This window comes from Pseudonaja textilis, chromosome 1, assembly GCF_049901715.1.
Source record: "Pseudonaja textilis isolate UNSWEBS1 chromosome 1, rPseTex1.2, whole genome shotgun sequence".
NCBI lineage: Eukaryota > Metazoa > Chordata > Lepidosauria > Squamata > Elapidae > Pseudonaja > Pseudonaja textilis.
In genome coordinates this window covers 324,625,669-324,851,143 of record NC_141990.1, presented here as the reverse complement: position 1 = coordinate 324,851,143, position 225,475 = coordinate 324,625,669, and the positions used below count along the sequence as shown (strand labels likewise).

Below are 225,475 nucleotides of genomic sequence, written 5' to 3'. Positions count from 1 at the left end.
GATCTTCTAGCCCAACCTCCTCCTCAAGCAGGAGACCCTATACTATTTCAGACAAATGGGTGTCAAATCTCTTCTTAAAAACTCCCAGTGTTGGAGCACACACAATATCTGGAGGCAAGTCATTCCACTGATTAATTGATCTGTCAGGAAATTTCTCCTTAGTTCTAGGTTGGATCTCTCCTTGATCAGTTTCCATCCATTGCTTATTTCTTCGAGTGCTTTGGAGAATAGCTTTATTCCCTCTTCTTGTGGCAGGCAGTCCCTTAGTGACTTAATGTAAGGTAGAGCTAACATATCTGGACTGCCAAGCTGCAAAGCAATGTTTCTCAACCTTGGCGACATTAAGATAGGTGGACTTCAACTCCCAGAATCCTCAGCCAATGTGATCTAGAACAGGGGTCTCCAACCTTGGCAACTTTAAGCCTGGAGGACTTCAATTCCCAGAATTCTGGGAGTTGAAGTCCGCCTGGCTTAAAGTTGCCAAGTTGGAGACCCCTGATCTAGAATCCTTCAGGACTGGGATAAGTTATTTTATATTTCACAATATATGGTCTTGCAGACCCTGCTTGACAGACACAATTTAATAAGGAAATTATGCTCCAGGTGCCCCTGGAGACTTTAGGGGGCTGGAGCCTTTCTCAGTCATAGCTCCTCCCCCTACAACACCTTGCCCCGTCCAGCATGCTGCCAGGGGAATTCTGGGAGTTGACGTCCACACATTTTAAAGTTGCTGTGATTATGGAATACTGCCCTGGACAATCACCTGATTTAAAGGAAACAAATTGTTTTCAAAAGACGTATAAGGGATGTGGAAAAACCCAGCATCAGCCTTCCACAATGACTTCATACGCATTCTTAGAATGTACAAATAGTTGATGACTGTGGCCCAATTGCCAGTAAAAATCAGAAAAAATCAGAGAAAAACTCGTGTAGCTAGAACGGAAATCCTTGTTTATCCCAGAGTTTTGACTTCTGAGGAATGTTTCATGAATGATGCAGCCACATGGCAGCCTTGTTGCAAATGTCCAACCCTGCACTGGTGGCCATTTTGTGAATGAGTTACCTGCAATGGCAGCCATTTTGTGAATGAGTTACCTGCAATGGCAGCCATTTTGATGCCTCCGCATTTTATCATGAGGTAAAAGTAGAAAAAGAAGCAAGGAGAAAAAAACAGAAAGCTGCAAAGAGAAAGAAAGAAAAAAGAATGAGTGACGTCCGACTTTTTTTCGATGCAGAAGACTTCAAAAGAAAGAATCACCATAATCTTTTTGCTTTACATTTCTCAGCCTTTATAACAACAAAATCATTGTAATCATCAAACCCTAAAATCAATGTGGTTTTTTTTTTCCAATTTCAAGCAAAAAGTCCAGAAACTGTTTCTAAGTAGGAACACAACTATAAACATTCTGCTCTTTAATTAAAACAATGAATTATGTCATCTCTTCCAATTTATCTGCAATGGGAGCCATTTTGTGATTGGGCAAATCCTGCAGTGGCAGCTATGTTGTAAATAACCATTCCTGCAATGGCAGCCCTTTTTTGAATGACCAACCCAACAAAATCTTCCACTGTGTGAATCGGCAAGTCCTGCATTGGCAGCCATGTTGTCACTGAACCCAATACCAAAGCTTAAAATAATAAATGTGTCCTCTGGTCCAAAAAGTTTGGCTTGTCTCCAGTTAATAGATGCCCATTAGCACATTTGGGGAGGAATACATGGTTAATTTGTAGAGGTGGCACCAAAGCTACCTCTTCTACCAAAAATAACTTTTCCTGAAATAATATGCCGCTCTGAAAAGGCATATTCAGCAGGACTGAAATAATTTATTCTTCTCTCTAACAGAAACTTTACGAAATACTTACTAGTTCTGCCAAAATTACAACTTTCCAAGTACAAGCTACTAGAGGCATCTTTAGCAGCCGGAAAAAATCAGCGATAAATTGCTGCATAAACACCTTTGAAAGTGGAAGAGTAATTTAGAGGTTTGTGCAGATGCAAGCAAGATCAACTATTTGCTTAAAGAATTAATTGGCGGTTAGAAATGTTTCTCTCTATAATATTTAATTAACTTCAGGAATTCCCAACCCATAAAGATTACCCAGCAATTGTGGGTAAAGTCAGGAGCTACTGACAAAACCAAATGGAACCTCCACTGTTCCGAAGCAGTCTATCGCAAAATACAGGTAGTTCTCAACTTACAATCACAATTGATCCCAAAATTACGGTTACTAAGCAAGACAGTTGTTGAGTGAGTTTGGTCCCATTTTACAACCTTTATTGCCACAATTCTTAAGTGAACCACTGCACTTGTTAAGTTAGCAACATGGTTGTTAAGCGAATCTGGCTTCACCATTGATTTTGTTTGTCAGAAGGTCGCAAAAGGTGATCATATGACCCCAGGCCTCTACAACGGTCACAAATGTGAGTCAGTTGTCCAGTGTCTGAATTTTGATCACAAGACCGTGGGGATGCTGCAACTGTCATATGATAAACGGTCATGAATCTCCTTTTTCAGTGCCGTTGTAACTTTGAATGGTCATTAAATGAATGGTTGTAAGTGGAGGACTACCTGTAACAAGACAAAGAGAAGGGCCTGTTTCCACACAGTGTTTTGGATATTTCTGACTTCCTGGCTGAGGCCGAAAGAGCCAATGAACCTTTGTTGCAATCCAGACTGGTTTTTCTTTGGGGTTGAAAAGACTGGCGTGCAAATCCCCTAATCCCTGCATCAGAAGTTTTCATTGTGTAGACTATAAAAGGAGAGGATCGCTTTGCATTCTTGAGGTCTTGCGTAGGTTTGGGTTTTGTGACGCTTTCAGCATGCAACTTGGGACATCACCAGAACCAGAGCCATCAAGAGGTTTTGGAAGCTCAGCTGGAATCATGAATCAAAACAAACACAATGTTTTCCAAATCCATGTCTTTACAGGAGCATCCAGTGAGAATAAACCTGATAACCCCCATTTCAGTATGTCTCTCCTCCATCCTGATGTAACACAAACAAGCCAGGATGGGAAAAAATATTATTATTTTTTCACCTACTAGAAGCATAATAAAAAGGGAAAGCTTTCCAGAAAATTTTAAAACGTGGCTTTCTTCAGGAAGAACTTTTGGGACTGATTTTGGAGAAGAATTTAGGGTTTTTAAATAATGGTATACTATTTATATTGTTCAGATTATCTGCAGACCCTTCCTTCCTTCCTTCCTTCCTTCCTTCCGAATAGGCAACTTTTTCAGGATTAATTTTTAAACTTTTCAACAGTTCCTAGTTTTCACCCAAATTCTAGAAGATTGCTTGCCCCTTACAATCTATCATCAAGTACCTGCCTCGTTGCTTTTTCACCCCCAGATATATCTTGTTCTCAGTAGAGGTAGTCCTTGGCTTATGACCACAACTGAACTGAAAATTTCTGTTGCAGAAAAACAGTTATAAGTCAACTTTTTCCAGTACCATTATAACTTGGGTCATTAAATGAATAGTTGAAAGTTAAGGACTTAGGAATTCTGTCACCTTGCAATAATTAACATTTTTAAATTCTGCATCAGACAGCGTGTATGCCAAGCAACTGCCCAAACAAAACCCTTATTTTGATTTTTTGTTTTTACCCTTCCCTGCTGATGCTCTGAGCATGAATCAACAATGCCAGGATCAACGCATCAAATAAGTACTATAACACTCTTCAGGAAGAGTCTCTGTCCCATTTTTTTTATACTGGTATACTATTTATATTGTTCAGGCTATCTGCAGACTCACCTTTCCTTCCTTCCTTCCTTCCTTCCTTCCTTCCTTCCTTCCTTCCTCCCTCCCTCCCTCCCTCCTTCCCTTCCTTCTTCTCTGTCTTCTTTAGGCCGTGGCAACCTTAGCTAACTAAATTGCCTTTCGTGGTACACCAGTGACAGTATTTAAACTGCAGAAATGTAGAAAATGCTCATCTCATCCCTGTAAGATTATGAGAAGTGGGTCTCTCAGTTCTCTTTCCCTCTGTTACTAGAAAAATCAGAGATTCCCTGAAGTGGGATTCTCAGGAACTGGTGAAATGACACTTTGAATCAGAAAAAGCAGTCTACACAAACAAGAAAACTGCCTGAACGGAATGTCTATATAATCATAAAGGGCACATTGGCTAAAACATTTGTCTTGCACCATCTTAGAATTTCATTTGAAAAATGCCTCAGGGTGTTGGGGTCTTTTCAACGTCCAACTGCAGTAAAAATTTAAAGAGAGAGACTAGACATCAAGGAGACTATTTCTTTTTTTAAAAAAAAATCCTAAATGAATGCTGGATTGTTTTTTTTTATGCCTTCTAATCATGGCCAGCTTTATTTCTTCTGTAACCTGTCAGAAAATAAAACATTAGCAAAACGGCATGCAATGAGGATTTTGGTGGAAAATACCCTTCTCTTTCCTCCTCCTCCTCTCCTCCTCCTCCTTTTGTAAATATTTTAAAACATCTTGCTGGCTCCAAGATTTACAAATTAGTTCCCAAAACACTCCAGATACTTATCCGAAAGATAATCATTTCATTCATGTGGGAAGAATAGTTGTCTTCTTGACAAAAACTGTATATATTACTGAGGCCAAAACTAAACATGCTTATGGACGAACCCCATCTTTATCTGGGCTAATACAACTAGTTCTCAACTTACAACAACAATTGAGCCCAACATTTCCATTGCTAAGCAAGATAGTTGTTAACTGAGTTTTGCTCCATTTTACAACCTTTCTTGCCAACAGATGTGGCAAGTGAATCGCTGCAGGCATTAAGTTAGGAACACAGTTATTCAGTGAATCTGGCTTCCCCATTGATTTTCCTTGTCAGAAGCTCTCAAAAGGAGATCAGATAACCCAGGAGACTGCAATTGTCATAAATGTGAGCTTTTTAAACTTTTTTTATAAAACCTTTTTTTTTTAAAGATTTCAATGCTGTTGTAACTTTGAATGCAGTGGTGGTATGCTACCGGTTTGGACCAGTTCATCGTGTTTGTTTTATTGAAATAGGGTTTGGGTCAGAACAGGTCCTGCGGCTGTGTTTTACAACAGTTTTGCCAAAAACCAGTAGTCACTTGCAGTTTTCAACAAACTAAGTCCCTAACGAACCGTTAGTTCATTTAACAACCATGATATTTATTTAATGACCGTTGCAAAAAGATCATAAAATCAGGTTGGCCATGTGAACATGACTCATTTTATGACTGTCACTTCTTATGACTGTGATGGGCAGACTTCATTATGGTTTTATTTTTATTTTTTTTATAAAAGTTTTTATTGTTTTTTAACATACAAACAAACAGACAAAACATAAAAACATCAGCTCCCCCATATTTATATACAAACAGTGAGTCGGTTGGTTCATCAGTTTTGTGCGTTCACTTCATAGTCACAACTACAATTACCTTATATAATAACTCTTATTGTCAATACAAACTTATAAATCATCATATCATTATTAAAAAAAAAGAAGTTTGACTATACTTTTATTCGATCATGCCTTTATGAGATAACTATATTTTAAGTAATTTATTCTAAAACAAATCATCATTATGGTTTTAAATCGCAAACTACCTGTAGCAGTTTCTGGAACAAAACTAAAGGAGGGAGGGCTACATAGCTTTATTTCTTGAAGGAATGATAGGATAATATTCTAAATCATGGATGTCCAACCTTGGCAACTAAGATTTGTGGACTTCAACTCCCAGAACTTCCCAGCCATAACAATAATGACGATACCTTTAAAACCATCAACCATCAACATCTACTTATCCCATGTCCTTCAGAAGGACTTGATAGGTAGGTAAAAATGCCAATTCCAGTCTGAACACCTGGCTGACTGTGCAACGAACCACGATAAAATAATTAGTGAAAAGAGCAGAGCTGGAAGAAAAACAGCATTTTCAATGACCTTGGAGCTGAACGAAATGTTTTTGATTAAACTCCAAATACTGCACAATTCAGAGAAGGAATTGAGACATAAACCTGTTTTGTTTCTCTTTTATTTCCACTTCAATGAAATGTAAAAGTAAAGTAGATGAAGCTAATGCTTTGGATATCAAATAGCTAATCATTTTCGCTTTTAGTAAAGTTTCTTTTTTGGCATCTACTAACTTTTTTCCTATACCATTTTGTTCATGAAAAGGAAAAAAAAAAGGAGGGGGGGACATGAAAAAGTACGATAGCAGCGACATATAACAATAACCAAATGACAGATAATAGTGATTAAAATGAACTAAAAGATAAGATGGAAATAAAGAAAAAAGGTCCATATAATGTTAATCTAAAACAATGTCTAGTCTTTTAGAATGCTAAATCTAGAAACATATTGCTCCATTGCAATTTTAGAAATGAAAACATTGCAAAAACTGATTAACCCCCTCCCCCAATCTCTGGTATCTGCTTTTTAATGTTAGGAATTTAAATTTCTTTCCATCAATATAAAATTGGACTTTAGGGGACTGGAGATTAAAACATATGAAGAATGGTTGCAGGAACTGGGCATGGCTAGTCTGGTGAAGAGAAGGACCAGGGGAAACATGACCGCAGTCTTCCAGTCTTGCCACAGAGAAGAGGGGGTCAAGCTATCTTCTAAAGCACCTGAAGGCCAAACAAGGAATAATGGATGGAAACTGAACAAGGAGAGATTTAAACTGGAAACAAGGGGAAACTTTCTGACAGTGAGAACAATCAACCAATGGATCAGCTTGCCTTCAGAAGTTGTGGGAGCGCCATCACTTGAGACTTTCAAATGGACTGCCATTTGTCAGAAATGGTGTGGGGTCTCCTGCTTGGGCAGTGGGGTGGACTAGATGATCTACAAGGTCCCTTCCAAGTCTGATTATCTGTTATCTGCTCCCTTTGCTGATTCCAGATTCTTAAAAACTGTAGGTCTTTGTAAAATGTCCAAATGCCATATTTTGGAAAATACCTCAGTATCTCATTGATGTCTTGAACTACTTACAGGTAGTCCTCGAGTTACAACCATTAGTTTAATGTCTGTTTACTGTTTAAACACTGGCACTGAAAATAATGGCTTATGACTGGTCCTCACACTTATAACCATCACAGCATCGCCATGGACACATTATCAATATTTGGGCTTTTGGCAACTGGCATGTATCTACAACAGTTGCAGCATCTCAGAATCATGTGGTCAACATTTGTGACCTTCCCAGCCAACCTTTGACAAGCAAAGTCAATGGGGAAGCTGGATTTGCTTAATGACTGCATGATTTACTTAACAGCTGCAGTGATTTGCTTAACAACTGCTCCAGAAAGGTTGTAAAATCAAGAATGGCTCCCTTAACAATCACCTTGCTTAGCAATGAAAATTCTGGTCCCAGTTATGGCTCTAAGTCGAGGATTACCTGCATATTGTACCCCAGAATTACAGCAACCTGCGTCATAATGTCACATTAGAAACTTTATATTGTTTAGGAGCAGCTGTGTGGAACACACACACACACACAAATCAGTGAGGAACACTGACAGAACTTTCAGCATCTCCTCTGATTTCTCCACTTAGCTAAATCTTGCAAGCTATTGACAAATCAAATAAATACTAAATACTAAAATACTAAAAATACTAAAGATCAGAAGATGCAGGATTTGAAAATTGCTAAAGCCCAACTCAGGAAGATGGGCTACGTGTCAGACTGATGGTAAGATAGTGGAGCAAGAATAAACTATCTTTGGGAGGGCACAACTTAAGAGAAATGAGGAACTAACCAAAGCTCAGATGATTTACAAAATGTACAAACAACCAAGATCGTGCTTGGTAGAACGCTGTTAGAAAATGGAAGGAGCTACTGCAAAGGTTATGTCTGGGGCAGCTGAAGGAGCATTATCTTCCCAGACCCCTTGTTAAAGCTTAATTAAAGCTCTTACTGAGCTTGGAATACACGTGGACTGCTGCATGAGAGTGTTGTTTAAAGAAACCAGTCTGGACCTGAGCCAGGTCAGCGAGCAGACACTTTTTAAAAGAAATCACAGTTCAGAATTGCAATTAAAAAAACATGATGAGGATGGGCATTCAGTTTGCGTTGCCTAGAGAACAAATGTGAAGTAAGGGCAGGCAATTTCCCCACCCTCCCGCAGTTTCTCATTTTGCAAATAGGAACTCTTTGCTCCAGCAAACGGGAGGATTATTTTAGAATACATTTTAATATAAAAAGTTCACACTAAAAAAAAAAAAAGAGAGAGAGAGAGAGATGTCATGTCTTCGGGTGTGCATTTTGCTTCCAAATTTATCCACGTTTCTTTTACCTACTGTATAAGTGTTGCAAGCCAATTTTTCCTACAATGTTGCATATTGTGAAATCCACCAGCATTTCTGTAGCAATATTTATCTTTCTTTTTCTTTTGGTTTGTGATTAGCAAGTTGTGCTGCAAGACCTTGCAAATTAACTTGATGTTTATACATATTGGGCATCTACAGTAAGCGTTGTTTTAAAAATAAACCTAAACAAATTACATCTGCTTCTCTACCTGGAAAATGCTATTTTGTGAATTTCCTGTTTAAATGGCATCAAGTTGGCCTAGAAAGTGTTGAAAGAATTACCCTTCTGGGTTCAGTTCTGAGTGGGGAAAAAAACACTGGAAACATGGAGGGTGTTTGGAAAGATGGTTTAATGGTGGACAGGACCACATGGCTTGGAGCTCTTGGGTGAAAAAGGACGACCACATGCTTCAAGATGTTGGGTGAAGGAAAAGAAGGGCCAAGATGCTAAGAGACCCTTAATTTTATACCCTCTGTTGGGCCCCACCTTAGTGTTTCCTGTTCCTCTGTAAGAAATGCATCCCATTGGCTGTCAGAATCCTAGGGGCGGGGTCTTAGCTAACTTTATAGGCTTTGTCTGGACCACATGGCTTCACCTGAGTGCTGGCTGATATAATCTTCCCAGGTCAGGTGGTGAGGTGGGTAGAGGCCTTTGTTATGTAGAATATTCTGCCCCAGGCTTTAATGGCCCGCCCATTAACAAAGGTGGGGGGTGAGCTTCTGCTTCTGAGGTGAGTTTCTGCTTCTGAGTTTCTGCTTCTCTTTTTTAGGAGAAATATTCTACCTTTTTAATATTTCCTAGGATATTTCATTTTTCTAGGAGAGAGGGGTGGGTGCTAACTTCCTATAAAAGGAAGGAAATCCTGGACCATTGCTTGCTGCATCTCAGACTTTGCAAATCTTTTGTTTCCTCATCTAAAACATGGCATTTTCTATACATTAAGCTATGTGCACATACATAACCCCGAGCAACCCACCACATATTTATTTATTTGTTAGATTTTTTTTTTATCCTGCCTTTATTACTCAAGACAACTCAAGTATTACTCAAGAAACTCAATGCAACAACCGTACACAATACTCCCTCCTCCTATTTTCTCCACTACAGCAGCCCTGTGAGGTGGATTGGACTAAGAAAAGGGGACTGGGCTGAAGTCACTCAGTTAACTTTTCTGATTAAGGCAAGACTAAAACTCATGTTGGTTTCTAGGCCTTCACTAAAACAATTTGGTTCCTGTTATCAGAAGCATTCCTTATATATTTATCCATAGATCCATGAAACAATCAAAGAGACAGTTTATATCTTCAACAAGTGTTTCACAATTCTAAAATGCATAGACTCAGGGGTGGGATTCTACCTGGTCGGACCAGTTCTATAGAACCGGTTGTTACGATTCTGTGAGTTCAGAGAACCGGCAAATCATGCCACTAGCTGACCCCACCCCACCCCGCCCATTCCTTACCTAGCATGCATGCCCTCCAACTTGCCTGCATTGTGCCTTTGCCTAATTTTTAGTAAGTTGCTATTTTTCCTTTCCCCCCCCCCGACCATCAGCTGTGCCAGGAGATTTAGATTAGCTAGAAAGCAGGAAATCGTTGGATTTCTTGCTTTCCAGCTAATCTAAAGGCAGAGCTGAACCTTTCTTATGACTGAAGCTTTTCTTTTTTAGTACAGACTCAAGTAACAGATTGCAGAAAGGTAAATCTCTGAGTGAATCTGTGATTCTGTGAGCAACTCAATCTGCCTGCTTTGCCTGATTTGGGGTAAAAGTTACTCTTTTTTTATAAAAAAAATCAATATTTACATACATGGTGTGTTGTGAGTTAATTTTGTGAATTTGCTTGCAAGCAAATTTTATGTGACAGACTCAGGCAGCAGATTGTAGAAAGGTAGATCTCTGAATAAATCTGTGATTCTGTGAGCAATTCAATCTGGCTGCCGGCTTTGCCTGATTTTGGGTAAAAGTTGCTATTTTTTAATAAAAAATTCAATATTTACATAAATATTTACAATATTTACATACAAGCCATGACCAGCCAGTCATGTAACCAGCAAGCCACACCCACAAATTAGGCCATGCCCCCAGAACCAGTTGTTAAGAAATTTGAATCCCACCCCTGCATGGACTTCAACACCCAGAGTCTCCTAGGAAGAAGTTGATCATGGTCAACTAGGAAGAAGTTAGTCGTGTTCTTAATGCAACGTTTCTCAACCATGGCAACTTTGATACGTGCGAAACTAACATGGAAACTAACCAAGGAGAGAAGCAACCTAGCACTAAGGAGAAATTCCCAAACAGTTAGAACAATTAGAACATCAGTGGAATGGCTTACCTTCAGAAGTTACGGGTGCTCCAACACTGGAAGTTTTTAAGAAAAGATAGGACAACCATTTGTCTCAAATGATGTAGGGTCTCCTGCTTAAAAGGGGGTTGGACTAGAAGACCTCCAAGTTCCCTTCCAACTCTGTTATTTCTCCCAACTCCATTTTTGCAGCATTCTCTTACGCATAAAATTTTCAAATAAATAAATATTGACCGAAGCATAAGATGAAACTATTTCTAATGTGATCCTGCTGTCAAATATACTCAGAATAACATAGAAGATAGTAATTTATACTCTCTAGTGTATGTTTTAGCCCATTTATTCATAGTTAAAATTGCACCTTAATTCCCTGCATGTTTTCATTAATTCTACCCCACAAGATTACACCATCTTCAGTGAGACTTCTAACTTCCTTCTCCCTTTACTTAGTTCCCCAGACACAGTATTCATCTATTTTTGTTTATCAATTTTGTTTATGGCCACAATTTGGATGAGGAGTTCTGTTGTTAAGCAAGACAGCTGTTAAGTGAGTCGCATCCAATTTTACAACCTTTTTCGCTGCAATTGTTAAGGGAATCACGTGGTTGTTAAACGAAACCTGACTTGCCCCACTGACTTTGCTTGTTGGAGGCCAGTTGGGAAGGTTTCCAATGGGGATCACATGACCTTGGGATGCTGCAACCCCCTAAATGCATAGCAGCTGCCAAGTGCCCAAATTTTGATCATGTGACTGTGGGGATGCGGCAATTGGTGTAAGTGCGAGGACTGGTCCTAACTCACTTTTTCTTACTGCTCTTGTAACTTTGAAGTGTTGTTAAATGAATAGTTTTAAATCAAAGAGTGCCTGTAATTTAATTCATCATTTTTAGCATTTCTTGTTCCAGTCTTCCAAGTAGCAACCTTCCATCACCACATGGTTCTTAGATCCTGACAACCCACAAAGCTTTGGTCAATCCAAGATTTCACATACAGGTAGTCTTCCACTTGTAACAGTTCATTTAGTGAACGGCACTGATACAAGAGGCTTATGACCTGTTTTTCACACTTAATAACCGTTGCAGCATTGCCCCATGGTCACATCAGCAAAATTCAGGTGCTTGGCAACTAATTCAAATTTATGACGGCTGCAATGTCCCAGGATCATGTGATCAGCTTTTGCGACCTTCCGACAAGCAAAATCAATGGGAAATCCAGATTCACTTAACAACCATGTTACTAACTTGACAAGCACAATGATTCACTTAACAACAGTGGCAAGAAAAGTCGTAAAAGGGGGCCAACCAGGGGTGGGATGCTACCGATTCTGCCCGGCTCTATAGAACCGGTAGCTCTGAAGAGCAGCAGACACTGAACCAGTTCTTTGTCTGCTGCTGTTTGGCCCACCTGCCCGCCTGGGCTCTTACCTGTCCTTTATTTCCCTTTTTCAACCTCAGCTGCTTTGTGCGGCATGGCACAACTGAGGTTGAAAAAGCAGGAAAAAATAGGCTTTTCAAACGCTGTGCACCTGTGAGCAGCGCTTTTCACCTGTCCAGGCAGCACAGCTTAAGGTTTTCTTACACACACACGCATAAAAAACAAACCGTAGTAACACCAGTTGAATCCCACCCCTGGGGCCGACTCACTTAACAAATGTTTCACTTAGCAACATAACTTTTGGGCTGAATTGTGGTCATAACTTGAGGACTACCTGTAATGTATTGCAGGGAGAAAATACAGATTTGGTGAAGAGCCATGGTTACAGCTATGCCACATAAGAAGAAGAGTAGCAATCAATTTTGACTTACCGTTAAAATATTACACTGCTAAAAAAATGGAAATCATCTCCGAATCCATATAGATAATAAAAATTTTCTAGGAATAGTACAGGGCAGAGGTGATATTCAGCAGGTTCTGACCAGTTCTGGAGAACCGGTAGCAGAAATTTTGAGTAGTTTGGAGAACCGGCAAATCCTACCTCTGACTGGCCCCGCCCCCATCTCTTCTCTGCCTCCCGAATCCCAGCTGATTGGCTGGGTCTTCTTTGGTTGCCCTGCATAGGAGAACGGAGCTGGAAAGCAAGTTAGTGGGGTGGGGAGGGAATGGGATTTTACAGTATCCTTCCCCTGCCACGCCCACCAAGCCACGCCCACAGAACCGGTAGTAAAAAAAATTGAATCCCACCACTGGTACAGGGAGGCCTCGACTTACAATTGTTCATTTAGTGACCATTCAAATTTACATTGGCATTGAAAAAAGTGACTTATGACATTTTTCACACTTACGACCACTGCAGCATCCCCATGGTCACGTGATCAAAATTTGGACGCTTGGCAACTGACTTGTATTTATGACGGTTGCAGTGGCCCAGAATCATGTGATCCCCTTTGCAACCTTCTGGCAAGCAAAGTCAATTGGGAAAGCCAAATTCACTTAACAGCCGCAATGATTCACTTAATAACTGGGGCAAGAAAAATTGTACAATGCAACCTTTTAAGTGCGAAACTCATTTACCCAATGTCTCGCTTAGCAACATAAATGTTGGACTCAGTTGTGGCTGTAAGTGTGGGTGCTAGCAAGTTACAGGAGGAGAAAAACCCACCATCAATTGATAACACATAACAGATAATCAGAGTTGGAAGGGACCTTATAGGTCATCTAGTCCAACCCCCCGCCCAAGCAGGAGACCCTACACCAGTGGTGGCTAACCTTTTTTGGCTCCAGTGCCAATAATTGTGCACGCCCACCTGCCAGCACCTGGGAGGCAATGTGTGCTGCCCCTCCACACCCCTTGCATGTGGGTGCAGATCCCGTGCACCCCCCTCCGCCCCCTGCGCATGTACCTGACAATCAGCTGTTGGGCGGGGGTATGCACACACATGCGCAGTGGGGCTCTTCCGGGCGACCTCTTGGATGCCGGGGGAAATGGCTCTCTGTGCCACTTCCGGCATGCATGGTATAGGTTCGCCAACATGGCCCTACACCATTTCTGACAAATGGCAATCCAATCTCTTCTTGAAAGTCTCAAGTGATGGCGCTCCCACAACTTCCGAGGGCAACTTCTGTCTCATTGGTTGATTGTTCTCACAACTGGTACGGAAAGACATCAATATATACCCAATCTTCTATTTTTAAAAGGGGAAAGTTTAGGAATAACCAACCTTAACCACAGCAAAGAAGCTACTCAGAATATGAGAATCTCTCCATACAGCCCAGCCAATTTTTATAGGAATATGGAAGGAAAACAGAGGAACTCTTTGCAATGTCGTTATCGCCTGAATGCAGACTTACTCCGGATTTTTTTATTTTTAAGAGGCATTAGGTGCAGATGTTGAGTTTTAAGCAAAGACACGATAGCAATCTTCAAATATCTGAAAGGCTTTCATATGGAAAGCAGATTTGTCCTGTGTTGTTCAGTGGGGCAAGACTCAGGCTGGGCGAAGAAAATTGCGTGCTTAAACGCCATTTTTGGTTAAATTTTAGAACTTAACTTCCTAATATGGCATTTGCAAAACCTGAGGGCCCGAACGGCCTCTGTGCCCCCAAGACTGTTCCAATTACCTCTGAATACTCATTTTTTTTAACACCACAGAAGAGAAGTGTTATAAATACATGAGGAATCATCATACTAAGGGTGCTTAATATAACTTTTAATGTACATTTAAATTAAGTCAAAAGTAGCAAAATCATGTGTAGGCTGACTTCTTTATTATTTCTTTTCTTTTCTCTTTTAGCCTATTTTGTGTTTCTGGGGAATTTTGGTTTCAAGATGAAACGAAGAACAGTAACATTCCTTGTTAATATGCACCCCTAAAGACATGAAATTGTACCGTACCCAAGAACATGAGGGGAAAGGCCTGTGAAAAAGGGATGTGGTAATGCAGGGAGAGCTGTGAAAGACTGCTGGATGTTGGGATAATCAGCTCCAGATCTGCAAGGATTTTTAATTGTTCAGTGATTGCGATAGCTAGATGACTGCTCCCCATCCTCGACTCCAGGGTGGGGGAAATTGGTGGAAAATTCCAAGTTCTGCAGCTGGAATGGAGAAAGCATGAGGTCAGTAGGCCAGGAATTAGGCAGGGAAGGACTTGAACTTTACTCAACTGTTCCAAGATTCCTAACTGATTCATTATTGATTGTAAGTGGGTGAGTTGTTTGTAGTGCACTCCAGGGAGGAAGAGGAGGAAGTGGGGGAGGAGGGGGAGGAGGAAGACATGGAAGGAGGAGGAGGAGGAAGAGGAGGAGAAGAAGAAAGTGATAATAAAATGTATGAGAAGAGGAGGAGGAGGAAGACATGGAAGAAGGAGGAGGAGGAGGAGGAGGAGGAGGAGGAGGAAGAAGAAGAAGAAGAAGAAGAAGAAGAAGAAGAAGAAGAAGAAGAAGAAGAAGAAGAAGAAGACATGAAAGGAGAAGGAGGAAGAAGAGGAGGAGGAGAAGGAGGAGGAGGAGGAGGAGGAGGAGGAGGAGATGATTATAGCATTCTATAGATGTACATTATACTGCGCCCTTGATGAATTACATTTAACTATTCTATGGAAGCTGTCTTTAAAAATATCCAATTGTCAGTGTAACATCGACTTCTATTCTTCCAGATGTGTGATGAACACATCATCTAGACTAGAGCATCCCATCAATACGGCTGTGAATGGCTTGGAAATTTTGGGAATTGTAGACCTGGACAAAGCTGAATAAATCTGTTTCTCCTCTCCCACCAAACAAGTCAGCTTTTCTTTTTTGAAAAACTCACCTCAGACCCCACCCCCAGCCTTCCAAGACCACCAATCAAAAAGTCTGCAGCACGAAACGGATCCAGGGGATGTAATTGGCAATGCGGGTATAGACATCCGGAAAATGCCGATCACCGCATCTCTTTCCGTTGAAGGAGACGATGCCATGAACGTTTTTCCCGCACACTAAGGGGCCACCTGAGTCACCCTACAAAAGAAGGAAGATAGGGGTCAGGTATAGGGTCTCAGGAATGGCCCTTGGGCAGATGGGTTCAAGCAATATCCCCATGTCCCCCCCCCCACAATAACATGGTATTAAATATCAAATAATAATATTGATGACAGAAATGTCAAATCCAGTCTACACATCTGGTTGTGTCATGCCCCTGTTGGAGACTGGCTCTGAGGGACAGGAGGAACAGCTGACAGGGTGTGAAAGTGTGGCTCCGGAGGTTGTGGAGGAGGCTGGGGAAAGGCAGAGGCCGACTGGGCAGTCAGAGGAGGACCCAGGCCCATCCCCTCTCCATCCTAGGGCACGCAGGGAGGAGAGGATCAGGGAGAGACGTGGTCTACTGGGGAGGAGAGGGCCTTGATCCTCTTCATGGGCTGCAGCTGTGACAACTGCCTAAGAGGAAGGACATGCGTAAGGGCGAGTGCTGGAAACAAAGCGTGGAAATATCTCTAGTCTGTCCATTCTTAGCTGAGTTTGGCATCCTTCCCAATGTGTATTCTGATATCTGTGGACGTCTTCAAGCCCTTATTTTGCCTGGTTCCCTTAATTGCTTCAGTGTGGTTTGTGTTGTTTTTTCTAATTATAATTTATCGGCATTTTTAGTTTAAACGACATTTCCTCCTTTTTGCAACTGTTTGTGGGGGAGATTTTTTTGTTTCCGGTCAAGGATATTTGGAGCTTTGAAGCCACGCTAAAGGAATTAAAGGGACTTCACCTGTTTTTGTTCCTGTGTTGTTTTTGTATCCCACCCTGGGTCATCACAGGCTGTCTGTGTGACCAACCACAAAAATAGATTTGGTAACACCCAAGGACAGTAGAATCAAGGGAAAAGAATAAAAAAAAACCCAGATGGTAGAGAGGTAATGATTGGTATGGGTAGATTAGATCTTGCAAATTCCCTCCTATATTCATTCATTCATCATATTTATATAGGTAGTTCTCGACTTACAACAATTCTTTTGCTGTTTCCAGGGCAGCCCTGCAGGCCAGATCTAAACACCCTGCGAGCCAGATGAAGCTTGCAGGCCTTGAGTTTGACACCCCTGGTTTAAATCCCTCAACTTTTGTCCAATGGGCTGATGGACGACAGCACTAACCTTTTTTGTCAAGCACTGCCCCATGTTCACAATTTCACCCTCGCTGTGTTCAGTCTCTGACCAAACATGGCATATAATAAAACTCCTTAGCATTCTGAGTTTCTATTTTGGGAAGGCCGCCCCAGGCTCACCGAGCAGAAACCACGCAGGACGGCACTGGTGCTGGCTGCACAGACCATGCTCTTGGAGACGTGTCCTTGCCACGATTCGTTACAAGCCTTCCTGTCCACGATGGTTGTGTTGGCTTCCATGAGTTTGGTGGGGATGGTCGCATAATTTGAGATGTCCCCCCAGCCGAGAACATGGCATGTGAGTCCAGGGCAAAGATCAGTGTAGGCGTGAGGTAACTTGATCTTCCGGACGTTCTTATTGAAAATGGCGGATCTGTTCAACTGCAGACGGAGAGAAGAAGAAGAGATGGGCTGCTAAGGCCAGTGTTGCATTTTCAGCAATGATTCATCTGCAAAGCATGAATCACTTAACATGGAACAGAGGCAGTGGTGGTATTCAGCCAGTTTGCACCAGTTTGGGTGAACCGGTAGCAAGGGTTGGGTTTGAGTAGCCAAACCGGTAGTAACTTCTGGCTGGCCACACCCCCGACCCAGTATCCCTTCCCTACCCAATTGGTCCTTATTGTGCATGCACAACATCGCATGCCCAGTCACTCCTTAAGGTACTTTTTTTTCTTCCTGACAATCAGCTGTTCCTATGATCAGCTGTGCCGGGATTCCCCTCTCTGTCTTACTGCTTCGCCCAAGAGGCTTCCCTGAGGCTCAGGAAGGCAAATAATGGAGGGAGGGGCACAACACACACACACACACACACACACACACACACACACACACCATTTTTTGCCTTCCTGGGCCCCAGGGAAGCCTTCTGGGAGCAAAAACGCCCCTCCAGGAATTGGGTATGTCTAGTTTAATGAAAAGAAGGACTAGGGGGTGACATGATAGCCGTCTTCCAATATCTCAGGGATTACCACAAAGCAGAGGGGATCAAGCTATTATCCAAAGCAGGGATCCCCAACCACCAGGCCGCAGACCGGTACCAGTCCGTGGAACATTTCCTACCGGGCCACCAGTTTGCTGGGCTCCGCCATCTTGTTTTGATGAGAAAGTGCTTCCGGGTGAGCTTTTCCAGTTGGAAAGCGGCGTTTGGGTCCTGAAGGAATCCTCGCACCTTAGTTTCATCGAAGCGGGGGGCTTCGAACGAAACTAAGGCGCGAGGATTCTTTCAGCACCCAAGGCAAGGTGACCCGAGCGACCGTCCCGAAGCCGTCCCGAAGCGAAGCCCATCGACAAAGCTACAAAGGAGGAGTTGAAGGTGGCGGGGAGAAGCGGGGGACGGCTGGCTGGCCGGTCGCTCGGCTCGCCTTGCCTTGTCATACGTGCTGGTGCCGGTACCGGGCCGCGGATCATTTTGTGATGCCGGTACCGGGCCTTGGCACAAAAAAGGTTGGGGGCCACTGCTCCAAAGCACCAGAAGGCAGGACAAGAAGCAACGGATGGAAACTAATCAAAGAGAGAAGCAAGCTAGAACTAAAAAGTAATTTCCTGACAGTGAGAACAATCAATCAGCAGAAAAACTTAACTCCAGAGGCTGTGGATGCTCCATCACTGGATGTTTTTAAGAAGAGATTGGACAGGCATTTGTCTAATATGGTATAGAGTTGAAATAATAATAATAAAAAAAAACCCTTGTAGCTCAGGTTTTAGATTTTGGCAGTGGTTCGCTCTCCAAGCTTGTTTCAATTTAGTTTCTGAATGTTTCATTACCAGACTAGGTAACATAATCAGCAATAATTTATTCTCCGATTCCTCTGTTCCAAACGAACAACAAATCACATGACCAACTGACCACACTGGCACCCAAGACATTTATAAGCTAAAGAGGCCGAAAAGGGGCCATGCGGGGGCCCCGTGGGGTCTCCACGTGCCCCGTTTTGGCCAGCAGGGTGCTGCAGGATGCATCCAACTACAATGTTGATTTGGCCCTCAAAGAAATCCAGTTTGACACCCCTGATCCATGTAGTCCCACCGATTCCAACTCCTCCCTCACCATGTCGCTTTAGGCAACCCCAAACCATCGGAACAGAGTTTTCTCTGTTACTCTTGAAATATTCTTTTCCGGCAAAGTTACATAAATTTTGTTTGCGGTATTTTTATGGCCAGCAGTTTGTTCATGCAAAGTGATGCAAAAGGTTTGGAGAATTCTAGAGAGAAATGTTGAGGGGGAGCATTGCAGAAGCTGTTCAAAACAACCAAATGTCGGGCCACACCATCCAGATGTTGGCCATCTGACGTGTTCCTGATCTGTGAAGCCGTTAGCCATTTCCACCCTGCTGGAACTTAACTATATCATACTTTTGCCTCCAATTATTTTTTCCTTCTGGAAGCCAGGATCGCCCCCTGGTGTTTAATTTTTAATAAACAGAACAATGGACAAAACAGCCTCCCCCCACCTGGGTATTGATGAATTAATTATTTGGGGTTATGATAGTGTGTTAAGAATAGCGTTGTGAGGCTTTGGGTACCGAGAGACCGAAAATATATCTTGCACTGATGAACAACTAGAATTTCAGTCCTCGGTTTGTCTGAAATCTGAAGAACTTTTCCCAATCAAGCTTAGAAGACAAGAGCACATAGACAGATTAGTTGATCTAATTTGGTTTAAGGTAGCTTCTTAGATGCTTTTTTAAATTTGCCATTTATTCTGACTTCAGTAAGAAACTGGAATCTTACTTTATTCTGCGGCAGTGAATAACGGTTCAGCAAAAGTGCACATTTTTATTGGCCTTCAGTGTGACTCCTCGTGTCTCAACCACTTAGTTAAACCTTTTTAAAGCCATTGCTTTTGCAGATGAAAAGCAAGGTTTGTAACTGATCTGGCTGAGTAGGTTGTGCAAAAACCTTCCCTAAATTTAATACACGAGGCAAGGCAGATAAGGAAAGAGAAAGGAAGGGAAGGGAAAGGGAAGGCACGGAAGGGAAGGAAAGAAGGATGGAAGGAAAGAAAAAAGGAAGGCAGGAAGGCAGGAGGAAGCAAGCAAGCAATTGCAATGCAGCCTTCTCTAAGTGGTTTATAGTCAGCCTCTTGCCCCCAACAATTTTACTGACCTTGGAAGGATGGAAGGCTCAATCAACCTTGAGCTGCTCAGGTTTGAACTGCTGGCAGTTGGCAGAATTAGCTTGCAATACTGCATTCTAACCCTTAGGCCACCACGGCTCTTCCTTCTACCAAGGAAGGGAGGGGAGGGAGAAAGGAAGGAAGAGAAGAAGGAGGGAGGGAGGAAGTCCTGGCCTTAGGACCTTGCACAAAAGGTTAATATCCTTTAACTGAGACCTTTATCGGGAAACACTGTTCCTTTGCAACATGAGGTGGCAAAATCACATAACACCATTCTTCTTCCCCCATGATGTACCCAGACGGATGCCTGTTTCTCTGCCCACACTCACTTTGAGTAAACGGATGTCATTTTTCACTGTCTCAGCATTGAAAAGCGGGTGAGCGATGGAGTTCTGGATGCCAAAGATTTGCTGGGAGGCCTCCTGAGTCTTGAGCGAATGGGCCCCCAGGATGACGCGAAACTGTGAGGAGCGCCTGCCAGGATAAATGGGGAAAAGTTAGAAGCGGCAACGTTGATCCCTCCTGCACAAGACAATTTCCACGAGAAAAAACAAACAAACCCATAAGCTCTCTTTAGCTTTTGGGAAATACGGCAATGCAGGCAGTCCTCAATTTATGACCACAACTGAAGCCAAAATTTCTGTTGTTCAGTGAGACATTTGTTAAGTGGGTTTTGCCCCGTTTTACGACCTTTCTTGCCACAGTTGTCAAATGAATCACTGCAATTAATAAGTTAGTAACTTATTGAATAGAATAACAGACTTGGAAGGGACCTTGGAGGTCTTCTAGCCCAACCACCTGCCCAGGCAGGAAACCCTACACCACTTCAGACAAATAGTTTGCCAACATATTTTTAAAAACTTCCAGTGTTGGAGCATTCACAACTTCTGGAGGCTAGTTGTTCCGCTGATTGATTGTTCTAACTGTCAGGAAATTCCTCCTTAGTTCTAAGTTGCTTCTCTCCTTGATTAGTTTCTATCCATTGCTTCTTGTCCTGCCTTCAGGTGTTTTGGAGAATAGCTTGACTCCCTCTTCTTTGTGGCAGCCCCTGAGATATTGGAAGACTGCTGTCATGTCACCCCTAGTCAGGGGTGGGATGCTACTGGTTCTGCCTGGTTCTATAAAACCGGTAGCTCTGAAGAGCAGCAGACACAGAACCGGTTCTGTGTCTGCTGCTGTTTGGCCCGCCCACCTGCCCGGGCTCTTACCTGACCTTTATTTCCGGCTTTTTCAACCTCAGCTGCTTTGCTGAGGTTGGAAAAGCAGTAAAAAAGTGGTTTTTCAAATGCTGCGCGTCCACACGCAGCGCTTATCAGCTGTCCAGGAGGCACAGCTTTAGGTGTGTTACATGCGCGCGCATTCAACCGCTTAGTTAAACCTTTTTAAAGCATCACTTTTGCAGATGAAAAGCAAGGTTTGTAACTGAATAGGTTGTGCAAAAACCTTCCCTAAATTTAATACAGGAGGCAAGGCAGATAAGGAAAGAGAAGGGAAGGAACTGGTAGTAACACCGGTTGAATTCCACCCTTCCCCTAGTCCTTCTTTTCATCAAACTAGACATACCCAATTCCTGCAACCATTCTTTATATGTTTTAGACTCCAGTCCCTAATCGTCTCTGTTGCTCTTCTCTGCACTTTTTCTAGAGCCTCAACATCTTTTTTATATCGTGGTGACCAAAACTGGGTGCAGGATTCCAAGTGTGGCCTTACCAAAAGGCCTTATAAAGTGGTATTAACACTTCACGTGATCTTGATTCTATCCCTCTGTTTCATGTTAAGTGAATCTGGCTCCTCCATTGACTTTACTTGTGAGGAGGTTGCAAAAGAAGATGACACACGCTTGGGAGACAGCAACGATCCTAAATAGGAACCAGCTGCCAAGCACCTGAATTTTGATCACATGATCTTGAGGATGCTGCAAAGGTTGTAACTGTTAAAAATGGTCATAAGTCGCATTTTTCAGTGCCGTTGCAACTTTGAACGGTCATTAAATAAATGGTTGTAAGTCGAGGCTTACCTGTATATGCACACACTTATTTTCAAGTGGAGTTTGGCCCTTTAGTGAATTCACAGTCACGTTAGCCATAAACGTCAGCAGATCCAACAGCCCGACGTGCTTTACCCAAACAATCCAAGCTAAATTCTAAAAATCTATTCTATTTATATACACCCTTTAAAAAGTGGATTCATTTATACAGATAGTCCTCAACGTTATTTAGTGACCATTACAACAGCAATGAAAAAAGTGACTTATGACCAGTTTTCACACTTATGACGGTTGCAGCATCCCCCATGGTGACATGGTCAAAATTTAGACGCTTGGCAACTGACTCCTATTTATGACAGTTGCATTTTGCGACCTTCTGACAAGCAAAGTCAATGGGGAAAGCCGGATTTACTTAACCGAGTTACTAACTTAACTTCTGCAGTGATTCACTTATCCACGGGGGCAAGAAAGTTCGTAAAATGGGGCAAAACTTATTTAACAAATGTTTCACTTAGCAACAGAAATTTTGGGCTCAATTGTGGCAGCATCCCAGGGGTCACCTGATTAAAATCCAGGCCCTTGGTTACTGGCATCTATTTATGACCATTGCACTGTCGCCAGGGCGGGAGTGGGCTGCTACCGGTTCTCCCCGATTCGGGCAAACCCATAGCTAGTTTTATGGCTGGTTCGGTGAACCAGCAAATTCCACCCTTGGCTGGCCCTGCCCACCCATCCCACCCCTTCCAGAAATCCCTCCATAGATGTCAGGTAAATGCAGGATCCACGTAGAGGCTCAGGTTGGGTGGAAAACGCACCTTCCAGAGGCTCCGGAAGGCTCTGGAAGGCTCCGGAAGGCTCTGGAAGGCTCCGGAAGGTGGCCTAGTTGGCCTCCTGCACCACAGCAGGTGGAGGAGGCCATTTTTACCTTCCTAGAGGCTCGAGGAAAGCCTCCGGAGAGGGTGAAAATGCCCCCTGGTGCAGGAAGCTGACTAGGCCATGCCCACCATGGTCACGCCCATCCAGTAATCAGGCAAAGAACCGGTTGCTGATAGTTTTGAAGCGCACCCCTGCCTCTGAGTTGTGTAAACCCCATTTATAACCTTCTTACAAGAAAAGTCAACAGGGCAAGCAGATTTGCTTAGCAGTTGCATGATTCACTTAACAACTGCAGGGATTTGTTTAACCACTGACGCAAAAAAGGTCAGAAAATGAGGCACAACTCACTTAACTGTCTTGCTTTAGCCATGGAAATTTTGGGGTCCTTTGTAAGTCGAGAAGTGTCACTTGTGTCGGGGGCACCTGTGGTGGCCAAATGCTAAAGCAGGACTTCCCTCAGACCCTTCCTCTCCTTCCTTCCTTCCTTCCTTCCTTCCTTCCTTCCTTCCTTCCTTCCTTCTTTCTTTCCTCCCTCCCTCCTTCCTTCCGTCTTTCCTTCTTTTCCTTCTTTCCTTCCTCTCCCTCCTTCCTTCACTCCTTCCCTCCTTCCTTCCCTCTATCCTTCCTTTTTTCCTCCCTCTCTCTCTCCCTCCCTCCTTCCTTCGTTTCCTCCCTCTCTCCCTCCCTCCTTCCTTCCTTCATTTCTTCCCTCCTTCTTTCCTCCCCCCTCTCCTTCCCTCCTTCCTTCCTTTTCTTCTTTTTCCTTCCGCTTCAGTCTTCTTTCTTCTTCCTTCCCTTCTTCCCTTCTTCCCTTCTTTTTCCTTCCTTACTCCCTTCCCATCTTCCCTTCTTTTCCTTTGTCTTTCCTCTTTCCCTTTCTCCTTGGATTCTCAAATGCAAAAGGAGAAGCATCTCTCCTTTTGTTTTGTTTTGTTTTAAGTTTTCTTTTGCTAGCCCTCTGCCAGCCAAAACGGAGCTTGGGAGGGCCATGCACATATCCGGCCCACAGGCCTTGAGTTTGACACCCTAGTTCTAGATGTTCTCAGATGATCTGGTACGAATTGGAACTCCAATCCAGCTGACTTTGCATGCAGGCTTACTGGAGAATAATGCCCTTGAGAGGGAACAATCTGATCTGTTTGTCATCTAGTTGCAACACACCACACTGGCTGTTATTGGTAGAAGAGAATATTTGTAGCTCAGGGTTGAGTTGTGGGGTCCTTGGTGGTGCTCTCTGAGCTTGGCTGTTTGCCCAAGGAGCTGAGGAAGGATGGAGTCTATCATCTGCACCTCCATAACTGTCTGGTTTGGTTCTGCAACCCAACAAGACAGACATAGATTACAGAGGATAATTAGGACTGCAGAAAAAACAATTACTACCAACCTGCCTTCCATGGAGGACCTGTATACTGCACGAGTCAAAAAGAGGGCTGTGAAAATATTTACAGACCTCTCACATCCCGGACATAAATTGTTTCAACTCCTTCCCTCAAAACGACGCTATAGAGCACTGCACACCAGAACAACTAGACACAAGGACAGTTTTCCCCCGAACGCCATCACTCTTCTAAACAAATAATTCCCTCAACACTGTTCAACCATTTACTAAGTCTGCACTACTATTACTATTAATCCTCTCATCACTCCTTATCGCCCATCCCCTCCCACTTGTGACTGTATGACTGTAACTTTGTCGCTTGTATCCTTATGATTTATATTGACGGTTTCTTAGTATGATTTGACTGCTTATTGTACCCTGTGACTATGATTAAATGTTATACCTTATGATTCTCGACTCTTGATGAATGTATTTTTATTTTTTTCTTCTGTATGCTGAGAGCATTTGCACAAAGACAAATTCCTTGTGTGTCCAATCACACTTGGTCAATAAAGAATTCTATTCTATTCTATTCTATTCTATTCTGTTCTGTTCTGTTCTGTTCTATTCTATTCTCTATTCTCTGCAGATGTTTCATGACCCAACTAGGCGGGGTGTGATTCAAATTTTTTAACAACCGATTCTGTGGGGGTGGCTAAGTGGGTGTGGCTAGGTGGGCATGGCCATGTGACTGGGAAGGCATGGCTTCTTATTATTTTTGCAGCACCCTCCCAATTTTGGGGGCCTTCTGGGCTTCAGGGAAGCTTCCTGGGGGGCGTTTTTGCTCCCAGGAAGCTTCCCTGAGGCCCAGGAAGGCAGAAAATGGAGCGGCCCCTCCATTTTTTTGCCTTCCTGAGCCTCAGGGAAGCCTCTTGGGTGAACCAATAAGACAGTGAGGGGAATCCCGGCACAGCTGATCATAGGAACAGCTGATCGTCGGGAGGGGAAAAATACCTTAAGGAGTGACTGGGAGGGGAAGAACGCAGTCAGCGACGTCACGCATGGGCGCTAAGGGCTGACTGGGAGAGAAGGGGAGGGGCAGGTGAAGAGGGGCGGGGCCAGCCAGGGGCACGGTTTGCTGGTTCTCAGAACTGTGCAGAATCACAACAACCGGTTCTAGAGAACCAGCCCGAACTGGTAGAATCCCACCCCTGCAACTAGGTAACATCATCAGTGCTAGAGTGAGGAATGGGGTAAGTTCTTCCTTACTTGGGAATCACACAATGAGCTGCTGTCATCACCCATCTTCGTCTCAACAAGAACCCACCGCAAATGTGTTTGTTCTCATGTTGGATGGAGGCCATAAAGGGCCTAGAATGGGGTGTCACTTCCTTGCCTCCGATGACCCACGTTCTCCGGATCTCAGCAGCAAAACAAAGACCTACACAAAGAAGCACAATGGGAGGAAGTGATTGACTAAGGACTAAGCTACCTAGTCCCCAAATAAAGGGAATAAAGAGTCATTCCTGTCTAGAACCGTGGTGGCGCAGTGGTTAGAATGCAGTATTGTAGGCTATTTCTGCTGACTGCCGACTGCTGGCAGTTTGTGTCTCATTAGCTCAAGGTTGACTCAGCTTTCCATCCTTCCGAGGTGGGTCAAATGAGAACCCAGATTGTTGGGGGCAAGAGGCTGACCCTGTAAATCACTTAGTGAGGGCTGTAAAGCACTGTGAAGCGGTATGTAAGTCTAACTGCTATTGCTATTGCCGTACAATGTCAACTCAAAAATATTTCTCTGGTCTTTTAGAGTTGTCAGCAGAAAGGGAGTGGGGTAAGCAATGCATACCTGAAATATTTCCATAGATAATTGCTAGGCGGCCAAAGCTTTTGGCACATAAGATTATTACTGGAGTGCATGATGGATGACTCTTGGCTATGGATGTGTCCCATTGGAGAATATACATCCAGGGGGTGGGGGAAGACCGAGGTCAAGGGAGAAATGAATGATGTGTCTCAGAGTCAGCTGCACCCAGGTAATGCCGACTTGTTCACTCCTAATAAATGATTTTCTTTTAACTCTGAGAGATGCCGCTCAAGACTCATGATTTGAATGGGGGTGGATTGTTGGAGCCCTGACATACAGTATATGTAGTCCATGTTGCTATGACCTGAATGTACCAAGATTAGAAACACTGCTTCTTTATGCAAAGATTATTTCTGTGTCCTGTCTGAGTGGCACGGAGTTCAAACTGGTGATAAGTCACTTTTTTCAATGCCATCGAAATTTTAAACAGTCATTAAATGAATTGTTGTGAGCCGTGGTGCTGCAGTGGTTAGAGTGCAGTACTGCAGGCTACTTCTGCTGACTGCTGGCTGACTGCAATTTGGCAGTTCAAATCTCACCAGGCTCAAGGTTGACTCAGCCTTCCTTCCTTCCGAGGTGGGTAAAATAAGGAGCCAGGTTGTTGGGGGCAAGAGGTTGACTCTAAACCACTTAGAGAGAGCTGTAAAGCACTGTAAAGCAGTATATAAGTCTAAGTGCTATTGCTTTTGTTGTAAGTTGAGGACTACCTATACAAAATGCTCCAGATAAACCCTCAATATCTTGGCATAGAACAGAATGGATCTCTCCTCACAATCAAAATGTTTACAACCCATCTATTTGGGCAATCTAAGATTAGGTTTTTAAGCAATTACATCAGGTTGCTTCCTCATGGTCAAATTTGTGATTTGTGGTGAAACCTAAATTGTTTTTTTTAATGTATTACTAAAGCTGAATCTCCTACATCAGTGTTTCTCAACTAGAGCAGTTTCAGATATGTGGACTTCAATGTATAAAATTTCCCAGCCAGCCCTACTAAAGGACCATCCGTTTTTTAAAATGAAATGTTAGCAATAATACTCAGATAACATAAAACAGTTTGGTTAAGGACCCAGACCAGAAAGAGGGAGACCTTGAGTTCAAGTCCTGCCTTAGGCATGAAAGCCAGCTAGGTGACTTTGTCCTTCTCTCTGAGCCCAACCTATCCACCCACCCGCCACTCACAGGGTTGTTGTTGTGATGAGGAAAATAAGAGGAGGAAGGTATATCGGATATGTCCAATGCCTGGAGACATTTGTTATAAAAATAAAGGCAGGATACAAATAAAATAAAATAAAATAAACGATATTCTGAATCTAACGAACAGAAATGTTAGTTTTACCTGCCTGGAACAGGACCCAAAGTACCAGCCTGGTCTTCAGGAGCCGTAAGTCTGCTCTCCCCATCTTTTTGAGATCCAGAGAACAATCTGCCAGCCTCTTCAGCCTTAAAGATGTGGCGTGTTGCCCAATGAAAAAGTGAAATAAAGGAAGCCTCCTTCAATTTTTGGAACACGCTTATAGCAGCAAATCCTTTGAGTGGGGCTTGAGTGTGTCATGCAATGGGTGGTTGGTAACCTACCTGGGTCTGCTACAACTGCTCGGGAGTTACTCAAGCAGTTAGCTGGTGTGGTTTCTTTGGGTAACCCCTTCCCTAAAAGGCTTGTAGTAAAGAGGAAGAAGCAACTACCATATGCTGGATTTACAATTTCAATCAAGGAAGGATCGGGGTAGATAAGCCACTTTTACTTCTGCATCCGTGATGCAAGAACTTTGATCTGGACGGCCCGTGGCACGTAGGAATTTGGCCAACTGGTCTTACAATATCAGAAAGACTCACCGGTCTCTTAGACTTCTTCAAAATTGGATGAGTCATCGTGGCTGCATTGGAAGGACATCTGAGATGCTGTCCAACTTGGCCCAAGCATCCAAGCGACCAAGATTTGCCACATGAGAAACCAAGGTGGGTCTAGTTGTCTTGGTATTGAATGAATATTGCGTCCAGTTTTGGTTGCCACGATATAAAAAAAGGTGCAGAGACCCTGGAAAGAGTGCAGAGAAGAACAATAAAGGTGCCATTACAAGACTGGAGGCTAAAACATATGAGGAATAGTTGCAGGAATTGGATATGTCTCATTTAATGAAAAGAAAGAGTAGGGGGTGACATGATAGCAGTCTTCCAATATTTGAGGTTCTGTCACAAAGAAAGAGGGGTAACATCAACCTATTCTCCAAAGCACCTGAAGGCAGGACAAGAAAGAACGAATGAAAACGAATCAAAGAGAGAAGCAACCTAGAACTAAGGAGAAATTTCCACACAGTGAGAACAATTAGTGGAACGACTTGCCTCCAGAAATTGTAAATGTTCCAACACTGGAAGGATTTTAAGAAAAGATTGGACAACTATTTATTTGAAATGATATAGAGTTTCCTGACTGAACAGGAGGTTGGACTAGACAATCTTCAAGGTCCCTTCTAACTCTGCTGTTGCATTTTCTCTTTTTCTTTAATTAAAAAGAGGTTTAAAAAGATATAATGGAACCTCCAGAAGTAAATAAGTTACAAGTACATTAAATCACATCAGCAAGACTTTTAGTGTATTAATAGTTTGTAAAAAAACACAAAAATAAATTGTCTGATCTATCACATTTATACATAAGAGGTATATAATACTTTTGTATGTACAATATTTTAATATTAACAGTCTTTAAAAGGTGCAGCAAATACACAAAAGGCAATTTCTGCTCATTTGTTAAAATAAAAGCTCTATATTAAAAGCATTTATACAATAATTACAAGAAAACAAGACTGTTTCTGTACTGTACATTAAGAAAACCAGCATTAAATACAGACTAAAAAACTTATACTAAATTTGAACATCTGAAGGATAACATGAAACGTAAATATGCAACTAGATTTTCTTTCAACAAAGCATATTGCTTACTCTGCTTACTCTGCTGTTGCATTTTCTCTTCAGAATTTCATGGTGCTTTCCAACATTAGATTCATCTCAAGCCCCGTTGTCTGATGCCAGCATCTTGCTGCCTCGTGATGATCTGATTTATGACTGTCATGACTTATGACCCTAATTGGCAGGCTTTGTTATGGTCATAAATTGAGGACTACCCAAGTGCAGGTCGGCCCAAGCACACTTTTTGTGTGTGCACAGTTTTTCCACTGTAGTATTTGTTGACGATGTCAAGAAATTTAAACAGTGGGGGTGTTTTCCTTTCCCCCATATGTTCTCCTTTCCAGTTGTCCACGTTCTCCTTTACCAGTTGAGATATCTCATAACTTTAGATGAAAAGGGCACTAGTGAGCGACCTGTTCCAAGTAAAACTGCCATGATTTCCATTTACTGCTTAAATAGGAGCTGAGAGTCCAGGAAGAGTAAACCCGTTTTTTCCCCCAAAAGTGCTTTTTCAAGGAGGCAACTGGATTTTCTTGTTTTTTCTTTTGAAGACGTTTCACTTTTCATCCAAGAAACATGTTCAGCTCTGACTGGATGATGATGAAACGGAAGGGTTTATATTCCTTGCAGACAGCTGGTCATTTGCATCCTTCTAGAGCAGGGGTGTCCAACCTTGGCAACTTTAAGACTTGTTGACTTCAACTCCCAGAATTCCTCAGCCAGCTGGCTGAGGAATTCTGGGAGTTGAAGTCCACAAGTCTTAAAGTTGCCAAGGTTGGACACCCCTGTTCTAGAGAGTTGTTGAGGCCACTTGGAGGTTCATCTGAGGGTGACCTGAGTGGTGCTCCTGGTTCCTGTAGTCTGCAATTTTTCCTCTGGAAATTCATTCCTACTCCCACACCATTCAAAGGGTGTTCAGCCCAAATTGTATAGCTAAAGATCTGTAGGGATTTTCAGTCCTCCAGAGGATGGTTGTCCCCAAGGTGCTTTTTTCAGGAGGTGACCCTGAGGATCCAGACAAACCTCCAAGTGCTTCAACGACCCTCTAAAAGGATGCAAATGACCAGCTGCATGCAAGGAATATAAATCCTTCCATTCCTCACTATCCTGTCAGAGCTGAAGAAGCTTCTTGGAGGAGAAGAGAAACGTCTTCAAAAGAAAAAACAAGAAAGTCCAGTCGCCTCCTGAGAAAGCACCTTTGGGACAACCTGGATGACCTGGATGACTGAGAATCTCTACAGACTTTCCCTCTTCACTTTCTTGGGGGGAGGACCAGCAGACCCCCATCAAGAATCAAACATGATCCAAGATGGTTGGCACCATGGTATTTCATTTGGAGCTTTGATCACACTGTGGTGGCTCCAGTCAGGGTTTTAGAACCTTTCCTGTAGTGGGGTGAGTTGATGAAAGGAAACATTGGCTGAAAGGACAGTCCTCGATATACAATCGTTTGTTTAGCGACCGTTCAAAGTTACAATGGTACTGAAAAAGTGACTTAGGACTGTTTTTCACGCTTATGATCCTTGCAGCATCACCATGGTCCCGTGATCAAAATTTAGCGGTATTGTTGCATTTCATAATTGTCTCTGGGTTGAAAAATACCCAAAGTCACTTTTTGTAAATATATATATATGGGTTATGTATTTTGGGGGGTCAGTTTTTTAAAACTTTTCCCTTTTATCCCTTCCCCCTTTCCCCCCCTTTATATTAATTTGTGTTTATTGTTTTCCTCAATACACACACACATACATTTATACACACACATATACACATAAATTTATACACATACACACACACACACACACATAGCCCTAGCATGATTTTTCTGGATGCTTGTAATATAAGCCTTACCCCCCCACCCAAAATAAGCCCCAGTTAAGATCATCAGCCAGATGGACGCATTTAGTACCGTATGACCTAACCGTAAAATAAGCCCTAATGCATCTTTTGGAGCAAAAATAAGACCCGGTCTTATTCTCATTCTCTCTCTCTCTCTCTCTCTCTCTCTCTCTCTCTCTCTCTCTCTCTCTCTCTCACACACACACACACACACACACACACACATCTGGATACACCTTCTAGCCTCCTCTTTGGCCTGAGAAAAGAGGAGTGGAAGTGACATTAAATTTCAGTACGCCGAAGCCTGAACTTATTTTAATGCACCCTTTGGGTCCCCCAGCCACGTACATCTCAGCTTTCAAAAGCTCAAAGACACCCAGCCCCCCAACAAGGAAAAAACCTGGCAGAGTGAACTAAAAAAGAAAGATATAAACCAGCTCTTGAAACCGGAGACCTGGGGATTTCTATAAGGGCCATCTCTGAAAGTAGATGAGACTAATGGACTATAGGTCTGCTCTCCTATCTCATGGTTCAATCTCTTCCTCATTCTGCTGTAGCTTGAGGAAATATCTCCTGCCTGGAGATCGAGACATCTGGAGTGCAGCCCGTTGAGAAGATCAACCGCTATCTTCACTTTATTTTCCGGAGCATTTCCTGCACTGTTGAAAGCCATGAAGATGGGTTTTTCTTATCATCATACTCTTTGCACGAAAGGGATGTCATAACATCCAACATGTCCAGCAATATGTCCAACACATGCGATGGAACCAGTTTTGAAGTTGCTTGCATTTGAGCCTCCACAGTGAGGGATCATCCTGGGGCAGCTCCAGTTTATCTTCACAGTAACCTTGAGAAGACTCGGTTTTGATTTGATGGCTTAAACTCACTAATAAATCCAACAGATAACAGATAATCGGAGTTGGAAGGGACCTTGTACCCTCAGATAATCAGAGTTGGAAGGGACCCAAGCAGGAGACCCTACACCATTTCTACAGATGGGAGTCCAACCTCTTCTTGAAAGTCTGAAGTGATGACGCTCCCACAACTTCTGAGGGCAACTTCTGTTCTCCTCCTCTGCTGTCCTGTTCTTTTGTCTTCCATCTTTTTTTGAATGCTCTTTGGTTGATTGTTCTATCAGAAAGTTTCTCCTTATTTCCGGGTTGAATCTCTCCTTGTTCAGTTTCTATCCATTATTCCTTGTCTGGCCTTGGGGTGTCTTGGAAAATAGCTTGACCCCTTCCTCCTCTCTATGGCAGCCCCTCAAATATTGGAACACTACTATCGTGTCTCCCCTGGTCCTTCTCTTCACTAGACTAGCCAGGCCCAGTTCCTGCAACTGTTCTTCATACGTTTTAGTCTCCAGTCCCCTCATCATCTTGGTATATATCTTTATCTTAGTATAGATCTTTATCTATATTAACCAGATCTTCCCAGGCAAAATTAAACATGCTAATCAACCCTGACAGTCCTTTGGAAGGATAGATGCTGAAGCTGAAGCTCCAATATTTGGGTCACCAAATGAGAAGAAAAGACTCACTGAAAAAGACCCCAATGTTGGGAAAAATGGGAGGCAAAAGAAGAGGACAGCAGAGGAGGAGATGGTTAAATAGCATCATCAACAGAATGAACATGAATTTGGGGAAACTCTGAGGCAATGAAGGACTGGGGGCTTGATGTGCTATATAGTCCATGGGGTCGCGAAGAGTCAGACACAATTTAGCAACTGAACAAAAACAAACCATGGCTACTTCCTTGTTTTGGGGTAGTTAGCCGAATGTAAGGAACATCAGTTATAAGTTCCTTTTTGACCGAGGTGTGAAACTATTGGCTCTTGTTGCCTATAGCTGGGGGATTTGTGCAAGAGAAATCTTTGTAATCAATTACGGTAAAAAAAAAATGTGGACTTTCTAGGTCAATGTTTCTCAATCTCAGCCATGTTAAGATGGGTAAAGTTCAATTCCCAGAATTCCCCCAGCCAGCATTCTGGGAATTGAAGTCCACCCATCCTAGCGTGACTGAGATTGAGAAACACCGCTCTAGGAAGTAGGATTGGCAATCCTGTTAAAATTTATTTATTTGTGTATTTTTTTATTTATATCCCACCTTTATTATTCTTATAAATAACTCAAGGCAGTGAACACACACAATATGCGTTCCTCCTCTAATTTTCCCCACAACAACAGTCCTGTAAGTGGGATTGAGAGAGGTCACCCAAGCAGCTTTCATGCCTAAGGCAGGATTAGAACTCACCACCTCCTGGTGTTTGGCCTAGTCACCCATTTGGCTTTCATGTCTATGGCAGGACTAGAACTCACCACCTTCTAGTGATTGGCCCAAAGTCATCCAGCTGGCTTTCATGCCTAAAGCAGGACTAGAACTCACCATCGCCTGTTGATTTGCCCCAAACCACTCAACCAGCTTTCATGCCTAAGGCAGGACTAGAACTCACCACCTCCTGGTGATTGATCCAAAGTAACCCGGTTGGCTTTCATGCTAAGCCAGGACTAGAAATCACCATTGCCTGGTGATTGATCCAAAGTAACCCATTTGGTTTTCATGCCTAAGGTAGGACTAGAACTCACCATCTCCTAGTGATTGGCCCAGTCACCCAGCCAGCTTTCATGGGTAGGGCAAGACTAGATCTCACCATCTTACCTGGTTCTTTAATCATTACATCATATTGGCAAATAGATCACGATGTCTCAAGCACTTCAATTTACTCCTGTGGCATTGACAAAAAAATTCTTTTAAGACTATAATTTCAAGGCTCTTCTGTACGATGGTTGAACAAGTCGTGTCTATTTGATATGGATTGTGATCAAATCCAGGGCCTCAAACTCTTTTCAACAGACCTTTTCATTCTGGGACTTCATCCCCGCCCCAAGTCTCTTTCTTCCCAAAAAAACCAACTTCAGAAAAATTAACTTAAAATAGACCATTTTTATGTTCATGAATCCCTGGAAAACAAATGTTTCATGGCTTTTCAGGCTGAGAAATGGAACAAGGAAACTTTTGGGTGCAAAACTGTTTGTTTGTTTATTAATTATGTATTATACCTTTCCTTCAAGATCTCAGGGCAGCATACTTATTACTCTGTCATTTGGTATTTGACACACCAACCTTATAAGGTAGGATTGTTTACTAACTATTGTATCCTCCCCACAAAGAAGGTTTGTTTGTGTGGTTATTCAGGTCAGAAGCATCACAATTAAAATAAAGCATACTATATGACATAAAGAAAGAAGGTCATATTGAATTAAAACTTTTGTGGCCAGAGAAGTTCTGTTTATAATCTTTGGAAAACAGGAACTTTTCTAACCAGGAATTTAATTTTTAATTCACAGCTTTGGCGTCTTTTGATGCAAGCCTCTTTCTAAATAGACATGCCTAAGATTAGACCAGTACAATTTAACTAAAAGAAATATAATTTAACCAACACATTAAAAAAAAAGTTAAAGCAATACTGCAATAGGAGCCATTTTTAACTGGCAGATTTTATCTATTCTTCCTGAGTTAAAAAAAAAACATACGCAATGAAACATTTTTTGAATGAGCATGCAAAGAATTGCATCACTCCAGTTTCCTGCTTGTTCAGCTCAAAATGTCCTATTGGCTGATTGCCTAAAAAGAAGAGCTTCATTAAAAATACTAAAAAAACCTAAAAATAGATTTTATCATCCTTCTTTTATTATGTCCCCCAAATAAAAGGGAAAGGATGTGAAAAGTAGAATATGTCGTATAAGAATACAGGTAGTCCTCGACTTAAGGCAATAGGAATTGGAAAATTTGTTGTTAAGTGAATAACAGAATGAAAGAGTTGTAAGGACCTTGGAGGTCTTCTAGTCCAACCCCCAGTTAAACTGCTGTTGTTAAGCAAGGCATCACATGACCACGACTTGTGATCTTATCTACCAAGTTCCCCACTAACTTCGTTTACTGGAAGCTGGCTTGATCACAAATGGTGACCACTTGACCACTGGGTGCTGTAACCATTATAAAGGCAAAATGGTTGCCAAGCCTCCAAATCATGATCACGTGACCGCAGAAATGCAGCAACGGTTATAAGTGTGAGGACCAATCATAAATCACTTTTTTCAATGCAGTTCTAACTTCAAATGTTAAAATAGTTGTAAGTTGAGGATTAAAAGTAGGTCTTCAACTTACAACCACAATTGAATGCCAAATTTCTGTTGCTAAGCAAGACAATTGTTAAGTGAATTCCACCCCATTTTACGACTTTTCTTGCCACAATCAGTGCAGTCCAGTGGTGAGATTCAAATTTTTTTGACTACCGGTTCTGTGGGCGTGGCTTGATGGGCGTGGTGTGCCTTGGTGGGCGTGGCAGGGGAAGGTTACTGCAAAATCCCATTCCCTCTCCACTCCATTAACCTGTGCAGGGCAACAAAAGGAGACCCAGCCGATCAGCTGGGACTCAATGGGAGGCAGAGAATAGATGGGGTTGGCGGGGCCAGTCAGAGGTGGTAGTTGCAGGTTCTCCGAACTACTCAAAATTTCCACTACTGGTTCTCCAGAACTGGTCAGAATCTGCTGAATACCCAACTCTGGTGCAGTCGTTAAGTTAGTTACACAGTTGTTTAGTGAATCCGGCTTCCTCACTGACTTTGCTCATCAGAAGGTCACAAAAGACGATCACATGATCCCGGGACACTGCAACCGTCATAAATACATGCCAGTTGCCAAACACCTGTCAGAAAGTTTCTCCTTATTTCCAGGTTAAATCTCTCCTTGTTCAGTTTCCATCCATTATTCCTTGTCTGGCCTTCGGGTGCTTTAGAAAATAGCATGACCCCCCCTCTTCTCTGTGGCAGCCCCTCAAATATTGGAAGACTGCTATCATGTCTCCCCTGGTCCTTCTCTTCACTAGATTAGCCAGGCCCAGTTCCTGTAACCGTTCTTCATATGTTGTAGTCTCCAGTCCCCTCATCATCCTGGTTGCTCTTCTCTGCACTTTTTCTAGAGTCTCAACATCTTTTTTATAGTGTGGTGACCAAAACTGGATGCAGTACTCTAGGTATGGTCTTACTAAGGCTTTATAGAGTGGTATTAGTACCTCACTTGATCTCGATTGTATCCCTCTGTTAATGCAATTTAGGATTGCATTAGCTTTTTTGGCGGCGGCTGCACACAGCTGGCTCATATTTAACTGGTTGTCCACTAAGACTCCAAGATCCCCCTCACAGCTACTGCTATTGAGCCTGGTTTCACCCAGTCTATATGTGTACTTTTGGTTTTTCTTGCCTAAGTGTAGGACTTTACTTCTGTTTTTTTCACTGCATCCTGAGGCAAAATTTACTGATCTCTCCCCAGGGTGAGGTCCTATCTGAGGGGGATCTTAACTTGATTCCTGCTAAAGATTGTTTTCTGGGGCACCGAAGGATGCTTCAGCCAAAATCTAAGAGCTAATATCCATAAAAGAAGATATGGAGAAGCACATGGCATGGTGGAGAGATGTTTCCCAGGGATGATGAGTGTAGCTGTGCTTCTAATGGAGACGGCGTGACTCATAAACCCTGCAAAGTAAACTTATTTTAGTCTCACAGATTAGCTTGATTCAAGCTTTGATCCACTTTTAAGATTAGGGCCATGCAGGATCTGTGGCCCAGATGGAGTTAACCTCACCACCCAAAAAAGCACTAGGAAACAATGTGAGATCATAAATTCCTCTGTTCTGCTCTGGTACATCTTGAATTCTCATCTAATATCCTGTTAGGCCGGGTCTTTGTTAACGTTATTTCCTTGCCTTGGCAAAAGACCAAATTCACCTCAACTATGAAAGTTGAAACTAGATGTTGAGTGACAAATGACCGGCTGGATAGTACAGAACTCCTTCTGGTCAGGAAGCTTACCTATTTCTGTGGTGAACCCATATTTTTTACCTCACTGATCAGAAATAGGATGGTTAAGAAATCACCTAGGGACAATTCAGGTAAGAATTTCAATGGTGAGTTTGATCTAGTAATTAACGCACTAGGCTAGACACCAGGAGACGCAAGTTCTAGTCTTGCCTTCAGCACAAAAACCAGCTGGGTGACTTTGTGCCAATCATCAGGAGATGGTGAGTTCTAGTCCTGCCTTAGGCCTGAAAGCCAGTTGGGTGACCTCTTTGTGAGGAAAACAGTAGTAGTATCAGGTATTTTTGCCACCTTGAGATATTAAAATAATAAAGACAGTAGATTGATACTGGTGGGTAGCTGATGGTCTTAGTAGAGAAGATCCTATATGAATCAATTCATGTGAGTAGAGGCCAAGGCAGGTTCATCTCCCTCCAATGCTAGGAAATTTCCTGAGTGAAAACAATCAGTGGAATGACTTGCCTTCAGTTGTAGGTGCTCCATCACTGGAGATTTAGAAGAGGCCTGGCAGCCATTTGCCCGAAATGGTATTTACTGCTTGAGCAACAGATTGGAGTAGAAGACCTCCAAGGCCCCTTCGAACTCTCTTATGGATACCTCTGATTACTGCTTCCCTCTCTTAACGGAAGGCTTAATAGTCACAACTTCTGCATACCATTCCAAAAAATCCACCCTATCATGGGCTCTTGAATCTAAAATTCCTTGAACTAAAGCAATGTCCTCCATGCTGACCCTGGCTTCTATAGGGAGTTGGATATACTACAAGGGCCACATACCTTGCCTTTACCTTCTGTTGGTCATCGTTTAAGGGAGGACATTGCCTTTCCTAGGACCAGCAGGTATCTCCAGATCTTTGGGCTTTCTCTTCTGGAAGGACAGGAGCATCCACTGAGGGTAGCAAATACAATCAGGTGATTGTGTAGCCCTTAAAATTAGAGAGGATTGTAAGACCAAGACCATTGAGCTCTAGGACTGAGTAGCTGCTGGTCACTTTTCTCTTTCTTTGACAGGAAGACCAGGCCTCAGATATTGCAAAATGTTGCTGGTTGATATTCTTGGCCAGGATATTGAGAAACTCAGGTCTTTCACAGTCCTCCTCTTGTGAAGGAAGCTTGGATCGATAGAAGATAATATTTATAGTTCAGGATTGAACAGTGGAGTAATTGGTGGCCTCTGAGCTAAGTTTTCTGGCAGACATTTCGTTACCAAATTAGGTAATGCAAACTCTACTCCTTTCAGCACTGATGCTATTAGCTAATTTGGTAAACTGTCTGTAAGAAAACCACCAGGTTCAGAGAGCACCATGGGCCCTGGAGGCTGGATCAGAAGGCATTCGTTGGAAGCTAAGGGGGAAGTTACAAATATTAGCATCAGTTTTTTGACTAGCTTGGGATTTGGCTGCCTTATAATTAAAACTAGAGCAATTTCTGGTAGACCTCTTGAAATTCAGCAAAGTTAAGGTCTATGGAAATTTTCCATTATCCAGGTCATGGTTACCCCAAAGGTGCTTTTCCAAAAGGCAACTGGACTTGCTTCTCAGCCGCAAAGTTTTTAACTTCGGTTATAAGAACCGGAGAAAGAAAATGTTTTGAAGGGGAAAAAAAGTTGAATTGCCTCTTGGGGAAGCAACCTTGGGACAAGCCAAGGCACTTACAGTGGATCTCAAGAGATAATTTACCACCCATTGGGAAGTGTTGCCACTGTGGTTGGAGCCTCATGTTCCGGAGGATCTCCATTTCCTGATCCCTGGAGGCCTGGGGTGGTCCAAAACCAAGGCTGCCATAAAGGCACCCATTGGGATACAGGAAGGAGCCAAATTTCATCATCTCCTACTTCACTTCAAAAAAAAAAAAGATATAGAGGGGTTCCTAGCTTTTGCCATTGGTGAGTGGGTGAGTATACCTGTATCTTTGAGGTCTCAGGTCTTACACTTTCCTGATGACAGGTAGTCCTCGACTTATGACAATTGAGCCCAACATTGCTGTTGCTAAGTGAAACATTCGTTAAGAGAACTTTACCTCATTTTACCACCTTTCTGGCCACATTTGTTAAATAAAACACAGCAGTTGCTAAATTAGTAACACAGTTGTTAAATGAATCTGGCTTCCCCATTGACTTCGCTTGTCAGGCCCAAAAAGGTGTTCACACAACCCTGGGGCACTGCAACCATCATAAATAGAATTGCCAAGCGCCCTAATTTTGATCACGTGACTATGGAGACGCTGCAAGAGTTGTTAAGGTGTGTGACACGGTCATAAGTCACTTTTGTCAGTGCCATTGCAACTTTGGTCTACTAAACAAGCCGTTGTTGAGGACTAGCTGTAGTGGGAAAAACCTGCCTCCTGGGCAGCCTGGTGGACACAGGGTCAGCCTGCTTGCTGGCTTTCTCTCTCATCTTATGGGCCTGAAGGAAGGAGGCCTTAAAGGAGGGGTGTGTGTGTGTATGTGTGTCTTCTCCTGCTAGTAACTTGTGTCTACAAAGGTAGACTTGTCCAGGGGTGGGATTCAATTTAACAACCGGTTCTGTGGGTGTAGCTTAGTTGGTGGGCATGGCTTGGTGGTAATGTGACTGGCTGGGTGTGGCCAAATCAACATCACTCGCATTGAGGCACACATCTCCTCGCCTGGCCTCTCGTGACTGTGGGGATGCTGCAACAGTCATAAGTGTGAAAAAGGGTCATAAGTGACTTTTTTCAGTGCCATTGTAACTTTGAATGGTCCCTCCACACAAGCAAAGTACCAGCAAAGGAGGGGAAAAAAACTCCAGAGAAGTTCCTGAGACAGGAAGTCTAGTCCTGCCAAGAATGTAATAAGGGTTAACGGAGAGGCAGTTTCTGTAAGCAACACCAGAATGTTTCCTTCCTGCCTTCCTTACAGGATTAGGCGAATAGGTGCAGTTCTAGCAAATAGGTGCGAACTGGTAGAATCCCACCCCTGGCCTTGTCCTTTGCTCTCTGGCCAAGGGAGGAATCTCAGCAGAAAAAGGTATCTTTATTTATTTATTTATGAACAGAAAATGTCACCCTTGTATAGACCGGGCACTTTACAAAATAGAAACATCAACAGAAAACATCAAAAACAAACCCCTGATCCGTTATCTCCCTCCCATCCCCCCCAATTAAAATTACATTAAAACAACTCTAAATGGCCGCTCTGCCACCACCGGAAGAACCACCGGATGCCTGCATTTGAGGGTGGGAGAAGCCATCTTAGCACCTTAAAAAAAAAGAAAGAAAACCAACCAACCAGGAGCCCCTCTTCCTCCTTGCTCTCCCTCCCTTTGCACTTCATCCTGACAGAAGATTCTTGAGATGTGACACCTCGCCCTTCTGGCTCCTCCTGAAAAGGAGCGGGGGCAGGTGTAGGGCTGTAGTTGTGACCCAGTGAGGTGCCCATATAGATCTTTGAGGAACTGGAAGGTTCCCGGTCCTTAAAAGCGGCCATCATGACTTGATGGAGTGTGAATGGGGTCTGAATGGAGCCACCGGAGTGAGTGAGAAAGAGATCAGGTTCGGAATGGCCTAGAATCCACCAGAGGATAATGGCTGTTCTTCCTGCTTCTGCCCAATTCTATATTTGGACAGACACCCCACAACTCCCACTTCCTCTAAGAGAAAATGAAGGCCGACAAGAGAGAAATCTCGATTTTAAAGGATTCTCCCCTTCTTACAACCTGGCAAGAAAAATTTAAAACACTGACATTTCCTTAAATGAAGACTGTGGGTCACTGTATAAACCAGGGGGGTCCAACCTCGCCAACTTTGGCTGGGGAATTTTGGAATTGTAGTCCACAAGTCTCAAAGTTGCAGAGGGTGGACAGGTATAAATAATGGTGAGATTGCAGTGACAAAGGCTGTTCAGTAAAAAAAAGTGGGGGGAAAGGAGGCAGTTTTTGACCAGCTTGCTTGCACTTGGGCCACTGAAAGGATGAAAGTAGCCAGGAAAGTTCATCAGTGGAGAAAAATGTGGCATGGTTGATTTGGTAGAAACAGACCCCCCCAAATTTGGGCAAAATACGCATTCTAAGGAGCTTAGGATGAAGAGATTATAAAATGGAAAGAAAACATCAGCAAGGGAATCTAGTCGGCAGGTATTTTTAAAAATAGCAATTAAGACACCCACCTGCCCCTTTTAATGTCCTTAAGAAGGGTAACAGATTGATGGTACCCCTCTAGATCAGGGTTTCTCAACGATAGGCACTTTTAAGATGTGTGGACTTCAACTCCCAGAATCCCGCAGTCAGCATGGCAGGCTGGGAATTCTGGGAGTTGAAGTCCACACCTCATACAGTTGCCAGGTTTGAGAAACAAACCACTTTTGGCCCCTTCTGGACGTTCAGGCTAACCCAGAGGCCGTGTAAAGCTTAAATAGAAAATAAAATTATATCACACACTTGAAAAACTATTCATGGGAGGCGGGGAGAGAGGGAAAAGAGATTTCCGCTGGGAATCGTTTGTGTATGTGCATGAGAGAAATTGTGCCTGGTTTCACATTAAAAAAAAATACGCCATTTCAGCTGCACCACTTTGTAATATGCAACAATTTACATTTCTAAGGCCAAAATCCCTCCCCTAACAAAGAAGTAATTTGTACCCCAAGAAATACACTTTTCTTTGCAAAAAGAGAAAACATCACTCAACTGTTTTTTCTTTCCCACCCTCTGAACACAATCCTTAAATCCTATACATTCTGTGTATAAAGCATGTAACATGGAGATGTTCTTTTAAAAAAATACTTTTTCAAAAAAAAAAAAAGGGAAAAGGAAAAAAAAACATATGTAAGTATATATATATATGTATATATATATATAGCATATATGCACACTCAGGAAGTCTAATGTAGACGTCGACAAAAGTCCTTCAGAATAGTATCTGGTGGTCCGAGCGCTGATTTTTCTCTCTAGTGAAGGAACCAAGGAAGGAGGAGGGTAGAAGCCGCCAGCTGGGCTCTCTTGCTGGGGTCAGGGTGAGGAAGACATGGATCAGGTCTTGGTCATCTTGGCTGAAAACCACAGCTGACAATCTTATACAAAGGGAACCTCATCTGTGGCAGAGTTCGGCAGAGGGTAGTCATCTCTCCTGCTCCATCTACCTTTAGGCTCTCAGCCAACCACACAAGACGAAGCCAACTGTGCCCAAACTCTGTTTAATATCCCAGGTCAAAGGAATCAACGCACGTCAAAGAATCGACGCAAGCATGGTTTTCCATGACGGGCCGATCAATGGGTCAAAGGCCGTTTCCATCCTTCAACCATAAGAGCAACCAACTCCGAAAGGACCATCCTTGACCAGGTTGCTCCAGATCGGAGGACATCTTCGAAACCCACAAGAACGGGACTCTTTGATTGTGCCTTGTGCTGGGTAGGGAGAAGGAAAGGGTGCCGTTTGTTCCACGACCACCTGCTTTGCTGACGGATGGATCAGCCCGCCTCCTCCAAGGACGGAAGATGCTGGGTGGGGCTGGGTCTGCAAAGAAGGGACTTAACGCTTGCCCTGCAGCTTGCCCTGAGCCCACAGCCTGCAGGGGAGCAAGTTCAAAGAGGGGAGGAAGGAGGGCCCATGCCACCTCAGGCTGAAGAGGAAGGTGCCATCCTGACCACTGGCACCTTCAGAGGGGAGAAGACATCAGGGTGGCTGGAAATGGAATCCGGGACGCTGGGAGAGAAAATGAGAAGATCGAGAAGGAGACACGGGCCACTTCGGGCGCTCAAGAAGAACCAGGACCGGAAGTTCCACTGGGCAAGGTTCAGAGAAACCATTCTACCTGTAGCTGCCTAAAGAAACGTTCTCAAAATCTGCCCTAAAACTATAGTGTCCCTTTAAAGAACGTCATTTCCAGTTGCATTCTGGAATGTTGAATGAGAGGTTGAGAAGTTCCAGCACGGGGGAAGCCCCCAAAGCTTAAGAGAGAGAGCGAGAGAGCCAGCATCTCCCCAGTTTCCTCACAGTCACGGAATGAGAACCTCACACGCACCGGAGAGCACTTTTGCCATTATCTTGCTTGCCCAAGGCCTTCTTAAACCGGCTTCTTTTTTTTCCTCCCCTTTTATAGGGAACTTTTACCACAAAGTGAGCAAATTTCCACCGAAGAAAGCACTTCAAGTTTGGACCTCCGGGAGGCGACGGGATCGCTTGCACATCACAGGAATTTCAGGTTTCTCACCTCGCAGTAGGGTTACCAGGAAGACAAACGCTGCCTTCTGCTCTCGCTTCTTTTACAAGAGCAGGGCCTTTGCAGAGGCATCGACGTAAATTTGAATACTCTCCTCCCCCCGAAAAAAAGAAAGCAGCTTTGAGGCCTCTCACCAGCTGGACTGACTTGGCTGGTCTTGAATACTGCACTGATGAGATTATCTTGCATCTCCAAAGGCTGCTATTTAAGAGGCGTCCTACCCACCCACAAAGCAGAGTCCGTTTTGTGCCATCCCAGAAGAAAATACTGTCATAACTGTAGAAATCCTCCAGCAGCTGCGGCTCTGGAAGACGCCATTATTTTTTTCCCATCCGCTTCCCCGAAAGGAGGTTTCCACACGGGATAGATGTTTCTCTGCTGCCTTTCCTGCCTACAACCGCGTTCATTCTTGCCCTCTCCGTATTTAGAACGGTGCCCTGCACGACGGACAGTGTGATCCTGAGGGGCCGCAAGCGAGTCCTCTGGTGCTACTCTCCGAAGTGGGAGCTGCTTCACGGCCCTTAGAACAGAGCCCAGCTTCTTCAAAAGTTGCCAGGACCTCCTCCCGGTGCTTTTTATCCCCTGCAAGCCTTCCCGGGGTGCTTCTCTCCAATCTTGACGACCTCACAGCCTTTTTAGCTTGGCGCCTCTTATGGCTTAAGTTGACCGAGCTTCTTCGCTGGGCGCAGCAGGAAGAGAAGCCAGGAAGAAGCCTCCAATGTGAGGTTTCCAGAAATCCAGTGCTCGGCCCAAAGGAGGCTGCTGTAGAATCAACCTGAAGATGCCACTAAGCATAGCTTCGCCTGGAACTGAGATGGGTTCGGCCACCTTCTCCAACAAAGATGGCGGGCATGAGGGACGATGTACATTCAACTGGGAGGAAAAAATCCCACTCAAATAGATACCAAGGAAGCTTCGGGCACGTTCCATGGCCTGTTTCAGTGGAAATCTTCAAGAGCCGGCTGGGATTTCAGCCTTTTTTTCTTGCTGACAAACTGAAGTGGGGGCCACTGAGTGATCAACCCGAAATGGCATTTGATAGACACTTTTCTAACCAGCTCCACAGCTCTGCCAGCCTTTCCTGCTCTGCTGCCTCTCAGCTCAGAGGCCGCTGCTTCTTCTAAACTCTATCGCCAGAGGCGATCAACATCTGTAACAAGGCCTTCTCCCCTACACCCTAAAAGTGCAATAAAACTATTTTTGAAAACAAAACAAAACAAAAGCACAAGCGTGCTGTTTGTGCAAAGAGAAACAAAATAAATACATGATTTTTTTAAAAAAAATGTTCACAGTATCACATACAGATAAGAGAGCTACAGTAGTGCACTTTGGGAATAAATAGAGAAAGAGAGAGAGAAATAGAGAGGTGGCGACCCAGGATCGAATTCCTTCCGACCTCTGATGTCTCTGGGGCCAAGGTCAGTTTGTGGGGAACTGCTTGGAAAGGTATTAATATACACGTTTTTGGAGAAAGGATGGTGGGAGGAAGGAGGTGGGACTCGGGGTGGTTTTGCTTTGTCTTTCCGGGTAACGCTGGGATGCTGAAGCACAGCCGATGTTGATGCACAACATTCTTCCACGCCTTCCCTCTGAAAAGCTGCAAGGAACATCGGAAGGGAATGCCGCAAACAGCGCCAGGAGGAACGTTTCTCTCAAGGAGTTTGCATAGAAGTTACTGCAGGGGCGGGGGGGGGGAGATAGGAGACAAAAGGAAGAGAGGACAGCATTTAGAGGAACGGTCCCATCCAAAAGGACGGCTTCAATCTCTCAGGATTTATGCAGAGAACCGGAAGATATAAACCGGATATTGAACAATTATAGATATGGTTTAGGTGGCAACTGAAAATCTAGTCTCTCTGAATTATATCTGCCCTTTATTCTGGAATTGGCTTGGGCACGGGAAGACCCCGGGAGATGACTCAGCCAGCATACTGTAATAATTTACTGTAGACATGGAGAAAGCTAATTTTCCCCACAGCAACAACCTTGTGTGGTGGGGCTGGGCTGAGAGACAGACACTGGGTTAAAGTCACCCAGCCAGCTTTCCTGCCTAAGGCGGGACTAGAACTCACTGTCTCCTGGTGATTGGCTAAAAGTCACCCAGTTGGCTTTCCTGCCTAAGGCGGGACTAGAACTCACTGCCTCCAGGTGATTGGCCAAAAGTCACTCAGTTAGCTTTCCTGCCTAAGGCGGGACTAGAACTCACTGTCTCCTGGTGATTGGCCAAAAGTCACTCAGTTTTTCCTGCCTAAGGCGGGACTAGAACTCACTGTCTCCTGGTGATTGGCCCAAAGTCACCCAGTTAGCTTTGCTGCCTAAGGCAGGACTAGAACTCACTGTCTCCTGGTGACTGGCCAAAAGTCACCCAGTTAGCTTTCATGCCTAAGGTGGGGCCAGACCTCACTGTCTCCTGGTGATTGGCCAAAAGTCACCCAGTCTGCTTTCACGCCTAAGGCAGGACTAGAACTCACTGTCTCCTGGTGATTGGCCAAAAGTCACCCAGTTAGCTTTCCTACCTAAGGTGAGATTAGAACTCACAGTCTCCTGGTTTCTAGCTTGATGCCTTAACCGCTAGACCACAGTGGCTCTCAATTATTCTGTTTCTGCCCCAGAATTTATAGGCGGTTTCTCCCCCCACCCCCAAGTGAGTAGACACTGGGCCGTTCTTTTCAAGACGGAGAGGAGCAGCTGGGATCTACTGACATCATGGATCTTGTTAATCCAAGAACGGCTTCCTTGAGACACCAGCCTGGTTTCTCTCACCGGAATCATGATACATTAGCACAGATGGGGATCTACTGGATGGTCAACATGGGTTTGTCCTCAAGATGTCCACAGTAGGAACAACCCCTGACAGAACTGACTCCCGATAAGAACCAAAGGTGCTCCCGGGTGTGGACTTCAACAACTTCCAGAATCCCCCGTCACTAGGGCTGCCAGGGGAAGTTTGAGAGTTGACTCCCGCACATCTTAAAATTCTGTGGGTTGACGTACACACAACTTAAAAGTTATCAAGATTGAGAAATCCTGCCATAGAACAGGGGTGTCAAACTGGATTTCTTCGAGGGCTGGCTGAGCATTGTAGTTCTCCGTGGGCCGGCCGGGGGTGGGAGACAGGATGGACATCTCCTGCAGCACCCTGCCAGCCGAAAATGGGCCACGGGGAGGCGAGGGGGTGGCAGCGGCGTGCAGCCTCTTTTCAGCCTCCACGGCCTCCTGCAGCACTCTGGCAGCTGAAAACAGGCTGTGCGGGGGCCATGTGAACCCCCCCGATGGCTCTTTTTGGCCAGCAGAGGCACTGCAGGCCAGTCCTGTGGGCCAGATCGAAGCACCCTGCGGGCCGGATCCAACCTGCGAGCTTCGAGTTGGACACCCCTGGCATAGAGGATGCCCTCCGCTCCGCCCACCGTGTTTTATTCGGAACTACGAAAAATGGGCCGTCGGGGCAACTGCAACATTGAAGTCTCTACAGCTGCTTTATGTCAAGTCACGTTCCAATTCCTTTCTGAGGCGAGTCTAGGAGGAAACGCAGGCTTGTGAAAAACCAGCGCCGTCTTTTGAGGAGCATAAAACTTGCAGGCGCAGGGAGCTTCCCAAGATCGCTCGGGATTAGCTGGCAGTGCAGCTTTCTGGCGAGGATGGGCTGTGCAAACAATTGTGTTCCCTTCTTAAAAATGAAATGAAACAAACAAACAAAACAAAAAAAATATCCCGAACAGGCACGAACACGAACTTACTGTATCACTCTCTTCGTCAGAGACTGACTGGATTTGAGTGTTATAGTGGAGAGGAGAATAGACCCAGCTCCTCTCGTCTGTCGGCTGTCGGACAGCAAAGCAGAGAGCAAAAGAAAGCAGCAGAGGGTAGGGAGGAGAGTAAAATAAAAAGAGGAAGGGGAAGGGGAAGGGGAAGAGAGAAAAAAAGAGAGAGATGAAAGCTACGACACCAACAAGAAAAACTACATGACTTGGAGAGAGAAAAAGAGACACAAGGACAGAGCTCAGCTTTCAATGCAGAAGTCGATGCTTTCCCACCCGCCACTTACCTATCAAAGCACCTATCAAGGTCAGCTCAGGTGAGAATCGTGGTGTTGAAGGAGTTTGGTTCCCCGGAAACTTAGCTTCTCAAATAGCAACTTACGACTTACACGGGCAGTCCTCGACTTACAACAGTTCAAAGTTTACAATGTCGCTGGGAAAGAAAGTGACCAGGGACCCAGTCTTCGCAATATGACAAGTCGAAACAACCCTATAGTCACATGATCAAAACTGGGAACTTGTAGTTCCTTGATAAGGGTATTTGCTTTGCACCTGAGGAAATTTCGGCTTACCGGAATCAATCAATACTACAAAGGTCTTGCCTGGAAAATGTGGAATTCTATAAAGTGTTGAATTTATTTTTTAAAAAAAACACTTTTAAATAAACAAATCGTAAGGGTCTCAAACTCTAGATAATCCCATTTACACGATTGTAAAGTGGAGGGCTACCTACGGAGAAGAGCCAGAAGGTAAAAACAGGTACAAAAGACAGTGGAAGGATTATTGAAGTTTCCCACCAGCAAAGAATAATCCTAACTCTGAATACTTCCAGGCCAAAAACTTATTATTATTAAAGCTTTTTATGCCACAGAACTGGGCTCTATCGTTAATAACTACCTGTTACAGTCAGCCACGAAGATACAAGGCTAGTGAATGGCCACTGTGCCTGCCCATCCCTTGTCTGTGCAGGGTGTCCTACCTCAACGGAACAACAGAGGAGGCCTAGCAGGCAAGCCAGGGGGAACACAGAGCTTCTACCTATAACACCACAATGGAGGAGAGAGAGAGAACTTTGAATTGCCAAAAGGGGGAGGCGTAACATCAAATCTTTCCTCATCCTCTTTTTAAAAAAGGCACCCTTCTCTAATAGCAATAGCAGTAGCACAATCTGGGTCCTCATTTTAACAACCTCAGAAGGATAGAAGGCTGAGTCAACCTTGAGCCAGTGAGAATTGAACTGTTGGCAGTCAGCAAAATTAGCCTGCAGTACTGCATGCTAACCACTGTGCTAACACTAAAAGCTATTTTTTTTTTGCATACGATTCAAAATGTCCCTTCTTGCCAGCAAGGTACATTACATTTGTATCGGGCTTGTTGACCAGGAATTTGGGCTCTGAGAATTAACACACCTGGAAGGAGAAAACCCAGGTTAGGAAAAGCGGCTTGATACCTTTGTAAGGTAACACCGAAGACCCAACCTTGGTTAGTTTAGATCAAGGAAGATCAGTGGCACTGAAAGACCAAGCTTTGGCTTAGGAATGACTATTGCCACCCTTGCTGGCTGTGAATTTAATATCTATTTATTTAAACTGTTTCCAGATTGGAAAAAAAATATTGATGCACGGCAGAATAACCCCTAAATCATGCCGTTGTCAAAGAAAGCCCAAATGTGTCTCATGAAACCAGAAAGGCTGGTGGCCTCAAAGCAAACTCCTCTTTTTGAAGCACAGGAAGATCTTAAGATTCTTCTTCTGCTTAGCTGACTGTGCCAAGTGAGCCTAGCACAATGATGGCAAACCCATAACAACTGCGTCAAAAGTGACACCACCCAAGGTCTTAGCTTTTTTTAAAAAAAAAAAATTAGCGTATGGCGATGTTACATTAGCCAGGAGACGGCAGTGTGAATGCGGAGTAGGAGTTTGGCTTCCTAAGAAGGTTTTGTAACGCATCCAGGGTTCAACAATACCCGACAACCATTATTCTCGAAAAGCACATCCTGCCCTCCCGTGATTTTTGGAGGCTGTGCAAGAACGGGGTGTGTTCTCGTGCAGCCTCTGAAAATCATGCAAGAACAAGGTGTGTTTTTACCAGCTGCGGAGGCAGTGGAAGAGCATCCTCTCACATGATGCTTCAAGAACGAAAGCTTTGTGCGGCCTGGAGCAGCCTCCCATACGCCGCTCTGGGCCTGTCAGCAGAAAGAGGAAACAGCCCGAAGATAAACAGCGCACAGCGGAACTTGGGGAGCACCGGGCTGCAGAGGCAATCACACCGCTCCCCAAGTCTTGTGCCTCTTGGGGAACGGTGGAAGGAAGACTTTTTGAATGGCAGCCGTAGCACTAAGGGCTGAAGTTGCATCCCAGGTTTCTCCTCCAGGCCCAGCCTTGGTTCTGCCACTGAGTGCCACTGTTCAGGGTAGCTTAGATGGGTGGGGAGGTAAAAGATGTATTTCTCTTCTGTTCGGAGGTGGTGGTGGGTGTGATACACCAGTAGAGTCAAGTTAGACGTTTTCCAAATATTTGACACAGAGTTGAAAAGGTTCGCCATCACCGGCACGGCAGGAGCCCAGATGCCTTGCCCCCAAGCTGGCATTTCAAAATTGGGGTGGAGCCGCCCTTTCTACTAGCAAAATCACTTACGTCCCCAGAGGAAACCGAGGCGGCTCGGAGCCTGCGCAGGCGGGGGGAGAAAATCCAGTACCTTCCTTCTGTGAACTAGACAGGGCACATCCAAAGGCGAATGAGAAGGGAAGGGGACGGACAGAAGAAAGAAAAAGGAAGGAGGGGAGACAGGATGAACGAAAGGTAAGAAATGATCATGTCGGCGGAAAAGGTCAGCGTGCACAAGCATCAGAGGGAAACCCGGTGAAGAAAACATGCATTGGAACAGATGGATGTTGTGAGAGCTTGGCTGCCATGGAAGAAAATAATATGTTTCCGCTGCCATGGGCTTCCTTGGGCTTTCTTTCCACGGAGGCCAAAATACTCTGTGTTCTGCAAGCTTTTCTAAGGTCTGGGTGAAGTCATGCTATTCATCATGTGCAAAGGACTTTCTGGTCCTGCTATGTTGAGTTCTGTCTTCGGGGAGACAAGGAAACAATAGCCCAGTGGACTCAGAGCCAGAGAACGGAAATAAGCAAGTTCTGACTCGCTTGACTGACACAGCAAATCCAGGAACGCTAGGAGCAAACACGGTGAGACGTGCACATGCGAAAAGTGGACAATTATTCACTGCCCACACTTAACAACATTTATCATGCTTCTCTTCTGCTCTGGCCTTCAAAGTATCAACATATAATCTAATTTCAACAGGTTGGTGCGTGAAACCAAAGCGTGAACTTGCCTAGCGCACTGCTCCAAAACTGAATACTTGTACAAGTAATCCTCGACGTACATCCACAATTGGGACCAAAATTTCTGTTGCTAAGCAAGCTGTTCAGAGAGTTGGGCCCAATTCCAAATTCTGTTTTGCCACAGTTGTTAACCTGTTAAGCGCATCGCTAATTTGCTAAGCAAATCCAGCTATCCCCCCATTGACTCGGCTCACCAGAAGCAGCTGGGAAAGTCATGAACTGTGAGCACATGATTCCAGGGTGCTGCAACCATCATACATAGTTTGGTTGCCAAGCACCCAAATTATTGATCATGTGACTGACCATGGGGATGCTGTGATGGTGGTTAAATGCCAGGACCGGTCAATAAGTCCCTTTTTGTCGGTGCTCTTATAACTTTGAATAGTCACTAAATAAATAGTTGTAAGTCAAGGATTACATGTAAGGCAGGGCTGTCAAACTCGCGGGCCACAGGCCGGATGCATCACATGATGGCCATGCTCCCACCCAGTTTAGCAAAGGGGGAAAAAGTCCCAATATGTCACATGACGCCACCATGACGACGTGAGTTTGACACCCCTGATAGCATTCAGTTATAATACTCATTTCAGACAGGGGGTTGCCTTCTCAGGATTAACAGAGTCGGCAACGCAAACGTAACACGTAAGATTAGGGTACTTAAATCAGCCTTGCCTCTACCTTTGGGTTAAATCAGCCTTGCTTGCATTTTGCTTACAGATTTTGCCTTTTAAAGCACATATGGGGAACTCTGCATGTAAGAAATCAAAACACTCAAGTCAGATCCGGGAAGAGAGAACGAGAGGAGAGCTAAGACGCCTCAAACCAAGTCAAATGCAAAGCGTCTTCACATGCCTTTCCAATCCACATGCACTTGAAACGCAACCCAAACCATCATTCGCAAGGCAATTCTTCCTGCAAGCTGGTGGGAGAAGTGGAGAAGTGACAAAAAGAGGGAGGAAGTGAGGTGGGAAGAGGGAAGAGTATCCTTAGCTAGAATTAAAGCCAAAGGGTGAGGATCTGTTTAAAGAAGGTGGTGGGTGGGTGCTGCCCTGTGGGCCCCTTAGGATGGGTTTAACCATAATGAGGCCAGGCTGTTTGAAGGGCTGGCTTTTCCCCCCCATTATATCTATCTGACGTACCAGAGTGGAGAGGCAGGATATGTTATGAGTCGAGAACCATTTGAGCAGGGCTAGACAAAATGTGGCCCCTTTACGAACTGTGGACTTCACCTCCCAGAATTCCTGAGCCAGCCATGCTGGGAGTTGAACCCACAGATTGCAAGGGGGCCACAGATGCTCCTTCCTGATCTAGTGACCTAGTGAGACCAAGAAGGGCCTTCTCCTTGGTAGCTCCCTCCTTGTCGGTCATCATCCCTGTGGAGGTGATTTTGGCCCCCACCTTGACACTCTTTCAAAGGGCCTGTCTTTTGCCAGACAGGCCCTTTTGCCGGAGGGCCTGGAGACTCCAGGGTGATATGGAGCCCATCAAATGGTTTGTTGATTGTTGTTGCCTGGTTGCGGTGCAGGGGGGTGTTATTGGGCTTCGTATCGGGGAATTATTTCTGTAAGCTGCTCAGAGTCGCTATCGGCGAGTTGGGCAGCTACATAAATGTTTTGAGGAAATCCAATCACACAAGGAGCCACTCTAAAGGAAGGCTCAGGATAGAATGCAAAAAGCCCAAACGCCAGCAGGTAGCAGCAAAGATGCTTCTGCTTCTCTATGGCACCCTCTAGTGGCCATCCAGATTTATGCTCGAATTGTCTGCCAACTCATCCGGGGAAGAGGCAACTTCACTCTGCAAACCTTTAAAAGGGATGTTACACAGGACAAGGTTTCTCAAGCTTGGGAGCTTTCACTTACTTCCAACTCCTAGCACGCCCCATGCTGGCTGAGGAATTCTGGGCGCTGAAGTTTGCACTAGTTAAAAGCTGTCAAGGTTGAGAAACGCTGGTATTTAAAAGGCAAAAAAAGACCTGCTGTTTGCTGGTCCAGGGTGCAGGAAAGAGGTTTATGGAGGAGAGGCTGCAGGAGGACATTAGAAGCATATTCTGTTAATAAGAGCAATTTGATTGTTAGTTGAGTAATGGATGGATTCCTCCCTGCAAGTGGTCTTCGAGCAGCTGGACACGGCTACATCTTGGGGATTCAGGTGTCCTCGGCTTACAACCATTCATTTAGGAACTGTTCAAAGTTACAACAGCACTGAAAACAGTGACTTATGACTGGTTTTCACGCAACCGTTGCAGCATCCCCATGGTCATATAATCAAAATTTGGGCGCTTGGAAACTGACAAGTATTTATGACAATTACGCTATCCCGGGGTTGTATGTGATCACCATTTGTAGCCTTCCCAGCTGCGGGGGGGGGAGCCAGATTCAGTTAATGACTACATGGTTCACTTAATAACCGCAGTGATTTGCTTACCAACCGTGGCAAAGCAGCTCATAACATGGAGTGAAACTCACTTAGCCACTGTCTTGCTCAACAGCAGAAATTTCAGGCTCAATTGTGGTCACAGGTTGAGGACTGCCTGTACAGTGGCAAAGGTTAGACAAGTTTGTGTAAAAAAAAAAAATGTTCCTGCTGAAATCCGCCGCATTTCCTTTTAGCCAAGAGATTCACACTTGACTTCGAAGGAGACCTAACAAGGTCAAACACTGGATTCTGGGAAAGATGGAGAGCTTCTTGACACAATTTTGAGGTTTCACACACAGAATCTAGCACAGCGTGGTTGCACACACACACACACACACACACACACACTCCTTGGCTCACTTACTCCCTGTTCTCTGCCTCCCTAGATTTCCTCCTCTGAAGATGCTACTGCCTGCATGGAAAGGAAAGAAGACCATTCACAAATGGGCCTGGAAGCCCAGTGGGACACATTTCTGCCTATTTCAAGGGAATCTCGAGATTTTCTGGCAAGAGACTTTTCCAGTTTCTCTGGCAACCTGGCAGAAAAAAAGAGTGTGAATGCAAAGGGATAAATGTGCATCAGGGTGACAAGACAAAGACAGGACCTCGGCACAGGTGTGTTGGCTTGTGTTTAAGCCTTCAGAAGGGAAGGGTGGAGCAAGTGACGTTGAAAAGCAGCGGAAGGAAGGAGGGAAGAGCCAAACCAACCGAGGTTTGGTGCACGAAAACGAAAAAAAGGGGGCTTACAAAATAGATATCCGGGATCGGGAGCTCCTCTTCGTCCGAAGCTTGGCTGGCAGGTTCAGAGGCCTGGCTCGCTGTCTCGATCTCTGCCGCCGCTGCTGCCGACAACATGGTGGCACACGCTAAGGACGCGGCCTCTCTGCAAAGAAGAGAGTTGGGTGAGAATCAGGGGTGGTGGGATTCAAAAATCCCAGCAACCGGTTCGTTACCCGGTTGCTGGGTGGGCGTGGCCTACCGGAAATTCCACAAGGGCCATTTTTCGGCTTTCCCCGGGCCTCTGAGAGGGCAAAAATAGCCTCCCCCGGGCTCTGGAGACCCTCCAGAAGCCGGAAACAGGCCTGTTTTTTTTCCCCCTCCCAGAGCCTCCATGCCAACCCTGCATTTATCTGCATCAAAAATGGCCCGTCTGAAGACTCTTGAGAGGGGTGGGGCGGGGCCAGCCGGTCAGTTGAAATATCGGTTCGGCGAACCAGATGAAAACTAAACGTCGGGTTTGCCTGAACCAGTCCAAACCGATAAGAATCCCACCCCTGGTGAGGATGGAGGCCGTGGCGGTTCGGATTTCGTGCTCGGCACTCCTGCTCATTATCCTCAGACAACGTTCAAAAAAGCATGACCAGATCCCACCTCCAAGCGGGGAAGAAGCCGAGGCTACTTGTCCGAATTGGCTCTGTGTTAACCCTGACCTGATCGAAGCCATTGTGAGCTTCAGCGTCGCCACACTGAATAAAGGGAGGATTAGAGATAGCTGGGTTTTTGTAGCCAAAGCAAAATGATTTCTTTGGGGAACCAAGGACATTCTCGCACCTGGTCAGAGAGAGGAGGAGTGACGTCACCCGGCCAGCGGACGGCACCCCAATTGGACCACGTGACTGACTGTTTGGGGAAAGGGGAAAAACTTTACTTTTAATCAGGTGAAAACTGCGGGAACCTTTAGAGTCGGTTTTCACCAGAACTGTGCCAATATGATATATCCAATAAAACTATTCTTTGAGGAATTTACCTGCTTCAGAGTTTTGCTTCGCTATGGGTGTATTACTTGGAACCCTGACGCTCTGACCACTGGCTGAACAGCAACACTACGCTTGGACAATGCACTCGACATGGGGCAGCATCCGGAAGCTTCAACTGGTAGCAGGGATGGTTAACGGTGCTGGTCGTTTGGCACGTGTAACGCCATTACTCGGGGAACTATACAATGGTTGCCAGTGTACTTTCCGGGTGCAATTCAAGATGCTCGCTTGTCATTTTGAAAGGCCTTCATCGCTTGGGACTAGGTTTCCTCTTGAGGGACTGTTTCTCTCGGTTGTTTGTAGCCATCCAATCTGGTCAGGCAAGATGGACGTGCTTTGGTTCCCTCTTACTGAGGAATGCTGAGGTTGGTGGAGACTTACAGACACGCCCTTCCTATTGTTGCACCCTCCCCTATGGATCATTCTCCCTCTGGAGATCAGGATGAGCCCAATCCGGTTGGACTTTTGCAAAGTCCATACAGAACTGGCCCTGGGCTTGTGGCTCCAATTGCGTGCAGACACCATTTTTTTTTTTTTTGGGGGTTGTACTAGTGATTATGGGATATTTTATTTATTTATTTAGCATAGACAGCCTTTATTACTATAAACTACTCAAGGTGGCAAACATATCTATATTCCTTCCTCCTTCTATCTTTCCCATAACAACGCTCCTGCAAGGTGGGTTAGGCTGAAAGAAAGTAATTGGCCCAAAGTCACCTAGCTGGTTTTCATGCCCAAGGCGGTACTAGAACTCACAGACTCCTGCTGATTGGCCCAAAGTCACCTAGCTGGCTTTCACGCCCAAGGCGGTACTAGAACTCACAGACTCCTGCTGATTGGCCCAAAGTCACCTAGCTGGCTTTCGTATCTAAGGAGGAACTAGAGCTCACTGTCTCCTGGTTTCTAGCCTGGTGCCTTAACCACTAGACCAGGACTGCCAAACTCCCAGCCCATGGTCCAGATGCACCATGCACTGGTCATGCCCGGTTTAGAGAAGGGGGGAAAAAGTCCCGATACATCACGTGACGCCACCGTGATGTCAGTTTGCCACCCCTGCACTACCAACCTGGCTCTCTTATGCATTTTAAATTTTGTATTATTGCAATTATTTTTTACTTTCATTTTGTTTGCCACCCAGAGTCCTTGTTTAGATGGGTGTCCCTATAATAATTTGAATTAATCGATCAATAAATATGTGTAACATTTCTACTTTGTGCTTGAACCTTCAGGGAACTGAGAGTTACTGACTGATCATTCCTTTGAAAAGGAGACGGGAATCGACACACTACAGTGTTCTGGTTTGATTAACTGAAGGAACCACAACGGGCTGAATCCTTATGTGCATCCAGCCATCCGTTGTGATTTACAACTGCAACGGCTGAGCTCACACAATGTACTAAGCCAAAACTAAACAAACTGTATGACAGCTGAGCAGGAGGGTCAAACATGCCCGTATGAACTGGGTGCGTGAGTGTCAAACTGAATTATATGTTGTCTTAATAGCCCAAGACTGTTTATCATCTCATTTTTGGCAAGTCGGCTCACAGCAGATGTTAAAGAAAGCCATCCTCCATCCAGAGTTGGTTTCTATGTGTAGTGGATATAGAACTGAAAGAAGTACAGGGAGTCCTCGGTTTACAGCCACAATTGAGGCCAAAATTTCCATTGCTAAGTGAAACATTGAGTTTTGCCCCACTGAACGACTTTTCTTGCCACAGTTGTTAAATGAATCATCGGAGTTGCTAATCTAGTAACACGGTTGTTAAGTGAATCTGGCCTCCCACTTATTTTGCTCGTCAAAAGGTTGCTGACCCCAGGACCCTTGCGACCATCATAAACACGAGTCATTTGCCAAGTGACTGCATTTTGGTCACATGACCACAGGAATACCGCAGTGGTTCTAAGTGTGAAAAATAAGTCACTTTTTTCACTACCGTTGTAACTTTGAACGGTCACTAAACAAACTGTTGTAAATCAAGGACGATTTACCTTGTATTATATATAGGAAGGGATGCTATTTTTAAATTAAATCACAAACGTGGCTTTTAAACCAACTGTTTGTTTTCTATGTGTTTCCTCTGCCACAGGGGAAAAAACTCACAATTCGGTGGCGCAGTGGTTAGAGTGCAGTACTGCAAACTACTTCTGCTGACAGGCAGCTGCCTGCAATTTGGCAGTTCAAATCTCACCAGGCTCAGGGTTGACTCAGCCTTCCCTCCTTCCAAGGTGGGTAAAATGAGCACCCAGATTTTTGGGGGCAAGAGGCTGACTCTGTAAAGCGCGTAGAGAGGGCTGTAAAAGCACTGTGAAGCGGTATATAAAAAGTGCTACTGCTATTTCTTGAAATAGTGAGTAGATTTCAGAGCTGGTTTCCCATCTACAATGGAAAGATGCCCCCCTGAGTAATGTTTGGAGACTGTAGGCATTAAATAGGAGCATGAAGGCAGGTATGGCTGAGAACAGCTGATCTGTAATAGAAATAGGCTCTAACCCTGCAGCAGCCACATCGGGCACCACAATCTCGATATCACACTTCGGCTTGAGCTCCACGGTTATCTGCTGGAGGTCATCTTCCGCTCGGGCCTGTTCGCGAGTCCTGCAGAAAAGGAAAAAAATACCCAACTTCACAAATCTAGTACAGGCAGTCCTCGGCCACTCAAAGTTCCAGCAGACCCCACCCCAAAACTACTTATGACCAGATTCAAACCTCCAATGGCTGTGTCCACCCCGGAATGGGACAACTTGCCATGGACAACTCACTGTGGTCACCTTACAACGGCCAACTCTCCACAGCCAACTCACTGTGGCCAACTCACTGCAGGACAACTTGCTGCAGGACAATTTATAAATCCAATTTAATTATTTAAAATAAATAAAAAATCGTTTCAATTTTTGTCATTCAGATTTCATTTGGTCTCTCCTTTTGCATCCTTTCTTTAATGATTCTATTCCATCATTTCTTTGATAACAGTGTAACTCTTGTCCTCCAGGGCAGGGGTCTCCAACCTTGGCAACTTTAAGACTTGTGGACTTCAACTCCCAGAGTTCCTCAGACAGCAAAGCTAGAAGGGATTCCTAGAGGAACTCTGGGAGTTGAAGTCCACAAGTCTTAAAGTTGCCAAGGTTGGAGATCCCTGCTCCAGGGAGATGTCTTGCCGCGAGTTGGCCATGACAAGTTGGCCGCAGGAAGTTGGCCGTGGCAAATTTTCATAGATCCTGTCCACCTACTAAAATGTCTTTTCACCAAAGATAACTTTCTAACAAAAGCTATCATCTGCCAGTCAGTCATGACCCCTTAACCAACAACCCTGAGGGAGATGGGCAGTTCAAAACAGTGAAATATAAATAAATACAGGTAGTCCTCAACTTATCACAGCTGAGCCCCAAGTTTCTGTTGTTAAGCAACACATTGGTTGAGTGAATTTTACCCCATTTTATGACCTTTCTTGCTACAGTTGTTAAGTGAATCACTGCAATTGATTCGTAACGTGGCTGTGAAAGGAATCCGGCTTCCCCAGGGACTTCGCTTGTCAGAAGGTTGCAAAAGGGGATCACGTGACCTTGGGACGCTGCAACTGTCATAAACATGAACCAATAGCCAAGCAGCCAAATTTTGATCACGGGATCAAGGGGAGGCTGCAAACAGTCGTAACTGTGAAAAATGGTCCTAAGTCACTTTTTTTCAGCGCCGTTGTGACTCTGAATGGTCACTAAATGAACTGTTGTAAGTCGAGGACTACCTGTAAAATAACAACCCAACTTAGCTAATTATAACTTTGAAGAGTCTCTAAACAAAACAATCATATCTCAAGGACTAGCTGTACTAGGGAAGGTCATGTTTCATTCCTATAAAGTATGGAGATAGTAAAGGATTAGAGATTGAAGGGCCTATTAATAATATGTTAGCCTGTGAGGCCTTGCACAAAGGAGAGTTGAAAAGAATAAAAGAATGCTTGGATTTGCAATGACATCCAGGGATTCCTAGGGAGGTGGCCAAGATGTGCGAAAGTATCCAACTCACCTTCCTTCGTGTCCTGAGGACTGTGTGCGCCGCCTGTAAAGGGACACCATGCAAAAAACACACACACACACACACAAAAAAAACACTTCATGAGAATGACTAAAAAAGGTAGCAAGGTAGCTTTCTCTCTGTCTCATCCAATGTAAATCCCGGAGGTGTTTTTTCAAGAAGGAGCTGGTCTTTCTTTGTTTTTTTTTTTCTCTTTGAAGACATTTCGCTTCTCGGTTCTTCAGAGCTGAAGAAACGTCTTGGATGAAAAGCAAAACGTTTTCAAGGGAAAACAAAGAAAGTCCAGTGGCTTCTTGAAAAAGCACCGGGATGACTGAGACTCTCCACAGACATCCAATGTAAGGGCTCCCCTTCTATGAAACAGCCCCAAATAAAGTCACATCCCGTCCACTTATGGCATTCTCAAGAGCCCTTCTGGAACTGAGCTGCATATACATGCCTGGTGAAAGTAAAAGTTTCCCCTGTCCACTTGTGTCCGACTCTAGAAGGCAGCGCTCGTTTCCATTTCTTAGCCGAGAGAGCCAGCATTGCCCGAAAGACACTTACGTGGTCATATGGCTAGCGTAAGGCGCACAAAACGCTGTTACCTTCCCACCAAAGTAGTACTTATTTATCTACTCGCATTTGCATGCTTTCAAACTGCTAGATGGGAAGGAGCCGGGACAAGTAATGGGAGCTCACCCCATCAAGCAGTCTTGAACCCAGGCTCTTCAGCTTTCCAACTGCTGAGCCATTGAACCCTCTTATAGAATTTTGGGGTCTTTTAATGACTCCGTAATCCTTCACATCAGGGTGGAGTCGAGGCAACGGAATGGAGCGGAGTGTTTACTGGCCGGATGCCCTTCCTGTTGCCAAGGCAGAGTTCATAGCAGATAATTACTCATTGTGCCTAGAGAGAGAGAAATATCTGCCGCTACCTAAGATCAAACTCACAGCCTCCTGATCATGAGGCGAGAGCTCCACCTCTAGGCCACTGCACCAGTCTTATACATGGCAGAGATAAATAAATAAAGCAAATTTAAGTGGTAAATACCTAGCTCAGACACTGGAATTAGATTGTGCTATTATAGTGAGTTATAGTGTTCTCTTATTTCTGCAATTGTTAAAATGGTGTTTCTATTATGTGTCTATCTGTAAACCACCCACAGTCCAACCAGATAAATTCCACTGAATAAATCAATCAATCCATTCCCTCCAAGCTGATACTCCTATTGCCAATTCTTCCAAAGAAAGGGATCCAGAAGGGACCCCTTTGCTTTCTGGATCTCTGAAACAACTTGAGAGAACTTAAATTCTTGGGGGTCCTGGCTAAATAGGGGGGAAAGTAGGGGCTCACCTGTATCTGGGCTGCTCTGAGGATTCAGAAGGAGATCTTTCTGGCACGGAAAGAGATGTGGAAGAGAGCGTGGTTGCTATAGAGGCAGTGGTTGCTTCTTCGAAAGAGGGAGGGGTGCAGGGAAGAAGATCGGGCCGGCCTATATTGCCCATGATGAAGAGAAAGGAAAAAATAGAAAGAATACTGAGGCTGGGTAAACAAAAAACGTAATGTTCTGGATCATGGCAAATGATCCTTGTACATCTGAACAGTCCTGATCATATTATAGAACAAGGAGTGTAACCGATTCATAATTTCAATTTTTTTTAAAAAAAAAAATGAAGCCATTTGTGATCCTTCTTTGTGGCAGACAAAACAGAGAAACATGAAAGTGTACTTTTCCTCAGGAACAGGAGTTGAGATTTTACATGGCACCTTTTCCCCAATGAATCTTGCAATCTCTTAGAGATTAAGAAATATTTAATAAGAAATATTTAAGTGCCATTTTAAAATGCCCAAGATAAGAAATTCTTCTAGTTCTGCTCCCATCTCTTTTCGTGCTTCAACATTGCCAACTTCTAAATCCTTCCTCAAAATCCGTTTGTATAAATTATCTTTTATACATGCAAATGCAAACCACAACTCCCAAGAGCAAAATGCACTGAAGAGAGAGAGAGAGAAAGAGAGAGAGAGAGAGAGAACAAGAAAGAACGAGAGGGAGTTAGAAGAGGAATTTACATAAGATTAGAGCCCTGTGGTAGAAATTCCTTTCTTTCAATTGGTGCTGCTAAAAATTAATTGGTCTTTCTCTCCTCTGTGCTGAGTAAGGTTGTCCTCACTCATTTCCTCTGTTTTTTTTTTTACCCCCCAAACCCTGTCTTGGATAATACACAGGAAATCCTCGGTTTACGACCATAACTGAGCCTGGAGTGATATGGTTATAAATCGAGGCATCCCATCACCAGATCTGATTTTTTTTGGAACATTTTCGGGGTAGTCCTTAAGCCAACATGGTGGTTGAGAAGTGAATCTATTTCCCCCAATGGGCATTTTTTGCTGGAAACTGGAAGTAAATGTCACACAATGACAAAAACATTTGCAAATCATAGTCACATGACCACAGGATGGTACAAGCAGCCATAAAGGTGAGCCAGTTGCTAAAAACCCAAAATGTGAGTGCATGACCATGGGCGTGAGGGTGGGTAATGTGCGTTAACTTCCAAAACAACTTGTAAATAGCTTGGGGGGTGAGAGGTTGGCCATCCAGGCCCAATGCCACTAAAATGCCTTGAACAATTAACTCCCAGAATTCTAAGCCAGAAGAATTTTGGCCTGCTTTAGATTGGGGAAGAATGCATGAGATCTCTAACCTTGGTAACTTTTAAGACTTGTGGACTTCGGCTCCTAAAATTCTTCCCAAATTCCCTCACTGCTGGCTAGGGAATTCTGGGAGTTGAACTCCACGAGTCTTAAAAGTTGTTGAGGTTGCAGAGACCCCTGCTTTAAGTCATACAGACTTCTGATAAAGTGTTGGGATGTTTCTGCTGCCAACACTTCCACAGTACTGTTTGGAAACCAATCAGAATCGTCTTTTGCAAGTCATGTAGAGCAAGGACTTTTTTTTTTACAATCTTTGGCCCATTTTGCATGTATGCTCCCAATGGGACAAGCACAATTAAACTGCAATTGGAACAATGCTCCCAGTTGGCTTTTCCTGCTGGTAGAAATAGCTGCAATCAGGGAGAAATAAGCAATCTAGCACACCCTCCAGTTGCCTTGAATGTCACAGCTGTGACCACCAAGACAGAGAGGAACAGAAAGCTCCAAATTAAAGAAACCAGGTTCAAACTCTGGTTTGTGATTCTGCCTTGTGAGGAAAGGGAGCTCAGAGCAGATAAAATGCTTAAGTGCACAAGTGACTGAGGGCCCTTGGTGATCTGAGCTTGGTTTCTTGCAGACGTTTCATTACCCAAACTAGTTAACATCATCAGTGCGAGTGAGAAGTGGGGCTTGCTCTTCGTTTATATTCTAATGGCTGGAAATTGACTGGAATTGGCAAATGATTGGAAATTTCTCTGAAGCTTTTCTTGGTCTGGCAGGTAGGAGATGCCAACTGGGAGGGCTTAAGCTGCCTGTATTAAACAGCTTGCTTGACCATAGGCCATCTTGGCTTGTTTCCACTCTACGAGCGGAATGACCTGAAACCCGCTATCTCTTAAAGTTCTACTTACTATCAACTAACAGAGGGACAAATTAGCGTTCTTACCTTCCCCCCTGTCGTGGTTAACTTTAGCACCTGCAAAAGCATAGCAAGAAGTTGAAGGAATGGTCATGAGATGGTGGGACCTACTGGCACTACGGGGGGAAAGGGGATGGGAGGGGTTGAGCTGAGCCACTAAGGCAGCTTTCCCCAATCTGGCATCCTCCAGGGTGTCAGGACTACAATTCCCAGCATTCCCCAGCCACTTAACCTTGCTAGGAATCCAAGGAATGGCAGAACCAACCCGTTTAAAGGAGGCCAGAGTGGGGGGAAAGCTTGACTGGGCCTTAGGAGCAGCTCCAGGGAAATCCGAAGCAAAGCCCCGAGTGACCCACAATACCTTCATCATCTAAGGTGGGGTAACTCCTGGCTCCCCGGAGGTCATACTGCACTTCGTCCTTCTCCGAAGGGATCTGGCTGGCAGAGAACGCAGCCATGGGGCCGGATGGCTTAACGGCTAACAAGGCACTCCGTCCTTTCTTTGAGGGAGATGCTTTCAGGGCTGCAGGAGGAGAGCGAGGGGTTTAGAGCAATGACAGGTGTCGCAGAGGAATCAAAGAGGGGGGGAAAGCAAGGGGGTTCTGTTAGAAGAGAAAGCCCACCCACCCTTTCCCTGAAAATAGCAGGCATCTTTTCCGCTGAGGAATTAAGCGCCTTGGGACCAAATTAGGAGGCCATCTACGAATTATCACCTGCTTGACTACTAACTCTCTTTTTGTAGGAAAGCCTACCTGTAGAAGTGTTTCTCAACCGTGGCAACTGTACGGTGTGTGGACTTCAATCCCCAGAATTCCCCAGCCAAGGTTGAGAAAAACCAACTTGGAGAAGGCACCAGGAAAGAGGTTTATAGAGCCTTATTTTAAAAGATACCAAAAGCAATTGCTTTTCTGCTAAAATGAGAAAATTCTTTTTTTTTTTCTTCACTGCAATTTATGTACGTCGCTAGGTATGATGATTTGTGTATAAACTGTCCCAGGTTTGGTCTCCTGACTTATTCCTAGAATGGTCTCGTGTAATAAATGATGCAAAAGGCTCTTTATGCCAAAATACCACTATGGGTCAGAAGAAACCAGCATGGAAGAATTGAAGAAATTATTTCTGGGGAATAACCGTATCTTTATATGGTACTATCAACCCTACAAGATAAGCAAGATCAAGAAACCAACTTCACAGAAACACGATGCAGATAGTCCTTAACTTACAACCATTCGTTGAGTGAACATTTGAAGTTACAATGGCACTGAAAAGAAGTGACTTATGACCATTTTCCACACTTACAACTACTGCAGCATCCCCGTGGTCACGTGATCAGAACTTGGCAACTGGCACGTATTCATGACAGTTGCCCTGTCCCAGGGTCATGTGATTACTATTTGTAACCTTTCAACTGGCTCCTGACAAGCAAAATGGATGGGGAAAGCGGGATTAGATAAATGCCGCAACTCACTTGAGAACTGTGGCAAAAAAGGTTGTAAAATGAGGCAAAACTCAACATCTGCCATGCTTAGCAAGGAAAACTTGGGTTTCCGAAATTGTGGTTGTAAATTGAGGACTACTTGTAACTATAGGTATACAGGTATGTAACTATAGGTAGTTGTCGACTTATGTCCACAATTGAGCCAAACATTTCTGTTGCTAAACGATACATTTCTTAAATGAATTTTGCCCCATTTTACAATCTTTCTTGCTGCAGTGATTCCCTTAACAGATCCCCAGTGACACGGTTGTTAAGTGAATCTGGTTTCCCCACTGATTTTACTCCTCAGAAGGTTGCAAAATGGGACCCGGGACAATTGCCACCGTCATAAATAGGAACCAGTGGCCAAGCAGCCAAACTTTGATCACATGACCATGAGGATGCTGCAACGTGCAACGGTCGTAAGTCATTTCTCAGTCCCACTGTAACTTTGAACAGCCACTAAACAATTGGTTGTAAGTCAAGGACTACCTGTATAACTATAGTTTATTGAAACAGGATCTTGCCAGGGAATCTGACTGAGCCTCTTTCTAATGCTTTCCCTCCTCCATTGGGGTCAAGGCCCATTTTTGCAATTGCTGTTGTCTTAACTCCTTCTGGGTAGTTCCTCCAAGGTTATTATCTCCATAGCTGCCAACAGGTGCAGGAAACACCTTCGACACCCCCCCACACCCCCAATAGCATTTTTAATGCCTCTAAGGAAAGCATTTGACACTTACAAGAGCTTTTCCTGAATACTGTATTGGTCATAAACTTGAAGAACCTTTCGGCATAGAAGCTGGGCCTGTGGACTGACACCGTGTCCTAGGAAAACAGGAAAGGGAAAAAAGGGTTTTGTGAAAATGTTATGCGTTACAAAACCAGGGCTCTGGAAAAAAAAAAATCAGACTGCAGGATTCATTAAAAAGTGTTATACTAGAATAGAAATGTGAACTGTGGATGTTTTGAAAATTATTCCAAGCAAATGCAGCACCTTTCTGCTGCTCATTAAAGCACCCATGTTTAAGCTCCTCCTAAAGCAGAGTAAATGGGGACACGGTGGCTCAGTGGCTAAGATGCTGAGCTTGTCGATCAAAAAGGTTGGCAGTTTGGTGGTTCAAGTGCTGAGTAATGGACTGAGCTCCCGTTACTTGTCACAGCTTCTGCCAACCTAGCAGTTCGAAAACATGTTAGAAAATACAAGTAGAAAAATAGGGACCACTTTGAAGGTAACAGCGTTCCGTGTGCCTTCGGCATTTAGTCATGCCAGCCACATGACCACGGAGATATCTTTGGGCAGCGCTGGCTCTTCAGCTTTGTAACTGAGATCAACACCGCCCCACTGGAGCCAGAAACAACTAGCACGTATGTGCGAGGGGAACCTTTACCTTTAAAGTAGAGTAAAGGCTCCACCTTTTCTCAAGTTCAACCAGAAACTAAAAGAAAAAGGCTGTTAAGGAATAGCCAAACCTAACTAACAAACCTAATTTCCATGAAGGACTCTCCAGTTGTGTGCAGAGACATCCCGCAATCTACACGGTAAGCTTAAACCAAACCCGTACACAGGTAGAATGGTCTGTATGCAGAGGGTGCGGATTCCGCAACTCTGGAGGTAACTAAAAAGAGCACGGACAGCTAATATTCAACAATAGTTTAATTGCCTTTCCTGCCTATTGGCTGGACTAGATGATCTTTGGGATCACTTTCAACTCCATCATTCTATGGATTTGAACTGAATGTCTGCAAAGAGTTGGACTACATGATCCTTATGGTCCCTTTGAATTCCACACTGCTAGGATTCTGAGTCTATGAAATCTTAAACAGCTGTTTCCTAGCTGTAAGGCTTAAGACAGCTTTTACCAATAAGCCCTGATTATGGACTGATATGTTGTCTGAACATACCGTCTGTTATGGTACCCTGAGAATTACAAAACACAAGTGCCCCATAACTGTTTACACCAGTGGTTCTCAACCTGTGGTCTGCAGACCCCTGGGGGCCACAATGTCTTCACAAGGAGTCCACGAAGGCTTGAGGAAATGTTATGATTTGAATCTTGAATTAAGTCTTGGGGCCACAAAAGGTATTTAAAGGGAGTCCGTAGTGAAGAAAAGGGCGAGAATCGCTGGTTTACATCTTTATTATGGGTAGGTTAATTTCCTCGGCTAGTTCTAGTACAGCAGAACAGAGGACAAGGTGGGACCATCATTTGCTACCGTTCAGTTGGATTCAGACTCACCCCATCATGGACGAGAGCTTTCCACGTGTGCTCCAGTTTCTTGATTAACCTGGAAGGAACAGACAAACAAAGGATTGAGAGGGGGAAGAGGAGAACCAAATAAAAACAGGGCCAAACACCAGTCTCTTCTCCGGGTGCACTCAAAGTGCGGTCAAAAAAGTCAAGGTGAGGCCATAATGATGACATCAAAGTTCCACTCGCGTGTATTAAATGAGTAAGATTTCTACTGTGCTTTTAACTGGACTTCACCAAGAAAGTCAAAGAGAGGATAAAGTTGAGCAAGATTTGGGAAAGTCCATGGATTACTAAGATCATATACAGGTGGTCCTCAACTCACAGCAGTTCATTTAGTGACCATTCAAAGTGACAACGTCACTGAAAAAAAGTGACTTATGACCATTTTTCACCCTTAAGACCGTTGCAGCATCCCCACGGTCACGTGATTTACATTCAGATGCTTGACAACTGACTCATATTTATGACGGTTGCAGTGCACCGGAGTCATGTGATCCCCTTTTGTGACCTTCTGATAAGCAAAGTCAATGGGGAAGCCAGATTCATTTAACAACCGGGTTGCTACCTTAACAGCTGCAGTGATTCACTTAACAAATGTGGCAAGAAAAGTCGTAAAATGGGGCAAAACTCACTAAAAAAATTTCTCACCTAGCAACATAATTTGGGGAGGGGGGAGGAGGGCTCAATTGTGGTCGTAAATTGAGGACTACCTGTAGTTTGACAACCAAATGGAAAAGGCTCTGGTGTCAGAAAAGAGGGAAGGCGAAAGAAGAAAGGGATGGATGGCAGAGGATGAGACGGTGAAGACAGTGACACCAATGCCACGGACATGAATTTGGGCAGACCCAAACAGCGGAGAACAGAGGGGCTTGGCGTGTTATGGTCCATGGTGTCATCAACAGTCAACACAACTTGGTGAGTGGACAACATCCACCACCCTGGACTACCATGAGAGGAAATAGGGAAAGAAATACAGAGCTTGGTCAAACTTATAACAAGGTCCATATTTCGAGTGGAATCCGGCTTACTGGTAGTCCTTGACTTACAACCGATTCTGGAGTATCAATGACTGAACATCCCCTGAAGTCACATGACTGCATTTTAACTTGACAACTGGCTCAACTGAATCTCCGGTTAGTGTTCCGCAGTCACTTAACCACGATTTATGACCTTTTTCTGATGGTTTATGCCATGGGCCGCCAACCTTTTGGACCTCAGGGACCACCAAACTCATAATTTCAAATCCCGTGGACCACTAAGATGAATTTTGACTGACGGTGGCTGGTTGATGTTGATGGAAAAGTCGGTCCCATATACCAGAGCTGCAGTAGTCACCCTTTGGTCATCCCGGAGCAGCTCCTCCAGTCCATGGCAGGACGGCGCACCTGGGTGGAGGAGCAGCTGCTCCGGGATGACCAAAGGGCCAGTCCTGTGACTACTGCAGCTCTGGAATATGGGACCGACTTTCCCACCAACGTCAGCAAGCCACCCCGGGGTGGATTTCCCTCCCCTACCGTTGGTCTTACCTTCCAGTTCCAGCTCGGATGGCTCTACTCAAGGTAAGGTTTGCGCTCGGCCAAAGGGTGGGGGCCAGAGGGTGGGCAGGCCATGTGGACGACGCAGCCTTGTGTTCCCTTGCAGCCTGGATTAATTGCTTTGGGGGAGTGCTTTGGGGGGGGGGGACATTTCTCTGCAAACCACCAACATTTCCTCACAGTTGTCCCTAGCCTACCGGTTGGCTGGTTTACGCCTTTTTGGCCAGCTTCTGGCAAAAAGTGCCCATAGATATACATTGATTCAATTAACAACCATGGTGCTCCCTTAACGACCCCTATGTTTATTTAGCGACTGTCACCAAAAAAAAGTCATAAAATTGGATACAGTCATGTGGGCGCTTTGATTTACAACTATCACGAGTTATGATGCAAATTCCGGGCTCTATTAACTGGTGCTACATGATTAAAGACAAACTGAAAAGAATGGCCGGCAGTTTTGCAAACATGACTAATGAAAAGTCACTGCAAGAACATTCCCTTCCAGACCAGTGACTTTGCATCAAACGCTAATCACAGAATAGCTAAGAGGATGTTGGGAAGGAGGCCCAGTGATCGAAGCCCCCAAGGGTTCCTTTTGATGGATGATTGCATTAAGGAAAACTATGCAACGTTCCAGAGATCAGAAGAAAACAATTTGTCCCTTAAGCCTCCCTTCCAAACAGGGAATAAAATTGTAATAATGTCTAGATTTGGATAAATTGGAAATGGGAAGAAATGGAAATGGAAAGAAAAAGAGCTACTTCATCAACATGGTCTCCAACAATGTGCCTGATATAAGAGAATAAAGAGATTCAAAAGATTTAAAGCAACCCTAATTTTTTTCACTTACAACCACAGCTGAGCTCAACGTTTCTGTTGCGAAGAGAGACGGTTATTGAGTTTTGCCCCATTTTGCAACCTTTCTTGCCACAGTTGAACTGAATCACTGCAGTTGTGAAATTACCGTAGTAACACGGTTGTAAAGTGAATCTGGCTTCCCCATCAATTTGGCTTATCAGAAAGGCACAAAGGAGGATCAAATGACACCACCACCACCCCCGGGACATTGCAACTGTCATAAATACATGCCAATTGCCAAGTGTCCAAATTTTGGTCACCTGGCTGGCCATGGGATGGTTGCTGCAATGGTTGTAAGAATGAAAAACGGTTATAAGACACTCTTTTCAGTATCGCTGTAACTTTGGTCACTAAATGAAAGGTTGCAAGTCAAGGGCAACCTGTCATAAATGGAGGCTGAAGGGTTTCTTCAGATTCTATATTTTAACACCTACTTTTTAGCATTAAAACTCATTGCAGAAAGCCTGTGTGAATCATACGTCAGTTAGGACGGTTGCAAAAGGTGATCAAATGACCCCAGGACACTGCGACCATCTTAAGGACATGCCAGTTACAAAGTACCCAAATTTTGATCATGTGACCATGGACATGCTACAACAGTGGTTAAGGGTGAGGACAGGATGTCATTGATGGAAACTTTGAACTGTCACTAAATGAAACATTGTAAGTCAAGGACCACCTCTAATGTTGTCATTATATTTCAAATGTTTATAAAATAAATGGCCAGAAACACAGAAGGTTATACATCTCAGGAGACTTCAGAGAAGAGATGCTCTGGTCAGCGAAATGGGTCGCATACAAAATGAATGAATGAATGAATGAAAGAAAGAAAGAAATGTTCTGAGCTCTCAAAGCGGAACAAAGATATTGCCTACCTGTAGGACTGGAGGATATCAATGATCCCAACATGCAGTAGCAGATGCTCTCCTTTGCCATTCACTGCTGGAATACCTCCCATTCTGCAAGCACAAAGGAGAGAAAGTTAGTACCTACTTGCTTAGTTAAAGTAAGAGCCACTTTGTCCAGTGGTCAAGACTAGAAAGCAGGAGACACGAGTTCTAGCCCAGCCTCAGCTATGAAAGCCGGCTGGGTGATTTTCAGCCAATCGCCAGGAGATGGTGAGTTCTAGGCCTGCCTAAGACATGAAAGCCGGCTGACATTGGACCAGTCACCCTTGGGCCAGTCACTCTCGGCTCAATTCACCTCACAGGGCTGCTGTTGTGAGGAAAATGTGTGTTGGCTATGTTTGCCACCTTGAGTTATTGGTAAAAGTGCTGAAATGCGAGTGTGTGTGCATGTGCTGGAAACTGGAAGAGCAGCTCCCCAATACTTGTGCACGGGAGCACCAGAAATCGGAAGCTTAGCTTCCAGGTGTGTCTTCCGGTTTCTAACATGCATGCGCCTGCAGAGACCAGCTGGCTGGTGCACGCAAGCACTCCAGGGAGCTGCTCTTCTGGATTCTGGCATTCCTGCGTGCATGGAGAACACCTGGCCGGCATGCATATGTGCGCCAGAACCCGGAGGAGCAAAACAGGCGATGGCTGGTGTGCCCGGAGAGATGGTTCTGCATGCTGCTTCTGGCATGTATGGCCTGGGTTCACCATCCTGGGCCTAGAGGAACATTCAGCCATAGGGCTGGCTGAGGCCCAGAAAGACCTCCGTCCTCCTTTCAATTAATTTTAACAGTGTTAAAGCATCCTTGCCTCTTTTGCATGTTTAACTTTTATATGCTGTATTTTTATTTGAGTATTTTATTGTACGCAGGTAGTCCTCAACTTACAACAATTCAGGTAATGACCATTCAAAGTTACAACAGCGCTGGAAAAAAAGTGACGTATGACCATTTTTCACAGTTCTGACCACTGCAGCATCCCCACGGTCACATGATCAAAATTCAGGTGCTTTTGGGAACTGGCTCATATTTACGATGTTTGCAGTTTTCATGATCCCCTTTTGCAACCTTCTGACAAGCCAAGTCGTTGGAGAAACCAGATTCAATTAACAACAGCGCAACTAATTGAACAACTGTAGTGACTCGCTTAACAAATGTGGCAAGAAAAGTTGTAAAAAGGGGCAAAATTCACTTAACAAATTTATCAAATTTAGCAACATAAATTTTGGGCTCAACTGTGGTCATATCGTCAGGACTTTTGGACCACCTACAGCCCCTGCCTGAGGGGGATGGAGAGTTTAAAAATATGAAACATAAAATAAAATAAATAAATACATAACAAATGGTTTGCTTAATGACTAGAGTGATTTGCTTAACGACTGCAGCAAAAGAGGTGTAATATTGGGCACCACTCACTTAATGGCCGCATTAGTTAGCAACTGAAATTCATGTCCCCATGGTGGTCATAAATTGAGGACTATCTAGGGTGTTACAATTCCCATCATCTCCAGCCATTGCCCTGGGGAGGAAGATCACACTATGCACCCTGATTTGGACTCGCGCTCCTTTACCAAGGGTGTAATATGTTAGGCTAATTCTTTGCAGGGACAGATTTAGCTGTGACTGGGGATTTGAGCGACACCTAAATCTGTCGCTGCAAAGATTTGGCTGAATCACTGAGAAGAATTAAATGCTGGTGATGATCGTTCAACACAATGGCCTCTCATTTAGGGCAATGGGAGCTGGCAATTTTCCAGGGGCTTCAGCTGCTCCAAATTGCATTCTCCAATATGCCTCGTGTTCTGAACTCTCTTTAGCGTTTGAGATGCGAGACAATCCCCCCACTCTCTCTCTCCAGGCACCCCGAAAAAGCGCCAAAGAGGGAGAAGAGGGAAGTCAAGGAAGGGCACATGAAAACAATCATTCCCACCCCCTTCCAAAAAAAGAGATTTAGATGCCAGGCTTTGTGAGCATGGCTGAAGATTTCTCCCATCCTCCCCCTAGGAGCTGGCAAAAGCATAAAGAGATTATAAAATACACATTAGCCCTCCATCACTGTTATCATTCACACATTCCTCCGTTTCCGGGGAATTAGCGTTTTTTACGAGAAACACCTAGCTCAGGGGTGTCAAACTCAAGGGCCACAGGCCGGATCCGGTCCGCGGAGTGCTTAAATCTGGCCTGCGGGGCTGACCTGGAAATAGCAAAGGACCAGCCTGCGGTGCCTCTGGCAGCCAAAATGGAATGCAGGGGGGCCCATATGTGAGCCTCCCCCCGCCCCATTGTGGATGGCAGGAGGACGTCCAGGCTGAAAAATGGGCCGAGGGGGGAAGACCGTGTGAGCCCCCCCCCCCAAGCCCCGTTTTGGCCGACAGGGTACTTCAGGAAACATCCGTCCCGTGTCCACCCTCCCTCCGCCTGCCGGCTCGTGGAGATCTACAATGCTGATCCATCCCTCGAAGAAATCCAGTTTGACGCCCCCTGATCTAGCCCATCTGGAAGGCCCAATTGGTCCCAGAAGTGCAGAAAACAAGCAGAATAAGATACTGGCAGAAGAATCAATTTGACATCGTTGGTTAAAAGCACCGGGCTAGAAACTGGGTGACTCTGAGTTCTAGTTCCATCTTAGGCACCAAGTCAACTGGCAGGCTTTGGGCCAGTGTCTTGCTTTCCACCCTAGGGAGAAGGTAACAATGGCAAACTCCTTCCGAAAATGATGCCAAGAAAACTGGAGGGGCTTATCCGGCCAGGAGTCAAGACTGACTTAAGATACATATATAACACCTTTACCAATCCAAGGAACCATCTTTTCAGTCTGAGGCAAAAAGTGTCAGGATTCTGGCAGTTACTCCAATACATTTTGTATGCACGTTTTATAGTTGACAAAAAGGACATTAGCAGTGATCCACATTCTTAACTTTGGGGGTATCCACAGGGTATAGAGAGTCACAAGGGTGGATGGGAATGGTGTGGTAAAAGCTCTATTTTTTTTTATATACCACATATAAAACATTAAAAAAACAAGTGGAGCTTCAATTGCAGGATTGTGGTCATCATCCTGTCATTTTTGACCATACCCTGTGGAGGCCCAACCTCCTTGGATATACACTTTTCCTTTTTCCAAAACACTCCGGATCAGAGGTGTCAAACTTGCATCGTCACGGCAGCATCACGTGACGTATTGGGATTTTCTCCCCTTCGCTAAACCGGGTGTGGGTGTGGCCAGTGCATAACGCATACAGTCCATGGGCCGGGAGCACCACATCATTAACTCTTGGGTAACACAGCCACATCATTCCTAGAATTGCAGACCCTGAGCCAGCATGCTAAAACCTTCCCTGGACATCAGTTTCAAAGGGTCAGCAATATAGGTGGTCATTGATTCACGATCACAACTGAGCTCAAACTTTCCGTAGCTAAGCAAGACAGTTGTTAAGGGAGCTTTACCCCATTTTACGACTGTCCTTGCCACTGTTGTTAAATGAATTAGTGAGGTTATTAAGTTAGTGACATGATTGTTAAGTGAATCTGGCTTTTGATCCTTGCAACAGTCGTTAAATGTGAAATAATGGTCATAAGTCACTTTTTCACAGTGCAGTTAGAACTTCGAATGGTCACTAAATGAACTATTGTAAATCAAGGACTTCCTGTACAGGTAATCCTCGACTTATGACCACAATTGAGCCCAACATTTCTGCTGCTAAGTGAGAAATTTGTTAAGTGAGTTTTGCCCCATTTTACGACTTTTCTTGCCACATTTGTTAAGTGAATCACTGCAGTTGTAGCAAAAACAGTTAAGTGAATCTGGTTTCCTCATTGGTTTTGCTGGTCAGTGGATCGCAAAAGAGGATCACATCACTCCAGGACACTGCAGCTGTCATAAACATGAGTCGTTATCAAGAGAGCCTTGCTGGCGCAGTGGTTAGAGTGCAGTACTGCAATCTACTTCTGCTGCAGCCATCTGCCTGTAATTTGGCAGTTCGATTCTCACCAGGCTCAATGTTGACTCGGCCTTCCATCCTTCCGAGGTGGGCAAAATGAGGACCCAGATTGTTGGGGGCAATAGGCTGACTCTGTAAACTGCTTAGAGAGGGCTGTTAAAGCACTATAAAGCGGTATATAAGTCGAAGTGCTATTGCTGTCTGAGTGTAAATCATGTGACCAGGGGGGAATGCTGAAATGGCAGTAAGGGTAAAAAACAACTGTAAGTCGTCCTAACTTCGAATGGTCCACTATAAATGAACAGTTTTTGAGGACCACCTGAACTCAAAACTGCCTATGTGCCTTACGTGTCATCCGTGTCAATGGGTTCCCCTCGAGCAGCCCCGCCCTGGATCGACTCCATGGCGGTGGAATACAGAGCCTTCTGTCCCACGGGGCGTTTTTCATCAGACAGGCTTTGGGCACCGTCAACCTGTCGTTCCCGTTCCAGCTGGTCTATGTTGTGCACCCCAAGGAGCAGGCTGTAATCCATGATTTTGAAACTCTCCAGCACCTGAAGGTTATGGAAGAAAAGGGAGAAAGTACAGTAGAAGCCAGGGGGGATAGATAGACAGGCAGGCAGGCAGATAGATATAGATAGATTAGATTAGATTAGATTAGATTAGATTAGATTAGATTAGATTAGATTAGATAGATAGATAGATTAGATAGATAGATGATAGATAGATAGATAGATTAGATAGATAGATAGATGATAGATAGATAGATAGATAGATGATAGATAGATAGATGGATAGATAGATAGACACATAGATAGATGATAGATTGATAGATGATGGATAGATGATGATAGAGGTAGATAGATAGATAGATGATAGATAGATAGATAGATAGATAGATAGATAGATGATAGATAGATAGATGATAGATGATAGATTGATAGATAAATAGATGATAGATAGATGATAGATAGATGATAGATAGATAGATAGATGATAGATGATAGATAGATAGATAGGCAGGCAGGCAGACAGACAGACATAGATAGATTAGATAGATACATAGATAGATAGATAGATTAGATAAAATAGATTAGATAAAAACTATGCATATACCCACATATTATATGACATACACAACACACTAATTGCACAAATTTTGATCATATGACCCCTGTAGATGTTGCAACTGTTTTGCTCCATTTTACGACCTTTCTTGCCACAGCTGTAAAGTGAATCACTGCAGTTATCAAGTTAGTCACGAGGTGGTTAAGTGAACCTGATTTCCCCCATTGACTTTGCTTGTCAGAAGATCACAAAAGGGGATCCCATCACCCCGGGACACTGCAACTGTCATTATAAATATAAACTAGTTGCCAAGCGTCCGAATTTTGATCAGGTGACCATGGGGATGCTGCAGAAGATGTGAAAAACAGTGATAAGTTGCTTTTTCTAGTGCCACTGTAACAGTCAGACAGTCACTAAATGAACTGCTGTAAGTCAAGGACTACCTGTATTTCTCTCTCCTCCCTGCTGGGTTGTCAACAGTAGATTACTCCGAGCTCAGACTGATCGGTCCCCTCTTTGGACTTACCAAACAGTCCCTCTGCAGTGTCTTCACCAGAGCGTTGAATGTATCTGCGTCCAGCATGATGCCCTCGGGCATATCCTGCATGAAGTCCAAATCTTTGTAGGTGGGGCTTGACTTGTCCTTCTCTTTCTTAGACGCCCGGCGTTTGTAGGTGGAGCCTTTGAGGTCGTATTTCAGGTGCATCTTCACCACCCGGGGCAGGATGTTATTCATCACCACCACACGGATGTTTTTGCCCCCAGACTGGACGCAGTAGAGACCGTAGAACTTGGGCAGCAACGTCCGTGGATTCTGGTTCAGGTTCTGAGGAGATTTTAAAAGGTCGATAGAATATGATGGGCATAAGATCTGATTCTTTATACATTCGACCGTCCTGCTTTGCAACGGAGGGATCTAGGGCTCCTCACGCAAAACAAACCGCATCTTTCAACATTTTCCTCCCCCCTGGCTATAGGTCTTCTGAGGTTCCCTTTTTATTAGGTATTTATCCTACTTTTATTATTCTTAATAAATAACTCAAGGCAGCAAACATACCTAATATTTCTTCCTCCTCCTATTTTCCCCACAATAACCCTGTGAGGTGGGTTGGGCTGAGAAAGACTGATTGGCCCGAAGTCACCCAACTGGCTTTCATGCCTAAACCGGGACTAGAACTCACAGTCTCCTAGTTTGTAATCTAGCACCTAAATTACTAGGTCAAACTGGCTTCTATTTATTTGTCTATAGACATTCTCAGTCATCCAGGTCATGGTTGTCCCCAAAGTACTTTTTCAAGAGGCAACTGGACTTTCTGGTGTTTCTTTGAAGACGTTTCGCTTCTGATCCAAGAAGCTTCTTCAGAGTTGAAGAAGCTTCTTGGATGAGAAGCGAAACGTCTTCAAAGAAAATCCAGACAATCCACTTGCCTCTTGAAATAGAAGCTTTGGGACCCCTATTTATTAATTAAATTTATATGCCACCCATCTCATTATCAACTGACTCTGGTCAGGCTGAAAGACCTGTTTTTAGGATGAGCACCTCATAGTTGTAGTACATTGCTGGGTTTCAAGTCAGCATACACTAAATTTGGTTACTGACAATGCATGCGTTTGCTGTCTATTCATACAACTCTAAGACAAGAACATCCTAGAACATTCAATTCACATTCTAGGCCAGGCCAACTCATACTTCTATTCCTGGAATGATCTAGGGGTTTTCTGGATGTTTTCTTCTTCTGAGCTTTTTCTGGTTTGGGATTAAATTCTGGAAAACCGGTTTCATCTACATCAACTGGGCCTAATGGGGAAAACAGCCATTCTACACACGATGGGCTCTGCCCGTTCTTCCTTTTCATGTAGATCCATTTTCCAAACTCTTAAAAGCCAACGAGGAACAGGGTCGGATACACACCATATAATAACCCGGAAGAAGTTTCTGGAGGAATTCTGCCTCTTTGTGCATCACAGTCTTGATGATGAATTCATCGTCGCTGGTGACGTAGAAGAGGGAGCCGCTGGCCCCAGGATTGGAGAGCTCGATCAGCGGCTCGTTGCACAAGGAATACTGAGAAGGCAAGAAGAATTTAATAGCAGGTGGGAAACCATGTCAGTAGGCTTCTCCCCAGGTGCCCATCCCAACTGAAGACCCTGACCCATGCGTTCTATAGGTAAGGGGTCCCCAACCTGTGGGCCATGGGGCTCACTACCGGACGGTGGCCTAATCAACACCGGGCAGTGAGAGTGGCTGGCCTGCACATGGCCCCACTCGTGTGAGCAGCACCACAGGTATCTGCGGCCCCACAACGCAAGCACCGTTGAAGGTGCTTGTGGCCCCACTCGCACAAGCGTCGCCGTGAACTTCGCAAGCTCATGCACCTGCCTTTCCCACAAAATCATCCCCTCTCCCCTCCCAACCTGGAAAGGTTGGGGAACTCTGCCATAGGTCATTGAAAGGGACAGATTTTCACAATTACAGCTGTTTCAGCATCCCCACAGTTCACACGATCAAAATTTGGGTGCTGGGCAACTGGACATGTATTTATGACAGTTACACTATCCTGGGATCGTGTATTTATTGATTGATAAACTTCCCAACTGGTTTCTGATAGGCAAAGGCAATGGGGGAAGCCAGATTTGCTTAACGACCCCACGATTCACTTAACCACGCCAGTGATTCACTTAACTGTGGCGAAACAAAATGTCTAAAATGGGGTGCAACTCACTTAACAACTGCCTTGCTTAGCATTAGAAATTTTGGGCTCAATTGTGGTCGCAAGTCGAGGACTTCCTGTGCTTTTTTATTTCCAAAGGATGAGAAAAATGAGCAGACAGATCTTACCAAATAATCATCTGGACGAATGCCGAAAAGTTCTCGAAAATAGCGGAAAGCGACGGGCGCGTATGTTTTGAATCTGAAGTCGGGATAATGGTGCGCTGGAGTGAGATTACTGCCTTCACTAAATTTTGGAAAGACAGAAACAGATGTTTGCACTGAACAAGACACACATTTCCACTTTTCCTACAATTAATAATGAAATGTATCACTTTTACCCCTGATAAGATAAAGGCCTTCTGTTTTGGCTATTTGAGGTGGGGGTGTAACTCGAGCTTACCTAAGGAAAAAAACCCCATTATTGGCCTGCCCCGATAAAAGGAGAATGCTTTTGACTCCATGGGTCAAGGAATTCTGGCTGGTGGGGTCCAGACAAAGAGCCTTTTCGACTCCTACCCTTTAGAACAGGGGTGTCCAACCTTGGCAACTTTAAGACTTGTGGACTTCAACTCCCAGAATTCCTCAGCCAGCAATGCTTTAGAACATCATGACCCCTGAGGTGAGATCCGCTCCCACTCACTGAACCTTCTGGAAGGGCCTTAAAACCTGGTTCTGCCAATTGGGCTGGGGTCCCAATGGAAGTGCTCCATGTTGGAGGTAGTTAGTGCAGGGGTCTCCAACAGAGGTGGTATTCAGCAGGTTCTGACCAGTTCTGGAGAACCGGTAGCGGAAATTTTGAGTAGTTGAGAATCCCACCTCTGACTGGCCCCTCTCCCATCTATTCTCTGCCTCCCGAGTCCCAGCTGATTGGCTGGGTCTTCTTTTGTTGCCTTGCACAGGAGAACGGAGCTGGAAAGCAGGTTAGTGGGGCGGGGAGGGAATGGGATTTTGCAGTATCCTTCCCCTGCCACACCCACCAAACCCTGCCCACCAAGCCATACCATGCCACGCCCAAGCCACACCCACAGAACCGGTAGTAAAAAAATATATGAATCCCACCACTGGTCTCTTAAGGTTGGCAACTTTTAAGACATGTGGATTTCAACTCCCAGAATTCCTCAGCCAGCCAGTTTGATGGGGAGGTGGATGGCATATAAATTTAATTGATAAATAAATAAAATGAACTTTCTCTTGGCCAACTTCAGTTCCCTCTTCACGTAGCCCAGTCTCCCTTCCCATAGCAGGACATTACCTGGGAAAGAAAATGCTCTCCACTACGTAGAAATCTTGCATCAAAACATCCCTCTCAGGTTTAGAGCTCAGGTTTCCCACAGTGTAGCCAATCCCCAGCTGGATTGCCCCCTTCAGCGTGGTTGATGTGGTCTGTAGTAGCCAACAAAGAATAGGTTGAGTTGAGTAAGTCTTAACTTAGATATCAATAGAGATTCTCATTCATTCAGGTCACGGTTGTCTCAATGGTGCTTTTTACAAAATGCAATTGGACTTTCTTGGTTTTTCCTTTGAAAATGTTCTTATCCAAGTACTTATTTAGTTCTAACTGAAAAAGCTTCTTGGATGAGAAGTACTCTTCAATATCTTCATAAATGACTTGAGAAAACAGAAGGGCAACTCATCAAATTTGCCGATGACACTAAGCTAGCCGGAATAGCCAACACCCCAGAAGCCAAGCTCAGGATCCAAATGGATCTTGACAGACTGACCAATGGGCCACATCCAACAAAATGAAATTTAACGTGAAGAAAAGCACGGGCAAAAAACAACCAAAGGTACAAGCAGAGATTAGGTGAAATTTGCCTCAAAAACAGTAACTCTGAGAGGGGCCTTGGAGTCCAAGTGGACGATCGCTTAGGTATGAGCCAGCAATGTGTGGCAGTAGCCAAGAAAGCTAACGCTATCCCTGGTTGCATAAACAGTGGCATAGAATCAAAATCACATGAACTATTAGTACTGCTCTACAATACCTTAGTAAGACCACACCTGGAATACTGCATCCAGTTTTCGTCACCATATTACAAAAAAGACATTGAAGCTTTGGAAAAAGTGCAGAGAAGAGCAACTAAGATGATTAAGAGCCTGGAGACAAAAACATATGAAGAACAGCTGCAGGAATTGAGTTTGGCTAGTCTAGAGAAAAGAAGGCCTGGAGCGGGGGGTCCTTCTTTTCTCTAGACTACAAAGAAAAAGGGGTCAACTTATTTTCCAAAGCACCAGAAGGCAGGACAAGCAGCAATGGATGGAAACTGATCAAGGAGAGAAGCAATCTGGAAATGAGAAACTTTCAAACAGCGAGGCCAATTAACCAGTGAAGCAGCTTGTCTTCAGAAATTGTGAGTGCTTCGTCAGGGAGGTCTTTAAGAAGAGACTGGACAGCTGCTTGTCTGAAATGGTATAGGGTCTCCTGCTTGAGCAGGAGGTTGGACTAGAAGACCTTCCAAGGTCTCTTCCAGATCTATTCTGATTGATTTGAGAAGCAAAAGGTTTTCAAAGAAAAAACAAAACCAAGGAAGTCCAGTTGCCTTTTGGAAAAAGCACCTTTGGGACAAATTAACATACAGATCAGCAACTCTTCACTGGTTAGGAGCAACATTTTGTAATAGCCAGTATGGTGTTGAGGTGAAGTTGTTGGACTAGAAAAAGGGAGACCCAGGTTTTAGTTCTATTATAAGGCTTTTCCTTCATGTCTCCTGCCTCCAACTGTAGTCAGAGGGGATTTTAAAGGCTCAGGTAAAGAGCCTTGGGCTTGGTCACACCGCCCTCCTCCATCTTATACCAAGACTCCCCAGAAGCAGGGATACTTAATTTTGGGATAAAACGGAGCGTGGAGGGGCCTGAGTCAGTTCCAATCCTTTCCTTTTTATTTCCCCATCAGAACATCCACCCCCCAGGAGATCAGACCTTCTTGTACGTCGTTTCCCCTGATGCGTCAACTCCTCGGTGGCCTATCTTTTTCCCCTGGCTGGCTCCCGGCTGCCCTGTCAGCGATGGTGGCTGGAGAAGGAAGGAGATCAAAGCAAGCAGAGAAAAAGCGCAGAATATTAATTGTTGGTACAGAAGGAATATTGAAAAGCTCTGTTAGACTAGGCCAAGTTTCCTCTTAGTTCTAAGATCTCATTTCTCACAGGAGCCAAGCTGATCCCTTTCAGTGCATACAAACAGGAGTCAAAGACCAAGCCTTCGGCCACCACAGTTCTTCTGCACTGCCACAGCATGAAGAAAACATGGAGCCTTTAAGGTTAAAAACTTTTGGTAGACCCATCCTTTACGCCATCTAAATTAGTGGCCACCACATCATCTTGCAGTTACAAATCCCACAAGCTGATTTGTGCTATGTGAGGAACTGTTTTTCTTCTGCCTACGCTAAAATCTCTTGATCAGCTTCATTTATTTAGAATGGAAAACTTATCCTGGTTCTCGATGGAGATTCTCGGTCATGCTCGGTCATTCTCGGTCATGCTTATCCCAAAAGTGCTTATCCCAAAAGTGCTTTTTTTCAAAAGGCAACTGGACCTTGTTTGGTTTTCCTTGGAAGACATTTCACTTCTCATCCAAGAAGCTTCTTCAGCTCTGACTGGATAGTGATGAACGGAAGGATTTATATTCCTTGCAGACAGCTGTTGTTTGCAAGAAATATAAATCCTTCTGTTCCCCACCATCCAGTCAGAGCTGAAGAAGCTTCTTGGATGAGAAGCGAAATGTCTTCAAAGGAAAATGAGAAAGTCCCGTTGCCTCTTGAAAAAGCATCTTTGAGATATGCTGGTTCTCCTTCTCCATGACGGGCAAGATTTAACAAACCACGTTCCTAGGACAGGTCAAAGGACAGAGGGAAGACTGAGGTTCCAAGCCTAAGCTCCATGGTGACCTACTGCAACAGGAAAACGCTGGATGCTTCTGTTCAGTTTGATTTCATGGTATTTCCAAACTCTGCATCCAGCAGCCTGGTCTTATAATAGTCTTAAAGCAGCTGGCAATCTCTAAAAGCCATTTAATCAATCATTTAATAAAGCTGCCACACTCCCAAGCGGGGAAATAAGAAATGGCTTGGCTAGAAAAGGCAGCTTCAGCACTTTCCATAGGAGTGCTGCTGCTTCCTAAATAACGGTGAAGTACTTCTTGTTATAATTATCTGCTAAAGAGACAGGGGCAACGTGGTCTAGGGGTTCATCAGGCAGAAGGCTTTGCCTTCAGTAGCATAGAGAGCAAGACTGACGCCAGCCTTATGAGGCAGAACAGATTAAGAAAATGACTTTAGAAAAAAGTCCCAACTTTACTGAAATAGACTACAGCAGGGGTCCCCAAACTTGGCAACTTTAACCCTTGTGGACTTCCAACTCCCAGAATTCTTCAGCCAACCCTAAGCCAACGATCTGGTTGATCTCACACGGCAGAGCAATTAAAAACAATGGGTCTGTGGCTGGGTTCATATTAAACTAAATCAAGTCATATTTAATCCAACTCTACAAACTCTTAGCCTTAAATTGTGGCTTCAAAATCACAATGACTGGGTTCCTATGAGCTGCTAAGTGAAGAGGACATAACTTGTCCCAAAGACCGTATCTATTGTGCCCTGTTCCAGAAGTTGCCGGGACCAAGGTTTCCTTTTTGGGGATGGCTGGGAAATTAAGGAATGAAACAGCCTTGCACAAGCTCCAGGCATCCCTTTGGTTACTTAACCCCAAACTCTTCAAGTCCCACCCACCTCCCCCCACCTCTTCCTTTTGGGTTGGCCTGCATGCTGCCACCACTACCTACCCCTGCTGCCCCCCCCTCCCCTGTTCCCAAAGCCCTCCCCCGGCCCTTTGCAAGGCCTCTGTAAGGCAGGGAGTGCAGGGCAGCCAAAGGGGCAGAGAGGAGGGGGAGATAAATGGGCGGGGGCGTGTGAAGTGCATACGGCAGTCGTAAATATGGGTGGGCTGCCAAGCACCCAAAAGGTTGACTATGTGACCAGAGGTACTGCAACCGTTGTTACATGGAGGACGGGTGATAACCACCATTCATTCAGCAGTATCACCATGCACAGTTGTCAAACCAATGAATGGTTGTTCATTGGGAGTTCACAAGTCCCAGAAGTTGTGTGTCCTTCGTCACTGGAGGTTTTTAAGAAGAGACTGGACAGTCACTTGTCTGAAATAGTGTAGAGTCTCTTAGGCAGGGGGCTGGAATAGAAGACCTCCAAGAGCCCTTCCAGCTCTGTCCTGAATTTGAATTTGTTAAGCAAGCACTAGTTGTAGCAGGAAAAAGATCTCTGTCTGTTTAAGAATAAATTACGATGCAAAGCTACTGTAAGCCGTAGAGAAAAGAGGCTGGACCTAACACAAAAGACTTAAGTTTTCTTTTTAAAAGTTAAGATAATGCTTCGAAGACGTCTTGTTATAAAAATCAAACATTTCCCTAGTCTGGGGACACTAATGTGACAGATTCCAGCTCTCTAGTCTCTGGTCTTCATCTGAGGAAATCTTCTACAAGCTTTCCCCTTTTGTCATACCGGGATGGAAAGACAAACTTTCCAGGGCACCATTCACTATTTATCACCTGTTACCTGTTTGTAAGAGTTGCTCATAGCCCTGTTATTTTTACGCAGCTCTATTCTAGGGCACCCGACTCTTTCCCAAGTCCAGTTCTCAGCAAATAGCTCCGTTAGTTGTCAAAGCTTATTGCTGATGACAAGCCTGGAACAATGATAAATCCAGCAAATAATAGAACTGCTTATGCACTGAAGTGAAAAGAGACAGCATACGCATTTCTCTCTCGACTCCAGGCAGTTAGGAACTCAGCCAGCGTAGCAGGCAGCCCTGCTTACGAAAATCCCTTTGTATAATGGAGCAAATCTGACTCCGGACATGTCCTTCTGCTCTTTGCATGCAGGCAGATAGCTGAAGGCAAAGCCATCCCTGCAAACTCTTCATCCTTTACTTACTTATTCCTTATCATTTATCATTCTATGTGTGTACAGATAGTCCTCGACTTATGACCACAGTGGAGTCCAAGATTTATGTTGCTAAGTGAAACACTCCTTAAGTGAGTTTGCCCCATTTTATGACTTTTCCTGACACAGCACTAGCAATAGCAATAGCACTTAAGACTTATATACCACTTCACAGTGCTTTACAGCCCTCTCTAAGCGGTTTACAGAGTCAGCATCTGGCCCCCAACAATCTGGGTCCTCATTTTACCGACCTTGGAAGGATGGAAGGTTAGGTCGAACTTAGACCGGTCAGGCTTGAACTGCTGACGGTCGGCAGAATTAGCCTGCAATACTGCATTCCAACCACTGCACCACCACAGCTCTTCAGTTGTTAAGTGAATTTGGTTTACGTATTGACTTTGCTTGTCCGAAAGTCACAAAGAGTGATCCCGTAATCCCGAGGCACTGCCGACGTCATCGTAAATGTTGAGTCGGTTGCCAATTGCCTGAATTTTGATCACGTGACTATGGAGATGCTGCAATGGTCGTAAGGGTGAAAAATGGCCATGTCACTTTTTTTCAGTGACTGTTGAACTGTCACTAAATGAACTGTTGCAAAGCCGAGGATTACCTGTATCACCAAGTCAAGTCAACCCACTGCAACCCGATTAAAACATGCAGCCAAGTAAAACAGGGTGAGCATTATTAAAACTGAAATAAAACAAAATGTTGTCACTGTTGTTGTTCCTAGGTACTTAGCTTACAATGCAATTATTGCAAAACACCTGGCCTAAAGTTTGTTGGATGGTTAGCCAATTGTCACAATGGGAAAACTAAAACACAAGATGGAACACGGTAGCATAATTAAAATGAAGTTTTCCATCTTAAGCAGTTTCTGGAAGTTAAGGTGGGAGTCTTAATTCCAAGAAAAAGCTATTCTGTAAGGTTGGATCAGATGCTGGCCCCTATTTTCCTTTCCTCACAAAAGTGGAGTAATGAAAGAAGGGTATTTAGCCTCACACCCTTTTGTATCTGATGTCAAGGTTACAAATAATTTTAAAATACACAGAGGTGACATCACAGGGTAAGTATGAAAAACAAGGCATCCCAGATGGAAGGTGTACAGCAAAGACACTCGTGGGCTGAACTGCATTTGTGAATAATTCACTTGCACACAAACACACTTTTCCACCCTTTCCGGTTCCTTCAGTAATCCTGTGTTAAATTTGTGTTAAATTTCTCAACTGGAATGATGAGTCATGCCTTTAAGCCATGGTTGTTGTAATTATGCTTTGCTCATTTAGTTAAAATGAGGTGGTTTGCACAAAATCGTCATCATCTCCACCCAGAACTATTCCTGTGTTTGCTCGGTACCCTGGGTGAACCCAGGTTCAGCATGCTAAGTGGGTCAGGTGAACTAAAGCAAATTTTGCTGAAATAGGTTTTGTTTCTCATTTTTATCTGTTCCTTATCATGACCTTAGGTACTGATCACATAGGTTGAATTTTCATCAGGTAAAATGAGCTGTCCTTCGAGCTGGAACATCTCAGGTAACATCCCGTGTAAAATGCTGCAGGAATTACAATGGGGCACCCAAGTGTCTTTACAGAAGACTTAAATGTGATCTGAACTCCTTGTCCCCTTGTAGTTGTTGTCAGTAAGCCTGGCTCTTTAAAAAAGCACAAATGCCTCCCCTCTCCTTTGGGGCAGTGATGTGGGTCAAGACTGGGACAAGGGAGTGAGCTTGTGGTTATGGGAGTCAAAGGAAGGGCTGCTTCCGAGCCAGTTTGGTCTAGTGGTACTTTGCAGCCCTTTGCTACAAAGGAGGAGACAATGAATTCTAGTCTCGCTTTAATTGTGAAAGTCAGCTAGTGACTTTAGGCCAATCGCCATGAGACTTCTAGCGATTTCTAGTCCTGCCTTAGTCGTGGAAACTAGCTGGGTGATAAAATGGTAGAATATAATACAGGTAATCCTTAACTTACAACCACAAGTGAGCCCAAAATTTATGTCGTTAAATAAGAAAATGTGTTAATTGAGTTTTGCCCCATTTTACAACTTTTCTTGCAACATTTGTTAAGTGAATCACTGCAGTTGTTAAACGAGTAACACAGTCGTTAAGTGAATCTGGTTTCCCCATTGACTTTGCTTGTCAGAAGGTGGCAAAAGGGGAGCACGACTCCATGACACTGCAACCGTCATAAATGTGAGTCAGTTGTCAAGCATCCGAATCTAAATCACATGACCATGGGGATGCTGCAACGGTCATAGGTGGGGAAAACAGCCATAAGTCCCTTTTGTCAGTGATGTTGCAACTTTGAACGGTGACTAAATGAGCTGTTGAAAATCAAGGACTACCTGTATTATATCATATATCAATAGCATTTAAACTTAGATACCACTTCATAGTGCTTTACAGCACTAAGTGGTTTATAGAGTCAGCATACATATATATTAATTAATTCATTCATTCATTCAAGAACACTCCTGTGGAGGAAGTCACTTGCCTAAAGAACCTCGGAGAACCTGGTGCTCAAAATCTTTAGCATCTTTTCTAAATACTGTGATTAATGTGCTCTACAGGAAATCACTTGCTTTATTTAAAAAAATAAAGCCTTCCCATGGGCATATAACTGCACTGCTCTGACAATCTATGGAACCTATAGATCCAGAGAAATATGGATATTTACAGAAATGGTTGTTATCTGTATATTCAGAGAAATAGCCTATTTCTATTAACTTTTATTTTATTTACTAGATCTGTTTCTCATGGAATATAAGGAGTATATAAAACTGTATTTCTGAAAGCAGCTAAGAATGCACCTGGAACATGTCAAAACCGAAAACACAACAGGCCAATAAATGCAAATGTTTACCTCTGTTAGAACTGCCTTCTTCAAAGCCAGCCCTGAAAAAAAAAAGAAGAACATGGTGAGGAGGTGAACACAGAAACAGGCTGTTTTTACAATCCCATTCCTAACCTAGGTAGGAGCTCTGGGATGAATGCTGCCAGAAAACATGGCTTCCTTCTTACAGGAAACTTCCAAATCTGCAATCAAACTTTCCTGTGAGGCTTTATGCATGTGCGCAACTGGATGTTCAAAATGTTTCAACTCTCAATTATTTCAAATTCAAAATAGCTGATTCAAATTTGAAATTCACTGTTCCAACGTTGCTGGAATGTTCCAACACTATTCCGATCAGAGCAGTTATGTACCAAGCTGCTGTTCTGAAGTCGGAATATTTCCAGAGTAGTTATGTGAGCAATGAGACATTAAGCACACCACGTTGTCTGCTTATAAACAGCCTCTATTAAAGATAATGGGATTTTCTTCTCAATAAAACAGAGATGTGGGCTGGAAAATTTTATGGAGTAGAAATTTGCCTCCAAAAATTTTGCACTTCAGGCAAGTTTGGCAATTTCAAAGTTGGATAGAATTTGCTACCAATAAAGGAGAATGTTTGTAGCTCAGGGTTGAACTGAGGGATCTTTGATGCGCTCTGAGCTTGTTTGTCCTCTTGCATATGTTTCATTACCCAAATTAGGTAGCATCATCAGTGCACTGATGTTATCTAGTTTGGGTAATGAAATGTCTGCAAGAAAACAACCAAGCTCAGAGAGCGCCAAGGACCCCTCACAGGATTTGCTTTTCTAGGTGAATGTTCTATAAAAAAAAGAGTTTGAAACTTGGCTGTCTCCCCCTTGCATCAAATAATACAGCCCCCGTGTCTTTGAACAGGCTATAGATACTGCGATGAATATGGTAATCGGAATTATATTCATTTGCATAAGAAAAATGTCCCTATTCAATATTTTCTGGAACAGCCACATCCCTGTAAGTAAATGAACCAGATTACTCGGGGAAGCTTTCTACCCGTTGTCACATTCAAGCAATCAAATTCCATCACAATTATTTCACCTACATTTCAGCATAAACCTTAATAAGACAAGACCAACTATGACCCTGAATAACAAAACTCATTTCTCCACCCAGAAAACTGGCATTCCCAAAAGAAGTCTCATCTGTCTTTCATCCAACATTTATTTATGCCAGATGCTTATATGATTACCCATCTTACGTATTGTAACTCTGGGAGGCTCACAACACCATAATAAAATCAAAGGAAACAATTAAACCAACACCCCCAAATCCCAGTTTTCAAAAAAAAGAAACCAAGACTTGTGATTCCTCTCTGCTCAATAGTGGTAGACCTTGATTTATGACAATTGGGATTAGAATTTCCATTGCTAAACAAGGCAGATGTTTTTACCTGATTTAACCACCTTTCTTTGGCTGTTAACTGAATCACTGCAGTTGTTAAGTGCATATGGCCGTTAAGTGAATCTGACTTCTCCCATTTTGCTTGTCAGAAGCCAGCTGACAAGGTTGCAAATGGATCATGTGAACCCAGGACACCACTGCAAATGTCATAAATATATCCTCTTGCAAACTGCCCAAATTTTGTTCACGTAACCATGAGGAAGCTGTGATGGCCGTAAGTGCAATGACCAGTCATAAATCACTTTTTTCAGTGTCACTGTAAATCTGAATAGTCACTAAACCAATGACTGTAAGTCAAGGACTACATATAATACTTCTGAAATGGTATGGCCAAGACACAGGTTTACAGCATATCAGACTTCAGAATCCTGGATTATATCATTTTAAAAAATGGTTTTGGAGGATGAGGAAGCCAAGGGGCAAAAATTGGTAAGCCCTGAATGCTTAAGGCACTGATTACTTGATATTCCCTGAACCACCCATGTGAAAAAAAGCAGATGGATTTTCCCAGTGAAGAAACAGATTTTTTTCCATTTGCCCTATTTCAAAAAGCTGTACAAATAGGAAAAGAGGCTTTTCAGTTCTGCCCACTCCAGCAAGACTTCTGTGTTACCAGGTTCACGCCTTCTTTCCAGGCAGGACAGAAAAACAAAGTGAAGCCCCAAGGCCAAACAAACTACCACCCTAATTATTTTTAATTCATTATTTGGAGAAATTATCAGTCTTTTTCTCAGTCTTCTCTCTCAAGACTAAACTATCCTGTTCAAGAAGACCAACCTGGTTTCATCCACTGCACAGAAAAGCAGCAGCTGCAGAGTTGGGGGGTTTTAAAATTCATTCCTCTAAAAAAACCTTATTTAAAACTAGGAAATGTAACATTAGTTTCTTTTTTTCCTCTTTCACAGTCCTGAATTGCTTCTTTTTTGTTATTTTGGATAGGAAGCTTACAGGCTGAGATTTTAGTTGTTATTACACATTATCATCTACCTTGGAATCCTTCTTAGATGAGGAGCAGATGGCGATGTTTTAAATCAGAGGATGAAAATGAATGGCGCTTGGATATTAAATGAACAACAGTTCATTTAGTGACCGTTCAGTTCATAGCACTGAAAAAAGGGAATTATGACCATTTTTTCACACTTCCACACCACTGCAGCATCCCCGTGGTCACATGACCAAAACTCATATCTATGACGGTAACAGAGTGTTGGGGTCATGTGTTCACTTTTTGTGACCCTTGGGCAAGCAAAGCCAATGAGGAAAAGCCAAATTCATTTAGCAGGTGTGTTACTAACTTAACAGCTGCAGTGATTCGCTTATCAACCGTGGCAAGAAACATCGTAACATGAGGCAAAAGTCACTCAATTTTCTCAAGCAACAGAAACGTTGGGCTCAGCTGTAGTTGTATGCTGAGGAATTACCTGTGCTGGCCTTTACTGGAAGAGGATGGCCAGCAACAGCAATGATGGAAGATCTAAATGGCCAGGCTGGAGATAAAATATCCTGGAAAAGATCTAAGTCGGCATGTGAACGGCAGGCGCATACGCACACAGCTCCAATTGGTGCAAGCTGCGAACGCCTGCCCCCTCCACTCGTCCGAAGCCCCTCTTGTGCGAGTGGAGGGCGTCTGAGCAGAGGGCGCTTGTGCTGGCACACGAAGCTCCATTTGTGTGAGTGGAGCTTCGTGTGCGAGCACAAGTGCCCTCCACTCGTGCGAGTGGAGCTTTGTCTGATGCTTGCACGAGTGGAGCTCCACACACACTTGCCCATTGTTCACTGGCAGTGGGTGAGGGCCTGGATGTTGGGGACCCCTGATACAAGTGATCACTAACAGTCCACAATGTCTTGAGGGCTCATAACCGTCAACCAAACTTTGGAAGGTCATAGATTTCCCCACTGGTGTCTAGCCATCCTCTGCCCTTTTATCTGTTGTATAGTGAGCTAATAATGCTCAATAAACACACAACATTCTACTGACAGTCCTCCACTCACAACCCCAATAGAGACTGGGATATTGGTTTTTAAATAGGGCAGTCATTTAGTGAGATATCATGTGACTGCACTTGACTTTACAACCATTTTACTGTGATCAGTAAGTGAATCACATATCGTGTGATTGCAACTTGCAAACTCCTTCAGGCTTCCCCAGTGACTGCGGGAACCAGCTAGGAAGGTTGCAAATGGTAATCACAGGGTTAAAGCTGCACCATTTTTAATGCACACACCCACACCCACTCAAACAAAATCTCCATCACAACAGTCACTCAGACCTCCATCTTGACTGTTATGACCACACCTTTGCAGATACCTCTGTTAAATGCCGGTGTGATTCTAAGCCATGATTTAAAATGGTGAACCACCTCACTGCCCTTTAGAGAGAAAAGTGGTGCATGCTAAAAATAGTCAATTAACAGATGACATTTCATCATCCCCTATGTTTATTTTGCTCCTCCTTCAGGATGTCTGCAGCCCATGCAAGTTATACAAGGCAACCATTGTTATGCGCTATCTTTTCATTTAGCTTCCTGTAATAAGAGAATAACTTAGCCTGCCTCTGATTGACAAAAGCTCCTTGTTGACAACTCCATGGGGTCTTTAATTCCCAGCCAAGAATTCTATTTGATTTTTGCTGTAATGATCAAGGCAAGAAGGAAGTCATACAGGAAGCTGGATTCCACATGCGGCAAGTTTTTCCTGGCATATGAAGAAGCAGCGCACAATAACACAGCTACAAGGAAACAAGAGAGTAGTCCTCAGCTGCAGGATATTCACAGCAGTACGTTGTGAAGATGAGAAACTTTTCAAGGGATAATAAGGCCTTCCGCCATTGCTACAGGAAGGATCCAGGGGAAAATGTGCTAGCTAAGCTTTTTTCCTGTACCACTTCCAGAGCTCCGGATTAGCAGCAACATTGAGGCTAATTAACCCAAGCAGCTTAACTTGCAAGTAATAAAGTTCCTGAGCCAAGCATAGCCCAGGTAGGTGAGCCCTAAAGCCCCAGAAGGGCCTAATCAGCTATTTTGAGGGGAAAGAAAAACAGCAACAAGAATTTCTGCATGTTTCTCTTTCAAGAGCCAACACTCCAGTCCAATTTGAAAGAACGCAGGTTTGTTTGTTTTTTAAAAGTAAAATTCTCCATTGAGTATCTGCCTGGGAGTGGCCAGAAAACCTGGGGGAATGGGGGTACTTATCTCCTTAAGGCAAGAGTCTTCAAACTTGACAGCTTTAAGACTTGTGGACTTCAACTCCCAGAATTCCTGAGCTAACATGACCAGAGGAGGAATTCTGGGAGTTGAAGTCCACAAGTCTTAAAGCTGTCAAGTTTGAAGACTCTTGCCTTAAGGTCATTTATGGCCTAGTTTTTTGTTGTTGTTGTTTTTTTGGGGGGGGAAAGCAGGTACTAATTTTGGGCCCGCCAGGCAATGCTGTACAGGTACTCCTCAACTTACGACTACAATTGAGCCCAAAATTTATGTTGCTAAGCGAACCATTTCTTAAGTGAATTTCCCCCATTTTACAATCTTTCTTGCTACAGTGGTTAAGTGAATCACTGCAATTGTTAGGGTTAGTAACACGGTTGTTAAATGAATCTGACTTCCCCGTTGACTTTTCTTATAAGAAGGTCAGAAAAGGGGTCACGTGACCTCGGGAAGCTTCAACCGTCCTAAATATGAGTCAGTCGCCAAACATCCGAATTTTGATCACACGAACATGGGAATGGTGCAACGACCGTAAGTGTGAAATATGGCCATGGGTCACATTTTTCGGTGCCACTGTAACTTTGAACGGTCACTAAACAAACTGTTGTAACTCGAGGAACACCTGTAAATTACCTCCAGGATGACAGGCCCTTGCCTGGGCCCCAGGCCAATCAGCAGAGCCAGGTTTCAAGGCCTTTAGGAAGGCCAAAAGGATGGGGGCAGATCTCACCTGAGTGGGGTAAAGATCAGCTGAAGCATGGAACCAACTTCTCCAGCAGCAGTTCTGCGGGACTCGTGCCGACACCCCTTAGAGACTCTGCCTTTTATAGCCACGGTCCCTATTGTCACGCGCCCCGCTGCAACTTGGGGAGGAGACAAGATGAAAGTCCAGCGAACCAGACGAGCTGGAAGCACAGCGGCTGCTGCGGTAGAACTGGTTTGTTGCCTAACTTTGATTACATCCTGATTAATGCATACAGGCCAGTTTCTCAATAGAGTAATTTATTAATTTATGAATAATGAAATAGGACGTGCATAATGGTAAGAATTTCGGGGAGACTGAAGTGCCCTCAGCTGCACTTGGGATTATAAACTAAAGGCAAAGAAGATAGAAATCATGGCACGAAGAGAAGCCCTTCACAAAAACTTATTCATCTTAGTAGGCCAATCTGATACTGCAGAAGTGAATGCATGAATAAGAAGCCTTTATCTCAAATTAAGACACTGTAAGCCTTGATGAACTGAAATCAATGCCGGGGCTGATTTAGGCTAACTTGTGCTTGGCAGAATTATGTATTGTCCCAGGAAGGTTGACATCTTTTCCCACTGTAGTCCTTGAGTGACAGCAGTTCATTTAGTGATTGTTCAAAGTTACAATGGCACTGAAAAAAGAGACTTATGACCATTTTTCATATTTATGACCATTGCAGCAACCCCACGGTTGGCAACTGACTCATATTTATGACCATTGCAGTGTCCTGGGGCCCTGAGGTCTCCTTTTGCAACCTTCTGACAAACAAAGTCAATGGGGAAGCCGGATTCACTTAACAACCGTGTTACTAACTTAAGAACAGCAGTGACAACCATTGCAAGGAAAATCGTAAAATGGAACCAAACTCAACTTAACATAAATGTTGAGTTCAAGTGGGGTCGTAAGCCGAGGACTGCCTGTACTTGGGAGAACTTTCAGTGGAAGGGGATAGAAAAAGGAGATCAAATAAATACAGCTCCTACAAAACACACAGACACATTACTCGTAGAGAGTAATTACAATGCCAATAAGTCAGGTTTAAGAAAGCAGTAATAGGGCTGACCTGACCGAAGCCATTTTGACTGCTTCAGTGTTGGAGCTGAGAGATGGGGGGCGGGACGGCAGGATTTGAGATACTTGGGACTTTGCAGCCAAAATAAAACACTTTCTCTTGGGAACCAAGGACATTCTCACACCTGGTCAGAGGAAAGAGAAGTGATGTCACCAGACAGAGCCGCGATTGGACCACGTGACGGATTGTTTGGGGAAAGTGGAAAACTTACTTTTGATTAGGAACTTTCAAAGTCGGTTTTCACCAGATCTGTGCCTTTATCTCCAATAAAGCTATTCTTTGATAAATCTACCTGCCTCGGAGTTTTGCTTGCCATGAGTCTATTACTTGAAACCCAGACAAGGGCATTCATAAAAGGGAAAAAAGAGAGGAAAAATAAGATCTGTCCCAGAACAGGTTCAACTGAGCATAGGAAGATTCATTTTTCTCTGCATACCAGGGTCTAACTTGCTCTACTCACAAAGAAAATGCAGAGGAGAGATGGTAATAAGGACCAATGACTGTTCTTCCTATAGAGCTTGGACTGCTAAGGGCACAAACAGCATCATCATATAGTTTTGGAACGATCTGTTCTGTAAACAACATTTTCTCTGCGCCATTGTGTTGTGATCACAAATCCAGGCTGAGGTCAAGACGAAAAGTTTAAATGACGTGAGGGTGCGTTGGAAGAAGAAGGTAGACAGAAAAACCAATTCCTTAGAAAAAGTGTTACCAAGTAGCATAAGGAAAGGCTCCAAATACTGTCATCTGACAGTATTTCAATCTTTAAAATAAGAATGCACAACATTAAGTTTCTGAATACAGGTAATCTTTGATTTACAGCAGTTCACTTAGTGACCATTCAAAGTTACAACGGCATTGAAAAAAGTGACTTAAGGCTGTTTTCCACACTTACAATCACTGCAGCCATCCCCATGGTCACACACAAGCAAAATTCAGACATTTGGCAACTGGCTCATATTTATGACGGTTGCAGGGTCCTGGGATCATGTGATCCCTTTTTGTGACCTTCCGACAAGCGAAGTCAATGGGGAAGCTGGGATTCACTTAACAGCTATGTTACTAACTTCACAACTGCAGTGATTCACTTAACAATTGTGGTAAAATGGGGCAAAGTTGACTTAACTGTCTCGCTTAGTAACAGAAAATTTGGGTTCAATTGTGATCATAAGTTGGGGACCATCGCTACTGAAGCTTAATGTTATGCACTGTTATTTTAAACATTTAGAATCTAAAATGTTTTTCCTGACTTATAATGACTCGTAACATTATTTAGAAACCTTCTTGGGCTCTGAGGTAAGTTTCATGAGAAAATCCTCCTTGGAGTGTAGCTCTCTGAAAGGAACAAAGGATGTAGAGTGGTGATAGAGAACCTGTGGTGACTCGGGGCCTGGCACAAAGGCAACAGAGTCACATAAGTCAGAAGAGTCCCTTTAGCACCTCCAATTTTGCTCTCAATGTCCAGGTTACCTTCAGCTGGAGAACAAACTCTCCCAAGAACAGTCTAGTGGAGGAAATCCAGTCCGAAAACAAAGTGCATACAAACTGTAAATAAAAATCCACCCAAACCACACTGCAGTAATTAACTTGACAGGGCGGGATAAGGAATTGCAGCCTTGAAAGGCCAGCAAAACACACACAATTGGGAAGATGCCAGGAACCCAGATAAGCCTCGACAATACCAGATAATTCACGATTTGCTCTCAACAGTTGGCTGTGTGTAACTCCCCTTTTTAAACAGTGTTCCCAGCTGCAGCTAATGAAGGGAATCAGGGCCCTTTCGTTCCCCGTAAGCCACGCAACTCACGTTGCTCCCTTCTCCGTTCCTCCCTGCATGCCCTAGGATGAAGAGTGGGTGGGCCTGGGTCTTCCTCTGAATTCCCTCCGCCTTGCTCTACTTCTCCCCTGCTCTGCCCAGCCAGACTTTGCCCTTCCCTAGTTTCTTACACAGCCAACAGAACCACACTCCCACTCCCTGTCAGCTGCTCGGCCTCGGAATTCTGACAGGGGCATGACAGAACCTATGACACATGTCAAAGCTGGCATTCCACAGCACTTTGGGTGACGTGCCAGTTTTCACCAATACCCCAAAACAACAACTCTTGAAGACACGCCCATTGTGTTCAATTTTCAGAGGCTGCATGAGAATGGAGTGGGTTATTGCACAGCCTCTGGAAGTCAAGCTCTTATGTGGCCTCCAGACTCTTCGAAAATCACACAAGAATGGGGTGCGCTTTTGCACAGTTTTCAGAGGCTGCAGACGCCACATTAGAGCATTCTCCAAAGTCGCTTCAAAAACAAAGGCCTCCCACAGGACGGAGTTGCCTCAGGTAGGCCATGGGGGCCTGTCAGCAGATAGAGAATGCTGACTGAAGGCAAGCGTCGTGCGGCACATCCTAGAGAATCACACACACAATTGGACTGTATTTTTAAAAATTAGTATGTAAAGAATTATCTTTTGTTCAAGGTGTGTCTGTGTGTGACATGCCAACAAAGCCAGGTTAGGCATTTTCAGTATTATTTGACAAGCAAGTTCACCATCACTGGTATAGATGGCAAAAATGAAGATGTGTTGGGTGAAGTCCAGGCTATGATAAACATGGTGATATAAGAATACAGGTAGTCCTCGACGTACGACCACAATTCAACCCAAAATTTCTGTTGCTAAGCGAGACATTTGTGGTGAGTTTTGTCCCATTTTACGACCTTTCTTGCCACATTTGTTGACTGAATCACTGCCGCTGTTAATTTAGTAACCTGATTGTTAAGTGTTCTCCGTTGACTTTGCTTGTCAGAAGGTCACAGAAGGGAATCACATGACCCTGGGAACCTGCAACCGTCACAAGCATCCCAATTTTGATCATGTGACCATGGGGATGCTGCAACGGCCTTAAGTGTGAAAAATGGTCATAAGTCACTTCTTTCAGTGCCATCGTAACTTTTAAGAGTGGTCACTAAATGAACGGTTGTAAGCTGAGGACTACCCCCACAACTATTGCAGCCTTTCCTCATAGAAAAGTGGCTCTGGTCCATTTATAATCTTAGCTGCCATCCACTGAGCCTTCTCTATTTCCACTACAAGCAACCCTTGATTTACGATAGGTCACTCAGCAATTGGTTGAGATCATGACTAACCTCGTGGGAAGTACAAGTAGTCTTCGATTTACAACAGTTCAGTTAGTGACCATTGCCACTGAAAAAAGGGACTTATTACCATTTTTCTCTCACACTTACAACCTTTGTAGCATCCCCATGGTCACATATCAAAATTCAGATGCTTGGCAATTAATTCCTACTTATGACAGTTCCAGCATCCTGGGGTCACTTGATCCCCTTTTACAACCTTCTGACAAACAAAATCATATTCACTTAACCACCATGATACCAACTTATCAACTGCAGTGATTCATTTCACAACTGCGGCCAGAAAGGTCATAAACCGGGGAAAGACTCACTTAACAATGTCTCATTTAACAACAGAAATGTTGGGCTCACAAATTGTGGTCGTAAGTCGAGGACTGCCTGTACTTATGACCTGGTTCTGAAATTCTGACAGCCAGTCCTTTCCCCAGTCATATGATCACATTTTTTGAAAGCGCCTTTGGTGAGAAAACCAGCATCTACTTCCAGTTTTTGGCAAAACTGGCCCACAGCATACGGCCGCAAAAATGTCACACAATCAAGTGGGTTACACGGTTAACCCATTTTGCGACCCTCTCGACTTACAACTCTGATGGGCAGGCTCCAGTACTGTCATAAGTCAAGGATTCCATGTATATCTATTCTGAGGTGCGACAATCAAAACGGCACATAATTTTCCAGATGTGGATTCCCCACTGATTAATTAATGACACTATGATATTGGCATCTCTTTTACTGCTTATTAGCCCTGTTGTTGGCCTTTTTTCTTTTTCCTGAGGATGCACACAGTTTGGATACCTTTATTGAACTGTTTCGCCATTACTCCACGACCTTTGTCCTCATCACTCATCGCCAACTCTGATCCCATTAGATCCCACCAGCGATCTTCACTCAGCAGGCTATTCCTTATCCTGCTGGACAGCTCCCAGCATTTCGCCAGAACAAGCTTGCTCTGCTTTTCTACACGTCTTGTCTGTTCAGTTTTCCGAAAGTTTTGCTTCATGGTTTTAATGTATTGCATCTGGCAGATATTTTTGGCTCATTCTGGGATGGTTGCTGAGACTGCCCTGACATTTTAAGATGAGAGGTTGACTTAAAAGAGTTACTTTCCCCACCAAGATTGCATGACACTTTATTTTACATTTGATTTCTAATTTCCAATTTAACTTCACGCAGGTCAAATAGGGGGACAGCTAAGGGGGTGTATGTGGCCCAAAGGCTGTATAACACCCAGGTCTACTGCAAAGCATTTCTCATATTCAGTTTCTTTAGAATATAGAAGGAAGATTGCCGATTTAATTCCTTTCTACTGATGTCAAAATGCCCTTCTCAATCAGAGAACATGTAAGAAATCCTTGGAGGTTCTGGGTCAGAGGCAGGCTGAACAACCCTCATGTGATAGTAAAGTAAGTCACAGGCACTCTCTCGCAGCATTAATGAGTCATCTAATCCCATCTTAACATCCACTGCAGAAATCCTTTTACTGGCATAACAACCTTTGCTTCACAAGATTCTAACCAGATCTTCCAAGCCCAAATCTGATCGGCCAGGTGAGAGGAAACCCAACCATTTCCAAAGGAAACTGACCCTGTGGGTCTTCAGAAAGACTTGAGAAACCTGGGTTTTCTGGAAAAAAATAACAAAAAAACCCAGGGGCTGGGGCTGACTGGAAATACTGATGAAACAGCTGAAACAATAATTGAAGCCACTTTTTTTCAAACAAATGTTGCTCCTTTTAATTAGATGATTTTTGACTGAATGACCAAAATTTCAGACTAGTTCATCCATTGGTACTGTAAGCAAGGTGGCGGTTAAGTCGGTCACACCCAATTTTACTTTTTGGTTTCTTTTTAAACCATGGTTGTTAAGCAAATCACTGCAGTTGTTAAGTGAAATGTGCAATTGTTAAACAAATCTGGCTTCCTCCATTGAATTTGCTTGTCAGGAGCAGGTTGGGAAAGTCATAAATAGTGATCACGTGATTCCAGGATGCTGCAATTGTCATAAATATGTGTTTGGTTGCCAAGCACCTAAATTTTGACTATGACTATGGGCATGCTGAGATGGGTATAAGTATGAGAACTTATAAGGTTTTTTTAAAAAATTAGAGTGCTGCTGTAACTTCAAACAATCACTAAATGAATGGTCATAAGTCGAGGACTACCCATATATATATTGCTTTTTGTTGATTAGTTGTGTAAGAGCCAGAGTGGTGCAATGGTTAGAATGAAGTATTGCAGGTTGACTCTGCTCACTGCCAGGAGTTCGATCCTGACCAGCTCAAGGTTAACTCAGCTTTCCGTCCTTCTGAGATCGGTAAAATGAGGACCCAGATTGTTGGGGGCAATAGGCTGACTCTGTAAACCGCTCAGAGAGGGCTGTAAAGTGGTATGTAAGTCTAAGAGCTCTTGCTATACCATCCAGAGTCACAACTATCTGAGTTGGGCAGTCACAGAAACGCAATCCATAAATCAAACTAGAAGAAAGAATGAGAAGGATCACCCATCATGTTATGCCACAGGCCCCCAACCTTTTGTGCACCAGGGACCGGTTTTGTTGAGGGTGCTTTTTCCAGGGACCATGTGTGTATATGTGTGTGTGTATGTGTGTGTGTGTGGTTTCATGTACTGCCTGGATCCCACATGTGCGCAGATGGGGTTCGTTCGCTTGCGCAGCCTGGTTCCTGGAGGGCCATAGACCACTACAGGTCCACAGCCGGGGATTGGGGATCCCTGTTATGCCGTTCTTATTTGTTTATCGAATAAGCTCCAACTGGACAGTCTCACACGATACATTAAGTGAAAACCAAATGAACTCGTATTATAGTTTAGGATAGTAGTGCATGGACACTAACACTGCTGGTAAGCAGGAAGCAAAGTCTAGATCAAAGGAGTCCAGCCTTGGCAATTTTTAAAGTTTGTGGTCTTCAATTTCCAGAATTCCCCAGCCAGCAGCATACAAGTCTTAGACGTTACCAAGGCTGGACACCCCAGGGTCTAGACAAACACCTGAATAGTGAACTGAAGCATACGGTTAAACCTCGGAGGTGCAGAGAGCAAATGAGTAAGTATTCACACATCCACTAAGCTCCCCGTGCCTGGGCAATCAATATTGCGCTTCCCAGGACAAAGCAAAGAAATAGCTGCTCAACATTTTGCCATCTGTGCTTCTGCTGTCTGCCTACTAGGCAGTCTCTTTGTTGGTGGGCCTTAATTACACTCCCTACAGCTGGCACCCAGGTCAGTAAGTGGCAGTGAACATTCGAAACAAAATGGGTGGCATTCTAAGACATCAAAGCGGAGCGCCACCTCCTCACCCCGGGTGACAAACTACCATCCCCAAGCCTCCATCCCACAACCACCTTATAACCCTGCTTTTGGGTTTGGGGGATATCTGTGTGTAGGAGAAATGGTTGCTTGGTTGTTTACCTCACCTGCAGAGTTCTTTAAATAGTTTTTTTTCTCCCCCTTTTGTATCACAAACTGCTCTCTTTCACTGTAGAAAAACTCAAGAGAGCTTGGAAAATTGTAATATCACCAGGTTGGGTTGCTTAACGGATTGAAGACACCCAGATTGAAACAAGCAGCCCCTGAAGAACAGATACAGGCAGTCCTTGACATATGACCACAATTGAGCTGCAAAATTTCTGTGGCTAAGCAAGACATTTAAGTGAATTTTGCTCCATTTTATGACCTTTCTTGCCAGAGTTGTTAAGTGAATCACTGCAGTGGATAAGTTAGTAACCCGGTTGTTAAGTGAACCTGGCTTCCCCATTGACTTTGCTTGTCACAAAAGCTTGCAAAAGCTGATCATGTGACCCCAGGACACTGCAACCGTCATAGATATGAACCAGTTGCCAAGCGTCTGCATTTTGATCGCATGACTACAGGAATGCTGCAACGGTCGTTAAGTGTGGAAAATGGTTATATGTCACTTTCTCAGTGCCTCTGTAACTTTGAATGGTCACTAAATGAACAGTGGTAAGTTGAGGACTACCGGTACTGATTCCCCCGCTCCCAGAGCAGAGCAAGTGTGAGACTAGCCCAAGGTCACTCAACTAGCCTCATGCCTAAGGCAAGACTAAAACTCCCAGGCTCCTGGTTTCTAGCCTGATGCCTGAACCGCTACACCAAACCGGCTCTCTGTAGCCTCACATTACACAGGATTTATTTAGCTTGCCTTGCAAACTTGGCCTAGGTCAAGTCCAAACAAATCACATTATTATCCGGCATAATGTAACATGCAAGCTTGCTGCTCACCACCACCACCACAAGCCTTGATTTTTCCCTGGGATGCAAATACCGTGTCAGTTTGCATTATTCCTAATGCCTTCAAATCTTTCCTTAAAAGCTCATCATTTTTGTGCTAAACCCCGCATGGCTGCGGTGGGAGGGAAGCCCCAATATTGTGTGCATTTGAAGTGAGTAAACCCCTTTAGGGTTCTTTGGGAGATAGATGGCAACCTGGCCTTCTGTTGCCTTGTACCACAGGGTTCATGCCTGGGATTAAACCCACAATGTGTTGGTTTTGTTTTGGCTTACCATAATGGGGAGATCCAACCACTGTGGTTTGGAAATCCAAGTTTATGGTTTTATATTATGTATGAATCAGGCTTCTGCAGCTTAATTCTCTCTGAATCACCGCTCACTTCAGACTGCATGCCAAGCTTCGACTTATATGAACTGGGATTTAGAAGTCAAAATATGTTTCGGAGCTTCCCTCCGGCTTTCACAGCTGCACCTCTCATCCAGCACTCTTTGCTTGAAGCCAGAGCAAAAAGCAAACAAAGGTTTACCGATTCTGACATTGCACCGAAGCAGAACGAACTTAAATCGTGACCTGCAAGCTCACTTTAAATCACAGTATTATACAAGCTGTGCTTTGTGCTCACTTCAGTTCAAACCTTTATGGTTTCTCAGTTCAAATTCCATTCCAAACTATAGTTTGCCTCTGTGATTTGATGTAGTACGGGTAGCCTTTGACTTACAATTCATTCAGTGGCCATTCAAAGTTACAACGGCACTGAAAAAAGTGATTTATGATTGCTTTTTACACTTACAATTGTTGCAGCATCTCCATGGTCACATGATCATAATTCACTTGCTGACTCATATTTATGACGGATGCAGTATCCTGGGGTCGGGAGCACCTTTTGTGATCTTCTGACAAGCAAAGACAATAGGGAAAGCCAGATTCCCTTAACAACAGTGTTACTAACTTAACAACTGCAGTGATTCACTTAGCATCGATGGCAAGAAAGGTCGTAAAATAGGGCAAAACTCACTTAACATCTTTCTCACTTCATAACATAAACTTTGGGTTCCATTGTGGTTATAAGTTGAGGACGTCTTGTATTTGACTTGGGCTATGAACTTATAAACACAGTGGAGCCCAAAATATATGTTGTTAAGTGAGACATTTGTTCAGTGAGTTTGGGACACAGCAACGGTGATAAATAAGAACCAGTGGCCAAGCATCTGAATTTTGATCATGTGTAAAACAGTCATGAGTTACTTTTTTCAGTGCCGTTGTAACTTTGATCGGTCACTAAATGAATTGTTCTAGGTTGAGGACTACCTGTATACAGTCCCACAAATTTGACAAGTTTGGCAGCAACAATGAAACCCCTGGCCACTTTTTCTATAAAGCCCCCTTCCCAACTATTCCTCTAACACTTCCTCCTTCTTATCCCATATTCCCCCTCCTTCATCTCAGCACCCTTTACTCAGGATTAGGAGGGTTCTGCATGTATCTCACCCGCACCCCCCAACCTGCTTCTCACCTGAGCCACGCTGCAGCCAAAGCAAAGTGCGCTGTTCAAAATGGCTATATGCAGCTTTCTCTTTCTCTCTCCACAACACACAAACCCAATGTTGCTTCCAGAAGGAAGAGAACAAAACCAGCCATTCTATCACAGTCTTTCTCACAAAAAATGCTGAAGCAGCCCGGTCACCAGATTAACAGAATCCATAGCTACGAAGCTTGTGCTTGTAGCTTTTTATATAACTGTATGGTAGGGTGTTTTTTTTTTAATTAAATGTGTACATTGGCAATCCAAATTATGCATAGAAAGAAAGCCAAACATAACCACCAACTGCCCTCCCTTCCAATGAAACAGGAATCAGCAAATATGCATGGAGGCCAATAAACTGTTTCCATCTCTCGTTTCCCATAAATATTCTTTATTTTTATAACATTCTGACACTGTGAGGCTGAGGGAGAAAACAAAAGCTCTGCAAGGTATGAGGGGCTACTTTAGTTTTCAGAAAAGTGGGCAAGATTGGAGAATGTGGACCATCATCCAAATTTTACCAGGTATTGCCAAAGCACTGCTGGGAATAGCTTGGCAATCATAAGGACTAGAATCTTAATGTTTTAAGCAAACCAGGATTTTCAAAAAATTAAATCAGCCCTCAGCTGAACTGTAACCTTAATGGCCACTTATACAATCAGATGTTTACAAGAGTCAGGATCCTGTGGGTAACTGGAATATCAGGAAAGATTTGGTGATCGGTCCAAGTAGGCGCAAAACAAACTCTATGTTGAAAACTAGACGAATCACGCTCTCAGTTTCCTTCTAAGAAAGCTTTACAGTGAATCCTGGACTTACGACTACAGTTGAGCCCAACATTTCTGTTGCTAAGTGAAATAGTTATTAAGTGAATTTTGCCCCATTTGATGATCTTTCTTGCCTCAGTTGTTAAGTGAATCACGAGAGATGTTAGGTTAGTATAGTGGTTGTTAAATGAATCTAGCTTCCCTATTGACTCTACTTGTCAGACATTGCCAAAAGGTGATCACCTGGTCCCAGGACACTGCAACCATCATAAATACATTATGAACGAGTTACCAAGCATCTAAATTTTGATCACATGACCATGGGAATACTGCAATGGTCACAAGTGTGAAAAATGGTCACCAGTCACTTTTTTCAGTGATGTAACTTCAAACTGTCACTAAATGAACTGTGGTAAGTCAAGGACTACTGGCATTTCTCACAAGTTAATAGCTTGCAAAACATTTTACTCTCTAAAGCCTGAGATTTGGGGGGGTGGGAGGGGGGCTAGAAATGGAATGGGCCAGTAAAAGAGACACTGATTTATTGTTTTTCTCCTTTGCCGGACCACTGCATTTCTAATAGGACTCTTTCTGCAACCAGGATAGGCTAGTAAAGGAGACACCGTGTACCAAGATAAGGGAGGATTTTTATCACATGGCACTTTAAAACCCTTGTACAATCCAGCCACAATAATAACAGTTCAGCCAAGCTCTCATTCCTTTGCATACTGATGAGATTTTTAAAATCTCTTCTAGTAATGCACCTGCCACAAATGATTTAAGAGACATCATTCCCACAGCCTGCCCAGTACCCCCCCACCCCGTGACCAAGCCAACAGCAACCCACATTGACCACTGCATGGGCTGGGGAGGGGTAAAACTGCTTGTGTGAAAAGCAAGCCTGTTCATTATGTCTTGTACCTTACTTGAAATCCACATCAAGAGCAATCACTGACTCTTTAAACTTCACTCCCAGCTGTATTAAATATACATGAGACAAATATGCAATGTGCAACAAGCTTTACAGAACCCAGTAAAAGACACCGGAGACAACTTAACAACATGCAGCAATTATGTCGAGACTGTTGGTAAATGTGCTTTAAAACCTACTTGTTATTTACACACACACACACACAAACCCATAATGCCCAATTTACAATAATGACATTACAGTTGTTAATATACCAACATCAGAGTTCATATTTCAGATTAAACCTGAAGTTTAGTTAAGGTATTAGTCTACATCCTAAAGACTTCGTTTCAAGATTGAAGTATGGTTAAGGGTGTGTTTCTTAACCTTGACAACTTTAGGATGTATGGACTTCAACTCCCAGAATTCCCCAGCCAGCAATGCTGTTTCAGCAATGAGAAACACTGGGTTAAAAGTATTAGTTAATATTTTTATTAGTTAGTCTTGACAATGGAGCTTACTGGGAGACTGGTGCAATCATTCTCTCAGTCTACCTCACACTGGTCCGTGGCTGTGGGGAAAGACAAGAGGAGGAATATATATGCCACCTTGAGATCCAAAATTGAGGCATAAATTTAACAAGCTTAAGTTATTTACAAAAATAATAAAGGCGGGGTTTGAAAAATGTAAAATGAACAACTAAGTAAACCAGAACAAAACAAACTACATTATGGCTTAGTATAATGCAGTGAACCCTAATCTATGACTAAGGATATCAAGCATAACCTACAGGTGCAGACAGACCATTACAAATTCTACCAACACAAGCAAAATATTCACAGTCATGCCACATTCCCATCATCCAAAATTCAATGTTGCCTTTAAGACTGTGAATTCAAATTTTGTCATGAATCTTTAAGGCGAGAGTAATGAGGACATTCCTGAATGCAGACAGGAGTCTGGCAACATATGCACAAATTAACCCATCTAGGATAAATTGCAACCCTTGGTACCTTATCATCAGGAACACACTGTGAATCCCAGCTTCACCCACACGCATGCATTGGAGGGGGAAACAACCTTGATTTATCCAGGCTCTTTATCACATGCTGGGGGCACAGCAAATGACTCATGTTTTTTTTTTAAAAAGGGTAGATTTTAAATCTTTACACAGAGTTTTTAATTGTGAGAGGGGGAGGTGAAATTTCCTGTACCATCAACAGTATTCTGAAATAAATGCATTGCTGTAATAGAAAAACGATTAAAAATTACTTTCCCTTCCAACAAAAGACTTCCTTTTTAAAAAAAAGGAAGTTTAAAAAGTCACCGACTTTGGTTGAACTGAATGTGAAACCAACTGGAAAGCAAAAGATGCTGCACATCTTAAATTCTCACCAGATTAGTTTTAACTAACTTGTATGCTGAAATATCTGAAGTATCTGAATTCTAGTATGGTGGCATGACAACATCCCCTGGGGTAGAGGAAAGAAAGAACAAGCTGTGTTCTCAATTTTAAAAAGAAAAGTCTAAAAAGATAAACATCCTTGGGAGAAACATCCTTGGGAGGATATGGTGAAAGATCCTATTTAAACAAAGGATTTTTCTGGAAGGGGGATGAAAAATACAGTTGATTAATACGTGAGGGTCAGAGTGATGATGGGGGCTGGATTATATCCAGATTATATCCATACTATGTCATATTCTTTTCATGCTTGTAAGAGTCTCCTATACACCTTCCCAGAAACAATATTGGTTGCAGCTGACCAATTTTCTCGTTTCTGCCTCCATCCTGATGACAAAACTGTCCTCTTTTCAACTCAGAAAACTGCATAATAAGCCCCTTTCCACACAATCTCTAGTTCCCACTAGACTTTCATCACTCCTATCTTCTCATTCATCCCTCTTCCTCTAAAATTACTTTCAGCCTCTCCTTAAAATCCCCGATTTCTGCCAAACAATCTTAAATATTTCCCACCCAGCTTTTCTCCTGCAAATCTGCCTGCTACATCCTATTGTAAATGTCCTTATCCTCAACTTTTCATTCTTATACATCAACAGCATTAACTCAAGTTACTCTTGGGGTCGCCATTCTGATTTTTTTTCCCATTCCACACCCAATTATCTCATCCAATGAACTTATGTACTGTAAATCTGCATTAACCTTTTATGCTCTTCTCTGGTCATTCTACAATGTACTGCTTCCATAAACTATACAGGTAGTCTTTGACTTACTACAAAGTTACAATGGCACTGAACAAAGTGACTTATGACCATTTTTCACACTTACAAACCTTTGCAGCGTCCCTCTGGTCACGTAATCAAAATTCTGCCACTTGGCAACTGACTCATATTTATGACAGTTGCAATGTCCTGGGGTCGACTTACGACCACAATTGAGTCCAAAATTTCTATTGTTAAGTGAAACATTTGTTAACTGAGTTTTGCCCCATTTTAACACCTTTCTTGCTCAGTTATGAAGTGAATCACCACAGTTGATAATTTAGGAACCCAGTTGTTAACTGAATCTGACTTCCCCATTGCCTTTGCTTGTCCAAAGGTCGCAAAAGGGAATCACATAACCTTGGGACACAGCAACAGTCATAAATATGAACCAGTGGTCAAGCATCTGAATTTCAAATACATGATTATAGGGATGCTACAAAGATCATAACTGAAAAATGGTCATAAAGTCAGATTTTTCAGTGCCGTTGCAACTTAAATGGTCACTAAATGAATTGTTGTAAGTCGAGGGCTACTTGTCCTAACAGCTGACCAATAACCTGCATTAATAAATGGCATTTTATTAAATTATCCTTAGGATAATGCCTCCCCAATATTCCTGTATATACTGTATATATTCATCCCAACATCAAGGAAAACAGGGCTACATTTAAACCTTCATTTCTAATTCAAGTCAAGGACAAGGGTAGTCCTCAACATACACCATAATTGAGCCCAACATTTATGTAGCCAGAAACGAGACATTTGTTAAGTGATTCTGTGGCCCATTTGGCGACTTTTCTTGCTACAGTTGTTAAGTGAATCGTCACAGTTGTTCATTTAGTAACCTGGCTGTTAAGTGAATCTGGCTTCCCCCATCAACTTCGCTGGTCAGAAGGTCTGAAAAGGTGTTCACTAAATCTGGGGAGAACACCGTACCTGTCACAAATATGAACCAATGGTCAAGCATCCAAATCCTGCTGATGTGATTACGAGGATGCTGCCATGGTCACTTTTTCCAGTGACGTAACTTCAAATGGTCACTGAATGAACTGTTGTAAGTCGAGGACTCCTTATCAGTTATCAATAACCCAGTTTTTCCCACCCCAACCACCATCCTTCAGCAGAATACCCATAAACCCAAATTGTGCCATCAGCGCCTCTGCTGACAAACAACCCGAGATCCCCGACCCCCACCCCCAACCTCGACCGAGCCACGGTCTCCTCCTCCAGTGAACGGGAGCGAACAAACCAGGATTAGCCTCAAGAGCCCCGCGATGATGCCGCAACCCCCCTCCAGACGCGGTTTTGCCCTCAAGGATCAGGATTAAAACCGGGCAAAATCGTGGGAGGAAATGATCGGCCTCCCTCCCTTCCCAAGCCGCCCGCCCCGGGGCTCCTGAAGGGCTCTCGGTATCCTCGGATGGCACTTCCACCCCGAAGCGGGTGGGGGAAGCAAGCCCGGACCGGGAGGGCGATCAGGTGCGGCCGGGCAGCCAAGCGCATCGCGGGTGGGAAAGGACGGTTTCCCCGGACGATAATGGAGGAGGAGGAGTCCCCCCCTGCACCCCCTGCTGGCGCGAGGAGGAGACCCCGTGGGCTCCCTCCTCAGGACCGGGGCGCCTCACTCCGCTCACCTCCTCCTGCAGCCGAGTCCGGCGGCGCACCCCAACCGCCCGCTTCGGGGGTGACGGCTCCGGCTCCCGCCTCGGCTCCTCCAGTGGAGCCCGTCTCGTCGGACGCCTCCAGGTCCATAGTTGGCGGAGACCCGCGCCCACCTCGCCTCAGCCCGCGACCCGCCGCCGCTTCAGCTAAGCCAGAAGAAGAAGAAGAGAGGGGGCGGGGAAGAGAGAGAGAGAGAGAGAGAGGGAGAGACCGGGCGAGAGACGACTCGGCAGCAACGCGCAGGCGCCAGCTCGGCGGCCGGACCGCGAGGTCGGAGGGCTAGAGCGCCCCCGCCAAGGGAGCGGAAGCGGAGGCTATGACTTGTTCGGCCATCCCCTCCAACGATAGGTTCCGGCCTGGTTTTGGAAACGTTAGGAAGCTTAGGCTGGGAAAGGGACGCTCTGGGAAGCTAGCGCTTTTCTATTGAGCACGTGGTGCACAGTTGCTTAGGGCCAGAAGGATAGTTTGGAGTCGAGGAACGTCCGGGGGGGAGGAAAGGGAGGGGAGAGAGGTTGCATTTTCTCCCCCAGTTTGAGGCTGCGAGCATGTTGTGGGGTGCAGTTGTTTAATCATGATTGGTGGCGCAAGCCACGGTCGACTGGTTTTGCTAACAGCTATAAATCATGGTCTATTGTGCAACATATGTGAACTTAAACCAATCAGCTGAGGGTTCAGCGGGATGTTCAAACGAGGATTGTATTAAGATTTCATTTTGTGTCCTCACCTTGTTTCAACTTTCCCTATTTACTTGGGCTACTTTTTGAGGATAAAGCTAGAATCTGCCAATTCAAGTATTTATTTTTTTAATAATTTTAAAAAATATGTTTAAAAAATAATTGTAAACTGGAAAAGTTGGAGAACTGTGTTAATGTATGGTGACAAAAAAATCGGGAGGATTCTGATGATAAAGATACTGCCCAGTGTCATTGTGAATTGGGCAGTTTGCAGTGTATATTAAATATAAGAGTCTTCCTAATTTTTTGCTACAATAGACTAACACGGCACTCCCTCTACAACTCAGAACACTCAATTTTTTCTTTGCAAACCAAGAACTCTGCCCAATATTTATTGATTTTTATTGATCATTTAAAATTGTACAGCTGCTTGCTTATGGACCATTCTAGCAGCTGATAGTGTATTTGTGGTGGGAAAAATAATTTTTCCTCCCTATCTTTTGGAAGTGACCAGACGCAAATCCAGCCCCTGATTTTGCTAATCCTATCAAGACCCAAACTGACCCAGATAAAGCCCCCACCCCCCAACCTAATCCCATCTAAACCAAAGAATAGAAGTCTCCTCACCAGTTCATTGCAAAAGCCAGTCTGGTGGTTAAAGCACTGGGCTAGAAACCAGGAGAGTGAATTCTAGATGACCTTGAGCCAGTCACAACCTCTCAACCCTTGGAAGCACGCAATGGCAAACCACTTTTGAAATGTTGCCAAGAAAACTGCAGGGACTTTGGTAGATAGACCCTAGGAATCACAAAGGCATACCAGCTCAAGTAGAATCCCAGGGCAGTCCTAGGAAGAAAATTACAACATATTAACAAGCTGAGAATCCCCAACAGCCTTTCCTTAATCAGGGACATCCTCTCTCTCTCTCTCTCTCTCTCTCTCTCTCTCTCTCTCTCTCTCTTTCACACACACAAACACACACTCTCCCTCCCTCTCAACATTCCATCTCTTCCCCACAGAACTGACCAAGTAAATCAGATCCTTAAGATTGCTTCAACTCTTATGTAAAAAAAACCCCTTGGTTTCCCATTGTTTGGCCATAAGGAACATCCCTAAGGGATCATTGTAATAAATGGGGTTCCTTTTTTTTCTGTTGTACACTGATCTTCTGAATATTTCACAAAAGATTGAAAATTCACCCTTTGGAACATCTTATACGTAAAGTAAGATTTGCAACCACCTTCCTATCTTTCTGCAAGAGCCTGGCACTGCTGGTTGGCCTGGGGTCCCAATGCAGAATATGGCTGGTGGACTGATGGCAGACTCCACCTCCCATCCCCTTGTTCTCCATCCATTCAGGGGTGGGATTCAAATTTTTTAACAACCAGTTCTGTGGGCATGGCTTACTTGGTGGGCGTGGTTTGTGGTCATATTACTGGGTGGCTGTGGCTTGATGGTCATGTAATTGGCAGGGCAGGGCCAACTCAATATCGCTCACATCGAGGCACGCATCTCCTCGCCTGGCCTCTCATGACTGTGGGGATGCTGCAACAGTCCTAAGTGTGAAAATGGTCATGTCACTTTTTTCAGTGTCATTGTAACTTTGAATGGTCACTCCACACAAGCAAAGTACCAGCAAAGGAGGGGGAAAAAAAACTCCAGAGAAGTTCCTGCGACAGGAAGTCTAGTCCTGCCAAGATTTTAATAAGGGTTAACGGAGAGGCAGTTTCTGTAAGCAACACCAGAATGTTTCCTTCCTGCCTTCCTTACAGGATTAGGCCAGTAATTTCTTCTAACAACCAGTTCTCCGAACTGTTTAGAATGTTAACAACCGGTTCTAGCGAATACGAAGTGGTAGAATCCCACCCCTGCATCCATACATCTTTTTTGTTATCATATCAATGTATTCTCATTGTGTCATTGTACATTGTTTATCTTATTATTCTATTATTTTACTTCTGTTTACATTCTTTTTATTTTCTTCCTTTTTATTGCTGTAAACCACCTAGAGTAGCCCTATGGTGAGATAGATGGCAAATTTCAATCAGTCAATCAAAATAGAGCTGGAGGGCACCTTGGAGGTCTTCTAGTCCAACCCCTTGCTCAAGCAGAAGACCCTATACAATTTGAGACAAGTGGCTGCCCAGTCTCTTCTTAAAAACCTCCAGTAATGAAGCATCCAGAACTTCTGTTTAATAAACTTTATTTAACAAATAAAATAAATACATAATAAAATGAAATGCTACGTTAAAACCATTAAAAAAGATCGTTGTGCCATGCAAAGAAAAGAACTCTTAGCCATACATACAAATATATTTACTGCAGAATAATTCTAGGGAATTGCTTCTTGAGAAAAAACACCTTTGGGAGAACTTGCTTTACGTTTAATTCTCTACTAGCAGTTTGAAAATATGCAAATGCAAGTAGATTAATAAATACCATTTTGATGGGAAGGTAACAGCGTTCTGTGAGCCTTTGGCATATAGCCAGGTTGGCCACATGACCATGGAAAATGTCTTTGGATAACACTGGCTCCCTGGGTGGACACAATATTGAGATATGAATAAAAGTATTACAGAACTTCCAAAGTATCTTAAATTCCTCCTTTTAGTCCGATTAAAAGCTACACATTTCGTAACCACTCCTGGAAAGATTTTAGCATGCCAGCTGTTTATGTATTTGAAGCTACTGCAGCAAAATATTCCCGGTTTTACAGAAATATTAAGCTTTCCTTTGTACAGCTTGGAAAGAGTGACACCTTCTGGTGGATATCACTCTCTGGATCTTTTTATTATTATTAATTTGTATAGCTTTATTAGAGTTTTTAAACTACAAAAATTAAAGCTACCCGAAATGAAGAGAAAAAAAGGGAAAAGAAAGGGAAAAGTCAAAGCAAAAAAAAAGAAAGAAAGGAAAAAGAAATACAAAGAAATAACTTCCAACTTTCTTTTACAACAGTTCCATGTATCTGCCATTCTTAAATGGAAGAAGAAAGAGTGGGGGGTAATACAAGAAATTCTTTTTTATGTAACCTGAATATCCTAATTCTTGTACTGAATATGACCTTTTACACGATTTAAATGGCGCCCCAGATGCCTGGAAACTTGGAGAGGTGGCAAAAGAGGAGAAGGGGCCATATAAATTCCAATTCCAAAAGAAACTTTCTGGGAATCTCTTCTTAGCTACGTTCTCAGAGACGAGGGGAAAATAACATGTTTGCTTCTGCGTATTGGCGAAATCTACATCCGACTAAGGGGAGGGGTTCTAAAGGATATCAGACCCTGCTTTGAATGTTATTTGCTTTCTTTCAGTTTTCAAAAGTTCATTCTTATCGTCTGAATGGAGGACAGTATGGTCCTTACAGATATATAAGTACAGGTAGTCCTCAACTTACAACAGTTTCTTTAGTGACTGTTCAAAGTTACAATGGCACTGAAAAAAGTGATTTATGATCATTTTTCACACTTATGACAGTTGCAGCATCCTATGGTCACGTGATCAAAATTCAGATAGCAATAGCACTTAGACTTATATATCACTTCATAGTGCTTTACAGCTCTCACCAAGCGGTTTACAGAGTCAGCATATTGCCACCAATAATCGGGGTCCTCATTTTACTGACTTTGTAAGGATGGAAGGCTGACTCAACCTTGAGCCGGTGAGAATTGAACTGCTGAACTGCTGGCATCCATCAGTCAGCAGAAGTAGCCTGAAGTACTGTATTGTAACCACTGTACCAGCACCATGGCTCTTAGATGCTTGGCAGCTGATTCATATTTATGACGGTTGAAATGTCCCAGGGACATGGGGTCATCTTTTGCAAGTTTCTGACAAGCAAAGGCAACAGGGAAGCCAGATTTACTTAATGACTGTGTAACTAACGTAACTAACTTAACAAACGCAGGGATTCACTTAACAGCGGGGACAAGAGAGGTTGAAAAATGGGGCAAAGCTCCTATAACAACTGTCTCACTTAGCAACAGAAATTTTGGGCTCAATTATGGTCCTAAGTCAAGGACTACTTGTATAAATTCAAACTGACCTCTCACTCTAAGATGCCTTTCATTCTTTTTCTATTCTCTACTGGTTATTTTTCTAATTATTAAATCCATGTATCATGATTGTATTTTTTTATGTTTTACAAATAAAGTCCAAAAGGGCTTTCCCTGTGTTCTTTAAATCAAAGCTGTGGATTTCATCAGTGAATTTCATCAGTGAAATTCCCTCGGTGGCGCAGTGGTTAGAGTGCAAGCTACTCCTACTGCAATTTGGCAGATTGAATCCCACCAGGCTCAAGGTTGACTCGGCCTTCCATCCTTCCGAGGTGGGTAAAATGAGGACCCAGATTGTTGGGGGCAATAGGCTGACTCTGTAAACACTTAGGGAGGGCTGTAAAGCACTGTGAATCGGTATATAAGTCTAAGTGCTATTGCTATCTCAGCCAGCCCCATCAATTTCAACATCCATTCCTTCACTGTAAGTAACGTTGAAGCTTTCCATCATTACGCATATAGCATTTAGGCTATTAATATAACTTTGCATTGGCAACAGAAAGGGCATCTGGCCAGTAAACATTCAGTTCCATTCAGTTGCCTAGACTCCACCCCACATGGGATTATGGGGTCATTATAGGCTTCTATGCTGCCCCGTAGTGCTTTACATCACTCTATGGACAGTTTACAGTGTAAGCATTGTTTGCATACTACCCCCAACAATCTGGCTCCTCATTTGACCTATCTCAGAAGGCTGGAGTCAACCCGTCAAGATCAAACTCCAGACTGTGGGCAGAATTTGCTTGCAGTACTGCAGTTTAACCACTGCAGGCTCTGGTAGCATATTAAAGTCTTGCATTTTTTTTTCCAATTGTTTGTCCACCAGGCCCCAAAGGAACATTTCTGGTTTCAGTTTCATATTCTTTACGTTTTTTGGGATTGTGTGTATTTGAATCCAAACCTGCTTGACGTTTTTACACGTGCAATTTTTAAATTTACAGATCGTTCCTCCTGTGCTTTATTTTGTCACTGTCATCTTCATTTGTTTTATTTATTTATTGGGCACTCGTGTCTCAAATCCAGTAAGACTCTGAGCAGCTTGCATTCGATTGTTCAACAGTATCACCAAATGTAATAGAAACAGCAGTAGGAAAAATTACCACAAGTAATAAGTTACCAAACAACACAAGGTAGTGCTTTTCTAATTTCTAGAAACATTGCACAACTGTTTGCAATGGCTGTGTTTGCATAACGACATTCATGATTTACTGAATTACGTCACTGTTATGGTTTCTACACAGCACTGACTGGGCATACTGACTTATACAAAAACAGTGTTAGATGTCAACGCTGAACCTGGCTGAGGCCATCTTGGAGGCTTCAGGGTTGCCACTCAACAGAAGGAGTGGGGAAATAGTTAGATGGGATTTTGTAGCCAAAACAATAAAACTCTCCTGTGGGAACCAAGGACATCCTCACAGGTGGCTGGCCAGAGGAGGAGTGAAGTAACCCAGCAACCGGCCAGCACCTGGATTGGATAGCGTGACCGGTGACTTGGGAAAGGGAAAACATTTACTTTTAATTAGGTGAAAGCCACAGGAACTTCCAGAGTCGGCTTTCACCAGTCATGCCAATATGGTGTATCCAGGGGTGGCTTTCAAAAATTTTAGCAAAGGGTCCTCTGCCCAGTTGCTGGGTGGGCGGGGCCATGGTGGGTATGGCCTACTCAGCCTCCTGCACCATGGCAGGGTGGGGGGGTGTTTTGCCTTCCTTGGGCTCCGGAGGCTTTCCCTGAGCCTCCAGGAGGGCGAAAATGGCCGCCCTGAGTTCCAGAGGCTTTCTGGAAGCTGGAAACGGGCCCATTTCCGGCCTTCCATGAGGCCCGTTTTCCTCCCTTCCTGAGACTCCAAAGGCGCCCTGCACTTATCCAATATGAGCTGCGTGGGGACTCCTGGGAAGGAGGGAGGGGGGTCAACCAGGAGTGGGATTTGGGTGGGTTCTCTGAACTGCCCAGAATCTTAGCTAGGGGCTCTCCTGAACCCCTGCAAACTCCCCAGCACCCATCCCTGGATGTATCCAATAAAGCTGTTCTTTGAGGAATTTGCCTGCCTTGGAGTTCTCCTTTCTATTGGGTGCATTACCTGGAACCCTGACATTAATACTCTCTCACACAACAATGGTTGAAATTTCTCTCTTTCGTTGTCTCTGAATTAAAGATAGTCCTCAGCTTATGACCGTAATTGAGTCCCAGAATTACGGTCATATGTTGTGATGGTAAATGGAGACATCATGTAATCAGACCCAATTTTTTGACATTTTTTGGTGGCAGTTTTAAGTGGATGCAGTGGTTGTTAAATACAGGTAGTCCTCGACTTGTGACTACAATTGAGCCCAAAATTTCTGTTGTTAAGTGAGACATTTGTTAACTGAGTTTTGCCCCATTTTACGACCATTCTTGCCACAGTTGTTCAATGAATCACTGCAGTTGATAATAACCCGGTCGTCAAGTGAATCTGCCTTCCCCAATGACTTTGCTTATCAGAAGGTTGCAAAATGTGATCACACAACCCTGGGACACAGCAACAGACATAAATAAGTTTCCAAGCATCTGAATTTTGATCATGGGGATTCTTCAAACATCGTAATTATGAAACACGGTCATAGCTCACTTTTTTCAGTGCCACTGTAACTTTGAACGGTCACTAAGTGAATTGTTGTAAGTCGAGGAGTACCTGTATATCTGTTTTATCTGTGAGCATTCTTTGCTGGAAATCAGCGTTTGGGACTGGAACTTCCATCGCCAAGCAATGTGGTCTTTGAGTGAGTTGCATGCAATTTTATGAACGTGGTCATTAAGTGAATCTAGCTCCCCTTGTTGACTTGATCAGAAGCCCCCTAGGAAGGTCACAAATGGTGATTAGGTGGCACTGGTCAACCCTCATAAATGCATGTCGGTTGCCAAGCGCCTGAATTTTGAATGCCTAACTGTGGAGAAGCTATGCCAATTGCAGATGCAAGGTCAAGTCGTAAGTCATTTTTTCCAGCACCGTCGTAACTTCAAACCATTGTGAAATGAATGGTCATCGTAAGTTGAGAACTAACTCTTAAAGAATACAACTCCTTCAATACTGAGACATCCCTTTAAGGACTGAGAGATTCACATCTTCCTTTTGCCTCGTTTTCTTTGGGTTAAACACACCCAACTCTTTTCATCCTTTTTTCAAAACCCCACATCATCCTCGCAGCTTTTCTCTGTATTCTTTCCAGCTTCTCAGCATCCTTCTTATATTGTGTATAGTTAATGTTTATTTATTAAATTTATGCACTGCCCAACTTACTGTTGTCACATTGGAATTATAGTTTAGAATCTTTCCAGTTGACAGCCCGGAACTGGGGTGGGAGAGGGGAAAAGAGGCAATTTTGTGGGAGGGGCAGGTGCATGTGTGTGTGCATGTGTGCGTGCATTCACTACTCACAGATAACAGATAATCAGAGTTGGAAGGGACCCTTGATCAGTTTCCATCCATTATTCCTTGTCTGGCCTTTGGGTGCTTTAGAAAATAGCTTGACCCCCTCCTCTCTGTGGCAGCCCCTCAAATATTGGAGCACTGCTATCCAGTCTCCCCTGGTCCTTCTCTTCACTAGACTAGCCAGGCCCAGTTCCTGCAACCGTTCTTCATATGTTTTAGTCTCCAGTCCCCTCATCATCCTGGTTGCTCTTCTCTGTACTTTTTCTAGAGTCTCAACATCTTTTTTGTAATGTGGTGAACAAAACTGGATGCAGGACTCTAGGTGTGGTCTTACTAAGGCTTTATAGAGTGGTATTAGTACCTCCCTTGATCTTGATTGTATCCCTCTGTTAATACAATTTAGGATTGCATTAGCTTTTTTGGCTGCTGCAGCACACTGCTGGCCCATATTTAACTGGCTGTCCACTAAGACTCCAAAATCCCTTTCACTGCTATTGAGTTCACATTAGTGGGACCATGAGGGCTTGCACGAGGGGTGCCACAAGTATCTGCAATGCTTGCACGAATGGTGCCACAAACGCCTGTGACACTCATGTGAGTGGGGCCATGAGCCCCCTTAATGCTTGGGTGAGTGGGGCTGTGCATACAGTTACGCGCACACGCAACAGCTGACTACTCATGCAGCCTGGTTGTGAATAGACCGTAACCTGGTAGTGAGCTGCAGCCCACAGATTGGGGACCCCTGGCTTAGAGGATTCTGGAGGCCAGATAGTACTTAAAGCCAATTCTGGTCTACAGATTTGCATTTCTGCTTTAAACCCAAACCTACAGACCAGTATTCTCAACTCTGGGATTAATGGTAGTTCATAGTGGTTCAAGGATTTCCTGGTGGGAGTACTATGATAAAAACACTTATTTTTTTAAAAAAAGTCCAAAATTTCACAAGATCCGCCAAACTCAAGAAACTTTCTGACTTCATTTAAAAGCTCACAACTTTCTAAGCTAGAATAATGAAGTGACATGCTATTTAAGCTATAAGAGCCGTGGTGGCCCAGTGGTTAGAATGCAGTATTGCAAGCTAACTGTGTTGGTTGTTAGCAGTTCAATTCTCACCACTCAAGGTTGACTCAGCTTTCCGTCCTTCCGAGGTTGGTAAAATAAAGACCCAGATTGTTGGGGGCAATAAGATGACTTGGTAAACCCACTAATGTCCCACCAGATGCCTTCAGAGGCAGTCCCACCGCCATCGAGGCTAAAGGCTCTTGGTGGATCTGAAATAAATATCAGATTTTTGGGGAAAGGTATTCATTGAAATCTCATGTGTTAGTTACCAAACAAAAACTTGAATTTTCTCCGAAGTTAGCTTTGCCACATATATTTGGTGGCCAAAAAAAATAAATTGCAAATTAAAGAACTCATTAGATTGTTACTTCTAGAGGCCAAATTGATCATTGCCAAACAACAGAAGAGTCTAGCTATTATCTCATGGGATAGATGGGATAAGATTTGGTCTATAGTCCCGGTGCTGCAATGGTTAGACTGTAGTATTGCAGGCAAACTTTGCCCACAGTCTGGAGTTCGATGCTGATGGGGCTCAAGGTTGACTCAACTTTCCACCTTTCCAAGGTCAATAAAATGAGGAGTCAGGTTATTGAGGGCAATATGCTGACATTGTATAACTCCCAGAGTGCGCTATGGGGCAATCTATAAACCTAAATAGTATAGTTTTTCAAGCTATAGCTTTGCTTGAAAAAGATAAAATCCATTCTATGACAAACCAAGCCAAAATAAATTGTGGCATTTTATAATCTGTATAAGAGATAAGCATGCTCAAAATAGCATGTATCCAAAATTATGGACACATTAAAAATTACCAATAGTGTGCTAATGTTTATAAATCCCTAACAATAAGGTTCTTCTAACCTCAAATATGGAAGCTGGACTCATATGCTAGTTTGTTTAACCCTGGCCCGTTTATTAAACCAGAATTAACTGAGGTCAAATATTTCAACTAAAACCATGGTCTATAAACTGCAAAGTGCATGTTTTTGCTTAGCACAATGCACAAATTAGATCAGGGCTCTCCAACTTTGGCAACTTTTAAGATTGGTGGGCTTCAACTCCCAGAATTCCTCAGCCAGCCATGGAATTCTGGGAGTTGAAGTCCACCAGTCTTAAAAGTTGCCAAGGCTATAGAGTGCTGAATTAGGCCATTGTGTCAGGTGACCACATTTTAATTATTTAATTCCAAACAATTATTTAATTACATATAGAAGTTAACACTTTAAATTATTTATTGTTAGCACTTAAGTTAACACTTTATTGTGGCCAAGTATTTAGGTTTATTTTCCTTACCCAAGTACTTTACCTAGAACAGAAACCTAGAACACACTGCTTGCTGGTGGTGCCAAAATGCCAGCAACTTTTTCTGAGTAATTTTATTTCTCTATTTTCTTAGCAGCCTTGAGTTGCCTTTCCTTCTCCCAGAAACATGCACAACCTACATCTGTGATGGTGAACCTATGGCACGGGTGCCACAGGGGGCACCATGAACTATTTGTACAGGCACGCGAGCCCCAGGCAAACTTGCCTCACTGCGCATGTGTGGGCCTCCCAGCTGATATTCTGGCCTTTTTCAGCCTCCTAGAGGCTCAAGGGAAGCCTCTGCATCCTTTGGAGGCCAAAAAACAGGCCTGTTTCATCACTTCCTGTATTTCTGGAAATACCGGAAGTGATGAAACGGGACCATTGTTTGGCTCCAAAGGCTGCAGAAGCTTCCCTCGAGCCTCTGGGAGGCCGAAAAAGGCCTGAAAATCAGCTGGGAGGCCTGCACGTGTGCAGTGCAGGCTAAGGGGGTGGGGAGATAGTGCGCGCATGTGTAGGTGGTGTGTGGGGGGGCATGTGCATTGCCTTCTGGATGCTGGCACGCGAGCGCGCTCGAAATTTTCGGAACAGGAGCCCAAAAAGATTAGCTACCACTGGCATAGTTCAGTGTGTTTTGACAGCAGCACTGTACACAAATAAGCCTATTTTGCAAGACAGAGACTCTCCTAGCTGGGAAAATGGAAACTAAAATCCCATTTGCCTGGATGAGAACCCAATGAGAAACCACAATATAGAGGCCACATAGATTTGCTTATGCTGCATCAGTGTATCTCAACCTTGGCAGCTTTAAGCTGTGTGGACTCGAAAAACACAGCTGTGAAACACCCTGTACACTGCTATCTAATACAGATAGTCCTTGACTTACAACAGTTCATTTGGTGACCGTTCAAAGTTACAGCACTGAAAAAAAGTGACACGATCGTTTTTCACACTTATGACTGCAGCATCCTTATGATCACATGATCAAAATTCAGAAGCTTGACAACTGACTCATATTTATGATGATTCATTGCAGTGTCCTGGGGTCCCTTTTGCAACCTTCTGACAAGCTAAATCAAATGGGGAAGCCAGAGTCATTTAACCGCCGTGTGACTGATTGAACAATTGCACTGATTCACTTAACGCAGAGATCCCTAAACTTGGCAACTTTAAGACTTGTAGCTGGCGTAGCAGGCTGGAGAATTCTGGGAGTTGAAGCCCACAAGTCTTAAAAGTTGCCAAGTCTGGAGACCTCTGACTTAAGCTATGTCAAGAAAAGTCATAAAACGGGGCAAAGCTCACTTTAACAAAAATCTCATTCAGCAGCAGAAATCTTGGGCTCAGTTGTGCTCATACGTCGAGGACTATCTGCATAGTGTTTCTCAACCTTGGAATTTTAAAGTGTTTTTTTTTTAAAATGTTTTTGGACTTGATGTTATTGTAGATTCCTTCACACAGGTTGAAAAGAATCCGTATCCACATGCCCCTCCAGTTCAAAGAGAGTAGGGTTTGCCCACGGGAGACCGAGACGAAGACAGCTCACACGCTCAAAAGTCATCCAAAAACTGCTTTTTAATAAGAGCTCCTTTAAATTAAGTCAAGTATCACAACCAGCAGTCTTAAAGAACCTGGCTTGGCTTTCTATACCGACCCTCACCCCTTAGTAGCAGACGAACAACGAAGACTATCTCCCTCCCCTTCCCTTCCCTGCCTCTCTTCCCAAACAGCTGATGGTTTGTTTTTAAAGGCCTTTCCCCCAGATCAGCTCTAGGTGCTACTACAACAACTATGGGGTTCCATTTTTTTTTTCACGGTTATCACCCACAACACAATGGGGGCCTATGTCAAAACACCAAAATGAATCGGATACACTTCTGGTGATGGTCCGAATGGAATGACCAAGCTGCCTTGGTCGTTTCCCCTCCCGCCCGACCACCCGCTCCCCAAGTCTACTTCTCAAGTCCATCACAAAAAAGCAACGGTGCTTTTTTTTTTTTTAGCCTGTGGTGCTGGGGCAGCAGGTTGCCCTGGTCTTCTTCAAGCTGTCGAGCAGCCGCTTCTTAAAGTATCTCTCTCTGTATTTGAGTCCGGTCAGGTGTCTCAAAGTGGGAGGCATTTGTTCCGGAGTGACGTCCACATAAACCGGGATGACCTTTGCCCCCTTCTGGTGTACGGTATGGACCAGGTTCCAGTCCAAAATGCGCTGGCACCAAGGGTCAGTCACCGAATGGGGGGTCAAGAGGACGATGGCAAGTCGGCTGCTTTGGATGATCTCGTTCACTGAGGCCAAGACCGACTTCCCGGCCACGTGGTCCTGATGTTCGACGTAGCCATGGAAACCACAGGCAACCAGCATCTCATGGATAGCGGTGGCAATGGCGTCATCCTCCAGGCAGTACCAGAGAGAGAAATCGTATTGGAACAAAGGAGATGTCATGGCATAAAAATTATGGGGGAAGCTGCCCCTGGGGCAAGCGGTGATTTTTTTGTCACCTCCACCCCCACCCCACCTCTCCCACAAAGAACCACTTGTCCCGGCCTATCTCTGTGTGTGTGAACTCTGTGGAAACCTCCCCTCAGCTTTCCCCAAAGGGAGCTGTTTTGGTTCTGAAGGTCTGTGTGAAGGAAACAAAACGAGGGCCAAATGGAGCCGCGGAGAACTAAGAGCAACAGGGAATCTAGGGCCAAAACAATAAAAACAACGCTAACTGCACAACTGGGCATCTCAGCATGAGCACAGTGAAGAGATCCAGGCCCTCAAGAGGCTTGTAGCAGGCAGCTGGCTTGAGCGCACAATTCACGGAACCTAAAACACAAGACGGTGTTGAAGATGTGTAGCGTAGGCATGCTGAAATCACATCACAATGGCGAGTCCGTTAGTTCAAAGCATGGCATAGGATCCTGCAAGGGGGGGGGGGAGAAGGCGGGTCACACTCGACTGCGGTCACCTCCCCCCCAAAAAAAGTCTCTCACAACGCCCTCTGCTTCATCTCTAAAATGCCCTGCTCCAGGGTTGCTCCGGCCAGTTTCAGCTCCTCGCACTTCTCCTTGAGCAAACTGCAGGCCTTCTGGAGGCGGTGATTCATCTCCACGTAGGACTGGGTCAGCCGGTACAGGCGTTCTCTCTTGGCCTCTGGATCCTCATTCTTCGTTGGGGTAGGCAAATCTGAAGGCAGGCAAAATGGGGAGCGGGTGGGGTGGAGAGAAAAGAGAAACAAAGAGATAATGATAGAGAATATTTGGAGCTCAGGGTTGACATGAGGGCTCCTCGGTGCTCTCTGAGCTTGGCCTGTTTTCTTGCAGACGTTTCATTACCAAACGAGGCAACATCGTCAGTGCTAACAGGCAGTGGGGTTTGCTCTCGTTTTATATTCTAGTGACTTGCCCTGTCAGTTTTTGGTGGCAATGGTTCTGTAGGTTCTTTGGATGAGCTGTTTACTAGTAGCTTTTTGGCAGTTCCTTGATTGGGGTACTGTTTACTTCTTGATTGTGGTGGTATTCATTTTTTTTTCCGCTACCGGTTCTGTGGGCGTGGCTTGGTGGGCGTGGCAGGGGAAGGATACTGTAAAATCCCCATTTCCACCCCACTCCAGGGGAAGGATACTGTAAAATCTCCATTCCCTCCCCACCCCAATAACCTGCTTTCCAGCTCCATTCTCCTGTGCAGGGCAACCAAAGAAGACCCAGCCAATCAACTGGGACTTGGGAGGCAGAGAATAGATGGGGGCGGAGCCAGTCAGAGGTGGGATTGGCCGGTTCTCTGAACTACTCAAAATTTCCACTACCGGTTCTCCAGAATCTGTCAGAATTGGCTGAATACCACCTCTGAAATCTGATGCTAATCTTAGAATTAATCTCTGCTCTCTACTAGCACTGATGATGTTACCTAGTTTGTAATGAAACATTTACAAGAAGACACCCAAGCTCAGAGAGCACCAAGGACTCCTCAGACAGAAATAAAGTGTGCTACCTTTACGGAGCACCTACACAGCTTAGCAATAAAGCATCGGCTGGCACCCAGATCCTCCTAGTTTCAATATGACACATCTAGGTTCAGCTACAAAAAAACCCAGTCAGAAGCTCCGGAGAATAGTGGGGTTCAGGTTCACGTTACAATGCAGTCAGTTTCATGTTATAGTGCAGTCATAACTAATATAAAATTGAAACCCAAAGTCTTTCTTTTAGGATTACTAGATAAGATTTTCCCTGTTAAATCTTCCTGAAAGATTTTGAACTTTATCACTGTAAATGTTGGCCACGGCAAGAATGGCAAAATTGACATTTCCTATTAGAAAAAAAATAACATATCCAGCTTTGTTCCTCCCCGGAAATCACTTCTGGACTTTGTGCTTGAGACAGAAAAAATAATGAACTCTTGATTTTGCTGATTAATAGAACTGGCTGATATAGAAAATGGCTAATATTTGTTTTGTAAAAGTAAAAAGTTGGAGGTTGTAATTCCATTCTATACTTTACTATGCTGAAAAAAGTTGAAAGTCAACCTTTCTATCCCTTTTCTTCCGTTTTTTCCTATCATCCTCATTTGTGTTTTATATTGTGATAATTGTAATAGAACATCTAAAAAGAAGTTCTGGAGAACAGTATTCCCCAAAAGAAGCTTATTTGATTTCCAGCTGGATTCAATTTAACTTCTTCGATTTCTAATAAAAATCTAAGCTTCATCTAAAACCATGAGAATTAAATTTCTTCTGTGATGGTTAAATATTTCACTTTCAAGAAAATTATACAAAGATCAATCTAGCAGCTTCAATAGGACTGGTGTTGTGGTTCGCTGGCAGCCGATGCAGACGGCAGAGGTATCGGACAGTGAGGACGAAAGGGATCCAGTCAGGGAGTCTGATGAGGACTTGGACGAGGGTCCTGCATCTGATGCAGGGGTGGGGCCTGGACCATCTGAGAGCGGGGTGCTGTCTTCAGAGTCTGGCAGAAGCGAAGCAGGAGACCCAGGGGAGCCTGTTCCCAGTGCGCATGTGCACAGGGCAGAGGGGGCGAAGCAGTTGAAGCAGAGGGGGCGACTTGGGAATAAGGCTGGAAGGCGATTGCCCCTCCCATAAGGAATAAAAGTCAGCCCTCGGTGACAAGCTCTTTGCAGGAAGCAAAGAAGTTCATGGGGTTCTGATTCCTCAGTGAAGCCCTGCGAACTCTGGTTTGTTTATACTGGAACTCCTGTCGGTTTATATCCTAAAGTAATTGGACTTCTGTTTCTTGGCAGCATCCTGCAGCACTGAAAAGCATGCTCTTACCTGGAGGAACTGTGTCTGATGAGTTTTGGCTGGGAATGCAAGTAATTCCCAGCATCACATTGAAAAAGGTTTCACTTTTAATTTCAGTTAGTGTTTTATTAAGTTTGACAAAGCCTGGGTTAGAACCACTGGAAATCACAGAATGTTAAGGCCACACTCAATCCACAGTGCATTTACTTAGGCCACAGAGATGTGGAACTATGGCCCCTTTTTGACGTGTGGTTTTCAATCCCACAAATTCCTGAGCCGGCATGGAAGTCCATAAGTCATAAAAGGGCCACAGTCCCCCACCCCCGACTAAGGATTTGTTTAAAGTCATAGAGAAGAGACTGCAGTTAACACTAAACTGACTGTTTCACACCACAATAATAAGCTGGGAAATTCTTTAATGCAGGGGTCCCTAAACCCTGGTCTCTGGACCAGCAGCACTGGTCTGCGGCATGCCAGTAATCAAGACTGTGCAAACAAGCAAGCATCCGAGGATGCAGGCAGTACCTCTCTCCATGGATCAAGTCCCTGATACCCAAAAGGTTGGGGGCCTCTGCCTTAATGGGTCTGTCTTATTATTTTTTGTGAGCCAGACATTTGGATTCACAAACCAGGTGTCAGGGTTCTGATGAATGCCCTGATTAATTCATGAGCCTCGAGCCAAGTTTCAAAAGAAATCCAATCATTTAATAGGAGCAACATCTCGGCACTTTTCCCAAGTGCAGTCAGTCCTGCCCTACGTAATTTACTGCCCACCTATGACCCTGTTTCCACCCTCCGCCCGGGTTGTAGTCATAAATCACATTCTCCAATGAAGCACTCGAGGGCTATGGAAAACACACCTCTCCGGCTGAACTTGGTAACTTGAGACTCAAACTGGAGAAAGGTAGGCGTGGAATTTGCTTCCGATCATAGCAACAAACTGCTCCATCAGATCTCCCCCCACCCTTCTTATGGCAACTCAAGAGCAAGCTAGGGAATGCTTTACGAGTTGACACCAGGTTTTGTGGCTTAGCATTGTCTGTAAGGTCAAAAGATGTTTCTAATATGCTGGCTGGTTGGGCAACCTGGATGCAGCTTCCTTGCACCCACAGACCAGCACAACCAAATCTTTCATCAACCATTCCATGTCGTGGGGTTTTGGGACCCCAATTCGCCTCCCCAAAATTGGCAGATCGTTTAGGAACGAAGGTGTTGGTGGAACAGAACCTGAACAGACATCGCTCCTCCCTCGTCTCGACGGTCCATGAAATTAAGAGAGGATCCCTTCTGAGACATTGGCTATGCCCCCATTCCTCCTGCAGGCTAAGCAGTTTCTGATCTATTTCCTAGTCTGCAGCTCTTCCTTCTGTCTCCCAAGGTCATTCGCACAGATCATTAGAATTTACTATTTTTAGTGAAACTCCAGCCTTTTCCTTTGCATTCAGGGCACAATGTTTATCCTTTGTGTGCCTTTTCATCCATGTTAAGCTTTGGCCTGGATTCTCATCTGCCCTGAGATTTCCCCCCCAAGTTATAGTCTGTATGCCATTTCAACTTTAAAAAAAAACCCTGGGGTAACCCGGTCCCTGCATTTTCTTTGCAACCCGAAGTGCAGAAGACACCCTATGGGCCAGGATCTTCATACCTTCATTGGGCTCCACCAGGAGGACAAAAACGGGGTCGTTGGGCTGGGCACGCTGGACATCTTCAAGAATCTGTTCTGTGTTGGGGGGCTCGGGGCGTGTGGGAAGGACCACCCGCTTCTTGGCCTTTGAGGTCATTGCTTGGAAACAGGTGCCAGAGGGCACTGGAACGACAGAAGAGTTGGAGAGAGAAACAAAAAAGGGTTGGGAACTTTGTTCTGATAAAGCTTGGGATACAAAGGGACCGATTCTCCAGATCGTCCTCGACTTACAACCACTCATTCAGTGACTGAAGTTACAATGGCACTGGAAAAATTTGACTTAAAACTGGTACGGGTAAGTTCTTGACGTGCGACTGCAACTGAGCCCAAAATTTACGTTGCTAAGGGAGGCATTTGTGAAGTGAGTTTTGCCCCATTTTATGACTTATCTTGTCACAGTTGTTAACGTGAATCATTGCAACTGTTAGGAACCCTTTTGTTAAATGCGCCTGGTTTCCCCAATTAACTTTGCTCATTAGAAGGTAGCAAAAATTGAACACCTGATCTTGGGACATTGAAATTGTCATAAATATGAGTCAGTTGCCAGCTGTCTGAATTTTGATCACATGGCCATGGGGATGCTGCAATGGGCATAAGTATGAAAAACGGTCGTAAGTCACTTTTTTCAATACTGGGGTAACTTTGAATGATCATTAAATGAATTGTTGTAAGTTGAAGATTACCTGTTCTTCCCAATATAACCACTGCAACATTCCCATGGTCATGTGATCAAAATTTGGACACGATTGGCATGTATTCATGACAGTTGCACTGTCCCGAGGTCCCATGATCGCCATTTTCGACCTTCTCAGTTGGTTTCCAACAATGAGGGAAATCATATTTGCTTAACAACCATGTTATTAATAACTGAAAGTGATTCATTGATCTCAATTGGGGTCCTAAGTCGAGGACTACTTGTCCATGTGAAAAGGAACTCCAACCTTAAATTACAAGCAGTTGAAGCTGAAGAAACTGTTTAGTCAGGGGTGGCTGGGTTATACCTCTGTATGAACCTGTATTCTCAACATAGTCCTTTCACCAGTTCCAAAAAGGCATTTCCACCACTCATATGACCCTGAGAACACAGATAAACCTCCAAGTGGCCTCAACGTCTCTCTAAAAGAAGGCAAATGACCAGCGGTCTATAAGGAATATAAATCTTTCCATTCCCCACCATCCAATCAGAGCTGAAGAAGCTTTTTGGATGAGAAGCGAAACTTCTTCAAAGAAAACCAAAGAACAGCCAGTTGTCTCTTTAAAAAAACACCCTTGGAACAATGGTGATCTGAATGACTCTAAAGTCACATTAGAATAAACCTTCCTCTTCAAAAACCCCTAAGGCGCAGCTTGGCGCAGTGGTGAAAACATCAGACTCAAAATAAGGCGATTGTGAGTTCTAATCCTGCCTCAGGCCCCAAGCCAGCTGGGGGATTTTGCGCTGGTCCCTCCCCCTCAGTCTAAGGAGTAGAAGGCAAGGGCAACCTATTTCCAAATATGTTTTCCACATAGCCACCAGAAATTCAGTCCCATTTGAAGGTGTGAGCATGTGCACACGCACCACACACACAAAAGCAGCATTTTGAGCCTGTGGGAAACACATCTGATCCATCCACTGATCAAATCACTCCCCCATCGACCCAAATCACCATCATTGGAAAGAATAAATATCCTAAGTGAGTCGGACCAGCTCAAAGTATTCTTTGCACAGGTGTGGACTGAGGAAGGGGTACCTGCAATTTAAGAACCCAAACTGAGTGGAGGGGATTGCTGTTTCTAAGATGGTACTTGCCATCTGTTTTTATTTTTTTAAATAAGTTATATAAGTCACATTGAAGGAGGATTGGCTGCTGAAATTTGCCTTTACAATGTGCCTATTTTGCAGCAGAACGTAGACATCTGAATCAAAAAAAATATATGAATTCAGCTACTAAATCTGGGTATGTTTTACTGTATTCTACATATGAATAAGCTTCATCTTTTTCTCCCAGAGGAAGAAAAAACCACGCAGGTAATTCCTTGTGGTTTTCTGTAACTAGAAAGCAACCTAACTATGCGTGTTTAAATAGTAAAATGAACAGACTAAAACAGTTTCAATTTAAACAGAAAGGCAACCTGATTATTTTCCCCTTATGTAACTTATTTTATTAAAGAAATAGGTGGCAGCTGCCGTTTTAGAAACACCTGCACCCCTTTCCTCCCGCTTTTCTGCATTAACAGAGAACAGAATGTTGCTTTTAAAATAACAATTATTTTAATCCACCAAAAGTTTTTTAAAAATGCTTCCAGAAGGGACTGTTATTGCTGCAACTCTGCTCTGCTTCCAAACATGATTTTTACACCAGGAGGCATAACACTATCTTCTATGAAACCCATGTCTTAAACATTGCTTCTACCACTGTTTTTTCCCTTTTAAATTAGAAAAGAAGAAATGGAATAACACACACAACCTTTTGACTGACACAGTGAGAAGCTTATTCATTTGAAAGCATTCAAAAATGGTTTTCCCCTTCCAAAAAAAACCCAATAGTTTTTATCAAATGCAAACTGTGCCCGATTTAATTAATTGTAGGTAAGGCGAGAAACATAATAATCAAAAAAAAAAGGTGATTGTTTCATTGTCAGCTAGCTTCAGGGCACACACAAATCTATTCCCCCCAGAAACACACTTTTGAAATACAGCGGCCAAGCACTGAAAATCAAAAGCATTGCGATGCATTTTTAAAAAGAGATTAAAACAAATGAAGATGCATTATGCCTCCAATAAGCTAAAAACACTTTTTATGTAATAGTTGCTTTTTATCCTCAAAAAGGGCTCCACAAAAATCCTGATGTGCCCAAGCAGAAAAAGCTATTGCATCAACATCCCTTGCAGTCTCTGAAGCCAAAAGCCTGTAAAAATAAACAGTTCCTGTTTATGTTTTAAAATCACCCTTCTCATAATGCCTGCTGCAAGTTAAAAGGATATTGCCCCACAGAGGCAGTTAGTTAAAACCGGATAGCTTTTTCAAAAAACATAGAAGAGTGTTGTTCAAAGAAAAGTCCTATGATTTCTATGGGAATTTTAGGTATCCAGTCATCTGTGCACTCGCTCCTTAAAAAAAAGCCTATAAAATACATCCCCAAGGGCTTTTCAACCAAAAGTCCCAGGGCATACACACCACAAATTATCTTGGTTAATCCAAGTTCACCTCCACCTACCAAGAATGGTTTGCTTCCATCTCAGTTTTGTCTCCATTCAGCACCTCCCTCTACTTCCACAAGGCTAGAAACCACAATCAAAACATCCCTTGTTTGTCAACGCAGGAATGGGAACCAGGAGGAGTTAAATTTAATTATCTTGGTCCCTCAGCTTATCCGCGCTTCTCTCTCACACACACCATCCGAACCGTTACTGTGAAACTGCAGTCCCATCTGCAGGTGCAAAGATATCATTGTGTAAGGGGTGGGGGGGAAGTGAGATGCATTTAGAGGATGAGAGGTTTTTTTGGAAGGGGTGGGGGAGCAGAAGGCTCTGATGCTTGAAATTCTGTTTTTTTTTTCCTCCCTTAGTTTAAAAAAGCCCTTATTCCTGCGCTGAGCAGGAAGGACAGCCCATGCATCCCAACCACGTTCCAGAATGTTCACTACTGGCTCTGCAGTCCCTTTCGCCAAGGATGGCTATGCAAGATGCATGCAGGGAAAAAAAGAGGAGGATGGGGGGGGGTTTGATACAGAATACACCCGTTCTGCAGATACCACACCCACTCTATTGCAAGCAGATAATACACACACCCTCAGAGCCTTGATTCTACCCTCCAGCAGTCATGCCACAGACCTCTTTCCCCGATCCATCATCTTCCTGGACCCTTCCGTTTCCTTCCCCTGGCACATTACGGGCCCCCTCCCTCTGTCATAACAGCCCGCTTCGAGCCCTTTCCTCCATTTCTACCAGCAGCAGAGTTTGCATCAAAACCTTCCTTTTCTCCTCAATGCCTTGCAGTGTGTGCATTGGAGGAGGAAGGGGTGCACATTTCCTCCCCACCTGGCTGAATTTCCTCTTTTTTCTTTCTTTCTCATCCTCTCTTCTTTTCCTCTACTTCCCACTCACCCCCCTGCTAAACTATCTAGGACACAAACACACCCCACCTGGTTCAAAGCCCCCTCCCTCCTGGAAGGCTCCTTGCACCCGTCCAGCCCCCACCCCGAGTGGCTCTTATCCAGGGTCACCTTCTCCTTCAGACCTGCTCTCTTCTGCTCCTCTGGAAGGATCCTGAACCCCTCCCCATAGCCAGATCCTCCCACTCCCCTTCCACCAACAGACTCCAGTTCTTCCTGCTCAGTAAGCAACAACCCACCCACCATATTTTCACCACCCACCTCCCAAGCCAGCTCTACTCCTGGCTGGCTCCCCCTGGGAGACCCTCGCTCTCTTCCCCACCGTTAGTTCCTCCCAAGCTCCAGCTGCCCCAATGCCAAGCCTACCCACGCCCTACCCCAACCCCGTATTCAGCCCCTCTTTAGCAACAGACCACGATCTCTTTCCCCGCGTCACCCCTTTCACACGAGACGGTCCATTTCCTCCAAGTCCCCCCTCCCCAATTCTCCAAGAGGACGCCCGCCCCGAGAGGACCCACAACCTCTTTCCCCCCACTCCAGATCAGGCTCCCCTAAACTTCCTCTAAATTTACAGACACCCCCCACCTAACCTTTACCCCTCCCCAAATAACACCCCCCTTTCTCTTCTCACCTGCTCTCTCTCCTCCTCTCCACCACCTGATTCCCTCCCTCCTTCCCTTTCCCAAGCCACGCCCCACATCAGGCCACGCCTACTCATTCTCCCCCTTTTCCGCTTTCGGATCGCCCGCTTCCGGTCTCCGTGGGAACGTGGCACATGTGCGATTGGGAGGCGGGCGGGGGAGTGGGGGGGCTTTGAAGAAACGCTCAAGGTCCGTCTTCCCCCAATGATTGATCTCTTAGCGTTGTTTCTCGGTGGTTTGTAGGAAAAGGGGAAAGAAATGCAGGAGGAAACAAACGGAGGAAGTCCTGCATTATTTAGTTCCTTCCCTTTAGTAAAAGCGTGGTTGCCTGTGAAAGACCGAAATGTGAATTTAATACTTTTTCCCCCCAATTCAGTCGGGTCGAGTGTAATGAAGAAAACGGGGTTTTTTTGATTGGCACTTTTGCGATGCTTTCATTTTATTATTGTTACTATTATTACTATTATTATCATCATCATTAAATCTTTAGTGAGATTCACAGCCTTTGGGGCTGGTTGGTAGCTCAACAGCTGGAGTCCTAACCAAGGACCTAGGAACTGTTCAGGTAGTGTCGGAGGATATAAGCTGTTCCAAATAGGGTAGTTTTTTTTTGTAAAATCAGGATATTATTACTATTATTTTATTATTATTATTTAACATAGGTCATGTACAGATCCAATCACTTGATATGCAACACTAATAGAACTCATTGCAGGTACAAACCCAAATAAATAAAAGAATAACATTAACAATTGGAAGGGACCTTGAAGGTCTTGTAATCCAACCCCTTGCTCAAGCACCATAAAATTGCAACAGGATACATGTTATACAAGTAGTCCTCGACTTACAACATTTTGCTTAGTGACTGTTCACAAAGTTACAACAGCACAGAAAAAAGTGAGTTATGAACATTTTTCATAGTTAGATTCTTTGTGTCATCCCCAGGATCATGTGATCAAAATTCAAATGCTTGGCAATTGGTTCATACTTATGGCCACTGCTGTGCCCCAAGGTCATGTGATCACCTTTTGCAACCTTTTGACAACCAAAGTCAAATGAGGAAGCCAGATTCACTTAACCGAGTTACTAACTTATCAACTGAAGTAATTCACTTAACAGCTGTGGCAAGAAAGGTCGTAAAATGAAAATAAATCTCACTTAACAGAAATTTGGGGCTGAATTGTGCTCGTAATTCGAGGACCACCTATAATTGGTTATCTAAGGAAACTGACTCTCTAACAGCCTCTGATGTGATTGCAATGAGATCATGCCAGTGCCTTGAAATTTCCCAAGGAAGCATTCTTAAACTCAATGCTCTTGTGATTTTGGCCAAAAATTCTTTAAAAAGAACTTTTCACTGTTTTTACCCTCCCTTTTTGCAGAAATGAAGTCGATTGCCAGAGAAATTAATGCACAAGTTATGTTTCCCATTGCAAAGATGGATTCTGATCTTTTATAACAGTTGATGTTAATGGTCAGATTAATCTAAGATGTTTAACAACTTGCATGACAGCCATGTTTTATATCTGTATAAAAAATAATCCTGGCAATGACTAGTTGTATGCTGGATGTGAAAACACTGCATGGATGTTGTAGTTGGTGGGAGTGTAAGTTGACTTCCGAAATAATTTATAGATCAGAGTTTTCCAACCTTGTCAACATTAAGATTCATAGAGTCCGACTTCCAGAATTCCCCAACAGCCATGTTGGCTGTAGAATTCTGGGAGTTGAAGTCCAGACATCTTAAAGTTGACAAGGTTGGCAAACCTTGATCTACAGAAAAATATATATATCTGCAGATCCTACCCTGGCATACTTAGGGTAAATCTGGATGTGGATTATGTCTGTGGCATCTTGTCTAAAATGTGTCAGGACTGGACATAATAAGACTGATAACCTTGTTATCCCTTCTTGAAGTTCCTCATCTTTTTACCTGAAAGATTCAACCAAAAATCACTATCCTAGGCAAAGCTGTTATCCACGGTATGTGGAAGATTATAACTTGAAATTTAAGAAGAATAATAAGTGGAAAGGAGGTTCATTAACAAGTGATAGGAATGTAAGAAAAATTGAGACATCGTGAACCCGAAATTAAGAGGAGAGGCAGTTTTCTCTAGTGGTTAAGGCATCAGACTAGAAGCTAAGTTGTAGTCCTGCCTTCCTTACGGATGAAAATGGGCTGGATGACTTCTGTCCAATGGGTTCCAGAAGACATCAATTTCTAGTTCTGCCTTAGGCATAAAAGCTGGCTTGGATCACTCTGGGCCAGTCATTGTTTCTCAGCCCAACCCATTTCACGGAGTTGTTGTGGGGAAAATAGGGGGAGGAAATATGTTCCCTGTCTTGAGTTATTTATAGAATAATAAAAGACAGGATAATAATATCAGAAAGAAAAGAATGAAGAAAGAGGGGGGGGCAGTCTGTAATAGACAAAAGTGGTCAAGAAGCTATTAAGTCAATCAGAATACACCTGGAAGGGACCTTGGAGGTCTTCTAGTCCAACCCCGTTCAAGTAGGAGACCCTATACCATTTCAGATAGGTGACTGTCCACTCTCTTCTTAAAAGACACAACTTCTGAAGGCCAGCTATTCCACTGGTTAATTATCCTCACCGAGGAAGTTTCTCCTTAATTCCAAGTTGCTTCTCTCCTTGATTGGTTTCCATCCATTGTTTCTTGTCTTGCCACAATGGAGCCCAGAATGTATGTTGCTAAGCGAGAAATTCCTTAAGTTTTTGCCCCGTTTTACGACTTTTCTTGCCACATTTGTTAAGTGAATCACTGCAGTTGTTAAATTAGTAACATGGTTGTTATGTGAATGTGGCTTCCCCGTTGACTTTGCTTGTCAGGATGTTGCAAAAGATGATCACATGATCCTGGGACCCTGCAATCGTAAATCACATGTCCATGGTGATGCTGCAACAGTCATAAGTATGAAAAATGGTCATAAGTCACTTTTTCCAGTGACATTATAACTTCAACTGGTCACTACATGAACTATTCTTAAGTCAAGGACTACCTGTATATGTTTGCAAGATTCACAGTTTAAACAAGAATATACACTATATCCTAAAATTAAGCTCTCATGGTACAAATCAAATTGACCCCATCAGGGCTATTTCAAACGTGTTAAGAGTTCAAATTCTATAACCCCGTGTTTCTCAACCTTCCCAACTTTATGATACATGGATTTCAGTTCCCAGAATCCCACTTTCTTAAAGTTGCCAAGGTCAAAATATACAGATTGGCCTTGACTTATGACCACATTTACAGTGGTGGGATTCAAAAAATGTTACTACTGGTTCTGTGAGTATGGCTTGTTGGGCAGAGCAGGGGAAGGATCTCCATATTCACCCAGGGGTGATATGCTTTTGGTTCTGCCCGGTTCTAAAGAACCGGTAGCTCTGAAGAGCAGCAGACGCCGAACCAGTTCTGTGTTTTTGCTGTTTTGGCCCACCTGCCTGCCCGGGCTCTTACCTGTCTTTTATTTCCTGCTTTTTCAACCTCAGCTGCTTTGCATGGCACAGCTGCGGTTGAAAAAGCAGGAAAAAAGAGGCTTTTCAAACGCTCTGCACCTGCACGCAGTGCTTATCAGCTGTCCAGGCGGTTCAGCTGAAGGTTTTTTTTTACACATGCGCGCAGCGTAGTTAACACCAGTTGAATCCCACCCATGTTTCCACCCCACTCCAGGAGAAGGATACTGTAAAATCCCCATTCCCTCCCCACCCCACTAACCTGCTTTCCAGCTCTGTTCTCCTGGGCAGGGCCACCAAAGAAGACCCAGCCGATCTGCTGGGACTTGGGAGGCAGAGAATAGATGGGGGCAGGGGGCCCAGTCAGAGGTGGCATTTGCCAGTTCTCAGAGCTACTCAAAATTTTCGCTACCGGTTCTCCAGAACTGGTCAGAACCTGCTGAATGCCACCTCTGGACCACAATTGAGCCCAAAACTTCTGTTGCCAAGCGAGACAGTTGGTGAGTTTTGGCCCCTTTTACGATCTTTCTTGGCACAGTTAAGTGAATCTCGTCAGTTATTAAGTTAGTTAGCCCAGTTGTTAAGTGAATCTGGCTTCCCCATTCGCTTTGCTTGTCAGGTGGCAAAAATGGATCAGATGACCCGCAGGATACTGCAAGCATCAGAAATATGTCGATCATCAAATGCCTGAATTTTAATCATGTGACCATGGGTATGCTGTTAACGGTCATAAGTGTGATAAACAGCCACAAGTCTCTTTTTTCAGGGCTATTGTAACTGAATGGTCACTGAACGAACTGTTGTAAATTGAGGATTACTTGTACTCCTATAATTTTTAACCAGTAGGCCTTACAAAAAGATAATGGAAAATCTAAGAATTATAGAAAGTAGAGCTTTTATTGATCATTATTTAGAGGGTAGAATAAGAATAATTAAAAGAGAGAGAGAGAGAGAGAATCCCACTTCCTAATATCCCAAGTCCTTCCTGAGATGACCTCCATTCCACGTCCTAGTATTAGCATCAAAATGGTTTTGTCTTCCAATATTTTTTCGCTAACTTTGTATTCTCTTTCCGGAGCAGACGCCAGTACTTCATAGTGTCCTGGTCCAGTTCTTCTAACTTCTTAGGGGGGCCCAAGTCCATATTGAAAAGCCTGGGATGGGGAGACAGGGAAGAGAAACAGCCATAATAAAATAAATTCAGTCATGCAGCATCTTGAAAAGCTTATAAAACAACAGGGACTGTGGCTTTCTATGGAGGAAGCTGACTGATTGAAAGTGTTAGCAATAGCAATAACACTTAGACTTATGTTATGCTTGACAGCCCTCTCTAAGTGGTTTACACAGTCAGCATATTGTCCCCTACTGCTCTGACCCAGGCTTTGTCAAACATAATTAAACACAAACTTGTTTTAAAAGCAAAACCCATTTTATTACAACACTGGGAATTACTTTCATTCCCAGCCAGAACTAATTATAAACAGTTCCCAATATAAGCACACACCTTTAGGTACTGTGGAATGTTGCCAAAAACAGAACTCTCCAATTATCACAGAAACCAACCGAAATACCAGAAAAAACCAACCAGAGCTTCAATCTATCAAACTACCTTGCTTCCTGCAAAGCTTTCGTTATTGAGGTCTGACTTTTATCCCTTATGGGAGGGGCAATCAACTCCCAGCCTTACTCCCTAGTTGCCCCTTCTGCTTCAGCTGCTCTTGCCTTCTAGCAGCTCTACGCGCACTGGGAACAGGCTCCCCTGGGTCCTCTGCCTCGCTGCTGCCAGACTCCGAAGGCAGCACCCCGCTCCCAGATGGTCCTGGCCCCATCCCTGCATCGGACACAGGACCCGCATCCAAGGCCTCTCCAGACTCCCTGATTGGTCCCCTTTTTCCCTCGCTGTCCGACTATGCTGCCGTCTGCACCGGCTGCGGGCGAACCACAACACCAATAATCTGGCTTCTCATTTTACTGACTTCGGAAAGATGGAAGGCTGAGTCAACCTTGAGCTGGTAAGAATCGAACTCCTGGCAGTCGTCAGAATTAGCCTGCAATACTGCATTCTAACCACTGCGCCACCACACTGATCAAACCTCTGTACAGGTAGTCCTTGAATTACAACCACAAGTGAGCCCAGAATTTCCATTGGTAAGCAAGACAGTAATTGAGTTTTTGTGCCATTTTATGCCCTTCTTTGCCATGAAGTGAATCACTGCAGCTGTTAAGTTAGCAACATGGTTGTTAAGTGAATCCAGCTTTCCCATTGACTTTGCTGGTCAGGAGGTCAGAAAAGGGGATCATATGCCCGCAGGATATTGCAACCATCATAAATACAAGTCAGTTACCAAGTGTCTTGAGTTTTGATCAGGTGACCATGGGGATGCTGCAATGGTCATTGGTAACTTTAGTAACATTAGAAGACTGGTCAGTAACTTTTTTTCAGTGCCACTGTAAGTTTGACCAGTCACTAAATGAATGGTTGTCAGCGAAGGGCTTATCTGTACCTGCCTTAGTCACTGTTCTTTTATTTTAAATCTGGAAACAACAAACACACATAAATAATTTGATTTGGAGACAACAACTTGGTCCTCAACACCAATAAGACAAAGGAGCTTATAGTGGACTACAGAAGGAACAGATCATACATCCTGCCCTTGCTTATCAATGGAGACTGAGTGGAGCAAGTGGCCAGTTTAAAGTTTCTGGGTGTTACCATAAAAGAGGACCTGACCTGGGGTGCCCACATTGCAGCCCTGGTCAAAAGGGCCCAGCAGAGATTATACTACCTGAGACTTCTCAGAAAACAGCAACTGAATGAAAAACTGCTGGTGACCTTCTACTGCTGCAGAGGTGCAGTATGTTAAGATACCTTAACATACTGCACCTCTGTATGGTTTGCCAATTGCACAGTGGCAGATAGGAAAGCACTCCAGAGGGTTAATGTCATTGCCCAGAAGATCATTGGTTGCCCTCTCCCCTCTTTGGAAGATCTTTATAGTTCCCGCTGCCTTAAGAAAGTTAAAACCATTCTCAAAGATCCATCTCATCAGGGACACCCTTTTTTTGAACTATTACCATCTGGCAGATGATGCAGGATAATAAAAACAAAGACAAATAGGCTGAAAAACAGGTTCTATCCCAGGGCAGTAGCTCTGTTGAATTCTACTGTATAATGCAATATTAATACAACATCAGGGGTTTTCAATTCAAGGTATAGAATGTGAAGGATGTGTGTTTGTGTTTATTTTCATAGTCATAATGTACACTAAAGACGGTATTTAATTTCATTGTACGAGGTGCAATGACAATAAAGCAAACTAAACTAAACTTATTCAGAGATCATCATCATTCTAGCCACTGTCTATTCACTGCAGGATGAAGGACTCTTTCACATTTTTTCAACCGATAGGGTTCTGAGCTTTCTTTTTGCCAATTGGACCCAATTGGACCCAGTACAACTTTGGATGGACAGTTGTCAAAGGGCTTTCAAACTTGAATAAGAAGTGACATTCGGAAGCAATGGAAATTTGATTCAAGTAATCTTCAACTTACAACCATAATGAGCCGGTGTCACACAGTGGTTAGAGTGCAGTACTGCAAGCTACTTCTACTGCAGCTAGCTGCCTACAATTTGGCAGTTCAAATCCTATCAGGCTCAAGGTTGACTCAGACTTCCATCCTTCCGAGGTCGGTGAAATGAGGACCCAAATTGTTGGGGGCAACAGGCTGACACTGTAAACTGCTTAGAGAGGGCTATAAAGCACTATAAAGCGGTATATATGTCTAAGTGCTATTGCTATCTATCATCTATCGATCAATCTATTATTTATCTATCATCTATCTATATCTTCTATCATCTATCCATCATCTATCTATATCTTCTATCGATCATCTATCTATAGATATAGATAGATGATAGATTGATTGATTGATAGACAGACAGAAATAGATACACACACACACAAAGCAGTATATAAGTGCTATTGCTATCGCAATAATGGAATCCCGAATTTCCATCATGGTCCTGAGCCGTGTCCTTCATTTACCCAGAACAACACAATAGCAAAGAGAAGCAAAAGACTTCTGTAGCCCCAATCTCAAGGGTGGGCTTCAAAAAATTTAGCAAAGGGTTCTCTGCCTGGTTGCTGGGTGGGTGTGGTCATGGTGGACGTGGCCTAGTTGGCCTCCTGCACCACAGCGGGGTGGAGTGGGGGGTGTTTTTGCCCTCCCTGGGCTCCGGAGGCTTTCCTCAAGCTTCTGGGAGGGTGAAAACAGCCTCCGCGGGCTCCAGAGACTCTGGAAGCTGGAAACAGGCCCATTTCCGGCCTTCCTGAACTTCCGGGAGGCCCGTTTTTCGCCCTCCCCGAGCCTCCACACACACATCCTGCACTTACCTGCATCCCAAATGGGCTGTGTGGAGACTCCTGGGAGGGGAGGGGCAGGGTGGGCGAGGCAAGCCAGGAGAGGGATTTGGGGGTTCTCCGAACTGCACAGGATCTTAGCTAGGGGCTCTCCCGGACCCCTGCGAATCCCCCAGCAGCCCACCCCTGATTGGAGGTCATTCCTCCTTTGCCTATCATCGTAACCGAGACGGGCCACTGCTCACCATTCAGGGTACTCAGAGTCTGGCTTCAGCTCTACGTCCTTCCCTTCCTTGTAGATGTTCACCCCCATAGCATGAGTGGTGAGCTTGACTGGGTCCTTGCATATTTCAGGGCCTTTCAGTTCTTCTTTGGAAAGACCTTTCATTCTGCCTTTCACTGCTAAAAAGAAAATATTTTATTTCAGGAGCTGCTTTGGCATATGTGAGTACATTATTCAGGAGTAGGGGGGGAAAGGGGGGGGTCACTCCACAAGTCAAATCAATCTCTGGGGATATGGGAAAAAAAGTTGCTTTTACATTCCTTTTTCACGCTCTAGGAAACTCAGGCTAACACCCTCAGAAAAAAATTACTTTCAGGAAGCAGCTCAGAGGAGATGGCACTTTTTGTGAAACAATAGCAATAGCACTTAGACTTATGTACCGCTTTACAGTGCTTTAAGTGCCCCTAAGCGGTACAAACTCTGCAGATATTGCTATCATGAGAACTAGCTACTTTCTGCACATACAGTCATCTGCTTTACATAACCCTCAAGCTATACTGTATACAGATAGGCCTCGAGTCACAACAGTTCAGTTAGTGACTATTCAGAGTGACAGTGGCATTGAAAAAAGTGACTCATTACCATTTTTCACACTTACGACCGTTGCAACATCCCTAAGTCACGTAATTAAAAGTCAGATGCTTGGCAATTGACTCATAGTTATGACGGTTGCAGTGCCCCAGGGTCATGTGATCACCTTTTGCGATCTTCTGACAAGCAGTCAGTGGGGAAGGCAGGTTCACTTAACCGTGTTACTAACAACTCCTGTCATTCACTTAACATCTGTGGCAAGAAAGGTTGTAAAGTGAGGCAAAGTTCACTTAACAATGTCTCATTTAGCAACAAATTGTGGGCCAATTGTGGTCATAAGTCAAGGACTACCAGTATTTTGATTAGTTTGGGCTTAGTGTATTGCCTGAACTTCTACTAATGTCATATATATATGTTAGGGTGTAGGAATATACATATTTTTGTATATAGCATATCTATATGTATGTTATGTTGAGAACACCAATAAAATTTCATTTTTAATGTGTGCGAGAGTGCCCACAGAAAAAAAATGTCAATAAAGGTTATCTTATATATAAAATATATCAAGCTTAGACTAATACTACTAAGAGATAGTTTTGCTGTAGTGGCTAAAGGCAGACCAGGTAGGCTACAGTTCAGTGTTTTTCAATCGCAATGACTTTAAGAGGTGTGGACTTCAACTCCCAGAATTCCTCAGCCAAAATGCTGGCAGGGGAAATTCTGGGAGTTGAAGTCCACACATGTTAAAGTTGATAACGTCGAGAAACACCGGCAAGGATAAGTAAAAAAAAAATAAAAGCAATAAGGTTTTAAACTAATCCACTGGCTCCTTCCTTCTAAAAGGCTGGGGCGACAGCACAAATCGAACTTCCATGCAGAAGAGCAATCTACCAAAGATAAACAAAGGAAGAGGACGGCTTTAACAGAATAACGAAGTTGGAAGGGACCTTCTGAGGTCTTCTAGTCGAACCCCCTGCTCACCCAAGAAACCATTTTCAGACAAATGGTTGTCCAGGATGTGCAAGGCTCTTCTTAGATGCCCCTCGCCCCTCCATCCGACCATGGAGGACGCTCAAGGCGCTCCCTTCCACTCTGGCTTACCCGGTTTTTTGGCAGCATAGTTTCTGACCGTCAGCCGCGACCATGAAAGGCTGGAGACCGAGGAGCGGACAGCAGCCCGCAGCTGCAGCCCAACCAAAGCCATGCGACCTCGAAACCTACCCGCTGGCTGGGTCTGGAGGCTTCAGACACACGGAGTCGGCGCAGAAATCAGAGAGCATTCTGGGAAACGTAGTTCGTTTGCCTCCTCCCTGTTTCCTTTTGCGGTCGCCGAGCGCTGATTACGAAGACGACTTAGCTTCTTCCTTCCCCAACCGGGCGCCCCCGCCTCAAACGTGCTGCATCGCAAGAGCCGTCTTCTTCAGTCCGCCTGGACAAATATTTCACAGATTGCAATAGGTTCCTTCCAGGGAAAAATCTCCGCAGAATCCTGCACTTAATGAAATATTATAAAATGTTCATTATAATTGACGTCCAAATGGAAAACACTCCCACCATCCCTAACCCGCTTCGTTAGCTGAAGTCGTTGAAGTTGATGGCATATTGTAGATTTGCTCAAAAAAGCGTCTATATTCTATTGGATTCTGATATATTTATGACAGAGAACAAGCTACTGGTGCAGTTCTTTTCTGTCCCTATCATAGAATATTCAGATTTGTCAGGATAGTCCATCTGTCCATTCTTTTTTTTAAAGTTCGCTATATCTTAGATGAGTTTAAAATAGAATCTCTGTGTTCCAAGAGATATTTAGTGTACAATTCAATCCTGTGCAAAGATGAAAATATGTACAGCTTGAATTAATCCCTCCTCACTACAAAAATAACTATTTTTCTCCACCACACTTGACCCCTCAGCTATTTTTATTTATGATTGTACTTTCATTCTAATGTTCACTATGGATTTTGAGCATGCCACATCTGACATTTATTTACAATGATTGTAAATAAACTGTAGTGTACTGTCGTGTAGTACTTACAATTCAATCCTAGGGAATTTGGACAACTTTCAAATATGTGGAATTTCCAGTCCCCAGTCAACAAAGAATAATTTGTGGGTTGATGTCTACACCACACCTGGACATTTTTCTTAGGTTAGAACCCACTCATTTAAGATTGCTGATTTTAAAAATTATGTTGGCTGGCGGATGCTGTTGAATTACAGTCTACATATCTCCGTAATCAGTAGGATTTTATACTATATTAAGGGTGAGAATAAGGTTCTAGAAGGCAGTATTTTCAACATTAAGCAAAAATGAAGAACGGGTGGGGGGATCTCAAACTGACAAGAGGAAAGTTCAAAAGTAATGTCAGAAAGTATTCCTTCACAGAAAGAGGCGTGGGGAATATTGGAAGCAACTCCCAAGGGAGGTTGTGAGTCAGTCAACAGTAACTGAATAACAGAATGATGGAGTTGGAAGGGACCTCGGAGGTCTTCTAGTCTGACCCCCGGGCTCAAGCAGGAAACCTTATACCTTTTCAGACAGATGGTTGTCCAATCTCTTCTTTAAAATCTCCAGGGTTGAAGAACTTCTGGAGGTAAGTTATTCCACTGATTAATTATTAATTATTCTTGTCAGGAAATTTCTCCTCAGGTTGGATCTCTCCTTGATTAGTTTCCATCCATCACTTCCTGTCTGACTTTCAGGTGCTTTGGAGTTTAAACATTTGAGTTTTACTGGTAACATGCTTGGGATAAAGACATGTCCATCATCTGACAAATATAAAATAAAATAAACATAATTAAAAACAATTAAAAAGAAAAACAAAAAAAACAAAAACAAAAAGGCAGACTTGACAGACTACTGAGTCACCTTCAACCTTCAGTTCTCTATGACTGAAAATTGGTGGAAATTACTGTCTAAGAGTGAAAGAATGATAGGACAAGAAAGAATTTGGAATTAACAATAAACTCCAGCAATTAGATAAAATTTTATTAGGATCAGGCAAAAAAAACCCTCACTTTACAAATATTTCACTTCATAACATACATTTTGGGCTCAATTATGGTCCTAATTTGAGAACTCTGTATCTGTCCAGAAACGGGGACAAGGAAGGGAATTATTTTAATTTCCTCTGACTGCAGGGACTTTAAAAAAAATAATAAAAGTAGCTAATAGATGGTAAAAATGCCAAATCCAGTTTGGACATCTGGCTGACTCTACCATGAACTACAATATGAATAACTATTATATAACAACCTGTGGGAACATAGAGTTGAAAAATAGCTCAGAATGAACAGATTAAAATGTTGTGGGATTTCCAAATATAAACTGATAGAGTGTTGGCACAACACACAAGATTTAAGGGTGGCTGAAAAGACAAGAGTGTGGAAGATTGATGTGGCAATACAAGGAGATAGTAAAATAAAAGACAAAAGAATTGATAAAAATCACAAATTTTTCACTTAGCAACATAGATTTTGGGCTCAATTGTGGTCGTAACTCGAGGACTACTTGTATCTCCAGTCACAAATGGTGATCACATGATCCCAAAATGCTGCAAAACTTGCCAGTTGCCAAGTGTCTGAAGTTTAATCATGTGACCTTGGTGATGCTATGACAGTCATACATAGGAGTACCAATCATAGTCATTTTATTCAGTGCCATTGTGACTTCAAGCAGTTGCTTAGCAAATGATTGTAAGATGAGGACTACCGGCATCTACCTATGATCTAAAAGTTTGGTGTTCATGTATGGCTTCCCGAATCTTTTTCTACCTGGGAACTGATTCTTAAATAGGATGATATTTAAATTTAAATGATTTTTTTTTTTAAATCCTCTTGTCCATGCTCAGAGTTAGTCTTGTTTTGTTTTTAAAATTGGTGTGGCCCAGCAGTTTTTTTCTCTGCTTTGTTTTCTAAGCAAGGGTCACAAAAAGGTAGCTTTTTGTGGCTGTGAGAAAACTTTTCAGACTGTGAGAAAAAATAAATTCCCAGAATCCTGAGCAAAAGGCAAAGCTCTATGACAGAAAATTGGCCACGTTTGAGTGAACTTATTTCTTTCTCTCTCTCCTTCCTTCCTTCCTTTCTCCTTTCCTTCCTTCCTTGCCTGTTGTAACTATCTGAAAAATGGAAGTCTGGACTAAGATGAGAGAAATACTTCATAGTACATTACGTTTACATCCCCCAGCAAACAACTATATTGTAAGCCACTCAGAGTTACTCTCTAGTAAGATAGGCGGCCAATAAATTTAATAAATAAAATATTGTAGAGTTAGGGTACACCCTAACACAAACAAGTTGCCAGAGACCAGCAGCTTCCTCCGAATCTAATGTTACTTATTCTGGATCTGTGACAAAAAGTGGAACAGCACCATAGATTTTTAAAGGCAATTCAATCCTCATCATCAAAAGGCAACCTGATCAGCAGACACATGCTATTCCAGGCTCTGCTTCGTTTGACAAAGAAAACAGGTGAAATATGAGCAAGGTTTTGCATTACATCAGCAAACAGGACGGCAGTCCGGTTTGTACCGTGGGCAACCAATTCTTCACGTTGAAAGGAAATAAACTCAACTCTGCAACCACTAAATTCATTTTTGGGGGGTGCATTTTTAAAAAGCTATCTTTTGTAACTTGATGACGAAATGCAGATTTCTGATTTACATAGAAATTTGGACCATCCCGTTATGAAAGCTAGACAAACTCTCCTTTTTCAAATTTGTAAGGCGGATATACCGATACTTTTACTTTGGAAAGCTAAACCTTATTGACACAAAACTACATCTCCCAGAAACCTCTCTGAGCACATGCTCAATCCTAATGGGAACGAGTGAGCGAGCGGGCGAGCGAGAGTGAACCCCAGGAAGAAAAATACGTGGTCGAATATTTTTATATATATGTTCAGCTTTAATCCGCGATTTGCTGGCCTAATCCTGGCTCGGTATTGGATCCCGGCCCGCAAGGGATTCCGAAGAACTTGCGACTCACAAAGGGTTCATCTTTCTCTTCAAACTTGAGAGCCAAACTTTTCTTAGAAGTAAGTTTGTCCAAAGGGATGCTTTTGTTTTAAATCTTGCACTCGCCCACCCACCCAAATAAAGTGGGGATGGGGAAAGGTTTTCTACAGTGTGTAGATTGTTTTATTCTCTTAAAAACGTATATTGTTAGAAACTTCTCAAGCTCCTTTGGGAACTTTTTGAAGGGAAATCTTTTAAAAACGGCCAAATTTTGATTTCCTAAGATTGCTTATTGTTTTTTCGGGAACTATAAACTTTCCTATATAGAATAAAAGGCCAAGTGTGATTGGACGCACAAGGAATTTGTCTTGGTGCAAATGCTCTCAGTGTACATAAAAGAAAAGATATATGGAGGGGGAGTGAAAGAGAAATGAAAACAAGTTTAAAAGAGAAGATCATCAGGTAGATAATGACATCAGAGGGATAGTGAAAGCAATCTGGATCAGACTGAAACAAAGTAGAAAATAAATTCAGAATTCAGAATAATTTATGCAGAAGACTTGAGTATTCAGAGGGCTTTAAACCTAGAAATTTTTCTTTCAAGTGAATATGCTAAGAATTTCTCTGGCCTTTAAGATGGAGCAAAAAATGTTCACACTCTTTACGCTGCATATAGCTTTTTTCCCTCTTTCCTCTTTTAAATTTAATTTGGGAGACGATCATTGCATTTCAGTAGCTAAAACTTGCTGAATCTTTAGCCGCAGCAATAAATCACTTATATGGTACTTTTCTTCAGCAACAAAACCACACTGCACTGTATATATATCTCCTTTGTTGTTTTTTTTAAAGCAGGCATTGCAGAATTTCCTGCCTATTTGGAAGCAAATAAGTGTCAGCCAGATTAGTGGGTTGCTGGCTTTTCAAATCGATCCTGTCAGCAGATGCAGCATCCAACTGCAGCATAACAATCCTAACAAACCAAGTTTTGTGAAAGGACCTACAAGGATGAGCTATTTTTAATGTCTTCACATAAAAATTATTACTCCAGCAGTATATGTGCTGCATTTGATATACAGCACAGTGTGGATCTTAAGCCTTGCTCCTTCTACAAATAGGTTCAGTGAGAAGCCCAGGAGAAAAATGTCCCTCGTATTAAAAGCATTAAAATAAAAACTTCTTTAAAACTAAATACAATAAAACAAAACAGGGCAAGCAACTTTTAAAGCAGAGATGACTGAGCATGCTCAAATAAATGTGGAATGTTGATTGATAATTTTTTTAAAAAAAATATTGAGTGGGTGGAATGAAAGAGAATTCAGCTGGCTGGGACTTTGAACAGACTTGGTGGTGTTGTATTTTAGCACAATTGCTGTGGAGCTTCAGTGCCCTTTGCCTAGGACGATGGCCTTGGATATTGAGTCTATGTATGTCTCTTTGGCAAGTAGCCATCCTGCTTTTAATCTATCTTTTTCCCTCAGTGAACCATGCACAGAAGGTTGCAACCATATTTTCCTATATCCTGGAAAATTCTCACTGCAGTAAAACTTACCAGTTTTTAAACAGGTTATATCTTATCTGTGTTTTCCTACAAAAAAAGCCTGATTTCATTTAGTGGATCTTGCCCTTTAATCAAATGCATGTAAAGTAGGCTGTGTTACATATGGTATATTTTCTAGAGCTGTCTTTTGTGTGTGTGTGTTTCAATTTCATGCTTTGGGTCTTCCATTACATTATGGTAGTTTCATTTTCCATTTCCTTTTTTTCCCCTTTGCTTGCATTTTAGGAAAATCCAAACTTTTGTCAGGATTAGAAATTGTTTCCTGAGCTAGAAAAAACAGATTTTAAAACAAGTTAACAGGATGAAGCTTAAAAAAAAAACTATTTTTGTAATCAATCTCAAACCCCATAGTCTGCCAACTTTTGTAGTTAAATTACAAAATTTATCCTACCGCAATGTTAACAAGTTCATCTTTTTTAAAATCGGATTACACTATTGTTAATAGGAACAAGCACTTAATTTCTGCTAAGATGGCAGCTTTAAGCTACAGGTTAAGGAGGAGTCTGGTTGCTAACTTTGGCTTTAACCCAAGTTCGTACGTACAAATGGATTGCCTGTTACTAAAAATGGTGGATCGTGTTGTCCTTCCTCAGACTGAACTAAGCGTTGTTGAAGCCATCCAATGCTTTCAGGAACAAGCTGTATATTAAAAACACACACAACTCCTCTGGTTTCTGAAAGTTTTGGGCAGCATTGCCTGGAGAAAGGAGAATGCCAAATGCCGTTTTAATACAGTTAGTCCTCGACTTACAAACATTTGTTTAGTGACTGTATAAAGTTATAGGGACACGAAAGAAAAAAAACCTTACCGCCGGTCCTTATTTTATCTCCGTAGCAGCATCCCTGTGGTCACATAATCAAAATTCAGTTGCTTGGCAACCAAAGTGTGTTTATGATGGTTTCAAAATTCAAAATTAAAAGTCAAATGCTTGGCAACGGATTCATATTTATGAACAATGGTGGTATTCAGGTTTTTTTTTTTACTACCGGTTCTGAGGGCATGGTTTGGTGGGTGTGGTGTGGCTTGGTGGACGTGGCAGGGGAAGGTTACTGCAAAATCCCCATTCCCTCCTCACCCCACTAACCTGCTTTCCAGCTCCATTCTCCTGTGCAGGGCAACAAAAGAAGACCCAGCCAATCAGCTGGGACTTGGGGTGGCAGAGAAGAGATGGGGGCGGGGCCAGTCAGAGGTGGGATTTGCCAGTTCTCCCAACTACTCAAAATGTCCACTACTGGTTCTCTGGAACCTGTCAGAATTGGCTGAATACCACCTCTGCTTATGACAGTTGCAGCCTCCTGGCGGTCATGTGATCCCCTTTGGCAATCCTCTGACAAGCGAAGTCAACGGGGAAGCCACATTCACTTAACAACTGCGTTACTAATTTTAACACCTGCAGTGACTCACTTAACAACTGTGGCAAAAAAGGTCATATAAAATGAGGCAAAACTCACTTAACAATTGACTTACTTAGCGACAGAAATGTTGGGCTCAATTGTGGTCATAAGTCGAGGACTCCCTGTATTTAACTACCCTGACAGTTGCCCTACCGTGTGTTCAGAAGAATGATTTCTCTTCCTCTCACGCTTCCCCTCCCCCCCCAAAAATGATGTCTTGTGAGAAAAGGAAGCCGAAACTCCTCCTGCCTCTACCTGAGGTCCAAGATTACACACACCCATTTTGTTTCCAAGTGTAGGGTCATTGCTGTCGCGTCCTGGAGGAGCAATCACAATGGACGGTGGCGTGGATGTTAAGAAAGATGCAAGTGAGGGGTGCGGGATCCTCTCGGAATCTGTAGTGCCTCTCCCCACGGATTTGGAAAATGAGATTGAGGCTCCTGTTGATTCTGGAGAAAATGCTTCCGTTATCCAACAACTGCCCACCTCTCCTGGTGACAACCAGGTTCTCCCGGAGCTTCCGAATCTGGATTCAGGGCCCTGCTACCCCAAAGCAGAAGAGATCAGGATTGGCCTGGATGGGGAGGGTGAGTCCAAAAGATGCTCGGAACCACAAGATACCACTTCTTTGGCTCCTGAGATCTCCAGGTAAAAAGTCTCTCTTCCCTTTTGTGTATTCCTGTAGAAATGGGACAGATCAGCAGTCTCCAATCTTTCTGGCTCAGTGGACCAGTGGGGTTGTGGGGGGAAGGAGAAACGAGATGATTTCGTGGGCACACACTGCTTTCACAAATGCAGCATCGCATGTGCATGTGTGCACTTGCCCACCACTTCCACAGCCCGGTTGTGAACGGGCTGTGGACTAGGGGTTGGGGACCCCTGGGTTAGACAGACAGATGGGCGGGTGGGTGGATGGATGGTGTGATGACCCAGGGTGGGATACAGAAGCAAGAAAGTCATAAAAACAGGTGAAGTCCATTTAATTCCTTCAAATTGGCTTTAAAGGTCCAATCAGATAAGAACTGACAAGACTAGAAATATTTTCACACTTTGCTTCCAGCACTGGCCCATGCACAGTTTGTCCTTTTTAAAAGTCCTCACAGCTGCAGCCCATGAAGGGGATCAAGGCCCTTTCCTCCCCCGTAGACCACGCCATTCACGTTTCTCCCTTATCCGATCCTCCCTGCATGTCCTAGGATGAAGAGGGGATGGGCCTGGGTCTTCCTCTGAATGCCCAGCCGGCGTGTGCCCTTCCCTAGTTTCCTCCACAGTCCCACTCCCTGTCGGCTGTTCCTCCTCTCGCTCGGAGTCAGATTCTAATAGGGGCATGACAGATGGATAGATTCATCTATCCATCTACACATGCGCACCTCTAGTACATGGAGGTTGACAATTGGGCAACGTAAATGGATTCACCGTGCGTCTTGTATATTTCTTGCTTCAAAAATGGGAGAAACAATTTCTCTTCGTTTCTAGCAAAGGGAAGGAGCTCCCCGTGTTAATCTTCAAATTGCTCACTGAGGCTCAGAGTTTTGCTTTAACAGCCGCTGTAGCTCGTCCAATACAGCATAGTTAAAGCAAATTATGACTCGATGAGATAGAATAGCTGGAAGGGACCTTGGAGGTCTTCTAGTCCAGCCCCCTGTTCTAGCAGGAGACCCTATACTAGGAGTGTCAAACTCATGTCGGCATGTTGGCATATCAGGACTTTTCCCCCCTTTTCTAAACCAGGTGAGGGCGTGGCCAGCGCGTGACATATCTGGCCTGCGGCCTGGGAGTTTGACAGCCCTGCCCTATACCATTTCAAATAAGTGTCTGTCCAGTCTCTTCCTAAAACCCTCCAGTGATGAACACCCACAATTTATATATATGAATATATTATGAATATGAATATATTTTGCATTGACTTTCCCTTCTTGGGGCAGGCAGCCTCTCTTGTGACTTGGAGAAATGTTAAAAGTTTGGTTTTCCTCAGCAGGAATGGTATGGAGGAGGGAGCCAAAACTTCAGCTCAGAACGAGAACACATGCTGGACACCCAAACCAGACCAGGTCTCCTCGGAGGTAGAGAGTAACCTCAAGATCGCTCTTGACCAGGGTGAAATTCTGAAGGAACTAGAGGAGAAGGATGTGGAAGAGGAGATTCCAGAGGCTGACCAGGCCGAGTTCTTAAAGCTTTTTGCCCGACTGCAGAGACTTAACCCTGGCTTCCATGACAAGTTGCCCACTCCTGAAGATGACCTCTTGGCTGCCTCTGACGGCGAGGAAAGCCACGGGTTAGGAGATGGAGACAGGCGGCCCCTCCTTGAGCATCCTGAGGACCTCCAGGGACCTCCGGACAAACGTGCCCCTTCTCTACTCCATGTAGCCACAGGGCAGGGCCTTCGGGCAGCCGCTCAGCACCTCCTGAGATCTGTCCAGGGACAGAGAAGTGGAGAATTGCTTTCCCCAGAAGCTCACCAGGAGAACCTGCTCAGTCTCCTCCATTACGAAGGGGGAATTTCCATGGAGGAGGAGGAAGATGACCAGATAACCCTGGCCCACTCAGATGTGATGATCAGGACTGGATGTCAGAAAATGGAAGTTGAAGAAAGGGCTGTAACCCCAGAGAAAGTCCCTTCTGAACCTGCCTGTGATGATATGGAAGAGAGAAGAAAGAAAGGACGACGTAGGCCCAGATCGAGGATCCTAAAAGAATCCACTAGCTTGGAAGCAGCTGCCTCTTCTGACTCCAACTTGGAGGCCCGCAGCTGGGAAGGCTCCCCAGATCCAGTGGGGGGACCTGTCCTGAATCGCATGGAGGATTCCTCTCCCATCTCTGATCCAGTGGTGAGTATCTTGCAGGACAATGTCCACACATTGCTCTGAAAGTCGTCAAGGGGCCTTGATGACTTTATTGACTTGTGGGTTGTTGCAAGCCATGATTTATGGCTTAGCACCATGCGCAAACGCTGCTGTCACTTGTTTAACCAAACTTGGTTTGCATTGATGGGGTTATGAAATCATTGTAAACTAGAATAGCAATAGCACTTATATACCTTATATACCGCTTTACAGTGCTTTAACAGATAATCAGAGTTGGAAGGGATCTTATAGGTCATTTTGTCCAACCCCCCCACCCAAGCGGGAGACCCTGACACCATTTTTGACAAATGGCAGTCCAATCTCTTCTTGAAAGTCTCAAGTGACGGCACTCCCACAACTTCCGAGGGCAACTTCTGTTCCATGCATTGATTGTTCTCACTGTCCGGAAGTTTCTCCTTATTTCCAGGTTAAATCTCTCCTTGTTCAGTTTCCATCCATTATTCCTTGTCTGGCCCTTGGATGTCTTGGAAAATAGCTTGACCCCTTCCTCTCTGTGGCAGCCCCTCAAATATTGGAAGACTGCTTTCATGTCTCCCCTGGTCCTTCTCTTCACTAGACTAGCCGGGCCCAGTTCCTGTAACCGTTCTTCATATGTTTTAGTCTCCAGTCCACTCATCATCCTGGTTGCTCTTCTCAGCACTTTTTCTAGAGTTTCAACATCTTTTTTATAATGTAGTGACCAAAACTGGATGCAGTACTCTAGGTGTGGTCTTACTAAGGCTTTATTAGTAGATTAGTAGATACTTGATCTCAATTGTATCCCTCTGTTAATGCAATTTAGGATTGCATTAGCTTTTTTGGCTGCTGCTGCACACTGCTGGCTCATAGTTGGTTGTTCACTAAGACTCCAAGATCCCTCTCATAGTTACTACTATACAGTCCTCTCTAAGCGGTTTACAGAGTCAGCCTTTTGCTCCCAATAAGCTGGGTCATCATTTGACCCACCTGGGAAGGACGGAAGACTGAGTCAACCTTGAGCGTGGTGAGATTTGAACTGCCAAACGGCTGGCAGCCGGCAGTCAGCAGATGTAGCCTGCAGTACTGCACTCTAATCACTACGCCACCGCGGCTCATGATGATGAATGTGGTTTTCCTTGGTTTTGTCTTGGTTTGTTCTTTGTTGTGGGAATCCTGTCGATTGAATAGTTATACAATAATAGGAATTAAATCAGACGTGGGCATTTTACAGTCTGTGGGCCACATCCGGCCTGCATTCTGTCCTTGTCCAACCCATAGCAGAGGAAGCAGAGAAAAATCGTAAAATGGGGCAAACTCACTTGACAAATGTTTCACTTGGCAACATAATTTTTGGGCTCAATTGTGGTCATAACTCTAGGACTGCCTGTATTAGCGGCATCTTTGTCTTCCTACTATCTCTTATCTATGCTGTTAGCTGTCTTACTTTAAGGATCATGCACAATTGCTGAAAGGCACCATTTTAAATAACGTTGTGCATTCATTACATGGGTATCCTGCCAGAAACCAAATAATCTGGGAGATTGTCTCCAGAGGTTTAGTAGATTAGTAACAGATTAACAGAGTTGGAAGGAACCTTATAGGTTATCTAGTCCAACCCCCTGCCCAAGCAGGAGATCCTACACCCTTTCTGACAGATGGCAGCCCAATCTCTTCCTCAAAGTTTCCAGTAATGAAGCTCCCACAACTTCTGAAGGCAACTTCTGTTCCATTGGTTGATTGTTCTCACTGTCAGAAAATTTCTCCTTATTTCCAGGCTGAATCTCTCCTTGATCAATTTCCATCCATTATTCCTTGTCTGGCCTTCAGGTGCCTTGGAAAAAAGCTTGACCCCTTCCTCTCTGTGGCGGCCCCTCAAATGTTGGAAAATGCTATCCTTGGTCCTTCTCTTCCCTAGTCTAGCCATGCCCAGTTCCTGTAACCGTTCATCATATGTTTTAGTCTCCAATCCCCTAATCATCCTGGTTGCTCTTCTCTGCACTTTTTCTAGAATCTCAACATCATAATGTACTGACCAAAATAAGCTGCCTTCTGGTTAGATTGATCACCTTACGGTAAAAACTCATGATATCAGGTGTGCATTGTGACATCATGACACAACAGCATAAATTATATAGTTTGCACCAGTTGTGCAAAATCAGTACAATGTGCTTGCAATAAAATCATTACTACATAGCTGACGTTGGCCAATTCCAGATGCTAAGCAGGGTTGGATCTGATTAATACTTTCATGAGAATCCTCTAAAAAATTCCAGTGTTCTTGGCTAGAAAAATTGGGAAATTTAAAAAAAAAAATCAGAAAAGGGCAGTGGGAAATATCAAGAAGACAGCGTGGATGCTGACACCAGGAATCAAAGATTATTTAGCTTTACAGTAAAATATGCTTAGGTCAAATTTCTAAAACAAAAGTTAGGCATCCAGAGTTTGAAGGGGATTAATTGGATTGATTTCTGCAATTCTCAATTTTTAGCCTGTGAGGTTAGTAAAGTAATTTTATTCTGATTTTGTATCCCGTTTTTATTATGTAAAGTTGAAAGCTGCCTAGAGTCTAGTAGATTTCAGGCGGTCAGATAAATGTCATAAATAAATAATTAAGATCTCCCCAGCTTTACAAAGCCAACTCTTTTTTCCCCTTTCCTCTTTCTTTAACAGAATAAAGGCAACGTGTCATCTTTCCCACCTTATAAAGATGGTAAGTGAAGAATTTTGATTGATTGATTATTATGTCATGTGAACTTTGGGCTAGCCCCTTCCTCCCTCCCTCTTAGCCCAAACAGCCAATCAGATGTACTGGAGAACTAGGTGGATTAGAGCAGGGGTCTCCAACCTTGGCACCTTTAAGACTTGTGGACTTCAACTCCCAGAATTCCTCAGCCAGAGACCCAGGTTCTAGTTCCTCTTCAGCTACAGAAGTCATTGGTTAACTTTGGGTTAGTTCCTCCCTCTCAGTCCAAGAGCTAATGAGTCCTAGCAGCATGGAGACCCAAGTTCTAGTCCCTTCTTAGACACAGAAGCTCCTTGGCTTTTTTTATTTGATTTGTCAATCGCTTACAAGATAATAGGTATAAGCGTAAACATAGTTATGAATACATGAAATGGGTACATACAAGAAAAATAAAAAGAAACAATAGAACAGGGATGGTAGGTACATTGGTGCATTTATGCACACCCCCTACAGACCTCTTAGGAAAGGGGTGAGGTCAAGAATAGACAGTCTAAGGTTAAAGTTTTTGGGGTTTGGGGAAGAAACCACAGAGTCAGGTAGAGTATTCCAGACATTGACCACTCTGTTGCTGAAGTCGTATTTCCTGCAATCAAGTTTGGTGCCATTCACCTTGAGTTTGTATCTATTGTGTGCTCTTGTATTGTTATGGTTGAAGCTGAAGTATTCATTGACAGGAAGGACATTGCAATGTATGATTTTATATATTATACTTAGATTGGACCGAAGTCGGCATAGTTCTAGTTTTCTAGGTCTAGAGTTTCAAGTCTGGTGGCATAAGGTATTCTGCAATGAGTAGAGGAGTGGAGAACTCTTCTTGTGCAATATTTCTGGACTTTCTCAAATGTGTTAATATCAGATACATAATGTGGGTTCCAGACTGATGAGCTGTATTCGAGTATCGGTCTAGCAAATGTTTGTATGCTCTAGTTAGTAATGTGATATTACCAGAGAAAACGCTACGTAAGATTAGGTTAACAACTCAAATGCCTTTTTGGCTATGTAGTTACAGTGGGCTGTAGCACTTAGATCATTAGAGATGAGTACTCCAAGGTTCTTGACAGAGTTTGAATTATCAACAAGGTCTTGACTATTCAGCTTGTATTTTATTTTCTGATTTGTTTTTTGCCAATATGTAGGACAGAGCATTTATTTGTTGAGATTTGAAGTTGCCATTTGTTTGACCATTCTGATATATAGTTGAGGTCTTTTTGAAGGGTAGCAGTATTTTCTGTGGTGTTGAATAGCTTTACATCATCAGCGAAGAAAACGCACTTGCTCTTAATGTGATCACAGAGATCATATTCTGGAGAACCAGTAGCGAAAATTTTGAATAGTTCGGAGAACTGGTAAATCCTACCTCTGACTGGAGATTTTACAGTATCCTTCCCCTGCCACGCCCGCCAACCCATGCCCACAGGACCGGTAGTAAAAACATTTGAATCCCACCACTGTTCGTAGGATATTGTTAACATATGCTACATAGGGTACCTTATGGTGATGAGAATGGTGATGACACTGAGAATAATAATGTTATTAAACAAGCCTTTTCTATGTGTCTCAGTCCCAGGTCCCTGTGAGCCTGAAGATCTGTTGGAAGGGGTGATCTTTGGAGCCAAATATCTGGGCTCCACACAGCTGGCTTCTGAGAAAAACCCATCTACAACCGTCCGCATGGCTCAGGCCCAGGAAGCCGTTGATAGGATTAAGGTGGGAACAGCAGGAATGAGACACCAAGAGGGAAACCTTGATAGCTACATCTACAGGTAGTCCTCGACTTACAATCACGAGTGAGATCAAAATTTCCGTTGCTAAGTGAGACAGGTGTGAGTTTTGCCCCATTTTACGACCTTTCTTGCCACAGTAGTTATGGAATCACTGCAGCTGTTGGGTTAGTCACATGGTTGTTAAGTGAAGCTGGCTTCCCCACTGACTTTGCTTCTCAGAAGGTCGAAAAAGTGACTTCAAACGGTCACTAAACTGTTGTAAGTCAAGGACTACTTATACTCAGTTGCATCGAAGAAAAGGGGGCTCTGTTCCGATTGCAGCAAAATGGAACCTCCATGTTCAAGAGCAGCTTATCTTTTCAGTGCAGTTAGTGGAGCGTTAAGTGGTGAACAGGGTGGTTGAGCTCCACCACCCTGATGTGGGCTTTGTGTCTTTGGTCAACCATGTTGGGTTAAATTAGGCCAGATCTATTGGGGTCTTAAGGAAACTCCACGCCACAATTACCTATTATCTCTCCAATCCTGACCTCTTTCCTTCACATGTTTTCTTTCCAATGCAGGCACCTGAAGGAGAATCCCAGCCAATGACCGAAGTAGATCTCTTTGTCTCCACTCAGCGGATTAAGGTCCTCAGTGCCGATACACAGGTGCATTTACAGCTGCCCGCTCAAAAAGCATTCGGCCTGCTGCCTCCATTTGAGATCATGTCCAGTGGACAAGGCCCAAAATGGCTGCCTTGGGGTTGCGGGAGGGATGGCTACTCACAAAATGTCCCTTATCCAGAAGACCCACAAATGAAACTATGCCATTGCTTCCTCCCTATAACCAGGGTGTTCCATTTAACTATATCACATTTTTTAAGAATTAGTGGGGTGGGGCATTGAAATTTTAAGACTGTGTTGTGGTGTGTCCTCAAAATGGCTACCGATGTGGGGGGGGGGGTTCCTCTCACAAAACGACTGGGGACAGGCTGACAGGAAAGAATTACACTTTTCTTTTGGGTATAATATTTTTTTTTAAATAATTGCAATCTTTACAGTACAGATAGTCCTCAATTGATGATCACAGTTGAGCCTGGAATTTTGATTTTAAGTTGTTGAGGTTGTATGTTGAGACCAGACTTGATTTTATGACATTTTTAGGACAGTCATTAAGTATGTCGCCATGGTTGTTAAGCGAATCACATGGCTGTTAAGTGAAACCTGGTTGTAGGTCTGAATCCAGCCTATCCAATGGGCGTTTTTTGCTGAAAAAAATTCTCAAACATAATTACATGACCTCAGGATACTACAAATGTATAAATGTAAGCCAGTTGCCAAGCACCAAAAATCAAGGACTGCCTGTTCTAAAATCAAATCAATCACAAGCAGTGTCTGGAAATGTATTGGCACCATAATTGTCTAACTCTGTTGTATGTGTATGGAGATACACGCACATGCGCGCACACAGACATATATATACATACAGACAGACAGATATTTTAACTCAATTTTACAACGATGTGATTTTTGTATGAGTTCTGGAAAGTGACGCATCACTAGAAATGTTTGTGCCAGTACGTTCTGTGAAACAAGCCGTAGAACAAACCAGGGGCTCCTGCAACAGGCACAGAGGCCAGCCTGGCAGAGGATGATGTGAGCTGTAGTTCAGCACATCCAGAGGACACAGTTGAGAATATTTCACAGACAGTTGGAGAGTATTCTGTGAAATGGCATCCTGTCATTTCTGGTCTATTTCTTCCTTTCTGCTTCTCTGGCCTCCTTGCCACCTTAGGAAACCATGATGGATCACCCCCTCCAGACCATCTCCTACATTGCTGACATTGGGAACATCGTGGTGCTCATGGCCCGTCGGAAGCTCCCTCGCCGGGCGGATGCTTCCACCGAAAAGCAGCTGTACAAAATGATCTGCCACGTGTTCCACTCATCTGACGTGAGTGTGGGGAGATTTTGGTGGACAACACTGCCAAGCAGAGTTCAGATGTGCGCCCACTCTCTCAATTAGAGTAGATCTTGTCTTGTTAAGAGCAGGGGTGTCAAACTCAGTTTCATTGAGGGCCTCATCAGGGTTGTGTTTGACCTCAGGTGTGTCCAGGGTGGGTGTGGTCAGCATGATGTCCCTTGTGTCGGGGATGCCTGTGGTGGCCTGAATGCTGTTCCAGCAAAAATGGGCTCTGTTTTCAGCTGTGACGGCTTCCTGCCAGCGAAAACAGAGCTCAGGGCAATGGGTGGGATGCACAGCCCTTGCAATCTCCGTTTTCGGCTGTGACAAACTCCTGCAACCTTCTGCCAGCAAAAACGGAGCTCGAAAAAGCTGCGTGTGGACCTTCGCAACGTCCATTTTTGCTGGCAGAGGCACTGTGGGTTGGTCCTTTGCTATTTCCAGGCCGGCCCCGTGGGCCACATCTAAGCACCCTGCCGGCCGGATCCAGCCCCCGGACCTTGAATTTGACACCCCTGTGTTAGAGTAAACTGCACGCTTGGAAAGAAGCTAGTCCTGTAACTGTGGAAATGCTTGTCATTTGCTGTTTTCTGCCCTACAGGCTCAGCTGATAGCCCAAGCCATTGGGCAAGTCTTTAGCGTGGCTTACCAGCACTTCCTGCGGGCCAGTGGCATTGACCCCAGCCAGCTGGGCTCCATGCAAGACCAGAATGATGATGAGAAGGATCACCCCAGCCTGATCGAGGGAGAGGAGCTTTATAACGGAGACCTGGCTCACTTCTCCAAGCAAGAGAACTGTAAGGAAGTAAGAATGGAGAGGAGGTTGTTTTGCTAGAGGTGGAGAGCATTAGAAATGCCTAACCACCACAGAAGGAAATAGCTACCACCCATTTCAAATGCTTCCGCTCTGTTGGGCCTTAGAATTGGTTCTAAATGGTTCGGCAGGCCACTCAGTCTTCACTAATCTTGTCTTGGCCTGGTTGGCTCTCTGGATGCATTGGGCAAGTATGGGCCCTTTATAACCTGTGGACTTCAACTCCCAGAATTCCCAAGCCAGCCATGCTGGCTCGGGAATTCTGGGAGTTGAAGTCCACAGGTCATGAAAGGACTATAGTTGCCCAAGAGAGTTTATAAAATGTACTGGATTGGGAAAGATCTGTAAATACGACCGGTCATCAGTGGGCACACATACACACCATGTAGCCATGTGACTATTTGGGGCGCTTGATAACTATCCCACATTTACAGCTATTTGCAGCAGCATCACATGGCCACATTTTATGATGTTTTTTTTTTTACCAAAAGCTGGCATTTACTTCCGGTTTTCAGCAAAAGTGGCTCATAGCAAACAATTGGTTCACTGAAAAACCCTCATTTTAAAAAAGGCCATAAAATCAGGCCAGTCATGTGGGTGATCCCCTTTAAAACCACCATGACCTACAAGCATAATGGACAGGCCCCATTACTTTCGTAAGTGGAGGACTTCTTGTATTGTGTCACATTTTATGATAAGATATTCCAATTAATATTAATGGATAAAGAAACAAATGATCTTGATAGCCGGTAGAAGATCCTTTAAGTTGTTCAATTGGCTGCCTCCATTTTGTCCAGCGTGAGAACGTGTCAGGATTCTCCAGAACGTTCCATCTTTTCCCCAGACCGTGAAATTTAACCCCAGAGGGAGTGGTTTGACAGTATTTTGGCAATAAATGTTCTTAATATAGGAAGTGGTTCTGGAAGAGTAATATCCAGAAAACTGACCATCTCCCTGGGCAAGACTGATTAGTCTTGTCCTGAAAAAAAAACAAAAAAACAGAATATTCTCCTCAGAACAATTCATCTCCTGTTTGTTTGTTTTTTTAACTTTACACAGCAAAGCTTTTCCCAGTTTTTTTTTTCTTCTCAGCAAGTTATTTTTTCAAAGAAAACAATGATTTCCTAAAGTGGGTGAAACAAAGGCAAGAAGGCTAAATAGCAACAGACATATTTTCTTTCAATGGGAGGTAGGGGAGGCCGAAAGGCTCATTGGGACAAAAAACTTCTGTCTCAACCTGCAGCAGAAATAAATACTCTGTGGTTTGTCAGGCCAAAACATGAGCAGCAAAGGAAAACATGGAACCCACCTTCTCTATTGTGGTTGATTGCAATTCCTTGTTCTCTCTGTCCCCAGGGCTTCTGAAATATATGACAAATTGCTGATTTCCAGTTGCACAAAGTATTTCAGTTGCACGATATTTTCCTGTTTTTTGTTTTTTTTAAAAAAAACCAAATATGTGCTAAAATAACTTTATTAAGCTTCGGGTGCATTTAAGAGGTCTGGTTTCACACACGCACTTTAATCTCTAGGAGGTCAGGCAGCATATGGAATACATTATCATTATATACTCAGCAAGGTGCAGTCACAGCATTGATCTTTATTTGCACTGAGTTCTTCCCAACAACCTGGGAAGTTGTAAAGCATTGGCATAGTATATGTGTTTAGATCCGAGCCATCTGGCCTTTTGCCATTGACAATGAAAATATTGTCATTGTGCAGATTTTCTAAGTGCCATCCAATATTTTTTGGTGTGTCTGTGGAGATTCACAATCATCCTTTTGGTTGTGCCAAAAGTTGTCTCCCAAAAACCAAGGAAGTCCTGTTGCCTTTTGAAAAAGCACCTTTGGGATTTATTTTGATATGGCACCCGGTATACCGATAATCACTGGGACCACCATATCTGGTTCATGCCATAATCTTTCAATTTTGAATTTCAGGTCTTGAAACTGCGATCTCCATCAATTCTTTGTCTTTTAGTCTACTATCCCCTGATATTGCCACATCAATTTTCCACACTTTTGTCTTTTCAGCCACCGTTAAATCCTGTGTGTTATGTGCCAACACTCTTATCAGTTTATATTTGGAAATCCCACAATATTTTAACCTGTTCATTCTGGACTATTTTTCAACTCCATTTTCCCATAATGTTGTTGTGTTATAGTTATTCATATTGAGGTTTGTGACACAGTCAGCCAGATGTCCAAACTGGATTTGGCATTTTTATCTACTTATTAGCGACTTTTTTTAAAAAAAGTCACAGGAGATTAAAAGAATCCCCTTCCTTGTTCCGTTTTCTGGACAGATACAGGGGGTCCTCAAATTATGACCATAATTGAGCCCAAAATTTATCTTACAAAGTGAAATATTTGTAAAGTGAGTTTTGCCCCATTTTACGACTTTTCTTGACAGAGTTGTTAAGTAAATCATTGTATTTGTTATTAGTAACATGGTTGTTAAGTGAATCTGGCTTCCCCATTGACTTTGCTTATCAGAAGGTCGCAAAAGCTGGTCACACGACCACAGGACACTGCAACCGTCATAAATATGAACCAGTTGCCAAGCATCTGAGTTTTGATCATGTGACCATGGGGATGCTACAGTGGTTGTAAGTGTGAAAAATGGTAATAAGACACTATTTTCAGTGCCATTGTATAATAACACTTGGAAGTACGTAAGTCTGTTACCAACTTCCATCAGCCATACAGATAATCCTTGACTTACAACCCTAATTAAGCCTGGAATGATGGTTGTAAATTGTGACAGTTATAAAGTGGATCACCATGTGACTGGACCTGTTTTCATGACCATTTTTGTGGTTATCGTTAAGCAAATGCCACAATTGTTAAGCAAACCTATTGTTCGTTATGGATCCTTTTTTGATGGAAACTGGAAATAATCTTAGTTTCTCACAAAACTAACTGTGGGCTGGTTGCTGAGCCTCTAAAACAGAGGTCTTCAAACTGGACAGCTTTAAGACTTGTGGACTTCAACTCCCAGAATTCTGTCCTCCAGTCATGTTAGCTCAGAATTCTGGGAGTTGAAGTCCACAGATCTTAAACTTGCCAAGTTTGAAGACTCTTGCTCTAAAATATGGTCATGTGGCTGTGGGAAGAGAGAGGCCTAAGTTGGAATTTCAAAACCAGATAAGCAGTTTTTGAAGCGTTTGTCATAACATCCGACAGTCACCAAAGGGACTGAGGAATTCTGGGAGCTGAAGTCCACCCGTCTTCAAGAAGCCAAAGTTGAGAAACACTGATTTGGATGACAGTAGCAGTTGTAGATTCCCAGGGCACCATAAAGGATGAAACATTTGATGTACTGGTGGGATTCAAAAAATTTTACTACCGGTTCTCTGGGCGTGGCTTGGAGGGCATGGCAGGGGAAGGATACTGTAAAATCTCCATTCCCTCCCCATTCCTGGGGCAAGGTTACTGCAAAATCCCATTCCCTCCCCATCCCACTAACCTGCTTTCCAGCTCTGTTCTCCTGTGCAGGGCAACAAAAGAAGATCCAGCCAATCAGCTGGGACTTGGGAGGCCGAAAATAGATGGGGGCAGGGCCAGTCAGAGGTGGTATTCGCCGTTTCTCCCAACTACTCAAAATTTCCGCTACCGGTTCTCCAGAACTGGTCAGAACCCCTGACTTGATCTCTCTCTTTCAGTGCAATAGATCTCTCCTCTGCCATTTGGTGTCTCCATACAGGTCGTCATCTCCAAGCAGAAGGGCGAGATTCTAGGCGTGGTGATTGTAGAATCTGGTTGGGGATCCATCCTCCCCACTGTGGTCATTGCAAACCTGATGCACAGGGGAGCGGCCGAGCGATCCGGCAAGCTGAACATTGGAGACCGCATCATGTCCATCAATGGAACGAGCCTCGTGGGGCTGCCCCTTGTCTCGTGCCAGAACATCGTACGGGTGAGAAAGCGAGGCTCCGATGAATTCTATTTATTACTTTTTTTGCTTGAGAATAAAAGAGAAAGCAGCCCTCAGGTCAAGCTAGAGGTCTTCAACTCAAGGCTGGATTCTCAGTAGTCAGATGAGCATCTGGCATAGAGCAGGGGGTTTGATTTGGATGACCTATAAATTCTCTTCCAATTGTGTGATTTTAGTATTCTCTCAATCCCTGGGGAATCATGTGAGCATATTCATTTAGCTTTCCTGGCAAGACTACTCTAGACGAGGGGTCTGCGATGAACAGTTGCAGGAGCTGGTTGAAGAGAAGGAAGACATGATAGCAGTCTTCCAATAGTTGAGGGGCTGTCACAAAGAGGAGGAAGGGGTCAAGCTATTTTCCAAAGCACCTAAGGCCAGACAAGGAATAATGGATAGAAACTGAACAAGGAAAGATTCAACCTAGAAATAAGGATAAATTTTCTGACAGAACAATCAACCCATGGAACAGAAGTTGCCTTCAGAAGTTGTGGGAGCGTCCCCACTTGAGACTTTCAAGAAGAGACATTTCTGTTAGAGAATTGGATCTTGCAGACTGTCAAAAAGAATATCTGTCTGGTTTTAACGTATTTTCTTTTTTCTTCCGTCTCTTTGTTTTTTTTTCTCTCTTTTATACTTCTTTTTCTCCTTTTTCGGTCGCAAGACCGAGCGTTTTTTATTTTTTTCTTTTCCTTTCTCTTTCCCTTCTTTCTTTCTTCTTTTTCTCTCTCTGTTGCATATGTAATGTTGTTATGTTATTTTTTAATTGTAAATTCAATAAAATTTATATATATAAAAAAAAAGAAATGGTGTAGGGCCTGCTATGACGTATAAGGTCCATTCCAACTCTGTTAATCCGTAATCTGAAACCCCCAGAATTCCCCAGCCAGCATAGCTCCCAGGGAATTCTGGGAATTGAAGCCCACAAGTCTTAAAGGTGCCAGGTTTGGAGACTCCGATTCCTAGAAGAAAGGACTGGCAAATCATCTCTCTATAGATATGCTCCGCCATTCCACCTTTTTTCCCTAGAATATTCTTTTCTCACTTCTGAGTCTAGCCTCCAGCCCTAGGATTTTCTCTTGGTCTCTTGGCCATAATAAATATTACCCATACCCATACATATTAATTAGGCCCAGCCCTGCTTAGGGCTGTTTTGAACTCAGACCTGTTTGTCCGGCACGCAAAACAGATGATAAAATCGTTGTTGCTCTCAGGCTGAATACGTGCTAGAAAGGCAAAGGGTGGAGTATAATTTCCAAGAGATCAAAGATCGCGGTTGATGATCTCTTCCAGGCCTTGTGGAAGCCAGGTAAAGGGTAGTCCTTGACTTACGACTGGCCAGGCTCCATTAGGTTCATAAGTCATGACAATCCAAAGCAGGTCACACACGTAACTGGCCCGGTCTTATGATTTTTGTGGCAGTTATTAAGCAAAAACCACGGTCATTAAGCAAACCAATGGTTCATCATGGGCTGGTTTTGCCAAAAATGGGAAGTGAGTGTCGGTTTTGAGGAAAAATGTCATGAAATGCAGTTTCCTTCTCCAGGAGGATAACAGATGATAACAGATAATCAGAGTCGGAAGGGGGCTTATAAGTCATCTAGTCCAACCCCTTGACCAAGAGGGAGACCCTACACCATTTCTGACAAATGGCAGTCCAATCTCTTCTTGCAAGTCTCAAGGGATGGCGCTCCCACAGCTTCCGAGGGCAAGCTGCCCCATTTGGTCCTTTAGGCCTTCCAATAGAGGCCCAATAGAGGCCCCATCCCCACTGTAACTTTTCTTCTCCTTCTTTGAATGCTCCTGTAATCCCTTGCATAGGGACGGAATGGAGCCGAGCATTTACTGGCTGGATGCCCTTTCTGACGCCTAAGATGAGTCCACAGCAGATATTTTCTTGTTGTGCCCAGAGAGAGGAATAGCTGCCGCTACCTAGGATCGAACTCACAGCCTCCCGATTGTGAGGCGAGAGCTCCACCCCCGAGGCCGCCACCACACAGTTCCCTATCACTACTACTATAGCTAAATCCATCCATTTATTGCTGGTCAACCTCTTTTCTTTGCTTCCACCCTTCCTAGCATCAGTGTTTACTCCAGAGTTATGTCTTCAGCCTCAACCTGGATTTGCCATTTCAGATGATTGATACAGCTCAGATAGTCCTCAGCTTATAACGACAATTGAGCCCAACATTTCTATTGCTAGAATATTCTACTGAGTCATCGTGGCGAATAGGCGGCAATACCAATCTAATAAATAAAAATAAAATAAGCGAGATGGTTGTTAAGTGAGTTTTGTCCTATTTTACGACCTTTCTTGCCACGGTTGTTAAGTGAAGCATTGCACTCAATAAGTTAGTAACCCAGTTGTTAAGTGCATCTGGATTTCCCCAGTGACTTTTCTTGGCAGAAGGTCGCCAAGGGTGATCCCATGACCCTGGGACATTGCAGCCATCATAAATAGGAACCAGTTGCCAAGCATCCTAATTTTGATCATGTGACCGTGGGGAATGCTACCACGGTCGTAAGGGTGAAAAACAGTTCTAAGTCACTTCTTTCAGTGCCATTGTTAAACAGTCACTAAATGAATTGTTATAAGTTGAGGACTACCTTTACCCTGAGAACGAGTCGGGAGGAGCCATCTTCATTCTCTTTCTCCCACACAAGCGATCTAAACTTCGCTGCCTCTTGCTCTTCTGGAATGCAGCCCTGGGAATCTGGAATACATTCCATCACGCCACCTACTTTCTGACTCTGCCCACTTCATGTTCAGGCCTGTTATGGAGGCGTCATCAGCTCCTAGTAGCATACACTTGCAGGAGGGAACGGGGCCTCTTGATTTATAGCAGGGACAGCTTTAAGACTTGTGTACTTCAATTCCCAGGATTCCTCCTCCAGTCATGTTAACTCAGGAATTCTGGGAGTTGAAGTCTACAAGTCTTAAAGTTGCCACGTCTGAAGACCCTTGGGCTAGAACCGCCATTTCTGCGGGCACATGAGCCCCAGCCATAGTGCCTTAACTGCACTGTGCATGTATGCACCTCTCAGCTGATTTTCGGCCCATTTGAGGCCTTTTTCACCCACCTGGGGGCTCAAGGGAAGAATCTACAGCCTTTGGAGGCCGAAAAACAGGCCTTCCAGAAATACCGGAAGAGCCGAAACCAGAAGTGCCGAAATGGGTCTGTTTTTCGGCCTCCAAAGCCTACAAAGGCTTCCTTCAAGCCCCCAGGAGGGCAAAAATGGCCTCAAACAGGCCTAATATCAGCTGGAAGGCATGCACATGTGCAGTGCAGGTAAGGCGTGTGTGTGCGCATGCGCAGGGGGTGGGGCGCATTGCATTGTGGGTGGTGGCATGCGCGTGCTTTCGGCACACCACAACAAAAAAGTTCGCCATTACTGGACTAGAACTTGGGTCTCCAACCTTGGCAACTTTAAGCTTAGCTGGCTGACGAATTCTGGGGAGTTGAAGTCCACATGCCATGTTTGAAGACCCTTGATTTAGAGCAAAATGGTCATTTTTGGCTTTGCTAAATCAGCAGTCCCCATCCTTGGCACCTTGGTGGCTCAGCTGGGCAGGTATAGAGGAGAACCGGGCTGCACAAGCAGCGGGCTGGCGCGCACGCACATACTCACTGACTCACCCCTCATGCGATTGGAGCTGGGCATGTGGGTGCGCGCGCCAGCCTGATGCTTGCGTGGCCCGGATCCAGATAGGCCACGTTAGTGGTCTGCAGCCCAGGGATTAGGGAGCCCTTTGCTAAATGATGTTGTCAACTAAAAAATAAATAAATACTCCTTTGGTCTTTTTAGTTGCCAGCAGAAAGAGAATGTGGGGGAAAGCAGCGCATTCCTCAAATGCCTCGATAATCGCCTTGGCAGCCCAAAGCTGTTGGCAGGCAAGAATATTATTGGAGAGCATGATTGATGACTATTGGCTATGGATGTATCCCATTGGAGAATATACATCCACGGGGTGGGGGAAAGACCATGGTCAAGGGGGAAATGAATGATGTATTTTAGTGTCGGCAGCACCCAGCTAACGCCAACATGGCCACTCCTAATAAATCAATTTTTTTTACTCTTGAGAAATGCAGCTAGAGACTTATGATTTGAATGGGGGTAGATTTGTTGGAGCCCTGACAGATGTGCTGTAAAGACATTCTCCATATTCTGCAGTCAGTCTGAACCATTTAGCACGGCATTTCTCAATGTTGGTCACTTTAAGATGTCTGGACTTCAACTCCCAGAATTCCTCGGCCAGCAATAAAACAAGTTACTGCTGTTGTTGGAGTGCATTGATCTTAATTTCAGGTCAACGTAAACGTTTCTTTTTTCCCAGGATCTGAAAAACCAGACTGAAGTAACCCTCAGCATCGTTCATTGCCCTCCTGTCACTACAGCAATTGTCCGAAGGCCTGGCACAAAATATCCCCTGGGTTTCTCTGTGGAAAATGGCATCGTGAGTAGTCTGGGTGGGGCTGAGACAAGTTAAGCCAAGCTCCCTGTTTAGAGGGAATACAGATTACAAATTACAATCCATATCGGATTGACGGTGAGGTTTTGGAAATTGGGGATTGTGCCTGGGCAAAATCTTGGCACATGGGTGGGTGTGGGCTAGCCATACGAGTGGACTTTTTCCTGGGCCCAGATCTGTAGCCTCATGCGTGGCGGGATTGCAGAACGTGGTGGCGTCCGCGTGGGACATCGCATCATTGAGATCAACGGGCAGAGCGTGGTGGCCATGCCGCATGAGAAGATCATCCAGATCCTTAGCCAGGCGGTCAGCGAGGTACGTGCACAGCGTGATTCTCTAGTTGTGAAAAGCCGGTTGTGAAAAAGCCACACCGAACGAGCTTCCTCTCTCCTCTTTCTTCCTGGGGATTTCTTGGGCGAGGATTAAAAACAATTCAAACCAAAAAAAACCGGACATCAACAAATTTGTGAAAAGGTTTTTTGGAACTGGGGTTGATGGCAAACCCAAGTCCTTGACTTACAACCATTTGTTTAGGGATGGAATTTTCAACGGGACTGAAAAAAGTGACCTATGACCAGTTTTTCACGCTTCTGATGGTTGCAGTCATGTGATCAAAATTTGGATGCTTGGCAACTGGTTTATATTTATGGTGGTTGCAGTGCCCCAAGGTCATGTGATGCCCTTTTGTGACCTTCTCCTTAACAACTGAGTAGTGTGCAGTGCGATTCACTTAACCAGAAAGGTTGTAAAAGGGAGACAAAACTCAATAACTGTCTTGCTTAGCAACATAAATTTGATTTCAAATCATGGTCGTAAGTGGAGGACAAGCTGAGCTGCATCGATTGTCTGAAATGGCAAATACACGTTGAGGCTGAAGCAGTAAAGCAGAATCTCAGTAAAGGCCTTAGAGCTGATTTGGAGGAATGTCGGAAAAAGCTACAGGTGGTGCGCCTTGACCTACAACCACAATTAGGACTGGAAGTCCCAAAGGTGTGGGAGTATGAACGGATTTCCAGAAAAATTGCAGACTGCAGGAACCGTTTGCACTTCAGTTTGAAATGCGGACTCATCCCCAACTGCCTGCACCTGAGTTCAACAGGGAAGAGACCCAGCGCAGAAAAAACATCCTTCAGCCAAGAAGGTTCCAGTGACCCTGAGGACACCGATAAACCTCCAAGTGGCCTCAACGACTCTTTAAAAAAAATGCAAATGACCAGCTGTCTGCAAGGAATATCAATCCTTCCATTCCCCACCATCCAGTGAGAGCTGAAGAAGCTTCTTGGATGAGAAGGGAAACCTCTTCAAAGAAAATCCAATTGTGTCTTGAAAAAAAGCACCTTTGGGTCAACCATGACCTGGATGACTGAGAACCTCCATAGACTATTAAGACTGGAACTTCCATTGCTCAGTAATGCAGTTATTAAGTGAGTCAGGTCCAATTTTACGTGTGTGCCATGATTGTTAAGTGAGTCACATGGTTGTTAACCAAAGCAGCTTTCCCATTTATTTTAATTGTTGGAAGCAGGCTGGGAAGGTCGCAAGTGATGATCACATGACCCTAGGACACCACAACAGTCAGAAATACATGCCAGTTGCCAAGTGTCCAGATTTTGATTACATGACCTCAGAGACACTGCAACAGTTGTAAATGTCTGTTTTTCTCAGTGCCATCGTAACTTTGAACGACTAAACCAATGGCCATACGTCAAGGACTACCTATATTAAAGCATATCTTAGACAAGCCGTCACACAGTCAAGTGACAGAAATCCAAAAACTCCACCTTGATTTTGGGTAGGATAAGTTGGGACAGGTAGAAACTTGGACCAGGGCTTCAAGATTGAGGTCAGCCCTTTGAAGCAGGCCGAGCCAAGGCACCAGAGTTTGCAGGGATTCTTGGAATGCAGCCTAATTTTTAATGGATATAATAATCGAATCCCAGAAACCCAAATTGAAATGGGTGTGATAAGAAGAGAAGAGAGGAATGAGGAGGGCAGAAGGGAGGATTTTCCCTTACATTTGCAATGAATATAGGCCAATGTTTTTCAAACTTGGCACCTTGGAAGATAGGTTTACTTCAACTCCCAGAATTCCCCAGCATTGCTATAGGCCAGGGGTAGGGAAACTTGGCTCTTTTATCACTTATGGACTTTAACTCCCAGAATTCCCAAGGGAGCCATAAAAGGTTCCCCATCCCTGGCCTACTGGTTTTTCAGTTGTGGGAGAAATCATTTTTTGACTTGAATGGGACTATTTAATATACAAGTGTAGGACATATTTGTGCTACATTTATGTCCTACATTTATACATATATGTCCTACATTTGTATATTACATTTGTAGATTAAACAGTCCCATTCAAGTCAAAAATTGATTTCCCCCACAACTGAAAAACCAGTAGGCCAGGAATGGGGAAGCTTTTATGGCTCCCTTGGGAATTCTGGGAGTGAAGTCCATAAGTGATAAAAGAGCCAAGTTTCCCTACTCCTGCTGTAGGCCAATGGTGGCTAACCTTTTTTGGCTCCTGTGCCAAAAACTGTGTGCACGCGCTTGCATGTCAGCACCCAGAAGGCAATACGCGCACCCCTGCCCCAGTGCATGTGCATGCAATTCCCCCACCCCACGTCCCCTCGCCCGCACTGTGCCTCCCAGATGATTTTTGGCCCATTTGAGGCCTTTTTTCGGCCTCCAGAGGCTTGATGAAAGGCTCTGCAGCCCGAAAAATAGGCCCGTTTTGTCACTTCCAGTATTTCTGGAAATACAGGAAGTGACAAAATGGGCCTATTTTTCAGGCTGCAGAAGCTTTCCTCAAGCCTTTGGGAGGCTAAAAAAGGCCTCAAACCGGCCAAAAATCAGCTGTGAGGTGCGCGCATGTGCAGTGAGGTAAGTTTGCCTGCAGCTCATGTGCCGGCACAAATGGCTCTGCGTACCACCTGTGGCATGTGTACCATAGGTTCACTATCATGGCTATAGGCAGACTTTAACTTCCAGAATTTCCCAGCCAGCATTGCTATAGGCGGACTTCAACTCCTAGAATTTCCCAGCCAGCATTGCTATAGGCGGACTTCAACTCCCAGAATTCCCCAGCCAGCATTGCTATAGGCGGACTTCAACTCCTAGAATTTCCCAGCCAGCATTGCTATAGGCGGACTTCAACTCCCAGAATTCCCCAGCCAGCATTGCTATAGGCGGACTTCAACTCCTAGAATTTCCCAGCCAGCATTGCTATAGGCGGACTTCAACTCCTAGAATTTCCCAGCCAGCATTGCTATAGGCGGACTTCAACTCCCAGAATTTCCCAGCCAGCATTGCTATAGGCGGACTTCAACTCCTAGAATTTCCCAGCCAGCATTGCTATAGGCGGACTTCAACTCCTAGAATTTCCCAGCCAGCATTGCTAAAGGCGGACTTCAACTCCCAGAATTCCCCAGCCAGCATTGCTATAGGCGGACTTCAACTCCCAGAATTCCCCAGCCAGCATTGCTATAGGCGGACTTCAACTCCTAGAATTTCCCAGCCAGCATTGCTATAGGCGGACTTCAACTCCTAGAATTTCCCAGCCAGCATTGCTAAAGGCGGACTTCAACTCCTAGAATTTCCCAGCCAGCATTGCTATAGGCGGACTTCAACTCCCAAAATTCCCCAGCCAGCATTGCTATAGGCGGACTTCAACTCCCAGAATTCCCCAGCCAGCATTGCTATAGGCGGACTTCAACTCCCAAAATTCCCCAGCCAGCATTGCTATAGGCGGACTTCAACTCCCAAAATTCCCCAGCCAGCATTGCTATAGGCGGACTTCAACTCCCAGAATTCCCCAGTCAGCATTGCTGGCTGGGGAATTCTGGGAGTTGAAGTCCGCTTATCTTCCAAGTTCCCAAGTTTGGGGGAAAAAAAAAAAACTGATATAGATTAGGGGTCCCTAACCCGTGGGCCACATGAGTGGCTGGCCAGTGCATGTGTGTGTGCATGCCTGCACCCTTTCCCCACTCGCGCTAGCGTCGTGCCAACACTAGTGATGCCGCAAGCATCGTGCGAGAGCTAGCAATGCTAGCACGAATGAAAGTGTGCGCTCACAGCATCTCCTGAGAGTTGCTCAGGCGCTCGTGGCCTCATTTGCACTGCATGCACAACCCAGTTCATGTGCACACTCGCGGCCCTGTGCACGCATGCATAAAGGCGCCTCCATCACCACCCCGCCTTGGGCAGCCAACCCAGAAAGATTGGCGACCCCTGATATAGCTCATAGCACATATGACAGCCATTTTGTGACCAGGCAACCTCCTCCCTCCACAGACCCTCCCCCTGTGAACCTAGTGTGTCATCAGTCAGCTTCAGACATGCCCTGTGTTTTTCTCCTTCCTTGCAGGTCCATATCAAAACCATGCCAGCCTCCACTTATCGTCTTTTAACTGGCCAGGAGCAACCCATCTTCCTCTGATGGTTCTGCCTTGGCCAATGGCTTCTGGTATCTGCTTCCTAAGCTTGTTGCACTTCCAAATCGGAAGCCGGCCTCTGGGCTCAGATTCACAAGAGCTTTGGGACTGTTTCTGCTGCACGAACCATCCAGCCAAGTTTGTTGTTGGTTTTCTTTGCTGGGGACATTTATCTGGGGTGTGAACTTGGAAGTTATGCCTATTGCTTGAGGTTGGCTTCTACACTAGAAAGCAAGAGATTGGAGATTGAACCATACGATACTGTACTGTTCCTGACCTAGAATTGATGGGTTAGACTCTACCACTTGCAGGGGAGACCTGAACTCAAGTCGGTGGATTAGACTCTACCATTTGCAGGGGAGACCAGAACCAAAGTGGGTGGATTAGACTCTATCATTTGCAGGGCAGACCTGAATTAAAGTAGATGGATTACACTTGCAGGGGACACCTGAACCAAAGTGGGTGGATTAGACTGTACCACTCCCAGGGAAGACCTGAATTAAAGTAGATGGATTAGACTGTACCACTTTCAGGGGAGACCTGAACTAAAGTGGGTGGATTAGACTACCACTTCCAGGGGAGAAGAATGGTGTAGGGTGGGAAGAATTCCTTATTATGATTTTTTTTAAGTTCTAAAGATTTCAAAGCAGGTGGACAAAAGCTTTCATATTTTCCAAGGTGTTCCTTTTTTACACATTTTACATTTCTTAAGGGAAATATGAAAATATAGCATTTGGTAAATACTCTTTGAGGTGGTTCAGTCCAGAATCAGGTTGCGACATCATTGTCAAGATCTCCCAGGAAAATTACAAGATTGGGCCCAGCAAGATTAGGGGTACAGGAGAAAATCTACCCTATTCTCTCTGGCTGTGTGGGATCCTACTCCCAAAATTCATTTCTGCAGTCATACAAGTCTGGCCTTTGCTATTAGAAATCGAAGCAAACTCTCCTGGTGTCTGGACTTCAACATATTGCTGACAATTCTATAAGTTGCTTTGAAGCTACTGTATGAATTTTTTAAAAAATTTACACTACTAATACAAACTTGGAAATGACCAAAATACTAAAATTATTTCCCAAAACAGATCAGAGAGGGAGCGAAAGTGAGACTAAGTGCTTTTTTAAAAATTGTATTCTCTGCACACCAAAGATGAGATAAATAAATATTATTTGCTTTTTAAAAGCATCTTCTTGCTCTCACTTGAGAATGGGAAGAGTTGTAAGAGTTGACACCTTTTGGCAAGACAATCCATGTTAAGCAGCTTTAACTGCTCAGGCAGCTGAAGGTTGAACTTGTTTTGTAAATGTTAAAATAGCAGAATTGCAAACGTCTCTCCAAAGCTTTCAGGAATGTCTAGAAAGTCTTAGAAACTGTATTAAGTTCTGGTTTGTTTTACTGTATGTGCTAAGCCTGGGTCAGCAGCATTCATGTCCTGGCTCCCAGTTCCAAAAATAATAATAAAATTAAAATCCACTGTGTTGTGTTTGCATTCTTGTCCATATTTTCTTGTGAAATTTAGGTGATTTTGTAGAATTCTAGTTTTTCTTTTTTTCCCTAGGACTATTATCTTGGAGTCTGGCGGGTTGCTGACCTCTTTGTTAAGTAATAAACCATGGTTAAAAATGGCTGAATTCACACATTGCTGTGTGGTGACCTAAGGCAAATTAGCCTGCGTTGTTTGAACTCTTATGCTTCAAATTCAAATTCCTGATAATATTCAATTATTTTAACACATTGGAAGAATGGTTTCCTTTCCCACCTCAAAAGCCTCAGAGCCACTGATGCAATTTGTATAGGTTTTGCATGCGTGCAAACTGAGGAGAGTCACTGATGCAACACCACCGCTGTTTTCAAATGCTAATTGGCATTGGGTTTTGCAACACACCCCCTCCTTTGCAAGCTTCTGTCAAGAGGAAACGGTGTGCTTCTCCCTGTATTTGGGTAGACCAGGTTGTCCTGAGAGAAAAAACAGTTCTGTCAAGAGGTTTACCTCACAAGGCTGCTGCTTGAGAAACAACCATAAAAGAGGACCTGACCTGGGGTGCTCACATTGCAGCACTGGTCAAAGGGGCCCAGCAGAGATTATACTACCCGAGACTTCTCAGAAAACAGCAACTCAATGAAAAACTGCTGGTGACCTTCTACCGCCGCACCATAGAGAGTATCTTAACTTACTGCACCTCTGTATGGTTTGCCAATTGCACAGTGGCAGATAGGAAAGCACTCCAGAGGGTTAATGTCATTGCCCAGAGGATCATGGGTTGCCCTCTCCCCTCTTTGGAAGAGCTTTATAGCTCCTGCTGCCTTCAGAAAGTTCAAAACATTCTCAAAGATCCATCTCATCCTGGACATCCTTTTTTTTAAAAAAAACTATTACTATCTAGCGGATGGTACAGGATAATAAAAACATTTTTTTTTACTACTGGTTCTGTGGGCATGGCTTGGTGGGCGTGGCAGGGGAAGGATAAAATCTCCATTCCCTCCCCACCCCACTAACCTGCTTTCCAGCTCCATTCTCCTGTGCAGGGCAACCAAAGAAGATCCAGCCAATCAGCTGGGACTCAGAGAATAGAAGGGGGCGGGGCTAGTCAGAGGTGGTATTTGCAGGTTCTTCAAACTACTCAAAATGTCCGCTACGGTTCTCCAGAACCTGTCAGAATTGGCTGAATACCACCTCTGCTGCCAAGATTGAAAAACACTCCCTCGGACTGCCTGAACGGATTTGAGCATTTGCAAAAAGCAAGTATTGTTCATTGCCAGGCTATTGTTTAAACTAACAAGGAGATAACAAAATATCTTGCTTTTTTTTTCCCCCTTCCAAACCAGCGAGTCAGTCAGCATCCCACATTTGGTCTTCTTCTCTGTGAAGATCCTCGTAAACGTAGCTGAAAAGGAATGCTTTAATGATACAAAAGGCACAAATGATGGACGGGCAAGCCACAGCTCCTCCTCCATCTTCACTCATCACATATGGAGAAGATTGTCACGTACATTAAGGCAATACATCAGATTCCCTCATCCCAGGCTGCTCCTTGTCAACGGGCGCACAAAAACGCAAAAGGGAAGAGAAATCCCAAAGGGAAGTTACACAGATTTTAAAAAGTAATTAAATATGCTTAATACTCTTGTCATATTTTTTTGATTAAAAAGGCAGAATTAAATCACCCTCTCTGACTACCACATTGCAAATTATAAAAGGGAGTTATAAAATCGTAGGGAACCAGAACAATACTGCCCCTAATAAAGTTTATGCCAACTTTTGACCCTAATGGGCAAGCTCCATTACGGTCATAACTCGAGGACTGTCTGTACTATAAATGTGTAGCCTCCCAATTGAACTTTTTTTAAAAAAAAAGCTGAATCATGAAGATTGAATGAGATTTTGGAGTTGTATAGTAGTCAAAATTGGCAATCTCGTGAATTTTCGGCCTTAATTTGTGGTTGTGTGAGATTATATAGCTTAGGCCTGAGGTGAAAGGGTGAGGAAGGGGCTCTTGACTGCCAAGTAGGGAGCCATATTAGCTGGTGATTATACGCAAGGGGAAAGATTTAAAAAGATAAAACACGGAGTGTGGTTTGTAAGCAAAAATAGTCCTCTTTGGTGGGGAAAGGCAATATGTGAGGTGTAGATTTAAAATTCTTGAGACAATCCTCAACTTTGTGAATGATGGTTTCTTAAAAGTATTGTGTATCAAGTTAAAAACATGAGGTGGAAGTTCTCCGCCTCACTTGAAGTATAAAAGTGGCCTAATGACACTGTGTATAGTATTCCTCCATCTTGGCAACTTGAAGATATCTAGACTTCAACTCCCAGAATTCCCCAACTAGCAGAGCTGGCTGGGGAATTCTGGGAGTCAAAGTCCAGACATCTTCAAGTTGTTACGGTTGAGAAACATTGATGTATTTGCAGCTTGAAGCTTCTTATTCTGGTTAAATGGATCCAGAATGACATTAAAATGGTGGTAAAGTCCTCCCGGGCCATATTATGAGCTTGTTGAGATGACCAGTGAAAATCCTTGATCTTGAGCAAAGGGCAGTAGTAACTTGAATGCACCAGATATCCATCCAGCTTGAGATGAAATTGCCCAAAGAAAGGACGGTGGAGAAGTTCAACTGAAGACCTAACTTCCATCCAAGGTGGCATGTTCCTCCTGGCTGCTCTGGGATGTCCCCAACTTAAGGCAAGACAGTGAAATAGGAAAAATCACATTCCCAGAACAAGCACACGAGGACCTCCAGCCGTTGCAAATCTTGCCCTATCCCCCATGTTTTTAGCGCTCTATAGGAGAATCAAAGGCCTCAGAAGGGTGCCAGCAAAATTGGAATGACAAGGCCAGCTTTGCACGGCCATCCACGTAAGTTGCAGGCGGCCAACGTAGCTGCTGGCATGGTCACAGGTCTGTGGCAGGTCCCCAGTCGTAACCATAGTCCTGGTCTGACTCAGAGTCGTAAGTCTGTGCATGGGTGAACTTCTGCCGCAGCGCTTCATGTTCGTATTCCCTGACAAAGAGATGGCAAAGTTGTAAATCAATGCACTGCACAGATTTTACATAGGCACATTAAATAGGTTGCATTAATAGAGGGATAGACCTGTATACTGCATGAGTCAAAAAGAGGGTTGTGAAAATATCTACTGACTCCCTCACATCCTGGACATAAACTGTTTCAACTCCTACCCTCAGAACGACGCTGTAGAGCACTGCACACCAGAACAACTAGACACAAGGACAGTTTTCCTCCGAACGCCATTACTCTGCTAAACAAATAATCCCCTTAACACTGTCCAACTATTTACTAATTCTGCATTACTATTACTATTAATCCTCCCATCCTTCCTTTCACCCATCTCCTCCCACTTGTGACTGTATGACTGTAACTTTGTCTCTTGTACTCTTACGATTTTTACTGACTGTTTCCTAGTATGATTTGATTGCTTATTGTACCCTATGACTATCATTAAGTGTTGTACCTGATGATTCTTGACTCTTGACGAATGTACTGTATCTTTTCTTTTTATGTACACTTTCTTTTTATGTGCATTTGCACCAAGACAAATTCCTTGTGTGTCCAATCATACTTGGCCACATACTTGGTCGGTCTGTCTGTCTGTCTGTCTGTCTATCTATCTATCTATCTATCTATCTATCTATCTATCTATCTATCTATCATCTATCTATCTATCTCTCTCTCTATCTATCTCTCTATCTCTATCTCTCTATCTCTCTCTCTCTATCTATCTATCTAATCTCGTGAAGTATTACTACCACCCTACAAAGCCTTAGTACGACCACACTTGGAATACTGCATTCAGTTTTGGTCACAATATAAAAAAATGGTTGAGACTCTGGAAAGTGTGCAGAGAAAAGCAACTAAGATGATTAGGAGGCTGGAGGCTAAAACATATGAAGAACGGTTGCAGTAATTGGATATGACCGGTCTAGTGAAAATAAGAACCAGGGGAGACCTGATAGCAGTCTTCCAATATTTGAAGGGCTGCCACGAAAATGAGGGCGGTTGAACTATTTTCCACAGCACCAGAAGGCACAATAAGAAACAATGGACGGAAACTGACCAAGAACGAAGGAGAAATTTCTTGACAGTTAGAACAATTAATCAATGGAACGACTTGCCTCCAGAATGCCCATGGAGATTTTCGGTGATACAGGTCATGGTTGACCCAAAAGTGCTTTTTCAAAAGGCAACTAGAATTTTGGCAACTGGTCCTCAAGGAAAAACAAAAGTCTAGTTGCCATATGAAATTGCCTCCAGAATTGGTGGGTACTGGAGGTTTTTAAGAAGAGATTGGACAATGATTTGTCTGAAATGGTATAGGGTTTCCTGCTTGACCAGCAGGTTGGACTAGAAAACCTTCAAGGTCCCTTCCAGCTCTGTTATTCTGCTTTCTGCCCTCCTAAAGGCCTTGAGATATTTGACCAGAATTTGTCTCCGAGAGAAAGCATGCTACTTTTTCGAACACCAGATGCAAACTTAGAATGCACTGGATGGGTTCACACAACATGTTAAACCCAGTTCGCCATCAACCCAGATCAGCAATCTTAGTAACTCATTCTCACTGGCTGAGTCAAAAGTCACTAACCTTGCCTCATGAAGTGATAGGGGCACCTAGATTTTTCCAGATAATACGTCTCATGCAGGAGTTGCATTAGTTATGGATATAATTCAAATTCTACCACATATATGGACAGGCGTTTTGACTCCAACTGCAGGCTTAAGAAAATTCTTCCCAACCCATCACCAAGCATCAAATGAGTAGTTTATACCTGATGTCATAATTGCTGTGCCACTGTCCTTGGGGTTGGTGATCACTATCATGCTATAAGAAAGAAAAATATCCATTACAACTCATTTTATGGCACGGATTTCAAACAGTGGCTTGTGATGCAGTCCTAGAACGGCGGTGGCAGTGGAGGAGGAGGAGGAGGAGGAGGAGGAGGAGGAGGAGGAGGAGGAGGAGGAGAAGAAGAAGAAGAAGAAGAAGAAGAAGAAGAAGAAGAAGAAGAAGAAGAAGAAGAAGAAGAAGAAGAAGAAGAAGAAGAAGAAGAAGAAGAAGAAGAAGAAGAAGAAGAATTACACTTGTGTGCCATCCAACTTTGAGAGACTCACATCAATCAAGCAAATATTTATTTATTTAGCATATGGCACTTGTTAGCCAGGGATCACCGAGGTGGCTGGCTGCTTATGTGAAAGGAATTTTTACAGGCAGTGTTATCTTTGACGCCTGAATGCTAGTAGGCAATTGGGGGAGGCTCCTGTCTTGTCCCTCCGTGGTTTATTCTCTCACGGGGAATCGAGGCGCTGAAATGCTGGCCTTGGCCTCGGTGGTGAGCAGGCCCAGCATCTTACCACGTGAGCCACCACAGGCCCTCCTCAAGCAAAGAAATTAGAATGAATTCAAAACTATTAAAGTTCTGAAAAGGTTGCCAATAAAACAGCAGGGATTGGTCTGGGTACCTGCCAGATCAGTGCCTCGAAGTCAGAAAAATAAAGAGGGCAAACTAATATATTAGACCAGGGGTCTCCAACCTTGGCAGTTTTGCTGGCTGGGGAATTCTGGGAGTTGAAGTCCTCCAGGCTTAAAGTTGCCAAGATTGGAGACTCCTGGTGCAGACTACATCACCTTTAGGATCCCCTTCAAGGCCAGGAGGTTGACTCTCCTTACCACGTCAATGGGGTAGGCCAAAGCAGCTGCCACACGCTCATTCAGTTCCTGATCCAGGTTTTGTTCTGCCGGCTCCGAAGAACGGCTCAGAGCTGCCTCTTGATAGGGCTCATCTAATTCCTGGTCTGTGTAAGGTTCTCCTTCTGCGTCCGTTTCTTCATAATCACTGTTGGCCCGACTGTCACAAGTCAGGTCACCCACACTGATGGCCGAGGTCTGGTTTAGTATGTCCAAGCTCTCCTCTGCCGAAGCATCCACCTGAAGGAAAAAAAAGGAGTGGAAAATTACAGAGTAGAAAGCAGATGGATATTTGAGAAGGAAGGAAGTTTATACTAAGCCAAATTTTGTGGAAGAAGGGATCCCCAGTCCCTGGGCAACGGACCGGCGCCAGTGCATGGCCAACCAGGAACCAGGCTGTAGAAGCGAGTAAAGCCCTATCTGTGCAAATGCGGGATCCAGACAGTGTGCAAAACCACACCATCCAGTCCACAGAAAAAGTGCCCTCCACAGTATCGGTCCCTGAGACCCAAAGGTTGAGGGTTGCTGTTGGAGAACTGTCAACTCTGAAGCGAACCTGGCTGTCTCCATTTTGTGCAGTCTCAAAGTTGCCATGAAGCCAGAGGCGGGGAAGAGGACGGGGGAAGTAGATAGCTCAGATCCAGTCAAAACAAAAAGTTTTCCTGTGGGAGCCAAAGTCATTAAAACAGGTGGCCATTGAAAGAGAAGAGGAGCCTGCTTTCCATCTTCATTGGACAATGTGACCAGTGACACCTGGGAGGGGGAAATTTGATTCGTTTAATTAGGTGAAAACCGTGGGAACTGTCGGAGTTGGTTTTCACCGGCTATGCCGATATGATGTATGCAAATAAACATATTCTTTAAGGAATCTACCTGCCTCCGAGTTATGCTTTCACTGGGTGCATTACTTGAAAGGCTGTGTTGTGGTTTGCCAGCAGCCTGTGCAGACGACAGTGGAATCGGACAGTGGGGAAGAATGGGGACCAGTCCGGGAGTCTGGAGAGGACTCAGATGAGGGCCCTGCATCCGATGCAGACATGAGGCCAGGACCATCTGGGAGCAGGGTGCTGCCTCTGGAGCCTCTGGAGTCTGGCAGCAGCGAGGCAGAGGAACCAGGGGAGCCTGTTCCCAGTGCGCGTGTGCACAGAGCTGCTAGAAGGCAAGAACAACTGAAACAAAAGGGGCGACTCGGGAGTAAGCCTGGGAGGTGATTGCCCCTCCCATAAGGTATAAAGGTCAGGCAAAGATGACGAAAACTTTGCAGGAAGCAAAGTTGTTCGTTCGGTTCAGACTCATTCTTGAAGCTCTTTGTACTTGGGTTGGTATTTTTTTCTAGTTCATTTGATACTTCTGTTATTGGCAGCACTTCACAGAAAAGAAAGGTGGGTGCCTAGCTCTAGGGACTGTTTGAGATTAATTCTGGCTGGGAATGAAAACAATTCCCAGCCTTGCAATAAAATAAGTCTTGTTTTTAAAATAAGCGTGTGCGTTGTTATGGTCTAGGAAGCCTTGGTCAGAACAGGCTGACATTAAACCAACTCTGACAGTTTTTGCGGTTTTCAACTAATTAAAGGAATCAAATTCCCCCCTCTCAGGTGTCACTGGTCACATTGTCCAATGAGGATGGAAGGCAGGCTCCTCTCTTCTTTCAATGACCACCTGTTTGAATGACTTTGGTTCCCACAGGAAAACTTTTGGTTTTGACTGGAGCTGGGTTATCTACTTCCCACCGCATCTTCCCCGTCTCAGACTTCATGGCAACTTTGACATCGCACAAGACGGCTTCCGCCAGGTTCATTTCAGAATTGACATTGGTTGCAACAGACTTTGGAAGACGACCCTTGAGAAACTTAAAGAGGTTTCGGATAAGCTATTCAAAGAAGCTTAATAAAATAAATGATTCATGTCTAATATAAAAAAAAAATGAAAAGCAGACTAAATAGAAAACTTTTCTTACCAGATAATAAATAACCTAGATTTTTAAAAACAACAACAACTTCCTTTGGACTAAAAAGCTAACACGTTGCAGAGCCACCCAATCTGGACTGCAATCTGGATTTTAAAGTTATATTACTGCAGCATTCCACACGCTGGAACTCTGGAAGCAGTTGTCATGAATCCAGAGAGCATCAGGATGGGGAAACTTGCCTCGCTGCCTACAAGCTAGGTTAAAACCTGACTCCCCTGTGATTGTGCCCACCTACCTGTTCTTCCGTCATCCAGACAGGGCGGGCCTGCTCAATTTGGATAATCTCCTTCAGGGTCTGGTACCAGTTGTTGGACCCTCCAGCGAGGCTGATGGTGGCCGTGAAGAGGTGGCTGCAATGCTTCTGCATCTTGGAGGATTGCGCAAAGAGGCGCCGCGAACTCTTCTTGGAATCTGGCACCAGCCACTGCCTCATGGCCTTGATTCCTTGCCGGCTGTCCGGCTCACAGAAGACCACAATGGGGAAATACTGCACATAATTGAGACGTTCTACAGCAGCTGGTGTGATATCGAGCAATGCATGTTTATCCTGTTAAAAAGAGATGTGAAATGTTAGTAACGCTTTACAATAATGTCTCGATAAGACCATGCTTGGAATACTGAATCCAGTTTTGGTCGCCATGAATGTAAACATGGAAAATAATTTCATGTTAACATAGTATGATAGGCTTGTGGGGCTGATGTGTTGTGCAATAAGTTCACATGGTGCAATAAGATTGTGTATGTGTGTGTGTTAGTATGACTCACTGGATTGGGGAATTTCTTTTTTGTCTTCACTGTGAGTAGTATTGGGGGTGTGAGGTATGCACGAAGGGAGGCTCAGCCAATCTCATTGTACACAATGTCAATGTTCCAGCAACACTCCCTTCCAACCAATAACTCAGAGACAGACCTCTTCTCAAAAGTTCCTTTTTATTTGGATAGTAACTGGCACAACTGTGGAATCCCGAATCTGAAAGTTCCGGGCTTCCTTACAATAAGTAAAAACTACAAAATCCAACCCCTGCACCAATCATCCGCCACATGGCCCAATCGATCACTATCCATCTCCAGTTAAGACTCCCTCTCAGTTATGCGCAACACAACCTGACCTTGACTCAGAAAAAAAATGTTATGAGGTATAACTAGATATACTTGAATATATTCCCCTCTCTCACATTCTCAGGCTCAGATGTGGCAGCGTGGGAGCATCGGACCTCAACATGGCTTCCAAAGCTGACACACATGTTCTACTCTGATAATAAAGCTTGATTTGATTTGATTTTGATTTGAAAAAAGACGTTGAGATTCTAGAAAGAGCGCAGAGAAGAGCAACTAAGATGACTAGGGGGCTGAAGGCTGAAACGTATGAAGAATGGTTGCAGGAATTGGGTATGTCTAGTTTAATGAAGACTAAGGGTGACATAATAGGTGTTCCAATATCTCAGGGGCTACCACAAAGAAGAGGTAGTCAAGCTACTGTCCAAAGCACCTGAAGGCAGGACAAGAAGCAATGGATGGATATTAACCGAGGAGAGAAGCAACCTAGAACTAAGGAGAAATTTCCTGACAGTTAGAACAATTAATCAGTGGAACAATTTGCCTCCAGAAGTTGTAAATGCTCCAACACTGGAAGTTTTTAAGAAGACACTGGACAGCCGTTTAACTCCAATGGTAAAAGGTTTCCTGCTTGAACAGGATGTTAGACTACAACAGCGGTCACCAACCGGTGGGCCACAGTCCACCGGTGAGCCACAGAGAAATCTCACCCCCAGAGCATCCCCCACAAAGCAATTAATCCAGGCTGCGCAGAAACACAAGACAGCGCCACCCACATGGCCCGCGGGAACTCTCCCCGGCCACTCACTCCTTACCCAGCAAACTTGCCTGCTAAATTTCTATTTTTCCTTTTTCCAACCATCATCTGTTCTGCTGTTTGGGGAGATTTAGATTAGCTAGGAAGCAGGAAATGGTTGGATTTCTTGCTTTTTTAGCTAGTCTTTAGATCTTCAGCTCTGCTTTTAAGCCAAACCTCCCTTAGGACTGAAGGTTCTATTATTCAGTGCAGACTCAAGGCTAGCAAAGTTTATGTGACAGACTGAGCTAGCCGATGGTAGATAGATAAATCACTGAATGAAGCTGTGATTCTGTGCGCAACTCAATCTGTCTGCCTGCTTTGCCTGGTTTGGGGTAAAAGTTGCTCATTTAATAAAAAAATGTATTTATATACATGGTGTGTTGTGAGTTAATTTTGTGAGTTTGCTTGCAAGCAAATTTTATGTGACAGACTCAGATAGCCGATGGCAGATAGATAGATCTCTGAATGAATCTGTGATTTTGTGAGCAACTCAATCTGCCTGCCTGCTTTGCCTGATTTTGGGTAAAACTTGCTCTTTGTATAAAAAAATCAATATTTATATAAATACTTATAATATTTACATACAAGCCATGCCCAGCCAGTCACATGACCACCAAGCCACACCCACAAATTAGGCCACGCCCACAGAACCAGTTAGTGGTCCCTAGGATTTAAAATTATGAGTTTGGTGGTCCCTGAGGTCCAAAAGGTTGGCGACCCCTGGACTAGAAGACCTCCAAGGTCCCTTCCAATTCTTCTGTTATTCTCTTAGAATGTCTGCCCAGGACTATAATTTTAAACACCAACATTAAAAGTTTCATTATGTTATTTCCATCACCATTTCATTTCCTCACCTGCTTTGCAATTTGCCACACGGTGTCCAGTTTGATCACTTTGGATGTTCCTCCATCTCTGATAACACTCTCTAAAAAAACAGAGAGAGGGAGAAAGAGATTTGAGAATACAGCTACGCCTTGAGTTACAATTATTCATTTATGACCAAAGTTACAACAGTGCTCAAGTAGAGACTTGAAACCGGTCCTTGCAACTTACAACCATTAGGGCTGAGGAATTCTGGGAGTTGAAGTCTTAATGTGGGAGAAGCCTTAAAGCCATCTTCAAGTGGCCAGAGTGGAAAAAATGCTGAACTTGGGGGGATTTCAAGGCACAGCTAGAGCAGTAGAGAGTTCCAACAGGGCCCGAGATCCACTAGGTAGGAAATGCCGCTCCTCGTCCTTGTAACTCAAGCACACTCACCTGCAATCTGAAATTGATCTGGCATCTCCGTGCTCAGTTTCTGCATGGCGATGTCAGCAATTGGGCCCAGGATCACCACAGGACGCTTAAAAGTGGCTGCATGAGAAAAAGCACCTTGTAAATCAAGTTTCTAGTCCACAAGAGATTAGGAGAAAGACATCAGAGGAAGTATTGCCTTCCTTTTTTTTTTAGGGTTTGGCATCCTTCGAAAAATGATTTAGCAGTGCTTCAAGCAACCCAATATGTTCAGGGTTATGTGCGAAACTGAAAAAGGTAGCCAGGTAGTCCTTGACTTGTTAGCATTTGTTTAGTGACGGTTTGAAGTTACAACAGCAGTGGAAAAAAATGGCTTATGACCGTTTTTCACTCTTATGAATCTTTACAGCATCCCCATGGTTACATGATACAACGGGGATATTTTCATGATGGTGGCATCATCCAAGGGACCTTCCAAGCTGGCTTCCAACAAACAAAGTCACTGGGAGAAGCTGGATTCACTTAATGAATGTGTGACTCACTTTGCAACTGTAGAGATTTTCTTAACTCAGGCAAAAACGTTCACAAAATAGGGTGTGACTCACTTCAAATTGTCTTGGTTAGCAATGGAAATTCTGGTCCCAATTGACAAGACAAGGACAAGACAAAACAGGACCAGGACAGGACCAGAACAGACCAGAACAGGACAGGACAGGACAGGACAGGACGAGATAAGCTTTATTGTCACATTTTTTTCTGTGAACACACTGGAAACATTAAACTATGCAATTCTGATGCCTGCTCACAAAAGAAAAGAAAAAAAACTCTCTCTCTCTCTCTCTCTCTCTCTCTCTCTCTCACACACACACACACACACACACACACAGTATCATTTATTCAAATATTTCTGTCTGTCTGTCTGTCCGTTCGTCCATCCATCCATCCATCCATCCATCCATCCATCCAGTTATCTATATGAGCCTCGGTGGCGCAATGGTTAGAGTGCAGTACTGCAAGCTACTTCTGCTGACTGCCAGCTGCCTGCAATTTGGCAGTTCAAATCTCACCAGACTCAAGGCTGACTCAGCCTTCCGTCCTTCTGAGGTTGGTAAAATGAGGACCCAAATTGTTGGGACCAGTAGGCTGACTCTGTAAACTGTTTAGAGAGGGCTATAAAGCACTATAAAGCGGTATATATGTCTAAGTGCTATTGCTATCTATCATCTATCGATCAATCTATTATTTATTTATCTATCATCTATCTATCATCTATCTATATCAGGCTTGTCCAACCCGCGGCCCACGGGCCGCATGAGGCCCAGGTCGCCTCGTAATGCGGCCCAATGCCTACCCCAACCATCGTGCCACAGCCAGCAAGAAGGAGAAGGAGAGGCAGGCGCGAGGCGGGGCGAGGCGAGCGCCAGGCCAAGCAGCAACAGAAAAGGCGGGCGCCGTCAGAGTGCCACCTCCTGCTGTTACCGCCGCCGCTTCTGCCCCTGCCACCGCTGCTGCTTCTGCCCCCGCCGCCGCTGCTGCCCCCGCTGCCGCCGCTTCTGCCCCAGCCGCCACCCCGCCGCCGCTTCTGCCCCGCCGCCACCCCCGCTGCTTCTGCCCTGCCCCTGCTGCTGCTTCTGCCCCCACCGCTGCTGCTGCCCCCACCGCTTCTTCTCCCACCGCCACCCCCACCGCTTCTGCCCCGCCGTCACCCCCGCCGCTTCTGCCCGCCGCCACCCCCGCCGCTTCTACCCTGCCACTGCTGCTGCTGCTTCCCCCACCGCTGCTGCTGCCCCGCCGCCGCCGCTTCTTCTCCCGCCGCTTCTGCCCCGCCGCCACGCTTCTTCTCCCGCCACCGCTGCTGCTTCTGCCCCTGCCGGCGCTGCCCCCGCGGCGGGGGAAGAAGCGGTGGCGTGGCGGGGAAGAAAGCGGCGGCGGCGCGGGTTGGTGGCGGGCAGACAACGGCGGCGGCAGAAGCAGCAGCGGTGGTGGGGAAGAAGCGGCGGCGGCGGTGGTGGCGGGGAAGAAGCGCGGCGGCAGAAGCAGCAGCGGTGGCAGGGGAAGAAGGGCGGCGGCGGCGGCGGCGGGGAAGAAGCGGCGGCGGCGGCAGAAACGGCGGTGGCAGAAGCAGCAGCGGTGGCGGGGGAGAAGCAGCGGCAGGGGCAGAAGCAGCAGCGGCGGCGGGGCAGAAGCGGTGGCGGCGGCGGGGCAGAAGCCTTCCCCGCCGCTGCTTCTGCCCCCGCTGCCGCTGCTGCTGCTTCTGCCTTCCAGTCCTGCCTCATCCAGCCGGGCTATTTGCAGGAGGAGGTAGGCGTGAGGCAGGCGAGCTTTCTCCCCCACTCCCCCCCAAAAAATTTGGCCGGAAAATAAACTGTGATTAAAAAAACTGTGATAAAAAAACCGTGATAAAAAATAAATAATTTTAAATAAATAATTAATAATAAATAATAAAAACATCTCACTAACTTTATTTCCAAATAAATTTAATATGTTAACTATGTTTTCTATGGTTTTTGGGGATGATCGGGTATCGTTACTGTTATTTTATTTTATGTGCGGCCCAAATCAAATTTTCATCTTCTAATGTGGCCCAGGGAAGGTGAAAGGTTGGACACCCCTGATCTATATCTTCTATCATCTATCCATCATCTATCTATCTTTCTATATCTTCTATCTATCATCTGTCTATAGATATAGATAGATGATAGATAGATCAGATAGATAGATTCTATCTATCATCTATCTATAGATATAGATAGATGATAGATAGATAGATAGATAGATAGATAGATAGATAGATAGATAGACAGACAGATAGAAATAGATATGCACACACACAGAGAGAGAGATATACATATTAATCACAGACCATTTAGAATGCTTAGAACAATTCTAATTGTAAATCGAGGCCTACATATCTGCAACATATCTCCTCCTTCACTACTACAAGCACCTACCTTCCTTGAGTACAACCTTCTCGTAAGGCGGATAGTGGCCCTGCTTGGTAAGGGTTGACAGATCTTCCCGGCTTTTGCGCAGCATCCGTTTGGCTCCCCGCAAACCTCGGAGTTTCCAGAACTCTGCACGAGCCCCTAAAGCATTGGAGGTCTTTGACGTCGTTTTGAGAACCGATTCCAGACTGGCGAACTGTTCTGCCCTGGGGTCAAAAACGGCTGAGATCAGGGGGACAAAAGATGGAAGAAGCCACCTAGTTCTCCCAATTAAAGCAGCTGGTTAAAACCAACCCTGATACAGGGTCAAGCCATGGCTGGAGAAGAGAATTGCAATAGAGTTGGGATAAGCTACAACGGCACTGAAAAAAGTGACTTATGACTTACAAATGTTGGGCTCCATTGTGGTCATAAGTTAGAGTGTTGCAGTGGCCTTGAGGTGGAGTTTTCATCTCACAATCAGGAGGCTGTGAGTTCGATCCTAGGTAGAGGCAGATATTTCTCTCTCTGGGCACACTGAGACTATATCTGCTGACCAAAACTCCGCACTGGCGGTAGGAAAGGCACCCGGCCATTAAAACACTCTGCTAGCTCCATTCACTTGCCCCAAATCCCCCACACAATGGATTATGGGTCGTTAAATGATGATGATGATGACTGTGGTCATAAGTTGAGGACTTACCTCTACACAGTGACATAACTACTCGGTCAGATATGCTATAATTTAGGGTGTCTTAAAAGGTGGTCTGAGGATCACTGGGGGTCTTTACCCCAAATTCTCATAGGGGTTTGCATAATCAAAATTATTTACTCAATATTGAAGATATTTGAATATATAATATTGAAAATAGTAAACAATGTCACTCTTCTAATTATTTTTTATTTGCTAAAAATACGGGGTTTTTCATGGAAATATTGTATGTTACGGTCTAATGGGTTTTATAGTGTTATTTTACATTTCAATAAATAAGTACTTACAAATGTGTTCATTTAATTTTTAATCTGGCATATGTTGATAAATATAACCCACACAGACCAAACGTTTTGGGGGAGCTCCATAAGTTTTTAAAAGCATGAAGGATTCCTGAGAACAGAAAATCTGAATAAACATTGTCATATACTGTAGGTAGTCCTCGACTCATGACCACAATTAAAATAAGAAATTCTGGTGTTAAGCAAAGCAGTTGCTAAGTGAGTCTCACCCAATTTTAAAACATTTACAACACCCACATTTCAATCACATGACTGTTGGGGATGCTATGTAGGTTGTGAGAACTGGTTGTAAGTCACTTTTTTTCAGTACTGTTGTAACTTTGAACAGTCACTAAATGATTAATTCTAAGTCAAGGACTACCTGTAATTGCTTCCTTCAAATGCCTGCACTTTGACATCACTTAAGGCCGTGATGGCGAACCTATGGCAGGCGTGCCACAGGTGGCACACAGAGTTACCTCACAGACAAAGTTACCTCACTGCGCATGCACGGGCCTCACAGCTGATTTTCAGCCTGTTTAAGGCCTTTTTTGGTTTCCCAGAGGCTTGAGGAAAGCCTCTGCAGCCTTTGCAGGCTAAAAATAGGACCATTTCATCACTTCCTGTATTTCTGGAAATACAGGAAGTGACAAAACGGGACCATTTTTCAGCCTGCAAAGGCTGCAGAGGCTTTCCTCAAGCCTCTGGGAGGCCAAAATCAGCTGGGAGGCGCAGTGCAGGTAAGGTGGCGGAGGGGGGGATTGCGTGTGCATGCGCAGGGGGCGTGGTGGGGGCGTATGCATTATCTTCTGGGTGCTGGCTCGTAAGCGTGCATGCACACACAATTTTTGGCGCAGGAGCCCAAAAAAGTTAGCCACCCTTGACTTAAGGGGTAGAGCTTGCATTACATATGCTCAGTTTATTTACACTTTCTATTTATTTATTCAATTTATTCAGCACGCAGCCCATCTCACTTCCAAGGCAACTTTGGGTGGCTTACAAAATGGTAAAAAGATAAACATAAAATTAATAAGACTTTACAAAGTCTGGTTCCATGTTTGCCAACTAAAACCAAGCCAGACAGCCCAGCTTTTACAGACCAAGAACTGAGGGACAGCATCCAGCTGTTTCTTGGCTGTTATTTTTTTTTTTAAACTAACAATTAATAATGAAAGTGACATTTGTATTTTTACTTATGCCACCCCTGCTTGGAATTCATTTTTTTTGCACTGATTATGGAGCAGATTCCCCATCAGTAAGGTGACCAACCATCCTCCTTTAGGGAGGACAGTCCTCGTTTTGTAAGTTCTGTCCTCCCACGAAAAGTGTCCTCCTGCATGTCCTCCTTGTTGATATTTGAAGACTAATCTGTAAATCTCCCTATTTGATCGATGCCAAGCTGATCCGTTGTGTCTGATGTGACGTATTTGTATTTGACATGACGATTCGTCAAGGCTCGGGACAGCGCGGCGAGACGCGATTATGAGACGCATGCGCTCCACACAGGAGAATTATTTTGAGAGAGTGCGCCACGCGCAAGTGGCTTTGTTTGGTTTTTTTCCTTCAATTTATTGGTGTCCTCCTTCTCATTGTAAAAAAGTTGGTCACCTTACCAATAGGGACAGCGAAAATATTAATAACAGAGCTGGAAGGGATGTTGGAGGCAGGGGTGGGCTTCATAAATTTTAGCAAAGGGTTCTTCTGCCTGGTTGCTGGGTGGGCGTGGCCATGGTCCTAGTCGGTTTCCTGCACCACGGCGGGGTGTGTGCTCTCCCCGGGCTCTGGAGGCTTACTTCAAGCCTCCGGGAGGGTGAAAACGGCCTCTCTAGGCTCCGGAGGCTCTCTGGAAGCCGGAAACAGGCCCTTTTCCAGCTTCCTGAACTTCCAGGAGGCCCGTTTTTTGCCCTCCCTGAGCCTCCATGCATGCCCTGCACTTACCTGCATCCAAAATGGGCCGCGTGGGGACTCCTGGGAGGGGAGGGGCAGGTTGGGCAGGGCCAGCCAGGAGAGGGATTTGTGGGGTTCTCCGAACTGCACAGAATCTTAGCTAGGGGCTCTCCCGAATCCCTGCGAACCCCCCCGCCCCAGCAGCCCACCCCTGTTTGGAGGTCATCCAGTCCAACCCCTTGCTCATTTCAGACAAATGACCATCCGGTCCCTTTTTAAAAAAAATCTTTAAAAATCGACAAGCTTCCCCGGCGGAAAACATACGCTTCTACCTGCTCTGGTTTGGGATAATGCCCTTGTCCAGCTCTTGAAGTTCCTTTCCGATCCGCAGAGCCAGCCAGCTTCCTAATTTCCCCCGGTATATCGTGTCCACCACGTGGAAGACTTCTCCCCGCGTAAAGCTCAGGGCGGAAGGCGTATCTTTCTCAAAATCAAAGTGGGTGCGGATGTAGAACGAATCTCCCAGGTTGGATTTGACCATCTTCTTGTAAACTAGGGAAAAGAGACCAATGGGAAGCTCTCATTCCTGCTCAGCCCAGCCTACCTTACGGTTACACATATTGTTACACATTTATTTATTTATTTATTAAAAAGGGAAGAATTCTCCACCCGTGACTGGAGTTGATGGCATTTTGGAATATTGATAAAACACAGGTGGGCAATTTCTTTTTAAAGGCAGGTATCCGTATATCCACCTTTTCATCCATCCCTCTTTTTATCCATTCATCTGATTTTCAGGAGCCTCAGTTGCTTGTCTGGCTGGGTTGGATTTGTGGGGCTGATTCTTTTTGATAGAAGGCTTAACCGAATATCAGAGTCGGAAGGGACCTTAGAGGTCTTCTAGCCCAACCCCCTGCTTAGGCAGGAAACCCTACCCCATTTCAGACAAATGGCTGTCCAACCTCATCTTAAAAACTTCCAGTGTTGGAGCATTAATTTTACAGCTTCTGGAGGCAAGTTATTCCACTGATCTGATTGTTCTAAATGTCAGGAAATTTCTCCTTAGTTCTTGGTTGCTTCTCTCCTTGATTAGTTTCCACCCATTGCTTCTTATCCTACCTTCAGGTGCTTTGGAGAATAACTTGACTTCCCTCTTCTTTGTGGTAACCGCTGAGATATTGGAAGACTGCTACCATGTTACACATAGTCCTTTTCATCAAACTAGTCATATCCCTATTCCAGCAACCGTTTTTATATGTTTTAGCCTCCAGTTCCCTGATCATTTTTGTTGCTCTTCTCTGATAATAATCTTTGTTGATCTTTATTAGCCTCTCAACATCATTCTTACATCACGGTGACCAAAACTGGATGCAGGATTCCAAGTTTAAGGGTGCTAACTTCCCCATAACCACATCCCCTGACCGGAAACGCACACGTGGGAGGGAAAAGAGGGACAAAAAAAAAAATCTACCAATGAGGAATAAATCACTTACTGTCCTGTTTGTTTTGAACATGGAAGGTCACTTCTTCCCCTGGGAGCAACTCCATCAAGTACTGCACAGCATCCTCCCGTGTCAAGTTCTGGAAGGGCTTCTCGTTCACCTGCCGAAAGAAAGGGGCAAAAGCGGGTTGGCCCAGCACTGCCCACCTCGTTTGCCCATCTGTGTTGATCTTGCAATGATTACTATTTGAGGTACATTGCCTTGCATTCAGAAACTCAAGGTGACGTGCAGAGTTGAGGTCCGCAAATCTTAAAAGTGATGGCCGAGGTTGAGAAACACTGGTCTCGTCTGTAACTACATTTGATTGATTGATTGATTGATTTGTATCCCACCTTTATTATTTTTATTAGGGCAGCACTGTGGCTTGGTGGTTAAGATGCTGGGCTTGTGCGGCTGGAAAAGCCAGCAGCCCAGGTTCGAGGCCCGAGCCCCACAAGGCAGGGTGAGCTCCTGTCCTCGCCTCAGCTCCTGCAAACCTAACAGTTCGAAAGCATGCAAGTGCAAATAGATAAATAGGTACCACTTTGGTGTGAAGGTCACAGCACTCTGTGACCTCATGCTGGCCATATGACCGTGGAAATTCTTCAGACAGCGCGGGTGTCCACTAAAAAAAAAGATGCTCCTTTGGTCTTTTTAGTTGCCAGCAGAAAGAGAATGGGGGGAATCTGTGCATTCCTCAAATGCCTTAGATAATCATCTTGGCAGCCCAAAGCTGTCGGTGCACAGGAATATCACTGGAAAGCATGATTGATGACTATTGGCTATGGATGTGTCCCATTGGAGAATATACATCCAGGGGGTGGGGGGAAGACCAGGGTCAAGGGGGAAATGAATGATGTATTTTAGTGTCGGCTGCACCCAGCTAACGCCAACATGGCCACTCCTAATAAATCAATTTTTTTACTCTGAGAGATGTGGCTAGAGACTTATGATTTGAATGGGGGTGGATTTGTTGGAGCCCTGACAGCTGGCTCAATGGCCTTGCAACTGGAATTAGCACTGTCCCCTACAGTTAGCAACACTATTGGAGTAAAATGTGCAGGGATTCCTTTACCTTTCATAATTCTTACAAATAACTCAAGGTGGGCGAACATATCCAACACACCTTCCTCCTCCCTATTTTCCCCACAACAACAACCCTATAAAGTGGCTTGTGATGAGAGAGAGAGTGAGTGGCCCAAAGTCACCCAATTGACTTTCATGCCTAAGGCGGGACTAGAACTCTCAGTCTCCGGATGATTGGCCCAAAGTCACCCAGCCGGCTTTCATGCCATCAGAAGTTGTGGGAGCATCATCACTGGTGGCTTCCAAGAAGAGACTGGACTGCCATTTGCCAGAAATGGTGTAGGGTCTCCTGCTTGGGCGGGGCTTGGACTAGAAGGTCTACAAGGTCCCTTCCAACTCTGTTAATCTGCTATCAGCCTAAGGCGGGACTAGAACTCTCAGTCTCCTGGTGATTGGCCCAAAGTCACCCAGCCATCTTTCATTCTTAAGGTGGAACTAGAACTCTCAGTCTCCTGATGATTGGCCCAAAGTCACCCAGCTGGCTTTCATGCCTAAGGCAGGACTAGAACTCTCAGTCTCCTAGTGATTGGCCCAAAGTCACCCAGCTGGCTTTCATGACTAAGGCAGGTCTAGAACTCAGAGTTTCCCCGCTTTCTAGCCTGATGCATTAACCATAAGACCAAACTGGCTCTCTACACCAGGAGTCTCCAACCTTGACAACTTTAAGATCTGTGGACTTCAACTCCCAGAATTCCTCAGCCGGCTTTGAAGTCCACAGGTCTTAAAGTTGCCAAGGTTGGAGTCCCCTGCTTTACACTTTCCTTCCATTACTTCTAGTTTTCTCCTTTGGAGCCAGTAATCATTCAAGCACATAACCCAAGATTCGACATCTACCAAGGTCAGAGGTAGCTCATAAGTCATAGTTCCCACCCCTAAGATACCTGAAGGATTTGGTCGCCTTCTTGGATGCCTTGCATCTCAGCCGGGCTGCCCTCCTGCACGCCAGACACAAATATCCCAACGTCGTTTCCACCGGTAAGAAGGAGCCCGATGCTCTTGGCTTTGACAAAACGCACCACCTTCAAATCGGGGCTGTACCTGCAAAAACAGAATGTGGTTCAAATCCACAGTCTTGTGTCTGGATTCTGCCATGCCAAAAAGAGTCTGCCAATGTGGAGCTTACCCCGAAATCCTGTCATTTTGCATCATGGAATTATTTCCTTGGAAATTGTACTCATCGGTGGGGGATTCCTCGGGATCTAGAAGAGGGTAGAAAGAACCCACGGAATTATTTATTTATCATATGGCACATTCACCTCACATTTTGATAAAAACACAAGAGATAAAAATATGCAGTAAAAAGTAAAGGTTCTCCTCGCACATACTGGCTAGTCGTCTCAGGCTCTAAGGGATGGTGCTCATCTCCATTTCTAAGCCGAAGAGCCAGCGCTGTCCGAAGACGTCTCCGTGGTCATGTGGCTGGCATGACTAAATGCCAAAGGCGCATGGAATGCTATTGCCTTCCCACCAAAGTGGTCCCTATTTTTCTACTTGCATTTTTACATGCTTTCGAACTGCTAGGTTGGCAGAAGCTGGGACAAGTAACGGGAGCTCACTCCATTATACAGTGCTAGGGATTCGAACCGCCGAACTGCTGACCTTCTTGATCAACAAATTCAGCATCTTAGCCACTGAGCCACTGTGTCCTTTTTAAATATGCAGTATGAAACCTAAAATACAGGTAGTCATCAACTTACAACAGTTCATTTAGTAATCCTTCAAAGTTACCACAGCACTGAAAAAAGTGACATATGACCATTTTTCACACTTACGACCATTGCAGCATCCCCACGGTCTCATGAAGTTCAGACAGTTTGCAACTGACTCATATTTATGACCATTGTAGTTTCCTGGGGTCATGTGATCCCCTTTTGCGACCTTCTGAAGAGCAGAGTCAATGGGGAAGCCAGATTCATTTTACGACCGTGTTGCTAAGTTAACGACTGCAAGGGAGTCACTTAACTGTGGCAAGAAAGGTCGTGAAAAGGGGGCAAAGCTCACTTTTTTTCAGTGCCACTGGATGGTCACTAAAGGAACTGTTGTAAGTCGAGGACTGCCTGTACAATACAGCAGAATAAGACAGCAGGGTAGAAGAGGAAGAACAGGAGAAAATCACAAGATACAATGACCTGCAATTAGAAGTAGAACAACAGTGGCAAAAGAAAGCAAAGATAGTATGAATAGCAATAGGGGCCTTGAGTGTTTAATTCCAAAATGTCTGGAGCACCACTTGAACACCATCAACACTGACAAAATCCCCACTGGTCAATTGCAAAAGGCAGCTTGACTTGGAAAAGCTTACATCCTGCAACTATACCTTCAACACCATCAAACATCAACATCTGCCTATCCCAGGTCTTTGGGAAAGACTTGATGGGTGGACAAAAATGCCAAGTCTAATCTAAACATCTGGCTGACGGTGCAATCAACCATAATAGTAATAATAATAATGAGGACGAGGATGTCTGTGTTTGCAAGTGACCCCATATTTTTCCCCCTCAAGAGACATTGCTCATTATCATCGACCTTACAAGAGAAGCTAAGTTCAAGGCACTTACTAAGAACTGGTGGTGAAGTCAACTCTTCCGTTGCTGTCTCTTGTCTGCTGTAACCCCTGTTTGATCTGGCCAGGTGGGTGGGTTGAGAAAAGAAGACAAAAGCCAGAATAATAATTTGAGGGAAAGAATAATATCTTAAAGCTCTCCAGGGTATCTTTTGCAATCATTATTTAAATCAGAGGTCTCCAATCTTGGCAACTTTTAAGACTCCTGGGCTTCAACCATGCTGGATGGGCAATTCTGGACATTGAAGTCCAGAAGTCTTAAAAGTTAATTATAAGACTTTGGGAGAGATTCTTACCGGAGAGAATCCGTTGTTGGAGATTGAGGAGAATGGGGTGTACTTCCCACAGGAGCGGGAGGCGAGATGTCTGAACCAAGATCAGATATATCTTAAAAAAACCCAGAAAAGTAACTAGAATTATACAAGACAGATACTTTGTTCTGATTAAAATTCCTCTACTTAGAAGCAAATGAATCTGATAAATTTGGACAAAGTAGGAAGTCATTGCGTGGTTTGTCTGGTTGTTTTTACAAACCATGATTTAGTTATTTATTTTATTTATTTATTTGGTTTGTCAATTGCTTACAAGACAATAGGTATAAGTAAAAACATAGTTATGAATACATGAAATGGGTACATATAAGAAAAATAAAAGAAACAATAGGACAGGGACGGTAGGCACGTTGGTGCGCTTATGCACGCCCCCTACAGACCTCTTAGGAAAGGGGTGAGGTCAAGAGTAGACAGTCTAAGGTTAAAGTTTTTGGAAAATATTTGCTCTTTTAATTAGGGGGAAAACCAGGGGAACGTTTAGAGTTGGTTTTCAATAGCTGTGCCAATCTGATGTATCCAATAAACAGATTCTTTGAGGAATCTACTTGCCTCGGATTTCTGCTTTTGGCAGATGCGTTACTTGGAATGCTAATATTGACTTTGTAAACTGCTTAGAGAGGCCTGTAAAGCACTATGGAGCGGTATATAAGTCTAAAAGCTACTGCTATTTCTATCTCGGCAACCTCAGGAATCCACTTCCATTTCCCGCCACATCCTCTTTCCCACCCCAGGTTTTCTCCCGAGTCCCTCCTCACCATCCAGGTGGGAACTTTCAGTATCGCTGTCTCTCACTTGAGGGATGTTGACCAAGAACTGGCTGTTATCACGTAAAACAAGTAAGGTAAGTTTTCCCTCAGACTGTTCGATCAGCTGCCGCGTCTCTTCCAAAGACATGTTCTGGCTGATGACACCGTTGATCTGGAAGAGATAAAGAAAGGAGTCAGGCCAAGTAAATGTTTTCTTTGCTCAAAAGCTTATCCCCACCTCATGTCAGGAGCAAGATGAGCCATAGTGGCACGGTGGTTAGAATGCAGTATTGCAGGCTAACTCTGCCCATTGCCAGCAGTTCGATCCTGAATGGCTCAAGGTTGATTTCGCCTTCCATCCTTCCAAGGTTTGTAAAATGAGGACCCAGAATTGTTGAGGGCAATAGGCTGACTCTAAACCACTTAAGGTTGTAAAGTACTATGAAGCGGTATATAGCAATACCAACAGCAATAGCACATAGACTTATATACCGCTTCACAGTGCTTTACAGCCCTCTCTAAGCAGTTTACAGAGTCGGCCTATTGCCCCCAACAATTACAATCCTCATTTTACCCACCTCGGAAGGATGGCAGAAGACTTTATAGCATTTCAAACAAAATTCAGTCCTCTTAAAAACCTCCGGTGATGAAGCACTCACAACTTGATTGTTCTAACTGTCAGGAAATCTCTCCTTAGTTCTAAGTTGCTTCTCTCCTTGATTAGTTTCCATCCTTATTGCTTCTTGTCCTGCCCTTAGGAACTTTGGAGAATAGCTTGACTCCCTCTTCTTTGGGGCAGCCCCTGAGACATTGGAAGACTGCTATCATGTCTCCCCTAGTCCTTCTTTTCATCAGACTGGACAGATTCCTGCAAGCGTTCTTTATATATTTCAACCTTCAGTCCTCTAACCATCTTTGTTGCTCTTCTCTGCACTCTGTCTCAGTATCTTTTTTAAAATATCACGATGACCATATAACTTCTAAGGGACATATTTGCCGTCTATTTTGAAGTGTTGTACCTTATGATTCTTGACAAATGTATCTTTTATGTACACTGAGAGCATTTGCACCAAGACAAATTCCTTATGTGTCCAATCACACTTGGCCAATAAAGAATTCTATTCTATTCTATTCTATTCTATTCTATTCTATTCTATTCTATTCTATTCTATTCCTATCCTAATTCTATTCTATTCTATTCCCTATCCTAATTCTTATTCTATTCTATTCTATTCTATTCTATTCTATTCTATTCTATTCTATTCTATTCCCTATCCTATCCTAATTCTTATTCGTATTCTTATTCTTATTCTTATTCTATTCTATTCTATATGGATGCTTATTTACGTTGGGATTGTGTTGCATTCAACTTCTCTATTGGCCTCCTATAGTCATCACAAGTGGGATGGGGGATTACATTAAAGAAATTAGAAATAAACAAAATCACTGAATGAATCAATAGCAGTTTGCGTGGAGGCTGTACTGCGTTTGGAATTCAGGAGAAACTTCCTGACAGTGAGAACAATTAACCAGTGGAACACCTTGCCTCCAGAAGTTGGAGGTGCTTCATCGCTAGAGGTTAAAGGAGAGATTGGACAGCCACTTGTCTGAAATGGTCCAGGGTGTCCAGCTTGAGCAGGGGGTTGGACTAGAAGACCTCCAAGGTCCCTTCCAACTATTCTATTCTATTCTATTCTATTCTATTCTATTCTATTCTATTCTATTCTATTCTATTCTATTCTATCCTATCCTATCCTATCCCATCCTATTCTATTCTTCTCAGTGACATGACAGGAACCTTTCCTCAAAAATGGAGAGTATCACAGCAACATAAACAGGCACAACCAGATCATGAACTATTGTGATCATAGCAACCTTTTCCAACTCACCTTGAGAATAAGGTCCCCTTCCTGTAGGGAGTTATTCTTGGCCGCCAATCCTGTCTCGGTGATGTGTTTGATGAAAATCTGGCTGCCCAGCTTCAGTCCGTATTCTTGGGTTTTCAGGAAGGAAATTTTGTAACGGGGTAGTTAGCAAAATGAACATTGTCCTCATTCACAAAGTCCTCTTTTAGCAGGGGGAGGGTATGGTTGTTACAGATTGTTCTCGACTTTATGACCACAGTTGGGACCAGAACTTATATTGTTAAGCAAGGGAATTGTTAAGTAAGTTATGCCCAGTTTTACAACCTCTTTTGACATGGTTGTTAATGAATCGTGCAACTGTTAAGTGAATTCAACTTCCTCCATTGATTTTGCTTGTTGGAAGCCAGTTGGGAAATTTGCAAATGATAATCGTAAGACCCCAGGATGCAGCAACCGTTGCAAATATATGCCACTTGCCAAGCGCCCAAATTTTGATCTCATGACTGTGGGAAGGCTGCAACAGTTGTTGAGGACCAGTTGTGAATTACTGTTGTGACTTTGAATGGATGTTAAATGAACAGTTGTAAGTCAAAGACTGCATGCATAAGGCACTGTCTTTTATTTCAGACAGCTGCCCCTTAGAAGTACTTATTCTTTTAAACACTCACGTTTGGCCTTTATCTTGATCATTTGATTTTAACTTTAACAATAACATCAGCAATAGCACTTGGACTTATGTATCGCTTCACAGTGCTTTAAACCGTTTACAGAATCAGCCTCTTGCCCCCAACAATCTGGGTCCTCATTTGACCCACCTTGGAAGGATGGAAGGCTGAGTCAACCTTGAGCCTGGTGGGACCCGAACTTGCCAAATTACAGGCAGCCAGCAGTCAGCAGAAGTAGCCTGCAGTACTTTATTCTAACCAGAGATGGTATTCAGACGGTTCTGACAAGTTCTGGAGAACCGGTAGCGGAAATTTTGAGTAGTTCAGAGAACCAGCAAATACCGCCTCTGACTGGCCCCGCCAACCCCATCTCTTCTCTGCCTCCCATTGAGTCCCAGCTGATCGGCTGGGTCTTCTTTGGTTGCCCTGCACAGGAGAAGGGAGCTGGAAAGCAGGTTAGTGGGGTGAGGAATGGGATTTTGCAGTAACTGTCCCCTGCCATGCCCGCCAAGTCATGCCCACAGAACCAGTAGTAAAATTTTTTGAATCCCACCACTGATTCTAACCCCACCGCAGCTCATACTACTTTACAAACGTTTCCATTGAATGCACAAGTCTGTCACATTCAGGTGAAAAATTAGGATGTTGGCAGATCAGACCGATCGGTGTTTCTTAAAACTAGGCAGCTTTAAAATGGGTGTCTATGGAGATTCTCAGTCATCCAGGTCACAGTTGTCCTAAAGGTGCCTCTTTTTCAAGAGGCGACTGGACTTTCTGGTTTTACTTTGAAGACATTTCATCCAGGAAGCTTCCTCAGCTCTGACTGGATGGTGGGGAATGGGGATGGCTGGACTTCAGTTCCCAGGGGAATTCTGGGAATTGAAGTCCTCCCATGTTAAACTTGCTAAATTTGAAAAACAAACTGAGATACATGAACTGTATTAGGCAGAGAAAGTGGCAGAGAAAAAAATAGAGAAGCGTACAGGTGATCCTCCACTTACAACCAAAATTTCCATTGCTAAGCAAGACAATCGTTAAGTGAGTTTTGCCCCATACCACGACCTTTCTTGCCACAGTTGTTATGTGAATCAATGCAATTGTTAAGTTAGTAACGTGGCTGTTAACTGGTTTCCCCACTCTTTGCTTGTCAGGTTACAAAAAATTGATCACATGACCCCTCAACCGTCATAAGTACATGCCAGTTGCCAAGCATCTGAATTCAGATCAGGTGACCATGGGGATGCTACCACGGTCGTAAGGATGAAAAGCAGTCATCAGTCACTTTTTTCAGTGCTGTTGCAACTTCAAATGGTCACTAAACGAATGGTTGTAAGTTGAGCAGGGCTGGGCTGCTGGGGGTTTGCAGGGGTTCAGGAGAGCCCCTAGCGAAGATTCTGTGCAGTTTGGAGAACTCCCCCTATCCCGCTCCTGGCTGGCCCCACCCCATCCCCTCCCTGGTGTCCTCACGTGGCCCATTTTGGATGCAGGTAAGTGCAGGCATGCACAGAGGCTTAGGTAGGGTGAAAATGGGCTTCCAGAAAGTTCAGGAAGGCTGGAAATGGGCCTGTTTCTGACTTCCAGAGAACCTCCAGAGCCCAAGGAGGCTGTTTTCACCCTCACGGAGGCTTGAGAAAAGCCTCCGGAGTGTGGGGGAGGGCAAAAACGCCTCCCCTGGGCTGCGGTGCAGGAGGCTGGCTAGGCCACGCCCACCATGGCCACACCCACCCAGCAACCGGGCAAAGAACCTTTTGCTAAATTTTTTGAAGCCCACCCCTGAAGTTGAGGACTACCTATATCTTAATTTGGAAAAGCAGAAAAGGATAAACGGGTGAAAAAAAAAAAGAAAAGTTAGCCGTTCACCTTCACTCTCCTTCCGTTTCACCAAAACTGAGCGGACGGGTTTCATCGGCACGTCCTGCCTTGGCAGTCTCTTAAACCCAGACATGAGGACAAGCCCGCTGTTGCTTCCTTTGTAATGGTGCCCATTGGCCAGAGGGGGCTTATCAGACCCGCTGTCTTGGCTCCGCCTCCGGTAGCCGCCCTCTTGGCTCCGCCTCCGGCTCCTGAGGGGTTGCCTGCGGGTGCTGTCATTTTCATCCTCACGATAATGTCCCGAACTTCTCTCGCTGGATGAGTCTCCATCGTAACCGCGGTTATGTTCTGCTTCTGTCCGCTGCCGGCTCTTCCCAGGATGTCGTCCCGAGGCTGCTGACTCACCCCCCTGATACCCATAATCCTCATCCGAGTCATCGTTTCTCCCATCCGTCGCATGTTTAGTAGGAGTCAAGGGAGGCTGGCTTTTTGGCTGGCTGGATTTGGTAACAGGGAGATGGATTTTTCTGGGTCTTTTTACGGTCTGCAATAAGAGAAAGAGAATTTGCATCTGGGATTTGCATCTGGGCTAATGTTTCTCAACCGTGGTAGCTTGAAGATATGTGGACTTCAATTCCCAGAATTCCCCAGCCAGCTGGCTGGGGAATTCTGAGAGTTGAAGTCCACACATGTTAAAACTTACTAAGGTTGACAAACACAGCTCTGGGCTGTCCACTTTATTAAATAAATTAAAAAAAAACACCAAAAACTGAGCAAAAAGATTCAAACCCATCAGATGAAATAAAACAGAAGTATGAAAAGTTGCTGGGTTTTTTTAGGCAACTTGTCCACATTTCCTATCGTGGGGAGGAGAATATTCAAGTCCCACCCAGCACAATTCTTTTCCTCAACAATTTTTTTTTCAAGATTCTTGACAGAGATTTTGTCGCAACGTTAAAAAAATAACGAGGGCTATAAAATTATTGAAACTGAAATTTGATGCAGTTCCCTAGTACACAAACCGTAATCAACTTTAACAGCACAGCCTGCTTAATCGAATGGCTAAGGCACCAGGCTAGAAATTGGTAGGCGGTGAGTTCAAATCCCGCCTTAGGCATGATAGCTGTTCTGGGTGACTTTGGGCCAGTCATTCTCTCTCAGTCCAACCCACCTCACAGGATTGTTGCTGTGAGGGAAATAGGAGGAGAAAGGAGTATTAGGTATGTTTGCTACCTTGAGTGATTTGTAAAAATAATCAAGGCGGAATACCAATAAATAAATACAGTATAAATATGATCCATGTAGATCTGTCACTCCTATTTTACAGGATGAGCAAGGAAACAAGAATAGCGGAATAAAAAGGTTGGAAGGGACCTTGAAGGTCTTCTAGTCCAACCCCTGCTCAAGCAGGAACCCCTATACCAGTGGTAGCTAACCTTTTTGGACTCCTGTGCCAAAAATTGTGTGTGCACGTGCACTTGTGTGCCAGCACCCAGAAGGCAATGCATGCACACCCACCCACGCATGCATGCGCAATCCCCCCGCCACACCCTTACCTGCACTGTGCCTCCCAGCTGATTTTTGGCTTCCCAGAGGCTTAAGGAAAGCCTCTGCAGCCTTTGCAGACTGAAAACTGGGCCTGTTTCGTCACTTCCGGTATTTCCGGAAATACAGGAAGTGATGAAACAGGCCCATTTTTCAGCCTGCAAAGGCTGCAGAGGCTTTCCTCAAGCCTCTGGGAGGCCAAAAAAGGCCTCAAATGGGCTGAAAATCAGTTGTGAGACACATGCATGTGCAGTGAGATAACTTTGCCTGGGGCTCGTGTACCTGCCCGCACAAATGGCTCTGCGTGCTACCTGTGGCATGCGTGCCATAGTTCACCATCACGGCCCTATACCATTCCAGAGAAATGGTTGTCCAATCTTTTCCACTTAGTTTCCATTCATTGCTTTTTGTTCTGCCTTTAAGTGCAGAAACCAGAACATATTTACGTAACCTCAACTTCCATTTTTCTGAACTGAAAAGCTATCATTATCTGAACAAGCCAGGATACTAAACCAATATCAAACTTGACTTCATCTTCTTGGCTCATTCTGAGACTCGGTTAATCTAGAAAAGAAAGAAAGAAAGAAAGAAAGAAAGAAAGAAAGAAAGAAAGAAAGAAGAAAGAAAGAAAGAAAGAAAGAAAGAAAAGAAAAGAAAAGAAAAGAAAAGAAAAGAAAAGAAAAGAAAAGAAAAGAAAAGAAAAGAAAAGAAAAGAAAAGATTTGGAAGTCCTGCTTCTTCTCCAACAGATCTGCTTCTGCTGCACTCACAATATTAGCCAACTTGCCACAGGTTTTCAAAGTGGAGATGGCAAAAGACGAAGACACGTTCTCCATGGAGAGGCCATTGACCATGGCAATCTTGTCCCGGGTCCTGCCAAATGTAAACAGGGAGTTAAGTAAAGGCCTAACACAGAGGGATCAAACTCTCATCAACTGGTGTAACAACCAGTTCAGTGAGCATGTGCTTCATCCAAACCAGTCTGAACTGGTATAATCCGACCCCTGCTCGCATCGTCAAAGTGTCGTCACGTGACGTATTGTGACTTCCTCCCCCGCTTTGCTAAACCAGGCATGGTCCACAGGCTGCGAGTTTGACACCCCTGGCTTAACAAGTGAGAAAGAAGCCACAATGTTTCCCCTCTCCTCTTTCTTTTCCCCCCAAAATTAAAAGAGTATTAAAAAAATCTCTTCAACCCGCTTTTACCACATGGGACCAGTGGTGGGATTCAATTTGTTTTACTATTAGTTCTGTGGGTGTGGCTTGGTGGGTGTGGCTTGGTGGGTGTGGTAGGGGAAGGATACTGTAAAACAGTGGCCCCCAATCTTTTTTGTGCCACGGCCCGGTACCGGCATCACAAAATGATCCGCGGCCCGGTACCGGCATCAGCACGCATGGCAAGGCAAGGCGAGCCGAGCGACTGGCCAGCCAGCTGTCCCCCGCTTCTCCCCGCCTTCAACTCCTCCTTTGTACCTTTGTCGATGGGCTTCGCTTCGGGACGGCTTTGGGACGGTTGCTCAGGTCGCCTTGCCTTGGGTGCTGAAAGAATCCTCGCGCCTTAGTTTCGTTCGAAGTCCCCCCCTTCGATGAAACTAAGGCGCGAGGACCCAAACGCCGCTTTCCAACCAGAAAAGCTCACCCGGAAGCATTTTCTCGTCAAACAAGATGGTGCCCAGCAAACCGGCGGCCCGGTAGGAAATGTTCCACGGACCGGTACCAGTCCGCGGCCCGGTGGTTGTGGACCCCTGCTGTAAAATATCCATTCCCTCCCAACTCCTGGGGAAGATTACTGTAAAATCCCCATTCCCACCCCACCCCACCAACCTGCTTTCCAGTTCCATTCTCCTGTGCAAGGCAACAAAAGAAGACCCAGCCAATCAGCTGGGACTCGGGAGGCAGAGAACAGACAGGGGCGGGGCCAGTCAGGGGTGGGATTTTCTGGTTCTGTGAACTACTCAAAATTTCTGCTACCAATTCTCCAGAACTGGTCAGAACCTGCTGAATACCACCTCTGCATGGGACATGCCACTCCTTCACCCCCATGGCCTGCAAATCAAAGTACTTTTACTGTGCTCCTTCAGGATACCATAAGGTTCTAGTCCTCATTGTTCTAAATGAACAAACAGGAATACAATAGGAAACCGGCTTACACAGCTCATATTTTTTAACCTATTGTTTTATGATCTTTCCTGTCCCGGCTTCTCCAGAAATCACAACTGGGGTCTAATGCTCACCTATTTAGAGATATCAGAATTGGATCTGTGGCATATAAGCCAAGGACACAGACTATTTCCTATCTTCAGATCTTCTTCGTGTAAAAGTCCGTTGAACTATTTTAAAAAGCAGCATGCACACAATACAGATGTTTGAGACAGCAAAGAAATTTCATCGCACAATGTGGCACAATGGAATTAAAGTGCCAAGAAGGGAATGCCAAGATCACTCTCCTGAAGGTGAAAGTTTGACCATTTAATAATTACGTGTAGTCCTGAATTAATAACCACAATGGAGCCTGGAATTTCCACCATAATGGAAAAATGGAAATAATACTGAGACATTCAAATTTTGTGACCTCTTCTTGCAGGGGTTGTTAAGTGAATACTGCAGTCGTTAAGCAAATCAGTTCATTCCTATTGGTGATTTTTGTTGGAAAATGGCTCAAAGGATAGGTTTTCTAGCCCCCCACCCCCCAAAAATCAGAAATTGCAGCATGTGACTGCAGAATGCTACAACCGGTCATAAAGATGAACCGGTTGCCAAGTAACCAAAATGCAATCACGTCTCTGCTCAGTGTGTGTTGTGCGTGTTTGTATGTGTGTGCCACCTTCAGTACTCCAGAATCAGATCATAGGTCCCTTCTGGGAGGTGGGGTTCTGTTGTAACTTTGAATGCTTGCTAAGCGACCAGTCGTATGTTGAGGGCTACTTCTAAGTGCTATAACTAAGAAATATTATCCTGTTTTTCCACCAGAAACATCTCAGCTAAGGTGGGGCACAGTGTAGGCACTAAGTGAGCAAGCAAGTGGGTGCCCAAAGAGATAATTTACACAATTGCTGTCCCCACAAAGCAGTAAGCATGGCCCATTGGCCCAGTCATTGGTTCAATTGCTGTGACATCACAGAAGGCAAACAGCAACGGGATCTTGAAAGAGGAAAGAAAAACTTTCATTTTTCTTGATTCATGAGTTTGCGATTTTAAAGTACTTACTGGAGTCGTCCAACAGCTGGGCCTCCAGGCACCACATCTGATATGATAATAGAGGTGTCACCATCTGAACTGTTTGGACGATCACGGCCACCCGAAATGGCAATGCCAAAACCCTTCCGGGGATCCTGCATGAAAGGAGAAAAGGTTAAGCTCTTTTCTTGCACTTCTTATTGCAAGAAAATAGAACATAACTCAATATTGCAGGAACTGGATATGTCCAGTCTAACGAAAAGAAGGACTAGGGGAGCCGTGATAGCAGTCTTCCAATATCTCAGGGGCTGCCACAAAGAAGAGGGAAGTCAAGCTATTCTCCAAAGCTCCTGAGGGCAGGACAAGAAGCAATAAGGATGGAAACGTATCAAGGAGAGAAGCAACTTAGAACTAAGGAGAAATTTCCTGACAGTTAGAACAATTAATCAGTGGAACAACTTTCCTCCAGAAGTTGTGAATGCTCCAACACTGAAAGTTTTTAAAAAGATGTTGGATAACCATTTGTATGAAGTGTTGTAGGGTTTCCTGCCGAAGCGGGGGTTGGACTAGAAGACCTCCAAGGTCCCTTCCAACTCTGTTTTTCTATTCTATTCTAAGGAGAAGAAGATATAAGACTATAGCAATTGATATGAGAAATAAATGCAAAATTTCTTTTGTGGGGTCCTTGGTGCTCTCTGGGCTGGGTGGTTTTCTTGCAGATGTTTATTACCAAACTAAGTAACATGATCAGTGCTAATAGGAAGTGGGATTTGCTCAGAGCACTTTCTATTAGCACAGATGATGTTACCTAATCTGGTAATGAAATGCCTGCAAGAAAACTATCAAACTCAGAGACCACCAAGGACCCCACAGTTTAACCCTGAGCGCCAAATATTCTCTTCTATTTCTTTTGTTCCATTATTTATTTCCTGAGATCCAAGGATTGAGTAAACCCCAGCGAGTCCACAAATTCTAATGATTACTTTGCCTCAAAGGCGCTTTTTCAAAAGGCAGGTGGACTTTGTTTTTTCCTTGGAGAAGTTTTGCTCCTCATCCAAGAAGCTTCTTCAGTTCTGACAGTCAGTATTGAAGAAGCTTCTTGGATAAGAAGTAAAACCTCTTCAAGGAAAAAACAAAGTCCACCTGCCTCTTGAAAAAGCACCCTTGGGACAACCATGACCTGGATGACTGAGAATCTCCGTAGATAATGAACCCTTTCTAAATAAAATCAATATATAACAAAATAATATTAATTTAATAACAAGTCCATTTATTCCACATTAAATTTAAAAAATTAAATCTACTCTACGAATATCACAAATACAAAAACAAAAGAAAAACTATTAATGTGGAAACAAACACTTCAGACAAGGAAATATGGAAGTATAAAAGACATGTAGCGTGAAATTATTACTATTTATTTGATTCTTATGGTGGCTGCCACAATGCCTCTACTTACCCGATTCAACGTAATGGTATATTGCTCCCAGATGGTCATTTCCTCCATCTCTGCAACCTAGAAGACCATCAAAAGGGGAAAAAAATATTGAAAAATTCCAGAATTTTGGAAGTGGAAGACATCCCAGAATTATCTATTTACCAATTTTCAAACATTTAGGTTTCTCGACCCTTTTACATGTTTAAGAATGATAGAGGAGCTCAAAGAACTTTGCTTTATGTGGGTGATATCTCTGGATATTGACTGAAAAAATTAAAACTGAGAAATGTAAAATTATTAAAAGTAAGGTTCTACATTCAGGCAAAAAAAACCCAAATGCACGGGTGTAGTATAGGTGGTACTTGGCTCAATAGTAGTAACTGTGAGAGGGATCTTGGAGTCTTAGTGGACAAACAGCTAAATATGAGCCAGTAGTGTGCAGCAGCTTCCAAAAAAGCCAAAGCAATCCTAAATTGCATTAACAGAGGGATACAATCAAGATTACGTGAAGTGTTAATATCAGGGCTGAGCTGCTACCGGTTCACACTGGTTCAGGTGAACCAGTTGTTAATTTTATGTCCAGTTTGGTGAACCAGCAAATCCCACCCCTGGCTGGCCCCACCCATCCCACCCCTCCCAGGAGTCCCTGCATGATCCGTTTTGGATCTCAGGTAAGTTCAGGGCTGTGCAGAAGTTTGGGGAGAGCGAAAAACAGGTCTCCCAAAAGTTCCAGAAGGCCGGAAAAGGACCCATTTCTGGCCTCCAGAGGGCCTCCAAAGCCCAGGGAGGCTGTTTTTGCCCTCCCAGAGAATCGAGGAAAGAGAACTGGCTGCTAAATTTTTTGAAGCCCACCACTGGTTAATACCACTTTATACTGCCTTGGTAAGACCACACTTGGAATACTGCATTCAGTTTTGGTCTCCACAATAAAAAAAATGTTGAGACTCTAGAAAAAGTGCAGAGAATAGCAACCAGGATGATTAGGGGACTGGAGACTACAACATATGAAGAACGGTTACAGGAACTGGGCCTGGCTAGTCTAGTGAAGAGAAGGACCAGGGGAGACATGATAGCAGACTTCCAATGTAGAGTTGTAATTGCAGGAATGTTCCAATCTCTCGGATGGCAAACCTCAGATAAAGAATGTTTCCAAGCAAATACAACTCAGGCAAACAAAGTCACTAATCTAAAGGAGGATTAGAGAGAGGAAGTAAACATATGTTGGACTTTAACTAGAGATAATTAATTGTGTTAATTACTTTGCTAAACAGTAACGAAAGTTAAGCAGTAACCAAAGTTAACCAATGATTGAGGATAATTAAAAATGTGTATAAATACAAGACCAGACTCCAATAAAGATCATCATGATTCAGTCGATCATGATCAAACAACTCGACTGCCTCGTCATTACAACACTCCAATATTTGAGGGGCTGCCACAGAGAGGAGGGGGTCAAGCTATTTTCCAAAGCACCCGAAGGCCAGACAAGGAATAATGGATGGAAACTGAACAAGGAGAGATTCAACCTGGAAATAAGGAGAAATTTCCTGACCGCTTTTTGATGCTTTTTATAACTACACAGCACTTTATACAACTGTGTAGTTGTGTAACTACACAAATGTTGCAGCTTTGAGAAAAAAAGCAAAAAGGCAATTTTTAGAGCTGCCTTTGAATACGATTTTCCTGTTCTCCTTGTCAGTTGAAGGACTGGATGGTATTTAGCAGCAGAAACGTAACACTGAAATATTTTAAGGAAAGGAAAAGTAGGTCATCTTTCCCTCTGAAGCAAATCTTACCACCAGTTTCTTGCCAAGGAGCCAGACGATGAAAGATACGTCCCTGCAAAATCCTTGGGGAATTCTGCACAGCCTTTTGTGGTATATTTATGGAAACAATTCTCAAGGCATTTGCAAGTAAGTGCCCAAGACAAATCTGCCAGTGTAATTAAATGCAAAGGAAGACATGCCCTTCTGTTGTGCTTTTAAATTCAGAAGTGGGATTTCAAACACCAGAAGCTCAGGCTCCCAGGTAGCGTTGCATTTTCACCAAAGATGAGCTGCAAAATGCCAAGAAAACACTCTTTCGGATATTCCCCTGGTCCCGTCATGCAAACCAACTAGCACCACTGAGATCTAAGTGTAGACAAATCCCCTCGAGTCATGTGCAACTTCTGGTAATTTTTTTCCTTGGCACTGATTTTTATTTCTTTACACATTTATTTTTAATCCCACCTTTATTGTTGTTTATAAATAATTCAGTAAAATAATATGAACATGATTTTGCTGCTGTTTTCTTCTAGGTAGGATATTAGGGTCAGGTGTGAAAGACCAAGTCCATAGGTGAAGATTCAATTACACTGATTTTTTTGGTAAAAACCAGAGGTGGTATTCAGCAGGTTCTGACCAGTTCTGGAGAACCGGTAGCGGAAATTTTGAGTAGTTCAGAGAACCGAAAAATACCACCTCTGACTGGCCCCACCCCCATCTCTTCTCTGCATCCCATTGAGTCCCAGCTGATCGGCTGGGTCTTCTTTGGTTGCCCTGCACAGGAGAACGGAGCTAGAAAGCAGGTTAGTGGGGTGGGGAGGGAATGGGGATTTTACAGTAACCTTACCCTTCCACGCCCACCAAGCCCACTCCCACAGATTTGAATCCCACCACTGCTAAAAACCTATGCACAGGAATCTTCTCAACCAAAGGTTAGCACTGGGTTAGAGTTAGGTAAGATTCAATGACATTCAAGGGGGATGTTGGACTCATTTGTAGGGATTTTAGGCTAATCCCTCTTATGACTCCACCCCCAGGCTCTGCTACTCCTTCTATAATTTTCTTCATTACCGATCTAGATTTACTGGTGGTCTCCCATCCCCATTCTAATTGCTTTGGTTTTTGAAAAATTGTCTCTATTTATTTATATAATTTATATGAGCCCCTTTCCCCCATCTTAGCTTTGTGACACCAACTGATGTAAAATATAATACAAAATATTTTTAAAAAATTATAATTGGTTTAGGTCAGGGGTGGGATTCAATTTTTTTAACAACTGGTTTTGTGGGCATGGCTTAGTTGGTGGGCATGGCTTGGTGGTAATGTGACTGGCTGGGTGTGGCCAAATCAACACCACTCACATCGAGGCATGCATCTCCTCGCCTGGCCTCTCATGACTGTGGGGATGCTGCAACAGTCGTAAGAGTGAAAAATGGTCACTTTTTTCAGTGCCATTGTAACTTTGAATGGTCACTCCACACAAGCAAAGTACCAGCAAAGGAGGAAAAAAAAAAACTCCTGAGAAGTTCCTGAGACAGGAAGTCTAGTCCTGCCAAGAATGTAATAAGGGTTAATGGAGAGGCAGCTTCTGTAAGCAACACCAGAATGTTTCCTTCCTGCCTTCCTTACAGGATTAGGCCAGTAATTTCTTCTAACAACCGGTTCTCCGAACTGCTTAGAATGTTAACAACCGGTTCTAGAGAATGGGTGCGAACCGGTAGAATCCCACCACTGGTTTAGGTCCTTTTGATGTTGCCTCTTCTTGTGACTGTATGTTCAGAATCCTTTTAAAAACAACAATTCCTTGTTTCTTCAACCTTTTTCTCTCAGGACCACTTTCTAGTTTTTAAAATTATGCACTCTAAAAGAGCTTTTGTTTGTATGGGTGACATTTATTGAAATTTCTCATATTAAAAATTAAAATTGATGTGTTCGCTGCCACTATAGTTTCTCATAATGGTCTGATGGGATTCTAATATGGTATTATTTTTCAGCACAGGCTAGCAAATAATTTTGATTTTTTCACATCCCTGACAGGATCTTAGGAGACAATTCAGCCTACATTTTGAGAAATATTGAACTAATGCATAAAAAAGGGGGACAACAAGACTTTAATATTTTTTTTCTTCCTACTGTTTTTTTCTGCAGTGTTTTTTTTCAGACTAACTGAAAATTGATCCATTGGTTGTGACAGGAATTGACCAACTGGTTTATCACCTGAGCCTGACAATGTCACCCAGCTGGCTTTCAAGCAGGAAACCCTATACCATTTCAGACAAACAGTTGTCCAGTCTCTTCTTAAAAACTTCAAGTGTTGGAGCATTCACAACTTCTGGAGGCAAGTTATTCCACTGACGGATTGTTCTGTCAGAAATTTCTCCTTAGTTCTAGGTTGCTTCTCTCCTTGATTAGTTTCCATCCATTGCTTCTTTTCCTGCCTTCAGGCGCTTTGGAGAATAGCTTGACTCCCTCTTCTTTGTGGCAGCCCCTCAGATATCGGAAGACTGCTATCATGTCACCCCTGGTCCTTCTTTTCATCAAAGTAGACATACCCAATTCAAGCAACCGTTCTTTACGTGTTTTAGCCCACATTCCCTTAATCATCTTTGTGGCTCTTCTCTGCACTCTTTCTAGAGTCTCAACATCTTTTTTCACATCGTGGGGATCAAAACTGGATGCAGGATTCCAAGTGTGGCCTTACCAAGGCATTAAAAAGAGGCATTAACACTTTATGTGATCTTGATCCTGTCCCTCTGTTAATGCAGGCTAGGTGTTGGCTTTTTTGGCAGCTGCTGCACACGGCTGGCTCATATTTAAGTGATTGTCCATATTTAAGTGATTGTCCATATTTAAGTGATTGTCCAACTCACCGTCTCTTAATGATTGGCCCAAAGTCACCCAACAGCTTTCATGCCTAAATTAGGATTAGAACTCAGAGTCTCCTGATTTCTAGCCTTGGCCTTCATCGCTAGACCAAACTGGCTTTCTGGGACAAGACTTTAATTGCATTCTTGCAGTCATCACCACCTTGATTGTTTAGGTCGGCTCCCTCCACCAAGCCCCTTGTCTGAGCCTATTTCAGCCGGGGAAGGAAAAAGTAATAATACTTATTTGAGATCTAGCAACTTGTAAGATTTATCATGTCATTTGGAATATTAATGGAAAATCCTCTCACAAAACAAAAGGGATAAAGGACAAAGTAAACTGCAAAGCATTTTGCGCTGAACTGCTCCACTGCAACAATTCATAGTGCAAAACCGCATTTCAAAAGAATTTCAGAATACTGTGTTTTGAATGCTGTATCCTGGAAATAATCCAAGTTCAGAATACACAATTTTGGGGTCAAAATGATCCTCAGCTGTTCAAAATGTTTGCACTCCAGCTAGGACATCTACCAATATTTCATGCACAGCCTCGGAGGGGAAAATCAACCTGTTTCGGTGCACATGATGTTATGAACCAAAAGTACTCCATATAAGGAAGTCTCCGTGTTTGCAAACTGCAGAAATATGCAATTAAAGAACAAAAACTTTACTAGATAAATTCATCTAGTAAAATCATTTAATATGTTTGAATATAGTCTTATATAACTGTATTGACCTTCTGGACACTGTCTAAAAAAAATAACCTGGTTATTTTTTTCTTTCTTTTCCTGTAACACTAGAATTCTAGGAACACAGTGATTTTTCAAAGGTATGGCAGACTTGCAAAATTGCGCCCACAATATGCATTACTCCCACAATTGGGACCAAAATTTCCATTGCTAAGCAAGCCGGTTGTTAAGTGAATCGCACCCAATGTGTTATGAACTTTACTGCCACAGTTGCTAAGCCAATTGCTGCTCTTAACAGATAATCAGAGTTGGAAAGGACCTTGTAGGTCATCTAGTCCAACCCCTCCCCGCCCAAGCGGGAGACCCTATACCATTTCTGACAGATGGCAGTCCAATCTCTTCTTGAAAGTCTCAAGGGATGGCGCTCTTGTTAAGTGAATCCTCTGGCCATTAAACGAATCAGGCTTTTCCCACTGACTTTGCTTGGAAGCCAACTGGGGAAGTTGCAAAGAGCAATATTTCGTAAATATATGCCAGTTGCCAAGCATCAAATTTCTGATTGACTGGGGGGACGGGGTGTGTGAGAATGCTGCAACGGTCCTAAATGCAAGGACTTGTTATGGTGTGGTTGTTAACTTCAAATGGTTGCTCAAAATTGTTGTAAGGCAAGGACTATCTGTACTGTGAATACCAAAAAGGACTTCTCGGGTTAAGAGGCAGTCTATCTCAAGAGAAGAACAACAGAAAGAGAGTGCTGGTCTTCATAAACCCAACAGAGATGAGGATAAAGTGGGGAAAATAAGACCCTTCAGCTGCAAAAGCACTCTACCTGAGATTTAGAATAGAATAGAGCTAGAAGGGACCTTAAAGATCTTCTAGTCCAACCCCTGGCTCAAGTAGAAGATCTATATACCAGTGGTCGCCTACCAGTGGGCCGGGGACCACTGGTGGTCTGTGGGAAAATTTTGCTGGTCCACAGAGAAATGTCACCCCCAAAGCAATTAATCCAGGCTGCATGGGAATACAGGGCGCCGCCGCCCATATGGCCCACGGGAACACAAGGCTTGCGTTGCTTGCATTGCGAACAACACGAGGTAGTGAGGGGAGGGGGGAAAGGGTGGAGTGGGGGAACTTGCCCCACTCGCCCCATCCACCAGGCTGCTTCTTTCTGCTTCTTTCTTCTTCTGCTTTTGGCTGCACACAAGGAAAGCAGCAAAAGTCTTTCTTTCTCTCCCCCAAAGTCCGCCAGAAATGAGTCTTTGGGACCCTGCACGGTATCCTGCTCCAAGAGGCTGTGCCGGCAAAGACTCATTTCTGGCGGAGTTTGGGGGAAAGAAAGAAAGACTTCTGCTGCTTCTGCTACTTTCCTTGCAAGAGGTCAAAAGTCTCTCCCTCTCTCTCTACCCCTGAGAACTGAGCTGGAGACGGTATCCTACAATCCCAAATAAAGAATGATCAATTGGTAGGAAAACGGGGTGGGGAATTTTCCGGCAGACTTTATTTTGGGATTTTTCGCGGGATTTAAAATTATGAGTTTGGTGGTCCCTGAGGTCCAAAAGGTTGGCGACCCGTGCTATATACCATCTCAGACAAATGGCTGTCCAGTGTCTTCTTAAAAATTAGATTATTTCCTAATTAAAAAGTTAGTTTATGTTCTTAAAAAACATTATTTGGAACCGAGCATAAAATGAATGCTACTTCAGGCTCAACTCGCAGAAAGCAAGAATAGCATGGTCTTCAATTTTACCCAAGAATGTGCATAATTTATATTCCTAAACAAGGAAAGCCTAACTAGCGAACTGGTGCTAAAAATGCCACTTAGCTACGGTGGATAAAATAAATACAAAATGTTGACATAAACAAAATGAACAAACAATTCACTACAGATAACATCAGCAATGACTCCAAGGCAATTTATTAGGTGAGTATTTCAAAATTATACCAAAGGCTGAGTAACTTAGAATTTGGCAATAGGCTAAATGAGTATGTGTGTAATGAGAACGTTGTGAGCTTCTCTGTTTATGTGCCACGTCAATATTGCCTCATAATCACCACATAGATAGGTTTTCTCCAGACTGATCAGTCCCTAGCCTGTCTTTTAGGTCTTCCAACAGCATAGAAATAGTCCTCAATTTATGACCAATCGCTTAGAGACCGTCATTTATGACATTTTCTGCTGCAAACCAGCCTTTACTTCCAGTTTCCTCCACAAAACGTCCATTGCAGACAATGGATTTGCTTAATGACCATGGCATTCACTTTATGACTGCTGCAGGAAAGGTCACAAAACTGGGTGCAGTCACGCGGTGACCTGTTTAACAACCCACATGCTACTTAACAACCACAATTCAGGGGTCCATTACAGTCACAAGCTGTAATGAGCCCAAAATTTCCATTGCTAAGCAGGACAGGGCTTAAGCGAGTTTTGTCCCATTTTACGACCTTCCTTGCCACGGCTGTTAAGTGAATTGCTGCAGCTGTTCAGTTAGTAACACAGGTGTTGAGTGAACCTGGCTTTCTCATCGACTTTGCTTGTCTGAAGGTTGCAAAAGGGGATCATGTAACCTCAGGGACACCGAATCCGTCACAAATACATGCCAGTTGCCAAGCGTCTGAATTCTGATCACATGACCATGGGGATGCTGTAAATTATTATAAAAGGGAATTTACAATTTTTCAGGGGGCTGGAAAGGTAAGAAATCAGGCTGAAACTTTAGACAAATTTCTAGATTATTTATTTATTTATGTCCTACTTTTATAAATAACTCAAAGTGTCAGACATTCTTAATACTCCTTCTTCCTGCTATTTTCCCTGCAACAACAACACTATGAGGTGGGTTGGGATAAGAGACAAAACTTTGCTGTTTTCTTTTTGAATGGATTTCATCACTTGGAAACCTGACAGATTGGCCCAAAGTCACCCAGCCGGCTTTCATGCTTAAGGCAGGACTAGAACTCGCAGTCTCCTGGTGATTGGCTCAAAGTCACCCAGCCGGCTTTCATGTTTAAGGCTGGACTAGAACTCACAGTCTCCTGGTGATTGGCTCAAAGTCACCCAGCCGGCTTTCATGCTTAAGGCAGGACTAGAACTCCCAGTCTCCTGGTGATTGGCCCAAAGTCACCCAGCCGGCTTTCATGCTTAAGGCAGGACCAGAACTCCCAGTCTCCTGGTGATTGGCCCAAAGTCACCCAGCCGGCTTTCATGCTTAAGGCAGGACTAGAACTCCCAGTCTCCTGGTGATTGGCCCAAAGTCACCCAGCCGGCTTTCATGCCTAAGGCAGGACTAGAACTCACAGTCTCCTGCTGATTGGCCCAAAGTCACCCAGCCGGCTTTCATGCTTAAGGCAGGACTAGAACTCACAGTCTCCTGCTGATTGGCCCAAAGTCACCCAGTTCAAATCCCACCAGTTCAGTGAGGAGCCTTGCTCATTAAGGCCACGGGGGAAAATGGCAGGCTTCTCCCCGTAACCCAACTCTCTGGAAACGCAGAGTTCCCTCAGATATAATGGGAGCTGTCGCAGCCGGTGACAACTTTCCTGGGCTGGTGACGTTATAGCTATCTGGAAAGCCTCTAGTTTATCTCAGTAACCCTAATCTGAATATGACCGCTACCCTCGCCTTCCCAATGCCCGCAATTCAACAGTTTTACAAGCAGGAAGGTATTTCCCTCCTTCCACCACCACCCCACCCAATTCTCTTCCCACGGGGCATTCTCTCCATTCCAGGGAAAAAGCTACATCTGTTGAATGACTACCTGATCTTGCTTGTTCACTATCCGGGATACTGAGGTCTGGAGAAATCAGCAGCAAGTTTCCATTTCAAAAAGGCCCCTGGGGTTCAGCATGGATGGCAGAACAGAATTTTTGAGTCCTCGGTAATTAGCCTATTTTTTTCTCGGGAACGTGATACTTGGACTTCAGCCACGTCTGTAGAAACCACATTCCACCCCCAAACACAAAACAATCACACACACACACACCCCACACATGCCAAGACGTTGACTGTGAACGATTCAATGACCTGCGGATTCTTCCAGGTGTCCCAAACACACTCGCCCCTTTATTGTTTCCTTGGGGGTGGGAGGTTTACAAGGAAAATTGCAGAAACATTTTTTTCAAACTGAATTATAAAATTAAGGTTGCAATCTTGGAAACAACCAAACGTGCTTCTTGGAACTGCCCAGTCGGAACAGCCTATATTAATCGCCTTTGTGCCCCAGAGCAGCTGCCATTGCACATCCAGCTTTGCAGTGAAAATGCTGGGCCCAAACCCAGCCCACCTGGCTGGCGGGATCAAATCATCAAGATTTTAATTGGGGGAGTGCAAACTTTTTCTCACCAGGAATATTTCCTTTTTTTTTTTTTTTTTTGGCAGCAAGGAAAGCAGTGGACAAACATACACAAACACACATTTCTTTCTTTCTTTTTTTTTTGCATTTGCATTTGCACTTGCCTCAAACCGCACAGCCATGTTGCTCAGTTGTCCCCTGACCTGGTCACCATCTTCCTCAAAACAGGCCGGTTCCAAGGAGTTTTAAAAGTGGGGTCTCCTCACAGAGTTCCGGAACCCCATCCAAATCCGAGGAAGACTTTGTTCTATGTGCTCCAGATGAGCCTTTCCCCAGAAAAACAGGCTGGCAAAACAGCAGGGCCGCCCCCTGGCATTCCCCTCCTCCCCCTTTCCTTCAGTTTCCCAAGCTCCGCCCCCAGGCACCTGGGTCAGGTGAAGCCTCGCCAACTCAAGCACGGATTCCAGGTGGGGCCAGCCAGAGCACGCCAGTTCTCTGCCAAGCTATGTAAGTCCAGAGGTTTCTGTGGATATTAAGAAAACCTCAGACAGTCTTGAGAGGCAGATGTGGTTGCAGCTGGCCCAGAAGCCTGAGTGATCTGCAAGAGAGGAAGGGCTTGTGATTTCCACCTCTGTTTGTTTTCCTTCCTGGTGGTTTTATTTTTCCTTCAAGAGCAGATTCTGTTCCCCCCCCCCCCAGATCAATTGACTGTTGATCCATTGATTGCAACAGGAATTGATCGACCGGCTTGTTGTTGGAGCCTGACATTGTCATTGAGGGCTGAGAGAGAGAATGACTGGCCCAAAGTCACCCAGCCGGCTTTTGTGCCTAAGGCAGAATTAAGAATTAGCCTGGTATTTGAACCACAACTAGACCATATCTTTAACCACAGAAATTTTTAAAAGTTTCCAGCCTTAGTCTGCCTAACTTAACCATGGTGGTGGCTTCCTATGGAGTGAAATTGGGTAGTTACAAGGAACATGGATAGGGGCCTGGGTACGTTCTGGAGATTTAGCCTAAAGTATCCCAATAATATATCCCTAATGCCAGCTTTAGCAATGCTGTTGTGCTTTGTTACTTATGCTGGTGTGTTTCCAGCAATGAATTAACATAAAGCACCAATATTCCCACGGTTCATTTTTGGACGCTGTACTGATTTATTTACTTAGCAGAGTACAAGGTCCTTTTTTATTTTTTTTCCCTTCTTCAGATCAACTCGGTGTTGATCTATTGGTTGTGACAGGAACTGACTCAACAGCCTGTCAGCTGAGCCTGAGGTCATGGGCTGAGGGGAGAGAGAGACTGGCTCAAAGTCATCCAGCCGGCTTTCATGCCTGAGGTGGGACTAGAATTCACAATCGAGATTGCCGCTCTTTCTCCTCTTGAACAGAATAACAGAGTTGGAAGAAACCTTAGAGGTCTTATAGTCCAACCCTCTGCTCAAACTGGGATCTAGCCCATTTCAGACCAATATCTTCTTAAAAACCTCCAGTGATGTAGCACCCACAACTTCTATGAGCCACCGTGGCGCAGTGGTTAAGAGTGCAGTACTGCAGGCTACTTCTGCTGACTGCCGGCTGCCTTCAATTTGGCAGATCGATTCTCACCAGGCTCAAGGTTGACTCAGCCTTCCATCCTTCCCAGGTGGGTCAAATGAGGACCCAGATTGTTGGGGCAATATACGGACTCTGTAAAACTGCTTAGAGAGGACTTTAAAAGCACTACAAAGCAGTATATAAGTCTAAGTGCTATTGCTATTCTGGAGGAAAGCCGTTCCACTGATTAATTTTCCTGTCAAGAAATTTCTACTTCATTCTCATCTTGATTAATTTCCATTCATTATTTCTTGTCCTGCCCTCAGGTGCGTTGGAGAATAGGTTGAGCTCCTTCTACTTTATGGCAGCCCCTCAAATATTGGAACATTGCTACCATGTCACACTTGGATCAACAAAATCTTCTGCTTTCTAGCTGTTGCCTTCACTGTTAGATTTGGGGTGCGAATGGAAGAGAACCAGAGTGACTTTCAGGAGAAGCTCTTTATTGAGTACATACGAAGAACCAACAACAGTTTGGCTGACAGCGCTCCTTTGATAGGGAGCTGTCAGCCGGGCAACCAATCAGATTAAAGTATTTTCCCGCTTCAACAACGGACCTGAGTGAAGACTTCAGCTACTAACTTCAGCAACTAATTACAATACGTAACATTCACTCCTAAAACCAAGCTGGCTCTAAACCTAGATGAAAAGTCAGTAGAGAAAAGGACAGAAGAGAAAGAGCTTTGCTGCCTTCTTGTGACCCTTTGTTGATAATTCCTTTATAACTTTTTTTTTTAATCAGACCTGCCGACCAGTGGCTGATGTCTTCAATATGAACTCATGGGTTTAACAGTTCCTTCCTTTATTAGGTCTCAGGAGGTGAATTCAAAACACTCGGAGGGATTTCAAACACCAACATTCTTCCTGAAAAATTGCTGACCTGGCCTCTGAATCTCTCTCTGAATTTAGTAAACTGTAGATAATTCTAGTTTCCCCTTCTGCTCCCAGGGTCAATATTTGTTGCGGAAGGTTTGGACTGGAGTTAGCAGACAAAAAAGGGGGGAAATGGCTTGGCAGAGGTCAAAGGTAAAGCCCAGATTTTAACAAAATCTCAAAACACTGCAAAAAATGCTAACTCAGCTTAGCCAGCCTGAAGTCCTTCAGGTGCATGGGTATTGTCGTTGCAGGATTGAGAATGGCCGATTCATTTTCATGCAGAGGTCAAAACTAGAGTATTTCTTAAAATCTGATTTTCCTTTGGAAATGGGATTGTGATCAGCATCTCAAATGCTCGGAGGGGAGAAATGTTCTCTGCCTCAAATGTAATCAGGCACCCCCAGTCAGTACAGGAAGCTTTTACAATGGTTTTATTCACATAAAAGCACTCCCTTCCTTTAAAAAAAAAACACCCTCTGTTTTTAAACTTCACAGTAGAAAGCAACGGAGAGAAAATAACTTTTAATTGAGCTCTCAAGAAGGAATGAAATCTTTAATGCTCTTCAATTCCTAGCATTCCCCAGCCAGTCTTGGTTGAGAAACTATGAACTGATGTAACCAGTCAACTAAAACAGTCCGCATTAGATTGTCGCCTTCTTTAGATACACAAATAGAAAGAGACAATTGACAAGGACAACTGAAGAAGCTCACAAACAAACCCTTAAATTATGGGATGTTCCCAAGATGGCAACCAACAGGAGGAAGAAAGTGCCCTGGGTATGTTTGACACCCTGAGTTATTTGTAAAAATAATGAAAGTAGGATATAACTAAATAAATAAATAAAAATAAGTAAATAAGTAAGTAAATAAATAAATAATCTTGGTATTTTACTCATTTATTTGATTGTTTTATTATTAAATTTATATGCTATCCATCTTGACACTGGGCGGAATATAAATTTATTTATACAGGTAGGCCTCAATTTACAACCACAAATGCAGCCCAACATTTCTGCTGTTAAGTGAGACATTTGTTAAGTGAGTTTTGCCCCATTTATGACTTTTCTTGCCGCAGTTGTTAAGCGAATTACTGCAGTTGATAAGTTAGCAACCCGATTGTTGAGTGAACCTGGCTTCCCCATTGACTCTGCTTGTGAGACGGTCACAAAAGCGGGGAGTCACAGGACCTTGGGACACGGCAACAGTCATAAATATGAAACCGTTGCCAAGCACCTGAATTTTGATTGCACAATCGTGGGGATGATGCAAAGGTCATAACTGTAAAAAACTGTCGTAAGTCACTTTTTGTCAGTGCCATTGTAATTTTGAATGGTCACTAAATGAACTGTTGTAAGTCGAGGACTACCTGTACACAGTTTTAGCCTTATCTGAGAAGTGTTATACAACTTTGCTGGTTTTTCCAGTTCTGGGATGTTATATATGGAAGTGAACAGCAGAGGGCGTCTTGCTCATCAGCAGCCAACATCTTATATATAGATACTCCTCCCCTTATGATCAGAATTGGGATGGGATGTTTGGTTGCTATGCGATACATTCATTAAGTGAGTCTGATTTTAATACCTTTTTTGCTATAGTCATTAAGGAAATCACATAATCCTTAAGGTATTGTATTGTATTGTATTGTATTCTATTGTATTGTATTCTATTGTATTCTATTCATTAAGTGAATCTGGCTTCCCTAATTGATTCCACTTGTCAAAAAACCCCTAGGAAGGTACCAATTGGCAATCATATAACCAGAATAACGGAATAGAATAACAGAGTTGGAAGGGACCTTGGAGGTCTTCTAGTCCAACCCCTTGCTCAGGCTGGAAACCCTATACCATTTCAGACAAATGGTTGTCCAGTCTCTTCTTAAAAACTTCAAGTGTTGGAGTATTCACAACTTCTGGAGGCAAGTTATTCCACTGACTGATTGTTCTGTCAGAAATTTCTTCTTAGTTCTAGGTTGCTTCTCTCCCTGATTAGTTTCCACCCATCGCTTCTTGTCCTGGCTTCAGGTGCTTTGGAGAAAAGTTTGACTCCTTCTTCCTTGTGGTAGCCCCTCAGATATCGGAAGACTGCTAATCATATTGCCCCCAGTCCTTCTTTTCATTACACTAAGCATACCCAATTCCAACAACCGTTCTTTATATGTTTTAGCCTCCAGGCCCCTAATCATCTTTATTGCTCTTCTCCGCACTCTTTCTAGAGTCTCATCATCTTTTCTACATCGTGGTGAGCAAACCTGGATGCAGGATTCCAAGTGTGGCCTTACCAAGACATTATAAAGTGGTATTAACACTTCACGTGATCTTGATTCTGTCCCTCTGTTTATGCAGCCTAGAACTGTGTTGGCTTTTTTGGCAGCTGCTGCACACAGCTGGCTCATATTTAAGTGGTTGTCCACTAGGACTCCAAGATCCCTCTCACAGTTACTATTATTGAGCCAGGTACCCCCTATACTACACTTGGGTTTTCTTGCCTAAATGTGGAACTTTTTTCACCATTGCATTTTATTTTGTTAGATAGCGCCAATGTTCAAATCTGTCAAGACCCTTCGGCATCTTAAGCCTTTCTTCTGGAATGTTGGCTAGTCCTGCTGTCGGCTGCCAAGGGGCACCGTAAATATTGTGCTGATTCCTAAGCACCCAAATTATGACCATATGGGGACACTGCAATGATTGTTATTGCAATGAGTGCTAGTTACTTTTTTCAACACCTTGACTTACGACCACAATTGAGCCCCAAATTTTTGTTGCTAAGTAAAATATTTAAGTGAATTTTGGCCCGTTTTACTACCTTTGTTGCCACCGGTTGTTAAGTATTATTGGGTTTCCCATTGACTTGGCTTATAAGAAGGTCGCAAAAAGTGACCATGACCCCATAACGGTCATAAATGTGAGTCAGTTCCCAAGCGTCTGAATTTTGATCACATGACCAAGGCAGGAGATGCTACAACAGTTGTGTGAAAAACGGTCATAAGTCACTTTTTTCAGTGTGGTTGTAACTTCAAACACGAAACGAACTGTTTTAAGCCAAGGACTACCTGTAATGCTATTATTGCTTTGATTTGTTGCCTGACTTGGTTGCCAGGGCATCTAGGGTGGATCAAAAGTCAATCAAGGTATTGAAGCCGCCAACTTGACTTGTTTGACTCCTTTCCCCTCCTGTGGACATCGCTGGTGTTGCCTTTTCTTTCACAAACCCTGTGCAGAGTTAAGCAACCAGCAGCAGAAGCACAAAGATTGCAGCCGATAAGACCAGTCAAGGGTGGACATTGAGAAATCTCCAAAATTAGCCACGAGGTCAATTCTTTTCTCATGCCCTGCTAATAAGCTACTTTTTTTTTGGTGGTCTGGCTGGCAGTCCTAGATAAATTCAACAGAGGTCAAACATGAGGAACAGTATTAGTTTCCCTTTCTCTAATCAGCTTAAGATTTTGATATCTCCGATATCTCCTCCCCAACGAACAACATCCAAGGGGTGCCTAGGTAAATGTTTTGCAGCAAAAAACAAACGGAGCCATTGTGGAGCTTTGGTGAAACTGCTGGAGTAGTGAAGGGCACACGATATGGACTTTGTAGTACCAAAAACGTGGACTTTGTGGAGAGTTGGTTTCTGTTCAAAACGTTTTTTTACTGGAAGTTTTCAAGAAGAGACAGTATTGCCACCTGTCAGAAACTGTGTAGGGTCTCCTGCTTGGGCAGGGGGTTGGACTAGATGACCTACAAGGTCCTGTCCAACTCTGATTATCTGTTAACCTGTTCCCTCATAGCCATGGAAGACCCCTGGAGGACTTTGAGACAACCCCCGGTCGCTCAGCTTCAGAACCAAGGTGGCTTAGAATAGAAGAAATACAGAAAAAGTGCAGAGAAGAGCAACCAGGATGATTAGGGGACTGGAGACTAAAACATATGAAGAACAGTTGCAGGAACTGGGCCTGGCTAGTCTAGTGAAGAGAAGGACCAGGGGATTGAGGGGCTGCCACAGAGAGGAAGAGGGGTCAAGCTATTTTCTAAAGCACCTTGAAGGCCAGAAAAGGAATAATGGATGGAAACTGAACAAGGAGAGATTCAACCTGGAAATAAGGAGAAACTTTCTGACAGTGAGAACAATCAACCAAAGGAACAGAAGTTGCCCTCGGAAGTTGTGGGAGCTTCATCACTTGAGACTTTCAAGAAGAGATTGGACCGCCATCTGTCAGAAATGGTGTAGGGTCTCCCGCTTGGGAAAGGGGTTAGACTAGATGACCTACAAGGTCCTTTCCAACTCTGATTATCTGTTATCTGATTTTCAAGAATAACAGAATTGGAAGGGACCTTGTAGGTCATCTAGTCCAACCCCCTGCTCAAGAAGGAGACCTCATCTGACAGCTGGCTTAACGGTATAGGTGCTGGACTAGATGTTGGGAGAGCTGTTTCAAGTCCCCCGCCCCCCAGAAGCTCATTGGCTGACTGGTCTCTCCCTCTCAGCTTGAGAACCAATCAGGTGTAGTAGGGAAGGGGCTGAAAGTCCATTTTAGACATACAAGCTTATTGGCTGACTTCCCCTCTCAGGCCAAATTGTCAATCAAGTGTAGTGATAAAAGTCCTGAACTAGGAGTGGGGAACCTCAGGTTCTAGTCCCACTAACCATGGGCGCTCATTGGCTGACTTTGAGCCACTCCCTCCTTCTCAAGCCAAGAACCAATCAGGTATAATAGAAAAGGGACTGGACTGAGAACAGGAAACAGTTATCCTCCCCCTCATACACCCCTCAGCCTCACAAACTCATTGGCTGACTTTGGACAACTCCCTCCCTCTCAGCCCCCAAAACCAATCAGCTATATTGGGGAAAGGGCTGAGTTAGTAGTGGGGAGACACACATTATGTTCCCCCTTCAGCCATGGAAGCTGTTTGGGGGACCTGGGGCCAGTCCCTCTCTCTTGACCCAATTTACCTCAGAGGGAATAAATTAATAAGTCCCCTGCAAATTGCCTTTTGCTCCTGAAGAAAGTAGGGTATAGGTCTGACAAATACATGAATAATAAATAGCGGTTCTTCAGAGGTGATGAAATTCGCTATTGCACATATGATTACGATGTACACAAGACCAGAAAATTCAGTTTTGTTTTCCTTCTAACTCCCGGCCCCAGACCTGTCTTTTTTTCTCCAACTAAAGATGGAGAGATATTTCCTTATCTTAATCCCACAAGGGAGGTTAATTTTTCGGACAAAGGACAAAAAGTGGACCTGAGCAACATCTTGAAGCCAAAGTCTGATTAAAGTCTGGTTTCATTTTAAACTGGATTAAATTAAGCAAATTCTATGCACTTGCTCCTGATGCATTGGATAATTTCCCACTTGGATCTTAAAAATTATAATTCAACTGCAGCTTTTAGGGAGTGGGGTGAATCAAGGCTGTGCCATTGAAGTACCATCCTTTTAAAGTGGATTTTTATTAAACAATTTCACCACTTCTTTTTCCTGTAATGTGTGCAGCCAGCCATTATGCTCTGTTAAATCTGATTTAGGTCATAGCTTGATATGTGAACCTAGCCATTGTGGTGGCGTTTTTTTCAACCTTGGCCATTTTAAGACACATGGACTTCAACTCCCAGAATTCCCCAGCCAGCTATCTTAAAGTGACCAAGGTTGAAAAATTATTATGGCTTATTCAACTACAGAGTTAACATGAAGGTTGACTGCCCCCACCCCAAAATATATTGAATATTGACTTTGATTAGTTACTTACTTCCTCTTAAGTCAGCCTACCTCGCAGGATTATCGTTGCCTGGATGAAGTGAAATGAGTTTCTAAACTAAACTATAAATGATTCGACTTTTTTGTATTGTAGTTTAAGCAGTTTCCCAAAGATTTTGCGCTCTGTTTGCTAGGCAATCCTGCCTTTCCCCACACACCCCAATCTCTGGCTCCTTAAAGGCAGGTTTCATAACAAAGGAAACCCGGGAGCTGGAAATTCAAACACACGAAAGAAAAAGAAACAGGGAAAACAAAAGCAGAGGTTACGACCAGCCGCTCTCTCTCCGATTCCTCTTCAAAATCAAATAAAGCATTCAATGGGGCCACACCGGGAACGCCCATCCAAGCAGTTTCTATTTGTACACTGTTCCCACTCGAGGAATTGCTGGTGTAACCCGATCCTAAGGCACTTGCAAGCGGGCCGGCCGCTTTTCCCGACCCAGATCCCACAGAACCTGCGCCCAACAGGATCGCAGATCCCCCCGCTCCATATTCCTGGATCTCCTCTGCCCAGACGTGCTTAAGAAGGGCACCCCTCAAAAGCAAAAACCAATCCTTAACAGAGGCGCAGCAAGAACCGCGCAAATGGGAAAGGGAGAGCCTTGCGCGCCCCATCTCAGGGAGAACCTCCGGGGCTCCCTCGGCCAGAATCGGGGCTCTCCAGAAACCGGGGGGTGGCGGGTGGGGTTGGCCTTGCAGGATCGGGGGCCCGGGAGCACCGACTACCGCCCCGTCCTCCTTTTCCTCGCTCCCGGCGGTCGGGGCTGCGAGCGAACGGGAGGACGGGGAAACTGCCTCGCCCTATTCGGGCATGAGCCCAGAAGCGTGCAGCCCTCTCCGGAGAGGGGAAAACTGCGCGAAAGAGTCGGGAGGGGAGGGAAGAGTCCGGGATCAACCCCCTCCCCGAAGCACTCACCCGGTCCGGCTGGGAGTTTCGAGGCGGTAAAAGACGGGCTGGAGAGTCCCCCCCAACCCCACCAGCCCTTCGGCACGGCGGAGCGAACTTTCTCCTCCCCGGCGGCGCGCAGGTGAACCTTTCGCCCAGGTATGCGGTAGAGCCCGACGGCCGCCTCCAATTTAACCCTTCCTGGTTCAGGGAAAGAGGAGGGCGCCCCGGGGTGGCACCGAGGCACCTTTGCCCTCGGCTGCCGGACAAGGCGGTGGCAGGTGAAACGGGCTCTTGGCACAAGATCATGGCACTGCTGCCATTATAGTATTATAGGTGCCATTATCATTATTATAGGTGCCATTATTATTATTATTATTATTATTATTATTATTAATAATAATAATAATAATAATAATAATCTTTAGTGAGATTCACAGCCTTTGGGGCTGGTTGGTAGCTCAACAGCTCCAGTCCTAACCAAGGACCTAGGAACTGTTCAGGTAGCATCAGAGGATATAAGCTGTTCCAAGTAGGGTGGTTTTTTTGCAGTATTCAAGTCTAAAAAATTCAGAATTTCCAAATAGCGAGGCAGCCCTTTAGTTATTGCTCCAAGGGCTCCAATTACATCATCATCATTATTATTATAATTATTAGTGGGCGATCTACAGTTAAGATTCGCAGTCTAAGATGGGTGGCAGCTTAATACAGGTAGTCCTTGACTTACAACAGTTCGGTTAGTGGCCGTTTGATCTTACAAGGGCACTGGAAAAAAAGGTGGGGGGGGGACTTATGACCATTTTTCACACTTACGACCCTTGCAACTTCCCCATGGTCATAGGATTAGAATTATTGGTGACCATTGCAGGGTCTTGGGATCATGTGATCCCCTTTTGCCACTTTCGGACAAGCAAAGTTGATGGGGGAGCCAAATTCACTTAACAATGGTGTCACTAATTAAACAACGGCAGGGATTTGTTTAACAAATGTAGCAAGAAAAGTTGGGAAAGAGGGCAAATCACTTGATGAATGTCTCGCTTAGCGACATATATTTTGGTCGTAAATTGAGCACAGCCTACTTGTCATTCAAACCTAATCTAGGATCTAAGAATTATTAAAGTACTAAGAAAATAGGTCAGGGGTCTCCAAACTTGGCAGCTTGGCTGGCTGGGGAATTCTGGGAGTTGAAGTCCACTAGTCTTAAAGTTGCCAAGTTTGGAGACCCCTGATATAGGTAGTTTCAAGTGGGGTGGGGTCCCTTTGTGTAAAATCGGGGCGTTCAGATCTCATAAATCCAGTATTTCCAGATATCAAGTGAGTACTACAGTTAGTCCTTTGACTTACAACCACAATTGTGCTCCAAATTTCCATTGCTAAGCGAGACATTTGTGAAATGAATTTGGCCCCATTTTACAGCCTTTCTTGCCACCGTTGTTATGTGGATCCACAGGGGTTTAGCCACACGGTTTTCAGTGAATCTGGCTTCCCCGCTGACGCTGCTGGTCAGAAGGTCGCAAAAGGGGATCACATGATCCCCCGGGGGCACTGAAACCGTCATAAGTTTGAGTCAGTTGCCAAGTGTCTGAATTTTGATCCTGTGACCGTGGGAATGCTGCAAGGGTTGTCAGTGTGAAAAACGGTTGTAAGTCACTTTTTTCAGTGCCATTGCGACTTCGACTGGTCACTAAATGAACTGTGGTAAGTCGAGGCCTACCTGTATGCTAGGTTAGGGACTCTCAAGTATTATGTGTGTTCGCTGCCTTGAGGTACTTAATGCAAGTAATAAAAGCAAGTTATGTAAGTAAGTAGCCTTGGGAGGACTTACAACCCAGATGTGAAGTTACAACAGTCGAGCCTCCTCCAATAGTCACGTGACTGCACTTCTGGTCCTCGGCAATGTGTCCATACTTATTTGCAGCAAGTGCCCTGCAGTCACACGACCAAGTTTTGTTGAAAACAGGCACTTTGGCCAAGCCGTGCCCATAGCAAACCATGGGCTCGCTTAATAACTGCTGTTTAACAACAGCTGCAGCTGCTAGATGATTGCGGTGTTTGCTTAATGACAGCTGCAAAAAAAAAAAAAGAGGCCATCCTGACATATAACGGGCAGGTGCCATTATGGTCATATCTTGAGGACTACCCGCAAGAGAGTACGGAGGATGGCAGCAGAGCTATTGTGGGTTTTAGGGGAGAAGATTTACAGATTAGGAGTTGGAAGGGACCTTGTAGGTCATCTAGTCCAACCCCCCCCCCCGCCCAAGCAGAAGACCCTACTACACCGTTTCTGACAAAAGGCAGTGCAATCTCTTCTTGAAAGCCTCCAGTGATGAAGCTCCCACAACTTCCTAAATCAGGGGACTCTAACCTTGGCACGTTTAAGACTTGTGGACTTCAACTCCCAGAGTTCCTCAGCCAGCTGGCTAAGGAACTCTGGGAGTTGAAGTCTACAAGTCTTAAAGGTGCCAAGGTTAGAGACCCCTGTCCTAGATGCTAGACTAAAAGTGGGAAGACCCTGTTTTTAGTCCTGCCTCAACCACAGATGCTCATTGGCTGATTCTGTCCTGGTCCCTCCCTCTCAGCCCAAGAGCCAATCAGGTTTAGTGGAGAAGGGACTAGGCGTGGGGAGATCTGAGTTCTAGTTTTGCTCTGGCTCAAAAGATTATTTTCAGTGTAGGTCCTATTTTCAGGGAAACACGGCAGCTGCAGTGATTCACTTAACTGTGGCAAGGAAGGTCATAAAATGGGGCAAAATTCACTTAACAGATGCTTCACTTAGCAACAGAAATGTACAGGACTAACCTGTACAGATGTTTTTTTTTCTTTCTCTGTTTCTTTAGAAGAATTAGTAAATATATCACAGTAGCAGCCTAACACTGCACTAGAAGCCACATCCCTTTCTAGCCACATGCGACATATATATAAAAAAGGGGTGGGATTTTAATGTACAGATGTGGCTACCATTGTGATTTTTTTTTTTTACTTTTTCTACTGCTAGGAATTTCTGCTCGTTTTTATGCAGGTAAATCAGCATTTTCACCAGTTTGGGGGGAATTCTGGGAGTTGAAGTCCAAACATCTTAAAGCTGCGGTGGTTGAGAAATTCTGGTCCATAGGGCTGTAGGTTTAGGACCAAACCAACTTGAACAAAAAAGGAATTTTTCACCAAGTTAAACCCAAAGGCCCAGAAGGATCTTCCATGTTTCCCCGAAAATAAGACCGTGTCTTATGTTTTTTTTGCCACTCAAAAAAGCATCAGGTCTTATTTTCGGGGGATGTCATCCACTGACTAACCTCATTTGTGTGCGTCGCGCCCCGGCCTCCTTTTCGCTGTCAGAAGCCTTCAGGAACTTCTTCTGTGGCCGGCAAGCTCTGGATCGATCCAGAGCTTTGTTATCAGCGACAGAGGCCTTCAGGAAAGCCTTGCCAGCTTTACTGGCTACAGAAGAAATGGGCTGGCAAGTCGTGTGTTGGGGTGTGCGAGGTCTGGCTACAACTGTCCAAAGGTAAGTAGTAGGGCAGCTCCACATCCCCATCCTAGCTTAATTTTTACCTGTGCACTCTGGAGTGGGTGGGATCTTAATTAGGGCTTATTTTGGAAGGGCTTATATTGAGCACACGTGTAAAAATCAAGCTAGGACTTACTTTCAGGGTAGGTTGTATTTTCAGGAAAACAGGGTTACAATCTGAAGGCTCCTCAAGAGTCCTCTTGTTTATCCCTAGCAATATAGGATACCTTTGATTATCTCAAGTAATGACTTTCAGGTTCCTTTGAAGGTGATGATCCCATGCTAGAATAAGAATCTTGCGAGATCGACCCAGTGATTCGGGATCCTGTGCTCAAGAGCAAATTGTGAAGAGACTGAAACAGATCTACCTTGGAGAGCTTCCAAACAGGGTGAGGTTAATCCTCAGGGGCTATTAATCACTAAACCTTTGAATTATCAGGCACTGGAAGCCATAATCAAGGTACTTGTTCTTCATGCTTTGCTTGTGAACCTCCCAGTTGGATCTGAATGCTGGATGAGATGGCTTGGAGCGGCCCTGATCTCATCTTCTCATGACCAACAGGCTTGCTTCAATTTCCTCTTTAGGTTCAGATTTAATCCTGGCTGCTCAGCCTCAGCGCAGGCGCCTCACGGAAATACAATCCTGGTTTAATTTGCCAGAGTTTTAACAAGATTTCCTGAAATGACCTTAACCTCCAGAAATTGAGTGAAATTGAAGTTCACTCACTTTAAGATGAGTGAATTTTAATTCCCAGAATCCCCCAGCCAGCCATGCTGGCTGGGGAATTCTGGGAGTTGAAGTCCACAGGTCTTAAAGTGTCCCAGATTGAAAAACATCCATGTGCAAATTAGAAACATGCCTGGTAACAACTGCTGTTGTTGTCACCTCTCCCAAACATTCCCACCATCTTAAAACCTCCTTGAAAATCCTCCCAAACTCCCCGTGCAACCAATTCGGTTTTGCCTATAGAACGCCAAGATGCCGTTATG

At 44.1% G+C, this 225,475-nt stretch overlaps 6 protein-coding genes across 28 annotated transcripts; 1 reads left to right on the top strand and 5 right to left on the bottom strand.

The window, feature by feature from the left end:
- Positions 1-15,019: 15,019 nt before the first annotated feature.
- LOC113434979 (serine protease 57) lies at positions 15,020-25,370 on the bottom strand. Its single transcript, XM_026698462.2, has 4 exons — positions 25,208-25,370; positions 20,087-20,231; positions 16,760-17,020; positions 15,020-15,507 (listed from the first exon to the last, which is right to left on the bottom strand). The coding sequence occupies exons 1-4, from the start codon at positions 25,300-25,302 to the stop codon at positions 15,355-15,357; spliced, it is 654 nt and encodes a 217-aa protein (XP_026554247.2). The 5' UTR covers positions 25,303-25,370; the 3' UTR covers positions 15,020-15,354.
- Positions 25,371-43,855: 18,485 nt separating this feature from the next.
- Positions 43,856-106,177, bottom strand: PIP5K1C (phosphatidylinositol-4-phosphate 5-kinase type 1 gamma). 11 transcript variants are annotated; one of them, XM_087922710.1, is made up of 20 exons: positions 105,888-106,163; positions 84,992-85,023; positions 79,109-79,201; positions 77,445-77,575; positions 76,319-76,436; positions 75,392-75,544; positions 74,006-74,305; positions 72,760-72,965; positions 68,454-68,537; positions 65,171-65,219; positions 63,674-63,758; positions 61,818-61,979; positions 61,484-61,513; positions 59,239-59,377; positions 57,894-57,926; positions 56,364-56,468; positions 52,863-52,998; positions 48,987-49,061; positions 46,330-46,413; positions 43,856-44,267 (listed from the first exon to the last, which is right to left on the bottom strand). In XM_087922710.1, exons 1-20 carry the CDS (start codon positions 106,003-106,005, stop codon positions 44,265-44,267), a joined length of 2,136 nt encoding a protein of 711 aa, XP_087778836.1. In that variant the 5' UTR covers positions 106,006-106,163; the 3' UTR covers positions 43,856-44,264. The 11 variants fall into 11 exon arrangements, with proteins under 11 accessions (XP_087778836.1, XP_087778839.1, XP_087778838.1 ...); XM_087922713.1 differs by lacking the exon at positions 105,888-106,163 and adding an exon at positions 105,190-105,235; XM_087922712.1 differs by lacking the exon at positions 48,987-49,061.
- An 11,792-nt stretch (positions 106,178-117,969) lies between these two features.
- Positions 117,970-128,137, bottom strand: C1H19orf25 (chromosome 1 C19orf25 homolog). 2 transcript variants are annotated; one of them, XM_026699069.2, is made up of 3 exons: positions 128,060-128,137; positions 123,295-123,456; positions 117,970-119,581 (listed from the first exon to the last, which is right to left on the bottom strand). In XM_026699069.2, exons 2-3 carry the CDS (start codon positions 123,428-123,430, stop codon positions 119,385-119,387), a joined length of 333 nt encoding a protein of 110 aa, XP_026554854.1. In that variant the 5' UTR covers positions 123,431-123,456; positions 128,060-128,137; the 3' UTR covers positions 117,970-119,384. The 2 variants fall into 2 exon arrangements, with proteins under 2 accessions (XP_026554854.1, XP_087778851.1); XM_087922725.1 differs by lacking the exon at positions 128,060-128,137 and adding an exon at positions 126,532-126,956.
- A 4,282-nt stretch (positions 128,138-132,419) lies between these two features.
- MRPL54 (mitochondrial ribosomal protein L54) lies at positions 132,420-137,982 on the bottom strand. The gene is made up of 3 exons (XM_026699066.2): positions 137,818-137,982; positions 136,148-136,304; positions 132,420-132,695 (listed from the first exon to the last, which is right to left on the bottom strand). Exons 1-3 carry the CDS (start codon positions 137,918-137,920, stop codon positions 132,563-132,565), a joined length of 393 nt encoding a protein of 130 aa, XP_026554851.1. The 5' UTR covers positions 137,921-137,982; the 3' UTR covers positions 132,420-132,562.
- A 3,527-nt stretch (positions 137,983-141,509) lies between these two features.
- On the top strand, positions 141,510-170,845 carry LOC113435321 (amyloid-beta A4 precursor protein-binding family A member 3). 9 transcript variants are annotated; one of them, XR_003373897.2, is made up of 12 exons: positions 141,510-141,751; positions 144,919-145,272; positions 146,603-147,452; positions 150,117-150,156; positions 151,751-151,896; positions 152,474-152,560; positions 153,687-153,845; positions 154,456-154,651; positions 158,374-158,586; positions 162,938-163,057; positions 163,247-163,387; positions 167,436-170,845. XR_003373897.2 is itself a non-coding variant. In XM_026699071.2 (12 exons), the coding sequence occupies exons 2-12, from the start codon at positions 144,959-144,961 to the stop codon at positions 167,505-167,507; spliced, it is 2,346 nt and encodes a 781-aa protein (XP_026554856.2). In that variant the 5' UTR covers positions 141,511-141,751; positions 144,924-144,958; the 3' UTR covers positions 167,508-170,845. The 9 variants fall into 9 exon arrangements, 7 of the variants coding, with proteins under 7 accessions (XP_026554856.2, XP_087778834.1, XP_087778833.1 ...); XM_026699071.2 differs by having other exon boundaries at positions 141,511-141,751; positions 144,924-145,272; positions 154,456-154,659; XM_087922708.1 differs by having other exon boundaries at positions 141,511-141,751; positions 144,924-145,272; positions 146,600-147,452; positions 154,456-154,659.
- TJP3 (tight junction protein 3) lies at positions 170,390-221,150 on the bottom strand. 4 transcript variants are annotated; one of them, XM_087922704.1, is made up of 20 exons: positions 221,011-221,150; positions 202,293-202,349; positions 200,864-200,988; positions 198,427-198,529; positions 196,161-196,656; positions 193,660-193,763; positions 191,780-191,942; positions 190,989-191,079; positions 190,688-190,752; positions 189,253-189,328; positions 189,011-189,167; positions 187,056-187,164; positions 185,895-186,114; positions 182,710-182,909; positions 179,783-179,878; positions 179,380-179,450; positions 176,906-177,217; positions 174,684-174,941; positions 173,785-173,837; positions 170,390-172,003 (listed from the first exon to the last, which is right to left on the bottom strand). In XM_087922704.1, the coding sequence occupies exons 2-20, from the start codon at positions 202,338-202,340 to the stop codon at positions 171,895-171,897; spliced, it is 2,856 nt and encodes a 951-aa protein (XP_087778830.1). In that variant the 5' UTR covers positions 202,341-202,349; positions 221,011-221,150; the 3' UTR covers positions 170,390-171,894. The 4 variants fall into 4 exon arrangements, with proteins under 4 accessions (XP_087778830.1, XP_026554857.1, XP_087778828.1 ...); XM_026699072.2 differs by lacking the exon at positions 221,011-221,150 and adding an exon at positions 212,044-212,298; XM_087922702.1 differs by lacking the exon at positions 221,011-221,150 and adding an exon at positions 212,083-212,216.
- Positions 221,151-225,475: the final 4,325 nt, after the last annotated feature.

Coding starts and splice junctions, on each gene's coding strand:
- MRPL54 (XM_026699066.2), bottom strand. CDS start 137,920: ATGGCTTTGGTTGGGCTGCAGCTGCGGGCTGCTGTCCGCTCCTCGGTC. Junction 136,305..137,817: donor CTATGCTGCCAAAAAACCGG/GTAAGCCAGAGT, acceptor TTTTCTTTTTAG/CAGTGAAAGGCAGAATGAAA. Junction 132,696..136,147: donor GACTCTGAGTACCCTGAATG/GTGAGCAGTGGC, acceptor TCCCCATCCCAG/GCTTTTCAATATGGACTTGG.
- C1H19orf25 (XM_087922725.1), bottom strand. CDS start 126,568: ATGGAGACAAAACTGAGATGGAAGCAAACCATTCTTG. Junction 123,457..126,531: donor ATGGAAGCAAACCATTCTTG/GTAGGTGGAGGT, acceptor CTGTCGTTCCAG/TGCCCTCTGGCACCTGTTTC. Junction 119,582..123,294: donor CCTGGTGGAGCCCAATGAAG/GTATGAAGATCC, acceptor GCCTGCCTTCAG/ATTTGCCTACCCCAACGAAG.
- TJP3 (XM_026699072.2), bottom strand. Junction 196,657..198,426: donor GTGGCAAGTTGGCTAATATT/GTGAGTGCAGCA, acceptor CTCTTATTGCAG/ACCGTAAAAAGACCCAGAAA. Junction 174,942..176,905: donor TCTGGATGACGGAAGAACAG/GTAGGTGGGCAC, acceptor TTTTTCCTTCAG/GTGGATGCTTCGGCAGAGGA.
- LOC113435321 (XM_087922706.1), top strand. CDS start 143,073: ATGGCCTTGGATATTGAGTCTAT. Junction 151,897..152,473: donor AAGCCGTTGATAGGATTAAG/GTGGGAACAGCA, acceptor TTTCCAATGCAG/GCACCTGAAGGAGAATCCCA. Junction 163,058..163,246: donor TCTCTGTGGAAAATGGCATC/GTGAGTAGTCTG, acceptor TCCTGGGCCCAG/ATCTGTAGCCTCATGCGTGG.
- PIP5K1C (XM_087922710.1), bottom strand. CDS start 106,005: ATGGACCTGGAGGCGTCCGACGAGACGGGCTCCACTGGAGGAGCCGAG. Junction 74,306..75,391: donor TTCTTCCGGGTTATTATATG/GTGTGTATCCGA, acceptor AAATCTCCTCAG/AACCTGAACCAGAATCCACG. Junction 61,980..63,673: donor AGTATTCAGGAAAAGCTCTT/GTAAGTGTCAAA, acceptor CTCCTCCTGCAG/CCCTGAAAGCATCTCCCTCA.
- LOC113434979 (XM_026698462.2), bottom strand. CDS start 25,302: ATGGCCTCCATCCAACATGAGAACAAACACATTTGCGGTGGGTTCTTG. Junction 20,232..25,207: donor GCTCATTGTGTGATTCCCAA/GTAAGGAAGAAC, acceptor TTATCCTGGCAG/GCGCTCCTCACAGTTTCGCG. Junction 17,021..20,086: donor ATGACATCCGTTTACTCAAA/GTGAGTGTGGGC, acceptor CTCCGTCTGCAG/TTGAACAGATCCGCCATTTT.